At 38.8% G+C, this 264,105-nt stretch overlaps 2 protein-coding genes across 3 annotated transcripts; both read right to left on the bottom strand.

Annotated features, from left to right (window-relative positions):
- Nucleotides 1–6,837: 6,837 nt before the first annotated feature.
- BMP3 (bone morphogenetic protein 3) lies at nt 6,838–25,847 on the bottom strand. The gene is made up of 3 exons (XM_045536914.1): nt 25,079–25,847; nt 13,178–14,088; nt 6,838–7,598 (listed from the first exon to the last, which is right to left on the bottom strand). The coding sequence occupies exons 1-3, from the start codon at nt 25,407–25,409 to the stop codon at nt 7,407–7,409; spliced, it is 1,434 nt and encodes a 477-aa protein (XP_045392870.1). The 5' UTR covers nt 25,410–25,847; the 3' UTR covers nt 6,838–7,406.
- Nucleotides 25,848–46,046: 20,199 nt separating this feature from the next.
- Nucleotides 46,047–240,582, bottom strand: CFAP299 (cilia and flagella associated protein 299). 2 transcript variants are annotated; one of them, XM_045536913.1, is made up of 7 exons: nt 240,433–240,548; nt 231,270–231,400; nt 203,051–203,141; nt 72,029–72,171; nt 55,796–55,925; nt 46,314–46,419; nt 46,047–46,097 (listed from the first exon to the last, which is right to left on the bottom strand). In XM_045536913.1, exons 1-6 carry the CDS (start codon nt 240,541–240,543, stop codon nt 46,324–46,326), a joined length of 702 nt encoding a protein of 233 aa, XP_045392869.1. In that variant the 5' UTR covers nt 240,544–240,548; the 3' UTR covers nt 46,047–46,097; nt 46,314–46,323. The 2 variants fall into 2 exon arrangements, with proteins under 2 accessions (XP_045392869.1, XP_045392867.1); XM_045536911.1 differs by lacking the exon at nt 46,047–46,097 and having other exon boundaries at nt 46,186–46,419; nt 240,433–240,582.
- Nucleotides 240,583–264,105: the final 23,523 nt, after the last annotated feature.

The raw sequence follows: 264,105 nt of genomic DNA, 5'->3' as shown, positions 1-264,105 counted from the left end.
CTACAGAAAGAGGCGTCATAGAATGATACATTAGAGGCTTGTTTCAGGGATTTGATAAGATATGTGGACCCTCTTTTGCCCGGTTTCTGTGAAATAATCAATGCTGCATAGCTGGGAGCTGCCATTACTATCTCTATTAAAATTAAAGGAGCCTTAATAACCGTTGAGTTCTGGACCTTATGTGTCATTGGCATCCGCACGCAGAATTATACCCGTTAAATCCAGTATCTGTCTTTTTTTTTCCTTTTAAATCATGAAGTAAAGATGATTGCTCAGATATGTGTAGAAGATGAAGAGTTAGCCCTCACCAAAATGAAGTGCTTTCTTAAGCTAACCTAAATTTTAATTTTTATGAATTAAGGACACACACACACACACAAGGAAATACAGAAAATTATTCCTGTGTATTTCTCATCATTAAATCATATTCCTCATCATTAAATCATTCCTGATCTCTCTTTTCTAGGGTGGAAAGTTAATTTGTGATTGCTGAGCTGCTTCCATGTAAGGTCAACTGTCTGTCCTTTTAGTCGTTTACTGTTTTCTTTAAATATGGAAATGTCTGGAGGGAGGGAAGGAGAATGTAGTAGTGAAAAATAAGAGATTTAGAGTCAAGAAATACCTGGGTTTCAATTCCAGCTCTGCCGAGATTTTTGTGACCTGGAACAAAAAAAAAAACAACACATTTTTATTCATCTGTAACTTGGACATAGACATTTAAAGCTTTGAAACATGGAGCCATAATATTATCAATATCACTAGCAGGTCATTGATGATAATCATTTGGAAATAAATACGTATTTTTTTGGCATAATAATAAATCCTGTTCTTTATTGCTAGGCATCGAACTAGGAGTATTTATATCCATTATCTCAGTCACACAAGATTCTAAATATGCATTTTATTCCCCATTTGACGGTGATGGTTTTGCCTGACTTAGTCCTAGTTAATATGACCATGTTACAAATCACCCCAAAACTTGGTTGCTTGGGACAATCATTTTGTTATTCTCCTGTGGTTTCAGTTATTTTTCAAGAGAGATTGCTAGATATTGTGATGACCATTGTACAATGTGTTCGATGAGTAGATTCAATCATTCCATTTTTCCACTTTGTATCCTAAAGGTTACTTTGTCTCCTAACCCAGGGCTGCAGGCTGTCACCTATACGTACTTGATAACCACTCTGGAGGCCAGTGAGCCTGCTCTCAAATTCAAATTTTACTCCACAGAGCTACAAGAGATAATAACAAAGTTCAAGATTCTTTTTTTCATGTAAGCAAAATGCGACATTTTTATTTAAATCCATATAGTCATTGTAGGCGATTTTCTTTTCCCTTCTCAAAGCACGGGATCATTTTCTTAGGTGTATAATAGACAGTTCAAGACAGAATAGGGTGGGGGAGTCTGCCTTCTACAAGACAGAAATCTTGTTCATCTAATGGTAAATTCTAGATCTCAGTTCTGTAACTAGTCGGAGTGGGATAGAATTAAAAACAAACACCCCCATAACACCATGCAAGAGGAAATGGAAACCCCTGATGATATTACAGGCAACTGAACTTTGAAATGCTCTCAGCCTAACCTCTCCCGTCGGAAACCTCTCTTTGTGACATGCTGCTCCCCTTTGGAAGCGTTAGAAGGTGAGCTTCAAATCAAAGGCAGTAGAAAGCACAGCTTCAAGGGGCCCGTTATCTCTTGGTACACACCCCCAGCCAGTCAGGATAAAATCATCCAGGGATTACTAACAGTTCCGTGTTTCTGTGTTATTCACCCACGGTATGGGCTCTGGCTCCATGTAGCATTTTTCTGTGTGACTGTCTCAGCTGCCAACATTTTGATATTGCATCATTAATTTTTCCCATTGCTCACAAATAAGATGATTTCATGAAATTACATATGCTGGACGTGTCGTTTATAAATCCACGTATGTTCGTGTGTATGTGTCAGTGTTTATAGTGATGGAAGCTCTCCAGAAAGCAGGGCTGTGGTCCCATAAATGCCAAAATGTTTTCCTTAACTAGATCCAGTCCAGGGAGTGCTCGCACACGGCGCTTGCACGCAATTGCCTCACCTCTGGGCCGCGGCGTCCACATCTGGCTGCAGCCCCCACGAGGTAGGGGTTGGTTTGACCGTAACCTGATGGCAGTTTGCCTGTGTGCAGAGTCGGAAAACGCAGTTGGCTGCTACCCTGAGCAAGGCATTGGACCGTGACCAGCCTCCCTCCCTGCTCCGGTGATGTTCTGCTGGAGCTTGGTCCTTCCCTCCCTCTCTCTTCCCTTCCCTCCCTCTCTCCTTCCCTCCTTCCCCCATCCCCAATTCCCACCTGTGCACAGGTTGGGATGAGGGAAATGTGGGGGAAGAAAACACCTGCTACTCTCTGATTTAGCTTTTTCTAGGACGGGTGTGTGTGTGTGTGTGTGTGTGTGTGTGTGTGTGTGTGTCTGTGTGTGTGTGTCTGAGTATGGGGCCAGGGTGAAGGGAACGTAGGGGACGAAAACACCTGCTACTCTCCTTGGATTTCCTGCCGCCCTCAGGGCAGGGTGTCAGTGCCACAGAAGGGAATGAGGACCAAATGGGGACAACACCCGCCACCACTTTTCAACGTCAAATAAGAGCTCATTCACGGAAATGTACGAAGTGCACTGGATAAATCAGAAAGCCAATTTTATAGAACATCTACTTTGTGCTATGAACATTTATCAGTGTTTCATGTGTAATAACTCAAGTCATCTTCGCAACACTGTTAAGGTAGGTTCTGCGTTTTGTTTCCATTTTACATGTTACGGCGTGGAAACAGGCTCAGTAACTTGCCTGAGGTCACAGAGCTAGTAAATGACAGCTGGTGGGAATCAAATGCAAATTGCCTGGCTCCTAATTCCCACGCAATACTCTCCTTCGAACGAATAATAGACGAATCTAGCTTTATAATAACAATTTTGTTTACTATTTAATGGAGGAGATGGGCCGGGCGTGGTGGCTCACACCTGTAATCCTAGCACTCTGGGAGGCCAAGGCAGAAGGATCACTCAAGGTCAGGAGTTTGAGACCAGCCTGAGCAAGAGCGAGACCTCGTCTCTACTAAAAATAGAAATTAGCTGGACAGCTAAAAATATATATATAGAAAAAAATTAGCCAGGCTCGATGGCACATGCCTGTAGTCCCAGATACTCGGGAGGCTGAGGCAGGAGGATCGCTTGAGCCCAGGAGTTTGAGGTTGCTGTGAACTAGGCTGACGCCAGGGCACTCTAGCCTGAGCAACAGAGTGAGACTCAGTCTCAAAACAAAACAAAACAAAACAAAAACAAACAAAACAGTGAGTCAGACATCCAGACAGAAAAAAATCTCCAAGTCTAAAATGTGGAGTTTGTGGTTAAAAAAGAAACGAAAATTTTAAACAATTCACATTGAGTTTCTCAAGCTTAGAGGATAGATATTTCTCGTTATGGGTGTATTTCAACACTATCCCACAGCGTTAACCATGTCTTGCTAATAGTAGGTTGTATGCTCCATTCGTGATACCATTTGAAAATGTTCAACTCTGTGCCTAAGTTTTATCACCTCTTTTCAAACGCAGCTCAGTTGAAAAGGTTTTGGAAACACAGTCTTTCCCAATAAGTAGCAAAGAATGGGGAAGTGGTCAATTAAGCACTTTTTATTTCCACACTGTGTAATCAATAGCTCTTCATTACTGAAAGAAAATGATACACCTTCAGCGAAGCTGGTACACTGGTAGTGACGTGTCCTTCACGGTCTCACTCGCACACGCCTTTACATAGATTGGACTCAAGAACCAAATTTCACTTTGCATCCAATAACTATAGTAAAAAGTTTTTCTCATCATCTAAGGATGAAAATTATTACCATTATAGGAAGACAATAGCCATTAAATAAATTAAAAGCATCTTTAAAGTTTTTCCATATACATATATAATATACATAGATATTTTTTAAAATTGCCATCAACTGTACAAGAATTAAATTCTAAACTGAGACATTTACAGAAATGAGTGTAGAAAGCTGAGAGACTGGTTTTTAGAAAAAAAGGGATCATTTTGACACTTACCAACTACATTGAAATACATTCTTGGGGGGGGGAAGAGCTATACAAATAAGCCAGACTTATTTTCTTATTTCAAGATTTCTTATTTAATCATCTTACGTATCAGGTGTGTGTAGCTATTCTCTAACTCAACCTCAATTCAACAAGACGTCAATGTCCACGTGTTACTTATTAGCACAGAGAAGTAAAAGAAAGACTAAATTGAATAATGTAATTATTTAAATTTTTTTTATAAATCAGACTGATAATAGTATTACTCACATATTGCCTAGGAAAATATTAAATGGAAAATAAGAGTTATTTAGAAATATTAAGGTAAAAAATATTAACAAATATAGGTAGGACAGGTGAATGTAAAAATTTATCTGGAATATTGTATTCCTAAGATTTGAGGAATCCAATTTTCCAGTTTAAGTAAGTTCTATAACCGCAATTCCTGTAAATTGTATATTATTTACAGAGGTTACAACAAAGTACTTTTAAAATATTGTATTGACATTGGCAGTCCATTAATTTGAATTCCAGAGAATAGTTATTTAAAAAAGAATTCCTTTTTAAAATGACTAACTGGGTTTACGTGTGTGTGTCCCACATCTGGGAATGGGGGTGGGGAGGTGGTTGGGAGGGAGGATGGGAGAGAATGAGAGAGAGAGAGACAGACAGACAGACACGCACGACTTAGAAAATGGCATTTATAAATGCAGCTCATCTTCTTTTCGATGTCAGTTAATATCAGGAGATTTCTAAAAGTCTATGTAGGAATTATAAGTAAATTAGTACCTAACAAATAGTGAAAAAATAGGTATTCAATTTTCTAACAGTTTTAAATAAATTTTCATTAATTAAAATATTAATCCATTTATTTCAAGCTTCACTATTGAAAAGTAATCTTTCTTTATGCTTTAAGAATAAATTTTTTTCCCATTTATACCATAATATGTCCTCAATTCGGCAGTCAAATGGTGGTGAGAAGGTCACTTGCAAATAACTACGGCGTAAAACCTATTTCCATTGCTAAGAGAATGGATTACTGTGCTGTAATCCCATCACATCATTTGCTACTTAAGATCTTAATTAGTTGGTATTTGGAAATTTTATGATTTAGAGGGATTTGGGGGCATTGTAGGATTTAATCTGTAGGTATTGATTCAAATTAAGAAAGGTAACAAACTGACATTTGGATATAAGAAGGCTGAAAAGTGACGCTGAGAATTAGCAGACGTTCTGGTTGATCCATCTCTAGAAAAAACCCAATTAAAAATGTCATCAAATCTACCCATGGCAGAGTTTCCTTGTTGAAAAGACAGCGTGACCAGCATATGGTGGCCACACACTGGCCCACTGCTAGTATAGAATTTTGTATTCAAATTTTTGAGAAAATTTATTAAGAAGTAATTTTCCCCCCCTCTCACTTTGAATCTTTAACTTTATCCTACCACCACAAGCTATAAACGAGAAGTAACTCAGACACCTGAACTTAACTCACTGTTTCAGAACAGCTGTTTCTCATTCAGAGTTGACACACACCCACCCCAACCTCTGGGTACTCCAAGTGCCAAAGAGCTTCTTTTCATGGCAGTCTTCTTTTAATGGGTTTATAATAAAAAAAAAAATCACTTAAACCAAAGAGAACGCCATAATCATTTACAAAAGCTGAAGCGCAGGATGTTTTCCCATTTGGTTTATGAACGGAGGTACCTGCAGTGTTTCTATGCCTGTCACTATCATCGCTTCAAAGAGGAAGTGCATAAATAGCTGGTATTATAAACCCAACCCTTCAGAGCCAAAGGGACCGCCAAGCTCGAGTGGCCAGCCTCTGAACTTTGCCAGTGAGGACACCAAAGACACACAGGTAACACCGTGCCTCTTACAAAATAGATGCTCAATAAATATTTATTTATGACTGGACCACTGTAGATAGCTACAGGCAGAGACAGAACAAAACGCCACTGCACGGCCTCTGACATGGCTTAGTTTGTAACCATCGGCTAAGAGCCAACTAAGATGAGCATTAACCCCAGATACAACATCAACCATGATCTATGGCCTGAAATCATTTCTGTCGCACAGGTAAATATAACAAGTAAAAGATCTTCAGAACAATTTTCAAAGGCAGAAGTCAAAGGGGAGACATTTGTGACACATGGAAATGGATAAAAACAAACCACTATCTATATCTGACTCCCGTTCCTGGGGGATAATTTTCAGTGAGCTCCACGAAAGCATAGATTCCACAACTGAGCCAAAAGCCCTGATCTAGGTGAAAAAGTGCCTCGACCTGGATGTGGCTGAAGAGTGATATTCAACACGTGATTATGATTAAATGGGTCATTTCAGGACAGCTCCAATATTCCATCAGTTTTTGAGCCTCAACATCTACTGATAACTTCACAGGAAATGAAAACATAGCACGAGAACTCCAATATTAATGGCGTCAGGACGAATTCTGAATTCAATTTAGAAGAATAAATGAAAGCACTTGTGAGAGAGAAGTACAGAAGAAGAACTGCGTTTGGGTTTCCATCAACGGGGCTGCCGGTTTCCTTCTCTGGGAGGCCGAGGAATGAAAACAACTGTGTCTGCAGTTAAATGGCGGGGTCGAGTTGCAACGCTCTGTATGCTCTTGGATGGTGCTATCATTTTTGGTAAAGTCATAATTGAATGGTGTTGCCGGGATATGAAATTAAAAACACAAAGAAACCTGTGTAAACTGAAGTATAAAACCTTCCTACGGAGGGTGCAGGCAACGGCACACGTACACACACACACACACACACACACACACACACACACACACACTCTACTCACACGATGACTTGCGGAGGAAAAGCAAAAGTAAACAAGAGTTTCAAAAACTTTGAAGCTAAACATCAAAGTTGATGGGACTATTTAGCACTTGCTGAGTTACTCAGGAATCTAAGGCAAGGAGCCTACATGAAAACATGAAGTTCCTATTTCCCTTTAGCCATTAAATGAGTGGAGATCAATGATAAGCTGTTGCTGTTTCTCCAGTCTATTTTCGAAGACCATTACAAAAATAAATCGGCGTGCTCGCTAACAGTTCTACCGACAGTTTGAGTGATAGCGTTCTGCGTGTGATTAAAGAAAGAGAAATAGATGCCCATGTTTACGAAGATCTTGCTTTCAGTTACATTCAGAAACAAACACAGTCCAGTTCTCCTTGACGGAGATCTTCAGTCTGTCTGCTCATTCTGTTATGACCATAGAAAAAATCTTTTGGAGCAAAATGCATTGGCAGTGCAACAAAAAAAAAAAAAAAAAAAAAAAAGTCCATGAAAATAAACTAACGATTGAATTAAGCGTTTGAATGAGTTCGCTGCCGGGTTATCTGCAAGCGCAAGACTCTACTGTCATGTTGGGGTATACTTTAAGTACGACATTCTTATTTTCGTCAAAGAACAAGATACTGAGCGAGGACATCTTTTCGGGGACACAGCAAGGCGCGGGAATCCCGGGAACGACCCCCACCGCTCTCACTATACTCTGGATGGTGGCGTGATTGGATGGCTTCAAAGACTAGAAGGAGAAATGAAAGAAGAACACACGTGTTAGGTGGAACCGCTTCTCCACGCCTCACTCCCCGTCACACAAAATGCTTATCGAATGATTTTGTTTCAGCACTTTCACAAAGCCTGTGGCATCACTATACGCTCAACTCAGTCTCCTATCCAGCCCCGTGAAAATGGTTATTCCAATAACTAAGTGCCTGCTACATTCTAGGCATGTGATACGTAGTATCTCTAATCCTTACCATAAAGCTAACATTGCTTACGTTTTACAGAGACTCAAACAACTTCAGTGACGTGTCCGATGTCGAATAGCTTAGCAGGTGGCAGAGTGAGGATTTAAGCCCAGTCCTCTCAGCAAGAATCACTTGACTACAAACAACTGGGCTCCCAATCATGGAATTAACACATTATATATGCTTTCAATAACAATACTGCAACAAAAACGATTTGTTCTTGACTCTACATTAATTACAAAGAATCCTAACAAGCATCCTATTTAACAAAGATGCATAATTGCCACTGTTATAGTGATATTTAAGCATCGTCGCTAAAAAAAGAAAACAAGTCAGAGGGGCACTGATTTATTTAATTTATTTAATAGTTGCTAAGAGGATGAACCTCATGGCGACTGTTCCACTATATATTAATAATTATTCGACGCTCTTGGGAAGCCCAAACTGGGGTTAAGAAGGGCACACTATTGGCCACTGGGGGTCACTGTTGCACTGTGGGTTTGGAATTAAACTTGGTAGGACGGTTCTAAGAGTGGGCCACGTCCTTCGGGAATAAACTAGGTGGTTATTCTAGGGATGGCAGGAACTTCACCAAAGAAGCCTGAGTGAAATCTCTTCCCTAAGAAAATGCCAGATGGAACCATGAACTTCCATGTGAAACAGGTGGTTTATTTAGAGCCCATACAGCTCTCCTCGACCTGAAGGAACTGTCACTTGGTAAGCCCAGAATGTCAGGTACTGCAAGAGTGGTAATAAGAACTTCATAAGAGATACCATACTTTCCTTTCCTTCCTCCCTCCCTTCCTTCCTTCCTCCTTTTTTTTTTTAGACAGAGTCTCACTTTGTCACCCAGGCTAGAGTGCCGTGGCGTCAGCCTAGCTCACAGCAACCTCCAATTCCTGGGCTCAAGCGATCCTCCTGCCTCAGCCTCCCGAGTAGCTGGGACTACAGGCATGCGCCACCATGCCCGGCTAATTTTTGTTTATATATATATATTTTAGTTGGCCAGATCATTTCTTTCTATTTTTAGTAGAGACGGGGTCTCGCTCTTGCTCAGGCTGGTCTCAAACTCCTGACCTCGAGCGATCCTCCCGCCTCGGCCTCCCAGAATGCTAGGATTACAGGCGTGAGCTACCACGCCTGGCCCCCTTTTTTTGTTAAAGCTCCAACTCAGAAATGATAGATTCAGAAACTATGATTACATGAGCAGTCCCTAGTGGGCTTGCTGGAATTCAGGCACAAGACCTTGATTCTGGGTTGCTGTGTCTTATCAGCAACCTCTCAGATTACAAGGGAGTTCCCCCCTTCTCCCTCATTCTGGAATCCTCCGATCAAGCTGCCATTACCAGGAATAATTATGTCATGCACAAAAGATCCATGCAGTCATTTGCTGGTGTAAAGCATATTGCCAGTCCATAATTTTTGTTTGTTTTTGAGTTCAGATCATGTTTCTCATGACTTTCCTTTGAGCAAGTTAAGAAATTAAGAAATACATCAATCACAAATGCATATCTGTGCTCTTTTTCTCACCAGTCTCTCTTTCTAACAAGGGTGAACGTGACTTCCACGTCAGTTTAGGTAATTTTTTGCTTAGGTAACTCAGTACACCCAGATTTAATATATTTAGAGTTCCTCTTCATGACTAGAGATTAGAATGGGAAGATTCAGGAAATTGAGGGTGTATCATTTTGAACTCAGTAAATGTGAATTTCTTCTTCATATGGGATACTTGGTTCAATGTGTTTAGATGCTTTGCTGCCTAATCCTATGTCTTTGCTATCCCTAGCCTTGGCACAGCTCCTTGCAAAAATAACTTCATTCCTCTAATCCTTGTGAGTTCCCTTGGATCTCTGTCAGCTACAACAGCTCAATCATTTGCATTGGAAATTTCTGTTTTCCATCTCTGTCAAGGTGGTGAGGAGAGGCAAAGGCATGGAGCTTGGCTTTGGCTGTGCGGGCATTTTTCATCTCGTGGCAGAATTCCAAGAGTCTCTCCCTTGGAGGGCAGATTGGCTGGAAGGACTAGGAATCAGAGAAATTCAAACTGTTGTGTTTGCGAGCGGACTCTACGGTGGTCAGGCCTGCACCTGCCCAGCTGTGCCTGACGTCCCGGGTTGAATCTGATCACAGTCGCGTCAGCAGGGAGAGCATCTCATTGGCGAAGAGCCTGCATTCCTGAGCTGGGCTGCGGGGGCTTCTGCTCCACACTCTCCCAGTCCGGCCCACATGGGTGTGATAGGGCAGAAGAGCATCTAATTGGAATCAGCGAAAGGGCAGAGCCTGGAATTTGGGAAAGGCAGAGCACAGCTGTTGTGAATTACAGTACAGGTTGTCAACTTTTGCAGACGGAGAGCCTCGCCGTGTGGAGCAGGCTTTCGCTCAGGAGGCCAAGAGAGAGGGGCCGCCGGAGGAGTCTGGCCTGGGAGAACTTCCCTCTGGGGCAAAAAGCGTATCTGAAGTCTGAAAGGTTTTTGGCGCTTCAGGTATTCCACATGTTGTACTGCTCTGACCAGACACCTCCGTTATCCTCTGTTGCTTGGACTGTATCTTTACTGAAACGGTTCACCCTGATTGCCACTACGGACCCTGTGCTGACCGCAGGGATGCTCGTTAATTACCCTAATGTAGGGCTGCCTGTGCTTCGCGATTCCGCCCTTGTTGCCGTAGCGCTGGAAAGACTCCAAGCCTGGGGGGCTTAAAGGGAACCATTAGAAAGCGATCAACCTTAAGCAGAGCCACACAGGTGAGGAGGGATTGAGAACTCTCTGTGACAGCCAAATCTCTACCCTCAACTTGGCAAAAGGAAACCTCAAGCTTGGAGAGAAAACGGGAGTTCTGATGCCATTCCAGGTGTTGACAAACACCAGGACGAGTTCAGTGGCTGCGGCTGACGCTCTCCTGATTCTGGGACTCTGCAGAGAAACCTCGCTGGCCCACAGGCTGTGGAACCCCCAGGGAGAAGCCTAGTTTCGGCTTTGTGATGTTTGAAAAGGGACTAGAAGCATCCAGAAAGCTTTTTCTTGCCTTATGGCCTTTATTCTCTTGATCTCTTTTCCTCTGTAGTCTTTGCTCACTTTCTACACTTAGTTTCTACTCTTCTCAGTCTCAGCCACGGCCATCAACAGTAACGTCAATGACAGACGTTCACAAACGCCTACTTAGTGCAAGGAGCTCCACCATCTCATTTCCCACAGTTTTTACTATGTAGAGACTATTATCTTTATTATCTACTCTCTTGCCAGTTTCAAAAACAATAAAACCAGCACGTAGAGAGTTTTAGCAACTTCTCCAAAGAACTCTAGCTGGGAAGTGGTGAGCCCAAGATTCAAGCCAACAGGATCTGACTCTCAATGGCGCCACTCAAAGTGCAGTCTGGGTATTGGCAGCGTCCGCGTCACCGAGGAGCTTGTGACATGCGCAGAATCTTAGCCCCTCCCCTGACATCCAGGGGATCAAAGCCCACATACCAGCTGGACTCCAGGCAGTTCGGAGGTCCATTAATGTTCTTAAACCTCTGCTACGACCAGTTATTCTGCTGCACTTACATACTTCTCTCCCCAAATTGATCTCTGCTATTCTTATCCCTCCGTTTTTAAATTATTCTTCTTTAGATCGCTTAGAACCACATTGAAGCTTTTCTGAAGCAACAGTGGGTTTTTCAACAGTCAAAGCGGGTAACCAGACAGGTAACTAGATGAGCGGGACGAGTAGGAAGAAATTGTGCAGGCAGGACTCTAAGCCAGTTTTCCAGAGTTAGGGGTTGAAAAGCCAACTCACTGTCTCCACCTTATCATGGCTCCCTGGGGGCCTGAAACTTGCAGTCAAGAGAGAAGAGAAAAACTCCTTCTCCACGCTATGCAGAAGAAACGAGTTTATGAGAGTGAGAGAGATTATTTGGAAAACTCGGAGATCCACCTAAAGTCCTGGGTTTAAAGGCAGAGTTTGAATCTATCCTTCCCTCCCAATGCCACAGGGAAGCCAGGTGTGAAATAAAGATCCATCGCCGCTTGTTACACTTCTGAACTTTGTTGTGTGTGTATTTTTAAATGCCATCCCAGCTGAATGAGATTTGTTTGATCAGTAAAACCTGTCCTTTATGAATATGTAGACAAGATAAAGCTCTTTCTATAACTACAAATGCATATGATTCCTACTTTGCTTTGGGGTTCATGCACCACGAAATAATAAAAAATCCTCGGGAAAGAAAAGGGCTTAGAAAATGTAGAAAGCTCATCTTTCTGAGACATGCAAACAAGGAACTGGGATTTCAATCAAGCTTCTGGCCCTGAGGCTGACCTGGTTTTTGGGCCTTTGCTTTCATGTGTGTGTGACACTGGGCATCCCAGCGACCACTGGGTAGGACACGAAAATGCCATTTTGAACATCTATAAGCAGAAACTGATCACTCTTTGGGGCAGAGGATTTTTCTCCTCCATTATCACACAATAGCAAAAATTGATTCACTTCAAGTTTTGCAAAAACAAATTCTATTCTTCCTCTTGACTTCTGTTCCTCGAGCCACTTTTTTTTGAATAACAAAGATTCAAACTGACAAGATGAGAATGGATGTCCAGCGTAAGCTTAACTGACGGCCAGAGGGCACCACTACATTTTATTCTAGAATGTACTATTTATATTCTAAATTCAAAGAGAACAGTCACTTGGGCTTTCTGTGCAAGACAGAGGGGGAGTTGAAGAGACAAATACATTTGTCAGGATACTGAATACAAACAGGATAAAGTACAGTCCTTACTGATTTTGGGAGAGACACAGGTAAACCCCGATAGGTCTTGGAAGAAGTTTACAGAGTCCTTGTAGCCTATTTTGATTTCCTTGTTAATGTTTCCCAGGGAAGCAAATGAAATAAACATTGGCGAATTTCATGAGGCCAGTTATCCTGGCTCAATCCCGATCCTGACCTCTGCGGGGACAACTCGTCTCACCAGACTCTGTTTATCAAAAACTGTTCCGCATCAGGGCATCAATCCTATTCGCCCTTCTCTTTGCTCCCAGGACATCCACTGCTTCCCTGAATACCCCTTAAAAGGTCAGCCTTCTGCAACCTGGGGCGTGCTTATAGTGGACAGGTGCAGCGGCCCGCAGAGCCACGTGGCTGAACATGCACCGTGTTGGAAGCAATGCAAAAAGCATTTTTTCCGCATATCTTTCTTGCTATCAATACTAACTTCATACTACTTTTGCAACCATTAAAGAAAAACCAAGCCTATTATTTATTTTACGATAAATGTGGTAAATAAGGGTCCAGACAGATTTTGTAAATGAAAACACACTCGACTCAGCGCGTCTTTCCACCCTACGGAAGCGGGAGGCAAGCGCGGGACGGAGCGGCTACCTTGGGCATGGGGAACTGGCAGGCTCCGGAGCAGTAATAGGCATCGAAGGACTTGGGCGAGATGATCCACTCGCTCCAGCCGATGTCTGCGAAGTCCACCTTCAGGTACCTCCGGGCACAGTTCCGAGGTTCGATCCATTGCTTTCTTCTCGCCTTCTTCAGAGTGTGTTCATCAAACTGGAGTGTCTGGCTCTTCTGGTGGGGCCCCTTTCTCTGCTTCTTTTTGTTCTTACCCTTCTCAGGGGGCTGAGTCTGCAGGGCCTTGTAAGGCTTCCTCTCCTCCCAGACCCCGTCCTCCTTGTACCGATCCTCGGCCCCAGGAAGCTCATTGTTCTGCAGAGGCAGCAGGACGGCGGCCGAGCGCTTCTGCCTCCGTTCCGTAGAGAGGGCGGCTCTGAGGTGGCCGTCCAGGTGGGGCACAGCTCCGGCGAGAACGTTCCGGTGTCCCTGTAAGCTCGACACCACACTTTCTGGCTCAGAGATGGCGGCATCGTTGGCATAGACCAAGATGTAAGGCTCCGGAAAAGGTGGCATCCTCTGTGGCAGCGGGTGTCCTTTGGAGGCCGTGCTGAATCCCAGGAGGAGCTGCTGGTTTTCCTGGGCCTTCCTTAAGAGCTGAGTGATGTCTTTAGACAGCCAGGCTGTGCTACCTCGATGGGGCCTGGCCATGTCAACCGACAGGTGACCCAGGAGCTGACTCTGGTTTCTGCTGGGTGTGAGGGTCCACGCAGAGAGCTCGACCTTAGTGTGTCCCCTCTGAGCATGACGGGAGCAGCCCTGGGAGGCCGGGCAGCTCGGGCTGACGGTCACCGGCTCTCCAGCGGGGAAGTGCAGCGTGGCAGACAGGACACTTTCGGACTTGGTCAGAGAGCTCAGATTGAACACATGCAGCCCCCTGCTCTCAAGGGCTCCTAGGAAAGAAGGAAAAGAAAGTGAACGGGAGTCAACAGGGCCTCAGTAGGCCACAATTAACTGAAAATGAAGCAGAGACCTACACGCAAGAACTAGACTGAACTTCATCAAAATTAAAAACTTTTAAAAATTACTCGTGGTTAAAATGTTTTATAATGCAAAGGTGAGGAAAAACACCCACCCCTTAGTTTATCATATATGTAAAGTCTATACACATAAACACACTACGACCAGCAAAGACCAGAGTCCAAAGCAAAACAAATGATTTACTCTAACAGATTTGAACGGAATACCTACTGGGTGCTAAGCTCTGCGCCGGGCCACAGGCTGCACAGTGGAGGGTCCTGCTCACGCTGGGATGGGGGAAGGACCAGGAGCAGCAGTCAGGCAGCTGTGCCATGATGGTGACACTAGCCATCAAAGGTGTTGACAGTGCTTGGAATAGAATAGGGAGCCATTGACTTTGCCCAGGTAGAGGGCAGACGGACACCCAGGGAAGAGGTGACTTTTGAAGTAGACTTTTAAAGTTGAAGGGAGGAGGGGATGTTGAGGAGGAGACGGGAGGAACACATTCTAGCAGGATCCAGACGGTTTTGCAAAAAGAATGCTGCCAATGCTCAAATAGAAATTATAATCAAATTAACTTAGTTGCTCGAAGTCCTAGCAAACATCTAAGCTATCCAAGTTCAGAAAATGTACGCCCAGTTCGCATTTATCTCCTAACCAAAGGTGTTATGTTATGCCTAGCACGTGATGTCTTTGCTCTTTTTTTTTGAGACAGAGTCCCACTCTGTTGCCCGGGCTAGAGTGCCGTGGCATCAGCCTCGCTCACAGCAACCTCCAACTCCTGGGCTCAAGCGATCCTCCTGCCTCAGCCTCCCAAGTAGCTGGGTCTATAGGCATGCGCCACCATGCCCGGCTAATTTTTCTATATATATTTTAGCTGTCCATATAATTTCTTTCTATTTTTAATAGAGATGGGGTCTCACTCTTGCTCAGGCTGGTCTCGAACTCCTGACCTCGAGTGATCCTCCCACCTCGGCCTCCCAGAGTGCTAGGATTACAGGCGTGAGCCACTGCGCCCGGCCTGTCTTTGCTCTTAATATTTCCACCCAGGTTAGGGGTCTCTGCCTGTTCTAGGTCTCCTCCGTCTTGAACTTTTCCCCCCTTTCTTAAACAATAAAGTCAATTGGTCATTCCACAAATCATTCCTTGATATCTCTAACCCATGCTTGACCTATAGTGTTTTTTGGTCTTCTATGATTTTTTTTTTTTTGTAGTGACAGGGGCTCACTCTGACTCTGAGGCTGGAGTGTGGTGGCTCGATCATCCTCACTATAACCTCAATTCCTGGGCTCAAGCAAACCTCCTGCCTCAGCTTCCCACGTAGCTAGGACTACAGGCGTGTGCCACCACAACTGGCTAATTTTCTCTGATTTTAAAGCATTTAATAATTTCTGTGCAAGTCAATGCTTTTCTCCCCAAAGCAACCCAACAAATATTTATTGAGCTTTTATAATGGACAAAAATAATAAGAGAGTTGCATGGAATTTAGCAAATGAGTACAGAGAAATAAATAAGAATGAGATAGATACCCTCTTGCAACTAGAAATACATGATAATATCTATTCAATTATTTTCATGTTCTCTATTTTAGATTTTACATTAATTTTCCCATACTGAAGACTAGTTTTGTGTTAGGTTTCTCCTTCTTCCCATAAGTTGTACACAGATTTATCCATACACACATCTATCTACGCTTAAATATCAGTGAATGGAAAATGCCTTAGTGTCCACTTTTTTATTCTTCCGAAATATTCAGATACTTATCTATTTGTAGTTATTGAATGGGAAACTTGAAGTACACTTTCTGATTAATAAGAACAAGTTACAAAAATACAGCTTATGCATTTTTAGGCTGAGTGCTCTCCTTTTAGCTAGTGTACTGATATAGACGAGAGCAACTAAGAAAGTAACCAAGATGTTGAGTCGTCTGGAAACTGTCTCATAAGGTTGGGTTGAATAAATAAAAACACACAGACTGGAGGAAGAAGAAAAGGTGTAGCAAGGACATGAGAATTGTTTTCAAATACTTGAGGGGCTTCAGAGTGAGCAGGGTTTTTCTTTCCAGTGTCAAAGTTTGAACGGAGGCTGAATTCAGGCCAATGTAAGTCATGACTTTCTAACTGTTTTACTTAACTTAGGGTGGCCCATCTGTGGGACTGGGAGAACTGGTCATGAGTCAGGACTATTACAGGAGGTTCCTTTACGGTCGAATGCGTGGGGTGTGACAGGTAAACTGGAGAACCTGTTAGCTCCCTTGCAACTACAGCTGGCTGCTTCCAGCTCTTCCCAGAGAAATGTTTTTGATGCTGAAATAAAACTACCATCAGGTGGTGCTATTTTCTCACTGTTTGCTGGCACTAGCACAAGCCCGAATGTCCTTTGCTGGTAATGTGTCTACTGCCGGCTGGTTAGGGCTTGCCATTGGCATTATAACCTTACATTTTGAACTCTCTAGAGCCATAATACCTGGGCATTGAAAATGGTTTGGAAGCCAGGTGAGTTACTGAGCGAGCCACACTCTCCTTTACACACTTGGGACTTTGCACCTGTCGCTGCTTCCCTCTAAAATGGCTGTACCCGTCCTTTTATCCTGGATGATTCCGATTTGCTTTTTAAGGCAAGGCTGCGTTACCACCCTGGAGGCAAGCTTGTCACGACAACCCACCTCCTTGGTTAGGACCCTGCCTCTAGTCCCATTTTTATTACACTCTTACTCCTTCCTAAGACCATAAACTCCTTAGAGACAAGGCTCTGTGTTACGTCAGACTCTTCAGCCCGTGGCACAGGTCTGGACCCTTAGGCAGGCCTCAGTAAATGCTTCTTTTATGGATAAACAGACTTAGGTCAACCTACTCATTAGAGAAATGCAAACATGACGGACCACAGTAGGTAGCCAGCAAGTTAGCGACTGATTTTGAAGAGAAGCCCATGTCGTCTATTACTAACACAGATTATTTGGGAGTTTGATTATTAAATAAAGGTAAAATATTTATTTCTGGTTTTATCTGAAAACAAAGCACTTGCACCTGATGAAGCCAGGGACTTGGATCAGGGCGTCAGGCTCTGTCTTAGGGACTTAGGACCAGCAATGCTATCGCGACAGGTCGGCTCTTCTCCCGGGGAAGCGGAGGCTGAGCCCAGGCAGTGGGAAGAAGCTCACCTTCGCTCTGGCCCACACAGAACGTTTTCAAAGGGAATTAGAACACACAATGGAAAGCTTTCTATGTAAAGTCTGATTTTAAAACAAATAGACTAAATGAAATCTTGATGATTAGTTAAATCCCCTGGAAGCCGGGAAAACATTTTAGTCATTCAGAAAATATGTAACTAAGAACAATTTTTCTCCCCACTTCTTTCTCCAAACAAAGTGCAGCTGCTACAAATGCCGGGGGTGCCTAGGTCGGGGGCACACACGTCCGCAGCCACTGGCTGAGTGCTTGCTGCTGGGTACCTGGCGGAGACTGCGGTCTCTCCACGTGGCCCAACTGTCACACACAGACAAGATGGAGAACCTCTAAAACAAACACAAAGTCACAGAATGTTGTTTTCCTTGCAGAGTTCCAGGTGAATGAGTGAGTTTTATGGGATCTGAAAAGAACCATTCTGTATATCCAAAGTAAAAAACATGGCCAAAGATGATATAATGTATGTTTATCTAGAAAACAAAATGTTCATTAATCAGTTTATCTACTCTTAGCCCCTACCCAATGGCATTCCTAGACTGCGAACTCCCAGAGGGCAGACCCAGTTCTACAAATCTTTGGACTCCTAGTACTTCTCGCAGTCTGGAGCACTTACATCCTGAAAAATATTTGCTAAATTTGTTGCATGAACAGCTGTGTATATTGACTAGATTCTAAAGTGTTTTCTATTTAACACCAAAGTGTAAAAACTTTTCAAGTAGGTGCAAGTTCCCAAAGTTATAAGCAAAAGCCCTTCTTGGGTTTAAGTATCATGTACTATTCCTTCCAGGTGGTTAGAAAAGAAGAATTAGTAGAACATTTGCATATGAAACAGAAGAGTATTGACATTTAATACATAGATGATAAAATGCCCCATGGGAAATTCTTTCAAGGAAAGTTTATTTTTAAAGGATACTCTGCCTGGCTGATGGATTTTCTGCTATCCCTGGTTATCTTGTCTCTTGAACATCTAACCCAACTCAGCTGAAGTATCTACAGAGTGCAGATTATGTGGCAAACTGTGCCGGGTCCTCGGAACACAGGACTACGAGGACGAAATGAGATCGACCCCCTCCCCTCCAGGGGCTTCTGTGCAGGCCCCGCCCACGTCCTCCTTTTTGTAGCAAATCTATTAGGTTACAAACTCTACAGCTGTGAGAGAGAGGTAAGCAATCCTGATTAACTGCCTTCAAAGCCTTCTCCAGGGCAAAAACTGTCATAAAGGCAGTAATATACCTTCTAGGTAAAAGAAGCTCACCGCTATGTAAGTTAATAAACCATCTGTCCATGGAGAGGCCCCTAAAAGGGCCACCAGATGAGACCACCGGTATTAGCACATTAATCATCCCAGATTTCAGACGCTGGTTGTGATATAAAATAGTCAAAACTCTAGGGTCAAATTTTAGAGCAGTAGTTCTCAAATATGGATCAAAATCACCTGTGTGGGTTGTTAAAACACAGATTTGTGAACCCCGCCTCCCCCACCCAGAGTTTGATTCTTTGATTTGGAAGATCTGCTGTGGGCTGGAAAATTTCTACCAAGGTTCTAGGTAATATTGATTCTGCTAGTCCAGGGACCATACTTTGAGAATAGCTAACTTCAAGAAATCTCTATAAAAAGGCACAAACAACCCTGCTCCACTTAGCTACTGTGGTCAGGACAGAAATAGTAACTTGTTGAATGTAGGTTTGGAATATAGATTGTGTTACAAAATGACTACCACCTCTCTATTTTTACATTGTGTATATTCTCTGTGCTACAAAAAACATTATCAACATTTGAGATATGTTTAAGGCTTTGTGGGAAGCAAGAGGGAGAAAATCTTTTAAATTATTAAGAATATTAATAATACCTAATTTATATCTGGATTCTAAACTTTTAATGCATCTTCAAATTCATTTTTTCAACTGAGTTTCACCATTTTTCTGTGAGACAGACACACTAGGTATGGTTCAACCCATTTGATAGATGAGGAAACTAAGAATAATAATACTAGTTGACTTGACTTACTAGCAGTTCAACCAAGATTAGAATTTAGATCTAACTCCTAGCCTTAGGTAATAGAAAAATCAAAACTCCAGCAATCTTTTCTCTACTTGAAAACCATTTCTCTTAACCAGCACCTAAATGCAGCAATTACACCCAATTCAGTCTTGAGATTAATTCCATGCACTTAACTTACAATTTTCTTTAAAGGAAAAGCAAACAAAAGTGCGTTGGACTTCACTTGCTTTAACTGTAAAATAATAGGGCTGAACAAAGAACCATTTCTAAAATTATTGGATGTAATTATGTTATAAGAAGAATATATAAAAGTACCTTACTTGGTAAAGTAAGAACCACTGAAGCTGGTAATACAGTGGGATCGTTTTGCTCAAACACTTTTATTCACGGTGTACTCATAGATAATAAAAGCAAACATTTACTGTGGTTCTGTTGCCAAGAGGAGATGAATCTTAAATGAAGGTAGATCACTGAATGAGTCAGTAAACATAAACACGGTCATTTGACTCTATGACGTACGTACTTATGTTTTACATAAATAAAGAGACTTTTAAAAGAGACCTTTAAAAATATCATCCCTGAAAATGTGTGTTACCAGGAGTATTGCTTTATATGCCAGTATCCTAAGACACAACCACTACTAACATGTGAACAGACCAGCAATATTACTGATTGCTAAATACACTCCATATATGAGGGCTCTTTGGTTACTCATTAATCATTTACTACTGTCCAGAGTAGAAATTATCCTGGTATAATTGTGTCATGTGATTAGTACTATATCAATATTTCCATTAAAATCCTATTTTCATGGATTCATAACATCATAAAATTTCACTCACTTGAAACTTGGCATTAGAAAACTCAATTTGAGACTATTTATGATTCTTTCCACTACTCTCACCAAAATAAAGTTATTAAGACCCTAACTGATTACTAGGATATTCATTTAACAGGAAAATTATCAAAATTTTGGGAGAAATGTTCTAATATTGCAACACAAAAATCCTGACTAGCCAATAGAAAATGGACGTCAGGTTGCTCAATAATTTTCGTGAGGCTTTTTAATAGGTCTGATTCTTTATTATATCTATTAAATACAACAAATATTGGGGATTATATAAGGGATTTGATAGATGTCTTGAGTAAATGTGTCTTTCATCAAGGTAGTAATGGTGATAAAACATTAAAAAAGTGATATGTATGACCTTTAGTGACTTTTTCCACAAAGTAGCTTTTCTTTTTAAAGTATAATTAATACCTGTTGTGAAATAATAAAATTTAATCCTATAGAAGAAAACAATGAAGGAGACCTCATAGAGATACAGGGAAAATGAAATGTAATGAAAGAGAATCTCTAAAATTACATTCAGAAAAGTTTTATGACATAAAAACAGGAAGATGGTACAATGACAATTGGACTGAGATAGGTACTAACTAGGAAATGAGAAATGTAACAGCGTTCAGTAGAACCAGTGTTTCCCGGCTAGACATCTTAGAACAACAATTCTCTAAAATGTTTTTTCCAGGAGAAAGTATTCCCCTTTTAAGGGGACTCATTAGCATTTAAAGGCCCTGAAAGGTCACAGTGCAAAGAAAACCGATCACCTTTTCCAAACTTACTTGGCCACGGAAACCAATTGTGTGTATCACCTGTTAACATCTTCCAAAGACTTCTTTTTGTCAAATTTTCTCCTTGAAAATTAGATCAGGGTACTAGAAATAACAGGTTTGGAGACAAGTTCAGTATGTTTGGAAAACTGTCTGGAAAATAAATCATGATGCCCATTTCTGCTTTCATTAAAGAAGAAGCTGTACTTGTCTCCTCGAATACCTCTTTCAAATACAAAATTCTCTAATCTAAAATATAATACAAAAAGATTTGATATTCATGTCTCTAATTTTCAGAAAAACCTGAACCCATTCAGTCAAGTACTTCTGAACTCCCACTGCTTAGGCAAAATGTATGTAACCCTCCTAATTAATTCTTGATTATGAATATATTTTTAATGTACAAATATTGCTTCAGTGAATTATCTGCTTAGGGGATTGTTTTCCTTGATTCTCCATGGTCTTTTGGTCTCTTTAAGTGTTCCTAACGATACTACAAAGGTAAATTTAAATTCCTTTTTATGTAATACATTCACTTTCCCCTTTCCTTAGCACATACAGTCAAGCACTCATGGTGTTACGTAGTTTTAAGTGGCAGGGATTATAAAGCTGTCTTGACTACTGCAGCAAAAGAGTTCATTAAAGGCCATCAGATAGGCGAAGCAGGACGTAACTCAAACCAGCTGCACACACAGCGCCTCCTCTCCAGGTGTGCCACGCCCTTTAAATAAAGATGTCAGATAATCCCAGTACTTTTAATTTCAAGTCTACGCTAGGCGCTAGGCATTTCAAGGTAACTACATTTTAGTGAAGTTATTATAGTTCCTTGTTATCAAACCCACCAAAAATGAAGCTTTCCTATTGGTCCTTGTATTTTATAGGAATGGCCTCTATGAGAGCGATCATTCAGCCCTCAGTTATATCCCATTTTCCCCAAAGCCTTATATTGTAGCCTTGTACTTCAGAAATATGTGAAAGTCATAATTCTTTATTTTTAAAGTTTTTTGAATAGTAGGAAAGAATCTGTCCTTCCTCAGTGAAGGAAAATATTCACTTTGGGTTTGGATTGCCTCAATTTTTTTTTCAGTCTATGAAATATGTAAGATTTTTTTTGAAAGGCAATACATACCCACTGAAATGTCATCTCTTTGTAGTTGTCTGTCACAAACAGTGATAGTTGCCTAATAAAAACGCTTGTGTTTTAATCATTTTTCCTAAAGAAGTCACATTTATGATTAAGAAAAATAAGATTAAGTGACTACAGGAATGATGAGAAAATAATGAACATAAATCATCTATCTTAAAAGATCAAGGAGGAGAAAACCTCATGTGAAATATTCTTATAAGCCAAAGACAACTTAAACCAAGAGTAAAATAAAAGCTGATTTCAAATCCTTCTGTCCTCCTTCAAGATGGTGTGTTTTTATCAGGTTGAACTTCTCTGTCATCAACACTTTTGTAAATTACCTTTCACAAAGGGAAAGATAAAACCTATCTTTATGTAAACCCTTCCACACCACAAAAAACTTAGAAGCGCTCCAAACTCACAGTTTTGGCACACGGACTGCATAGCCTTGAGGGAGGAGAAAGGGGTTAGCAGCAAGTGTGTTTAGGATGGATGCCACCTACCATCGAGTAATGGCTTAAGTAGAAAGTAATCAGAGGCAGACCACAGCAGCTAAATTTCAACCAAAGATATTCTAGGTTTAGAACAATAAATAATTTTAATCAAGTATGTTCCAAGGAGGCAAACAGGGCTCTACGGCTGTAACTCAGCCTGAATAAGCGCCCAGAGTCTGCCGGATCAGCAGCTACTCCACCAAGACAGCTCAACACCTGACCTTTCTTTACAGTCTTTAATGTCTTCGGTACAGAGAAGCCCATGTGGTGTGAAACTTAAACACTTTGGACTGGAAAACATATCAATTTATCAATGCAGACGGCGTCTTTCACCTACATCAGAACACGTGTCACGAGGTGAAGGGTGTTATGGAAATGCTGATGTGTAAGAGGGAGAGGGACACACATGAAGAACCTCAGCACCTGCCTGGAGTCCTGCCTTACTAGAGCCAGAACTGCCTTATAACGAAGTCTCTTAGTGTGTTAGTAACTAAACACTCTTGGAAGGGGTTCAACATGAACCACCTCTCCGGGAGTCTCCGATGAGGTAACAGGACACTTCAGCTTCCACAAAAACCAGAGTCTACATTTGACGAATGGGTCATTAAGCCAGTCTGTGGGATGCTGCAGGGATTACTTTTCTTATCAGCGCACAGGGCCTTGTATATATGCAATGAGCTGCAATCTATCATTTCAAGGGAAGGTCTGGCCTCCGAATCAGAGTTTATCATTTGATGCTTTAAGACTACAGTGAGGCTGGTAAGGGACACACTGAAATTATAACGCAAGGAATGAGTTGAAGCCGAAAAGTATATGGTGCCTGAGTTATTCAAATCCTTATCCGTGGTTCCACAGCCTAAAACAAGCAAACGCTATAAAGTATGTGAATGAAATAAACTCAAACTCCACCTCAAACCAAGTGGTTCATGAAGTACGCAAAACTTGTTGGTACAAAAAAAAAATACCGTTCATCTCTTGGGTGCCTCGGCTATTCCCTAAGGAATATAATCAAGAAAGTGAATATTAAAGTAAGAGTGAGCTGAGTATGTTCATTGCTGCTACCTGCCTTGGCCACCCACCTTCCTTCCCACCCTCGTTACAAGCACATGGCTCCTTCACTGAGCGCCGCCCTGAGTTACACGGATGTAAACAAAGCCCTCTCTGCCGTCGGCAGGGTCGGGACGGCCGCCTCACCTGGCTGGGACGCTCAGAGCAGGTGTCTGTGTCCTCAGCGGAGGCTCGGCACCAGCATGGTGTTCAGAAGGAAGAGAAATCTGTTTCGGTTCAGACTCTGGCTAAAGACTTCTACCTTAGAAAGCATAACTCACATTTATTGTGGATGTCATCATACCTATGAGCTGCAGAGCGTATTTACAGTGTCAACCCAGGGCTTTCCTTGATGGATGCTTTGGTTTTCCTTTTTTCCAGGAGTCCTACATATCAAAGTGTTGGGAGATTTCTTTCTAGTGATTCTGACAGAACTGATTAAGGCCCGGCCTCCTTCCTTACAGACTCTTGGCTGGTTTTCAACAGTTCCCTGCAGACAGGCTTTGCAGGTTCATTTCCCTTTATCACGAACGCAGTGAAGGAAAATGCCTGGTCCATCCTCAAAGCGTATAAGCAGAGTCAGTGTCCGGGAAAACTTGCCCCTAAGCTGTTAGCACAAGGGAGGGAGGCTGTTAGCATGAGTTATTTGCCTCAGTGCAGGGGCTACGAGAAACCTCGCTAAGCCACGCATTTCAGCCCGCAGTGATCTGTGCTGAGAAACGGGATGAGCAGATTCTCCTGGGTAGATTCCAGGAGGTGTTGACATCCACGGCCGGCTGCTCCCTCCCCCTCTCCCAGCTCCTCCCAGGATGGATGGTACAACCTCTGTTTGCCCAGATGGGTTTTAAATAATCAAAACACCAGAGCACCTGGTTTTGTTTGTGTTTTTGCCACCAAGGAAAACTGTCGAGTAGAACGTGTCAGTTACAGTAACAAAAAGGGCGCGAGCTAAGAGCCAGCGCACGATCCAGCTCTCAGAAGCGAGTATCCAAGAGGCGAGGGAAGGGCTTCTAGTTGGAGTCTGGCTTCTCTCGGCCCGGGGTTGGCATAACATGGCACAGACCCCTTGGTACACACGGCTAACGCCCAGCCCAGGGGAATTGCCGCCGAGCGGTTTAGGAACCAGCAGAATGAGGTGCCCCCGTGCTCCAGGCACCCAGGGCAGGCGGGCTCCGCAGGGCACGGGGTCACCCCGTCCCTTCTTCCGCACGGTTCCTACCGCCCGTCCCCTCCTCTGCTCTGCGCTTCTCTCCACTTCTCGCTCGGACTGTAGGGTCTAGAACTAGGCTGAGACTCGGCTGGGGAAATGCTGGGTGTGCCGGGCAGAGGGGCCCCGGGGGCGGCTGCGGAGGGCGGGGAAAGGTCCCCAAGCAGCACGTTGGAGCGGGGGCAGAAGAGGAAGCTGCGGGGTCCCGGGGCGGGACTGTGGGAGGGGTGGGGGTCGCCTCGCGCACTCACCTGCTGCTCTGGCTCGAAAGCTGCGAACCGTGTTGCTTTCGCGCAGGACCCGGGCGCGCAGGGGCCGCGAGCCTCGCTCTGGGGAGCCCAGAGTCCGCGCCACCTGGACGCTGCCGCCGCCGCCGCCGCTGTACCTGTCGTAGAGCCGCAGCATGTGCTCCGACACCTTGTCTTGTGGCTGCAGCTCCGGGTTCGGGCCGCCACCTGCCGTGCGGTCCCCTGGCACGGCTTTGTGGGGCTCCGGGAGACGCTGCTCCAGCCTTTCCCCCTGCGCCAGGCTCAGGCAGAAGCAGCCCAGCCACAGGCAGAGCAGCCCGCGCGCCCGGGCCATCGCGAGGTCCCGGCGCCGCAGGGGACACTCCGAGGCGCGATGGGTCCGCCGCGGAGCCGAGGGTCGACCTTCAGACCAGCTGGGGCGAGGGCGCCCGGAGCCGGGACACCGCCGGGACAGGACAGCGACGAGCCGCGCGTCCTGCGCCGCCGAGCGCAGACTGGCAGGTGGCTGTCCCCTCGCGGCGGCGCGGGCACCGTCGCCACTCGGACGCCAGGAAGGAGCTGTGGGTCGGGCGTGCGTGGCGCGGGCGTTTCCAGGGTCTGTCTCTACCCTCCCTGCGCTTTGTTTTCGGGAACACCCCGCGCACGGGCCGCGCCGGGACGAGGACCAGCGCCGCGTCGGAGCGGGGTGCGCGCCGCGGCCGGGAGGCGCTGCTGTTGCAGGGATCGCGGCGGCGGCCGGTCTGCGTGTGCGTGTGCGCGTGTGTGTGCGTGTGCGTGCGCGTGTGTGCGAGAGCGAGACTCTCTCTGACTCGGTTCCTTCGCCCCCGGCAGAGGCGCAGCCGGCCTCGCCCTCGCGCTCGGGCGTCGCGGGGAGGGACCAGAGCGCCCGCGGGGGAGGGACGGGGGAGGCGGGGTGGGGTGAGGTGGGGTGGCCGGGAGGGGACGGGCAAGGAGAAGCTCGAGGACGAAAGAAAGGGTAGGAGGGACGGTTCCATTTATTTATTTTTTAATCGCGCCCTGGCTGGAAAGAGAGCAAAGTGAACCAGTTTCTCCCTGGCTTTTTTCCCCCTCATCTGATTCCAAACATCAGCACGACGCGAACCCCGTCCTGGCTTCCCTTCCTGGGCCTCCCGGCCGGGACGGGGCCTCCGGCACCTGCGTCCTGTCCCCACGGCCGTCCGAGCACACGCCCGGCACACCTGCCCTCCTCGCCCCCACCTGCTGGGGGAGAGAAGCGTGCGCGAGCCAGTCGCACGTTAAACACACGCGAGCAAGGCAACACACCCCAGCGCCACCCCCAGTCCCTCAAGGGGCTTCTCCGTGGGATGGCGCGGTGTGTCCGAAGACCCCGGGGTTCAGAGCAGGCTCCGAGAGCTGCTAGCTCTGATACTCCTCCGCGTTCTCTCTTTTCTTGGCTTCACAACAGAGACTAAACTACTAGCTAACATTTCACCTCACACTTGGGCCCCAGACACTCCGTGTTCTTTAGGTTTCACATGTCTTGTCTTCAAAACACTTTCACAACAAAGCCCCTTTTACAGAGGAGGAAACTGAGGCAACAGTAGTTGGCAGAGCTGAGCTCCACTCTCGGAGAGTCTGATTTGTGGCCTCAGGCCCTTGATCACCACGTTATCAACACTGAAACTACCCTTTCAACTGGAGTTCCCGTGTGCAGTGCATGCAAGTGTCCTCAGCACTGTTCCTCGGCCAGATGCAGCAAAACGCTCACGAAACGTGGGTTCCCTCTGCGGGCCGGTGGGTTTGTCGGAAAGAGGACAGGCTTGGGGGCCACGTGGAGCCTCCAGATCTGTTTCTTCTTTGGTGGCGCACGGCACATTCCTGCTAGAGCTGTGTTTGGATGACACGGAAAGCACTGCTAACGTGACTGGCACACTGGCTCGGTCCCTTTCTATCCCACATTTATCCCACTGCAGACTGCGTCCTCCCCACTCTGTCACCCCTCAACCCACTGTGCTCTGCGTTTTGCCCTCAGCCACCCCGGGGACAGTTCTGCAGATAGTAACACACACTTCAAGAGTGGTGTGAGGATCAGGTAAGACCATGTGCTTGATCTGTGCCTGGCACAGGGAACATAATAGCCTTTGCGATTAATAATGAAGACACAATTGCAAAATTCAATAGTCACTGGAAACTCTCTCTTTGATTTTTCCCTGTGAATCTTTGGTCGTTTTTCCATTCCTTTCTGCTCCCGGTTTTGTGAGTTGCCTCCTCTTTCTGGGCCTGCCTCAAATGCTCGTCCTGTCTTTATACTCTGCCCGGGGAGAACGCCCAGTGGAGAAGATTCCTCTTTTCTCCCGCGGCTTTGGTGGTCACCTCTGACCTTTAAATACATAGTTCTGGGTCTCCCCCAGCTCCAGTCCTCGTTACCAAACATTCATCATTTCCGCCTTTGAAACCAGCCCAGAGACTTCCCTCCCTTTAGTGCCAGTGGATATTTCTTTTGCAACCTTTGCCATTCTGCACTCCGCTTAATCTTCATCTGCAGGTTCTGAAGACGACAGCATGTCTGCAATGCCTACCTTCAGCTCTTCCTAGCGGCACGTGCCTTTCCTTCTCTGTGCCTCCATTTTTAAAAATTTGAGCCGTAAGTATAAAATGGTAGGGTCTGTCTTACAGGGTTGTTGTAAAGAATACTTGGATAGTCCGCAGCAAGAGACAGGGCCTAGCACATAGCAAATGCTTAAGAAGAGTCAGCCAAGACCTCAGAGACTTGTCTGTCTTTGCCTAAAGCAGAGGTCAAGCCGTACCCACTTTATATTTTAGTGACCAGCCGTTATATTCAGAATAAGCAAAGTATCAAGGGATGTCAAGCAGGCGGAATAATCCTCAGCAGGGACTCTCAGCTGTCATTGCAGGACCAGAAAAGACAATCTGCATATGGAAGTCAACAAACTGGAAAAGACTTGCAGGAGCCAAATCTTGGACTTCAAATGGCTCATTTGTACTAGCACACACGCAGGAAGAGGGAGCAATGAGGGGAATGGATGGGACAGCAGCAGCGTGTCCACAATAACACACAAAGGGCACCCCTGCCAGACCCCCTGAGTGACCTCTTGGGGAACTGAACTGAAAGCAAATTGAACTGGAAGGAAATAGTTTCCTCATCAGAACACCTGGAGATGCCGTCTTGTGATACTTCAGGACGGTAGTACAGTGTTTCTTTTGTCAAGGGCTACAGAATCCCAAATCTGGATGGATTAAACAGTTTCAGAATGTTGCATCTTTACCTCTCCCCCCCAAAATGAATCACAGCTTCATAATTCTGTCTGAGCATCTGGGTTCCTTGACTTATAGAGGAGTCACAGCTTTTCAGAAAGAGGAACAGGGCTCAGTATGTCGCTTGAGTAAGTGACTTGTATCTAATTTCTCTGTTGTGTCATATTATTAGCTAAAAGTTGTTTTAATTTTTAAATAATAGGATTTTCCTATTTTATGTTAGAACGTAAGTGTTATATTGACAGCCAACTACTGGATCAGAGAACACTGACCATTATTATTATTTAGACTATTTTCATAAACACAAGGAGAGTTAAAGAAAGGCATTTCTATAGTTGAAAACAGCAAACAAACTTTGGAATTTTAGTGGATTCTGTTGGGTTGAGCTCTACTTTTGACTACAAAATCCTATGTGTGCGTATGAATGCATGTGTATTACACGTCTTTATTAGCATTCTCAAGCATTATATACACTTATTTTCTAAAAATTTCCCATCGTTTATTATTGAATACCTATGTAAGGCTGTATTAGAAGTTGTGGGGTTCTGGTTCCTTCCTTTTTTTAATTTCAAAATATTAAAGGAGTACAAATGTTTTGTTACCTAGATCACTCTTACAATGCTCAAATCATGCATAGCGTTCATGATCACCTGCACAGCGTTCTGGCACCTGTTAGGTTGGTTTTTAACCTTCCTATCTTTTTGATTACTCCCATCTTTGTTTCATTAACTCAATAAATATTTGGTGTTCTTGACACTTAGTTTCATGTTGACAATACAAAGATAAAATGGTCCCTGGTTCTCTGAAAACTTAGTCTACTGGGAAGATAAGACAATCACCATTTAAGAAACCCTAAGATAATTTTGTCTGGCTGGGTGAGGTGGGGTGCGCTGTATGGGAGAGATGGAAGTCGAACTGAGATTTAAGCGTGAAGTAGGTAGTTTCAGAGACGTATTTCAGATGGGATATTCCAGGCAGAAGAGGAATACCACTACACAGAGGTGGGAGAGGCCTTTCTTCCGTGATCCTCTTCCAACTTCATGACAATCTTTCTCTCCACTTATTTCCTCAGTTAACACACTTGAGCTACATACTTTTATTTTATTAATAGTTATCAGGACTCCACAAATATGCCTAACCTTAACAATATTTCATCCCTCCACTTTTGATAAACTGGGAATCTCTGGCTGGCATTATCAATTCAGTGCATCTAAAATGAAACTGATTATCCACACCCAATCATATTCTTGGTTCCCAAACTTCATCTGCTCCTCCTTTCTGATCACCATATCGAGTTCATTGCTAAGTCATATAGAGGCTCTCTCTGATATTTCTCCCATCTGTCCTCTTTATTTTTATTGCAACCTCTTTCATTTAGTTATTAATTTACTTTAATATAGTCTAAATTTTTGGTCTCCTAAATAGCTTGCAACTCCTCCCCATGCATAACGAATTTCCACAAACTTAGAGGCTTAAAACAACACCCATTTGTTATCTCCAGGTGGGCTCCTGACCTGCTGGCCAGGTGGCATTCTTATCTGAAGGCTCTGAGTAGAAATCCTCTTCTAGGCTCATTCCCATTTGGGCAGAATCCAGGTCCTTCTATGTGACTATAGGGCTGAAGTCTCATCTCTTTTCTGGCTGTTAGCCAGGGCTTGTTAGAAGCTACTAGAAGCCACCTGCCATTTCTACCATGTGTTACCTTCCACCTTCCAAGCAGCAAGGAAGGATTTTTTGCATGTTGAATGTAGTGCTTCCAACTTTTTCCTCCAGAAAGGGCTCCCGTCCCTGGGAAGACCTTGTCTGAGGTCAGGCCCACCAAGGATGATCTCCCTTCTGAAAGTCAGCTTTGCCACCTAACGATAGCCCACCCTGCCCACCGCTTCCCCCCACACTCAGAATGGAGGGGGATCTACAAGATCATGGGTCCCTGGGGGTCATTTTGGAATCCCACCCACCACAGTAACCACGTAAATGCTGCCACTACATTTATGCTATTAAAACTTAGTCCACTAATGTTATAAACTTTCTCAAAAAGTAGTAAGTAGCTGCTCAGTATCAACTAAATTTAAAACACAAGAACAAAAACACCTCAGTCTGGCACTCATAGCCTTCCGCAAGTTGTACGCAAGCTAATTTTCTGGTACGTCTCTTTCCTTTCTCCCATATGTCCCAGGCTCCACCCGTACTAGATGGTTCCTTTCCTCTTTCCTCCACTTGCCACACTCCGTTGGCTGGTTTGTCTTCCTGAAGACCCACCTGGAAACCTTTTCCATGGAGCGATTCCTAATCAGTCCAATGGTTGAGAGCTGGTCATCCTTCGTCTCTTCACAGCATTTTGTACTTGTCTTACAGCACTTCAGATATTCTGTGATACGCTGATTCTGTGTACTTCTATAAAGAAATGACTGCTTCTCCAATAAAGTAAATCCCAACTCATTCAGGGCTGGCAGCAATGGGAGAACATCCACCTGGTGAGGGTTTGCACCTCTCATCTGACCCCTTCCCCAGAAAGTCTCCGTCTGCCAGATCTCGCTCCGGCTGAATCCGATTTCTGCTGCGTTGCACAGAGGGTTTCCCTACTCTCTTCCCACTCACGCTGACTTCAGTTTGAACATACAGCGCTTCCTTAATTTTTGTCATAGAGTTGAAACAAGCCTGGAACTTGCAAACAACACTTGACTAAAGGCTCATGGGATTAAACACACAGAGATCAGCACACAACCAAGTCATATTCTTACACAGTATTTTTGCTCTGGATTCTGTGCTTTTTGGGTCTTTTTGTTCCTGACTCCTGTCCTATCATCATTTTTGCTAACAGCTTTTTAGTGACCATCCGCTGTGTGCCAGACACTCTTCCAGATGCTGGAGATGCAGCTGGGAACAAGTGAATGTTTGTCTTTTTTTTTAAAGTTTAGGGTTATGATAGTAAGATCCAGAGAGGCAGAAGCAAGTGTTTCCTCTCTCATTTGTTCATAAATCTTCATCAGATGCACACTGTGAGCCACACACTATTCTAGAAGCTGGGAATATAGTTATACAAAAGACTTATGAGATATCCGCCGCCTCATGGAGTTTTATATTTTAAAAGAAATAATAAACCCAAACCAAAAAAATAAAAAGAATTTTCCAGAAGCACCATGAAGATAGTAAACCAAAGCAACGGGATGGAGAATGGTGTGTACGTGTGTGGTGGGTGGGCTGCTGAGGACAGTGAGGTGGCTGGAGAGGCTGCTCTGAGGACAGCACATTTGAACTGGGCCGGGAGTGACGTGAGGGACTGTCCAGGGCAAGGTCTGGAAGAAACGGGTTCCAGACAACGCGAACAGCCCTGGGAAAGGACAGTCTGCTGACCCCTGCCCAGTGACTGAGGGGCTCCCGTTTTCTGAATGATTTACAGTGAGAACAATCGGTCACTCAGAGGGTTTTACCCAAAGGCTTGGTCCTGCTCTCCGTCCTAAATAGGAAAATCAGACAAGAATCCAAGGCAGTGAATGGGAATTGGAAAGAGGCGGAAGAATCACTAACTACATTTAGTTACTTCTTTTTAGATGTGAGGATGTTGAAGACAGGGACTGTCTTTCAACTTTTACCATCACGACTGTCCCCTAATTTCCTTAACAAATATTTCCCGAACTGAATCAGATTCAACAGTGACAAGCTGAAAGCTGTCACATCGAATGTCTCCTGCCAAACACATTTGTTTTCCCATATAAATTTACAGAATAAAAAATAATGTATGATCATATTCCTAAAGCACAAAACAATTTGATTTTAGCCTTTGCTTATTTCATCTTTTTTTCTGAATTCACTTCAACTGCTTTCAACCAAGACATTCTTTAAAATTTTAATCATATGAAAATCAAATATGACTTAACAAATATAATAAGGGCTAAGAATTAGTCAGCTCCTTGTGGGCAGAAACTGGGTTTTACATGTTTTTGCATCACCCATAGTCACAGGACCCAAACAAAACCAAGTATTTTGGGATATATTTTCCCAGTCTCCTCTTTTCTGTGTTTAAGGCATAGGGTATTTTCATGTGTTGATATCTTTATAATCATATAGTGTTTTGATTTTTTCTATTTAGTTAAAAATAAGGAAATTCTATTATGAGGGGAGTGGATCCCTTTTTATGCTATTTTTTATTCTGGTTCATAGTTAACATATCAGAACAACATAAAACGTACAAGGTTTTATGACTAATTGACAAGGTCATATTTTCCCTTGTATTATTCAATTCCACTTTTACTGAAAATTCTACTGATCATGGTGCTATGAGAATTTACCAATATGCCTCTTCCTTCCAAAGTTCTTTTAAAAAGTCTTTTCTTCTTAGAACTCATCTTTTTTTTTTCCACCTCACCCCTTTGGTGACTGTCTCCTGAATCTGGTTTCTAAAAAACATAGCACTTAAGAAATTGTTTTGTTCCCTGCCACTTGTGCCCTGCACAATTCGATGAGCATTTCCGTTCATTCTTCCATAGCTGTTTTCTCCCGGGTGGTGGATCCTCCAAGCCCCCCAGGCAAGGGTTAGCTGGCATAGCTGAATACACTCAGCATCCTCTCTCCTTCTCCCGTATCCTGCTCTCAGGTTCAATATCCTCCCTTTACCTTCTTTCAGTTTTTAAATTTTCTTTTTTCGTCCCTTTCCCTTCCCACCAACCCTACCCCTAAAGGCAGTCCGGGAGCTGGCTGGCAATGAGACTGTGGGATGCAGATGTTCTGGCCCTCCAGGCTCTGGAGCTAAGAGGCACCTGAGGAAGGCGATCTCATCTGTCACCTCAGCAATCAGAGACCCACGCGTTGGCATGGTGGCAAGTATCTGCCTTTTCACCCTGCAAATCTCCACGTGTAACTGCTCAGATGACCCAGTCAAACCTTAACGAGATCAGTTAAAGCTGCTTCGGTATGTGACGAACGCCTTAAAAACATGGACAGATGGGGGTGTAGAAATGGTAGATGTCACCACTGGGGACTAATTTTATTCTTATGCTTCAGGGTTTCCAGGTGTTTTTCTGGCGTCTCTTCCTTGAGGGAAGTAGTTTAAAACTGCCCCTGGATATCTGCCCACGGAAAAGCAAACAGCTTTCTTTGACCACAAATGATCACCTACCAACAACTCCTCCGCCCTGTTTTTCAATTTTTGAACTCTGGAGTAAATTCTTGCCTTATAAAATTAAGATCAAGATAACTCTGGCCAGGAGCCAAGCCCTGAGAACCAGTTCTTTTACTGGGCAATGAAGAGCGATTGCATCAATGCTATATAAATATTTCAGGTGTCCGTGTTGTCAACCCCGGTAACTACTGCTGAGCTGCACACGAAGCAGGAGTCTGGACGGTGCTGGGGGCTGTGTGGCATCCAACTGGACGGGAATGAAACTGGAGTGGAAGCCGACAGACACCAAACGGGGCAAGACTGAGGGCTGCTGCTTTTTCATTTGTGTGATTCCCACATCTGTACTAAGCATGCAATGTATTTTTATTGAATTTGAAAGAAGTACAAATAATCAAAAAGATTTGTGATTACCTGTGTAGCGAGTTCGGTGTATAGGTTTGGATTCCGAGGCATCAACAAGGAATGCCCTCAAGGAATCTCTTGCTGTCCTGTGGCAGTTGTTCTAGCTTTAAAACACTCTAACGCAAATTTCCCGGTAATATGGCACACGACCAAAACCAAGATGTTAATCCTCTCCAGATCAGCCAACTTCAGATTGCATTTTTTTCATTATGGTTTGATACATAAACACGAGAAGTTAAATGACAATATAAAATCAGCATTTGAGTATGTTTGTGTCTCTATTTAGATAGAATCCAGCTTCTTAAGGACAAGAATCACCCATAGTGTCCACAGCACCTGGACAGCTCTTTGCCTACCGTAGATATTTTGTAAATATCCTTTTTAGGAGTAGTTGGAACAAGAACATTGAGGCACACTTAGTGATATCCTAATTCTGCCACAGATACAAGTCCCAGCAAAGGGCAATGGGCAGCCAGGCATTTTCCTGGTGGTTTCAAATTGTTCCATTTTCCCCCTCTCAAGTACGAAGAGATTTCAAGTGTTTATCTCCTTGTAAATGCCATGGAAAATTTCTGTCCTGCTAGGTGAAGGAAGTCCCACCTGGTGGCACTGTTTGGATTGCATTCCTGCAAGTGTCAGGAAAGAATTCACTGACTAACAAGAGCTGGCCACAGAGAATGGAAATACAAAATGTTGTCAGGGATCTTGCCTCCCAGCAGAGAGCCGGTGGCTCAGACACAACCAGACCCAGCATGATGGCGGGTAGCTCTGGTCATAAGGGTGACTCCTTTTGTTTCCATTTGTGTCCTTAAAGCAAAGCAGAACCTCAGTAGCTGCCCGATGCAGTAGGAAAGGAGGTTTCTCTGGAGATGGCTCTAAGGTGGCAGGAGTGAGCGGCCCCTGTGGGGTCTACTCTGGGAGTTATGAGAAGGGAACAGTCTTCCCAGTCCTGACTCAAAGAGCTCCTTTCTTTGGTTCTTGACATTCAGCCAGCCTTCAAGAGCCCCTAATAAAATGCAGATATCCCTGGGAAGGCTGACACCTTGAGCATTATCAACCGGTATCAGTTAACACCTTCAGGGAAATGGAGGACAGGCGCCAAAAGCTGATAGAACAAAAAGGGGAAGTAGAAATAGAAGCCAGTGCAGAGTGTTTTGTGCAGGGCCAGCCCTGCTGCAGTCTCCAGAGCAAGTGGACTCTGCCTCTCCTCAGTGGCCTTGGGCAAGTCCTGCAGCTACACTAGCTCCTAGTTTCCCTGTTAATTGAGGACAGTAATTATTCTTTATCTCATGGAGGGTGTTGGGAGAATTTATGGTCTATAACAGATGGGAGATTTTCAGTGTGAGGCAGTTCCTAAGTACAAAGTGTTTTACTGGTTTTATTACGGGATTGTAAATGCGGCCCAGGCAGCATCACAGGGGTGTTATTTTGTTCAAGTTCTTATCTCTGGTTCTGGGGAAAAGTGGACTTAATTTTATCAATTTACCAGGCCTTGGCAGAAGTCCTGCTAAATATTGATGAATATAGATTAAGTCCTGATACAAAGGAAATGTTGTTGACTTTTATTACCCAGCACAGGTGTTTTATAGTATTTCTTATCTAAGAGTAATACCCGAATGGGTAGTAGCCAAGCCCGGCTCAAAGTCAGTCTGGGTAGAAATTATTTTTCAAATCCTGTGAAAAAGCGGGAAGGCCTTCTTTGCTTAGACATGGGCGTCTAAGCCCCCTCCTGGCCCCGGTGCCTGCAGAGCTGCAGCACTGGACGCGGGCTGTCCGTTCCCTCCAGTCTGAGGAGCACTTAACGAACTCACTGATTTCTCGATTTTCTGTGGCTCTTAGAATGATTTAAGTCATTTCTGTTAGGACATTAGTCTCTTGCCATGTGGACTTTCTTAACAAAAAGCTTCTCGTTATTTCGCATTCCTTCCTTCCTCTTTTATATCCTCTGTCTCTAATGGTTCCAACTTTTGCCGGTTCTTCTGACACAGGCCTGATCCCGTTTTTTACATTTTGTGTGACGTCACTCTGATTCACATTTCTCTGTCCTCATGACTACGTGTTAATCCAGCAACCTCAAGAAATAGGTTTCCAACATTTCAAAGACTTCATTATCCCTCCTATCTGTCCATTTTGCACACGGCTAATGCATTCATCTTTATGCAAGATAAAGTGATTCCGCCTTTTCCCAGAGAAAAACACATTTGATGGTTCTTCACTGTCCATCTCATTGAGTTTAAAAGGCCCGGGCAATGAACTTCCGGAGAGACTCATGAGCATTTTCATGTTTCTATGATCTGGCCACAAAGTTTCTGTTCCACGTCCATCTCTGCTTCCCGACCTGTCCTCAGGACCCACGATGGCAGGTGCCACATTAGTAAACACTTACACATAATTTTTGGTTGAACACATCAATTAAGAAAACATTTTAAATTCCATTTGATTTGGATTTAATCTCCAAATGAAATACATAGTTCTGTGATACTTAATATGCATAGAGTCACATACAAAAGCACAATGTATCTACAGGGGAGATGCAGTTATTGTAAGTTTAGTTCTCGCTCTGCTTTCCATCCAGCCTGTATATATTCACGTTTCCTTAGCATTTTGCCTTTACATATTAAACTGTCCAGAGACGGCAACGGTTTGTTGATGATTTATCGTGTCTACATCTGTAAGCATATCTAGGTGTTGCGTTCGTTCATATTCCGTCTGCCCTAAAGTGGGGAAGTGCTGAAACAAGGGGAGGTGTGATTATTTGAGATCTTTCTCATTTCTTCCAGACCCATTGCTAGCAAGTCTTCAATTTTCCCTTCTAACACCATTCAGTGGGTAGGAAAGGTTGGTGGGGAATCTCTCCAGTAAACACCGCCTCAGTTCAGCCTTCTCCCTTCTCTAGTGATGCTGCTGTTCTGCTCTGGGCTTGAGTTCTCTGATTTGCTTTATTTCCCATCCAACTTTTACGACGATGGGGAGGGAATATCTGGCCCTTATCTCACCAGGTGCAGCATAGATCAGTTTTACCATTTTTGCTTCTATTGGAAAAAGTCTTTCAATCTTCACCACTTGACCACTCTACCCATTAAACCCTGAGGACGCTTAAAGGCTGGGCTCAGCTGTGACCTTTTAATCAGTTCTCATGGGATGTCCAGGCTGCCTTTTCTGTTTCTTTCTGGTGCTTTTTTTCTTGTCCCTATTCCCTTCTTGCCCTCCCTTCCTGTTTGTGTTCTTGCCCAGCATCTGCCCTTGGCCCCGGGGCAATTTCCAGCTCTGGATAGTGTCTATTTTTTTTTTTTTACAACATCTTCCTCATGGCAATAAACACACATTTGCATGTCAATAGCAACTTCTCACTATGTTTAAAAAATACCACCCACATATAATTAATATTTAACGTAGGAAATTCTGCTCCCCTTTCTGTTCTCTCTCCCTCTTCCCCCCACGCCCAACACTTCTGCTTTCAGAGGGAGGCTACGTTTCTCACACATCGCCAGCTACCAGTGCAAGGGAAGCTGAAGATAGCCAGGCTTGACTCCTTGTGCTTTTCACACTTTGAACTTGTGATGACTGTTCTTTAAGTTAGGCTTCTAATTGCTGTCTCTCACTTTGTTCCCCAGGGACTCACCACACCTTGTTCCATATAAATTAAACTATCCTCCTGTACTGTGCTGTGCACTTACAGGAGGAAATAACGATGCTCCTTTCTCTCACTCCACACCTTCTCTAGACTATTTCTCTGAATCATCACAGAGAAAGATAAGGAGTCTCTAATTCTGCATATCAGTGCTCATGTCTCTGTTTTCCATTCTATCCTTAATCTCATCCCCACACCTTTAGGTATGCAGAGGTAAACTGAGAGGGAGAAAATCGGTGGAAATGGATCAATAGCTTTTCTTTTTCTTTAAGGAAGTAAAATAAAAATAATTTTGTATATCATTTGTAAATTTTAGAGTACTCTCATTTTTAAGTCACAATAATCCTTGGGCATAGGAAGAATTATTAAATTATAATATTATTATATCCATTTTCCTAAAGAAGAAACCAAGGATCAAAGAGGTTAATTTATTATTATTTTGTCAAGAAACAAAGGAACAAATAAAGCAAATATAACACAAATTATTCTGTATTTTCTACCCTCTTGCAGTCCAAGATCAAGCTCATTCATATATTTATTTATCCAGACAACCTTTCTTTAATTCCCACCATGAGGGAGGCTTAGTGCTGATTGTATGTCTGGGCTGTGCTTGTGTTACGTGGTTTGGTTGAAACTTGTTCTACAGGTGTCTTAATTAACCTTTCTTTCTCCCCTTCTTAATGCATTGACTTCAAGTCAGCACTAAACAACTGATGATCATATGTCATCATCTGTCCCCCCTACAGTGGACCCACAAGAACTTGTTTCCTGCATGAATCAGGTAAGGCCCTTTGTAACTACTTATTGTAACCTTTAATTTTTTAAGAATTAGTAGATTCTCGTTTGCTGGTCTCAGATTCTCCTGCTCATATACTTTTCCACATTATTCCTTCAACTTAGATTGTCTCATGGGGGAGAAAAGGAGCCATGTATAAGTATTTTCTATCCTTTGTGAAAAAAAGCCACATAGATATTTCATTCCTTAACATTCTATTAGACATTAAAAATAAGATATCTGATTTTTGAGATAATGTATCAATGTTGAATAGGAAATGAATCAAAAAAGAGGATAACAAACAGATATGTCTTTGCTATTACACTTAAAATAATTTGGTCCTGGTGTAATAAGGAGTTCCTTTCTAGGAATATATTTAACTAAGGAGGTGAAAGACCTCTACAGGGAGAACTAGAAAACACTGAGGAAGGAAATAGCAGAGGGCATAAACAGATGGAAAATCATGCCATGCTCATGAATTGGGAGAATCAACATTGTTAAAATGTCTACACTACCTAAAGTGATCCACAGATTCAATGCAATCCCTATTAATATACCAACATCATTTTTCACAGATCTAGAAAAAATAATTCTATGCTTCATATGGAACCAGAAAAGACCCTGTATAGCCAAAGCAACCTTAAGCAAAAAGAACAAATTTCGGAAGCATCAATTTACCGGACTTCAAGCTATACCATTAATACAAAGCTAAAGTACTCAGTCCTGTTCCATTGGTCTATGTCTCTGTCCCTGTGCCTCAGTTTCTTCATCTGTAAAATGAGGGAAATGACCAGTATTTTCTTCACAGCGTTGCTGTGAAGATTAATAAAGACAACACAGGTCAAGTTCTTAGAACAGTATCTGGAACCTGGTGTGTACAGGATATTTACATAATCTACAAAACTATTCTTTATTGAACAGTTCACAGGGGTACGATTAATGCAGGCAGTCGGGAAAGAGCTCCACTCTAACTGTCTAAGCTCTTTCTTCAGAAGCTAAAAACAAGGACCATAACCCAGTCAATGTTCTTGCACCATGTGACTGATTAAAAGTGTTATTAGTGGGAGATTGAGGTCGGCCAGGGTGACAAAGAGCAAGAATTTATCAATAAAAGCAGACGTACCATTTGGCCCAGCAATCCCACTGCTGGGTATCTACCCAAAGGAAAAGAAGTCATTTTATTTAAAAAAACAAAAACAAAAACCTGCACCCAAATATTTACTGCAGCCCAATTCACAATTGCAAAGATGTGGAATCAACCCAAGTGCCCATCAATTCATGAGTGGATAAAGAAAATGTGGTATATATATACCATGAAGTACAACTCAGCCATAAAAAGGAATGAAATAGTGTCATTTGCAACAACTTGGATGGAGCCAGAGACCATTGTCCTAAGAGAAGTACCTCAAGAACGGGAAACAGAATGCCACATGTCCTCACTGATAAATGGGAGCTAAATGATGGGTACTGCTGGGACACACAGGTGGCAGCAGTCCCCAACCTCTTTGGCACCAGGGACTGGTTTCACGGAAGACAATTTTTCCATGGACGTCCTGGGGTGGGGTCAGGCCATGGTGGTGGCAGGGGAAGGGGGTGGAGGAGCTTTGCAGCCTGGTCCCTAAGTTGCAGACTGGCTCCAGGGTTGGGGACCACAGGTGTAAAGGACGTTGGAAACCCAGAAGCGGGGAGGATGGGTGGGAGGGTGAGTCACTGGCCTCAGTTTTTACATCTGCCAACTGGGAAGAATAATGTTCTCTCCCAGGGCTGCTACGATGGTCAGATGAAGCCACACCCATAAATGATGGACATGCTGCTGGCATAGAGTAGACCCCAGGAGGGCCCCCCTCTTTTCCAAATCCTTCTTCCTATAGTTGATTTTCAATTTCCAAAATAGTAGCATATTTCAGACAAAACTGGGAGCAGATAACATTTAAGTGGATGAAAAAGATGCCAGTAATCCATATAGAAACAGCTGTATTTTTAAAAGACTTAAGGATGAGAGAAGAAAGATGTGTGGGAGGTGGACAGGCTATAGAAATGCCACTGTAGGATGCAGGCTCTGATTCTCGGAGTTCAAGTAATTAGCACATCTTGACAGGGGGAAGCGGCCACCCAGCCTCTCTCTGAAGGGCCAGAGGTCACTGACAGCTGGTCCCCAGGCCTTCGCAGGATATTCTGCTTGAGACCAGCTGGGGAAAACGGATCCCCAGGAAGGGTGGTCACTCAGTGACCAGAGCTCTGTTGTAAACAGTGGACACCCTTGAAGGCCCGTCCGCACTGTGCCAACACATTCTGCACCTGGGTTTCTGTTTTCTTTGCTGAAGGACAGTGGCCTGGTACGCACCAGGAGTCCCATCTGCCTCACAGATCGCCATGGAGCTCTCGCCTCTGTGCATTTTGTCTGAGAGTGAGCGGCTCAATTCATTCCCACCCCAAGACAAAACCTCACTCTGTCCCCAGATTCCAGTGTTATGAATGTTTCAGTGGCAGAATCCTATAGTAACAGAACATGAAAAACATTTAAACCTCCCCAGCACTAAGGAATGATATCCTTTTGCCTGGTCATTTAATTAAAGTCTCGTACCTCTTCAGACTTCAACTTCAGAATTTTTGGTAAACTGCAGTGTGTAGGAAAGCGATACTCCTCTGAAAATTCCAAAATATCTTGCATTTGTCATTTGGTGAGGAATACTGCAATTTGCATTTTGTAAGTTAAGAAAGCATCCTAGTCAGAAGTAAAATATTTGCCAACACTGTTCTTGAAAGCCAGAGAAACAGAAGCGTTGAGGATCCCTGAATCCGTAGGCTCCACAACCCCACTCCTCTCTGTGACGCTTCCCCGCAGGGTGTGTTGGCAGCGGCATTTGCTTGAGCGGCTACTCCTGCCCTTTCCGCAGGGAAGGGAGAGCCACATAAGTTTCCTGTCATCCCTAGAAACTCTGCCTCGTCACCTGTCACCAGGACAGTGTGTCTTCCCTGATCCTTGGCAGTGGCTGAACAAAGCTGGGACCACTGTCTAGAGCTACGTAAGTACAAACTACAGAAAGTCAAGCTGTGACATAAAGTAACATATAGGCTCCCAGACTTCTGCTAAGCCCTACCACTAGGTGGCCAGTCCTGGGGACAGGAGCGAGCGGATCCCTGTCCTCTCTGGGTTCTAACACAGAACTGGCAGTAGGATGTGGAAATCTAACCAAGCACCCTCAGCCGGGACACAGCGACTGCAAAGCACCTTCCAGGGTGAAAGGAGAGTCACTGCGACACTGTTTCAACAAGGATTTGACATGTATCGCCCAGCGTGCTTAGATGAGCAAACGGACTCCGTGAAGAATGGATGAGGGAAAGCCCGTGTATGCTTCCCACGGAATTTTACTTCATTCGTCTCTAAGTATTTTCACCCTTAAAGTGAGGGATTAATGTGTACCTCACAGTGCCGTTGTGAGGATGAGACAAGATAATCCTTGAAAGGTTCCCTGGCACGTAGCATTTCCTCAATAAACATTTACTCAGAGTGACTGAATCAGTCAATAACCACAATGGAAGTAGACATAGTTTCCCTGAAGTGCCTTGAATTGCACACTGCCTTGCCCAGAGAAAGGGAAATTTAAAATTATCTTACGAGAAGATAAAATAGACAAGATCCTTTTGTAAAACACAAAAATATTTATAGTTTAAAATATACTCTTCCAAAAATTTCTGGTAACAGGGACTCACTGTCTAGAAATACGACTAGAAAAGAGGGGATTATCACTCTACGTCTTAGACAAGAGTCTACTGTACATACAAGGGGCAGTGGTCATCTGCTCTTATTATATAGTTTTTTCTTTGAGCTATTAGGTTTCTTTCAGGATGCTAGTTGTAGATGATGGAAAATAAAGTGTAGAATGCTTAGTAGTGTTTAGCTGCTGAATAAATATGAAAACATGGGAAATCATAAATAGTGTAAATCCATGTCTGAGTATTTCAAACTGTTAAGTAAGTTCATTTCACGTGTATGATAGCTCCCCTGGCCACATCAAAATGCCAGTCAGCTTGCTTCAGGATTCACATGGTGAGAAGCTTTCATTCTATCATGAAAGATGCTCTATCTATACAAAGAGTAGGGCACAGGCTGAACATACAGTCTTTAAAAACACATTTCTCCAAACTCTATCACTCATGTTCAGACACTTAAATTTCACTAACAAAATTCACTAAAAATAAAACAAACTCCTGCACATCATTGTCCTGTCTGTCTCAACTCTGCAATTTCAATCATTTTAGAGAGGGCACAACGACAGTATCACATTTCACGTATTTCAAAGCAAAGTCTCCTAAAACACTTCTCTATGGAATCAAATCAGACACGTTTTAGTTTAATTGTTCCTTTGATGATGATAATTCCTTTTGTTGGAGCAGCTTTGCATTTACACATCATCGTACCTACATTTGTCTGTGCAACAGCCTTGTAAGGTGGGTTTGTTATGAAGATGAAGATGATGAGACTCAGAGGTTTCCGTGTAGCGTTTAGGAAATGGGATATGAATTAAATGAGTTTTAGCTAGAAAGAAGACTGTTGCTCAAGTCCTGTGTTGATTCTCATTGAAAAAATAGTAAAGAAACAAATACTACGCGGGTTAGAACAAAAAGTAAGACAGACATTTGGAATGAGAAAAGAAACAGGGAAAAGAGAATAGAGAAAAAATGGAGGGAGATGGGAGAAGAGACACACATTAGGTTGAAGCTCCCTGCTCGAGTCCCCTCCCTGCCACACCCACAGGTCCCACGACACACTTGGCTGCTTCTGCCCTGTGCTTGCACAGAACACTGCACCTCTTCAATTATCGTATTAGCACATTATGTTATAATTACTTGTTTTTGCATTTTTCCTGCTATTTCATACGCCCCATAAAGGCGGTAGTATCTTTCATGCCATTGAGCCTGGTATGTTATATGTGTTCACTAGGTATCTTTTGAACATATTAATTAATAAGCAGGGGATATTATAATACCTCGGCCTGCTTAGATGCCACTAAATTTTGCCCACATCTATTCTATAGGCGAGCGATCTCGAAGCTGGAAGTTTGTTTCAAAGTAAATTAAAAATGTCTGGATCCTTAAAGAGTTGCTATTTAGCCTGAGTAAATATTTGTGTCATCAGAAAAACGTAATGCATACTGAACTCTTTTAATGAATAGAAGGATAAGAGTCTCCCTATTGAACGCTGGATTTTTTCCTGAATGATCACTGATTATACTCTTTCTTTATGGTAGAGTTTTGAAATCACATAATTGGACATGACTTATGACATACTCATATTAGAAAGTGGGTTTATTTCATAATACTAAGTCTGTTTGGCAGTGGAAAGTTTATTTATTCTTCACTAATTTGATTAGGAAGCCCCTGTTTTATTTTCCTATAATAATAAAGGCTCTAATGTTTTTTGATCTGTGCCCGAGGTCATTTATACCTCAAGAGCCTTTGTGCATCTTTTCTACTTTGTTTCACTTCCTGAGTTTTAAGACTACCTCTTATAAAATATTAGGTAATTAAATTATTTTCTAAAAAAATAGGGAAGGAAAAAAATGTCTCCTTGGGGACAAAAACAGTTTCTTTAATTCCGTTTTATGTTATAACTTATAAGAAATATTTGAACTTTGGAGAGCCCGAGAAAAATTCTCTCAGGGCTTCTGCTCCCTACTTAAATTCTACTTGAGCTGGAAAACTCAAGCTATTGTTTTTAGACCACAGAAAACCCTAAAATGAAACTGTTCAACTAATTATGTGTTAATGTCTTTGACACATATGATATGTATCGTATTATGAACATTAGACTCAAACAAGTAAATGTTTTATTTTTCTAAAGTTTAGAATCCCCTTACAATTTCTGAGTTTCTGAGACACTAATCCAACTTCATTTGTCAAATAGTGCAGAAATGTTCCTAGTTAATAAGTAAGTCTTTAAATGAGATTAAGTTTGAATTGAAACATGGCTGGATGCATGTGTGTGTGTGTGTGTGTGTTCTCTGACAATGCCTTTTGAGTTGTGCGTGCTGACACGGAACCCATTACGTGGACACAGGGCCAGTGCGAGGCTGGGACAGGGCCCGGAACTTCTGAAGAGACAGTAATATTTAAAAAATAAGGTTATTTGGCCTAGTGTATCTTTCTTTTATATAGTATATCAAATTTGGTCTTACTTCTTTCCTTTTCTCCCTCCGCTCCTCCTTCCCCCACCCCCGACTTCTTCTTTCTTCCATCTCCAGATATTTAGTAAAGTCTGTCGGTGAGTTGGGTTATTCCCAGCCGGGCTAGGATCAGTGAAGGGAAGTCCTGAATGTACACTGAGATCACAAGGATAAAGAGAGAGCAGAGTCCCTGGGGCTGCTGAACTCACAGCAGCCACAATTCACAGCTATTTTTCCCTAATGCCGGTGAATCACAGGGGAACAAAAATCAAGGCGACAATGCTTAGTCACTTCTCCCCATGTGAAGATCTTTTTCATCGCTATTTTGAAAGTTTTTAATTTACATTTAGGAAATAAAGAGAGCAGTCCCAATACCCAGGTACGGAGCTAATAGTTGGAGCGTATATAAAGAACAAAGGAATTTAAAATAAAAATAAAAATATTAATGTTTGTATCATGTTACAATTTGCAAGGCATTTTAACACATATTATTTCATAATTTTGGAAGGATTATATGATCGCTATCTTAGTCATTTTACAAATGAAGACATCATTTGTCTTGGTCATTCAACCTGAGTGATGGAGGCAGAAGAGACTTGTTTTTCTTGTTGCTCTGATGTCACAGCAAATGCCCTTTAAACTATTCATATTATACCACACGGTGTTTTTATTTCTATCTTTTCCTTAAAAATTTCAAGTTATTTCATTTCAAATATTTAAGCATAAAAGTTCAGAAAATATGTATGTACTTCTATATACATACAAACACACATACACCCCCCCTCACTACTAAGTCAAAGATGTTATTAATTTTCCCATATATTTGTTTTAGCTTTCTCTTTTTCAAAAACAATACAATATATTTACATAGTTCAAAAACCCACCTAAATGATACAAACAAATATACATTAAAAAGTGTTATTCTGATTTCCATCTATGCTATACCCACCCACCATAGGTAACCACTCCTATTAGTTTCTGTTTTTCTATTTTATAAATTTTGCTTGAACAAAGAACATCTTCTAACTGCTTAATACCAGGGATACACTAGTGGCAAATATAAACAGCCCTTACATTCTAGAAAATGGGGCAGACATGAAACACACACACAAATAATGAAATTATTACAAATTGCAGCAAGTTCCTTGAACAAAACAATGGATCCTGAGAGGCCAGTGGTCCCTACATCTGAATGAGCACCATGAGAGCCATCCCATTTTAAAAATAATGGAATAATACATCCACACTATAAAAATAAACTACCTGCTACAGAAAACTGAAAAGTAGCAAGCAGGTATATCCTCCAGATGGTTTTCTCCAGAGGTTAGATTGTGTATATATTCATCGCTTAAGCTATTTTATATATAGATTCAAAAAACATATAGACACATACATAATAAAATGCTAAATATAACTTTTCTTATTAGTTCAGAATTTCTGCCAAGGTGCCAAAAGCCTAGAATAATACAACAAGGTACAAACGACCCCAATTTGCTGCCCCTTATCAATATCCGATGATTTTAGGAGCTGGCAATGCTATGTGGCATACTGCTTGGTCCACTAGATTTGGCAAGAGTAGGACCTAGAACATTTTTGTTTTGGAAAATCTGAGCTACAAAACATGTCGCCAATTACTGTATCTTTGAAGTAGCATCAAGATTCTCTCCAGTGAACTGTTGCAATCAGCTTCACTGTTCAAGAAAGAAAAAAGAGAAAACCCACAAATCAGAGGAAGAGGCTACCTGGACAATAAAAAGTCAGTCAAGTTTACAGTTCTCGTTCTCATTTCTTTATTTACTTTTATTATTCTAACTTGCCTTCCAGCCACAGGGCTCATTTATCATTCTCATTTGCTTCTGTCTACAGAATTTGTTTAGACTTAGCAAACTGTTAGGAAACCACCTTACATGTTGGTGCTTAAGTTTTCCTTCTGGAAATGTGGTCAAAAATGACAGCTTGGATGTAGAGCTCTGTCTGGATGGGGATTCTCGTAGAGTTGTCCCCTGGTGGTGCCTAAGATACATAAATTACATCGCCAGTCAAATCCGTGCAAATAATTGCCCTTAAATATTCTTTTTGCTTAAATATTGTAGAAAGCAAGTTTAAAAGGCTGTTTCCATGGAGACATTTATATGTTTCCACCCCAGACGCTTTTTCTCAGGAGTGGGGACGAATCCAGTTAGGAGCTTTGAGGCCCCGGGTTGTGGCGTTTCTGAAAATGCCCAGGCTCAAAGCAGTGTCCCAGCCTCGTGCTTGTCTAGACGCTCCTGAACCCGAAGGGCCACTAAATGCAGAATTCCTAGTGAAGGACTTCACAAACACATGTGATTTCAGGGTAGTAATTCAAAAAGAATCCTAGCTTGATGTCAGATTTGTCAAATAAAGATGTTTCAAGTTTGGAATTGGTTCCGACCAGTGGAAGCACTTGTCCTTGGTGGGTTTTGTGAAAAGCTTCTTTCTTATCAGTTTAAACAAGACTAGTGTAATAATTTTGGTTCAACACAAGCAGCTGTGCCCTCTGATTTATCTGTGTTGGGTATGATATAAGCAACATTTTATTCTATTTTGGCTAGTGTTTCCTAAATTTATTCAGGTATGCTGATTGAATAAACTAACATTATTCTTACACAATATTTAAGATAATGAAAAATGCAAATTTATATTAAACTAAATTGAATCATTATTCTGACAACTTTATTTTCATAGTAATTGTGTTTTTTAATAAGTCAGCTTGAATATACTTCCCAAGATCTTTAGGTAACATCAAACTTTATATTGATATTAAGTTGAATTACATAATAAATAACTCATTTGACATATAGATAATTTCTAACTAAGATAGAATACTGAAAAGTTGATGCCTAATTATTAAGCATAATTTTTAGTTTATATACCTTTGCTTAGATCTTATGGAAAGTGCTTGTTTTCAGGTCCTGCTAATGAAAGTGTTCATTTTGTCTCTTTATGAAAGTATATATGTGGCTATTGAAAGTTGCAGTATAAACTTTTCTACTCTGTAAAACTGCTAGTGGAAGATAGACAGTTATTAATTGTATTGGCTTACTGTTTTCTCTATGAAATAGAAGTTACTTTGGTTAAAAGTCACTATTAATATGAATGGTTGAGACCACACTGGGAGAAATAGGGACAAGCTAATTTCACTGTATGCGTGCTGCTGTGTTTCAAAGAGAAAGTAGGTTTGCCCTATTGTAGTAGATTTACGGTGCTATGTAATGGGGCACACACACAGGCGTGTATTAGTGGTTTTTAGGGTGCCCCTCCCTTTTCCCCTTCTCAGGACCTCTGTATAATTTTGAGACTTATTGAAGACCCTGGAGAACTTTTACTTTATGTGGGTTACAACTACCAATATTTACCATATTGGAAGTCAAAATTAAGAAATATAAAAATACTTAGTTTTTGATTCAATTGACCAGAGCTATGATGAACACATTGAAGTCTTAGAAATATTTCAGTATTAATATAAAAAATTATCCTGTGCTCATGGATCCTCTGAGAATTGCAGTAATATGAAAATGCAAAATACATTTTACTTGCCTTAGTTTATAGCACTTGAGTCTGAAAGAAACTGAAATGTGCTAAAATTTTAGTAAAGTTTGCCCAATCTTGACGGGCTTGCTTCTATGTCTTACGAAAATAATTTTCTGTGCTTTATATTGAATTTTTTACATCCTTGATTATTTAAGAAAAAGAAAGAAAGTAAAAGAAAGCAAAGAACAAAGTTTCCTCACTTATAAAGAGCTAAGGTTCTTTACAACCATCTTAACATCTGTGTTTATTTTTAAATATTTCCTTGTTTTAAATATTTACTAAATAGATAAATCACTATTATTTCTCTGGCACACTGATCTTATCTTAATCAAGTAACCAGATATCTTCTAACAATTCTTTTCTGATTTTTGCCATTCAAAATTGGCTCTTGAGTACAGAAAAAATTAAACTATCAGGATATCTTTAACATTTAAACTATCTTTGAGATGTCCTAGAATGCCCCTCAAAAAAAAATCACAAAGATTTATTAATTCATCCTTGAAAAAAGTGCTAAAAATAATTAGGTTTTTTGTAGAATTCCATAGGAACAGTCAACAAATCAGAAGTGACGTTCACCCTTACCTAGGTAAACTGTATAGATATAATGTTATTGATATAAATATTTCTGAAATTTTATATGCTTTATGGGAGGTCCCTGGACTTTTGTCCTTGCTCTTGCTGTCTTACGTTTGTACCCTCAGGGAAAACACTGATTGCAACTCTTCGGAATATTGCCATGAGGTTTCATGTTTGAAAAATAATGCTCATTTACTCAGGTAGGAACAGCCACTTCTAAGGAATTAAGTTTGACTTGACTTATGAGGCAACACCTTCCATGCCTACAAAGCCCTTCTAGCAAACTGGTCTATTTCTTGGCTTCAAGGGTAAAATGAAAGAACATTATATTAAATATATTAGAATATATTGGGAACCTTCAGAAAAGAGGAATTTGCCCAAATTTGTAGGTATTGCAGGTGAAATCTTGTGGAGAGAGTATCTTGGGTTTGGTTTCCTAACCTCAGGATGATAAACAATAAAGGGTTGTAAAAGTCCAATTTGAAACTCCTCATGCAAACTTTCAGGCAGAATTTACTTAGTATTTGTTCAAAATAGTATGGCCTTAGAGTTTACAAAGCCAACTTGAGGTGCCCCATATGGTAAAATAACACTTTTGATGCACCTGTGTCAACAATTAGGCAAACCTAACAAGATAAGCCTTATTTTATGATCAAGAATAATGTTTCTTTGAAATTATTATGATAAAAAGAGGGGAGGAGACTGCCAGGAAAAAAAATGTGAAAAACTTTGAAGTGGGAAAAAAATCAAACAGATGACTACTTTGGGTTTACATCTAATTTACAACTAGGTAAACCAGATTTACATCTAGGTTTTCTCATCTTTGATTTGTAACTCTGTAAATTTGAGAAATCTGATAATAATTCAAATAATTGTCTGTATAATGCAAAGTAATTGTGTTCAATGGAATGCGGCTGATTTTTGCATTGACTTTGCAGATTCATTTTTCATTTATTTGTAAATTCGTTTCAGAATTTCTTACTCCCTTTATATGTCTCTGCTCTTTGAACAGGTCGTAACACCTTATGGGGCCTCTTTAATGAATGAGTTAAATCTTTAATATGTGTTCATTTTATATCTATTGGAGAACCATGATTCTATCTTCTGTTAAAATTTGTTCCTTAACAATTGATAACAAGAGTGCTAAAAATAATCACACACAGACCACAGCAACTGCAAACAATAAAGCTGGTTAAGAAAACTCAGCACTTCGAGAGCTTTCTCTTCGCTGTAAGAAGCTGCTAAAAGATTTCTGCCTGAAGCCATTACTGGGTCTCAGGAGGGATAGGACTCCATGCCAAGTATAAAATATGAGTTAAACAAGATATTGTGATAAGACCAACAGTAATAAATTATTGAAAAATATTAACTGACGGAACAAAGTAAGAAGACTCCAATCTTACTCCACCAAATCCCAGAGGAATCACAGATTTAGATGCATAAAGGAAATAATAAACAAATTTAGAAGAAAATATACGTAAACATTTTCCTGATCTTAGCATGGGAATCTCTTTAAACATAGAAACAACATAAGCAATCAGAAAGGGAAATCAGTAGTCTGGATCATAGAAATATTTAAATTTTTACATGCCAAAAAACACTAAATATGTTAAAAGACAGATATCTAAATTGTAGCATGTGACTAAAAAGTATGATGGCCAAAGGTTTTCTATTATTTATACATAGAATACTTAAAAGTTAATTTTAAAAATCCACTGAAACCCTACAGGAAAACGGGTAGAAGGCAGCAACAACTGTAGGATTAATTCACCTACCAAGGAGAGGAAGGAACCAGAGTCAACTACTCCGATAGTTTTCAGCCACAATTAGCTTTAGCTCTACATGTAGTATGGGTGCCCTAAGATCCTAAAATATTTTAAAGTCAACCTCAAAAGTTTCTACAATTATTTTTGGTCCTACGATTCATTTCTTTAGCAAATATTTAATATTCAATTTATTTATTTGCAGATGTTTACTGAGCACCTGCCACGTGCAGGCGATACGGCGGTAAAATGTCCAGGAAGGGTCCCGCCCTGCGGCTCAGAGTTGATTCTTTCCAAGTTTCTGCCACATGTGCAGTTTCATTTGAGCCTCTGAGCAAACTTCACACAGCGATGCTTGAAGAGGCAGGGATGGCAAGAATGGGACCACCACCCCCTTTTCCTCCCCCCAGAATGAGCCAAATGAGTACAGAGAAACAGCAGCAATTTATCAGCAGAAGCATCACAGTGGCTGCATGTCTTTGGTACATGGTCTGTACTTTCCAGTCTACTTCGTGCAGTCCCAGGAATGTGTAATTTAAATGACTTACAATTAAGACTGTTGAATTAGAGCTTATTTTAAAGGGATGAAGTTTGATTACTTCATGCACACACACTAAGGTGAAGCAACAGCTAATAAAATATGACTATGTACAACAGTGGCTGGCAAATCCAGCCAATCTTTAGGGTCACCTGGGGAGACTGTTAAGAATGTAGATTCCTGAGTCTCAACGCAGATGGATTCAGTCTGAACATCTAGGGGTGAGGTCTGAGGTTCTCCCGACTGGCAAAGGTGGGAAGGAGGGTGGAAGAGGAAACACTTGACCGAATTGCCAGGAACTGCCCCTAACTGAGCTGTGGTGGGCGGGGTGTTGATAAAAAGCTCTTTGGGATAGCAGCCTGCATGGCCAAGTAGCTCCCTGTCGTGTGAGCAACTGTGACCGGTTTTCAGAAAGAAGAGTGTTGGGCTCCTGTTGCAGTCAAGGGTATTGATACAGGAAGAGAAAGAAACACACCTGCTAAACCAACCCGCACAGTCTGCACTGCACATGCCTCCCGGGCCCCGCGACACTCCGAATGGGTCCAGAAAGGTTTTTTCTATAAATAGTGTCTTTTGTTCACCCATTTCCTACAGTTAATAGAAACCACACGTCACACTGAGATTTGTTAGCATGTTTTTGGTTTGCTTGTTTTGGTATCGGCCATTTATCAAGCAACAATACTCGAAGATGGACTCCAGTCAAAACAAAGTAACAAAGGGAGATCCTGTCCTATAGAGTTTTGTGTTTTTCATACAATTGATTTTCTTTTGCATTCTAAAAGGGCTCCAATGCAGTTTTGCCAACAGAAAACTAATATCCCCTTTCAAAGTGACTTACGCATTTCATAGTTAGAAATTTTGATTCTCAGTCACCGTGACACAAGCGGTACAGATCCTCACTGACGTGTGTAGAATGGTAAAAACAAAACAAAACAAAACACCTCACTGGATTTGGCTTCCACGGTTGGAGTCAGTTATTCTCCCAAATGTCTCTGCCATGCCTCCCCTTCCTGCACCTTGGTCTCACCACAGACGCCCACTCAAATCACCTGGGAAGTTACGAAAAGTACCAATGCCCAGACTTCCCCCCAGACCAGTCAGACCGGAATCTGTGGGATGAGGCCAGGCTCCCTACCTTCCAAATCCTTGCTGGGTGATGCCAACAACCAGTCTCCAGCCTAACGGGGGTCCCCTCCCTCCCCATACAGCCCCGTGCTCTGTGTTCCACGCCTTCGTGTGTGCTGTTCCTTCCTCTCAGAACACCCTTCCCTGCAGCCTCCGTGTCCTCGCCATGCACACCCTCCGAGACCCAGTTCAGATGTTTTCTTCCATTAACTCACTCTTGAGACCCTGTAGGTCCCTGGTACATCCTGCCTCCTCTGGATTCTTACAGGGCTTTCCTGTCCTCTCAAGCTACTGTCTAGATTCAATGATCATCCATTCAATCATTTATTCAATGACTATTTATTGACTACCTATTGGCAAGGCATTTTCCCAGGTGATGGGCTTTCACAGGCCTCTGCCATTTAGTGAATGGAAGCGGGAAACAGAAAAGCTGATGTAACTTAGGGAGATGTTTTTCTGTTTTAACTATTGAGTACAATCTCTCTCTCTCTCTTTTTCTCTCTCTCTCCTCCTTCCCTCCCTTATTAGTGGCTTACGCTGCTTTTAGACCACCTATGTTATAGTGGGACTCAATGCAAATCCTCCCATGGTTAACATAAGTAAAAGAAAATGCCTATTTTTAAAATTTGTGCTGATAACGTAGAGGAGAGAGTGCAAAGTGCTTCCACGCCATGCTTCTGAAGATGATACACTGGAAACATTCTGGTGGGTGTGAATCACTCAGACAAGCATTCTTCCCTCAAAAATAGAAACTTGACTTATTTGTTCCAGATGTTGTACAGCTGCAGGAAGTTAAAGCCCGTGGTCCTGTTTTCAACGCAACTGAACTCTTACTGCATTTGGAATTTCCTAACCAATGAACGCGTGTTACTTAATGTAAGACCTGCACAATTTTCTTTTTCCACTGTTACCATTCACAAACAACTGTGTTTCATGGGAACAACACTGCAGATTAATGAGTCTACATCTGTGTTGCACAAGGGAAACACATCCTGTTTATCACTGTTTCCACCTTTCATTGATCTTGACCTTTTTAATTTTAAGCATAAAGTAGTTCAAATAGAGCACTCGAAGGAGAAGAAAAGGAGAGTTGAGTTGTATGTAGTTAAAGTATTTTACAGCACTTTAACTACTGGGCTTAGAAGACAATGTTCATCTGAGGGAGAATTTCAAGAAAAATTATTAAAAAAATATTGAGTACAAAAATGTAATTCTTATCATTATGAATTTATAGTTATTTACATAGACATTTCAGCTTGATTCTCCTGTAGATCGATAAAAAACCTTTTTGTTGGATGCATGAAATATAAAAGATCATGAATCTTTAAAGAGGTTGAATAAGTTAAGAAATTACATAGGAAATGTACATGCTAATTTTATATCTAGTCCATAGAAATTTAAATATATAAGTGTAATTCTACTTCTATTCTACTTGAGAATAGAATGCCAGATATCTTGAGATTATTGACTTTTCATGGAGAAGGTTTTCTCAAATTGCAGTTCATCAGTAATCTGTAGCAGAATCACACCGGCTGCTATTAGAATATGCACTTCTGGGCCCAGTTGAGGCAAATCTCTGTAAACTGGGCCTGGTGCTTTAGAGAGACTCTAAAGATAAGAAAAAAATAAAACAAAACAAAATGAAAAATAAACCCTCATCTTTGAGTTGTGAACATTAAAACCTATGGAGTTAAGCACATGTATTAAAGCCATGCAGCCAATGATTGTAAAGTCAAGTCCAGAACGTTGTTTACTGATGCTGAGACCAGCATTTCCTTTCAGCACATCTGTTATTAATTTTTATCTTCAGAAATATAAAGTTAAAATAAAATTTAAAGAAATATAAGCATCCAAATATCATCAGATATCTCACCCAATAATTCTTTATTCTTATCACTCATTAGCTAAATCCTTGTTGCTTCTCCAAGATCTGGAAGAAAATATTTCCTTCAAACTAATCATGAATTATAATCAAAATCTTCCAGAAAAAAAAAACGAAATGTTATATTTTATGTATTTTTGAATAAGTCTTTGAAGTCTCATGATTGATTATTTTGGAAGTGAGGCTTTTAGTTAAAGTTGTTTGAACCGTGTTCAAGTAACAGTTTGCATTCAATAGTGATTCCCCAAAGACCATAAAAACTGCAGTTCATGACAAACATTCTTCAAGTACACCATTAGTTAAAATAGAGCCCCTTAAAGTACTTTGGTATTGTTCAAAACTGATTCAAAAATTTATTTTACACATCTCACTGAAGCATTAATAACTTTAAATCTTTTCTTTTATATAGTTTAGCCCTCTAAAAGGAAAAGACTCTCTGCATAAATATGGAGCTAAAGATTTTCTAATCCAGTAACTTCGTTTCACTAACGAGAAACCTGAGACCAGAGGAGAGTCGTGTTCTTTGGAAGGAGACAGACTGTGTTGGAAGCTGCTAGCTGTCCACCCAAACCGCTCTTCCCTCTGTCCCCAAACCCCTGTTTGTAGCTCTGAGCATGGTCACCTGAATACAGATTCCATTTCCCAGACGTCCATGGCCACATGACCAAGCTCTTGCAGTGCAACGTAAGTGAACGCTTGTGCGGTAGCTTTTGGGAAACTTCCCTAAAGGCAGCTGGGGAATGTCCTTTGTCCCCTTTCATTCTGCTATGACTGTGGCTGTTTGGGCTGGAGATTTTGGCTCATGAGGATAAGGGCCAGCTTGGCCCCGATGACTGTGGAGCCGCCATTCCAACCTTGGACGGCCACTATCTGGACTCCCGTGCAGAAGAGAAAGAAGTTTCTATCCTGTTTAAATCTCTGCCTTGGGGTTACTGATATTTGGAGCCGAATCGCATTGCAGATAACAATCTATTTGTTGCTACAGAACTTTCTTCATTTGTCCTTTGAACACATATTTATCAAACCTTTTTATGTACAAAGAACTGGACTAAGTAGATATGAAACCAAGATTTTTTTTTTTTATTCTTGACTTTGAATTTCTAAAAACTTTTGGAAAAAATTTTAGAAGCTGGCTCCCCTTTTCCTTTGGTCTGTTTCTGTCTATGTCCCATATGTATCACACAATTGTTATTTTTCTCGCTATGAAAGAATATTTTTTCTTGCCTTTGGATTTTAGACAGATGCTATCATATGAATAACATATTTGTCAAAATTAAAAATCAAACAAGAACAAAGAAAAAACCCACCAAAACAATCCTAACACATGATGACTTCAAGCAAAGTTTCACCTTTCCTCCCCAGACACGTGAAAAGTCATGACACAAAGTCATGATGCAAATGCAGTCTTTGAAAACATGTAAAACGTAAATACTTGCCATTGAGAAAATTCAAAATATCAAAAGGCATGACTTTAATATTGAGATAAAACACGTTTTCTAAGTTGACACTTAGAAATGCACTAAGGGCCATACTGTTTTCAGTGTTAGTCACACACACAGAGGGATATTGGAAATCTGGATATGAATGTTGAGGGAAGAGTCCTCCCTCCCCAAATGATTTACCCCCCACTAAGAGCAAAGGTGACTGGATATCTCCAGGATCAAGGTACACAGAGAGGCTGCCCCTGACCCCTGATGTGGCTCTGCTGCTAGGAGCAGTGTTCTCACCTGTGAGTTCTGTTTAAATTCCCACTAAACTCTTCCTTATTGATTTCTAATAATTTGCGAAGCTTTGGAGCATTTTTGTGAAGATAGTGCATGCTCTAAGTTTCAAACTGGTGTTTCATTTCTAAGCCAAAAAAACTTATGAGTGTCAAATATTTAGTAGACTTTTGAATATTGGTATAAATATGACAACATTTGAAGAGATAACTAGGTGTAAAAGCAGAATTACCTTTGAGTCCACGTTGAGGATTTTCCGGTCTCTTTTATATTTGAAAAGCAGGCCTCCTGGATTGTCGGCGATCACTTGATAGTTGGGACTTGAATTACAAACAGCAGTATGATTGTCCCAGTTGTAAAAGCTATAAAAGGAAACATTTATTAGGAATTAACATGTATAATGACATTAAATTGACAAATATATTTCAGAAAACATTTGGGGAAGTTCAGTCTCAGGATGAGTTGATAGGGACCGTCCATGCAGCCGTGTAAAACACACCTCAGTTAAAATTCTTGCAGAAGAGATTAGATTGGATTATTCTTAAATCATTTAGGTACATACTTAACGGTGGTTTTGCATGATTTCCTGGCTTGGACGCTTAAGACGTGGGGCCTATTCCAGTGTTATATTCCCAGGAAGTCAGGAAGAAAATTGGTGCAATTTAAGGCTGTTTGTTCCAGCGCTGACTCTTTAGGGTATTAAGAGGCAGGCTAAGTCACCTCTATTCATTCAAAACAATCTCAAATTCATTCATTTCTTTTAGGTTCTATTTTTCGATAATATGTTTCCCAGGCAATGAGGACAGTATTTATGTTTGAGTGGTCACCATGGGCCAGACATGGTGTGATCTATTCCATCACAACACCAGTAGGAAGCTGCTCTCATTTCATGGACCAGGCAAGGAGACTAGGAGGTTACCTGGCATGGGTGAGATCCCACGACTAACAGCCACAGGGCTAATATTCCAACCCAGATCTGTGTGTCTCAAAGCACACATGTACACTTTCTACACTTTCTATTGTTCAACATTGCCGTCGAGAATTTTATCTTTTTAAAAATCTTCTATGGAAACGTCCTGTTTTTTTCTACGTCTTGTTTTGTACCTACTTGTCAAAACTAAATATGATATGGTCATGTGAGTTGAAAGAATCCTCAAAATACTTATTTTTATGTATCTTATTCCTGCTAACTCATTTCTAATATTCTCTTTGCTTTTAAAAAGGACAGTCACAGAGATGACATATACAGCGTAGGGGCCAACCTGCTTCTCAGATGTTCGTAGTATTTATGTTTAGGGAGTTTCCTCTGATCGTATCTCTGGGTTGTTTTGCCCTCTATTACTCCCCTTTCTCTTTCTGAAAGTGTGGAATTCATTGATTAAACTCACTCTGAATTATATTGTTGTTTTCTGAGGCATCAATGTACCCCTTTTATGTTATTACCTGAAAACTTAATGTTTACCCTCAAATTTTTCAATACTCAGAAAGGATTAATTACATAGGTTATATATTTTTGTCACCAAAAGAGGGTATATTAGTTAAAACTACTCTGTCTCTTCCCCTATTACCCCTTCTATGGCCAAGGCATAGCACGCCTGCCCTATCTGAGACACCCAGCAAGGAGAAGTGGTTTTCCAGCCATCTCTGTCTGCCCAGTCACCCCTCCCTATGAAAGCAGGAATGTCCAAATGGGGGCAGAAGAGTTCAAACTCTCACTCTTTGCCGATGATATGATATTATATCCAGAAACCCCAAGGATTCAACCAAGAGACACCAGGAATTGATAAATGAATCCAGTGAAGTTCAGGACACAAAATCAATGCACACAGTGGCATTATACATGCCACTAACAGTCAAGCCGAAAATAAAAAAAAAAGCAACACCTTTCACTATAGCTTCAAAGAAAATTAAATATCTAGGAATAAATGTGATACCCACCATCACAGAACAGAGGATAAAAATCATAATCATCTCCATAGATGCAGAAAAAGCATTTGACAAAAGTCAACATCCTCTCATGATAAAAACTCTCAAGAAATTAGGTATAGAAGGGATGTACCTCAACATAATAAAGGCCATATGTGACAAATGCACAACTAATATAATATTCAATGATGAAAAACAGAAAGCTTTTCCTCCAAGATCAGGAACAAGACAAGGAAACCTACTCTCACAACTTCTATTGAATATATGACTAGAAGTCCTAACCAGTGCAAGAAAAAAAAAAAAAAAAGGCATCCAAATCAGAAAGGATTCGCAAATGACATGGTCTTAGGTATAGAAAATTTTTAGGACTCCACCAAAATACCATTATAATTAATAAATCAATACAGTAAAGTTGCAGGATACAAACCAACAATCAAAAATCAGTTGCGTTTATATATTCTAACAATGAACTCTCCAAAAAAGAAATTAAGAAAAGGTCCCATTTACAATAACCTCAAAAAATAAAATACTTAGTACTAAATTTAACCAAAGAGGTGAAAGATCTATACACTGAAAACTATAAAACATTGATGAAAGAAATTGATTTAGACACATACAAAAAACGGCTACATATACTATGTTAATGGATTGGAAGAATTAATATTTTTAATGTGTCTATAGTACCCCAAGTGATCTACAAACTTAATGCAGTCCCTGTCAAAATTTCAATAATGTTTTTCAGAAAAATATAAAAAATAATCCTAACATTTGTATGGGATGACAAAAGACCCTGACCTCAAACAGCCAAGCAATTTTGAGCAAAAAGAAAAACACCAGAGGCCTCACACTATCTGATTTTAAAATATACTTCAAAACTATAGTAATCAAAACAGCATGACGCTTGCATAAAAACAGACAGGTATGCCAACAGAACAGAACAGACAGTCCAGACATAAATCCATGCATTTTTAGCCAATTGATTTTTGACAAAGATGCCAAGAACACACAATGGGGAGAGGAAAGTGTCTTGAATAAGTGGTGCTGGGAAAACTGGATATCCAAATACAGGATAAAGAACTAAGACCCTCATCTTACATCATATAAAAAATCAACTCAAAATGGATTAAGGACTTTACCCTAAGATCTTAAATGATAAAATCACTAGAAGAAAACACAGAGGAAGAGCTCCATGACATTTGTCTGGGCAATGATTTTTTGAATATCACCCCAAAAACACAGGCAACAAAAAGAAAAAAAAAGAAAATAGACAAATGAGATTGCATCAAATTAAAAAGCTCTTACACGGTAAAGGAAACAATCAACAGTGAAGAGACAACCTATAGATTAAGAGAATATATTTTCAAACCATACTCTGATAAGCGATTAAGATCTACAATATATAAGAAACTCATACAACTAAATAGAAAAAAAAGGAAAAGAAAATCCAGTTAAAACACAGGCAAAGGACCCGAGTAGGTATTTCCTGAAAGAAGACATACAGATGGGCAGCAGGTATATGAGCAGGTGCTCACCCCCACTGAACATCAGGGAACAGCATATCATACTAACATAAGATAACACCGCACCCCTGTTAGGGCTCCTCCAAAATTCAGAATAAATCTACCAAGTGACCCAGCAATCCCACCTTTGAGTACTTGTTAAAAGAACTGAAATCAGGATCTGGAAGAGATACTTGTACCCCTTTGTTTGGTGTAGCACTATTCACAGTAGCCAAGATATAGCAACAATCTAAATGCCCACCCACTGGTGAATGGATAAAGAGAACGTGGTATGTACACACTATGGAATATTACTCTACTTTAAATAAAAAGAAAATCTTGCCGTGTGTGACAGCATGGCCGGACCTGTTGGGCATTATGCCAAATGAAATAAGCCAGACACAGAAAGGCAAATTACTGTTCGATCTCACTTATATGTGGAAGTTAAAATAGCCAAACTCATAGATGCAGAGAGTAGACCTGGGGTGGGGGCAGAGGTTGGGGGAAGGAGGAAATGAGGTAATTTTGGTCAAGGGATACAAACTTTCAGTTATGCAGGATGAGTAAGTTTTGGAGATCTAATGCACAGCAGCACGATGATAAGAGGTGATACCACATTGTAGATCCTATGTGTTCTCACCATGAAGGAAAGAAAAGAAAGGAAGGAAGGAAAGAAGGAGGCAAGGGAGGGAAAGGGGAAAAAGAAAATGGTAACTGTGTGAGATGATGGGTATGTTAATGAGCATGATTATGTCACAATAAATACATACATTTCATAGTTGTACACTTCAAATACAATTTTTTTAAAAAAGAAAAAGTCAGGAGAGTTTATATGAATCATGGTGACATTTAAATCTTAAACATTATTTTCTCTTTTTTAATCTCTGTGTAAACAAGGCTGTAAGGAGGATGAACTTATAATTTTATTGTCCAAACTAGGACCCTTTTGAGAAAGAAAGGGGCTGCTACTAATAATTGTGCCACGACAACAAGGGTAAGCCTGGACTGTCCCGGGCAAACTTAGATGTGTGGTCTCCGCACCTACAAACCGTTTAAACACTGTTGATTTAGAGTTGATTTATCCAATGTTTGTGCAAAATGCTTCCGAAGTTTTGCCATAGATTTGCCAAAAATATGATAGAAATGTTTAAACAATGTTAAAACATGTTTTCTTATGGTTGATCCTTTTTATTTTATTTTATTGCTGTGGAAAAGTTACATTACGTGGAATTGCATTTGTGGTAGAGAGACATGAAATTTAATCTAGAACAATAAATATTCCTGCTCTTTTTTCTATTTTTCAAAGAGTATCAAAGCAGCAAAACTTTATATAATAAATGAATTTTCTGAAATATTATATTCCACGTGAAAAATATATGTTTGATCAGTTGTTTTCATTGGTAAGCTTATAAAATCTAAAGTTTAGTGTTTTTATAAGTTAGTTAACTTGGCTTCTATTCATGGCTATATATTGTATTTCCAATTTCAATCAGATATTTAATAAATGCATATGCAAGTTAGAAAAATATAGATAACTGTTGAAAAACCCACTGCAACTTTCATAAAAATAATTAAGGATATTAAAAGTCCTAGGGGCAGATAGTCAGAAGGGTCATTTAGTTCAATGCAGCACAATTTTGAGCATCTATTCTGTGCCAGGAATGGTCCTGGGTGTGTATAATCGTGATGAGAAACAGCTCTTACCTTCAAGGAACTCACAGACCTTATGGGAAGCCAAAAATCTGAACAAAAGATTATAAAACAGTGTGAAAAATGATATAATAGAAATTTGTGGCAGGTATTTTTGGACCACAGGGGTCAAAGAAGAACATGTATCTTGATGAAATACAATTCTAATGAGGTTTCTCTGATAGAAAGCCGTAGGGTCAAGCATTTCAGGCAGAAAGGACAGTAACAGACAGGTTAGACAGGAACTGAAACAAGCACACACAGCGTTGTTGTCGGCAGTTAGGAGAGCTACTCAGGAGTTCACTGGGGGATGAAGCAGAAGGTAAATCGCTGTGGGTTGAGAATTAAATGTGGGATGTGGCTCTCAATCGTCTTCCACCAAAGTGCTGCAGTTCTGGGGGTGTCTTCCCCTTGGGCCCCCCGTGGGCTCAGAGTGAGGAAGGCAGGGGGAGCGGGTGGGGCTCACTGATCTCTCTAAGCCGTGTGGGCAGAAGGGAGACTGTGTGGCCAGCCGGGCATCACCCCAACCCTCGCTTGGGTGAGGTGACGTCTGGGCACCCGTCTGGCCTGTTCAACACACCATGGTGTCCAGTGAGGGGCTGGTTATGGCAGACACTGGGCAAGGTGAGTGACGATAGCACCTGGGACACCTGCCTAGTTGTAACAGGTCTTCAAAGATAAAAAATAGTGTAATCACAGGGTAGATTTTTGAAGTCGCCACCAAGGAGCTCCCTGTTCAGAAGGACCCTCCTCACAGATAGAGGTTCTGATGAAAAATTCCACAACTGCTTCTGTTCTCCTAACCTGTAATTGACCTTCCTCCTGGGGCCCCGCACCCTCCTCTGGGGGACAGGGATGCTTCCCCACCAGCCTCCAGCAGTGGGGACCAGATGGGTGATAACAATGGGCGTGTCCATTTCCACACTCCCGCATGGTGGGGCTTTGGAGACAGATGTGTAAGTTACACAAAGGCCTGTCCTATATTTCACTCAGGTAGGTAGGGGGTGATACTACCACACAGCAATGCTAGAGGGAGACGCCCTTTCAATGCCCCCAGTTCCTACGAAGGGGGATTTTTCTGAAGCATGTCTGGCCTTTGCTCTCCTGATTTGGTGGGAATGAGAATAGTGGAGAGTGCACAGACTCCAGGGACATCAGCATTTCGCATGCGTGTGAGAGCCTGAGAAGCACACACGTGTAGGAGGAGAGTTAGGGCAGGACAGACCACGCGAACCAAAGGGAACAGAATGAAAAAAATAGCAAGGAGATCCCCATCGTCAAACACAGGAAAGGACTGAGAAAAAGGAGATCAAAATTTGATGGCTCGTAGTGGCAACTTGTCTTCTTAGTGGCTAGCATGCATTTAGTTTAGGCTAAGGAGATGTTGCAGATAAGTCATCTTTGCTGCTTCTATCGGAATTATAAGATTAAAATTCTGCTCTTTAAAAATAACAAACATGTAGTCATGAATTCTGCATTGTATTCACTATACTTTTCGGGCAGGTGCATTATAAAGTTTTGATGGCAACACTTGGTAGACGTGGTAGGCAGAATTCAACGTACCTCCCGTGGTCTCTACCCCCTGTGTGGCATTCACAAATACGTCACGTTTCTGGGCAAAAAGGACTTTGCAGACGTAACCAAGTTTACTAGTCGTCTAATTTTAAAATGGGGAGATTGTCCTGGATTATCCAGGTGGGCACAACATCATCACTTGAGCCCTTAAAAGGCAGAAGGCAGAACAGGTCAGAAAAATTGAAAGCATGAACACACTGTTGCTTTGAGACGGAGGGACCACAGGGACAGTCCTATAGCCACAAGGAACTGAATTCTGCCAACTGTCTACACGAGCTCAGGGGTGGACTCTTCCCCGGAGCATCAGAAGGAAACTGCAGCTCTGCCAACACCTTGACTTCAGCCTTCTGAGACCCTGGACTGAGAATCCAGCCATGCCGTGCTGGGCTTCTCACATACAGAACTGCCACCTGATAAACAAGTGTTATTGGAAGCCACTAAATGTGCGGTAACTTATTTCTTGGCAATAGAAAACAAATATATTAGACATAGTAGGGTCCTTGGAGTTACCTTAAGTGAGCATGTTGAAGAGGAAATAAACATTCTAGAACAGTTGGGGATGCGGAGATGGACCGGAGGCTTAAGATTTATTTTGAACGTTGAAAGGAATGTGACCTCGCTTTGTACTCAAGTTTGGGGCATCAGGAATATAAGTTATAATTATAATGTAATCAGGGAGAAATAACAAAAATAACACTGAAACAACACAAGCAGTGGGAATCCTCAGAGTAAGAAAAACAACCTCCGGCAGAAGGAGAAGCAAAAGCTTCACAGTCTTTGGCTTTTCACTGGACGATTTTGCCTTTCTGTACATGACGTGGGAAACGGGTCTGTCCATCGGGACTGCGAGGAGCCAGGCCAGGGGACACGTGCTGCCCCGTTCTGGGCCGGGACTAAAACCAGAGCCGCTGTTTGTGGGGCCCATTGTGGTGACGGTGGACAGGATCGGGGGGATCACCCCGTGGGGAGGACTGGAGCTGCTTCCCTGCCAGTCTTTCACACCCCACCTATCTCCTTACGAAGGTTGTCTCCATGCAGGTAATGAAACGTTCAGTGCTTTGTGTGGGCAGGTGAGACCACTGCCTACGCCTGTGCCATGGAGTCCCCACCAGAACTCTCCCACCACGCTACCCTGTCACATAGTCTTCCCCTTGGCAGCTCACTCTTTTTCTCCCTCCGTTGCCATTTTTATCATGAAACAGGAAGAAGCGATGTCTTATCATGTCTATGAGTCGTGATCTGATGAGCATGAGTCACCAGTAAGGAACGCGCCACCCACCCTGTCACCCCAGCTAGAAATGCGGGTCATCCTGGGCTTTGCCTCTCCTTCACCCTACATCGCACCTTTCAGCAAGTCTTGTAGGTTTACACCCTTAATCTCTCCCGTGTCCACCTCCTTCTCTCCAAATGCTGCGTTGCACAGCTATTCTCACATGAGTTAACATGATACCTTCGCAGTCGGTCTCCCCGGCCCCGTCCACTTTTGATCTGCATCCCTGCCCATCCATCAGCCCCCAGCAATCACCATTATTCTAAAAATATCACAGCACGTATCATATCCCTGTTTAAAATGCTTCCCTAACACCAACGGCTTTCTGTACACACTCTGTAGCTCAGCACACAAACTCCTCAAAACCTGGAAGCTTTATAAGTTTCACACTTATAAATTATGACATATTATTATAATTTATAACTTGTAAAATTATTGAACCAGAAATTCCACTTCTAGGAATTACAGACAAAGATACAGGAGCATAAAGGCTCACGATAGGACTATTTATAAGAGTGATGGTTTGGAACTAGTCTAAGCAGTCCAAATTCCCATTCTAATAATAAAAACCAGGAGGCCAAATTCCAACTTCAGCTGGGTCTGTGACGAGTGGTGGCAATGAAGAGTCAGTAGCAAAAGAGGGTGAGACTAAAGGTGAGGCCTGGGGAGAGTCTCATTTTTAAACAGCAGATACTGTAGCCTCTTTCTGAAATTGCAAGATCACTCTAGCGGGCCACAGTCAGAGTTAAAATACGGAATAGTCTAGAAGAGAAGAGAAAATGGCAAAGGGCACTTCCTGGGTAGAGGTGGACACAAGGTTCACAAAACGTCCAGCGTAGTTATCCAGAGACTCAGGTCACCCTCTCTCCCCCTCTTAAAAAGCGTATTGTGGACATTTCAAACACAGCCCAAAGCAGAGAGAGCAGAATGATGATGCCCCATGTTCCCATGATGCAGCTTCCACAGCTACTCACACTGGCCTCTCAGTTTTGTCTCCTCCCTCCTGCAAACTTGCTTTTACCAACAAGGCTATTTTAAAGCATCAATTCATCTGAAAAAAAAAAAAAAAACTTCAATGTGGATCTCTAAAAGATAGCTCTTTTTAAATATGTAACTGCCATTTTAGATCATATCTTAAAATTACAATAATTCCTCAATACCATCAGGTACCCAGTTAGCATTCAAATTTCCCCAAAAGCCTTATAAATTTCTTTTTTATTGATGGTTTGCACAATTCAGAATTCAAACGAGATCCATATTTTCCAGGTGTCCTGACACTTAAACCAAGGAAGGGCAAAGATCCCTGGAGGTCACTGAAATGATTTTGAAATAATGTTCGATAATTGAAAATTAGTTAATTGAAGAAACAGCACCACACTGGCAGCTATTGTAACTGATATTTGTGAAGATAAAGTGCTTACAATATAATAAGACATAGAGTTGTGTATACACATTAAGACAGCAAATAAATATATTCATGTACACACACATACAGTTGCCTACTTGCTAGTCACTATCACATTTCAGGAAACTTCTCCCTCCTTATAGTGAGATCACAGTGAAAATGGGCAAGTAAGGCCTTGAGTCTTGGCGACTGGCCCACCTGTCCTCTGTGTGCCACACTGGAGATACACTGCGAGACCAGGGTTCAAGGCAACAGGGAGAGGCTGTGGAGGGTGGAGTCCTGGCGGTGCAGGGAGGGGGCACAGCTGGGAACTCAGGGGGATTCAACTCCAACTGCACAAACTGGGAAGAGGACCGAGGGTATCAGTGGCCCCGGCCCTGCTTGGCTGTGGGAGAGCGATCGCGTTAGCGGGAGAAACCCTTCGAAGAAAGCAAAGCCTACAGCAACCAGCAGAGAAGTGGTCCTTGAACTGGCCATTCTCCCCTCTTGGAGCAGATGAAATACAAACGTTTTGCAGTTCTTGCCTTTGTTTAGCAAGTAGCAAGCATGCAGCTGATGACATAGCGCACATGTGACCTATGGTGAACACAATTTAGCTACCGTAGGAAACTGCAGAGCACAGACAATTGTGAGATGTATCCTGGCAGTTGTCTGTTATCATGAAATGGGCAAAATCATAATCTGTTGTGTTTCGAGAGCTTATTTTTGCTGTATGAAATATTTCCTCAAAATACAAAAGGCTCAGATTTTTTAGGAAAAGTGCCATGAAAGGAAATGAAAGCATTAACCTGGCAACGGCCGGTGGTGACTATGGAACCGTTTGCAGCCTTGTTTATCTGAAGCTCAGCCAGAATTCTGGTAAAGAATATGGGCTGGAGTTCCCTCAAACACAACATTTGATGTGAGGCTTCCAGTACTTGTGTAAGTAATTACACAGAAGAATAGCTGCCCTTGCACTATTATGATATTTTTAATTCCTTTTCAAATCTAGAAACCAAAAGGCACTCAAAATCTAAAATAGAGAAAATATTATTAGTTTTTCTTTTACTAAAGTAAGATTGACCTGAGGATAGAATTTTGAACAGTAATACATCAGAAAAACAACTGAACTCATCCATAGTGACCATGTCTTTTTTTCCAGATTTATGTTCCCTGCCCAGATCTATTATCTGTGAAATAGTATGTTATCTTTCATTTGCCTTTGAGACATTTTTATTTGGAAGCGCTGCCTTCATTATAAAACAAAAGTCTAAAACTTACTCATCTCCCCTTTAAAGCTGTTTTTTTCTTGCCCATTGCTTTGGTATAACTCTGGTTAGAAATCTTAGAGTCCTCTGACTTTTTCTTTTCCACTCCTGATAGCATCCTATCTCGTTTGTCGGCATGTTTTTCCTTCCAAATAATTTCTTCCTTCCAAATGTTGCTCATATTGATCACTCTGCCCGTGGACCCCTTGTCTAGCGTCCTGGTATACTGTGTGCAAGGCAGGGGTGTGGTGACAATTTGGTAGCTAACAATTCTCTAACTGCAGCCTGGGTGTTAGTTTTGCTGGTGGAGGTAGTTTAAGATCCTGAAGAGGCACTGAATCTTACATCTCTTCTTCAATTTTCATTGCACTTAGTTTTCTGTTAGGCACTAGCATGTGATTATGATTTTGTGTGTGTGTGTGCGTGTGTGTGTGCGTGTGTGTGTGCATATGTATAAAACAATAAAAAACACTAACATAATGTCCTATGTATACTATCTTATTTACTCAGTAAAAATAATTTATTCTCTGATTAGAACAGTTATTATAAAATCAAATCGGGCCAAAAAGTAGTTTAACAACTTCTTTAAAATTTGCCTTGAGAAGTCTGCATTTATAAAAAATGATGTTGTCTTGAAACACTTTCTTGTGTGGTTAGCAAACCAACCACCCCTTCTTTACCAAACATTGATGATCCGCTACATAATATCACACACGTGAGTGCACACACATGTGCACACACACACACACGCACACGATGTCATAGAGAAGGATTACAACATAACCAGGCCATTATAATTTACCAGATTCTTAGAAGTCCTCAATTAAAAACGAGCCTTTTAAATGAATTCATTGGCAAAAACAAAGTGGGTGAACCTAAATCTTTGGTGAGATGATACTGAAAGCCTCCCTACCTTTTCAGGGCAGGGAGACTATGGAAGGTTGCAAAGTATCTTTCATGCTTTAAAAGAGTCCCTCGATTAGATTTAAAATAAAAAAAAGATACAAAAAAAAAAAAAAAAAAGGAGCCATCCTCTGCCACAAATTCAGTGTGGATGGGAATTGCCATTCTAGACCCCGAGAAAGAAACGGCTCTTGAGGATACATTCTGCCACTTCTCCTACCTTAGGAAAAGTGTTCAAATTTTCCTCAGATAAGAAATATCACTTTAGAGCATCTTTTGATAAGAAAGAGAGAGGCATCTGACCCAACTGGAAAATATCACAGCTTTTACTATTTAAAAGTGCCCCGCTTCATCACTGGACTGTTTTTCACAAGGCCATAGATACAGACACATGCAAAAGCGTATAATTTTAGAAATGGTGAGATCAGAGCACGAGGAGAGGAAAACAAACTCTAGGCTAAGCCAAGAGTCAGTTGGCTGACTTCGGAGGAAGGGGAAGAATTCAACTGGCAATCCTTGAAGAAGGAAAAATGGAAACTATTCTAAAACTTTAAAAGATTTAATTTAGAGTTCTCTTTGGAAATTTTAGGCTTAATAACTTCCTAGTCTTATTCAAGTTAAACTAGGTATCCATATCTGAAAAATATGAGAGAGTCGGACCAATAATTGGCAATGATTGGGCCAAGAGGATAAAATATTAATAATTATTAAATATGTAGTCTGGAAATCTGTTATCCTAGACAGTGGAATAAGATGAAACAGCATGGTGACCCAATTTCAGTTGGTTTTAAAGTTCCAAGCATATAAAACGGGCTGTCCTATATACCTTTGGCAATTCCTAAGGGTCGTGAAGAATCTTAAAAGTGACAACGTGAAGCCAGATATACTTCTAAAAAAAATGTTTACTACTTCGGATAACACGAGAGAAAATGACTTGTGCTCATTTTACCCACAGAAGGACCCAGAATGTTTAATAAGAGGACGTTCCCTCCTGACTGCACGCCTAGCAGGCTTGCTGCGGCCACGCCCCCTGCGTCCTCACTGTCCCTCAGACAGATTGCTGCCGGCCTGGCCTACGCAGCCTTTCTGCCCGGTCTCCCAGAGGCTCACTCCCTTTGGGTCTCTGATCAAACATCAGCTTAACAGTATAATGATGTCTTCCAGGGTCACCTTAGTTAAAATGACAACCAGATATTCGCTTTTTTCCTTTCTTTTTCTCTATAGCACTTATCTTTCTCTAGCATTTCACATAAATATATAGATGCTAAATACTAAAGATAAGTAAACATATATACAAATACATAGATGTATTAATATCACACATACACACATACAGAAGTTGGATAGATAGATATATTTGCTATTCCTTGTTTATTTTCTGCCTCCCATTGCTTGGATATAAACTCCATGAGAAAAGGCTTATTTTATTTTGGTAATTGTTATATCATCAGTGGCTAGAACTTGGTACACTGAAGGTGTTCAGTAACCATTCATCTAGTAAATGAATCTTCATTGGGCTTTACATGTTAGTTCTTTGTCAGTTACAGCCCCAGGAACAGAGGAAGTGCAAGTATTTGGCCTCCCAAACCTCCAACACCACGGTGTTCCTGTGTTGTGTTCTAGTAAAACACGACAATATCAGATTATAAGTGACATAAAGGAAAAGATGTGACAAAATGATAGGGAATCGCACTGGTAAACTCAGTCCGGGGATTTGAAGCATTTGGAAAAAGGGATCCGCACTTGAATCGTGTTCTTACGGAAGGGTTCGAGTGTGGAGAACGTGGGTGCAGGTACTTGTGCTAAAAGGCCGTAACAGAGCGTGACGTGTCGGAGACACCGTGAGCAGCTCTTTACAATTCGGAGTGCGGGGCACGGGGAGAGGGAGGTAGACACACGGAAGAAGACAGAAAAAGTTAATAGAAATTTTTCATCTAATACTGGAAGGTTTTGATTGTCTTGAATTGTGAAAATTATATACCATTAGATGTTTAATAGAATTTGATTTTATTGTATGCTAATCTAGATGCCTGAGGTTTGAGATGATTTCTCTAACATGGGGAGTGGGATTTCTGGGGCTAATAAAAATCAGGGTGAGAAGAGGGCAGTAAATCTCTCTGTTAAGTTCAATTCCAAGATATTTCCAGAACTTTCCAATAGGAAGTATTCTCAATAGATATGGATTTGGTCCACGTGTTTTTATTCTCCACTGTTGTGTCAAACTAAGTATGGAACTACGTATGCCAAAGGGCTTTTTCCCTCTAGTAACAGCTGCCTGACCATCATACACTATATTATTCATAATTCTGGGTAGGTTAAAGATATAAAATCAAAAGCAAAACTATAACATTCTGCAAAACAGTGTCATTATGAACTCCAGAGAGGTAGGAATTTATTAAACAAAATGCAAAAGTGCAAAGTGCAGAGGCAAAAGCTGACATGAAGTCAGCCATCAAAACCTCCTATTTCTGAACAGCAAAAATCAATGTAGAGGAAATGAAAGAAGAATCACACACTAGGAGATAAGATTTTTCAACACAAGTAAGAGGAAAAGGATTAATCAATACCCAAAGTAAATAAAAGAATCCTATAATCTATAAGAAAAGGAAGAATAACTTAATTGAAAAAAGAGGAACAAGTCCGAATAGGTACTTCACAGAAAGGCAATCTGAACACCCAATAAAAGATGCTTAATCTGATTAGTTAATCATGTGAGTAAGAATTAAAACCACAATGGGAGATCATTTACAACTCACCACACTAGGGAAAAAAAGTTTGTTAATATCTCGTGTTGGCGGGGCTGAGGGTCTGCTAGATCACTTATATGGTACTCCTCAGGGGTATGCATTGGCATACCCGCTTTGAAAAACAATTTGGCATAATCTGTATACTTTTTTTGTGCTTCTGGGTTTGCATTTTTCATAAATTAAAGAAAACAAATATTTATTTTGTCTTTCTGCATGAATATTTCATAGTATTTTCCTTTATTTTTATTATTTCCTTATTTCCAAATAAGTGATAATGAAAAGTTATTCTCTGTGGAAGAATTGCAACTAAAAAATGCAGGATGAATGATAGAATTGGAAAATCACCATTATGTGACCCTTAGTAAAAATATGTAGGTAGCTTTCATTAGTAGATGTTAAAACCATTGGGTGAAGCTTGATGAGGAACCTTATAATGAAATGATTAAACTGAGGCCACCTGAACCCACTGATTGAGCTCAGATCTAAAACTGGGGCGATAGGAAGTTTAGAGCATCACATATTGAAAATTCTTACTTAGAAAAAAATATGAACCCTGTTTTAATCCAGTCAGTTTACAGGGAATAGGAGAATAGAGGTGTGGTACAACAGCATGAGAGAAATCCGTCAAATTCAGAATGGGAGACACTTCAGGGTAATGTCCTTCAGGACCTGGTTTCTCCAACCAATCAAAGCATAGAAAGCAAAAAGAAGGAGGGGGACGATTACAAAGCAAAAAAAAAAAAAAAAGATGCCAGATGTAGAATAAGAAAATGCAATATTATTTGAATTTCAATGGGTCAAACCAACTGTAAAAAGACAATCAATGAAATATGAATAAGGTCTAACTACGAATCAGATGGCATTAAGAAATTGTTCTGTTAGGTATGATAATGTCATAATATTTTCCTTTAAAATAATTTCAGATGAGATCCATTCTGAAGTGTCTGCAGGTGAAATGTGACAGCTTATATTTGATATAACAAAAACAAAGCTGTTCAGGTAACAGAAGCTCGTGTTTTTAATAAAGTATCAGTCATCAGAGTGGCAATGGAGAAGATGAGACCTGGGTGAGCATCTGGATTTTGCCCCGGGTTTCAGAGGTGGTGCCATTCGCCAAGACGAATGCACGAATGGCACGAATGCTTCTGTATGAAGCAACGGCAGTCTGCAGGGACTGAAATAAACTTAATTCTGAACATAAGTGTTAGATGTCACAAAGAGCCCATTTGAATTCGGAGAACTAAATTATTAGTAGCAGCCATCACACCTTTGTGAAATTTCCTAAAATTTCCTCCAGAAATACTCAGGGGTCCAGTCACAGGTACAATGAAGATATCTGGATCAGTATTTTTGGGGGTGTTGGCAGGACAGATAAAACCAAAGGACAAAAAGACATCGGCAGTGGAGATTATTGCAAGAGAAAAATTAAATGAAGTGCGATGCATCTGGGTTGGATAGGAAAGTCGCAAGTCTGTTCGAGTGGAGATGGGTTAGGAAGTCTTCAGACAGTAGCAATAAAGATGGATACAGGGTGGCAGGGGTCTCAGAAGAAGAGGGTATTGTAATAAGTGTCGATGATCTGAATACAGCAGTGGAGAGTTTTCACCGAGGGCTGCCATTATTCTGGGTTCTCTGATAAGTGAGAGACAGATAACGAGCTTAGCCTGAGTGCTATCAAGAAGGGAGAGAAAGAATCAATCTGTGAACAGACTGGCAGTGTAGAGCAGATCCAAGGTGATGGGACGAGAGTTCCAGAGAAGGGTCAGTGTTAAAAAGCACAGTGGCTGTGAAGGAATGCTAGGAGAGGACAGAGATGAGAAGACATGAGTGAGCTGGTCGGGGCCGGCGCTTCGGCCAGTGGCCAAGGGGCAGGGGAGGAGGACACGCTGGACAGGCTGCTTCTGAGGCTTCCGGGCAGATCAAGTCCCAAGTGGTGCAAGAGCCTCGTGAGGTTGACGGCTTTAGGCTCTGCGCCTCATTTGAAAGGAATGTAACTGAGAATGTATTTATCTCGTCTCTGAAGAATCTTCTTTCTCAGGCTGTTACATCTGTGCTCATTCCCCATTTGGGACATTTATTTTAAATTCATCATCAGTTTTATGATAATCCTACTAGATACGTATTAGCATTTTAGGCGCCATTAGAACATACAACAAAACTCCTTCATCCCTGCCGCTAAGGGGTGAGAATTGTGTGTGATGTACCTCAGATCGGTGGGCCTTGGAAGAAGCTTCCTTTTTCCATTAAAGTAGACTTCAAAATCTTCAGTCTTCAGCCTGTGGGCATAGTCGATGTACCCCGACACCTCCTGCCCGTGAGAATTTCTGTCACGGATGAAGAGCACGGACTGGTAGCACAGAAAAACAGAGAAGGAGAGAGTAAATGAATAAAAGTCACTGGAGTAAATCACATGTAACAATAAAAGCCACAGTTGCTGAGTTTTGCCTGTGCCAGGCCCTGCTCCAAGTGCTCAGCCTCTAGTGGCTCTATCAGGAGGTCCTACTGTTTTCTCCTGACAGATGAAGAAATTTATAAAAAGTTAAGTAAGCATGCGATGTGCATTGACAGTAATTTTGCCTAACAGTATCAAGAAATACTTCTCATAGAGTTCTTTCTAAGGCCAGACATTATTATAAGTACTTGAAATATAGTAATTTATTACTTTCCCTTCACTCCTATTGTCTTTTCTGTCATAATTTTTAGATAATGAAACTGAGGAACAAAGAGGATAAGGACCTCACTCAAAGTCCCACAGCTAATAAATGGCAAAACTGAGAGTCCAACTCAGGCTCGAGTGTCTGACCCTCTAGCCACTCTACCCTTTTTCCGTTTGAACCCCCACGTGTTTTCTGTGACAGAGCTGTGAAGGGGTCTCTTTATCTCATCACTGGAAGAGTCAAAAACTTCCTTTACAAAATTAACTCCATAGGTCAAAATTATATAAAATCATCTTCTTTAACATGTTTATCATTCATGGTAATTCCTTCTCGAATACCACTGAGCACCCACTATCCATTAGGCAGGGTTTTAGGTGCAAAGAATACAATGGTGAACAAGACTGGCAGAGTCCTGACCTCTCAGCACTCACGTTCTGCTGAGGGGAGACAAAATACAATTTAGTTTTCAGTCTTTTGAGAGGTTCCATCTTGTCTGCCTGCTCTGGCTGTTTGGCCTTGAGAGCTGAGAATACTGTGCTGAGAGGGACTCTCAGGCAAGTTCTTGGTTCAAGGGGAGAAGGTGTGATGGATTAGTGGTATGTCCCATAGACACGGCAGCAGGAACCGGCATTCACGGTTATTCTTGTGTGCAATCTCATATACAGTGATCCCCAACCTTTTTGGCACCAGGGACTGGTTTCATGAAAGACAGTTTTTCCAAGGGGGGAGATGATTTGGGGATGATTCAAGCATATTGCATTTATTATGCACTTTATTTCTATTATCATTACATTGTAATATATATTGAGATAATTATACAACTCATCATAATGCAGAATCAGTGGGAGCCCTGAGCTTGTCTTCCTGTAACTAGACAGTCCCAACTGGGGGTGATGGGAGACAGTGATTTATTATGGTCTCTGTACAGTCAAATCTGTCTGCTAAAGATAACCTGTGTTTGCAGCTGCTCCCCAGCGCTAGCATCACCGTCCCAGCTCCACCTCAGATCATCAGGCATTAGGAGTGTGCAACCTGGATCCCTCACATGCACAGTCTGCAGGAGAGTTCGCGCTGCTATGAGAAGCTAATGCCATAACCGATCTGACAGGAGGGGGAGCTCAGGTGGGGATGTGAGAGATCGGGAGTGGCTGTAAATACAGATGAAGCGTCACTTGCTTGTCTGCAGCTCACCTCCTGCTGTGTGGCCTGGTTCCCAACAGGCCACAAACTGCCACCAGTCTGTGGCATGGGGGTTGGGGACCACAGCTCATACAGATTTCAATCTTTATCCCTTTTCTTTTCACCCACATAACTCCACGTCAAATTAGAATTGATTTCTCCATGCTTTAAGCCATTTATTTTTTTAGTGTCTGCAGCACAATTTCTAAACAAATAGTGACTCAAAGAGACTTCTTGAGACTCTCCCACTACAAACCAATAACTGGCACTGCTGCCCCTGCTTAGACAGGGGCATAAGCTGTAAGTATCAATATTTCATAGGCGTGTCTAAAGGTACATGACATCTTTTCACCATCAAGGCAGCTCCTGATGTTAAGCAAGTCAAAATGGGACAGAGAGGGGGAAAAAAACGTCCAAAATAAGTCCTCTACTTTCAAAATGGAATTCTACTAACAGAAACAGAAAAATTCCTTTGTGTGTGTGTGTGTGTGTGTGTGTGTGTATGTGTGTGTGTGTATGTCTCTAAACAACAGACAGACCAGCCTTATTTTTCCAGCAGAATGCCAGATGATATTGTGACTGACCTTCCTGCTAAAAAAAAATAAAACAGAATTCTGGAGAAAATCTAAAATAACTTATAAAATGCATTGATGCCTTGGCAAGGAAAAGGAATACTCAGAGTCCAAAAAATAAGTGAAAGCAGAACCCAGGGAGGAGAGCAGAACCTTAAAGTAATCTTTGACCTGCAAACGCTTGGCCAGGCTCAGGGAATTTGAGCAAGGATTTGCTGACCTTGTGGGGTGAGGGTGCAGGAAAAAAATTCCAGCCTTTCAGATACAGAGGCTAATAGGACTTATTGCCTCAATTTGAAGCTGGGAAATAAAAAAAAAAGAATGAAATAATATCTTCACTTGATCCAGAAAAAATAAGATTATACCAGAATTGTACATTGTACATTCAGAGAAAATTTTTTCCAGTGAGCAAAATATACACATTCTTAGACCAAAAAAAAAAAAAAAAAAAAAAAAAAAACCGAGGGATTTTAACAACAAACTCTTGATCAAAGAAATTATGCAGGACATATTTCAGGCAAAAGGAAGTGATTCTAGCCAATAAGTCAAAACTGAAAAGTAGAATTATAATCAAAGAAAGTAGTAAATACATAGGTAAATAGAAACAAATGTTGACTGTATAAAACAATAAAATAACAGCTTCTCAAATAAAAAATGTCTGCAATAAACATGCATGTTTGGAAGGAGTGATAAGATTTAAAGTGTTTGGAATGTCCTTGAATTTTTCAGAATAAGAGCAGATATATCCATTAATTTTAGAATTTGATAAATATGTGTGTATAAACCTAGGCCCATCATTAACAAATAGGAAATAGTTCATATGACCTTTAAATTACTGGAGGGAAAAATAAAATGAGAAAAAGCAAATAACTTAAACAGAAAGCAATAAAGAGTAAAATATAGAAAATGCAGGATAAATAAGAGACACCAAATGTAATGACAGTGTTTTAGGCTGACTTGTGTCCTCCTCAGACGTCAGGGTGGAAGCCCTGACCCAGCACCTCAGAATGTGGCTGCGTCTGGAGACAGAGCCTCTGCGTTACAAGGAGCCTGTTAGGTGCACTTGGTCCAATCTGGCTGATGTCCTTCTAAGAAGAGCACACTTGGACGCACAGAAGGACACCGTTGGTGCTCGGGCACAGAGGACAGACCCAGTGAGGACACAGCAAGAAGACAGCCCTCTACAAGGCTAGGAAGAAGTGGTCTCAGAAGAAACCAAACCTGGAGGCAACTTCGACTATCTCGGACTTGTAACTTCCAGAACTGCGAGGGAATAAAGTTGCATTGCTTAAGCCACTCAGTTTGTGGCATTTTGTTATGGCTGCTATAGAAAACTAATACAGACGGTAATAAGTTAAAATAATTAATTATAATAAACATAAATGACCAAGTATTTAAGTTAGAAGACAAAGGTTATTAGAGTAGATACAAAAAAATATGATGTAAAACAGAAGGACTCTAAAAAGTTGAAAGTTAAATGATCAAAAACATTATATAGATATTGAGAATTTCCATCCAAAAGAGAGGTGATATCAGTATATTAATATAAGACAAAACAGACTTTAATTCAAAAAGCATTACTAGAGATGGAGAGTCACTGCACAATAAAAGTTTCAATTCATGGAACAATGTGACAATTCTAAACTAGAATGAAACTTTGAAAACGCAGTCGTACAATATTTAGAGCACAAATTGATAGAACTACAAGGATAAATAGACAAGGCATCATCACTGCGGTAAATTCATCTTTCTCATTAATTTCTAGATTAAGCAAGAGAACAAATATATAAATATTACAGAATTAATATAGATTTTAAAGACTTGAAGATAAACTTGAACGCTCAGTGTTTACCTTAGGTAAGTACCAAAATTTCTTTACTCTTCAATATTCTTGTGGGTAAAAATGACTGACGATCTAAAATTATATCCATTTGGCCATAATTTTACTATTTTACTTTACTAGATATAGCCCTCCCACATCAGGTAAAGCCCCATTTCTATGGAAATCTGACTAAATTTATTTTAAATCTCATGTTTCCAGCCCCGTGAGAGTTAAGTGTCTGCTTTCTGACTTTTGTGAGTATTGTGTTTTCTAACGCCCGTGATTTCCCTCAGTGGCAGACACAGATTGGAGGCAGCTTCTCCCATCCTCCAGACATCTGTCATATTAAAAACTCCTTTCTTCCTCAGCACTCTTCGTTGTCTCAATAATTGGATATTTGTGAAACAAGCAACTGGACCTAGACTGTAACCTAAACAATAATAGCATAATTATCCTCCCTTCATAAACGTGGGAGCTGAAAGCACTGGGACTTTGAGTAACTGCCCTAGGACATGCAGCTGGAGAGCCGGGCACCTCGATTCACATCCAGGTTGGCTTCTCGTGATGCTCATGTTCTTGTCTACAGCACGACACACAGACCTGGAGTCAGGGGCTGGCTCTGTCACCTACTTCCTGTGTGACACTGGTAAGCTAGTTACACTTTTTAAGATTTAGTTTCCTCTATTATAAAATGGGTATAATAACACCTGGGTTGGTGCATGAATTAAATAATTAAACATTTTTGCCAAGCGCTTAGTGATACCTGGCACATGGTAAACACTAGATAAATAGTAGCCATTACTTTTTAAAACTTTTACTATGATTGTTTCTATTGTATTTTTATTTTAGTATGTTAAGAGTTTTATCAGTTCCTTAGAGATAAGGAAATGGAATAATCATTAGCAGAATACCATTGCCTAGGTGATTATAGTTATGTTTAGATTGCAGTACAGTGTTCAATTCCTTTGTCAATTTTAGTCATTCTTGGTTAAAACTTTGGCTGTATTTTGAAATTTGAAACAATCTTTATGGCTATTAATATATACATACAAGATAGACCTAATGGATGGTAAAGCTGTGATTCTGGCATCCAGAATGGGCAGAATAGGTCAAGAAGTCCCTTGAAGAATTAGGTTTATTCTGGCCTGAATTTGCCACATTTCTGTAACCGAAAGCTTTGTTATTCAGAGTCCTCTGTGGACTTAAGAATAATTGAAAATGTTATAAATAATTATTTAGGTTTACCTAATAACCTTTTTTTGTTTAGTGTTAAATGACAGCTTTATTGAAGTATAGTTTATCAACATAAAATTCACCCCCAAGTTTAAGCATACAACTCACTGATTTTTGGTAAATTTATAGAGTTGTACAACACAGCCCAGTTGTAGAATATTTTCATCAGCCCCAAGAGATCCCTTGTGACCGTTTGCAGTCATCCCTGTCCCCACCCTCAGCCCCGGCAGTCACTCAATCTCCTTTCTGTCTCGATAGATTGCCTTCTCTGGATTGCTCATATAGATGGAATCATACAATATATGGTCTTTTTCATTCTAACAACATTTTTTATCACAGCTAATTTCCCCAAAGACACGTGAAAACTGTATTTCATATATTAAAGGGTTTTTTTAAATGATGATGTTATGTTTATAAAAGAAAAACTTCCAAAATGCACATTTCCTTTATAAGGCTTTTAATCCTCTCTAGAACAAGTCAAGGTATAAGTAACAAAAGTAGTAAATGAATCAAATGACATTCATTTGAAGCTATGAATACCAATCTACATTTACTAGCTACCTTAGCAGAAAACACTAGTTTTTGTTTCACTGTTAAAAAATAAAACAAACAAACAAAAAATACAAGAACAGGTAATTGAGGAATATCGACATACATTTACTCCTGATTTTGAAGTGGGGACTCAGACACCAAGGAGTGAGTGGAATTTGAGATTTTACTCAGTCTGTGACCTCAAAAGTGAACCAACGTTAGCTGAAAAGACTTAATGGACTATGTAGTTAGATCCTCATTACCTCTCATGTATTGGAAAAAGATGAATCAAAGTACAGTTTAGACCATTAATGTATCATTTGGATCTTTGGCTGCTTGTCTTTTCCCAGAAGTGGATTAAAATACAAATTGGTAAACTTGTTATAAGTTGAGTACATGTGTTGCCTGATTTTTCTTGCCAAATACTAATGAGGAGACATAAACCTGATACATTGAAATGGGACTTTATACACAGCGAAGCCAAAGTCACTTTTAAAAAAAGCATACTAAGCAGCATGTTGCTGTGCTTAAAAGTGAAACACCGTTTTGTGGGAATGAGAGCTGTCACACAAAACTAAGACCTTGCGCTACCCCTGAGACTGTCATTGTGCTCTCTGATACAAAGGAAGGGATTTTTATCTTCTAGAATTCTAAAACTCTGGAATACTCACATGAATCATTAATTTCAGGGAATCCTCTTTTTGCTTCAGAAGAGAAATGATTTTGCAATTGAGTCTAATTTCTCTAGGGACCAACAATTGCTTTTCTAACATTTCAAAAACTCTGCCATTATAAATTTCTCTGAAACAAGTAATTTTCTGAAATTTTTATGCTGATAATTATTTTTGCATTCTATGTCCTCTTAGTCGATTGCAGTTAGATCCGTATGTTTTCACTATACACACAATTCGCAGGGTTATCTGTAAGACAGTTCTTTGTCTTTCCTGACTGGAGGCTTAGAATAAGCACACTTTTGTTTCCGCATCCCGTTGGCCAAAGCAGGTTGCAGGCCAGCCTGGATTCCAGAGGTAGGGAAGAGTGACTTATTTTCTCGAGGGGAGGGGCTGCCCAGTGCCACTGCACAGGGGCATGGATAAAAGACCAGGCGAATAACTGTGCCCATTTTGCAACCTATAGTTATTCACCATAAAGAACTAAGAGTTTTGCATGTAGTTGGCTTGTCTATTTTGCAGCAGTTGGGAGTTTGATTTCTGAGGGGAAATCATTGATTTTATTTTTTCTTTCCCAGTTTATAAAAGATACTTGAAACAACATATTTGAAATGGCTCTATTTTACAGTATCAGTGAGGTTAGAAATATTAAGAATATCCTATTTCCTCATTAGTATCCAAAATGTCCTGGATGTTTTTGTAAATGAAAATAATGAGAAAAAATACATACAAGCCTTTAGTACTGGAAAGGAAAAAATAAAATTATCCTATCTGTATATGAACTGGTAATTCACTAAGAAAATTCAAGACAGTGGAATGAAAAACTTCTAAGATATCTCAATAAATTGATTCAATACAAAATATCTATGGAAAAATAGATTGGTTTTATACTAGTAATAACTCATTAGCTATTATGTATGCAACCTTTATTTGCATTGTGTTTTTATTAAAAGTATAAGATTTTACCAAATATTTTATGTAAAAATACATTTTGAAAAAAATAGAAAAAAAACTAATTGAAGAGACTACATTGCTGAAGAAAAGTTATAAAATAAATGTGTTGATATTTTAAGCAAAATACAAATGAGGTATTTTCAATTATTTAAAATTTTACCTTGAAGAATAAATGTTTAAGAATATCTAAGATAACTTTGAAAAGGAGAAATAAACAGTAGAACTTGCTTTATTAGATAAAATAAAGCTATAATAATTAAATCGTATATCAAGGATGCTGTGATAGCTGGACAGATCAACGGAAAGTAACTTCAGGAACACACCCATGTGTATGCATATACTATATGTTCTTTTCTCTAGAGTGACACGTTCTGTATTTTCTAAATTTTCTGCAATGAATTTCTATCCTTTCTTTGCACATTCCCACAATCCTGTCTTCACACACAACTTTTTGACCTCCGTCTCTTACTGTTTCTAGCTCACATACTCCATCCAACAATACTTTCAGCTCCTTGGAGCCACTAATCCATTGACCATGATATCTCACTATTATTGATCCTCTTTATTTGCTCATTTCCTTCTCTATTAGGCTTAGATTTTATGGTGCAGCATCATAACTGTTTATTTGTGCAGCACTTTGGATTCCTTGCACACATCCTTCTATTGTACTCACTGGAAAAATTCCAACACTGCTTCAACCCGGCTTTCCTTGTATTCTGTTTCTGCATAGCAACAGCTGAGCTTGGCTAGACAAGACAGCTACAATGATTGACCTCACTAAAAAGTAATTACCATAAACTCACGTGGATCCATAATCCTTGCATAACATTAATAGTAATCTATAGTATGTTCTTCCTTTCTCTCACATTCCTACATTTTTTTATATCTTCTCTCTCATCAAATTTTCAACACGCTTTCTCACACTCAATTATTCTCTCTCTGAAAACAGAAGCAATCACAAGAGAATCACTTCATCTTCCTCCCATCACATCTATGTATCCCCTGGTATCTAGCTCAGTGTTCTTCTTCCTTCCATCCTGTTTTAAGGCCTTTAACATCCAAGCTTCCATCCAAGGGCAGCCTCTCCTTTTGTGCATTTGACCACATTTCCTCTCCTGTTACACTCAAGTCATTGATTTTTTTTACTTCCTGCAAGGTCATTACTATTGACATACAAACACCCTGTAACATCCACTCTTTGAAAAAGAAACAGCTAGTTACAGTTCCCAGTTTCTGCTTCTCTTCACAGCAGAATTCTATCTCTTAGTCATTACAGTTTTTTTCCTGCAGCACTCAGCTGAAATGGCTTTGCCTCTTGCACCAACCCTTCTATATTTCCAAATTCTATGGTCAATTTTAATTTTTTATTTTATTTGAACTGTCAGAAGCACTTGACATAATTATTAATCTCTTTTGTGAAATACTTTCTTCGTTGGGCTTCAGTGATAGCACATATTCCCTAGATTTTCTGCTGCTTCACCGGTCGCTTTGTTACTGTCTCCTTCTCTTCATCCTGACCTCTAAATTTTGGAGTTCTCCCAGGCTCAGTCCTCATCTTTTCTCTACCTGCATTCACTCACTGGTTAATCTTATCTAGCTGCATGGATTCATTGTTAATCCTTCATGAATTTCAGACGTGTGTGTGTGTGTGTGTGTGTGTATTTTTTTCTCTTCTTAGAGGCATCTCAAACTTAAAATGTCTATTATAAACTTTTCATTTCCTGTCTGACCACCTTGACAGAATCTTCTCCTCTCTGCATAATAAACAGCACCTTTTACCTAATTGCTCAGCCCCAAAACCTGGGTGTTCTGCTTGATTCCCAGGTTCCACAGCATCTCACATTCATTCTAACCCACTGACAAGTTCTGTTGCCTCTACTTTTGGCATATATGGTCCAGTCCTTGCATATCTTTCTAACCTTAATTCCAACTATTTTCCCTGGAACTCACTTTATTCCAACCATACTTGCCTCTGGGCAAATGGTTTCTGCCTAGGGCCCTTCTTGTGTGACAGTTTCTCTGCCAAAAGTGGTCATTCCCAGCCATGTGCAAGCTTGCTCTCTCACTTCACATAGGTTTCCACTAACATTTCACTCTTTCTGACGTCCTCCTTGGCCTCTCTGACTAAAATAGCACTCACATGCCAGGTGCGGCCTCTTGGCCCTGTTTTATTTTTCTTCATAGCAGTTATATATATATATATATATATATAAATATATATATATTTATTTTCTTATGTTTTGCTTCATTTTAAAATTGCTTTTCTCCCTCTCTGGATTGCAGGGGAATTTGCTTATTTTGTTCCATACGCTGTCAAAAATGTCCTGCACAGAGCCTGGCACATAGTAGGTGCTCAGTAAGTATTTGCTCAGCGTGTGAGTTGATGGTTCCAAGGTGCCTCTAGCAAAAGGCAGGGAACAGCAAGAGTGAGATCATGCTTACCTCCTTGGTTTTCTATGTACCTGTCAGTAATCCACTCCAAACTTCCAGCAAACTATAGCCCTCTTTCTTCTCAGTGCATTCATGGTCTGTCAGCTTTAATTTTCTTGGAGATGTGCTCTCAGGAGTTCAGTCTTCTTTTTTGCACTTGATTCTTCTTAGGTTTCCAAAAGAATTAAATGTCATTTTGGGGAATTCTTTTTACCATCATCTTGGGTATTTCCTCTACTTCTCATCTGAGTTCCCATAACATTTTTTAATACAGCCATGCACCACATAATGACATTTCTGTCAACGATGGACGCATATAGGCCAGTGGTCCCATAAAAGTATAATGGAGCTGAAAGATTCTTTACACCTAGTGACGTCTTGATGATCCTGACCCTGTGTAGGCCTAGACAAATGTGTGTGCTTGTGTCCTGGTTTAATGTTTCTATAATAAAAAATGTTTAGAAAGTAAAGAAAAAAAAATTGAAAATGTAAAAATGTGTATGGAATAAGGATATTAAGAAATAAAATATTTTTATATAGCTGTACTATGTGTTTGTGTGTTGTGTTATTATTAAAGAGCCAAAGATTTTTAAAAATTTAATTTTTTATCAAGTAAAAACGTTATAGTAATCCCAGGTTAATTTATTATTGAAGAAGGAAAAATGCTCTTTAACACATTTAGTACGGCCTCAGTGCACCGTGTCTGTAAAGTCCACAGTGGCACACAGTGATGTCCTGGGCCTTCGCACGGACCCCTGCTCTCTGATTTACCAGAGCAACTGCCGTCCTGCAAAACCCTTTCGCAGTGCGTGTTCTATACAGTTGTAACATTTTTTATCTTTTGAACTGTGTTTTTATTACACTTTTTCTATATTGAGACAGGTTTAGATGCTTCTGTAGCTTGGATGTTTGTTTTCCCAAGCCTCACGTGGAACTGGATGTTGGGGTGGGGCCTGAACGGAGGTATACGGGTCTTGGGGGCGGATCCCTCCCGGATGGCTTCATGCCATCCTCACTGTAACGCATGAGTTCCTGTTGTCTACCCAAAGGAAAAGAAGTCATTATATCAAAGTGACACAGGCACTCGTATGTTTATCATAGCATAATTCATAATTGCAAAGATATATGGAACCAACCTAAGTGCCCATCAAGGGATGCGTGGGCAAATAAATGTGGTATATATGTATATCATGGAGTACTACTCAGCCATAAAAACTAATGGAATACTGTCTTTGCAGCAACTTGGGTGGAATGGGAGGCCATTACCCTAAGTGAAGTATCCCAGGAACAGACAAATACTGCATGTTCTCAGTTATAAGTGGGAACAAAGCTATGGGTCATACAGAGTCATGCAGAGTAGTGTAATGGACATTGAAGACTCAGAAAGGGAAAAATTATCTATCAAGTACAATGTACACTATTTGGGTGATGGGTACACTAAAAGCTCAGACTTCACCACTACACAATTCATCCACATAACACTCAACCACCTGTACCTCTAAATCTATTGAAATAAAAATTTAAATAAAAAGAGAGATGCCAACCATGACCCAATGTCTATAATAGAACTCGTACATAATGCTTGGCCATGTTCACTCATGTGGTAGATGATGGAGCCAGGATCAGAACTCAGTAATCCATGGACATTACCCAACAATACACTGTAGGCTCTTCTCATTCTGTAGGTAACTTGTTTTTCATGTTTAGGGGAAGATCCAGTCAAAGTCCCCCATCTCTCCCATCCCCACCAGACCTTCATCTCATTCTACACCCAAGGAGGAGAAGTGAAGAGTCAGGTTTCGGGGTGTGTTCCTAGCAGAGGTGTTAGGGACATTCAGTTTCTTTTCCTTGCGCGCACACTGACAAAGACTAGGGTGAGTGGATTAGGCTGTTTCCTCTTGGCCTCAGAAGATATCCTGACTTGTTTTCTTGCTAAGTCTTTCTACATTAGACTAGTAAACAAAGGTTTAGGAAAGGGCTTGGGTGAAGAGGAGACAAGCAGGCCTCTCAGTCTGTCTGGAGTGTCTTTAGTCACTTAGGACAGCATATAGCACAGGCAAAAGGGCATCTTTCGTGTGGTTTAGCTTAGCTCGAGCTTGGGTCTAATTTGTGTATTGGGACAGAAGCTTCATTTTAAAAGAGGGTATCTACTTGTGTAGGTTATTGTCTTATGGCCCTGTTGGGGAAGGTTGTCATCACACAGGTTTTAGTTATCTGGGATTCCAGTTCTGGATCAAATATAGTCTTAATACCACCTGAGATAGAACCTAAATTACTGAAAGTAATTTTTAAATTTTTCAATTATTTATTTGCTTTGTAAAAATATTTTGGAAAGACCTTGTTGTGATAGAAATTGCTGAGCCTGTGTGGACTTAACTGCTCCTCTGGGCAGCATGACAGTACAGTCAGGGAGTGTGCTGGACACCGGATTGAGGAATTATGAAATGATATCTGCACAGGAATCTTTGTATGGTCACTTTGAACACTAGGATTTTCAAGACCAGTGCTCTAAATGTCATTTCCTCCTAGACAGGAGGATTTTGTGGGCTTATTGCCAGTGAGATCACAGAGTCTGGGCTAATTGAACAGGTAGAACTTCAATTAGGATGCTCACCTCAGTCACAGATGATGCACTGATTCTTACATGTGACATAGTGAAATGAGTGCTAGTTAGCATTTCAGTTACTCAACATATAAAGTGTTTATTGTTACTATGTACTAGGTACATGGATGAAAAAGACAGCATTTCAGCCCTCAATATTCTTACATTCTAGTATATAATTACGTATTTATCCTTACTGAAAGCATTTAGTTGTTATGAGTGGCAGTTTGGTATAGTAGAAAGAGTCTGGACTGGGAGGGGGTGAAATCTCTACTCTCACTTCTATCCTTAGCTCGATATGTGACCAGAGATAAATAACTTTAGTTCTTTGTGACTACACTTCCTCATCTGTAAAAAAAAAAAAAAGAAAAGGAGACACGATTGATGAGATATTTGAATGGTTCTTCTAAAAATCTAAGAGGCAAAACAATTATTTGGAGGCTATTCTAGTTTGGTGTTTTCCAAAAATCCTAGAATGATTTGTGTGCTTAAAAAATATTAAATAAAAATAAGATCATCTTAATCCTCTCCTTCCTTTGCTCATAAGTCCAGAAAGATCTTTAAACAACTCAAAACTCTTATGTATCATGATAGGAAAAAGCATCCAAAACAAACCCTGAGAATAAGCATTAGATAAAAAGAACTGCTTTTAGTCCTAAAGTCTCTGAAATCTGAAACACGCAGGATGTGGTTTAGGGGCAATGTGCAAATAAAAAACCGTGATCTTAAGATAAAAAAATAATACATGTGTCCTTATCTTTGTTATCTGCCCATATAAAATACTTTTGTTCTTAACCATGATAATTAAGCCAAAATGAACCAGTAGCATTTACCTGTAAGGCAAAACACCAACTTGCCTACTCTCACTGACATCAGTTTAAAATATCAAGTCACCCCAGTCCTTTCTGCCTGGATGATTTGTTTACCATTTTAGTCATGTTTATCAACATGGTAAACGTTTTTTATAGAAGCAGCCACAGAAGTAGTTAATGCTATACATTATTAATTAATGAAGATTAAACATAACATATACCATCTAGTTCAAGTTACATATTTTGGTTATGGATATTAATTTGAACGTGGATCACTCAAATCTAAAACGTCAAATTTATAAATTTTTCATAAAAGATATTTCTTATTAACATCCACAAAGTAAATAGACTAATAGACAAACTTTTCCGATTTTTCCGAATTAAACTGCTAAACAACGATAAGCCTTTGCGTATGGCTTTTCACAAAATGATCTCATTTGCAACAATTCCAATATAAAAACTACTGGTTTAAGGCCTAGAATTATAGTTAACAGCATCATGCAAAGATAAAATATTTTGAAGAGTAATGCTTGAAGTGAGAACTTTTTTTAAAAAGTGAGTGACTTTAGAAAATAAAGGCAGTTAATATAAAGCAATTAAAAAGGCTCCTTTGTCTTAGCAATACTCCCCGGTTTGTCCACTCAGCACATATTTATTGTTACATAATGCAAATGAACTGGGAATACACATCCACTTTTGAGAAAAAGCAAGGACAAAACAAAACAAGCCCTCCACTTGCGCATCCTGCTTCTTCAGATGCTCATGCAGTTACCAAACCACAGTAATTTCCTCTTTGAAAAGAGGAAAGGAGCTTTACCTTTTTACTCCTCTCTACCTGTAGACCGAACCTGTGAACATATCACTTCCGTCTACTCTGACATATGCCACTGATTCGGAACGGTCTCTGCCCCCTTTCATTTCTTATTCTGGGCCAAAAATTTATTCCTGGATTTTTACTGAGAAGGTGGAAATGGAGTTGTCTTGTGTATCATTGTAGGAATAAGACCAATGCTAAAGAGCCCAAATGCTATTTTGCACATACAAAGGAAGTTTTTTCTTTTGATAGAATAGACATACTCTGATAGACAGTTTTCTATATAGGGTAGGTTCCACTGTTTACTTGCATTTGAAATTTTATTTTCTTTAAAATATCTCCAATAATCAAATATACCTCTTGGGGGTAAAATGAGAATGGATGTATGAAATCGAGAGAAAAATTCCCAAACAAAATTTTAATCAATTATGGCATTAAATGTTGGCATGGACGCCAAGAGATAGGAACACTCATACATTGCTGGTGGGACTGCAAACCAGTAAAATCTTCATGGAAAGTAATATGAAGATACCTAAAAGAGCTAAAAGTAGACCTGCCATTTGATCCAGCAATCCCATTACCAGGCATCTACCCAAAGGAAAAAAAGACATCCTATAAAAAAGATATCTGCACTAGAATGTTTATAGCAGCATAATTCAGAATTGCAAAGATGTGGAAACAACCCAAGTACATATCAATACATGAGTGGATTGATAAAATGTGGTGTATGTATACCATGGAGTTCTACTCAGCCACAAAAAGCAATGGTGAACTAACACCTTTTTTATTATCCTGGATGGAGCTGGAGCCCATTCTACTAAGTGAAGTATCCCAAGAATGGAAAAACAAGCACCACATGTACTCACCATCAAATTGGTATTAACTGATCCACACTTATGTGCACACATAGTAGTAACATTCATCGGGTGTTGGGCAGGTGGGAGAGGGAGGAAGGGATGGGTATATTCACACCTAATGGGTACAGTGTGCACTGTCTGGGGGATGGACACGCTTGTAGCTCTGACTCAGGCGGGGCAAAGCTAATATATGTAATCTAAACATTTGTACCCCTGTAATATGCTGAAATAAAAGAAAATATGGCATGCATTTCTTTATCAAGCTTATTAGAGCCGCCAAGTAGTAGCAAAATTGTCTCATGTATGTTTGCCTATTCTCCTTCTCATTTCATAAAAGTACCTGCCTCACTCACTGTGGCGCATAGTAGGCCCAGTACATAATATTTCTACCCAACCCCCTCCGGAACTGTTGATAATTCTATAAAGTAACCACAAAGCAGGAAACTAGAAAAGACAAGATGAGTGTTAGGGGGCCTTATAGGTTTTTAGCTCCCAAATAAGCAACTGCCGGTTTGAACCATCAATTGTTCAATATATATTCAGGTTTGAAAACATTAATATAATTGTCTTCACTACAACATTCTGAAATTAAAATTGTAGTATTACATAAAATAGGCTAATGAGTTTGTAAATTGTACCTTTAAATATCTGAAATATTTGGCCCACTTTTGGTTACTATGTTCAGTAAATACTGCAAAATCTGTTTTGCATAATTACATGCTTATTGAGTACAGTAAAATATTGTTAAAAATACATGGTCAAGAAATAGAATTATTGTAAGCTCAGAAAAGTTAAAATGTAATACTCTCTTCCAGTTATACGTATTTCACATTTATACTCCTTAAATACTAAGATTTAGAAAAGCAAAACAAGTCAAAAATAAAAGAGAAATGGGTGATTTTTTTAAGAATTAGGAATTTTTAAAATTGGATATCTCTAAATGGTAACAATTATTGTAAATTTATTGAACCATTTGAGAAATACCATCTTTTTGCTTGCAAATTTAAAGTGGCAATTTTTATATTGGAATCTCTGATAAAAACATTTACTTAACCAATGATTCCTTTATCTCAACATGTATTTCTGTAACAGAAAACACATTATTTAAGTGGGACCTCACTTTTTGTGATAACAAACTTTATTGTTCTAGAAATGAATTAAAAATCATCTATTTAACATCCACTTAAACAGTTAAAACTAAAATAATCAACCTTAAATTTTTGCATTTTAAATTAAAGCCAAATTAACAAAAATCAGAACTTTTATATTTACCAGTGGCTTTTAAGTCATTTTAGTCAACAAATTTACATGTAGTATTTCAAGTAGTGAACATATTTTACAACGTGATGTAAAAGGAAATAGTTAAAAACAAGACTTAATTTAGAATTTAAGAACTGCCTTGGGATATTATTACTGCTTCGGAGCAATGGCACCATGTTGCACATCATAGACCACAGCATGGATGTTACCCCCTGGAGTTGTGCAGTGCATATCCTGTACCACTGTACTTGACCGTCCTTAACTAACAAACTCATGGGGGGGTCAGCTCCAGGGGAGACTTAAAGCCCCTGAGCACTAAACAATAAATATTTGGGAACATGAAAAGATTAAAAATCCATTTATAGTGTGCTCATTGTTCTGACACACAAAAACAAATCTGACACATGTTTTTTATGGAGGCCGGATTTGGAAAAAGCTCCTGTAAACATGCCGTGGCCTGGTTCTATTATGAATGGCTCACAGTATAGTTCTGACACGCAAAATTATCTGGAACGCCACTAACAAGTACCAGTTCCTGATGAGTCAGGATTCGTGTTCTCTCTTTCACACAACAGTGACTAAGTCGGGAATGATTAGAAATGAAGCACTACGTTTTTAAACAGTTAACATGAAGAAATGGGAAGTTATTAGATGCTAAAATGGTATAACCCCAATGGATGGTATCAGTGATGGACATTTGGAAGACTAATGATATGGCTTTAAAATATCCTTATGATATGAATGCAGATAAATACCATATGCTAATAGCTGTCAAAATCTATTGTATGTAACTTACCTGGAAGTTAAAATGCAGTTTCTGGGCCCCCCTCCCAGAGATTCTGATCAACAAGAATGATAATGGGCCCGGTATCTGCATTTTAACAAGCATTCCTGGATGCCTAATACCACAAGTTCTACCCTCCCAGTTCGAGAAACTGCCACGAAGTGTACACAACGGCGGCTCACAGGGCTGGCATGTCGGAGAAGTTCAAGAAAAATACAGACACCTCTCCACATGTCCACTACATGGGATGAAGTCCAGACATGCACAGATTTAAAAAATTCTACAGGTGATTCTGATTTTCAGCTAGGCTAAGATACACTGCTAAATAGAATTAACCTCCATTTCCTGCTTATTATTACATGTTTTTAACTCATTGATCTGTTTAACTTCAGAGAGAGTAAACTTCTTGATATTTAGAATGAGACTGATAAATTATATAGAATGTCCATTCCCATTAACATGTTTTAAAAACTATTAATATTTTAACTATCCTCAGCTTCTAACCCAACACGTCCTCGTCCCTTTTCCTTCAGTAAGCGGCCATACCATCAGCCCCTCTTGGGAAGAGGCTTTCCGGGTTGTGGTCATGAGCACAGGTTAGAGAGTAAGCAGCCTTGGGCCAACGTACCTACACATGAATTGTCCACCCAGTTGTTTACTGTTCTGGTTCCGTGCAATGAAAGAAGGTCCCCAGAATGTCCTTTGGATTTCTTTTGTAAAAACAATAAAAAAGGCAGTATAGGGGAAACGCTGTAGTTTCTCATTTATCGGTATACAGTATGACTTTCGGCCCTGAGTGTCAATTGTCTGATGCAGCAAAGAGGGAGGCAGGCGAAGGGCCAGATTGGGGCCCTGAGGCAGGAAACAGAAGGGCCCGGAACAATCTTGCCAGCATGAACTGTGTCCTACGCCTCCTGCTCTCTCCAGGCTCCATTCCTGTCCCCGAGGGGGCCAAGGGCCTGTGTTTAGGTTAGGGGAGGGGAGGAGGTGTTAAGTAGGTCCAGGTGGAGTTCTTTAAGACAAACTGGCTTTGCTCCAGCTTCAGATCTTGCTCATACACTTTCTACAGCTGCTTTGCTGCTTAAACCGCAGCTGATGTGTTCTCTCTGGTCCAAGAATGGTTTGGACTATTTCTAAAACTTTAAGTGATTTTTAAAAACCACCAGAAAGATGCACTTTGCTAATGAGAAAAAAAATGAGGCAAAAACAAAAGATTTCAATGTACTAGAATCTTTAAACCATAATTTTAGATATAGTACCCACCATGAGTCCTCCTGTTTCTTACGGAAGATTACTACACCATTGACAAGTTGGGCTGTACCATATTTTAGAAAGAGGACGTTGTTTTAGAGGATTAGAATCTAGTTTTCACGCTAACTCCATCCCTATCTTATGTGGCTCTTGGTTATGTCATGTTATATCTTTGGGTTAAATATTTTTCTATGATTATGCTCTCTCATAGATCTTATCCAGTTCAAAAATATTATGACAAGTGAACTGAATCTTAGGTCTTTGAAGCTGCACACTTATAAAATCAGTTTTCCTTTGTTTCTCCTATGATGAATAAGAATTAATGAAAAACACTGAATGTACCGAATATTTTAAATATTGAGTATGCTCCTTAAAGATGTTAACATCGTATTTAAATATATTTGAAATAATTACTTCCATAACAGGGGGAATGTGTGTATATGCATACACACATTCCCATTGATTCATTACTAACTTAAGTCATATTTTCTGAATTATTTAGAAAATATTTCAAACTCAAATTCATGGAATAAAAAAAAGACCTTTGTTGTCAATTCCAAGAAGCCCAGTTCTGAAGAATTTTCAAATGTTAGTAGTGAAGGCTTTTCAGGTTACTTGAATGCACCTGCTTGAGCAGACCTTCAACAACGTGTTTTCATTGGCAAATATGTAATTTATGAATAAATAAGAAGTTGGATCCTAAGAAGCTGGAATAATAAGCTCAATGCCTTAAAGTCTTTGTGCGAAGGCCTGCAGCATGCAGCTTCCACCGAGCTTCCAAGCGCCCGGGACGCCAGGCAACGGCCGCACACAGAGGCCTTTCACACGCCGCGGCCACCGTCAGTGGCTCTTTTCTGCTGGCTCTCTTGGCAGCCCGGCAGGCCCTCGGGAGGGCCCTGGGCAAACTTCTCTCAGGTGTGTGTGTGTGTGTGTGTGTGTGTGTGTGTGCGCCGTGTGTGCGCTGAGCCAGTGCATGGCCACCCGTCCGCCCCGGCCAGCGCTTTCCCTGCAGGAACAATCCTGCTCTGTGAGTGTCTGCAGGTGTCTGGGGTGTCAGCTGGCCTCTGTTTATTATTCGTGTGCCGTGTGCGGGGAGGCCAAGCCGGCCTTCAGTAACAACTCTCTGCAAATGGGTCAAGGAAATGAAAATAAAGCCTGTGCAGCAGGAGCTGTTAGGGTCTGGGGTTTTGCTGGCAAACACTGCCCAAGTTCCTCTTTAGGTGCTACTTTAAAATTGCTACTTGTTTGACTTGGAGGGGACTTCACATGGCGAGGCCGTGTGAGATTTGCGAAGGGGGGGGCCCGGCTGGAAGCAGGTGTGCCGTTTTTTCATTTTCACTCTTACCAGAAGAACAGATCTTCTGCTCAGTTCTGAAGGATTTCTCTTCTTCAGAAGCTTGTTTGTATAATTTGTTTTCCAAAAATGAGGGAGGTGAGGGGTTGCTATTAAAGGAGTGAGGAATCATTCGCATGATTTTGAACTATTTTGTTTTTCAAATCTATTAATCATGGTTGAATAAAAAGAAACAAACATGTTTTAAAATTTGAAGGCTTTTTTTCCTCTACTTATATTTTCAGTGACCCAAGAATAAGAGTGGAGCTTTCTTATTGAGATTGTTCTCTGATGAATTTCCAAATACCAATTAATAATGCACAGGATAGACACTTAGTAGGCTCACTCATAATAAAGTATATATTAGTTTAATATTTTTTTTGGATATTTCCAAATAACTAAAAGAGTGGAATTTGAATATTCTTAATACAAGGAAATGATAAATGTTTGAGGTGATGGGTATTCTAATTACCTGGCAAGTTTAATATCTTAATTACAATATTCAAAACAATTTCTGCTGAAGGAATTGCTAATTTATAGGAGTAACTTGGCATAATTGTTTCGTGATCATCTTTGCCATCTCTCCTGACAATCATTCTCATGATATTCTGGACCCCTTCACTACACTGAAAGGAATCTGGTGAAGTTAAAAGTGGTTCAGCATTATTAGTCTGGGAACCCTTGAACTGGTTCTCAGTGCCTAAAACTTTTCTCTCTGCATAATCACCTGTACCATTCAAAGTAACAGCATATACCATTTGAGAATTGCTATTTATCATATTCTTAAAACCTATGATCAGTCATAAAACATATTCATGCATTCACTCACTCGCTCGATGAGCGTTCACTGAGCCACTACTGTGTCCTGTGCCATGTTGTGTGTGCTGCACGCGGAGGACGAGTCTACCCTTCCAGCCCGTCTGCCCACCTGCCACACGGACCCACTGCCACCACAAGAATCCTTTAAAATATCGGTCAGTTTACGCTGCTCCTCTGCTTAAAAGTGCTGCCTTCCCTGTGGAGCCCGTCATAACCCACCTGGCTCCTCTCCCCCTCCCCCCCCTGGTGTCTCATCCCACCGCAGCCCCAACCCCCTCCAGCAACACTGGCCTTGCTATTCCTCAAACACGCTGAGCATCCGCCCCAACCACCTGCTTTGCAGATGGCGGTTGTATATTTCTCTGGTACATCCATCTACGTTACTCCTGATCTGATTCTGTTCTCAGTGATCTCTAGCTTTTGTCTCATCTCTTCTATGTTTTAACTTTCCTAGTAGCCGACTCCTAAGGGCAGAATTTTAGTTTTTTTCATTTTTCTCTCTTCTATCTCTTGTGTTTGGAACAGTCCTTCCTATAGTTGAAATTCAATATTTGTTGAATGAATGAATGCATAAATACCTGGTCTTTAGTCTAATTAGAAAGATAGATACACGAATAAATAATCATACTATCACCATGAATAATTGTAGTGTTATGGTATAAGATGCTATGCAAATCGTAAACCTGCCTATATTTTGTAAAATGTAAATTTATCAATTTGTAAATCCACAGGATATTAAGGGCATATTTAGAAATCAAGGAAAGCAATATTTGTTTCAAGATTTCTTATTTTATTAATATTTCTTTTGGCTGCTATAATATAGACATTTTCATCTGTAATTCTCTTATCAATTCTCAGACACTCTGGAGACCAAAGTAAAAAATAATAAACAAAAACGAAGAAGAAAGAAAGGAAAGAAGGAAGGGAGGGAGAGAGAAAGAGAGAAAGAGAGAGAGAAAGGAAAGAAAGAAAGTGAGAAAGTGAGAAGGAAGGAAGGAAGGATGAAGGAAGGAAAGAAGGGGAGAGAGAGAGAAAGGAAAGAAAGAGAAAGAAAAGAAAGAAAGAAAAAGAAACTCTTAGTTTTTTTCAAGAATACTTGATATTCGGCAGGTTCGCAAGAACTCTGGCTGGAAATTTGGAGTTAATCTTACAAAAACTGCTCCTGAGGCTCTGACTGACCCTAAGAATGGAGCCTTTTTAAAAGATTTCTGAAAGGGTAGGAGCAAGTTGTTGACAACATTGCTCTATTTGTTTTTGTCTGTTTTATATTAGGACTCTCACAGTACTTACTGAAGCAAAAAGCTTTTTTGGACTTCATGAATTGGGATGTTTCCCATAGATCTTTTCAGTTTAGGGAGGTAGAAAATAAATTATTAAAATCAGTGTTCACAGATATCATTACTGTAGCCTAAATGTGAATAATTCTACTGTAGCTCTACTTACTCTTCATAAATTATATAATTTTTTCCTCCACATCAGTTAATTAATTTTTCCCTTTTACTTTTCTAGAAATCAAGAAATGCAAATCATTAATGGTACCTGCTCTCATGAAGCATTCGGTCTAACGGAATTAAACCAATTTTTATTTTATTAAACATATATCCATGTAAATGGATATCAAATTGGAATCTGTGATAAGATCTGTGAAGAAAGATTGCACGATGACATCAGATACAATGCCAATGGAATCTAATTTGCATTTTGGAGTGTAGAAGGCCATGTCAAGGTAGGTTTATGATGTAATTTTAATGTATTTATATTAATATCATAAAACCAATTAATTCTAGTTTATTGATGTATCAATATTCTTAAAACATACAATGTGAACTTTTCACATCAAATAAATTATCATTTATTTATCAGTCCTTACATTAATATACTATGCATTATATTCTTAATATATAGAGACCTCTTCAATTAACTACATTTAACCCAATAGAAAAAAGGGACCAGCAAATGAATATGTTGCTCAGCAAAGGAAATTTACAAATACTCAATAAACATATGAAAAATATTCAACTTTACTTGTTATGAAAAAAATGAACTTAAAACAAGATATATTTCCATGCCTTAAGTTGGTATAATAAAAGATACCTTCCAAACACTCTCAAACATCTGCTTGGCAAATTAGTGCAATATTTCTGTAGGGAAATTGAGCAATAAGAACCTCAAATTTGTGCATGCCTTTTGCTCCAGGAATTCTACACTGAGAAATGTGTTCTAAGAAAATTATCATGAATCTGCACTAACATGGATGGACAAGGATATTTTCTGCAGAATCATTTTAATAGCTGAATTTTTCAACAACCAAAAATCCATTAAGAAATATATAGTGCATTCCTTCACTGAAACATTATGCAGCAGTTCAAAAAGATATAAAGATATGTAATAGGATTAAAAACATTTATATTTGATTATGATAAAATACAGAGTATGCATTTTTATTACACGATTTTATTTTTATAACAAAAACCATATATGGAAAATGTTTGTAGCCATGTTTATGTACCTATTTATTTTAAAAAGATTGTTTTACTTTTCTTCTGTATTTTTTGCATTTTATTATAAACACTACTTTTGTGAAACAGTTACTTTTAAATGGAAAGAATATATAAAGAAAACTGAAAAAAAAGGAAACATTATTGAAGACTAAACATTATTGAACTTAGGATGGGTTAGAAAGACTCACTGTCTTTCTTCGGTATGATTCCCTGGTAAGCAGATTTTGGATGAATATTTGCATGGAACAGATTTTTTGGGGTGTGCTGTAGGGATCAACCCTTGTGGAGTGTAAGGGAGGAGGCCTAGGCAGAGGGAAGTTTAGCTCTAAGACAACAGATGCCTTGACTAATCCTCTGGGAGCTCTGGGGCTGGGATGTCTTCAGAGATGTCCTAATCAAGGCAAAGATGATGGACCCTTTTATCCCTTTCTCCCAGCATTCACCAGCCATTGGAGACAGGCTGCCCTCAGAGGCAGAGCCTGACCTGGAACAAAGTGGCTTCTTTTAGCTGAAAGAAATGTCTTAGGGGGGATTCGGCTGCTGCTAGTTGGGGGCCTGAATGGCTCTGAGCTGAAGGGAACGGCACCCCCTACACTGGGTTTCCAGCTGAGAATCACACAGTACCACCCGGACATGGTCAGCAAGGATCTGATCACCTTCCTGAATTTGTACATTTTTCCCCTTGATGAGAACAAATGGGATGAACTCACATTAACATAATTCATAAGATAGTGAGATACATAAAACTCCAATTTATTATTTTCACTGAGAAATATAGCTGACACGAACCAAATATCTGTCTTGGCTGATGAGTACATTCTCTGCTAAGTTGGAAAAATCTCTTTGTGAAACAAAATTGATACCAGGTTTCTTGGTTTGTATTGCATCAGGAAAAAACGTGATGGTATTAAAAGATACTGCTTTCAAATTGAGACACTCTCATCATACCATTTTTACATTAGAGAGGTTCATTTTCCCTTACTGCTGAAGAAACACTAATAAGTTTTTTTTCTTCAAAAATGTTTCCAGACTTAATATAGAGTCTACATTTTATCTTTGTTATAGTTTACATGTTGGCTCTAGATTTGGAAGAATCTCCTCAATAACCATTTGCAAATTATCTGCCACAGTAAATTGTTTTTGGGAAAATTTTGCATATATTTTATATGATTTTTTATTCCAAAGAGGATGTCTTCTTTTTTTAATCTTATTCTCAAATTTTGATGTATTCTATTAATTCATCAACTTTACAAGTTTCTTTGTAGAGATGGTTTCTCAAATAATAGTCTTATGATTACATATAGGATAATTTTCTTTTTCTAGATTCAAAATACTTTGATTGATGGAATTATCTTTGGAAAGTAGCAAAATTTTTCTTATTTTTAATGTTACAAGTATTGCAAAAAATTTATTGCAGAAATTATTCATTTTGTAGTCCTCTATCCGCATTCCAAACTCTAGCTCAATTCCTTTCATACAGGAAATCATTGCTAAAAATTGGGGGTTAACATTTGTAGCCCTTTGCATATTATTCATACATATGTACATATAATGCTTAAACATAATTGTTATTGTAATTTATATATTATTCTGCTACTTGTTTTATTCAGTTTTATGTTTGACTTGGAGAACACTCTAGTCTCACCACTGCTCATTGCATTCAGCGGCTTCCTGTTTGAATTTATTTCATATTGGTGGGGTATAACCTTATTATACTACATGTAAGTAATTATAATAGGAAGGGTCTGTAGTTAGTGACTTTCTGAGACTTGACTCTAAAAATTGTCTCTTTTCAGAAAATTGCTTCATATTTGATTGCTAGTTTGGCTGAGTCTAGAAAAACCAACTTTAAACCTAGATTAAAGTTTGTTTTTTTTAGAACATGGAGATTGTTTCCCCATTATCTTCTAGCATCCAATGCTGCTGCTGAGAAGGTTGTTGGAAATTTTACGATTTTTAAAATATATACCCTACTTTATAAGTATAGATGGTTTTTAATACTTTCTCCTTGTCTTGGAGGATGGAGATATGTGTGTGTGTGTGTGTGTGTGTGTGTGTGTGTGTGTGTGTGTGTGTGTGTGTGTATTTGAAAGCTGGAAATATCTATCTATCTATATAGATAGATAGATAGATAGATATACACACACACACACACTCTTTTCAATTTTGGGAATTTATTTTCTTCTATTTCTTTAATTATTTCTCTGTATTTTTTCAGTCTTAGTCTTTATAACTACTGTTGGACAAATGGTAGTACTTATAAACTTATCTTTTATACTTTGGTTTTTCTTTCATATTTTCTTTTTTTTTTTTTTGAGACAGAGTGTCGCTTTGTTGCCCTGGCTAGAGTGAGTGCCGTGGCGTCAGCCTCGCTCACAGCAACCTCAAACTCCTGGGCTTAAGCGATCCTCCTGCCTCAGCCTCCCGAGTAGCTGGGACTACAGGCATGCACCACCATGCCCGGCTAATTTTTTCTATATATATTTTAGTTGGCCGGATAATTTCTTTCTATTTTTAGTAGAGACGAGGTCTCGCTGTTGCTCAGGCTGGTCTTGAACTCCTGACCTCGAGCGATCCACCCGCCTCGGCCTCCCAGAGTGCTGGGATTCCAGGCGTGAGCCCCCGCGCCCGGCCTACCTTCATATTTTCCATCTCCATGTCTTTATGTGGTACATTTTAGAGACTAGTTTGATCTTTTAGCCCATTAATTCACGTATCTAGTTTACTTTTCAACCCATATATATGAATCTGCATTATTTAGATGCCCACACACATCAGTCCAGGTGCAGTTGCACTCTGCCTAGTTTAACAAAAAAAAAAAAAATTAATAGATGGAATTAGACGTTTACAAAGTCATCTGAAGGTTGAGAGGAGGCTGTAATTAGAACGTCCAGGAGCAAATCCCAAAATGCCGTGGTAGCCCTGGCCAGGCAGGTGCTGCTGCCTGTCACTGTGAGGAGTCACGATCGCTGGCCCCAGGTCCAAATGCCTCAGCCACAAACCAGGGATAAGATACCACCATATTGTCTGTTGGCTACAAGACCACACAGCCCCAGCCCTGACATGGGCCCATAAACAGATGTCACATGCTACTTCTGAATGTCACGAAGACACCTGGACCTCTGCTAGAGCTGCCACAGGAAAGCCGAATGCCTCCCTGGTAGTACCTGCCAGCAGACACGACAGAGCCCGGCTTCCACGCAGCCTGCTGTCCTAGCCTCATCCCCCGTGTCTCCTCTGAAGAAACTAGCTGGGTCCCTCACAAGACCCAGGCGGGAGAGGAGTTTGAGAAACGCAGACTCCATTCTCTAGCAAGCACTGGGGTGTACCACAAAGGAGCTGGAATAGAGTTGAGTGAAAGAGTGAATTATAGCATTCATCACATCGTATTTTTAATTTTGCAAATTTCTATTTCTTTTCCATAGCACCCCAACTTTATTTTATAGATGCAATATCTTCTCCACTTCAAGTATATTACATTTCAATTTTAAAGTTTTTTTTCTTTTTCCTGTTTTTGCTATTGACTCTTTCTGGTTCCTCAATTTTCTGTTTATTTAGGTTGGTACTTCTCTTTGGCTATTGGTTTTCACCGAATGTTTGGCAAGTTTGGTTTATTTCTTCAAATTTGTACTTGGCAGCTGAAATTTGCCTTTGTTGAATGTAGGGACTGACTGCACTGGCCAACCTCTTGTGACTGCTGTGTGTGTGTGTGTGTGTGTGTGTGTGTGTGTGTGTGTGTGTGTGTAGAATGAATATCCGTTGGAGATTTATAGGTGGCCTGTCTTTGGGGTTTTACATCCCTTTGGGCACTGTCTTGATACCTGGGTCAGAATTTTCAGTGCAGACTTTATTCTGGGGGCAAATTTTGTTCCTTAATTAATTTTTCATTTTTTTTTTTTTTGTTCTAGTGGAGATAAGGGTTTACACTTCAGGCTTTACTAGGCTTATTTTTCTACTGCCAATATTCCCTTGGAAGTTTCTCTCAGCTAAACTGTTTAATTTGTTAAAAAAAGGAAACAAAGATTTTTTTAACCTTTATTTTAAATTAATAGCTGAAAGCAAGTAAAGATAACTAATTTTGCTAAATACTCCAAGGAAGTATTTTAAATCACATACTCAAAATACAAATTAGTCAGAGACATTAAAATTATTCCCAAATTACGAGAGTCTTGGAGAAAAGAATCACGGACACAAAACTCACTGGGGAGTTGATTTCTTGCATAGTTTTCTATGGAATGTGTGCTCTGTCCCAAGTATTTCCCTTTCACTGGAACTATCTAAAGGCCTTCAAAATCCACTGTAAACACGGACAAACGCCTCTCTCATGGCTCTAAGGACATGATGATGCTCACGTCCATCTGTATTTGACACCAAGTGCCAACACCTAGTACACGTCCAGAGCCTGGAAACCGGCACGTGCTTTTAACAAGTTTGTGGGTTGCTGAGTAACACGTGCGAATGTCTCAACAAACATTTTAAAAGGAAAGAACATAATTAGGTCACTTGTTTAAGGGAAGTGATGAAGTGTAATAGAGTTCAACCTGTTCAAACACATGTTCCAGAACTCTAAGTTAAAGTAGTGTTCCACTTCTTAGAGTTTCAGGAAAGCGCAATGGCAGAAGACATAAAAAGAAAAATTATTGTGCTGAAGGAAACTTTCCAGTGCTTTTGAGTGAGCTGACACATAGGCCATTACAGCAGGTTGGAATATGTAGAACAAGGTATGCTAACTTTTCAAAACATAATTTATCAGGTAGAACAGGAAAAAGAAAGATCCAATGCAACCTATCTTTATTTAGCAATAATAAGAAATTCAGAAAACTGATCAAACTGATTTCTGCCCACACCCGCAGTCTCCTGGGGACAGGACTGGGTCTGGAAGACAGTTCATTCCAGCTGAATCACTGGTCACCTTAGCTTACTGGGCGCAGATCATAGACATATACTATCCACCATCTTTACAAACTTAATTTTTAAAATTTTAGAATGTATGAATACATTACTCTTTGTCTCATTAAAAAGAGATCTCGTCTCCCACTGTTGAAACTGCGTGACTCCTACTGCAATCCCTTTCGTAAGACCATTTTGCATTTTAGCTTCCTTTTCTTCAAAATCCCTCCTCAGTCTTAAATCTCTTCATATATTGCATTTTTATATATTTATTACCTCCCCTAATATTCCCACATCATTCCAGATTTGTTCAATTCCCCGTCTCTTTTTAAAGTCTTCCCCACACCTGCTCTCCTTCTGGTCCATTCCCGGCTCTGAGCCTTCAGTTTACACCAGTATTAACCTCCCGAGTCTCAAGTGTCAGACGCTACGTCTTCACACTTTGAAGTCTTTACAACCAGCCCTCCAGCGATGCCGCCTCCCGACTCACTGGGCTTTGAACACAAAGTGGACACACCTGACCTGGTGCTGGCAGGTCGTCTGTGAGTCAATCAGCTGAGGCAAAAGGGACACTCTGTAGCCGTAAAACAGAGTAAAACTAACCAGGCCACAGCGCAGGTCAACCGTGGCCTTGGCCATGGTCCTTAAAGCACTAATTATTAACAACTCAGTGAAATAGTCACCAATACATTCACCATTTTAACTAGATGGCAAATTCAGGTTATATTTTTTTTAATCATGCAAACATTGTTATCTAATGAATATGAGAAGCAAATTATTACCAGAGCTGATCACAATTTATACGACTAAGTCATGTTTTAAAGCATTAACTGCACTGCTATGGCCACAGGCGAAATGTAATATTTGGTATATCTTTGCAATGAATATTGAGTACATATGCTTCTGGGTATCAATGTAACATGGTAGCACTGAAAAGGCGTTATTGTTTTAAATATCCAATTTGTATATTAGAACTATTCTGGTAAAAGGTTATTGCAATTTAAGTGAATTGTTTTCATGGCAAATTTTTCTATAAATGCGGAGAATCATATTATTCATAAAGTTCAGGGGTGATTTAGATTAATCAATTAGCATTTATCATAACCCACAGTATTGAAGTTCAGCCGGTGGGTTCCTAGTATATGTCCTCCAATAAGCAACAAGAACAATAACATAGCTATTAATTTTTCAGTGCTTACTCATTCTCCAGGCACTGTTTGAGTGTTTTACATGTATTATTAATATGTTAAAATTTCACCAACACCCTAAAATGAAGGCACTATTATACCTACTTTGTAGGTGAAGATATTGAACCTTATAGCTGTCAAATCACTTACCCCCATTCGAGTATCTGGTAACTGACATGTCTGGACTTAAAACCCAAACTCTCTGGATGCAGGAGGTCACGGACCATTCTGAACACTACACTGATGTAGCACTATAGGAAGGGATACGGCCAGTAGAGAAGGTGGGGACAGCTTTGGGAGTTGGTGACAGCCAGGTAAGGGGACTGACCTGCTTTCTGTCTAGCAAGTGATGGGAGTCGCTAAGGTTTATTAGAGAATGTGTGACATGTTGGAAACAGAGAGTTTGGAAAGTTGTGCTAATGGTTAGTACTCAGGATAGACTGAAGAAAGGGGATCTTGATGTGGTCTCTTAGGAGGCTTCTGCACTAAGAAGCTTTTGCAGCGAATAGTCCAGAGGTGATAAGGGCCTGCACTAGGGCGGTGGCAATTATGACTCATGTCAACTGTGCCAGAGGGAGTAAGCCCGGCTGCATAGACATCCTTCTCTCCTCCTCTCTCTTTTTCATAGACTGTAGAGGGTCTCTAAGCAGTTAAAAGTATGAAACTTTATCACAGAACACTTGTGTGGTTTATTCTGTGGACAATTTTACTTCCTCAAAAGTTTCACCTTTTGTCCCCTAGATCGAAACAATGCAATTCTCCTGTTTCCACCCAAAGGATTTAGCTATAATGCACTATCAACAGAATCATGAGTGATGCCTTCCCGTATAATTACAGGGTGTGCCACAGTACGGACGTCTCCATGCAGGGCAGAAGTGGCCTGCAATTAGCCAGAAGAATTCTGCAGCAAATGTGGTTAGATGGAAAAGGTTTACTCTAAATTTGACAGCTCCAGCTATAAATAGTTTGTTGGCTTTTTTTTTTTTTTTTTTTTTTTTTGGTCTTTGTCAAGGACATCTTTGCTTCCACTGAGCACTTTTTGCAAAATAACATTGCAGCTATAGATGCCATATGTAAAAGCTGTTTTTGCTTTGGATTTTTTTCTACCCACTCAGAATGGTCTGAATAACCCATTATGAAAATGTCTCTGCGTTTTTCCTGCATCTGGAAGGTACCCATGTAAACTTATAACGCTTATGTGAGGCAAAAGTCAATGGTTAATCCATCTGATTGTAAATCATGTGACTATCTATTGTGACCACATTAAAATTATTAGGATTTTGCCAATGAAATTAAGAATTGAAAAGATTTCCCTCAGAGAGATTCAAAGTAGACATATCGAGAATGAAAAAAAGCAGGTAAAATTAATTTTAATAATATTTGATATACAGAATATGATACATTATATTCTACATATAATATTTAAAATATATTTTATTTAACTTAAAATCTATCAAATATTATCTTTTCTCAATTTTTATTGTTATCATACACACATATACACATTTACCATCGTGATTGTGGAAGTTACTTTGGTTTAGATTCAGAGTTAATCTGTGCAGCAGCCGGCTGGGAAGTAGCTGACAAGATACTGCACCACAGTGTTCCTACGTCTTTGTGCGTTGTAACCATCTCCCTTATCGCACTATATTGTAATCACCGGTACACATCTGACCCCCATAACAAGCCGTGATCTCTTCCACAAACCTACATGCACTTAATTATTGTTTGTGAAATAAAAGAACATAAACAGAATTTGGACTTAAACAGACCGGGTGTGAATTATGTCCCCATTACGGATGAGATAGGTAAATTTGAAAAATTTATTTAAACTCCAATATGCGGATGATGTAAGAGGTTGAGCTACATCTCTATTTATTCTATCGCAGACGATTTACACTACTTTTTAAAATATGTCCTTCCTATCAGCTTCCTTGCCATTTAACTTTCTGTCAATAAAGGACAGATGATTCCAGTTTCTCATTTAATGTTAATGAGAGATTTCAGCACAAAGGAGTTACTGAAATGTACACAAATTAACAAGAAAAATGCCATAATATAGAGTGCAAATTTTTACATATTGTAATTTTTTAATGATGCAATTTTTCTAAACTTATGAAATGTATCACAATTAATATAATTGACATTAAATTCTTATACGTGAGAAAGACAAATATTCCTTTCAAATTGCTTAATGAGGGACATAGAAAGCAACGATGGAAGGCATGGTGTGACCTATTTCAAATATTGATAATTTTTGCAGAATTTTTTCTAAATACTGGAGGTTTCATATATCAGAGACTTTTTGATGGCAGAAAGAATGGAGTGAATCTGGGAGCTTCTACAGAGGTGGAGGGAAGGTCTGAAGAGCTCACAGACGACACACAGTGAACCAACATCATAGCGGCTGATGAGGGAAGCATGTTTTATAGAACCCATAATTCCATTGTTCTTTTAAAATGAAAAAGAATGAAAATAAGAAGTAAAAATTAAACAATAAGATAATCATATATATCACAACTCAAAGAACTCAACCACTTCTAAAAACATGTATTTTCAGTAAAGCCAGGCCTCACAATGGATAGGCTTAATTAAGTACTCTAAACCTCTGCCTTATTGCATTCAAAATAAATTTAAAATTAGTTTTTCACTCCCTCTTTCCATCCCTGCACCTAGTGTTTCTTTTGTAAAATAAGTCAGGTATTTGAGATAAAAATGTTTTCAAATATTTTAATTAAAATTATGAATAAAATAATTATATTTACACACTTTTTAGACTAATTCATTCTGAAGGTTTAAATCACATTTTGAAAAATAGACTGTTTTGTTCTTTATGCTAATGTGTGACTTCCTGCTTCAACAAAAAATGGTTTTATAAAGACAAAAGAACATGTTTCTCTGACATCAAAAAGTGCTTGCAAAACACTGTTGTGCCGAATTAGTTGAAAATGATTTGAAAACATAAGGATTGCATTTCTACTGAAATTTACAGGAGTGTGAGTGTGAGAAATTAGAATGCTTGGGGGGGGGTGGATTTGAGTTTTACTTAACCCTTCCTTCTGAAAGCTAGTGGCACCTCTTTTTGCACGGGGCTTGCCTGTCCCCATTGCACCAACAGTCAATTTTGTTCTCCTTTGTCCTTTGTCCTTGTTGATGCCATAGCTGTACAGAACTTGAGAAGAATCTGCAAACAATTCACAGGCAATCAAGTGAAACGTGATTGACTCACCATCGTGATTTCTTCTGCTAACCATTGGTCAGAAGAAGAAAAAGATTCTGGTTTAATAATTCCTAAAGTTGATTTGGAACAAATACTTCAAAATGCAGCCTTTGCTCTCCCTTATGCATGTGAATTTAAGGAATAGCCTATCAACAACTTCTCAGCCCTTTTACTAGTAATAATGGACAATGCACTTTTCCCTTTATTTGAATTTTACTTGACAGAATATTTCACTAAAATTTTCAGGGTGAGAAGATAGAGATGTCCATTCTATCAACAAAGATCAACACATTATTGTATCTGTATCCCTCATAGATCCTGTTTCATAATGCTTTCTTTGTAGTGTGAACAACCTGTTACAGATAAAGAGTTATTGAAACCATAGTTTCAAAATTTAGGTGCTCACTTACATTATGAAAAAGTTTTTGTTATTTATACTAATCTAAAAAATGTCAAGTGCTGTTTTGCTACACTGGGGTGGAGTCAGGGTGTTCAGTGCGCCCATCGCTGGAGCACAGCACGTGGCACCCACCAGCACCTCCCCTCAGCCACCCCCCGCCCAACACCCCCACTCCCTGAGTCTCCACCGTCCATGCTCACACTCCACTTCCAGGTGTGCACATTCTCTAGCTCCCACTTAGGCAATATTTGTCTTTCTGTGTCTCACATGTGTCACTTAAGTCAATGGCCTCCAGTTCCACCCATGTTGCTACAAAAGACATGATTTCATTCATTTTTACAGCTGAATAGTATTCCATTGTGTATATGCACATACACAGTTTCTTTATCCAGCCCTCTATTTGATGAGCACTTAGGTTGATTCCGTATCTTTGCTATTGTGAATAGTGTTGCAATAAACATACAAGCGCAGGAATCTTTTTTATATATTGATTTTTTTCCTGTGTGTAGATCCTCAGTAGTGGGATTGTTGCATCGTATGGTAGTTCTACTTTTAGCTCTTTGAGAAATCTCAATACTGTTTTCCAGAGAGGTTGCACTGATTTACATTCCCACCAGCAGTGTATGAGACTTCCCTTTTCTCTGCGTCTTCCCCAACATCTGTTATTTTTTTTTGTCTTTTTAATAGTAGCCATTCTGATTTGTGTAAATTGATACCTCATTGTGGTTTTAATTTGCATTTCTCTGATGATGAGTGATGTTGAACATTTTTTTTTCACTTGCTTTTTGGTAATTTTTTTGTCTTTTGGAAAATGTCTATTCTGTCTTTAGCTCACTTTTTAATAGGATTATTTGGTTTTTGTGTTGTTGTTGAGTTGTTTGAGCACCTTATAAATTCTGGATATTAGGTTCCTATTGGATGTATAGTTTGCAGATATTTTCTTCTATTCTGCAGTTTATCTGTTAATTCTGTTGATTAGTTCCTTTGCTGTGCAGAAGCTTGGTAGTTTAAGCCCCATTGGTCTGTTTTGCTTTTGTTGCCTGTGCTTTTGAGGTCTTGGTCATGCATTCTTTTCCTAGAATCCTAGATCAATGTCTAGAATAGTTTTCTCTAGGCTTTCTTCTATTATTTTTATAGTTTCAGGTCTTACATTCAAGTCTTTAATCCATCTTGAGTTGATTATTTTATATGGTGGGAGACGGGGGTCTAGCTTCATTCTGGCTGCTCAGCTCCAGCTCAGCCCAGGTGTGGGGTGCAGCCCAGCATTAACCTCTCAAAATGGCACCTGGGGCCTGTGACCAGCAGAGGGCAGGGAGGGTCTCTTCCAGGCCAGCAGCACGGGCGGGAAGCTGTGGGGAGTGCAGTGTGCCCACGTCCCAAGCCTCAACAGCAGCCCGACGCAGGGCAGGTGATTGCGAGCTGGCAGCAGCGATGCATGGAGATGCCCAGTCCTCCCTCTCCCTTCTCAGGGCGGTGGTGCAGTGGCAGCACCTGTGTCTACGGATCCCCAAGATATAGGCTGTCAGAGTGACACCCCGCTGAAGCTGCTCTGGGCTCCAATGCCTGCGGGATGCCCTGCGGGTCCTGTTCTTGGGCAACATCTCGGTGGGACTCTCGGCAGCCCCCTGTGTCAGGCTCAGAGCCTGCGTGGGCTGTGGTTTCTCCCACAGTCACGATGGGAAACTAACCGCATCATATATGTTAACCATTATTCAAAAACTGAACTTCAGCAACCCTCAAGTCACTTGGCAACGTGCGGAGGACGGCAGAGACAGGAGATGAAGAAAGTATTAGATGTTTATGTTAAGTCAACCACACTTAATTTAAAGGCTCACCCATTCCAAGGAAAACCAAAGCTTTGAAAATCCAAGAACATATTGTCTAACCCTAAACCACTTTTAATAAACAAGGACTTTGCAGTTACCACAGAAAATTGTTTCTGAGGCTGATTACGTGTCCTCTTGTCCTGTCTCTATAATGGCTTTTCTCTTCCTCCTGCTGCCCCTGGCCCTGCACCCCCACAGAAGCTGCTGGTGTAAACCGTGCACTTAGCAAGGTTAGCAAACAGAGGAAAGAGACTTTTCAAACAAATTTATTCATAATTCTAATAAGGTACTACTTACTAGGTACTTAAGATGTACTAGTCAATGAGCTCATCACCAAACACACCCCCCACACACACACCCTAGAAAGAATTATATAAAACACATACATGTATATGTATGACATATATGGCAATGTATTTAATTTAATCATATCAAAATAACCAGATGTGATGGGTACTAGTTTTTAATCCTCAAATGGAGATGAGGAAACTGAAGGCATGATAGGTAAAATTACTTATCTAATTTACCTAATAGTTTAGTTGTTTATTAGTAAAATAAAGGTACAGGTATGTTTTTGCCTCTCAATCTACGAATTTCCATTTTTTATTGTTGATTGTTTACTGAACGTCAGGCACTGTGATCAGGGACTACAGTACATATAAAGACACATAAAACCAAGTCCTTGGCCTTCGAAATCTTAATTCCCATCCCATGCCTACTGAATCAGAAACTTAAGAAGTGGGTCCCAGGACTTTGCCTGCTAGTGAGCCCTCCGTGTGACTTTGGCATGCACTAAAGTTTGAGAACCAGCAGTCTGAGGAGACAGGGCTTCAAGGGAAATATCTTAGGTGTGAGAGGCTTCCTGGAGGAATTGACACTTGACCTGTATCAGTGAGGATTTATAATTTTTTTTTTAATTCAGGAAGAAGGGATAATCACTAACCAAAGCAGAGAGGGAAGAACTCCATGTATTTGGTATTTCTAGAAAGTGAAGGTCAGAATTAGGGAGTGGTAATAGGTCAACTGGAATTGGTCTACAGGTATGCCCTGAATATTTTAGGCCTTGTCTCATATAGTGCTGCCTCAGGAGTTCTAACACAAACTGCAGGGACCTACTATAAAAAGGGGCTGGGACTGATAGTTCTGCAAAACCTGGGTTTCCCGTGGCCACATGAACTGTTTCTAACCATGGTTCCCTTGAGTTTCCCTAGGATGTTCTTAGGTCGTGTGAGGGAGAGACTTTGCTGTCCAAAAAGGGAATACTGGATGAGAATGAGAGAATCGGAAGGAAGTGTTAGATGCACGTACTTCTTAGATGCTCTGGAACCCAGCTGGGCTGTGACAAATTTAATAAAAGGTCACTGAATTGGAGTGAAGAGAGGGAAGAAGAGGAGGAGAAGCAGTGGTTTTTACTAAGATTCAGGTTAATGCATTCTAAATAAAATACACACAACAACAACAACACAAGAGAAATTGAGATGAACCACATTGATGTACATGGACAGTGTATGTTTACTACATATATCCAGGGCAGAGCCCACGAATTAGGACACTAAGCTACTCTGGACAGTGACAAGGTCAGGGATCAGCACTGCATACGTCCACTTATCCCGTCCTGGATTTTGACAGCATTCTGTTATTTGAAGGTTTGGGAATATTATTTTCTAATCCTTAAATTCATTTTATGGGGATAATCTCTGAATATTTCTCCATTTTATTGATCAAGTGTATTAGAAGGACAAATGTCTTTGCACAAATAGTATAAACATTTTGAACAGCGCAGGACTACATTTAAAGTGAATATTTTGCATCAGTCACTGGGGAATCTGGGTTACGGAACATGGCTGACTTCAGGAATTGGTAGCACTACGGCGACCAAAAAACACTTCTGAACTCTGGGGCCTCCAGTGGCTGAAGCACAGCTACAGATTTAGCATTCTCTCATTTTAAGCATTCCAAAATATTTCAGTGATTGTCTTGATAGAATTCCAGTAAAAAACAGCTGTCAAAATGTATCATATATTTGCAAACCTCCTACACAGCACAGTTACTATAATTGGTTGAGGTTTGTTTTTTTTTCATTTGACTTGAAGAAGGTTGTGGAAAGCATAATTTAGGTTTGGTCAAACTTTTATTAATGTTCACAGAAGGACTATAGCCCATAATTAAACTTTAGTTTTAGTAAGAATGCATGTAGGTGGCAATTTATTTTTATAGCTTCATTAATCTGAAAGGCAAACCCTCTTGGTCTGTCATATGTACACAGTGCTGCAAATCACACTTTTTAATCTATTGTATCTACTACATCAAATAGCCAAAGTAATTTGGTCAGCAGTGTTTTCATTGGTTTTAATATTTCCTTCCCTACCTCTTTCCACCTTAAACTATGACTTAATTATACTAACGTTATCTTTTTAAAATCATGGCATGAAAACAGCCTGGATTACTATAGCTTTTTTCTGCAGAAACTGTAGCCCCCTAAACAGAGGGTCTATTTCACTCACCACACATTTATCATAAGTGTCTTAGAATTCAGGGTAACTAGTTTACTGGTTAAATCAGAGCCAAAGACAATAGCAATTTCAGATCACAAAATTTCTAGAAAATATATGGAGGTCCTTTTGGACATTAAAAAGAAAAAAAAACTTACAAGAATTTTTTTTTTTCATTATTCTGTTCTTGGCCCTGAATATTGAGTTTTATTGCCAAATTCAAGAAGGGTACCTCAAAAAATATTATTTTACTGCACTGAATTACTTTAACTGTGTTTTGAAGCAAGGCACTTTCCTATATTGGTGAAACCAATTATAGACTCTTTCAATTTAAGAAAAAAAGTTACACTCTGTGGAAAATATTAAGTTCAGTAATCACTGGGAAAAAATATCCACTCATATGGTTTCAATAAACATCGTTATAATTGTTCCTCATGGATCACAACTTCTAGCCTGCCCCCATGTAGCCTAATGATTCTTCCTATTTACACAACACTGGTATTTCATTGTTACACTTGATCACAGTCAAAAGGATGAGAAATGATTTTTCATTGTTAAAACACATATGTCTACACAAGAGTCCATAATTCAAAATTTTCACAATTTCTAGTAAATAAATGTTTGGTGTATTTAATGCACGAGCTCAGTAGAGAGTTGCCAGAGGTGACTAGAGTGTGGATTGAAATTCTGGCCATAAAAGTGGGAAGGAAACTGTAGATTCTGTAGATGCTCTGCAAGAAGAATTATACACCTGATGGATAAGGAAACATCTTAGCCCCAGGAGAGTAGGAATGGGATATCGTTGGTAAGGGTGGGAAAATGGATGTCATGTTTACATACCCATGAAAGTATAACCATAGTCTCTTCAATAAATGGTGCTGGGAAATTGAATTTCCACATGCAAAGGAATGAAACTGAAACATTATCTTATACCATACAAAAAAATCAACTCAAAAGGGACTAACAACCTAAATGAAAGACCTGAAACCCTAAAAATCCTAGAAGAAAACATAGAAGAAAAAGCTCCTTCTTGGTATTGGCAATGATTTTTTGGATGTCACCAAAAAAGCTCAGGCTATAAAAGCAAACATAAATAGATGGGACTGCATCGAACTAAAAAGCTTGTGGACAGCAAAGGAAATGATCAACAAAATGAAAAGGCTAACTGTGGATTGGGAAAAAAATCTGCAAACTATATATCTGATAAAGGGGTTAATGTCTCAAATTTATTTAAAGACTCATATAACTCAATAGCAGAAAAGCAGATAAGCAGCCTGAGGGGCTGGCCCGGATCGCACAGCTGTCAGTGGGAGAGACAGTGAGACCTCAGAGTCCCTGTGCTGCATCACACTGTCATACTGCCTCTCTAAGGGACCTTATGATTACCGTTCTATCACTGCGTGGCAATTTGGGTTATTCGCATATTACATATCTTCCACTCCCTTTATCCTAAATTATACCCCTAGCCTGTGAAATCTGGCCCATTCCTTCAATTATCCAATTTACTTCAACTATGAAACCTAAACCTGAGTCAGAGAAAATACCTCAGGTGGGCTGGGCCACAGAAAATCCGTGCACAACCTTGTACATTGTTAGCACGACCTTCCCTTATATGTAAGGTATGAACAATTGCACTTGATCATTTTCTTCTCAGACCTTGCAAATAGTCTTAGTCTAATTCCTAGCAGACTAGAACAAGGGCTGTGACAGGCAAGTTTTGTTGGCTGTCCTTCCTGCTCTTCAGGAAATCGGTTCCTTGAAGACTGCTTGTGACATCGTGCTGTAGTTATATAGATGTTAGCTATATAGTTATATGTGTTACACATGTTAGTTATAGAGTTATATAGATGCTAGCACTGGGGAAAACAGTGGAAATGGTATTATTTCTTATAGCTGCATGTGAATCTACAACTACCTCAAACTAAAAAGTTTAATTTAAAAAGGGTGTGGCTTGTTCTCTATTCCTTTATGAATCTGTAGAAGGAATGGCTGTGTGCAGTGCACTGATTTATGAAAAGGGGAAGACTGCGGGTGACATAGAGAGAGGAGTCATCTATTACTATTGAGAGCTTAAAATAGTTTGTCCCCGTAATGCCTGGGAAGAAGGGGCGGGGTGGTACCTCAGTAATTTTCTACGGAAAAAAATTCATTTCAATGGGCAATAGAGCCTGGAAAATAGAAGATTCTATGATCCCAAACTGATCAAATGAACTGAATTTGTTCAGCTGAGGGATCAACAAAGGGTGCAACCCAGACCCACACCAACCTGCCTCTGCCAGAAGTAGGAACACTTTTATCTGATTCACACAAGGGGCTCTAAGGGCTAACTAAGACAGGTATAGAATAAAACTCGCTCCTCTCCAGACTGGTATAAAAAGCATAGTGCGCATAGGCGGTTTCTAAATATCCGTTGCCCTTCAGCTAGAAAGTCTTGAATCAGTTTCCAAAGCACAAGTTGAAAGAAAGAAGAAATTTTTTAAAAAAAGATCCTGAATCCCTCCAAGGAGACTGAAACTTTGGAAGTTAGGACTGTTGTTTTGACTTTTCATGTCTCTGAGGAAATACCTGAGACTTAGGGATAATAAAGTAATTCCACAGATATGCCTCTTTTTATTGAAGTGTAAGCTAATTTTGTTCAACTCAAATAGCTATAAGAAAGTTTTTTCTTTTTTAAAATTTTGACTTTTATCGTACAAATGTTCTAAAACACAAACATGGGTATGACAGTATAATGAATTCCCTGTGCCCGCCAACCCACTTCAAAAATCGTCAGCATGGCAAATCCTGTCTCATCTATCCATGCAGCCTGTACACTTCCACTGAATTATATTGCAGGAAATCATAAATATTATAATATATCATTATCTATGCATAGTTTAGTGTATGTCTCTAAAAGTTAAGGGCCCTTAAAAACATCCAAAATAGACTTATCACACCTTAAGTTTTCCAGTTGTTTCACAAATGTCCTTTTAAGAGTTAGCTGATTAAAATCAGGGCACAGGCAAGGTTCCAATACTGCATTTGATTAATATGCATTTCAAGATAATTTCTGTCTTCCTTCAAAATCGTGACTAAACTGTCTAAGATCATACAAGTGATAAGTGATAAAATAAGATTTGAACTTCAGTGTTTTGCATCTAAATGGCTTGTATTTCTCTGCATGCCAGGGTGAGAAATTTGGGAGGGTTTGTAAGATCAGCACTGACGTAGTCAAGCAGGGGACTTAGCCTGGCCTGAATGGAAAGTCAAACGTGAGCCCATGAGAGCTTCAACAGGGGTGAGGTCAAATAATCAATTGTTCTAGTAAGAGAAAGGGTAGATTCAGTTGCTGGAGGGTGGGGTAGGAATGAAGGATGCAAAATCTCAGTATACTTTATTGAGTTTTAGTAAATACTGTATTTGAACAGGTATAAGAAATTGATTTTCAAAGAGGACAAACATTTATTATGGCTTCCTCTAAAAACTGCAAGTTTCTCTATTACTATAAAATCAGTGCATAAAATAGGGGAGGGATCAGCACTCTTTGGTGGGTATGGCTCAGATCATACGTGAAAATTACAATCTGTGCAACCATCTCTCAGGAAGCAATAAATGGTCAACCTGGAATAGGCATAGAAGAGAATAGACGAGATGTTGGGGCAACCAGTCATCAGAAAGGAGATGCTTAAACAAATGAGAGTGTTTAGAGTGGAGATTTCAGAGGATAAAATTGGTTCCACTGACCTATTCTATCTTGTACCAGAGGCCTTTTTGATATAGAGAGGTAGCAGTTGTTATTGTAGTACCATTTTGTATCTGATTTTTCAATTATGTGAGCTGTTTGAAAATGGAGTCAGCCGTCTCTGCAGTGATTCTTAATTCTTTTGAAGTCACAGACCCTTTCGAGAAACAGATTACGAAGAAATGGACTTTAACCTAAATATCCAAAAATTTAGACAACACCCTGAAATTATGTGTAATTCCTGAAACTCATTTAGGTGCTCCTATGGAGTTTATGACCCCAAGTTGAGAACTTGCAAGAGACTGAGAGTTCTCCAGTGCTAAAAATGTTCAAGTAGAGGCTAGAGCGGCTAGACAACTACTGTGGCATGATGGTGTGGAGAAAATGGGAGCATGGGTTGATCAACTTCTGGTGACGGTTCTAAAATAATTGCGAAACTTTCCAAATTAAAATGTAATGTTTGTATATCCCCTCTCTTAATCACCTGTATAAGCATTTCCTTGTATCCTAAACAGTTTTAAAAGCCTCTGTTACCTTGAAGTGTTTCATTCACTCTGCCTTTTACTTACTGCCATGGTACTGGGGTTGGCAAGCGTGCTTTGAACCTGATGGCAACAGTCTACATCCAGGGGGAAAGAAAGAAGAAAAAGAGATGCAACCTAAGCCAGAACCATCTGCTCCACAAGACAATTTCTTCTACAAAATGCCAATATCCTCAAATGGCATCAAATTGTCATATTTATTTTGTTGACTCAGTTGGCTCCTAAATTGCAATTCGAATCACTTACTGGAATATTTCAATGTGTTAAAAATAATATTGAAGCAAACAAAGACTCATGCCTTTCTCACTTTATACAGCCATTTTGTTTATAAATTTGCATCCAAGACAAACATGTTTTATTTGGACGGCAAGTTTTTCAAAAATATTCTCCAAAATTCTCACAAGCCCAAGATTTTAAAGCTTTGTACAAACATATTTGCACTGATTTTTTTTTCACTTTTAGTGTTCTGGTGGCTTCCTTTAGTTAATTTTAAATTATTTCTTATTTTGCAGTGTAGTCTAGGGCAAAGAATACTTCGTTAGAATTTGAAGTTCTCATGTCACTGCCAAAACTGATTAACTGTATGATCGAAACATATGTCAGCTACACGTCATCCACCCAGCAGAAAATAAATATGGTGCACTATAGATGGAAGGGGCCTTGTCAAGTAAATGAGTAAATGCAATGAATAAACACATAAAATTAAATGTTCATTATTTTACTATTAAATTTAAAATCATTATTGTTTATGATTGTTAAAGTAATGCATGCTCATTGAAGAAAATCTGAATATAAGAGAAGCATAAAGAAAAAAAACCTGTCAGTTGGTAATTCTGCCATACTGAGATATCGCAATTGTTATAATACTTTCTTGCCTTCTTTTACACATTATAAACAAATATGTCTCTATGTGAGATAAACATTTGGCTAGCAGCATATTTATATAGGTTTGTATACAGGTTATATTGATAGATTGATGGATTTATATAGGTTTGAATCTTAGTTTTGCAAAAGCTTATGTCTAATGTCATTACTCTTCGAAAATAGTTTTAAACGGATATAGACACCAAACATAAACACTGTTTTTAATGAGTTCTTTCTTTGCATATTTAATCTGTTCCAACTTTTTATCTTATAACTGACTGTGATGGATATCTGTGCCCATAAATATTCAGAAACAGAAGAGGTAGATCAAGGTCGGGACATTATAAGCTATAAAGCACGTATTGCCCACGTCTCTGCTGAGACTTTGCCGGGTTTCAACGGCATCTTCTTATGTGAGTGCTCATTTCACATCCTTCATCTTCCCAACCGTGTTTATTAAACAACTGTCAAATTGACATAGGAGAATTATGTATTGGTAGTTGTCTTAATATATATCTATTTAATTGCAGGTGAGTTTGAACATTTTTCACATATTATATTGAACTTTTTAATTATCTTGTAAAGTGGTTAAGATTTTTGTCCAAAGAAATGTGTTTTGAAAAGAAAAGAGAAAATAAATTTTAACCATGTGTACATATATGTGTATATTCTTATATTAGCAGAAAGGAAAAGTATGAATGGACACATAGCACTGGAGGGGGGTGTTTCGAAGTGAAGAAAGATTATTTAGTTTTTATAAGTGCCTTTGTTTGGTTTAAGTTGATATTACTTTGCTCTTAAAAATATAAAGTATTGTTATATTTCCCCTAAAAAGGCATTTTTCTGTGTCAAATTGTGGTGACCCTAGGGTAACTTATGTGCCTGGAAAAACTATTTTATAGCTATTTGGAGTCTTCAAAGTGATATTAATTTAATCAAATCACAAATCCACAGACTTACTTTACTTAAGATTTTAAGTTCAGATTTTAAGTTACCTTACGTTTTCTTCATTATTCTTTCATAAATCGGGTAAATTTTACCTATCTCCAAGTCCCCGCTCTATTATTAACATGTTCTTATGTCCTATATGGTCAGTCTCATCTCCTTTTCTTCATATCCCATAAAGTGATACGATGCCTGTGACACACTTGTGACTGACAACTCTTGACACGTTTTTGTCGCTTTTCTCTAGACTGCATTATGTCTACCGTGTGTTTTGTAAAGCAAAGGACAGCCACTAATCTCTCATTAACCACTGATCTTTACCATCTTTTTATTCTGCTGGCACCTAAAAGGTGTTTCCATGACACAAGCCAATAAAACTTTAGATTCTCATATCCTGTGTGAGACTTCTCCTACACTGTTATTTATTTGCCTCTAATCACCAGGAATGGTAGGTCAGAGCTGTTCATAATAACCTAAAGTACTGGCAACAAAACTCAGGACATTGATTACAAAACTCATGGCAGTCATGGCTAGTGGTCTTCTCATGTCCATTTTTTTTCTTTAATAATAAAAATGTTTAGCTGGGTCTGTCATTGTTCAGGCAGGACTATGTTTCTCAGATCCCTTTGGAGCCAGGAATGGACATTTGACAGGGCTGTATAAAAATGGATGTGAGAGGAAGCAATGTTTGCAGCTTCTAGTCATTCTCTTTAGTGGGACTGTGCACCCACTCTCTGTCCTTCCCCTTGTCCACACACGCTGGAATCACGGCAGGGGAGAGAGGAGCCACCTTAAGGCACATGATAGAAGTGATGGGAAATGTGTATTTAAGATGCCTGAGCAACAACGTAGAAGGAGCCTGGGCCCCAGCACCGTATTAGACCTAGATATTTATAGTCAGCCTGTTACATAATGGGCAGAGAAAAGCCAGTAGCACTTTATCATTTACTATTAGTTGTAGAGACTTACAAATAACCAGATAAACTGAGAGATGCTTAGCAATATGCCGAACTAGTCTATACGTAGAAGGATTTAATTTAAGTGAATTGATTGGGTAGGAGAAAAATTTAATTATATTAATTGTCCCATTCAGTATTATAATTAGTGGTTATATATGTAAAATGTCTACACACCAAATATCTCTATTTCTGAGCAAATGTGGATTTATCTCTGCATCGCTGTGGGGTAAATAAATTTGGCCTGTGTCTGACACTTCGAAAAAGTATTCACACCTATGCTGGTTTTAAAAGATTAAATTAAGAAATGTGCTTCAAAATAGCTCTAGGAGATGGTGGGAACAATATTAAGGGAAGAGGCTTCGGAATAAGCGAGATCTGGGTCTGGATCATGACTATGCCATTGTGGGAGGCAGAATTCTAGAACAGCCAGGAAATTCCCAGTTCCTGATGTGTACGCCTCTTATACGCCCCTTCCCTTGACCATGGGCAGAACCCGAGGATACAATGGAACATAATTCTCATAACTGGTTACTAATTAGTTGACTTTGAGTTAGTTATTAAGTAATAACCCATGCAGGTGGGCCTGACCTAATTAGTTGAGCCCTTAGAAAATGAGAGGGATGTCTGAGTCAGAAGGACAGCAAGTGTGGCGGGCGCCATGTGGCAAGGACGGGAAAGCACCTCTGTGAGCTGAGAGTGGTCCCCAACCGACAGACAGCAAGACCACAGGGGCCCCCTGCTGTAACCGAAAGAACCGAATTTGGCAAATAACCTGAGGGAGGCTGAAAGCAAATGTTCCCTTAGTTAAGAGTCCAAAAGAGGAGGCAGCTGGCTGACACCTTGATTTCAAAAGGCTGTGTTTTTGAAAGGAATGAGAGAGTGAACTTTGGGTAAGTATACATGTGTTTGTACATGTTTATATTAGATTTAAAAACTGCGGAAGGATACATACTGCCGGAGAGAATGTCTGGAAGTGTAGAAATATTAATTTGCTTTTATATGTCTCTTGTTTGTTCTCAAAAATAGGAAGAGGTACCTTTGTTATGTCATGGTAGAATGCTTCACAAAATCGTCCCCTGCAGGTATGTGGAAAACAAGAGCTTTTAATCGGTAAAGTTGGATGCATAGTGGAGGATATTTTCAAGCAAAGTGCTGAAGGTGCTGTCGGGGCTCTTGCTGCTGCTGCTGCCTGCCCAAGTATTTAGGCTACTTCAAGAGAATACGAGTTGCCCCTCAGATCTTCTCAAACCAGAGGGCCTTCAGGAATACGAACCAAAAATAAAGAAGGGGTTATTTCAAAAAAGATGTGTGGATATGACTTTTGTCTGAAGAAGTGAGGGCCAAAATTTACAGAAGGCCCCAAAAGTCCTTGAGAAAATTCTATCAGCAGACACACTGAAACCTTGACTCGACAGGGACAGAGAAAGAGCAGATAAAAAGAAATTATTAGATCCCCAAACTTTTCCTGGCAGGAAACAGGCTGATAAACTACTCAGATGCAAAGTGTGCTACTTTTTATAAAAAGGAGGGATGGCTCCGAAGGTGGAACCACGAGACTAGAGGTCAGAACTGAGAGCCACAGAGGGTTACTTCCAGCCATCACATATTCATCCAGAAACTCCCATGCGTCCAGCTGGATTGAAGAACTGTTTTGGATCAGTGACTCCTTTTCACCTTCCATTTCCTCTTTTATGAACCCAAGTGTTGCATCTGCTGTCCTCCACCCCTCCAACCTTGGTATGTTGGGAGTGTCGTGGGTGGATCGTCTCTACTTTGCAAAGAGAAATTGTGTTACATTTATAAACTGTACATAAGAATCTCATCTGCACCTGATTTAGATGGTGAGGTTTTGTACTACAACTGATAATGTGGTGGGATGAGACCTCTGGAGACCCTGGGAGGAGGGTGGATGTATTCTGCGTTAGGAAGGGCAGACCATGGTATGCAGAATTCTGAGAGAGCCTCCAAGATTTCCACCCTGATTCCTACCAATTTCATGCTACCATGTATACAATATGAAGCAACTAGATAGTTTATAAAGTTCCAGTTAAAAAGAAAATGTTTTGTTAAGTATATGTAAATATAATATGTGATGGATTTGATTTTTCCTGTTTCCACTGATTTTTTTCCACTGGTGTTATTGAACAATCTCTAACTCTTTGACATTAGGGTAAACCACTTATACTGAAAATAGTAAACAGATACAAGTTACTGTTAGTTGCTGCCATCCTACTTTGGAGAGGTATCATGCAACTCCCTTGGGCACATCCGTGAAATTCAGTGCTTTTCAAAGGCCGTGTTTAGAATTTTAGGTGTTATTAATGTTTGGTTACTGATGATTCATCCTTCCTGAAGGGGAGAAAATGGGAGCCAATAATGCTGATGCTCCTCTGAACCTCACTTATTAAAATGTTCTCACTTGCAAAACTGAAGTACAAATATATTTTTATATCCAAGGCAAACAACTTGTGCACAACCAGAAATATTGTGTTCTCCTAGGAATCCAGCATTGGTTTTTTAAAATATCAACACTAACATTAATTTCCTTGACAAAGATGTATATAGTGCAGTACTATGGGACTGGTTCTTTAAAAAAGAAAGATGTACATAGAGCAATTAAAAGGATATAAAAATTTACTAGTGAAACAAAAAAATAGTCTATTTTGATAAAGGAGGGTTGCGTTTGGTAAGTAGAAAAATCAGCTTAGGTTCCATAAAAGAATGAAAATCATCCAGTAATTAAAGCAACGAGTAAAGTGATGAAAATTATAAGGAGGATACAGTTGAATGCTGAAAATAATACTAAATGAGCTAAGACAGTCCTCCATTGCCCATGGTTTTGCTTTTGGCTTTGGCTAATTCAGTTATCCACAGACAACTACGGTCCAAAAATAGGTAAGTATAGTATAACAAAATATTTTAATAGAGAGAGAGAAAGAGAGAGAGAATATTCACGTAACTTCTACTACAATATATTGTTAGAATTGCTCTATTTTTTGGTTATTGTTGTTAATCTCTTACTGTGCCCTAATTTATAAATTAAACTTTATCAAACGTGTAGGAAAATATATGTGTCTATTGTATGCATAGGAAAATACATACAACGTATGTATTTCATTAGTACATACTTATATATGCATGTATCGGGAAAATATACAGTTCAGTACGATCTGTTGTGTCAGGCATCCACTGGGGGTCTTGGTGCAAATCCCCCATGGATGATGGGGGACCACTGTATTGATTTTAATATATTGTCTTAAGCCTATAGAAATGCAACATGATCCATATCTACATAAAACTAAAATTTACTTTTCCACACGCACATACACACACACACCTCATTTTAACAAATTGACTCTCTGCATAAGATTCTTAAATCTAGGAGTTAAATGATAATGAAGGCCAATGGCTTCCCAGTAATCTGCAAAGCAAAATTTGATGAGATCAGGCAACATTTTAGTTTACCCAGACCCCAAACAGTCAGTGTTATCTGGCCCTCACAAAATCCTAACAGGAAGGCTAGTTTATTGGGGTTTTTCTTGTTTTTTGGTTGGTTGGTTAGTTGTAACCAGTAAGACACAATAAAGAGAGCAAAGGACCAGGAGTCAAAAGGCCTGAAGAAGCTATAGCTTTTCAGAGACTCAATCTCATTCTCTGTAAAAGACGAATAATATTTCTCTCCAGTGTGTGTATGTATGTGTGTGTGTGTGAAGGCTATATAGAAATATTTTGAATATTTTTGTTAGCTGCAAAGATATGAAACTAGTCTTTGGCCACTGCCAATGATTTCTTACTGTATCTGTGTAGAGGAGGTATAATTCAATATAGAATCCCATTTTTAACTGCACAAAGCTCCCATGGGAAAATTAATACCAATTTGATGGTGAGTACATGTGGTGCCTGTTTTTCCATTCTTGTGATACTTCACTTAGTAGAATGGGCTCCAGCTCTATCCAGGATAATTCAAGAGGTGCTAGATCTCCATTGTTTCTTATGACTGAGTAGAACTCCATGGTATACATATACCACATTTTCTTATTCCATTCATGTATTGATGACACTTGGGTTGTTTCCACATCTTTGCAATTGTGAATTGTGCTGCTATGAACATTCTAATGTAGATGTCTTTTTTATAGAATGTCTTTTTTTCCTTTGGGTAGATTAGATGCCCAGTAATGGGATTGTGGGATCAAATGGTAGTTCTACTTTTAGTTCTTTGAGGTATCTCCATATTGCTTTCCACAGAGGTTGTACTAGTTTGCAGTCCCACCAGCAGTGTATGAGTGTTCCTATCTCTCCACATCCATCCCAACATTTGTTGTTATATTATTTAGAACCTGCATATTCTTGTTGATTTTATTTTTCTAGTAATTATTTACTTGTCAAAATATTTTATACTTAGACATCAGAAGACAGAGATCACTTCTTCTTCCTCTTGTTCAATTTCTTCCTTTTCCTTTCTTTTCTTCTTCTTGGCTTTCCTCCTCCTGGCATATCTCACAGTTCCTATTTATCTCTCATTAAACTTTAATGAATAAAAATTATAATAAATAAAAAATTATAAATAGCAACTCTGATATTTGGAGAATACAGAGTAAATAATGGCAATACTTTAGGAAAAATGAAAGTAACAAATATTATACTAAAATTTTCAATCAAAAAGTTGTTTTTTTTTTTTTTTTTTTGAGACAGAGTCTCGCTGTGTTGCCCGGGCCACAGTGAGTGCCGTGGCATCAGCCTAGCTCACAGCAACCTCAAACTCCTGGGCTTAAGTGATCCTCCTGCCTCAGCCTCCCGAGTAGCTGGGACTACAGGCATGCGCCACCATGCCCGGCTAATTTTTTCTATATATATATTTTAGTTGGCCAGATAATTTCTTTCTATTGTTTTTAGTAGAGATGGGGTCTCGCTCTTGCTGAGGCTAGTCTCAAACTCCTGACCCCGAGCAATCCACCCGCCTCGGCCTCCCAGAGTGCTAGGATTACAGGCATGAGCCACCGCGCCCGGCCCAATTAAAAAGTTTTAAAAGCTAAGAAATTTGGAAAGACAATTCTCTCCATTTTGCACAAAGCTCCTCACTTACTCCAACTTTTGTGACACTGAAAGTATGCTACTTGACAGACTTTGTGTTTGAAAATTTGTCATCCTGCCTGGGAATCCTCACGTTCCTTTTCCTCTCTCCTCATTTCTCAGGTCTCTGTTACAAGTTGACAAGTAAAAGGTGCACAACTCCTGAAACTCTGAACATTGTGTTAACTTGCAGCATTCTTTGTGATTCTGTCTTTCTGAAAGAATAGTTTAAGCAGAGCCTCACATAATCCAAAGCACATTTTGTTTCTGATGTCTTTACTACACGATCAAACCATGATATTGCGAAAGCAACTCACACATGGGCTGCAGCTTTCAACATGACTTAAATCAAATACAAAGCCTGTCCTGTAAGTAACACTAATGGTTCCAAGCCCATAAGACAATGAAAGAAAGAATATAATTAACGACCACTGTGTTTTCTTATCTGATAGACAGGTGTACTTTCGCTGGTGTTGAAAATTTATGGCTGGGTTCCAAGACCATAATTCAAGATTTATGATTCTTATTCATAGATCTCATTGTTACTATGAATGTAATGAGCTTGATAATGGCACTATTCCATATGTAAATCTAGTAATTATAATAAAGTATATCAGAATGTTACAAAGTCTAACAATGACACAAGTATTAAAAGTAGAATCCTCTTATTTAAGTATGCAAAGCACTTACCAATTTAAGATTGAGATATATCAAGTATATTATAAATGCTTTAAAATGTTATCCTTTAGTTTTAACATTATTTTAAAAGATAATTCTACAGGAGTGGTAGAGAGACTTTTCAGTATGTACCATTTTACACAGTTGGAATGATTTATTCATTTGCATAAATTATATAATATTACAAATTATACATTAGAGAATATAAGCTATTGGCATATGTCATATTTTAGACTATATTTAAAGTATAAGCAACAATTTCAAATGAAAGAATTTTCTTTATCTAAAATTTACGTTAGTAATTGCTAAGATTTATTAATCACTTACCAAATGCCGGATACTATTACAAGTATTTTCTCTTTTAATCGTTACAACAGCTCTGTAAGATGAAATTTTTTTATTCCTATGTTATCCACAAGAAAACCAAGACAAAGAGAGGTCGGGTAGCTTGAAAAGCTATTATGTGACGTAATGAAGATCCAGACCCAAGCTGCAGAGTTCAAAGCTTCACACCTAATGCGCAGTACTGCCTCCCAGGTGTTAAACATCATGTAGCACTACTATTCGTGGTTCTCCAACTACTCAATAAATGTTTAAAAATAAATAGATGAACGTTCTTTCTCTTTAATGATGCATACAATAGCTCTCAAGATACAAAGATACAATGCATTAAAAGTTGCCTATATAAAGGGTGAAACACTTACAGAGAAAAACCACTATCACATTCTGCATAGAAAAAAAATGTGGAGAGAGTAGTCAAATAGAGAGTGCTATGGTATTCACTCTGCTGTGTTGGGTATAAACAGAAGATTACCTTTAATATCAGAGCCCCAGTTTTTTGCCAAAAGGAAAGAATAAGCCCTGTCCCTTGTCACAGTGTGACAAAGAATACACAGGCTGAATGCATGGGTAAATGACCCAAACAGATAATCTTTACAAGAAGGCAAAGCCAGTCCCCCTGCATATAAGCAAATAGTGGCAGAAATTTTAGAGAGAATACTGATGAGAAGAGATCTCGTTAGAGACACAATGAATAAAGGCTGGACTTAAAATGAATTTCGGCAAATTCCTAACAACAGTGGCGATACACATCTAAAACTAAAAAAAAAAAGTGATATTGCAAATGTAAATGGCAAAGTGGAAAAGAATGATACATTATATAAATTCAATACATTAACATAAATAAATTTGGCACTACAAAGTGCCAAAAAATAATATGTTCTTATGACATTTACAATCTAGTACAGAAGACAGATGTTCACTGAGGAGAGTGATAAGAAACAGAGCTGGAGAAGTCTGTGAGGACTAAGTCATATTTGATTATTTAAGCCACTTTAGGGGCTTAGGGATTTTTTTATTATCCTAAAGGCATGGGAAACCATTGGAGGGGTTTAAGAGAGGGATTGACAAGTTAATATTTCCATTCTAAATAGATGGATAACTCTTCAATATGAAGAAAGGATTGAAGCTAGGGAGTAAAAGTAAGAGGATTAATTAGTGGGTTAGTGGTGCCATTTATCTATGATTTGATGGATGCTTAAACAAAACAAATACAGTCATGAGTCACTTAAGGATGGGGATACATTCTGAGAAATATGTCATGCGTCGTTATGTGATTTCATCCTTGTGCAAACATCATAGAGTGTACGTACATAAACTGATGGTCTAGCCTACTACACACTTAGGCTGTATGGTATAGCCTATTGCTCTCAGGCTCACACCTGTAGAGTATGTTACTGTATTGAGTATTGTAGGCAAGTGTAACACAGTGGTAAGTATTAATATTTGCATACCTAAACACAGAAAAGGTAGAGTAAAAACACGGCATTATAATTTTATGAGACCACTGTTGGGTATGTCATTCGTTGTTGACCAAAATGTCATTATGCTGTGAAGACTGTATTTAAGAGGTAGAAAGGTAGAATTAGATGACTTAACAAATAGGTGATAATTATAAAACAAGGTGGGCATAAAGGATAATTCCCTACAACTTGCACTAGAGGGTATTTGGTGGTATGATTTACCCGACTAGAGAACACTAAAGAGTTGTAGAAAGTTCATGAATTCATTTTTGGATGTGTTTGATTTCAGATGCCTGTAAGACATCCAGGTAGAGATATTACTTAGCCAGCTGGGTCTATAAATCATGATTTCAAAAAAGCTGTTTGATTTGAAGATATTAATATGTAAGTCATCAGCATATAAATGATAGGTAAATCCATGGATATGGATAAGAACACCTGAGAGGCAGTAACAGTGAGAAACAAAAAAAGAAATTCTAGGGAGAGAGCTCTATGAATTTCACCATTTCAAGTCATATATCTTAGAATTTGGCAAAAGAGCCTGAGAAATAGCAAGAAAATCAGATAAATAGTAGCTATGTCAGAGAAGACAAAGGCAATGCTAACTGGTTTGTAGTCAAGTATATGGAGTACTAGGAAGGTGTTATAGAAGATGACAATGTAAACAATGCAAAAAAAAAAAAATAAGGAAACCAGAACCATGATTATTCTCATCACAGTCCGTGGCTGCCCACAAGGTCTTCAGGGAATAGAAAGTCAAAATTGTTTCCAGAACTCTACTGTGTGATTCTCTTACACAGCTGTGCACCACATAACAACACTGCAGTCAATGATGAACAGCACATCTGATGGTGGCCCTGTAAGATTACAAAGGAGCTGAAAAATTTCTATCACTTAGTGACACTGCAGCTGCATTAATGTCATAGCACAACACATTACTCACGTTTGTAGTGATGCTGGTGTAAACAAACCTACTAAGCTGCCAGTCACATAAAGAATAGCACATACCGTTAGGTATATATGGTACATAATACTTGATAATGATCATAAACAACCATGTGACTGGTTTATGTATTTAATATACTATCATGTGCCACGTAACGATGTTTTGGTCAACGAGGACTGCATAGATGAAGATGGTCCAACAGGATTATAATACTGTACTTTTTACTGTACCTTTTCTACATTCAGATACATTTAGATACACAGATACTTACTAGTGTGTTACAGCTGCCTACGGTGTTCAGTGCAGTGACACGATGTGCAGGTTTGGTGCCTGGGAGCAATGGGCTACACCACACAGCCTAAGTGTGTAGTAGGCTACACCTGCAGGTGTGTGTAAGCCACTCTGCTGTTCACACGACAGCAAAATCACTAATGATACATGTCTCTGAGTGCATCCCCATCATTAAGAGACCTATGACTGTATATAACCACATTCTCACAAGAGAAAACACTGACGAGTTGAACTACATTTATATTGGGAGTATATATTCACTAAGATACCAGTAAAGAAATGCAAAGGCAAGCTATAGAGTGAGAAATAATATTTTCAGTGCATGTAACTGAGAGCTCAAATGTACACTGTGTCAGGAACATTGCAAATCACTGGGAAAAAGACAATCCAGTAAAAATCTGGGCAATCACTTAAACACACTTCACAGAAGAGACATCCAAATGGCTTGCAAACACATGAAAAAAAAATGTTCAAGCCCTTTGGAAATCAGAGGAATGCACAATAACACCACACTGTGGTACCTCTACAAACTCACCAGAATGACTCAAAAAGAGACTGACAATCCCACATTTTGGAGAGGTGATTGAGCAACTGAAAGTCTCACACATTTCTAATGGGCATATAAACTGTGAAAAATTATTAATTTTTTTACTAACTTAGAAGCTAACAGCAACTTATGGCCCAGCAATTCTACTGCTGGTTATATTTCCCATGGTACTGTAGAAGCAAGTCCACCATAAAAGAATACTCATAGTAGCTTATTCCTAATAGCTAAAAATGGAAACAACTCAAATGCCTGGTATTTGTCTATCTCTTTTTCACTATAAACTTTCTCTTCCAAAGTTCTTCCTATTTTTAAGTCATATTTTATAAGAAAGATGTTCTTTCATGCATGTCACATCAAACTCACTGAAATTAAGGATCTCCCCTTTCCATCTAAATCAGAAATCATTTTAAGGACGTAAGATTTGTGTCAGAGTGGAATATGCATCTGTTAAGCAATACACACACAGAATCAAAATCATCACTGGCTGGCAGAGAGCTGCCTGTTGCTGTTTCAAGACAAACTCCAGGACTGGAGACTGTGGGAATCTGGAGAGTGTTACAACAAGGAGGGTGGCGAGGAGATGTGGAAGAAGAGAGGAGAGAAAGAACACCGTAGTCATAGTCTTTGTGTGGGAGATCTGTATTTTAGGAACCCAAATAAGTAGCCTGTCAAATGCCAGCAATTTCATTCAATGTGATAAATCCCTGTTATTGCATCAACGTGATAAACGTACACCTGCTAGCTGCTGAGTGCTAAAGGACAGCTCCTGTAAGCCACTGACAATCCCAAGGTGCAGACTAGAAAGACCTCAGAACACGACTGCAGAGCAGTGAAGGGACACGGCAGTGCATGGTTAGATGCCAGCACTCTCAGCATCCTTCTTTTTTTTTTTTTTTTTGAGTGACTGCTCCTTGTCAAAGCAATTGATTAGTAGTGAAATCACAGACCATTTAGAGCTGTTGTCCTGGCGATGTATGCATGAAGACTGCCTTAGGAAACAGAGCTGGATGCTTGGGAGGTTGTCCACAGATACGATGATGTCACAGCATCTGAGGCGGAAACACACAATGGGCTCATGTGCAAGCTAGCTGCGTTCAAAACACAGGGCTGCTATTTATTTGCTCATTAATTTTGTCGACATTTTCTAGTTCCATGTGCTCCACCCCATGTCCCCAGTAAGGTTTACACCCAAGAATATTTCTCTTTTTTTGTGCAAGTATTTATTTAGTCCTCTCCCCCACACACTTCTGCAAAATGTGTTTAGGAATATTGGCTATATTGAGAGCTTCAAAATTTATTAATTCTAATGATGTTTTGTTCTTACAAAGCAGTAAACAGAACACCAAATGAGTTTGTATTTTCTATAATTATATAATCTAGAAATATGTTCTGAGGCTCAGCTGAAATTTGCTAATTTGAGAAGAGTACACTCCTTTAACAGAGACATTAGTAATACTTGCATTTTATAATTTTCTAAGTATTTTTATTTGAAGCTTATACTAGATTCCATTAATCTGTACCATAATATTACTTATAGATAAAACAATTCCAGCTCATAAATGGTCTAGACATGAAAATGGTTTGTTCAGAATAAAATGGATTGTAAGTAACAAACCTACTTAGAACCCAATATTCTGTTCAAAATTCTTTTTTCCCATTCAAAATTGTTATTTTATACTTAATAGTAACATTCCTAATGTGCCAGACTGTACCCTTTACATCCTAACTATATATTAAAAAATGGCAACCCCAGTCCCTGGAGCTGGAAGGGAATTTTTTTTTTTTTGCATTATCTATTATACTTTATTCATCAATTTCAATAATTGTTGAACTGAGATATTTCTGCCACTCGTTTTAATCAGTTTACCTCTGTGGCCATCATGGACTTTAGTGTTTGGCTTTGCTATATCACTGTTACACCTTTCTGCTAATGATAAAATTTTAATAAATTTAGTAAAATTAAAGTCATTACCAAGCTAGTATTTACATTTACCAACTGCAGAGACACAGAAGTTTATTTGTAAACATCTTAGTAATATTCTCTGTGTATGTTAAATTTTAAAGTTCCTTCCATACCTGAGATTTTCTGATACTTTGCTTATCAGTAAAAGCTTAAAGAGCATTTTAGCCATAATAAATGACTTCTAAATATTGTTTGGGACAAATAAATTTTTATTCTTATTGGATGCAGTAATTAGTTACCTCCCCCCAGGACAAATATTTATTCCCATTTATATTCATGTCATTAAAAAATAAGACTGCGTTTAAAGTAAAATGAAATAAGTCCTCTTTATATTTAGATATATTTATGAATATATGGAACCTGCTTCAATGGAAATATTGTCTAGTAAATCAAACTATTTGAGTTCTTTCTTGAGATCATTATAATTCTATTATAATAATGCAGAGCAAATTAACTAAACTATTGAATAAAGACAAACAATCCAATATCCAGCTCACCCAGGCAAAAGTTATAAATTCCCTTCACATCACAGATAACAAAATTCTATCTACAATTTCCACAGCTCATCTGACATTTGCCAGTGGTGCCCTCTTTCCTCCTCCATCCCTCTCTGCTTCTACATCTCAGTAGACTCAAAACCATCATCCACCTGCTTCAGATAAACTGAAAAATGTCTCATAAATAGAGATTTCTTCCAAAACCAAATTAAACAGAAAGCAGAAAGGAGAACAGAGAACATGAAATTTCCTTTAGGCTTCCTGCCTAATTCTTCTTGGGCTCAGGGCCCAATTTCCTTTGAACTCATTCTGGTTTCTTTAAAGCCAAGGATACAAAGGCCAGTCCCTAGTATCACGATCATTTAATCTTATCTAGATTATCATATTCTGAAGACCATTTCCTAGTTTCTCGTTTGTTGTCCTAATGGTCAATTTTGTGCACACAAGGTCTGAATGGGCTTAATCAGGTTACTGTTTACAGGCTAACTGAAAAATGCATTACAAATAAGGTTACAAACTATCTCTTGCTGTTTCCACTATGTGCTTGAAGAGAAGTCTATGTAAACAGCTGTTTGTCCCCATACAAGAGTATTTTCACTATAGTATTAATTATCGTTTGACCATGAACGCAATCTTCGTCATCTGTGGCCCAAAGGTGATTTGCCGGCAAGGAGCCAACTCACTTCTACTCCTGAATGAAGTTGTGTCAACCTGAGTGATGCCAACCTCTAAATTTGATAAACAGCAAAGTAGGAGAGAGGACTCTAACCACCAAACAGATTGTTTACTTGCAGAAAAAGCCTTGGTGTCATTCTAATGAAAATATATGCAAAATGGCACTTCTCTTGGGATACTATGTATTCCCAAATTAAACATCTTCACAACCAAAGTAGGCTTACTTCTCAAATCACTCATTCTTTTAATAGATTTCATTAAGGCCTATTCTGTGCACCAATTCTATATAGAGTATCTAATAATATTTTTTAAAGTTACTACTTGTTAATACCTTACTACATCAAGAAACTATGTCAGAAACTTAGCATGCTTCATTTCTTTAAATACTTTCAACACCCTCTATAGTGGAAGATGGCCCTTTACTTATAAATAAACTGACTCTAGATTAACTTATTTGCCCAAATACAAAAATTTAATAAGTGGTTGAAAAAAGATTCAAAATAGGTCTGTTTTAACTCTATGAAATTCCCAATTCTTCACCTGCAGGAAAGCCCCAGTTCCTAACTGCTTGTACCTTGGGGTCCCTACATCATGATTATGTCAAACTAGAAGGGATTAACGGCCAGAAGACAGTAGAAAATTAGTGTAGAATTTGAATTCCTTGGGAGATTTATTATCTCAAGAAACACACCACACAAATAAAAACACCACAGCCAAATCCCGACTGAGAGATGTTCTGACCACTACACCTGACCAGGACCTCTCAAAACTGTCCAAGTTATCAAAAGCAAAGAAAATTTGAGAAGCCATGACATCCCAGAGGAGTCTCAGGAAACACAATGACTCCATGTACCCTGGATGGGATCCTGGCAGAGAAAAATGGCCTCAGGTAAAAACTTAGGACCTCAAAATAAAGTATGTCCTTGAGTTAGTAAAGATGAGTCAACATCAGTTCATTAATTCCGACAAATGTATTATACAAATGTAAGGTATTAATAACAGTATAAACTGAGTGTGTGGTACATGGAAACTTTGTACTATCTTCACAAATTTTCTATAAATCTAAAAACATTTTAACATAAAAAGTTTATTTAAAAAGTAAAAAAAGAGCTACTCTGCAATTCATTTTTGCTAAGTGAGACCTGTACACACGCAATTCTCAAACTGAATCTTGGTGAAGATTTAGCAGAAATGCATGTAATTTTATTTGGTGCATCATATCCATATGTAATATTTCAACCTGCAACTTAAATTAAGGTTTGGTTCATTTTAGTAACATTATTTTTACACAACCTGTGCCATTAGCTCCATACTTCTCATCACAGCATGACCTTTCACAAGCTCCTTAACTAGTTTGTTTTCTTATGTGTAAAAGGGAGAGAACAATAAGTAGCTCACAGGATTGAGGTCAGGATGAAATGAGACAATGACATCAAGTCTAGTGAAAGATCTGCACATATGTAATCGAAATATATTGCTATCCTGCTCAAACATCATCACTTTTGAGAGCAGAACATCATTGTTTTACCCTGTCTATAACCATCTGAAAACTTTCAGAGGGCATGCAGAGTAGATTACAAGTATTTCTTTGAGGTTTCACTGCACGATGGGTGAAAACACGTAGCATCTGGGTGAATCACCGAACATGAGTATTGATGTGTTGCAACAAAGTGAGATGCAGCCACCATTTCTGGATATTTGCTGTCTCACATATAAGGTGACCAACCCTCCCTCCCCACCCAGTAGAGCAGCATTTTGCATGACATTTTTTAAAATAAAGTGATGTGCATCTGAGATGATTTTGGGTCGTTTTTAGTCATAGAATTCACTTTATCAAGCTGAGGAGAATTTTGAGGCTTAGCATTATTACAAAAAGTGGTCAAACTCTCAAACCAATGCACTTCCTATCAAGAACGTAAATGACTCCTAAAGAATAATTTAGATGCTGAAAAGATCTTATGTATTAATACAGATTAAAAGAATGAACAACCTTTAAAAAGAAAAAGAAGAAAACCATAATGGTAAGGGAGTGAAGGTGTTTGCATGCAGAGAATCAAGTGCCCTTTGATATGAAAAACTTCAAGGCTGACCCATATTAGTAAAACATGTACGTGAAGGTTTTCAAAAGTGAAGATGAGTGTCTGTCATCTACTATCCACCATCCCCTGCCTCCAGTTCTCTCCGTGAGCCACAGCAAACACTTCTGAGCAGGCTGGTCGGGTTTGGAGGACAGCTGCAACCAAGACACAGAGCACAGCAGGGTTCACAACCAGGACCTGAGACGAAGGCATCCTGCCCTTGGAGTCTTCCTGAGACATCTAGGAACTCGAAAGGCAGTGACAGCACATCTGCTGAGGCCATTATACTGCAGTCTTTAAAATGAGACAAGTTTCTATTGCAAAGAAACTGCCATTGCATTTTCCCACACTTTTCTTTTTTTAATAGCAAATCATGAATAATCAATCCTTCTGAAATGAATTATGTAAGTAATGTTATAACATTAAGAGATAAATTAAATAATGTAATCTTTAGTTTACAGCAAAATATAAAGATATTATCTTTGCGGAAAACACATCTGTAAAGAGTTGCAAACACATTAAACTAAATCTCCCGAGGAACAGCCTGGCCTATATTTACAATCTGGCAACAATCATATTTCCTATAAATGATGAAAAAGACCACTTGTATTATACATGTAGGCATGAAAGACCTTTAGATACATTTGCTTTTATGGCTTCTGACACGTGGCAAATTAAGTCATATTCTATAGATTTCAATTCTACGCATTCTCAAATAGCACTGAACAGCTGAATTGTACTCACTTTTCAAGATCCATACTTAGAGTAAGCAAGAAACTAGTTTATAAAAACTAGTTTAAAACATTATACATTACAGACTTAAGATTCAATTTAATATTGTTTTATATTTATAGTCATTTATCTACATATATTAATCACCATCACCAAACGAATTTCCTATCTTATCAGAGATCAAAAGCTAACCACAAGACAGGATAAACCTATTTGTGTGAAGTGTGTATGTATATATGCATACGCATGGAAAATATTACATGTAAATATAAATTTATCCAAAGAATAAAATTTGTTTATGACGTTTAAAACTTTTCTTCCTCTTATTTTTTGTTATTGTCTAGCAACAAGTTATATACAGCTTTTCTTTTAAAGACTGGGATCTTTAAGTCATAGTTCTACAAATACTTTTGCTGAATCTTTCTGTGCTAGTCTTAGATTGTTACTTTAGTATCTACATGCCAAGTTACAGGGTTAGTGGAAGAAATTCAAGGAATTATATATCAAAAATGAGCATTATTACAGAATGAAGCCTCACTATGACCACACAGATGACAATACATTAACTCATTGAAGTCAAGTGTATTCATGAATTTAAGCCCAAATTTAATAGTTATGTTTAATTTAAAAATTGAGACTTTGGGTAAGGATGTAGATTTCCTCTATAAGCAAGAAATGAAAACTTTTTTTTCTATCTGGAAATATGCTTTCAAAAACTAATATTTACTATTTCCCTGTGTGTTTTTAATAAAAATATTACAAAATGGAAGTAAAACAGTTTGGTTTAGCTTTGTGAGCAACATGTCATGTCAAATACAACTCTTAGATGATGGTGAAAAGAAGAAAATTCTATCTTATCTGAGAACTTTACTGGCTACCTAAAGTAGAAAAAGAAAACTGATGACTTAAATCCAATTCCTTCCTAGAAATAAAAATACTCCTGCTTGCCATTAACTAATTACTTGCCGATCTACCTCAAAATATCTAATACTTCAATAAGCATTAACAAAATGCTTGAAAAAGCAGTCTGACCCTTTCTATACATTCTTATATAATTTAAATGCATTGTGTATACACACACACACACACACACACACACACACACACACACGTATATACTTATGTAACTTTTGATGTCATGTAAGATAAATATTAAATTTAACAAGCTACACAATTAGATTGAGCCAGCAACAAAAGTAGTTAGAGTAATCAAGTGAATTGATATGACACTTTGTAGGAGAAATATTTTCCATAAGATCTCATATGTTTTCATAAATAGTACTGTGCACATATATGTCTCAATCATCTTTCCTTACGTGAAGTACTGAGACAATGGAAATGCTGAAGTGAGCTGCATCTCCTGTAGGACCTAACATTACCTCTGCTTCTCAGATGAATTCGTGTGTGTGGTTTTTTTTTTTTTTTTTTAGCTTTCAAACATAAGACATCAAAGCCATTTTCATGTCAAATTGAATCAAGACCAACATTTCACGTTTGGGCTTTTCTGGCTTCCGTGGACATCCAGAACTCATCTTCTCCATCTCACTCCTATCCAAAGTCATATAATCTTTAAAACTATTCCCTTTGTAGAAAATGTTTTCAGCTTATGACTATTATATTCTCATAAAGAGTTCTCCACTTATCACCTAACAAAATAGCCCCTCCATTCTCCGATTCCTTAGTTCTCTTCACAGCACTTATCAAAGGCTGACATTTTGCTTTCTATGTTTGTCTGTCTGTCTATCATCAATTGATGACAGATTCATTTAATGGCCTATCTCTACTGCTAGAATGTGATCTCCATGACATTCTAGAGAGCAGGGGATTTGCTCTATATGACAATATAAACATTTGGCTATAGCCTGGTACTATTTATAGCAAAGGCCCCAACCTTTTTGGCACCAGGGACCAGTTTCATGGAAGACAATTTTTCCACGGACAGGGCGGGGCAGGTGTCACCGGAGCTCTGCGGCCCAGTCCCCAACAGGCCATGGACTGGTACCAGTCCACAGCCCATGGTTTGGGGACTGCAGATTTATAGAACAATGCTTGGCACTTATTAGAAACTCAATAATTATTTGTTGAATGAATAAATAAATGTAATGCCTTTCATTAGGTAATGTCTTATTTTCTTTAGAAGAATGCTATCTAGATCCTTCTTATTTTATTCCCTGTTTAATGTGCTATGTTGAGACAATATTAGGTGTTTCATTAAAATTGGCATAAATCCAAAGAGTGATTTAGTAGTTTATTAAAAATTTATTTGCATGCCTTTATAAGATTTAAGTTATATCCAATACCCAATTCATAGATTTTTCAGGCTGGTAGATATACATAGACCTCAAAATTATTATAGGCGGAATTTATTGTATGATTATCTCTAAATTATAGCCACCCACAGATGACAAGCAACCATAGTTACATTACCAGTGTGGGCACAGTGACGCTGACTCAGCCACACACATGTATACTCCCGGGTGTTTGGGTGATAATCCACACCAAGCACGTTAACAAGGCTTACGATTCATCAAGAGGCAGAATGGTGCCAAATTTATTTTCATGGCTCTTGGCAGATGATGCAAATTTATACTGAAGTTCTTCCTTTTTGCTTCCTTTCCTGAATAACATTTGTTGAGGGTCTTTTATATAACAGACCCTTTCCTAGCACAAGGAATACATGGAAGAATGAGCTGGATGGCTAGAGGGATGCAAAGAGAATGTAGAAAATAACAATGCAATGTGATAAGTACGCAGCGTGGGGACCACAGCAAGGCTGTCAAGGAAGACTTTCCTGGAGGAGATTAATTGATCTGGAGCTGGAAGAGGAATCTGTCAGGGAAAGAAGAGAAAGATAAGAAGGACAATTAGGGACAACTGTTTCTCTGCTTCTAAAAGTTGAACTGGAACAGGAAGAATTAAAAGTGACGGTGTTCAAAAGAATTTCTAAATGCTGTTTTTTTTCCTAAATAGATGGAAACTCAGATACATTTTCTAAGTTGTCCGTTGTCTTTGTATGTGACAGCACTTTGAATTGTCAGTGAAGAATGAAGGCAATTTCTTAATTATTAAAAATCTGAGAAACCAAAATTAACCTGTAACAGACGAATAGTCTTCTGTGCATTTGGAAAGAGTGAGCAGGAACTCATCGTTCAAGGTGTGTGATTTTACAGCAAACTCCCAGAGTATCTATGGCAGTTCTCCAAGTAAACAGATTTACGAGGGAAAACCATGAAACTGAATCATTTCCTTTAAATACTCCACCCTTTCTGGAACATTTCCAATCAGATTTCTGTTTCCTGCTTACAGTGTCTATGCTCAAAACACACAACATTTTTTTTTTCATGCAGGGAAATCTTTGCATGGCATTTTAAAAAAGAATCAGCCTATAATAAGGACAAAAGTCTATGGAAGCCTTTACTAACAAGGCAATTAAGGATTATATATTATAACAATACATGACAAACTGATAAATTATTAAAATAAATCAGCAAAGGGGCATATTGAGGGTTGATGAGAATTAGAACAATCAGGGATCTTCTAGAATTTAGTACCTAGGAAATGAACAGGTAATAATCAAGACATTCAGAGGAAAAGCATGACTGACTGATGAAAATCAACCTGGCCAAAGGCTTCCACAGTTTTAGGCCAATGAACTTAAAAATACAAGGTCACTATTTGGTTGTGGTGAAGTCAGGGGATTTTTTTCCTTGCCATTGGCAAACTGGACTTGCCAAGGCAGCGCTGAGTGGGGCGAGCAGAGCTGATGGAGCCCACTGGAAACAGCCAGTGATGAGGGGATCAGGTGAAAACAAAAACAACGAAAAAAGAACTGCACCTGCACCCATTAAAGCCACGTAATGGCTAGTGGGCCCAGTGGAAACCAGAATGCTTGACTCCTTGCAATTGGAAAGTTATTTCACAAGCCATTACTGTGCATTTCCGCATGCATGCCTCTCTTTTTATTGTCAGTGCGGGTTTCAAGGAAAAAATTGCCAGGGGGCATTTTTAAAATGCAGAAGATCTGGTGATTTCCCTGTGCCTGTTTTTGTTTATGCACATACTGTAAGTTAACATTTACTTCAGCAACGTGGTGGAACCACCTTACACCAGGTTCAATATGCGAGCTGATGTGGCGTGTTAAAAGTTTTCATCCCAAGTTTAAAAAATAAAGAAGCCCGGCACCCACAGCTCTCAAAAAAGGATTTTCTTTGTATTTTCCAAGAGGAAACGTAGGTGTCATTTTTAAAAATACACTCAGAGAAAACAGGAACATATAATTAGGTTTGATGCTTGTGAGCCACTGTATCCCCCAAATAATGACAATGTAACAGGAGATCACAGAAATAGCAGGTGAAATGCGCAGAAGGAATACAGAACAGTGCTACTTAAGAAGACCACCTAGGGAAGTCTACGGAGAACAAGGAGAGATGAAGGGCAGAATAAGAAGAAGAAACACATGCACAAAAGCAAGAAGAAATACAATAGAATGACATGGTATCTGTGGGAATTTCTGAGTTGTTCAATATTTTAGCATTAAAATTAAGCTAATGGCAGCCAATGCACTGCAAGGAGCCTTGATGGTTGTGAAGAACAATGTATCAGTTACCTGCTGCCCCAAATGACCTCACAATGTGGCAGTTTAAAATAACAAACGTCTATTATCTCACAGTTTCTGTGAGTCAAAAATCTGGGCCCTGCTCACCAGGCTGCCTCTGACTCCAGGTCTCTCACGAGGTTGTAGTCCAGCCCTGGGCCGAGCCTCAGGCATCTCAGGGCTTGACTGGAGGTGAAGAATACACTCCCAAGCTCACTGGAGTGGGCCTGTGTTTTGAATGAATCTCTTTGTATTTCTTTTTTTTCTAATAAAATTTCACTTTTTTTTAAATTTCAGAATTTGGGGGGTACACACGTTTTGGTTCCATAATTTACTTGTGCACAGTTTGAGTTAGAGTTGTAAGTGTGCCCTTCACCCAGTTAGTGAGCACTGTGCCTGTGAGGTGTGAATTTACCCTCCCCCTCCCACCTGCTTGATTTCTGGTGAATGTCACTTCTGTATGTGCACATAAGTGTTGATCAGTTAGTTCCAATTTAGTACTGAGTACTCTGGCTCCAGAATCCATCACTCTTAACCACCGTTACATAGTTTTCAGCCATTTGTTGCACTAAAATCAACAACATGTGACTATAGCAGTAACTCAATACAATTTATATTATACACGCTTCACCCTTTTGGAAGAGTAAAGTACAGGCTAGTTAAATAATCATATGAAGATATTCTAGCTTTTACAAAATATTATAGTAGTAAATAAAATGTTCCAGGAAAAAAAAAAACAAAACAGGAACATACAGATGCCTTCATTAAATGACCTGGAATTCTGGGCTACGTCATATTTTACCACTGAGCTGAAATATAAATATTTTTTCTAGAAAGGACACGTAGATTTTCTTTCATATTGAAAGAAAATATTTTTCCTAAAATATTTAAATGTTATCTTGGAACATATAGGACATTGCCCCAACTCATGATGATCTATTTTCTTTTATTTATTTTTTACTTTATTTTTTCTGGAAGGCTTAGGGTGGAGTTGGGTGTGGAAAGAAGAAAACTTAAGAAGGTTTTTAGAAACTAAATTAGTGAACCAAAAGAAAAACAATATTAATCATGGAAAGTATTCCTGGATGAGAAAATACCAATTGATAAACACATACCTATATCCAACTGACTATATAATACCTCATGGGTATTGCGGTAATACTGCGAAAACATGATTTCTATCTTTGAAATATCAAAGTTAATTTAAATCAATTTCTATCCTAGCCCTCTGGGAGGCCGAGGCTGGTGGATTGCTCGAGGTCAGGAGTTCAAGACCGGCCTGAGCGAGACCCCGTCTCTACTAAAAATAGAAAGAAATTATCTGGACAACTAAAAATATATATAGAAAAAATTAGCCGGGCAGGGTGGCGCATGCCTGTAGTCCCAGCTACTTGGGAGGCTGAGGCAGTAGGATCACTTGAGCCCAGGAGTTTGAGGTTGCTGTGAGCTAGGCTGACGCCACGGCACTCACTCTAGCCTGGGCAACAAAGTGAGACTCTGTCTCAAAAAAAAAAAAAAAAAAATCAATTTCTAGCCAACTACTTTATTCCACCACTGGTGAGTAAAACAGCCAGACCCCACAATGTTTAAGTTAGTGAAGAAATGGAAAAATCAGGGAGAGAACCCATGTGAGTGTCGTCCTGCTATGGACGTGAAATGCCAAAAGCATCACAAAGACAGAAGCTCACAGCACATTTCAGTGCCAGGGAAGTGTGGAAAAGAAGTTCATCTCCTCTTGATACAGTTTGTTTTTCTTTTCCTTTCCTTTCCATTCTCATTATTTGACAATTATTCATTCAACTCTGAACACAGATTATAAAAATATATTTGTTTTATGTTTATATTTTAAATAAGTGTAACTATGAAATAAATTTATTTGGAGGCTAAGAGATGTTTTTTTCTCTCTTCTAACAGATTAAATTTAACAAATATTAGTGACCACATACTACGGCAGTTTTCTTAAAAGGCAAAAAAAAAAATCCAAATAATAATTACAGGCAACTTTAATATGTAAATTGTAATGTTATTATTCTAATTTTGTCATGGAGGAAGAGTCCAAGCTTCTGGTTAAATATGAGAGTTTGAACATATTTATTTCCACTTGCTCTGCATGGTCTAATAAAATAACAGCAAAGGAATGAAAATGGTAGAAAATCATAAGGGCAACGAGAACAAGGGAAGAAGCGAGGGATGAAGAGAGAAATCCACATACTGTCGAAGATGTAAAATAGATCGTTGAGCACTAATTAACAGAGCAGAAAACATTGAAGCCCAAGTGTCCTCTGCAGATGGGAAAGAAACTTAGAGGCACCCAGTAGACGAGGGTGGCAGTGGGTAGGAGCTGGAATCTGGAGAATTATGTGGACGTCTGTATGAAGACCAGTAACAACCACCGTCCAACCCTTCTCAGCTTTGGCAGGCAGGAAAACCATCCCTCCCTCCCCTACCACTGCAAAAGTGTAGACAAGCTGAAATACACAGAGACTCTGGGACTCAGATACCAGTTAAGCATGTGGGTCAGACGCCCAATTGAAAACAAGATCATGAAAGGAAAGTCTACAAACTGTAAGGTCTGAATAAGGAGACATTAGTGATGCTTTTAAGATTTTCTATTTATTACTAGTTTTAAGCAATTTGATGTTGACGTGTGTTATGGGTTGAAACCCCTTTTCCAATTAGCTCCCAGACTGGCAGAGAGGTTTACGCCTGCCTGCCCCCTTTCCACACCTATCCTGGGGATACTGGAGACGTCCTTGCTGGTGCAAGTGAGCTGTGAAGAGAAAGAATCTGACTTCTTCAGGGGCGGTCCCCTAACTAGGTGCTTCTCTACTCAACGGTGAAAACCTCAGCCACAAGGATAGATACCTTCTGATCAACTTTTTAGGACTGTCTCTTAAATATAAAAAAGAACCAAGCATTTCCAGACATTTGAGGGACGTTTCTAACAGGAAACAAAGAAAAAATGATTTAAAAAAAACCAAACATAAAAAATGACTCAGGAAATATAGTCAATGAAGAAAGAAACAGAAACCCTCCCCCGAGATTTGTAAAATTGATACCCTCAAAGAGTTAAGAGGCAGTAGTTTATCTAGAATGTAAAGCAGGAACATCCAGAGGACAAGGCAAAACTTTTGAGAATTAGAAACATGGTTGCAGAAATATATATTCAATAGGAAATATTCACAAAGAAATTGGAGACAGTGGTATATTAAGAGTGGCATAATGGGAGTGGTTTTTCCCTGGGTGTAGGCAATAAGGAGGTACATTGTGTGTAGAGAATTAAAAAATAATGAAAGTGACTAAAAACAGTCTTATTTTTACTGTTATCATCAGCCAATAATTCTAAACAATGTCAGTGATAACATATCCCTACCCATAAAATGCTTTGCTACATCTAACTCTAAACTTTTGGTGTTGATTTTTAATAATGGATACGCAAGCTTCAAATTAGGACATTAAAAAAATCATTTGTCCTTTAATAAACACTGAATTCTACATGAAACTTAATTTGAAGAAATCCAAGTTGTACAGTTTGCTTCTAACACAAGAAACGCAGCTATTTGCATTCATTGCTTTTTGTCTTAACCTAATTGACCCCTCACTCCAAATTTATGATTAAATCTAGAGCTATTTTGAAATTTTTACCCAATATAATATAAATTTATGATGAAGTTTCTGATGAAGATAATTTAGTGACATTTTCCACTGTCATGTTTAAAATGGAAACATTTGAAAGCCGCTAGAATTGAGTCCAAGGAAACAGACAAGGACTGTATTATATTTTCTGGAATTTATTGTGAAATGGGATTTTCATGTTTTAATGATTATTTCCTTTCTAATCATTTCTAATTATGTATAATTTTTCTTCCCCTTCCATTTTTTCTTGAAAAATCAAATGTGAGTTTGTCTATTTTGTCATTTTTTATAGCAACAAGGTTTTGAATTATTAGTTAGGCAGACTATTTTTCTATTGTTTACCTCATTGATTTTTACTTTTATATTTTAAAATTTCCTCACTTGAGTTTCCTTTGGTTTACTTTGATGTTTTTATCTAGATTTTTTTGGGGGGGAGGGGGGGTCTGGGTATGTAATTCATTTATTCTTATTATTTTAATATTTTTAACAGTTTTAACAATTTATTGTATAATTGATATACAATAAAATATGCACATGTTTAAATTGCGCAGTTTAAGTTCCACCTATGTATATGCCTGTAAAATTATCACAAGAATAAAGACAATGAATATGTCCATTATCCATTAAAGCTAACTTGCTTCCTTTTGTAATACCTTCCTCCCACACCTCCCCAAGCCCTCACCCTGAGACAACCACAGGCAACCACAGACAACCTATAGTGATTTCTTTCACTATAGATCAGTTTGAATTTTTTAGAATTTTGTATAAATGGAATCACCTATGGACTTCTTTTATCTTGCTTCTTTCACTCAGTATTATCATTCTGAGATTCATCTCTGCTGCAACATGTATCAGCAGTTCATTCCTCTTTTGCTAAGTAGTATTTTACTGCATTTTTGTCCTTCAGCCTGTTGATGGACATTTGGATTGTTTCCAGAGTGGAGCTGTTACAAATAATGCTCCAATAACCACTCATGTGCAAGTATTTGTATGAGAATATGTTTTTATTTCTTTTGGGTAACTATCTGGACATAGAGTCGCTGGGCAATATAGTAGGTGTATGTTTAGTTTACTCCTTTAAGAAACTGTCAAAGAAGTTCACCAAAGTGACTGCACCATTTTCCATTCTCACTAGCAGTGTATGAGCGTTCCAGGTCCTCCACATCCTCGCCAACAGGCAGTATGGGTCAGTCTTGTTTATTTCAGACATTTGACTAGGTATGGAGTGGTTGCCTCATTGCGGTTTTAATTTGCATTTCCCCAATGACTAGTGATGTTGAACATCTTTGCAGGTGCTTATCTGCCATTCATGTATCTTCTTTGGTAAAGTGTTTGTTCAAATTTTTTGCCTAATTTTATTATTGGATCGCTTGCTTTCTAACCATTGAATTTTGAGAGTTTTTAATATATTCTTGACAGAGGTCTTTTATCAGATACATGCTTTGAAAGCATTTTTTCCCAGCTTGCGGCTTGCCTTTTCATTCTACTAACAGTGTTTTTTGAAGAATAGATGTTCTTCATTTTCATTAATTCCAATTTATTAAATTTTTTATGGATTTTTTAATATATTTCACCTCATTAGTTTTGCTTTAAAAAAGTGCATCATGTGTTAAAGATGTTTAAAAGATTTTTTAAAATCTTTCTATTTGCCAATGCAGTTACCATTTCTGGTGTTCTTTATTCCTTTGCATAGATTCAGATTCTTTCTGGCATAATTTTTCTTTTGCTTGAATGACTTCTTTAACACATAGTATAGTTCAGTATGCTAGCAGATGATGAAATATTTTAGCTTTTGTATGTTCAACAAAATCTGTATTTTGCCTTTGTTTCTTAAAAGATGTCATTTTGCTCAGTAGAGAATTCCAGGTTGACAGTTTTGTTTTGTCTTTTTTTCCTTTCAGTTCTTTAAAGCTGCTGCTCCAGGGTCTTATCACTTGTATCATTTCCTACCAGGAATTTACCATCTTTCTTACCTTTGTTTCTCTTTATATGATGCACATTCCCTTCCCACTGTGGTTGCTTTTAAGATTTTCTACTTATTACTAGTTTTAAGGAACTTGAATTTGGTGTGTGTTATGGATTGACTCATGTTCTCTCCCAAATTCACATGTTGAAGTCCTAACCTGCAGTACCTCAAGAATATGCCTATATTTGGAGATAGAGTCTTTAAAGAAGTAATTAGGTTACGTTGATGCCATTAGGGTGGGCCCTGACCCAGTATTTCTCGTTAGAAGACCATGAAACCGGGACACACACAGTTACAGAGTGAAGACCACGTAAAGACACAGAGCACAGCTGGGGAGGGAAGCCACAGAGAAACCAACCAGCTACCAGCTTGATCTTGGACATCTGTCTTCCAGAAATGTGAGAAAATAAATTTCTGTCCTTCAAGCCAACTCAGTCTGTGGTATTTTGTTATGGTACTGCTAGAAAATGAATACAATGTTCCCTGGTATAATTTTCTTTCTTTTTCTGACATTTGGAGTTCATTGAGCTCCTTGGATTTGTGGATTTATAGTTTCCATTAAGTTTGGAATTTTTCAGCCATTATTTCTTCTTCTATTTCTTCTTCTTTTCTTTTTCTGTCTCCTTCCTCTCCTGTGTGGACTCAAATTACGTGTATATTAAATATTAGGCTGCTTGAAGTTATCTCCTAGCTCACTGACACTATATATTTTCTTCATTCTTTCTTATGTTTAATTTTTGATAGATTCTATTGCTATTAATAAATCTTCAAGTCCACTAATCATTTTTCCTGAATGTCTACTTTACTATTAATCCTACTCACTGTATTTTTTACCTCCAACATTGTTTTATTTTTAGAATTTCAATGGGGGGTTCATTTTTAAAATATTCCAACTCTTTACTTACCATGTTCAGTCTTTCATCTAATTTTTTGAACATATGGAATAATACAGATATGATAACTATTTTAATGTAATTGACCATTAATTATATCATCCATATAAATTCTAAGTGGGTTTTTTTTTTTTTTGGTTGATTTTTCTCCTCATTCAATAGAATCTATTACAGGTAGTACTTTCCTGTTTCTTTGTATTCCAGGTAATTTCTAAAATTTGTGAATTTTATCTTTTGGGGCACTAAATATTTTTGAACTCCTATAAATATTCTTGAGAGATTTATTCTTGGACACAGTCAAATTACTTGGAATTAGTTTTACCCATTCAGGTCTTGCTTTTAAAGTTCGTTAGGCAGGGCCAGAGTGACATTTAGTCGAGGGCTAATTTCCCACACTACTGAGACAAACCCCTTCTGAGTACTCCACCTGATGCTCTGTGAATTATAAGATTTTCCGCTCCCGTTATGGGCCCTGTGTTGGCTTTAAAAATTATTCCTTATCATCCTTTCCGGTAATTCACTTCCCCCTGCTCCAGATAAGTTGCTCAGGTGCATCACTGACATGCACCACTGACACTTCGCTCAATCCTTGGGGGGGTGGGGGGCTCTTCAAATCTCTACTGTCCTTTCTCTTTGCAGCTCATTCTTCTCCAGACTACCGCCCGGTAACCATAACTACTTTGACCTCACTATGCCCCCTCAACTCAAGGAGACTTCAGCACACTGCCTCGTTTCTCCCATCCTCCCTGCATCCCAGAGACTGTCCAGGAAGTGATCTGGGACAACTGTAGGGACCATCTTATTGGCTTCCTACCTCTCAGGGACCACTGCTCTTTGTTTCCTGACATCTAATGCCGTACCTAACACAGTTGTTTCACATTACTTATCCAGGTCTTCAGGTACTTCATGAGGGAGGGCAAATCCGGTCTCTGTTATTCTACTTCACGTTGGTGAGATAGAAAAATGTCCTGTTTTAACACCATCAAGGGCTGGTGTCTCCTTCACCTGCCTCTCCTCCATCTTCCCTGTGTATGCACTAATACAGCAGCACCAGACGTCTTAATCTTATTTTTATTCTTTCATTTTTAGTGATATGTGTATAGTGCTTTGCATTTTCCTCTAATTACTATTTAAATATATGCCATTGGTTCTACTATGTAGTACTTTTATTATCATTTCCATTTAGTAATTCTCTAATTTTAGTTTGTTTTCCTTCTTCATCTGAGAGTTAACAGAAAACTTTATTTATTTTTAATTTACAGGTGAAAGGACCTTTTTGTTTTTTTATTTTGTCAATAATTTCTCATTTTTATTGCCTTGTGATTGAACAGTTGTTATATTTTAACTTCATGAAACTTACTGACCTTTTGTGACCTAATATATTATCAATCTTTTAAATAGTAACTTTTCAGATCTCCTCTCCATTTTCACTAAAATTCCTAAACTCCCTCTACCATTAATTGTTTACCCTTGGCAACTGTTCCAAAATACTATGCAGACATGATTCCCGTATGTTTGTATTGATGAAAATAATGGTGCTAAGCATATTGCTGATCACAGATATTGTTTCCCCTCCATCTGCATATTCTTCACTTCACCAAAAATTTATTGAACATAATTGGATACTAAAGATACCAGGGTGAAAGCCTGGTCCCTGCTCTAGAGGAAGCATGGTAATCTTCCATGTTTTTTATTCCCTGGGTTTTGCTAGAATCCCCTATGGATTTTGCATCCGTATTTTTAAGTACAATGTTCCAAAGACTTACCATTGCCGTGTAGTGTTACTCAAAATTCTTGTGGAACCTACCCAGAAAAACTAGAGTGATGATCCCCAAAATCAAAAATGTATATCATCTTCACCTCTCCCTGTTATTCTTACCTTTCTCTAAGTCACAAAGACTTTGGATCTAACAATTCATGGGACAGTATTTACCATAAAATGACAGAAGAAGCCAGAGAAAAATAATAGATACTGAAAAGTTAATATAAACTTATAACTGTAAAATTTAAGTTAACATAAAATTACAGGGACTAACAAAGAAAAGGTGTGAAATGGGGAAAGTTCCATGTTTTAATTAGCGTACATCTGCACACTTAATATTTTATGAAAGTATAACTTTATGATTAAGAGAATAGAATAAGAATTGGACTAATTTCACCTCATCTTTTACTTGTATAAAATAGTGATAAAAATAGCAACTTTATTGGATTGTTGATATCAGATTAGAACTAACGAATGTAAAAAAAATTCTTGACACATAGCAGGCATTAGATATACAGTAATTCTTATTTTCATGATTATTAATTCACTCTCATATACACGTATGTAATTTTTTTAAACAACGATCCTGGAACATAAATAACTGAAAGGCCTGTCTAGCTTACATTCGAGGGGAATGCAGGGTTTCAGATGTTTTGTATACCAGTAGTTGGAAAAACAGAGTGGTAGTCATATGTGATTTCTGCTGACCTGAGTTTATTTCTAGTAACACACAGTGGTCACAACGAAACATTCAAATATGACTTTGTATATCTCAAATGTCATGGGAGGAGCTGGCACTACACAGGAGAAAATCATTGCCAGACCTTCTGGTTCTCTTCTCTTATTTAAAAACAGCTCAGCTCGACTCATCCTTCAGTTTCCTTCTTAAACATGCTCACTTCCAAAGTGAGAACATCCCCTTTAGGCCAGGTTAGATACTCCTCTAAGTGGGCCTGTGCCAACAGCCCAATTTCCCTATCATAGTACTCTCACACGTCATAGTTATTTTTGGTTGTATTTCTTCCCAATCTATTGTGAAATCCATAAAAAAGAGGATACATGTCTGTCTTGTACAGTGGTGTAGCCCTAGCACTGAGCAGATTGTTTGACACACGTTGGTTACTCAGTAAATCCTGAATAATTTACTGAATAAATGAATGAGTAAGTGAGTAAATGCCCTATAGTTGTGCAGATTTAAATTTAGGGCCAGAGACAGCTCTAAAATCTGGGTCTGCAGTATACATCAGAGAACATGCAAACACATTACTTCAGAGATTTTGAATAGAGTGAGAAAATGTTATTGCAACTCTAGGACAACCTCTCTATCATTGACAGTCACCACGGACCTTCAGAGACCTTCCTAGTGGGCCCTGCTCTGGAACCAGCTGGGACTCCCTAGTCCATAGCTACACCTTGAATGTGTGCATATTCAGATTCAAGTAAACTAGTTTGCAAAGGACTAACTATGTACCCAGGCTAAGAGCTAGGTTCTTTATCATGTAATTTCACTCAGGGGAACAATCTTTAACGAGGCAAGATGCTCATTTTTACTATAATTAAAGAAATAGGCTACAAAAGATGTCATAACTGGAGCAAAGTCAGCTAGCTCGCTAGGGGAAGAACCAGGACGCGTGTACAGTATATAAACTTGCACACTGAGGTGAACGTTTAGAGGTGAGGCACAACAACTTGATTTTGCATGAGTGTGTCGTGTGTCATCAATAAACTTGACTGAAGCTCAGATTGACTTTCTTGTAGCATATATTAGGAGTCAGTGTTATCCGTATTGACGTACATTTGCTGTCAGGCATTAAATTATTTAAGTTTTCCAAGCATCGTTTTCCTCATCTGCAAAGTAAAATGCTATGCGCCTTGTTTCTCTCCTGGGGTCATCGGGACAGCAGCTAAGACACCCACATGGAAGCCACAGGCAACGACACAGCACCTCACAGTTTTAAAGAGATTGTTAACATAGTTATCTCTAGTTTCTTACCTTGCCCCTGTTTTATTCAGCAAGCTTTGTTTTCGTCTTTGTTTGCATCTTGGGGTTTATAACCTTTATGTAAATACTCCTACACTCTTTTACTTCTATCAACATTCTCCTAGTAACTTTAGAGGATTATTTTCTGATTCAGACATAATGGAAATCAAATTGGATTCCCAGAAAAATAACGACTGCTTACACTGAAAGGTTGGTATGCCATGCTTCAAGAAGATTTGATGAAAACAATATTGGACTTGACTTTTACACACAGCCCTAAATTTATTAGCATTTTGGTCCTTATTTTGAAACTCCCATCAATAAAATAGGAATGATAAACTCAAACCTTCTTAAAATCATCAAGTTTTATCAGATTGCCAATAGCAATTTGTTATAAAAAGTTTATGCTTTACTCATATATATTCAGTATTTAAGGGAAAATGCATTTAAAGGAAAAACCTAGATTTTATATATTTAAAACGAGTTTTTGTTTGTTTTCATAAAACAAATATTTTTATTTCTGAAAAGCGCATACCATAATGTTCAGTAAACTGATGAGCAGTGAAATATAATTCTTTGACAGCACAAACTGTAGACCCATTTTGGTCTTTCAGAAGTGCAATATTTATGACGACCCTCGGGAAATTAAAAGGTTTGCTGTTTCCACATCAGAAGCAAGAAAAATAATTTATGCCATCACAAAACACAAAACAAACGTTTTTGTGGAAAGTATTGCTTGATCTGTTATTATCAGCAGAAAACAGACCTAAGTATTGGCAGAATTTGCAGGGAAATCAAAATGGCTGAGGTGAGCCAGCTTGTCCTTTTTTCCCTCCTCTCTTAAACAAGGTTGGGTCACGTATGGAGGCGGCCAAGTGCTTTGTGTTTCTTTACTGTGTTCCACCCGAATCACACAGCCAAGCTTCAGGACCATTATGTTTATATAGCGAACTTCAGATACCTATTTCCTAATTTGGATTGATCAGAACATCTTCAAAACATCTGCCCAACTTGGTACTCTGCCCAGGAAGTGTAATAACTTTTGAGAAGAGAAACTAAGATTTATTGGGCAAGACAGGGAACTACCTGGAAAATTATGAGGTTTTAGTAAGACTATCAGTACTCCTAAATTTGCCAAGAGTCAGCCCTGTGGAATGTAGTAAGAACTCTAGGCAGCTTTAAAATAAACTTTTTGATTAAATGCAATTATAAGAAATGGTCATGTGTCGAAATTGATATTTTTCCTTGGAATAATGTACAGTCAATGTCGGAAGTATGATTAGTGGATTTCCAAAACTGGCTCAATTTTCCTACATGGTATGGTCTGGAGGTAATGAGAAACTCTGCTTTCTCAAAACTCCGTCTCCCTTCCAAGTCCTAGGATGCTTAAAATTTTACTTTCTAAATGAGTCTTATAGACCTTTCAAAGGGAAGGGGCACATACCAAGGTAAGGGTATAACATAAAAAAAAAAAAACAACCTAAATTACTACCAATGTTAGCATTTTTGTTGATGCATTCAACATGACTGTAGGTCTATCCTCAGAGTTTCAGATACAGAAATTTAATTTGTTGGCATTCTGGAAGTGGATTTGTGTCTCAGGAATTGACTCACATAAACCAAAGCTCATAGAGATATAATGGATAAAACCAGATGATATTAATATTTTCAGGATTAACATTGAAAACTATAACTTCCCATGTATCTTCATCCTTTACCCAAAGCATTTTCTCCAGGCAGTCCAACCACAATGAAAGTCCAATTATAATCAGAAGTTTGCTTGGAAGGATGGAATCTGAATAAAGACTATTTACTACGTGATTTCAATGTTCAAATTCATCATACGAGATGACAATTTAAATATTAGAGTTAGTCCTCCCAACCCTTTTCAAGTATTTTAGAAGCATCTTCCCCTTTGTGTCTTTACTTCATACAGCTCACTCTTTATATTATTAATAAAAATTGCTCCAGGAAAAATATCCATTGAGTCACTGACAAATACTCCTTTTCAAATAAGTTTCTCGGATAACTCTTGCCTAAAGAGTTGAGTGTTACAGCATTAAATTAAAACACAGATAACCTGGAGAAGGATAAAATTCAACAAAAAATAAGTGTGAAGAGGCAAGAAGTGCTGATGGTATATTCTACTGCCTCTTAAGTTTACTAGTGTCTGACTTGTGGCTGCCTCTACGTGGTATCAGCAGCCTCCTTCCTGGAGTCTGGGCGCCCATCAGAATGCCCCTGCACTAGGAAGCGACATTCCCCTGTGAAACAAAGGCAGAAGCAGTCACGGAGTCCATTCACTCTGATTCTTTTAAGAGGGAAATTTATTCACTTCTTACACTGAAGGCCATTATTTTATTATTTTATGTGAACTTGAAGTTATAAACTAAAGAAGCTTGGTTGCATAGTATAATAGTCGAAGCCATAGCTCTAAGAATGATCTGGCTTTGAGTCTCACCTCACCGGGTGCTTAGTTGTGTGACCTTCTCTAAACTCGGGGAGAACAGGAGCGCCCAGCTCACAAAGCTGTAGTCAGGACTGCACTGGGGATTGTAAAGCGCTTGGCAGAGTGCCTGGTGCGTAAGAAGTGTCCCATAAATTCTGGTTGCTACTGAAGTTGCCAGTGATGTTACTGTTGTTGCTATTAGCGATGTCTTTGCGGGATGCCTCTGATAGCCTCGGATTCGTCCCACATTACAGAAAACAATCCATTTTCTATGGAATACGATGGAATAAGGGCAGCTTAGTCCGGACCATCCTTGTCTCTTGCCTGGCGTCTTGCCCTAAGCTCTAATGGTTCTCAGAACTGCACGTTTCCAGACTGTTGCTCTTCAGCGCCCCCCACAGGGCTTCGGTCTGGTTAACGGGGTCCTTGCAGCCAAGCTTTCGCCCAACTCTCCAGCCTCTTTTCTCTCTCCCTTTCCTCTTTTTACTTTATGATCCATGGACACCAGCCTCCGCAGGGTCTGTTACACCCTGTGCTGCGTCTCACCTGCAGGCCTTTGCTCCTTGCTCTCTGCCCTCGCACCCGCTCTCTGCGTGGTTAGCTGCTGCAGGCTCTGAGTCAGTTCTTACACCTCCTCCTATCCCCCGACTCAACGATGGGCTGCCAACGTCCCCAGCACCCAGCACAGTGCTTGGAACACGGCACGCTCTCAAAGGGTGAACGGATGAAAGGGTGCTCCTTGGCTAGGGCCCTGATAAGGCCCCCACTGCAGAGAGAGAAGGAAGTGGAGACACGAGAAAGCTTCCATCTGTGGGTCTCACGTACAGTATTGGTCACATTACAAAAAATAGTCTTCTCGTGTGTGTATAAATATGGCAGAGCTTGCAGGACAGCTTTTGTTAAATCTAAAAATCAACAAATCATTTTAGGACACACCCACCATTCCTTGATTAGTTGAATTAATCCAGTTATTATGGAAGGACAAATCCTACTAAACCATTTCTATATCTGGTTTTTTTTAAGTCTTTGGACTCATTATAATATATTTAATTGTTGATTTGAAATTTTAGAGTTTACATATCTTAGTGAAGAAAATAATTAACAGTTGTTAAGTATGGATTATACAATTAGTCATCATTATTGACTTACACATTTAATTGGCTCAAGTCAAAACACGATTTTTCATTCAGCCAGTACTACAAGCTCTAGCTAGTAGCTAAGAAGTAACGTTTGCCATTGTTAGTGGGTCTTCGTCATACTTCACGTTATCACATATAACTCAGGCTCTGGAGTCAGTACCTATCTGGAGTTTTTGTTGATGCTTGAGGTACAATGAAGCTAATCTGCTTTACGCTAGCTGTCGTTGCTTTACCATACTAACAGTAGCACATTTCTCAGGGTGCTGACCAACTGTAGTTCCGATCATACTGAGGGGCAGATGCTGGGAAGGAATGGTTCTGGGAGGGTATGGCTGCTGGGAGGTGACCAAGAGCCACAAGAAGTATGTTGATAGGGACCTGCACTGTTAGCCTTCAAGACGTTTACCTCACAACCACAGTCTCCAGATGTGTAAACACACCGGAATCTTGGCTGAATTAAACTTTTGAGACACGTGCACTTGTTAGTACGTCGATTGCTTCCCCCTCATTACTAACACTAGAATCCAACCTTGAAACGTGCTCCATTTCAGAAAGACAAGCAGAGGATGTGATTTTAAACACTGAGATGATAACTCCAACAGCACATTTTAATCTGTTTTAAAAGAGCAGAATGAATTCATAGAACTCGTGTTCTTATAGTGTTTGGGGGAAGCAGCTCTTAAGCCTACTTGGAGGGTCTCATCTTGAATTAGCCGCATCTTGATGAAATGTAGCAACTCGTTTTTCCAGCATAATTAGAAACTCTGGCACTATGGATAAGAACACCTTCCAGATAATCAAACATTTCCCTTTGTGCATCCATAGTTGTAAAAGAAATAGCAACATAAACCACAGTGTAAGAAGGCGTGGTATGACGGGGAGACCAGGCTTGGTTCCCGTTCAGTTGGAATAAGGATCCTGGCCCTGCTACTGTCAAGCCATGTGGCCTTAGACACGTCATTGAACACCCCTCAGCCCCAGTTTCCTCTTCTATAAAGTAAATGTAACGTTGCCCACCCCATACAGTTGTCTTGAGGGGTGGAGATGTGTTTGGGAAGTCCCGACCACGTAAACGGAGCCAAGTAATTAGTGAGGGTTATTGTTCATTCTATCATCCTGTGTACAGACTGACAGAATTTCAGAATAAAAAAAGAAAAAAGGGAGCTAGAGAGGACTCAACTCAAATGCTGCCAGGGCGAGTGAGCGAGGGAGACAAGGGGTAGAGCAGGGGGAACCCCAGTAGAATTGGGGAATGTACACTCTCCCTTAACGTTTTTAGATTTAAAATCTTTTAACCACCACAGACAAAACAAAACAAAACTCATTTTTGTTATTCTAATTTGTCCCCAGTCATCAATCTATAATGCTTGATATTCCAACCTACTTATTGTAAAAGTGAGAAAGTCAATGCCCAAAGAGACCGTTCTTTGTCCTGATCACCCAGGGGCTTAGTGCTAGAGGTGAAATCAGAATCTGCTTCTCCAGTGTGTTTATTTGAGCTTCCTTCTTTCCACCATACTTTTGTCTCTTTCTGAAACCCTTTCTGGAATTCTTGGGAATGACATCTAATTTCCTTTTCTGGTTTCTGTGTGTTCCTTTCCTTGGATCAAATTGAACCTATTATCCTCAGCCATCCCGACCAATGAGAACACAAATGCTTTCACCTACCCTTACTTTGGGCCTCCAATTACCAGACTCAGATAAAACGTGAGCTCCCCTAGCTCACATTTCTGATTTTTCAAGGTGAGAGATAGCCGGTTACAAACCTTTCTTTCCCCATTAAACCCCAATTTCTAATCTCACTGATTTTCTTTCAGCTACTCTGTTGTTAATGCTGCCTTATCTCATTCAATCTTGATTTGTCACTCTCACTGTCTGACATCAGTATCTCCAGTTGGCATTGAGACAAATTTGATAGCTGCCTAACAGTCATTAGTCTGTACTGCTTATCAGAGATATAATGAGAAGTCAATCAATTGTACACTACTCACTGTGTGTGTGCAGCTGCAAACAGCAAGTACAGAAGTTCTAGAGTGCCCTGGCATGCTAACAGCTAGGATGATTACTAACGTTCATTATGGGCTTTGTAATTGTCACAGAAACGTCACATGTATAATTCATTTAAATCCTACATGAGAGCAGGCTGTGCTGCTATTCCCACTTTACAGAGGAGGACACTGAGGCACACAGGCAGTGAGCAGCTGGCCCAGGGTCGTACATCTCTGAGACCTGAACCTGGCTCTAGAGACCACACTCTTACCTATTACGTTCTACTGTCTCTTGAAATTCATATTATTTAAACGAAAGTTGTATGAAGTTAAAAGAATTTTAAAGAAAATGAGAGTTTTCATTATACATTGTCTCAAACACCCTCCCTCCCTCCCTCCCGCTTCCTTCCTCAGATATGCCTTGTACTCCCACAATGGTAAAGAAAGGTACCCAGATTTTTGCACATTGCTACCAACATGAGTGAACCCGGGATCACTGTGCAAGGTGTTGACTTAAGAAAACAAACTTGTTCAACCAGTCTGTTCAGTCCTGTGCCTAGTGACCCCAGGACCTGGCCTGTGTTTGTGTTACCTTGTATCTGGCTTGTGTAGACAGAGCACTACGGGCACTTTCTGAATCAGACTGTCCAGCGTCTGAACTACTAGCAGGTAGGTCAAGCACCGATCCACTCAGGTTGAGGAAACAATTTGAACTTAGTACGAAATGTGCTCAATAAACGTTCTTAAACATAGTGATTTACATCAAGGAGAGGGCAGCACTGTGTCACAGTGCTTCTGACAACCCTGATATATTTAATCCAGATTTCATATATACACATATAACAGGCTTATACTTGTTTGCAACCTTGGCAAAATTTTCTTTTGTCTTTATACTTTACAACGGCATCATTTGCTTTCATTTACTCATACAACAGAAAGGATGAAAGCCAAAATGTCTTTCAAAGGAACCACATCCTTTAACAAATGTAAAACATGTGGAAGAATAAAACAGCTTAACTCTGAAGAGAAAAATGGATTTTTCTAGCTATTGACTGATATCTAAATGTAAAAGGATTTTGGTGATAGGAATATATTTTTCTTAGTTTTAACATTTATTTGGCTCATTTTGCTTTAACATACTTTTTCCACCTATTGAAAAAAAGTGTTAACAGCCATAGTATTTGTAATAGTAAAAACAGAGCTGACATTTATTTCATGTGACTTTTACAGTTTCTTAACATTTGTAAATAGTATTTTCAATATCATCTATTTTAATATTTCATATTGTGCTTATGCTCATTGGTAACTAAAAGTTTAAGGTTATTTTTTTCATGATGCATTGCTTTTGTGTGAGAGTGATCAGAAGCAGAGAGAGCTTACGTTATAACAACTTTGAACACTGCCCAAATGACTCTGTCCACTGAGAGCTGTCTGGACAGATGCACATGCACTCACTCCCAGGATGTTAAAAATATTAACATCAAAGGCGCCTTTTCATAAATATTTTAACACTAAATTAAAATAGAATCTTAGCATACCTTATAAGAAAAATATAACTGATGGTCTTTCCCGGTTGACTTGTCTATGAAGAATACAATTTAAACTGTAAGTCACACACTGAATCTAATACAGACAACGCCAGGTATCATGTGGAATGCTGGGCTCGGTTTTACTTACATTCAGTAGAGCAGAATGGATCTGGAATACGTTTACATACAGAGCAAAAGAACAAAGAATGTCTCTGTTTCTTACTAGGATTGGATTCGTATCTAGGTGGTCAAACAAAAGAACATAAAGCATAAAGCACAGATTGATCAGTTTTTTCTTACCAGCTAGCTCAAAAGGGAGAACTAATTAAAATCTAACAGGAAAACCTTGTATATCCACTAAATGGTCAGACTATGAAAATCATAACAAATGAAGCGACTTCACTGAAAAATATCCCCAGGGTTGGGTTTGCTGGTGAGCAGCTGTAACCTGGGTATACCAGTGACGTCACCATCTTCCCGGTTGCTCTGAGGTCCAGACGTCCTGACTTAGAACCCACAGTCTCAAACTTACACTACCTGTCCCTCACAGATGACAACTGAAAGCTCCTGATTTGTGTTGTCTGTGCCTTCACAAAACCCCTCATCAGACTGCAGAATTTTCTTGCCTCTGAAGACCATTTAATCCGATTTATCACAGCTAGAGTTGTTGTGGCAAATGGCTACATATACAATGTTACTTTCTTGAATGAGAATGGAATACTCATTTACCACAATTTTGTGTTTGCTACACAGATAATTATAATTTAGCCACATGTATGAATCACTCTTTGAAGTTTTAAAATACTCAAAGTTGGAAATAATGGGATTACTGCCCACATAAGAGGCAGAAATTCAATAAAGCTGAATAAAACATTTGGGAATTTCTATGCCTGGGACCAGAAGAGTGAGAAGGAGCACTATGAAATAAATAAATACTAGGTGAGGTGAGCTATTGAGCTACAGTAATGGTGAATGTGTGCATGTCCTAGAAGAAAGACAATTTGAAAGTCAAAGCCAATGATAATTAGAGAAAGGGCTAAAGTAGAGGCAATCTAAATGTCGCAGTGATGAAAGTAGATGATCAGTGATTATAGAGTCTGCCAAGATAGAAAGAAATGACGAAGAACAACATGGTGGGCTAGTTGAGAGCATTGCTAAAATGGCTGAACAGTCACTGTAGCTAAAAGAAAAAAACAAGTTAGATAACAATGAGGTTGAAGACGTGAGACAGTTGGGAGGAAAAGCTGGAGGCTATTATGGCCAGAACCACCGTAATCAGTGACGAACAGTGTGGGGAGACTGAAAATACAGAAGCTTGCTGCTTTACCAAGTTGATGGCACTGGTGATGAGACCGCTCTGAGTGACACACGGAACAGCCTTGCAAGGGGGTAACTGGCAGAGTGTGACAGGCGAACTTGTAGCAGTTAAGTGTAACAAGAAATCATGGGATAAGAACATTGAGACTGTCATCAATAGGGATGTTGAGGTTACTTAAAGCAAATATAACTGATAAGTGAAGAGAAAAATATGTGAGTTTGCTATTAAAATACTTGATAACGTGGATTCATTTGCCTTTTAGTGAGTCTCTGCTGCCTTTCAAAGACACTGAGTCAAGCGCTAGAAATAGGCAAGTGTCCTACAGATAAAGGTGGAGACCAAATTTACATGCGGATAACATGGGTATCAAAAGAAACTCAAAAGAACTTAATTTTTACAACTCAGTTTAAAATAGAATTTGATAAAATTCACCCATTTTTCTAATGTTTTTATTTTTAAATAAATAGATCATACATATATACCACCCCAAGACATTGACCTTTATAAAATACTCTTCACCTACAGCAGAATTTCAAGACTTGTCTTGAATTTTTTAAAAAGTAATCTGAACTGGAATTAGTAATTAAAATATAAAATTTTAATATTTTTTCTTTTTCTAGACAAATATACTTATCCAAATTATTCTGTTTCCAACCGTGAAAGTGATTAATTTTTTTTTAAATCCACCAGAGTTTCCTGGAAATCATGGTTACTACTAAAAAGTAGTAATAACTAAATCTAATAGTAGGGTATAAAATATTTCATGGTTTTCTTTATTCAGTCAACATTTTCTAAATACCTACTATGTGCCAGGCACAGTACAAGGAGGAGGATATAAAACCATGGATAAGACCTGGAGTCTGTATTTAGAAAGTTCACACTCCAGTCACTAGAGACAAAGTCAAACACGCAAGGAATATGGAGAGCAGTACGGTGATATCAAAGGTATACGGAAACTGCTGGAGCAGGAGCAACTAAATCTGTCAGGAGAGGCGGGAAAGATCTCACGGAAGAGTTAACAACAGGGGTGGGTCTTAAAGAATATGGGGGAAGATTGCGGAGAGAAGGGAGAGTTGAGAATCTTGCAGGTGGGGAGAACAAGGACACGTCTAGACAGGCATGGGATGCACACGGGGCACAGAATGTTCAGCGAGTGAAGAAAGCACAGTTTGGCTGGACCACTGGTGAAGTGGACCACATAGGGTGATGGTAGGTGGTAATGATGTGGTGAATGACCTTCTCAAAACATAAATCCATGACATCATCCCTTACTTAACACTCTTTATTGGCTTATCTTTACACTTAGAATAAATCTAACTTTCTTTGGAAGCGCGCAACGCCCTGAATAAACTGTCTTTCTTTCCCTTCTCATCTTGCGAAACTCTTCTCCTCACACACTATGCTACACACCACAAAGACACATTTAGTATTAAATATTTACTGATCAAATTTAACAAATGTTTATCTGTTAATTCTTCTCTGAAATGAGATTTTTACATATTTCATGTTTAAAAATATTTTTTCACACAGGTATTGCAATTTAACACATTTGAGAAGCTTGTCCTCACCCTTTAAAAAACAAGAGTTTTATTTATTGCGTATGCAGTATTTATGGCAGCAACAGAAATTTTTTGAAATAAAAAATTCAGAATTCCACTATATTAACAAGTCAATATTCTCATGCTCCCTAGTCAAAATGTACTCGTTATTTTACTGTTGCCAATCAGAGTGGAGATAAAATTTTGTGTCCTATGTTAATCACAAAAATTTTTCATGCTGCCTCGTCATCATCAGGAGGGTCATTTATATTAACAGATTAAATAGGTGAATTCTAATTATATTTGACATTCTCCAATGACTAGATAATTCGGTTGGTTGTTGATTTCTCAATTTAAAAAATGTATGCAAACAAGAACTTGAAGGAACCCAGTCACGTGTCCTCAGCCATTCAGTGGAGGCTGGGGCTAGATGGGACACAGCCTTCCCTACCAGATTAGCCTACCAGTTGTGGCCACGCCTCTCACTCAGCAGCTAGTGCAGCACCAATTATGGAACAGAGTGTTTCCAGAACTCTTTTCCTTCTTTCCTGGGCACACAACTGGATGACGTTTCCAGTCTCCCTTACAGCTAGATTTGACAGAGTCCTGGAGAATGCTGTCAGCGTAAGCGATGTGCAGTGTTTCCAGGCTATCCCATCAGACTTCCCGTGCGCCAACTTCCACGGTCTTTCTCCTTTTCTCATTGGAAGGAGACACTGTGCAACCGTGGAGTCCATGTGATAAACCCGATGGAGATTCCATTAACCTGGGCTCCCGAGTGGCTAAGTGAGACACACTATCCCCTACTCTCCACCAACCTGGAATTGCTCAGGGGTGCTTTCTGCGCAATAAATAGACTTCTAGTTGTTAAAGCAATTATAAATTTGGGGGTGAATTTATTTCAGCAGTTACTATCACACTATTTAATGTAATTGGGAGGAGGGGGCAGGATGAAAAACTACCTTTTGGGTACCATGTGCACTATTCAGGTGATGGGTATATTAAAAGCCTAGACTTCTTCACGATGCAATTTGGCCACGTAACAAAAAACCGCATGTACCCCCCACATCTATTTAAATTAAAAAAAAAAAAGAAACAGATAGTTATAAAAAAAATAATAACGTAATTGAGGATGTAGGCAATGAGGACATTGTGTTTTCTCTTTTTCTTCTTTCCAAGACAAAACTGCAAGCACTTTCGTCCCTCCAGTGTCTACACCACTCCTGACCGCACTGTCACCACTGGCTCACACTGGAGCCTGCCGTGGAGCCTAAAGACAAAGTTGTGTGTTCTCCTGTCCACACAAAACTGAACGATCCTTATCCAATTTCATCATCACATCTAAAATGATAAAAATAACTATTTAATCCTGTAGGATTAGCTCTCCTTAACTGGCAGCTTCCATAATGCAAAATCATGTATATAAACATTTTACAAAAGGGAACAAATTAGAACTGACTGAAACCTCTAAAAGTGCTTGCTACATCTGCGGAGATAGTTCTATCTAGAACAGTCAGAGCTGGTATTATATTAGATTGTCTTGGCAACCAATATTTATCCATTTTATTATAATTAAAGGCTTGAAGAAAGGAATGCTGCCTGTGCAATTTCAGGAATGTTTGATCTTTTGCCAGTGATAACGCTGACATACAATTATGCTCATTATCTGCTATATCTATCATGAACTTATCCATAAAACGTAACTGTACAGCATCATATCTTATCCTTAGAAGTGACAAAATATGATATTTCTTAACTGCAACTTGCTTCATTTCTATAAGTATCTAATCTCAAGTAGGTCTTTCATTTAACTCTGCATTCCTTAAATTCAGCTGACAACCTATCTTATTTCCTACGATAGCTCTTGCAGACCTTGTCTCCTGCTCTGAAGTGTACACCTCCAACCCTGCGTTTCTCATTTCCAGCAGTCAACGCTACTGAGGTGATGCAGGCCCAGGCCATCATACGCAATTTGCTCAAATTCTTCACCTGTCACCTGTCCTTCTCTTCGTCTGTACACCCCTCCTAATTCTCATAGCAGATGAATAACTTTCTTTTTTTTTTTTTTTTTTTTGAGACAGAGTGTCACTTTGTTGCCCGGGCTAGAGTGAGTGCCATGGCATCAGCCTAGCTCACAGCAACCTCAAACTCCTGGGCTTAAGCGATCCTACTGCCTCAGCCTCCCGAGTAGCTGGGACTACAGGCATGTGCCACCATGCCCGGCTAATTTTTTGTATATATATTTTTAGTTGTCCAGATAGTTTATTTCGATTTTTAGTAGAGACGGGGTCTCACTCAGGCTGGTCTCGAACTCCTGACCTCGAGCGATCCACCCGCCTCGGCCTCCCAGAGGGCTAGGATTACAGGCGTGAGCCACCGCGCCCGGCCATGAATAACTTTCTGTTACGTCTTTCAAGCCTCACCATGTACCACCTGGACTCTAGATACACACCTGTCTTTACCTTGATTCTGTTTATTTCTCCTCCTCCAGGTTCTCTCTATCAAGTCTTCTCTTTTTTTCCAATACATACAATCTTTTCTTCCTTTCTATTAATTTATCTTTCCTCCATCTAAAGCAAAATTCTCCATAACCATAAGGGCAAAAAATAAGAAATCCTTCCCCAAGGCTTTTCAATGTCATCCCATCTTTCTCTTCCTTTTTACTAAGAGACATTTAAAAATGAATAATCTATACTTTCTGTCTCCTTTCCTTCCCCAGACACTGGTTTCTTAATTTGTCTTGATCTGGATTTATGATGAAGTGGGCTGGATATTGTCAGTGGGCTAAGATGGTCAGAGAAACAGAAAAGATGGGATAGCGTAAAAGGACAAAGTGTTTAGAGGGAAATATTATTGTTGGTGATAAAATTCTGTACTTTGAGGGGAAGAATGGGAGAAAGGGCTGAAAAAGTCAACTATGATAGAGTGTAGAGGGCCCTGGATATCTAGAACTATGTAGCATATTCAGTGGTTTCATTGCATTTATTTTTAAACAAATAAATACTTTGCAATCTCTAAAACCACCAAAATATGCTCAGAATACAATTTAAATTCAGGAAGATGGTAAGTGAGGAAGCTCAGTTATTCTTCTCAGTCCCACCTGCGAGTCTGTTGCTCTATCTGATCACCTCCTGCTATTGTACCCTTCTGCTGCTGGACCAAACCTAGTGATCAATGTCCTTATCACACTGTGACACACTGCACAGCTTTATTCACCACCCTCAGAACTGAGGTTTTCATATTTCACATAGCACATGACAGACAGTGAAGAGACCTCTGAATGTGTAGACAAGCTATTAATAAAGAACATTCTGGGCATGTGAAATAACTGCTCACTATCACTTCCAAGATTTCCTACAGGCTTTTTGAGATATGATTCTTTCTCAAGGTTGCTGTGACTATAACAGGAAACTTCCTCGGCCACTAATTCAAACATATAAACAGATGCGCTCTATTAGGGGGTAAATGTATACGGTCGTCACTGACCCTCCTAAGCCTTTTCGTGAGGTTATTACATGTAATGGTATCTCAGCAGGCATGGCTGACCTGACACGAGCATAATTGACGCTTACTAGCTGCTTACTGTGTTCCAGACATTGTTCTGTAGGCTTTACATTTGTTAACTTATTTAATTCCTAAAATAAGAAAGGTGCCCAGCTGGGTGCCATGGCTCACGCCTATAATCCTAGCACTTTGGGAGGCTGAAATGGGACGACTGTCTGAGCTCAGGAGTTCAAGACCAGCCTGAGCAAGAGCGAGACCCTGCCTCTACAAAAAAAAAAAAAAAAATAGAAAAATTAGCCAGACATGGTGGTGCATGCCTGTAGCCCCAGCTACTTGGGAGGCTGAGGCAGGAGGATGCTTGAGACCCAGGTGTTTGAGGTTGCAGTGAGCTGCGACGATGCCACTGTATTCTAGCCTGGGTGACAGAGGAAGACTCTGTCTCAAAAATAAATAAATAAAATAAAAATAAATGAATAAATAAAAGGTGGCCCAGAGAAGTCAAGGGTTTAGACACAGGCCGTATAGATCATAGGTGGAAGAGGTAGGATCTGCCCAGGCAAACGAGTGCCAGGCCCATGCTATTACCAAGACATCACGTGGGACATGCTTAGGGCACCAAAAGCTTTTATACAAGCTGTCCTAAGTCTTAGGTCTAGTAAAAATATTCTGTGCATACAACAAAGGCAAGGAAGTGCCTTCACAAAAACTCCACAGTTTAAGGAAAAGTGACCAGAGAAGAGACACCATACTTTTACCCAGTGACAAGCATGCATGGGCGAGTTCATTTAGTTTCAGATTAGCAAGCAGGTCACATTTCTCTGCAATAACTAAGCAGAGACTAGATTGTTTTTCTGCATGGAAGGGAAGGGCCAAGATTAGTTACAGACTGGGGACGACAGAGGAACAAATCTGCAGCCGCAGGAAATTATATTAATAGTTTTCCCACAGACGTCAGAGACCTTAGGAGAAGGAGAGAAGAGTGAGGCAGAGATAAGAGATAATTCCACAGATATCTATATCTGTATTTCTAGAAACTTCTATATATATGTCAATTTTGTTTATTGGCTTTACTTTCCCAGAGTTTAACTTAAGCCCAGACTTATTTCTTAATATTTTCATCCTCAGTCACAAGAAAGATGCTACTATTTTGCACAGAAGGACTGAAGACATGCTGATTATCAGTGTCACTTTGGTAATCTAAGGGCTACAGTAGGACATCCTTGTCTTTAAGGAGAGTTACAGGGCAAACCAGATTATTCTTTTAGTTGGCTTTTCAGACACTGACATTTCATCTGAGGTAACAGAGTGTTAGAGACAAACAGGTCAGCAGATCCAGGTTTAAACAAAGAGAGATTTCAGCTTAGTGAACAAGAAAACTATACACGTTAACTGAGGGTAACATTTTAACATTTAGCAAGCAAGATCTCATTAACTTCTTTACAAATAGATATATGCTATGTATTAAAATATGTTAAAGGACGAGTGGAGATTCCCCTCCAGTGCCACTAAGCGAAGACAGGGTCACGGAAGGTAAAACAGATTCAAGTGGGAAAGAGACAGCTGAGTATATGTGGAGCTGGAGGCTGCTCTAACTATGAAGCATGGCATTAGCACAGTTTATTTCCACGATATCCTTCCAAAAAGCCAAGCAGTTTTTCTTCCACTGTGTCATCCTTTCCAAGGCTCCTACAGAAATACTCCATGAACCATAACACAGACTCAACTGGAATACTTGAGTTTTTCTGATGAGACATTTGTTATATGATACAAGATTTTAAACCTCACTAGCAATGAACTAGAATGAAATGCTTAATATAAGAAAAAGTTACTGAGTTCTCATATGCTTACTTTTAAAAATATAAAATGTGAAATATTTGCAGGGATACATTCTTTCACTGAGCAGATGTTGTGAGGCAAGATGAATAGGAAAAAATACTCAATGAAATTTTGAAATTTTACTCAAATAGCAATACCTTTAAAAGGGATAAATAAAAACAATTCTATGGCCTTATCTGACCACAGTGTTCTAGAATTACCTAATTTTCACCACAGACATGCAGACTAACCTGCACTCATGCTAACATTTCAGACATTTCAGACATTATCTCCATTCTGCTTAAGAAACAGCTATATATAAAAGAAGAGAAATAATTTATTTCTTCAGCATTTCCAAGAGATTTTCTGTGCCGTAAGTTTCTTTAAGTGATAAATGTCTTTTTAACAGAAGGAAAAAAAATGAATAAATTGAGTATGGATTCATGAGATACATGTCAAATGAGTTTATTTAAAAAAAGGAATATTTACAAACATTAAAATATGTCCCCTACATTGTGTTAAGCGAAAGAAAACATAAAGTACGTAATGAGAACTTCCTAACCTTGAGATTCAGTTGAGTAATTGAAAAAGGCTGCAGAGATTTTTGAACGGATATTGTAAAAACAAGTCCATTTAAGCATCTCTTCAGCATCATTGGAGAGTTTTTTTTTTACCCCACCTCATTTTCCCACCTGTTTGGAAAGATATGTTTTGGCAGCATGTCTGGGACTTAATATCATTCCTAACCACATACAAATCGAATTCCAGCCTCATAGCATCAAATCTCTGGGGAATAAGATCTGGCCACATACAAAGAACATAAACTGTTCCTTCACCAGGCGGCAGGTATTTGGCACATGGCTTGGGTTTTGTTTAAACAAGCTGATTAGCAGTATCACGTTGGCAAGGTCATTGTTTATAATCATTCTATTTCATTTGCCTATAAAAAGTAGACGCACACATTCCTTTTATAAGCCTGGTATGAATCAATAGGGATTTTTTTTTTTCCTCAAGAAAACACTGCCCAGCTAAAAGCAAGGGGAAAAAGATAAGTGCAAGGGATTTGAAAGCCCACCAACACTGCTGTAAGAAGAGGTTTCTGCTAACAATTACCCCATTAACCACGCTCAAACTTTTGTGGAAAAAATAATAGAGACACCAGTAAATCTCACTGTATTTCCTGCCTAAAATCAGTGGAGATCAATGGACTCACATCTAGGATTATTACTTTTAAATATCCCTTTTGAATCCTTCTTGCCAAAGGAGTCTTAGCACTTTCTCAAGAGAACTGACACACTTAGGTATTTTTGAAAAAGCAGTAAGTTAATTAAACTTGTTTGAAGATTGACATGTGACAACCGAATATTTGAATTCAGATATTTTTTAATATAAATAATGTCATTTTTTATTTCTACAAGGACAGAGCTATAAGGAATCTGTTCTCTGTGTCCTTTTATTCACTTAATATCTTCCCTTCTAACCCAACCCAAAGATTCTTAAACCGTTTTCTCAACTATTTGATACTCTTGATTTTTCCATGTGTTTTCCCAATTCTAACCCTGACTAATGTTTTTAGAATTGTTATTCATTATCCCTTTTATTCCAAGTACGGGAGGCAAAACAGCGCAGTGCTTAAAGGCATGCACTTGGGTACCCGGCAGTGCTGGGTTCAAGGCCACCCAACCCAGCGCAGCATTTCCACCCAGTACTCGTCTTCCTTGGTTCTTGGTTCTGAGGCTCCAGACAGATAATAGCATCTAAGTGCTTAGAACAGTGGCTGATACAAAATAAAAAGGTCTTTCTGTTAGTAAATCACTAGTATTTACCAGTTTTAATTGTGATTTTTGTTTCCTTGCCTAGCCCTCTTCTGGATTTGTATAAACTCAGTCTATAAATATTAAATTTATCCCCTTTTATTTAAAATTAAAAAAATAATAATTTATTTAAAAAATTATCCTTTCCTCTGGCTATTGCCATACCTATTTGCTATCTCATCTACAGTTTCTTCAAAGAACAGGCTAAATACCTGTCTGCACATTCTCACTTCATTCACTGCTGAATGTACCACTGCATCAGCTTTCAAACCTGCTCTTCCTCTTCTACTGCCTGTTGCATTTAGTGCCACCACCCCATCCCACTGATAATATTAAAATAATAAATATTATAGCAGCAATTACAAACTTCAACAGCAATAACTAAAACTCACTCAATGTTTATCATATACCAGGCATTGTTCTAAGTGTTTACAAATATTAACTCAATGTTCACCAAACTTCTATGAAATCATTGTTATTATTATCTGATGAAAATATTTTGCAGCCTATATTGTGAAGTCTTTGAAGGCAATGATCATCTAACCTGAAACAGTGCTTAGTACATAGTGTGCACCCAAAAATATTTGCTGCACTAAACTGAATAAAAATGGAGCAAGAAAGTCAAATGAATTTAACTTAGTGAGAAATTCATATACAGAAGACTCATTCATTTACCCATTCATTATTTTATTCATTCAAAAACACTCACTGACTGCTAGGCACTGGGCTAGATTCTGGGCATGTCATGGTATAAAAGACAATCTTGCCCTCAAGGAGACCACTGTGCTAGGAAACAGTGGCAGCAACTACTAATTTGGGTTATTTATGGCAGGACAGATACTCCACTAGTGTCTTTAGATGAATTATCTCATTTAATTCTCACAATATAATAATATATCATTAATAAATAATTTGTATTCTTTATCCCATTTTATAAGAAACAATATCTTGGAGATTAAAGTGATTTACCAAAGTTATACAGCTAGAAAATTACTGAGCCAGAATTTCAATTTTGGGGTCTATGTTAGGTAAATGCTAGTGTTCCTCAATTTTCCATCATTCAGCTATGACACTGGCAATTTTTGTGAATTTGGTATTATTTAAGTTTAAATAGGTTGGACTGGGCTTTTCCAGAACACTAATATCTGTGAAACTCTTGGTTGATTACTTATTTTTTATAGTATGCATTAACATTAATATATTCATTAAAGGTTGCCCTCATACCACCCCAATTTATCTTGGGTGTCACTTTGTTTGGACATATCTTGGAAAACACTGTCCTGCTTTATATTACCTCACGTGAAATCAGAGGACGGAATGGAAAGGTGGGTGGCAGCAGCCAGGAACTGTGCTCTTGACTGTCTGTTAGGGTCACTCCTACCTCTCACCGTGGGCTGAAGACACTAGTTGACAAAACTAAGAGAAGGCCATGACCCATCCCAGGGAGGGGTCCCCACTACCATCACCTGCTCAGGCTCAGTCTAAATTTTGTAGGTCCAGACACCAAGTCCAAAAGCTGAGGAATTCGATTGTCACTTCCTTCTGTCTTGTACTGTTGTTGCTTTGTTCTGTTTGTTTGCTTAGAGACGGGGGTATTAGTGGTTCTGGTACCTCTTTGAATACACTGGGAAGGGTGAGGCAGTAGGGTTCTATTAGAAGAAGTGAATTCACAAACACTATCCGGATACTAGCGACTCTTCTGTACACCTGTGATTGCTTATTATTATACAATAAAATTTAAATAATCAGAGTATTTAGCAAGTCATCCACTTTGAAACTATGTTGGTAATCATAGTTGAGGGCAGGCTATAGATACACCCTGTTCTTTTTTTTACTGAGAAAACATTACCCTATATTAACTTCTGGTGACCAGCTTCTGGCCTTGCAAAACAAGCATGAAAAACACAGATTCCTCCACTCTCGGCCAGGTGGCATGGGTGCGAGGCTTTTCGCTTTTCATTAGGGTTGGCAGGAAAAGCGCTGATGAACGCCTCCGTTGTGAGACATATGCACTGACCTCGAAGGGTGAAATGCAGGGAACTATTTATTCAGGTGAAAAAATACAAAGCTTTGCGTGTTGTTCAGTGGTGATCAAACAGAGAAGATTCCAAAGAATGTACTGCATGTGTGACTTCCAGAACTCAACTGCTGTATTTCCAGTCTGAAGTGAGCCAGAAACACCAAAGTTTTTAGGGTAGTGGCAGTTTTGCCCACGATAATTTTTCAAATAGAAGATTTTTATGATTTTTAATATGATTATGAACAATAGAGAAACAGTAGAAATGATTTCCTCAATGACTAAAATTAGCTTTTCATGGCAGCCATAAGAGCAATAATTTATTGAGCTGAATAAGTTTTTACAAGTTATTTTTGTTGCAAAATTTCAATGATGGAAGCTGATGCTCTAGGGTTTGGATACCCTTCAGGTGGCTAAAAATGGTCACCAAGTCCTATCATATCAAGCTGCTCAGGATGTCATCATCAAATTATTTACAAAGCATTTACATGCTTACTAGTTGGTAAACATAAGATCCAAATTCTTATCTCAAAAATTTACCAAGGTAATGCCTCACCTCAATGTAAATTCCCCCTCTGTATATCTTTAAAACGTTCTGTAATAGCAAGCTCATAATTTTATCTTCCACGAGCCTCAATTTTCTTACTTATAAAACGATGATATCAAGATAGGTCGTTTACAAAGCTCCTATGAGGTATGAAATTCTGAGATGCTACTATAAATAACTTCGAGAGCTCTGGGGCTGCAGAGATCACTGGTGGCAGAGCTGGGGTCTGACTCGGGAATGTGAAATATGGGGCTTTAATAAACACAAAGGAGGGAGGAGCACATTCCAGGGAAATGGAATTGGGTGAGCTCAGATTAGAGGACGTGGAATATTATCAGAAGTCTAGTGACAGGATGGACTGGCTTGAGCAGAGACTCATACTGAAGAGTAGCAGGAGAGAAAGCTGGCTGTCAAGTTGGCCCCGGAGGGGTGGAATGACTTGACTGTCCAGCTAGGGGTTCAGGTTTTGTTTTGGAGGCAAATGTGTTTTCTAAAGAGAAGAGTAACTTTTGCAAAGTATGTGCCATTGGGATTGATAAAACTGATACATTCAATGTATGGGTGGGTGTATTAGAGGAATAAGTCCAGTTTTAAAGCCGTAGGAACACAGGGACAGGTATACAAGGAATGTCACTCGGGTGGTTTCAGTTAGAAATGTAAAGGAAGGAATTAAAATGTTACACCATGCACAGGTATCCAAAACACTGTAGGTTTTATATGCGTCTTCGGAGAGAATTTGTCCATATGTTCATTTTGCAGGGCAGATGCTTCACATCACAGGAGAAATCTGGGCTCGAGAAAGGCCATCTTCCTGGGTAAGTGCCAAGATATGATCAATAATTACATTCTATCGAAATCTTCTTGCTCCTTGGCATTAGTAGTTACATCCATGCACTGCTACTATGCCATGAACCCCACAGTTGATCAATAGCAGTAAAATACCCAAACGGTGAGACTGGGTGGAGGCATTTCTGTATTCAATAGCGTAACAAAATCTTTTCTGCACATACACTTGTACGATGATGATGAACAGAAGAATTGTTTAGTTATCATGATTTTTTTAAGAAGTCAGAAAATAATACTTGCAACACAGATAAAAGTATTATTATAACATAGTCTCAAAAAGGAGGCAGAAGGAAAGAACACAACACTAGAGAAGCCTATGAGTAACTGGAGAGCAGGAGGTTGTGAAAGGTATATTTCACCAGATAGGGCAACAATCTAAAAAGTTCCTCTAGGATTTGATTCCAATAGCATTAAAACATTGTTTTTCATTAAAGTTCACATGGATTTATTTAATCTTCAACATACAGGCTATCCTTGGTCGGTTAGTGCCAATATGCAATTAAATTGAAAAAATGGATCTTAGCGTGTTACCTCTGGGGTCCTTTTTCTAACTGAGTTCCCACAAGAAGATGAAAAATATTAAGGACCTGAATCACTCAGTACGGCTTGTGCCAGACACACCGTGCGGACCCCAGGGCAGGCGTATTCGGGGAGGGAGTCGCTGCCTCAGCTCTAATTTGGCCTTTCTCAGTGTCCAATATGTTTCTCTCAAATGAACTGGTCCGTGGGGAGCTTCAAAAAGTCAGGGTGTGTGAAGAGAAGGAACAGGAAAAATTCAGCATTATGACAGTTTTCTGCAAGCTTTGTTTTTCACAAAGTTGTGTCAATTTTATTCCGCGGTTTAAATTAACCAGATCATAGGCACCTTAATTAATCAAAAACTTTTCCTCAATACCAACTCTCTCTGACACACACACACACACACACACACACACACACACGTGCACTGACCCACACACTACCATTCCACTGTGGAGTAAAGTGGTTCTGCATTGTCCTGCATATGGTCCAAATTAGCACCTGCATAGTTCAGCTATTAAATGAAAAACAGCTCTTTACTTGACCTACCGAGTTTTTGTGTACAAGAACCTATCCAACAGCATTATGTCTTCCCTTATCAGATGTGTGTGGTATGACATAATGAATGTAACACTTCAGCGCAGTTGGCGAGATTTCAATTCCCAAGCACGGGGTCACATTTCCCTGCCTCGCTGTTTTGAAAGCAGACGTTATGCATTGGGTAGCTGATGTTGAAGCCCTGGATTTTTTTTTCCCTCAGAGATCTCAAACCAAATCTGAGAAACTAGTAACCCAAATTTAATAACAGTCTAAAAGTTTACTCACTGAACAAGAGCTTCTGAGAATAAGAGATAAAAACTCCAGAGAAATGTTAGGTGAATGTGTGGGGCCAGCCCAAGAATCTCTATTATTTAAAGTTTTATAAAGGATAATAGTATTGCGTGGAGTATTTAATTCTGCCTTTAAGAATAAGTTTCCTGTTTGTTGTCTTGATAAAGTAACATCTAGATCAAAATTTTAAATTATTTTCTAATATTTTTTAAATTATATTTAATTTTCTATTTTAAACTATTATGTATACATCATAGTTGTAAATACTTATAGGGTAAATGTAATGGTTTGATACTCGCATACAATGTGTAATAATCAAATCAGGGTGATTGAGGTTTCCATCATCCCAAAGAATTAACCTTTTCTTTGTGTTAGAAACATTCCAATTCCACTCTTTTAGTTATTTTAAAGTACACCATAACTTATTGCTGACTAAAGTCATTTTATATTTAATCACATAAAATAATATATATGAATATTATTGTACTGTTTATGTGAACTTTACTATTTTGCCACTTCTATTTTTTTTTTTTAATTTGCTAGCCTTTAAATTGGCACAAACATAAGATACACATATGTCTGAAGGGTCTAGGTTTAATGGACAGAGAAAAAAAGTTTTGAGACTGTGTAAACAGACTTAATAGAATATACAGATGATACATGTTTACTCAGAAAAAGTGTGATTTTGATTGTAATATGAATTTTTAATGACATAAAAGATTAGTATTCCTGATGAATGGTGGCTAAACCTTATCCACTGGGTAAAGAACAAGAAATGGATTCCAGTTTGAACAGAAGAGATCTAGTTTAGATAATATACTGACTTTCTATATCGCATGAATTAAACCAGCATGTACTTTGAAGCATAATCATAAAAGAGACAAATACAGTTTTTTCAAAATCTTTGAAAAGGAAAAATTTCTCTAGCTTTTGCAAGAGGTGGGTAGGAATTTCCAAAGTATACGGGAAATTACTTAAAATGTATCTCAAAGGTCCCACAACAGTAATAGTTCATCTTATTTAGTATCAAATTGCAACTGTGATTTGTTTTGTATCCATTTAAAAAATATTTTATAAGTGTTCGTTGCAAACACTGGAATAGCCAAGAAAATAAAGTTACATTTTTAAAAAAGTATGCGCTGAGCATTGGTATGGTATGCATAATCAAGATGATGTTGAGCAATTTAGCGCAGCTGTTCGTTATGGGCAGATGAGAGGAAATCATTAAAGCAACTTCCAGCCACCTGACTTAACCTTAAACTAGAAGCAAGAGAATCAAGAGAAGTTCTTCAAACAGAGATCCGGGAGATGGTTTGCATGCCAATAAGAGGAAGAGGGTGACAAAGTGTAAGTTTCTTTGTGAGATATGTCAATGGTTTCAGAAAATGAAGTTGGCAGCTTTCCAGTTTTCCTTCTGGGGCCCCATGTTTATAATTCCAGTAGCTAACAGTCACATAATTACAATTTCAATTTTACTTTGAGAATATTATTGGGCTTCTTTTGTGCCTGATCGTCTGAACAGCTGTGTCTTCAAGTTGCAGTGTCTACTCAATGTTCCAAACATTTTAAGAAAATAAAGTGAGAATTGTATCTGGTACCATTATTAAAATAAAAAAAATTCTCCTGCCCATGGAAGATGAGAGGATTGCTTTCTTATTTGCTCTTCAAGAACAACACACGCAAAGCATTTGTGAAGCCAACACAGCTGCGGGACCCACTTACCATGCTGTGTGCTCAGTATCCCTTCTAGCTTTTATAGATGTAAGTTTAAGACATATGAAATGTATTTCCTGTCATGATTCCAGAATATTTGTTTTTAAAATCAGTATTTCAGTAATATTGTATCTGGAACCAATGGAAGATAGCTTATCTCAGTATTTTTCAGTATCTAAAGTTGAACCAATTATTAATCTATTCTGCATTTATGTCACCTTATTAGCACCAGTAAATATGATTTATGTTTTGGAAGGAGAAGAAACAACAGCAGAAGCGGAAAAAAAGGGAAAGTAAAAAGAACAAAACAAACAAAACCAACATCATCAATGAATACTATTAATAAGAATTGTGCATTGTTTTTCAGGAATGACTGTGATCAAGTTGTGACACATGACCTTGCTTTATGATTAAAAAAACTTTAAAAATGACTTGGATTCCTTTTTTCTAACCTTTTTCTAACAACTTAAGGATTAAAGTGGCTCATGCAAAAAATTTATTAAATATAGAATTTGAAAACATGAAACTGAGAATAAAGCTTCTGTTGGCATAAACTGAAGTATTTTTGTTCTGCACAGTAGATCTATTGTAATTAGCTGATTAGAAATTAGGATAATAAGTATCTAGTAATCATCAATTTAAATCGGATACAGGAGGCCAGCACTTCTGGGTGCTGTTCAGTGATAGTAAAACCACGGTGAAAGAATTTCCAGGCCGACTGAATATCACATCTGGGTGAGGCATGTCTGCTTCTTTCTTTTTCTTTCATTGACCAGATGCTGCATGGGACGAAGGGATGTCAGGGTAACCTCTCTGACACAGATGCAGGACACATGCGTTTGCACCGGCTCTAAGCAGGACGGCAGACACTGGGGGCACTGCTGTGGGCTGGCGGTTAAAACCATCCATCCTCACTAACTAATGGTTCAAAGATACACCACATTTAGGAAAAGATGCTGCCTTCTGGGTGACTGGTGTGTTAAAAGCTAAGTCCTAAAAATTTAGAGTGGAAAGAACCACATGTTTCAAGATCATGCTAAATTTGAAATATTTCAAACCAAGAGAAATCCGGTCACAGTAAAAACACAGGATCCGAACAAAAATTCTTTGCAGATATGTCTGAAAATAATTCCCCAATTTTACTTAATATTGTTTGTGAGAAAAGGCCCTTGGCCTCCCAGGTCATAAAGATCTTGAAAAATATGCCAAGTAAGAGAGAGAATATCACATGACACAAGCCAAACATCTCTTCCCAACTTCAACAATAATCCAGGTGAGAGGACGACATTTCAACTACCTCGAGTTAGCCCTTCCTTTTTGCCTAGTTATCTCACATGCCATAAGTCAGATGGCATACATCTTAAATTGTAATTACAGCTAACTTTTCTTGAGCACTGAATGTGCCAGTCAATCTGTGAACATAGATACTATATTCTAAAATACTCACAGATATGTACTCTTTTTGGTTCTCCCAGCGTACTCAAAAGGTAGGTAATGTTATATCTTTCATTTTAAAAAAGAGAAAAATAAGGCTCAAAGAAGCTAGGTAGATGGAGCTGGGTGCTGCCTAACTCTAACCCCTAACTGTCAACCGCAACTCCATAGTCCATGAAGTTTCAGCTGAAATAAGGGTACACGCACAGGATCAGGGTAATTTGTCAAATGACCTGTTGCTATTTCAGATGTCTTTTATTTCTGTTTATAACTTATAGGGCTTATTATACCCTCTGAGTGCCTAAAGGCACCAAAAATGGCTTCTCATTAATGTCAATTCCTGCGGTCTTCATTCTCCATCCCAGGATAAAACCCTGTGAAAAGCGGGGTGGAGGGAAGAAGATCCTAAACATTTAGGTGTAACATTCTTTGATGTGTCCAGATAACAGAAAACAAAACAAGGAAATAAGAGGGAGTTGACAAGTATACATACCAATACTTTCATCGTTAACAGGGAAGGTCAAACACCCATTCCTCCTTGCACTCATTGTTTAACAGATCTCAATGTTTGTGTGTTACTCTTGTAATAGGAATACCATAAAATGATACATTAAAAGAAGAATGTTGATAAACTTTTGAATTTTTATGAAAGATCATCCATTCATTCACTTATTTAACAAGTACTTATTGAGTGCCTTTAATAAACTCGGCCTTAAACCCTAGATAGAGAATGGTGAACAAAAGAGTTGTTAATTCTGCTAGAGAATAGGGATGTTAATCAAAACCCACAAACAAATGTGAACCTTACTGATGACAGTAACTAAGAAGGAGAGGTACATGGTGTAACGAGACCTTAAAACAATAGAAACTTTCCTAGCCTGTTAGGTCAAGAAAGGCTTCTCTGAGAAAGTAATACTTGAACTGAGATCTTAAGTTTGAGCAGGAATTAACCAGGTAAAGAATATGGGGGATAAAAAACATCCCCCAAATGGAAACTGTATGTGTGAAGGCCCAGGGACAAGAGAGAGCTTTGCAAAAACATGAACTAAACAAAGGTCAACGTAGCTAGAACATAGAGAGCAAGGGCTGTAGAGACAGAGCTTAGGGTCCCTTATTGGCCGTGGTATCTCAAGAGCAATCAGAAATCATTCACAAATTTGAAGTGAAGTAGTGGCCCTGTGTCTGTCTTCCTCCTCACACACCAGCAGCGTTTGGCCCAGACCCTCACTCCTTCTTCAAACAATTCAGAGTGCTCTTGAGTTGTTTCGTTTTGTTTTATGTTTTCTGTGGGTCTTCTTCCTTCATTTTTGTCTGTTTGTTAACTGCTTAATATCCCAGCTCTTAGGGTAGGGCTGGGCATGAAGTAGACCATGGGGCTGATCTATAACATGCTGACAGAACTACTGACTCTTAACTGAATCATCAAGGTAGATACTGGTGATTTTGGCACTGCAGATTCTAGCTCTTATTAATTTGTGAAATGCCTAAACAGAATTAATTATATTCTCTCACAAACCAACTTTTCTCCTGACTTCCCTAGTTTAATTAATAAAACACCATTTCCCTGACTGGCGAGGGTATTCAGAGGCATATCTACATCTTGTTATTATTTGTAGTCTTGTATGAAATGTAAGCTGTGGGTACATTTCTTATTCCTTATTAAATTCTGTACAGCAACTAACATAACACCTTGTGCTCAGGATATGCTTAACATTAAGAGTTTTTAGCCTAAGTTGATAAATAGGGCAAAATGTATTGCAATTTCTAGCTAAATACCATTTTGAACTTGGATTTAAAAGAAAATCTTTATGAATCTAAATATGCTATGATGAATATATTAATTTTACAGAAATAACTTTTAAAATATAGACACGTGACATTATATCTGCATAGATATAAAGATTCAGCTGTAAAAATATGCTGATCCAGTAAAAACAAGTATTGTAATATACTACTCTGTATAACAAAATTATTCAAATTCCTGTAATTTATCTGATGTCATATTTAGCAGATGTTAAAACTTTATATCTATAGTGACACAATTAGCCAGACAAATTTAATTACTAGACATAGTATATTTTTTGCACATTTCTTTAATATTTTCACTAAAATGTAAAATATTTTCACCTGAATTTTGTAGAGCAAAGTAATTGATATTCTCCAATGATAAACTACAGAAGCTGTCACTTTCTATACATAGGGGGACACTAGTTAATCTTGAAAAATGCTCTGAGATACAGAATATAAACAATGTGCACATAGGAGGAAAACAATAATTCACCAGAAAATGCACAGAGAAAAAACAGACTACATTTAAACAAATACAATGAACATTATAGGTGATATCTAGTGTCACGTCTGGAGTTCACTTTGGGATAATTATGAAATTCCCAAGACTAATACTGAAACATGATTGTATGCATTTCCCAGCAGTCTACAGAGAAAATATATGAAAAGCAATTTGGAGCTGCTCTAAACCAACCACTGGCAACGGGAATACTCTGAATATTGCTCTGTTTCCACAGGCTAATCAATATTAAGCTCTGAGCTTGAGATCGAGTTACTTTGCCCGAGGGATGTACACCTGAACAGAACAGGTGGCTTTTAAGAGGAAAGAAGGGTAAACCTGATTGGATAGGCAAGCAATGCTACCTGCTAAAACCACCCGGCCTCAGTCCACTGTTCCAGTTCTGCTCTCCTGCCGGCCCTGACGCACCCACATTCACGCCTCCAGTGCTCTGGCCAGGCCTGACGACTTAACCATTTCCCCAGCACACTGCAAATCAGAGCCGCCCTCATAGATGTAACTCCTGGGCAGTCACACAGCACCCTGCCTCGGAAGGGCCGCATGCTTGGTTCATTTATTTTTAATTTTGATAAAACATACATAACATAGAGTTACCATTTTAACCATTTTTAAGTGTACAATTCAGTGACAGTAAGTACCTTCACATCACTGTGCAACCATCGCCGCCATCCATCCCTAGAAGTTTTTCATCATCCCAAACTGAAACTCTGCAGCCATTAAACAGTGACCACCGTTCTCCTATCTTTACGAATTTAACTACTCTAGGTACTGCATGTATGTGGAGTCGTGCAATATTTTTCCTTTTGCCTACACTTGGTTTAATGCTTTGCTGTCACTGCATTAAAATTCTCAGAAATTGTAGAACAAAGGCCCCTCCATTTTGCACTGGACTCCTCACAGATTAAATAGCTAGTCTAGTCTTCACACAAAGCATCTCCACGTCCTTCTGAGTTCACCTGAATTTTACCTCTGTGAGATGAACGGCAGCTGCTACAGCGCTCTAGCCTCCTGACAGCATTTGTATTTTGCTCATCAACCGTCCACTGCACATCGCTTGTGATTCTTCTCTGCTGGAAGAACTGTGTGCGTCTTACTTGGCCTTGTATCCTCTGTGCCTAGTGTAGCACCTGGCTATGGAAGGAATTCAAAATTCATATGTTGCAACCTTAACTACCAAGGTGATAGTATTTGGAGGTGGGGCCTTTGGGAGGTAATTAGGTTTAGACGAAGTCAGAGTGGGGACCCCATGATGGGATTACTGCCCGTACAAGCAGAGACACTAGAGAGCTTACTCTTGCTCTCTCTTTCAGCCACGTGAGGGCACAGTAAAAAGGCAGCAGTCTGAAGGCCAGGAGGGGAGTCCCCGTCGGAAATCCACTATGCTGGCACCCCCACCTCCGACGCCTGCCCTCCGGAACTCTGAGAAAATAAATGTCCGCTGTTTAAGCCACCTAGTCTTTGGTATTTTGTGACAGCAGCCCGAGCAGAAGCCCTGACACATCACGAGAGTTCTACAGCATTCACTGGATAGAAGAATGGCTGTGTGCACCCACAGTGGATCAGCCTTGGCACTGTGGCTGCACTGTGAATGTAACAGGAACTGAAGAGCAACAATAAAACTCTCCACTGGGGATGTGATCATTTTGGTGATCCAGACGTTCTAGTTAGGGACTTGTCCCAAGCAGTGAAACTGTGAACTATGACCTTGTCCTTCTATTCTCCGGGAAGCATGACCCAACTATAGAATAATCTGACAGGCCTGTTCTAGTGTTTCTGACTTGGGGAGTATTATATCTAGCTCCTTTTCTTTGAAATACGGCTACCCTACTTGTTTCCATATTTCACGTCAACCCTGCAGTCTCATCTGGGGACCAATGCCTACCTGGGTCCAAGAAGGATGTCTAAATAGGCTTCAAAATATGTATCAATAAAATGCATAACTTTTAGATGCTGAAGGAAATGGCCTAAAACTGGAGCCTTTTGCCATAAATTAACCCCCTTCCACACCTCAACAATAAAATGAATAAAAGTTCTCTAAATGGAGGCATCATGGTGGCACTGTGCAAAAAGCCCATGGCAGGAGGCTGGCATCGTTTTTGGTCTGCCAGCCACGCTCCTACTCGCTATGTAACTCTGGCAGTAAGGCTCTCTGAGCCTCAATTTCCTCATCTGACAGCAAAAAAGGATTTGGTGAGGTTGATCACCTTGAGCCTCAAACATTTTAAAATTCCCTGCAGCCACCAACTTCGCTCTCACTTAGATGCTCAGTACAAGTAAAAAGTTAACCAGAAAAGAATTTTCCTTCTTGCTAAAAATTAACCATGATATTTCATATTAAATATTTTAGCATAACTGACATTGTGTGACAAAAGAAATACAAAGATTGTACTGACTTTAAAAATGTGGCTTTGCCAGTAAAGACTTGGAATTAAGGCGCCATGACCTCTAGTTGAACTACTGCTTAGACACGTTATTTTTTAAAGGACATGATAGAGGTTATACACTTTTGGTAATTACTCTTTTTGTTATTCTTTTAAGTCATCCAATAGGCTTGTTCTAGCGTTTCTGTTAGGTCCTTTTCTAGGGAACAGTACTACCTTACTTGTTCGTAACATTCACGTCAGCTCTGCATTTTCATTTGGGTAGGTATGACAAGTAAACGAGCCTGGCTGGTGGAGAGCTTTACATAAAAGGAAATGCTATAGTGCTGGGAATTCCTCTTTAATTTTAACTTTAAACTCGATCTTTCAGTTGCATGACTGACCACCTTATTATTACTTGTACTGAAAAAGGTCCCATCGATAGGGAATGTCTTAGGTCCACAGACCAAAGACAAATGCTGCCATTGTGCAGCAGGGTATAATCTGTCAAGAAAATGCAGACATTGACAACCATTTCTTTCCAAAGTAAGGTGTTTCACAAGAAAAAAAAATGCATGTCTATCACTTCTCCTTTTTACTGTACATTATATCTATTTCACCTTGCTGACAATGACTTTTTTCCTCATTTTTACTCTATTTTGTTGAAATACAATTTAGGGAATATTATCCATACCTCTTTTATAGACCTTCTGTACCAACATTGTCTTTATTAACCACAATACAATGGATTTTGGATTCATCTTTAAAAAATGAACCAATGTAACCTATGACAGAACCATCCATGCATGATCATACCCTTTATTTTTGTTTGGAGATTCAAAGTGGAGTTTCAAACTATTATTTTCTAGGAATGTTGAACAACACTTTTTATAAAAAAAAAAAAAAACCTTCAGTTTTTCTATTTTCTAACATATACTTATGCCTTAACTTTCTATAGCAGGGGTGGGTGAATTCTTTCTATAATGAGCCAGTAAATATTTTAGGTTTTGTGAGCCATATAGGTTCTGTTAAAATTAGTCCACTTTGCCATCTAGCATCAAAGCAGCCATAGACAATACATAAATGAATGGGGGTGGCTTTGCTCCAACAAAGTACTGTCTACACAGCAAACAGCAGCCTAGACTTGGTCCATGAGCAGTGGTTTGCCAACTCCTGCTCTATCTCGTCTGTAAGTGGTATTGTACAAATCACAAACATAGGATGCAAGATATGTTGATTTAGAACAATCTTTTCCACCAACCATGTCACTATGGGGGTATCCCTTAACGCACCTGAGCATCCTCATTTGCAACTTGATGGGGTTTGGTCTGGGTGAATGTTTTCAAACTCTTAATATTTTTATAGTCACTTGAGCATACCCTTTGACTGTTCCTAAACAAATGCTAAGAATCAGAACACTAAAACTCACAAACAGATTTTCTTTTAATCTTAAAAATTCTCATTTGAAAAATATTTTACTTTTTTATTGTTTTCCTATGAAAAGTAAACTTTGATATCTACTCAGTTTAAGGTTAAGGCTGCCGATCTACCCAGCCAGGCAGATGCCCCTTTCGTCCTCTCTCACTCCTGTCTGTGCCTCTGAAGCAGGGAGTGGGCTTTCAGGAGAAAGATGAGCCTTTGTTTCTTAAACCTTCTTTACATTTCTCTCTTGTTAATTTCAAGTCCAAGGATGAGTTGCAGAGAATAAAGAGAACATAGCAGTCACTAACATACATTACACTCATGATCAATTTTAGACTTTAATAAAATGGTATATTTGAATAAAATTTAAAATTTTAAGTAGATTTTCTTTATGATTTATTTTGATTTGGAATATAGGAAGTGAAGTAGGAGAGGAAAAGTGCCTGAGTTGTAAGACAGCTGTTTGTAGCAGGGAGAAAAGGAAGGAGAAAGCACATTCTAAATCTTTAACTTATGGTGGGAAGATTTCATTACAGATTCTGCAGGGTATCTCTCACAAAACACACTTCCTATGTGGAAAGGTGCATATGACAATTACTATTTTAGCTGTTTTAAGCTTAGTTTTACTTGTATTACATAAGCTGGAACTAGGAAAATCTGAAACATCATAAATAAAAATTTTCTATTAACGTGAATTAAATTCATTTTCTACTTTGTAATTTTTTAAGAGTTACAGAACTTCACAATGTCAGATTACTTTATAAAGCCAGGTTAAGTTAAGGATGCCTATATTAAGAAAAGGAAAATTTTTTGGATAATTAATCATGTCATATGTTGAATTCCTCTGGGAGATAACATAATAAATGATTTACAATGACCTCAATGGAATACATAATGTTAATTTTATTTCACTATTCACATTCTATCCATGTCAGGTTAGACAAGGGGCATCCCACATGTTTTACATTTTAGCAAATTCTACTCTAGTTAGCAGTCACTAAATGGAACTCTCTCAACCAAAACTCTAATACAACTATAATTAAATACTAGATGTTCATAATGATGTCTTCAAAGTATGAAAAAAATCCCTAAATGCTTTTGGAAGCTTAAAAAAAATCAGATTAGGAGATGCAATATGGTCATACTTTTGAGCAATTACAGTAGCCAATAAAAAAAATACATGTTTTGTCACACATCAATTCAGCTTATATGCTCTAAGATCATACTACTTTATGATAATTATAGTCAAGGTAGAAGGTTTTAAAGAGCTACGTGGAAAATGATAAAAATAATATCTAACATTAATACAGTGTTTATAAAACAGTAGGCATACTCTTTTAAGTAGGCTATTACACACACACACACACACACACACACACACACACATATATAATGAAATGACATATAATGAAATGACACTCTAAGGTAGATGTTATCCTCTCCATTTGACACATGAGGGAATCGAGGACCAAAGGGATTCCAGAACTCACCCAAGAAACTGGCAACAGACCTGATTTCAACTGCATTTGATCTAGCACATGCAAGCTGAACCACTGTGCAGCACTATCTCAAGAGTTTTCTTCTCAGCAAACAAGAATTTACATTCAGTTTTTCATTGTAATGGTTCCATGGTTTCTCATTCCCTGCTATACATCATTAAAAACGTTTAAAGAGGGAAAATACTAACCATGTAGAAAAAAACATGTAATTAAGACTCATTATTTTCAGGAAACATTGCTTTTTACATGTTAATATAATTAGTATTATACAATAAAAATATGGTTTCTGAGCAAGGTAATATAAACTGTACAGTTAAAAATAAGTTATTTTCTCCTAAAATTCGTTAGCAGGCAAAGAAGCAAGATTTGAGTTTTTAATGGCTAGTTTAGCTGCAGTCTTAACTAGAGCAAAGACATTCAGAAAGGAAAGTAGAAACATTCCTGATACTATCTTGCCACATATAAAACCTAAAGCTATTGAAGACATTATTCAATGTCTTTCCTCTAGTAAGATGTCTCCTAAGAATGAAAAACTTAAAAAAGTCATAATGTCTATTAAAATTGCTGTAGTACTTTTCTAAACTGTAATTTTAAAAAGTTAGGTAGCCATTTTCACTTTAAAGGAGAAAAGTGGAGGCTATTAACATAATGTATATGATTTATATGTTTCTCAATTTTAAGAAAAAATGATAGGGTTAAGATAGGAATTTAATTTTTTTTTCAAAAAAGGAAGAAAAATTATCATATTTACTACATGTACTTTTAGTGAAATTTTATGTCTTAAATGTGCTATCAAATAAATCACATAATATTGTCCATTTATCATAGTGTTTTCAACACAATATGGATTGTGCTTATTAAAATTGCATTATTAATATAGAGAATAATTTTCAAGCTCTTTTCTTATTTTTTACAAATCAGAAAAATGAGTTTTAAAATTCCATCAGTGGTATCTTAGAAAATATTCAAATTTCTATATACTTGAGAATACATTTTCTTTTAGTTCTATGATCTTGAAGTGTTGAATGCACGTAAAGAAAGTTGAAAATATGCACCTATCATCGAAAGATTTTCTTTCTCATCATGTGTTGAGAAGTAACAAGCGTGTTTTTTCTCATGTGTGTGTGCACGTAAACTAATCTGCCCCCACACGCCATTATTCTTGGTCTCTGTTTCCTGCACAGTATTGCAGTCCACCAAGACTTCCCCAACACAGGGCGTCACTCGGTCACTACGGGTCTTTCTTCCCACTGGCTCCTCTAGCCCGAAATACTTTCCTCTTTCCCTAATGCATTTGCCTCAGCAGCCCTCATTACCCCAGTGATGGCCTGGGAAATTCTTACTTCTTTTAAAACCCAGCCCAAATATTTTTCTTTCTGCATGCCCCAACACCTGAATCACAGTTGAGTTGAAGCATTTATCATGTTGTATTACATATTTGTAAAAAAAATTTTATAAACAAATAATTAATATAACTAAGCCCTTCCAGAGTCTTTGTCTCATTCATCCCAGATTTCCGATGTCTGAACCAATGCCTCATATACAGTAGACACTCAATGCATGTTTGTGATGATCCATCTTTAAACCCAATAGAATATACCTCTTCCAACCCAGTAGCTGGAATTCATTCACTAAATCAAGTGACTATGTCCAGAGAATTGTACAAACAACAGGAACAGATGTTAGAAACTGTCATATAAGAAACAGTGAAACATAGCAAAATGTTTATTTTAGGTAAGAAAATATTTGAGGGAGATAATAAGTTTGTTTTTAACTATGAGTTGAACTTTTTACTTGGTGTACCCCAAAACAATTTTTAATGCCCCTGATATTTAATCATTCATAAAATTTCATACTATAATTGCTTATGTAAAGGTGTTCAGTAATCCAAGCTACCCATCGGGAAAAAGTAAAAAAGTTACCTTCAAGTGGCAACATTCAAATCATCTTAAAGAAAATTGAGTGGAGACCCTCACCTGTAACTGAATCCTAGAATATTCTTTTTTTTCATAATATACTATATATTTAAGGCAATAACTGAAGGAGAGAAACACTCTACTGGAATACCCATTAAGGATTATTAATAAAGGGTGTCAGTGACTTTGCTAAAGTTACTCCCTTGGTGATAAAAAAAGACAGAGCTGTTAAGAGAGTACAAGACCTGCAAGTAGCAGTCACAAAAACAGCAGCTTCAACGGATGAAATAATCACTGTCTGCTAGGCACTCCACACACTTCTGTTATATAGTTTTCATTATATTAATAAACCAACTGCAAAAGGCAGACATTATTTCTCCTACTCTATAGATCAGGTTTAGAGAGGTTAAATAGCCAAAATCTCACAGCTAGAAAGCGACTAGGCCAAAATGTAAACCCAGATCTGCTTCATTCCAGAGTGGGCCCCACTGACTTTCCATAGGGAACAGATTTCAATAGACAAAAGAGACAGGAGAAATTGTCACTCAGTCGGTGTAAAGTTGATTAAAGATGACCTCAGAGAACTAATTGAACTGGGTGATGAGAACGATGACAGGAATAAGAAGACTGAACTGAACTCATCAGCATGGCATCAGGAATTAAGCCCTCAGCCTAAAGCAACAGTAACATAGTTTAAGTTCACCCAATTAGAGAACAGAGAATCCAAAATACAAATGAAAGATGTGTTAAATTAATACCAAACTGTCATATGGCCATATTTGGAGAAAATCACTGTGGCTCTCAATTGCAAAGCCTTTACAGAAATCTCTGCCTGCTGTCCCCAAAAGCAAAGCAATATCTCCTTCATCACTGTGCCAACCCTGGCACCTCCGTGGTCAGCCCCTTTTCAGCAAATTGTTCTTTTCGTTATTCTCTGGAGTCATTCACCGATTTTCCTCCCATAAACACAGTTACACGTTGTATTCCTGGTGCCACCAAGCACGGGTGGTGACACACACGCAATCCCAAAGTCTTGTGTTTGTAAATTCCCCGCACAGCCTCGATGACTGTGCTCTACATGCAACTGCTGCGTCAAACGTGTGCCGACGGGTGGATTTTTAAAATTCATTTTCCATACATGTAACCCATGAACATACTTACCTTTCAATCTAACAACAAGAACAATGATAAAACAATGCCTTCTTTTTCATATCACATATTTAAAAAATGTATCCACAATTCTGTATCATCTTATTCTCTTGATGCTTCTGATTATTGATGATATTTTCATTAATACATCAATATGCTTCTATGGAAATTGAAAAATAATAATTTTAAAGATAATTTAGTCATTTTCACAGTGGAAAATAACAAACAGCACTGTGACAAATTCCCTCAATTCCAGCCAGCTTAGCCCATTATAATGATGTAAGAAATAATACATAATCATCATATTAAACACAATGTAATATAGGCCTAAACATAAAATACATGTATGGAAAGTATTTGAAATAGACAAATCAATTGTCACAGCCAGTGATAGGTGACAGAGACTAAGAGTTTTAACAGGTGTTTAGTTAACACCTTGTTATTGACTACATTGTTTGGAGATGACAGAAGCTAAACCACTGTATTCAGTCCTTCAAGAGTACTGAACATCTACTCAATATTTAACTATATTCTAGATACATAATATATAGAAGGCATCTAGTCAGGTGACTGGCACACATATATAGTAAATACATGTTTTCTTTCCTTATTGGTTTTCTTCTTTCTTCCTTTTAGTAGTGAAGAGAGTAATAAAGATCATGAAAATGAGTCATTAAATGTTTTCCAGCATTAAATGTATTCAGAACATTCCATGTGCTGTAAGCAGGAAGTTTAATTATCAGAAACCATACGAAGGAAATAGAATGTCAACTCCAAAAGGAAGGTCCCTCAGTGCCCTCTGACTGCACCTCGAGCAGGCCACTGCCACCTGGTGGCACTTTGATTCAATGAGTTTTGACACATGATTCATTCCTGACATATCAGAATAAAGTTCAAATTCAAAAGTGGTCATCTTTCCCAAATAGTTACTTTGGGAGTAAACTGTTTTTGTCTGAGTTTTAACACTATGGACGCAACCCTTTTATATCTTGTTTGTATTTTCACATGTTCAGATATAACGATGACCATCGAATAAAATGAAATATTCAACTACTTAAAATTGTCCTTGATTTCTGAATAATTTCAAAAACTGACGGATAGGCACAGACCATGTAATACGTATTACATACATGAACTTACCCTATTTTTAATGGATAATTTTTAGCATGGTGTTCACGTGTGCTTTACATAAAATTTTTATTGCATTTCTAGTATTGGAATGCATTTCTTTTGAGCCCTCATAATTAACAGTTCATTTTATTTACAATATAGTATATCCTATTCTTATTACACTAAGCAAAAAGCCACTATGCTGTGGATACTTTATCCTCTATTGGATTGAGAAAGAATTAATTTAGTGCATTTTTTAGTTTAGAAGTTATAAAAATTATGGAAATCATCAGAGTTCATGTGGCTAACTAGGCTGAAAGATCCTTCAGAGAGAACACCTTTTCCTCTACCTCAATTACTGTTACATAAATTTCATATAATTTTCATTTGTTTCTATTTTTTTCTAAAAATTAATTGATGTTTACTTCGTATCATATTATTTCTACATTGTTTTTATATATCCCTTCATTTTTTTCCTGACACAGCAGAGGCTGTCAACTGTTTTGGATCCATGACACACTTTTGAATATAGGAATTCCTGACCATCAACTTGAAAGGATTCTATTGAATTATTATCAAATTACTTATTTGCTAGCTTGTCCTTCAGAACTATTCATTGTTTGAGAAAAACTGTTTACTCTCTTTATTTACATGTTCATGAGATAAAATTTTTACATGTTACAGATTAACAATTTTTTAATTAAAGAAGCTTGTCTTTATGCTGTACCTCTTACCTCTTAATTCCAAGAAGTATATCTTGCTCTACCTTTTATTTTTTTATCCAAACACCTCAAAGAGTAAGCTTATTCCTTCCAGACTTGAATTTCAGCCATGACCATGAGAAACTTCATACATTAGCAGAGTTTCTTCACCCTGCATCCTAATTTATCACCTTTGAGGACTCCTATGCAATACGCAACCTACCATAAATCACAAATCTTCCTTTTATTCCTCCAATTTTGAGTATTATTTTCTTTTGTTTCTGTAATTTCTTTGGGTTAGTGGCTACGTGTTCTCTTTAGAAAGTAAGAAAAAGTGAGCCTACGTGTTTATAATTAACTGCTTTGAGCAGATTGTTAAATTGCAGTTACTGACTAGACTCATGCGGGCCAAGAGATGCAGCCAAACACTTTCTAGTGACTCCTTCTTCTCTTAAAAGTTCTGGTCCCACAAGCAAAGGGCATATCAAGGTGCTCACCCTACATGTTCACCGTGGTTTTAAAGGTAGACCTGTTATCCCTCAGTCCTTCCCTCTGTGCCCTTCCCTGATTGAACTGATTCATTGCTGTAGTATCAATTATCAATATGGGCACTTTTATGCAGGGGATGACTTTATCATTAGGTGGGAATTTATGTCTGCCGCTCTTTTTTTTTTTCAAGGTAAGCACGAAACAAGGTTTACTGAGGAGAGGGAGATACGACTATACAGCAAGAGCAAGACAGAGGTTTACAGATCAAGAGCAAGATACGTTCGCCACAGACGCCAAGTGGACCCCCTGTCGTAACGAAAAGGCAGTCTGCCACTTGTAATGGATGTTTGAAGTACTTTTACTAAAGTATCAATGATAGGATTAGAAAACATTCCCGTTCAGACTCCTGAGCCATCTGAAATGATCATGGGGCAGTGGACCAGGGGGAACCATGAACCAGGCTGAGCATGAAGTAAGTTCACGGCAAGTCATTCATCCGCGCTCTGCAGAAGAACAGAAAGTTAAGCTGACGGCAGGGCACACAGGCACCTCACAGACAGGAAGCGGGGGCTGGTAATGGGCCCAAGGAAAGTCAGACTCTGAAAGAGGAAAGAATGAGATTCTTTTTCAGTTAACGAAGATATCTACCACGATTCTGAGCAAGCGCAGGTGCAGACGACGTGTTTCATAGACACAGCCTGGCCACTAAAATAGAGACGCTCCCAAACCCTTCCAGGCAGCACTTCACCTCCTGTGGCGTCTCTCCAAGGCCTAACTGATACTCAGAATTCCATTACATTTAAAATTACCACTCCAATAATGATGGACCACCTAGCTTTTCTTTATTTTCTTTACCTTTTTGATGCTATAAGTAGTGGTTTAATATCCTCATCCATATCTCTCTCAAATTCTATTCTACAGACAGTTTCAAGGGTGGGAATCACTGAGTCAAGGGCTGTGTGCATTTCAGGTTGTGCAGAGATAGACGACTTCCTAAACATGTCGCGCCCAGGTTTGCTTCCATTAGCAATGCATCTCGGCACCTTCGCCAGTATTGTTAATTTATTAAAAGTTTAGTGTTCATAACTCTTAAAACAAGTAATTATATATAAAATGTATAGATATATATACACACATATCTGACTATAGCTTTATAAGCATGTCCTGTATTCTGCTCATATCCTTAGAACTGTATGCACTGTTCAGTGACGTATTTACATCTTTGACCTGGCTAGCATGCTAAGACTATCAGTGCCTCCCACAGCTCTGAGAAGTGTCCTGAGTGCTGACCTAACCTACACTCCTAGGGCCCCAGGGGAGCATGTGGTCAGTGGGATGAGCCCTGCCTGGGCGTCAGAAGTCCTGGCTGCCTCGTCTTAGCTGTCAACTTGCACGGGGACCCTGGGAACGTCATTTTCTTCACTCAGCTTGTGGTTTTTCATTTGTAAAATAAAATTGGGACTAGATGATCTCTGTGGTCCTTTCAACTTGGGGATATTAGGTATTTAATATATTTATGTATACATGTAACATAAATGCATGTATGTATGAAATTCCATTTATGTATTAAAAGTATACATATATATATATATACAAAAATTTACACATAAAACTGTATAGTTTTTTGAAGCTCTCTTATTTTATGTAGTATTAGCATACACAGCCAATAAGTTTAGCTTCAGACTGAACTTTTTGTATGTTTTGGGGCAAAGAAGAGCCCACTTTGGTCTGGTTTCAGTCCTTATACTAAGCACCATAAATGCACACGTGAAATTTTACAGTTTAGTTGGGAAAACACACAAGCAAAAACTTACTTGGCAATAGGATATGATACAATACAATGCAATATTTGTTAACATTTTAGGTGAAATTAATTCTTAGACATCTGAGGTTGTATTGACCAGTGAGAGGAAACAGCTCCCCTTTCTTGGAGAGGGTTTGTAACTAAGCAGTGGATAACTAATGCTAATTACCAACTCCCTAACAGCTGAAGAAATGGTGTTGAGGGTGATCCCAAGGTACTATCCTGTAAAGGAGCTACTAAGGGCCAGAAGCCCACTCAACTGTAGGCCTGCAAGCAATAATATGGCTTCGTACAATAGAAATGTCTTCATTTTCCCTACAGGTCTTGCAGAGGTTGCTAAGAGAAATAGGGAAGAAGTAAATTACTTCTAAACTATCTCACTAGAAGTATCAAGATGCATACCTCCCTCAGAGTGAATCAGTGGTATCACATAATTGCAGTTAGGTATTAAAATATTCTTAAAGCTTTACTTTGTAAATAAGTTTGACTTCCAGTAACCCATAATACTTTGTTGTAGACAGAAATATTAGTAAAAGTAAGTACATTGTTATTTACTTTACACTTGTACAAGTCTGCTTTCATATCACTGTTTACCTAGCCAATGAACAATGTTTGACCAATCGATAGCTAGTGATTTCTAAATTCTGCACTCTGATTGTTTGCAGTTCCCTAAGCTCAAATCAGAGTTCCTCCAGCCTAGTAAACTAATTTGCTCAGATTAGTAAATATTAGCAGCTTCAGTTCTCAGTATTAGTCAAAATTTATTGGCTGCATAAAGGGCAAGAGAGAATAAATGCAATAAAAATATAGAGATTTTCAAATAAAGTATATTATTTAAGTTTAAATGAAGTTTTAAAACTCTTTACCACTGAGATTATATTAAATCTGCAATATAATAGGGAAAATAAGATTAGCTGATAAACATTTAACCATATCAATGAATTAATAGGAAACCTGTAGCTATGATTAAATGTACTGATTTATAATGTTGGGTACAAATGCAACCAAAGGTGTCTCTTGCATGTTAACATTAAAATCATGTTTTTGTCTTCTGACCAGATACCACTGCAAAACGCGGCAATCTCAAACAGCATTTTAACAACATATGTAAGCACTGTTTTCACAAACTGTTTAATAAATGGGACTAACTCATTGAAATTCAAGATTTGTAACCACATTCAGAAAGCAACACATTGCCGCCAATTGTCACCATTTAATCTTTCAAGTTAAAAAAACAAGAGAAAAGAAAAGAAAAAGCATTGTCCCAAGTCCTCTAATTTCTCTGTCAAGCAAACTACATTAAGTTTGCCTCCCAACCTTTCAGTAGACAGCCAGGCTGCCGGGTGCACCCACGACACATGCTCCTCCAGCCCAGCACCCGGTCTTGGTTCTTCTCTGTTACCCACATCAAATCAGAGCCATTGTCTCTAATTACAGCCTCTGGGAGGCCTGTTAGATCAAGGTCTTCTTTTCAACAGAAGCGCCTTAATTTAAAGTGCGTGCCTCACCAGTGGCATGAACTGCCTGTCATCTCTATTAAATACAGAGCTATGGGACCAGGTCATTATTAGTCACACAGACACACCTCTTAGGATACTTTCTCTCAGGAATACATTTTCTATTTGTTTTGAATTATTCCTTAAAGACTTAAAATATTCTAAGTAGCAGTTACTTTTAATCAAAACCTTTCCCATTAAGATAAAAACAACAGCATAATTTCAGTGAAAACTGATACCAACATTCTGTTGGAGTAAATTTAACTTGAAAATGGATGATGTGTTATGTACACAGACAGGAAAAATGCAGTATAAAATTACAAGTGCACTTAACAGACGAAGCAGGTGCTTACAAACTACAGTTTCAAAGAATCAAACCCGACTCCATGCTAATTGGAAAACACTCATAATACATAAGATAAGCTGCAGAGAATGAACCAAACACAGGCCCTGCCTGCTTTCCTGTGACGAAGGTACAGGGAAGAACAAAGCTCAGGGTGATCAGAGCTATAAACTGAAGAGAGATGTATGTTTTCTCCATCATTTTTGTCTCAGCCAACAGTGTTTTGTGCAAGCATCAGTCTCTGCAGGTACAGAGGGGCTGTGAAAGGCGGCCAGTTGTGGAGCAGTGCCGTCTCAAAGTACAAAGGGAAAGGATGCTGAACTAAAAAGCAGCGGGTCCCAAACTTTAATGAGTCTAAGCCCAATTCCAGATGACCTAATTCAGTGGTCAGCTTGCCACAAAATCAACACAGGTGATTCTGATGCAAGTGACAGGCTGCATGTTGTAAAGCACTGCTCTGTGGAATGCATGAGTGTCAGTAAAACACAAAAGCCAGCTGAAATGCTGGTGCGGGAGATGGGGATGGGGAGGGACAAGTGCTGCTGTTTGTCTTGACTGGCATTATGTGTGTGACTTAGTGCTGCAGAAAGAATGAAAGAATGTAATTTTTGCTTATAATGAATTTTTTTTTTTTTTTTTTTTTGGAGACAGAGTCTCACTTTGTTGCCCGGGCTAGAGTGAGTGCCGTGGCATCAGCCTAGCTCACAGCAACCTCAGACTCCTGGGCTTAAGCGATCCTCCTGCCTCAGCCTTCCGAGTAGCTGGGACTACAGGCATGCACCACCATGCCCAGCTAATTTTTTATATATATATTTTTAGTTGTCCAGATAATTTTTATTTCTATTTTTAGTAGAGACGGGGTCACGCTCAGGCTGGTCTCGAACTCCTGACCTTGAGTGATCCACCCGCCTCGGCCTCCCAGAGGGCTAGGATTACAGGTGTGAGCCACGCGCCCGGCCTATAATGAATTATTTAAATGAGTTATTTAAATTTGTTTAAGCTAATACAGGTGCTACATCAGTTTTAGAGTTAAATGACTCAGGCAACAATGACAAAAAGTAAAATGAGGCATTAATTCTCATTAAAAAATAAGAGGTTCCACAAAAGATGTGATACCAATAACTTTGTGTCAAAGCTATGTATGTTTTATCACTTCTGTGGACTCTTCTAAAATGAATTCTCTGCTTCTTGCTCCAACAGAATACACTAGAAAATATTTAAACTGGTATAGATGGCTTATGTCATCCCTGAAAAGATTCACCATGAATCAAGATAAAATATAATGAGTTAACATCCCAATTCTGCCACTGACCAACTTGGGGAAGGTGCACAGCTCCTTGTGCCTCGCTTACCCACCAGTGAAATAAAGGACACACCTCACGTAGGGTCGTGTGGAATCAAAGGTGCCGACGCACATGAGAGAGTTTCATGACGTGTCCAGCACGCTATTGTTTCTTTTCCTTTCTCTCCTAAGCTGTCTGTCTTTCCCTTCTCACTGGTGTACTTGATTCTTCTAGTTTGATGCTTCTCATATTTTGAAGTTGAATAAAACAGATAAGCAAGTGGAAGTATTACTGGCACACTTTAAACCACAGAAAATTACTTAATATAAGAATAATCTGAGTACATGCATAGGGATATTTCAATTTCTCAAATCACTTATAGACAAAGAGATTTCACAAAACACAGTATTAAATAATAGTTCATCCCCAGCCCTATATATGGATGGGGGTGTTTCTATAAATAAGTATACTAGTTGATTAGGCTTGAAATAGATACTGTAGGTTGTTTCTCGTCAAGCACTAAGGACAGAACATACAATCATTTCCAGAGAGTTAAATAAGCATTGTGCTTTTGAGATAAACTCTTTAGTAACAAATTGAGACAATCCATCTTTCTCATTAAGTTTTAGGCTCTGTTTTTCAGTTCACTGTGCTATTTTTCTCCTTAAGAGGAAGAATCAAAGAGAATATAGAGGATAAGAAACAGGATATAGAAATAGAGAAATTGTGTATTTCCTTTAAGTCCTGGAAATAGAAAACATGATGTTTTGCTAATAATTGTGGATGGTTAATTGATTTCATGTAGTCTTCATTGCATCGCTAATCTACAAACAACTGGCACATACTTTTCTTTAAGGGATCAAAACAGCAAAATAACAAAGCTTTAGAGCACGACTGTGACTGGAGATTTGTGGAGTTCACACAACATGCATTCACTCCTCTAGTTCAGTGTCAGGACACAGATCAGAACATTTGCCCTCACACGCAGATCTATCAAGCCAAACACATTTGCATTTAAAGAATTCTCTGCCTGGGACAGCGTACAGTGTGGGCGGTAACAACACAGTTCCGTTATTCTCATTTCTACCACGGTGAGCAGCAGGGCCTACAGGCCATGTGTCCAGTCTGCCAGCTCTCCTTTCATCCTTCGGTTAACGGGGAGTGAAGAGACCATGTCCTCAAAACTTCCAAGAGAACTCAGGAGAGTTTGCTCAGAAGGGGTTAAATATCAGGCTAAAAGCAGGTTGCCATTCTGATTTGAACCCTGCTTCCTACTCATGTCCCTACCCAGGTGTGGCCCAGATTTGAGAAACATTAACTTTGTTCTCTGTGTAAATAAAATGCTGGCTGCGCAGGTGCACCTGCCCTGTGGTTACGGGCAACCACAGAGCCATCAGAGCGTAAGGCAGGAAAAACAAACAGAACAAGTGGGCTGCAGGGCACATTCTGATTGCTGCTGTAGATCATATATACGGTTAAATCCTTCTGTCAAATAAGTCTAACGCAGGTATTGAATATAATGTATAGCTCACGTGGAAGCTAATTTGCCAACATTCCCATACGTTCCCTGGTTTAGTGAATATTTTTAAGAAATTCTCTCAACAAGTGCGTCACTGGAAGGTATTCCACAGAACTGTAGGAAGAAGACAGGTGTTGCGGACTGAATGTGGAATGGGCCGTGCTTCCTTTTAATTTCTTCTGTGAAATGATAGAATGATGGGGAGCACTGGGAACAGTTCCTACTGACAGGTGTAATTTCACCCCTACTTGAAAGGCCACGACTCTAAAAGGAGATGAAAGGTCCCAGCTGATGAATGAGGGAGGAAAAGTCTGACAGGAATAACACGGCTGTCTCAAGGGATCGAGTCACGTGGTCCTGTGGTTTACCATTTGGCCATTAAGTTTCAAAGATTCACAGTGTGCTCTAAAAGAGTTTGGAGCCCATTTGTTTACATTTACTTCTGGAGAGCTGATAGAACAACTTCGTGAAACTGCAAACGGTGAGACCGGTTCATCCCACAACTGATAATAATGCAATGGTTATAGGCCACCTCGAGCAATTTAACCCTGACTGATGAAGCCTCCCACCAGTAAGTTTCTGGGCTAACAACAAGACCTGAGATGGCAGTCTGGGTATAAAAAGCTTTATCAGCATGGAACCTGAGCGACAGGTTTGTAGGTACAAAGGGGCTCTGTCCATTTCATGGTATCAAACATAAGGTCTTAGAGAACTTTTTAGGTCAATTCTGATTGAAACTTAAAATAAATATTCCTTAAATTATATTGATTAAATAAACCAGCATACATTCTGTATTATTATTTTTAAGGTGCTGGGCTAAGAAACTGAGTTTAAGAAAGTTAAAGTCGTAAAAGAGAGAAGGTGTAAGTGTGCGTTACTAACCTGAGGACGAATGTGATGGACTCACAGGAAAGACACAAGGCAGAACAAAAGGCAAAACAAGAAGTAGCAATTTCTCTAGAGGCACTAAATTGTCATAACATTTTGTTGAATTTGCTCTCTTTGCATTAAATGTGAATCTTTTCACACCACTTGAGCACTACGTCCAGGCTGGGTGTCCAGTGAGTTCATGATACTCACTCCAGCAGAATCAGTGCGATGTTTTCCATGAACAAAGGGCAGACTCCCACTTCCCTCCACTCCTCACTGTGTCATTTATGGAGTGTCTATTAAATTAAAGAAGTTGTTAATGTGATCGGAGAGAAGAGATACAAATAGGAACTGGAATCCCTTTAATTAATAAATTACTTAAAACTAATTTATAAAGATTAAGTACGCAAATTGTCTGAAAATCTATAGTCACTGGTGAGCCTTTTTTATTTAGCCTTTTTTTAAGTCTTAAGAACCTTCCCATGAGTAAAATGGGGCCCAGATATAATTTTGGAGAAGGACAGAACTACTAAAGTGCATGTGGTTTGTTCAAACACTGTTGAGAACTTTTGGATTCTTCTCAGTCTATCACTTGGAGGGTCATTTATAGACTATTCAAGCAAAATTATTATTTTACCAGACAAAAATCTATTAGCAGGCATAGGTGTGTGAGCATAAGAACTTATAGAATGTAGCATATAAACAAGCAAATATACAGATAGGCTAGGTAACCCTGGAAAGCTACCAAAACATACTGTTACACTAAAATAGCTATTAGATCCTGAGTTACTTCACTTAGGAAAAAAAATTAGCTTTTATAAAAAGTTCCATAAATGTCTTATAAACAAAAAACAGGAGAAGTTGTAAACATTAAATGTGCCATGAAAAAATAATTATATATCCCATTATTACTTTGGCCCTTTACAAAAAAGAAACAAAGTGAAAATGACATTAGCACTTATTACTCTGGATTGCTTAAAATTATACGATATTAAAGAAATTGTTGAATGATATAATCCAACATCAAGAAAAATGTCTAAGTAATCCTTACACTTCAATTAAAAAACACTATAAACCAAACTTTGAAACATTTCTAAAAGGATACTCTCCCCACAAATAGCTTCCTTCTCTCACTACATAGTTTCCTGACCTTGGAAATCTTTTCATGAACAGCCTGACATAGTTATAAACATTTCCTTAACATAGCTAAATAATATCACAGAGAAAAATTTCTCTAATAATTGTGAATATTATTCAGATTTAACTGTAAAGTTTTGCTAGTGTGAATAATTACACGCAAGGCAAGAGTCCTATTTATTTACAAAGTCACACTATTTAAAATAATGTAAACTTATTTTTTTTTAATCTTACATTTGTGGGCATAGGAAGGGGCTCAAATAGCAAATATATGTATACTAAAGCCTTGGAAAGTCTTCCAAGGAATCCATCCACACACTCCTTTACAATGAGTTATAAGCCCTGATTTAACAGTGTCACATACTATGTGAACTCAGTCATCCCAAGTCATTTGTAGAATTGGATTTTATCATGAAACATTTTTATCTAACATTTCCTCCTTTTCATCTCCTTTTAGTCATCCTCTTTCCCTCCCTCTCTCTGCATGCACACACACACACACACACACTACAAGTGCTACCCAGTTTTACAGAAGGATTCTAACCCATTTCTGACCCTCAACATGATTATTCTGTTCCTAACTCTCTGTTATTACTCATTAAACCTCCTGGCTTCATCCCATTGGTAACATCTGCTTTATGTCAATGCCAAAGAAGACTAGTTTTTTAAACAAACTTTCTTTAAAATGTAAGAATAAAAATGTAAGAGTTGTATAGATCTTTAAAAAGTGAAGATCTAAATTCTTTTATTACATCTAAATTGAGGTTTTTTTTTCCAAAATGAATGCCTTCCATTTACTCCAAGAAAATCATGGAAAATATCAACATCTGTACATTGCAATAAACTGCACTGCTTGTAGCTGCCATTCATCAAACCAGTGAGTAACTCGGAAAACAGTAGCAATAGACCGGAGTGGAGTATATACATAAAATGAAGCCAAAATGTTTTTCTAACTTGTAAAGGAAACTTTTCCATAAGCAGTGCTTTCTGCCAGTTGCTTCTTCAAGGTATGAGCTGCATCAGCTTCCCTTGATTTAACTTCAATAAATTGAGAGAAGAAATCCAAGTGAGGTATATTCCATGTGTTAACAAATCCTCCTATCTAAAGTATAAAATGAGATATCACTTATCTCCAGTGAGAATGGCTTTTATCAAAAAGTCCCAAAACAACAAATGTTGGCAAGGATGCAGAGAGATAGGTAGGACTGAAAACTAGTACAACCTCTATGGAAAGTAATATGGAGATACCTCAAAGAACTCAAAGTAGATCTACCATTTGATTCAGCAATTCCATTACTGGATATCTACCCAAAGGAAAAAAAGACATTCTATAAAAAAGACATCTGCACTCAAATGTTTACAGCAACACAATTCACAATTGCAAAGATGTGGAAACAACCCAAGTGCTGGTCAATACATGAGTAGAATAATAAAATATGATATATGTGTACCATGGAGTACTACTCAGCCACAAAAAGCAATGGTGAACTAACACCTTTTGTATTATCCTGGATGGAGCTGGAGCCCATTCTACTGAGTGAAGTATCACAAGAATGGAAAAACAAGCACCACATGTACTCACCATCAAATTGGTAATAACTGATCAACACTTATGTGCACATATGGAAGGAATATTCATAGGGTGTCAGGCAGGTAGGATGGGGGAAGAAGGGATGGGTATATTCACACCTAATGGGTACAGTGTGCACTGTCTGGGGGATGGGCACATTTGTAGGTCTGCGTCGGACGGTGCAAAGGCAATATATGTAACCTAAACGTTTGTAGCCTCGTAATTCTGAAATTTAAAAAAAAAAGTATAATTTGGACCTCGCCTTCTGGTACTATTGGAATCAGTTATCAGTCACGCATATTGCCAAGTATAGGACTACTAAGTAAAATGAATGAAAATATGCAAGCTTTCATTAATCATTTGTATTTTGCAAGGTTTTCTTTCATAAACGCACTTTATAATGTTGTTGAAAACAAGAGACACATGGTCCAAAAAGGAGATGGTGAGACAGAAGACACAAGAAGCTCATAAATTGAACAATCTCTTTCCTAATTATTTAGGTTTGACAACACTTGCAAATGGTATAAAGATTAAGACAGCACATATCTTTAATGTGAATATATCCACATTACAATTATATATATAATTACAATGTAGTAGAATTAAAAATAAATTTTAGCTAGGAAACACTTTGTAAATGTCTCCACTATATTCCATTCTAATCTAAAATAAAAATAAGCAAAACTACTTCGTGTAACCTTCGCATTGGCTCCTAGTTCAGTGTAATTTCCAAGCTGGCCCCGCTATGAAAGATTCATGACCATGATTAAATTTCTATTCCCACAGCATTAAGTAATAAAAAGCAGGTATTTCACCTTTACAGTGACACATTTCCCCGTTCTCTGTGCACAACTTAAGTTACAATGCAAATCCTCAAAGCAATCCTTCTCGTTCTGAAGTGGTGCCCTTGCAACACTCAGCTTTCCCCCTGCAGCCAGAAGCTGAGCCATCATCATCAACTGCTTTGATTTTATGGAAAAGAACACAAAGTCTCCCTGATTTGTGAATTCAGAAACTTTTGAAATTCTTACATCTCAGCAGGTTTTCTAAAATCTGTCTTACAATCCAGTTTTACATATTTTCTGATGTCTAAGCTCTAACCCCTGGAATCATTGGCCTTCCTCCTCCCCTTCGTTCCTCCCCTCTCCATTTCTCCTTGCTGTCCCTACTTTCTCTCTCTCCCCCATGGTCTCTCTTTCTCTCCCTCTCTGCCTCTCTGTCATGTTCCCTTTTCTTTCCTCCTACTTTTTGCTTTTAAAAAATGCTGAGCATCTAGACATCCTTCGAAGTAGGGAATACATTAACAAACAAGACACAATCTAAATACACCTATAACCTAAATTATCATTCAAATCTATCTCTTTTTACCCCAGAATATTATGGGGGTACAAATGTTGAGGTTACATATATTGACTTTGCCCTGTCAGAGTCAGAACTACAAGTGTGCCCATCCCCCAGACAGTTAGGTGTGAGTATACCCATCCCCTCCTCCCCAAACCCACCTGCCCGACACCCAGTGAATGTTACTACTATAAACACTGAAGGAGAGTTCAGGAGATCTTTTTCTCCAGCTACCTACTTAACATCTGAACATGTTCTTTTGCCAAAGACAACTCAAACTCAATTATGTCAAGACTCAGACACGTGATCTCTGCGCTCCACTCCTGATCTCCCAGTGCACAGTATCTCAGAGAGTGGAACGCCAGCTATCCAGCTGTGAAGACCACTCTCTCTGCCTCCAACACCCTCCTTAACCATTTCCTGTCACTACATCCTGCCAAGTTTACCTTCTGAATAGCTCTCAAATCAGTTTTCCTCTCTTCATCTTCTCTATAATCTTCCCGATCCAAACTATCATCTCATCTTTGCTTATCCGTTTTTGCAATTTATCTTCTGGCATCTGCTTTAGCCTCTCTCCAATTTATTCCCTATACTAAAGGCATACTGATGTTTTCTGTCTGAAAATCTGATCACATCATCCTCCTACCCACTTACACACAATCAGAGCTTTTTGTGTTTTTCCTTCATAGCACCTGTCACAGCTGCAATGTTGCTTTCACTTCTATGCTTGATGACTCACTTCTTTCCCAAGCAACTCTCCATAGGCACTTACTACTCATTGTACATACCAAGGAGCTAGTACAATGCCTGGTATATAGTCAGCTATCCTTATTTGTTTAATGACAAATTGAAAAAAAGTTAAATAACAGATGAACAGAAAATACTTAAATCTCTGTTTTGGTATCAAGACACATACAGTCAGTGAGTTTATAGGTTTGGATGATTCACTAAGGGAAAAGTGTACATAATAGGAGAGATACAAGTCAACTGGAGATATAAGATGATCAGCCTAAGAAAGAGATTGAGTTCAGAAGTCAGAAGAAAGTAGTAAAAACTGTAAGATAATTAATTAAGTCATAGACACCAAGGTAGAGAGAAAACAGATTGATCTACTATGTAAATACCTCAGAGTTGTCTAGAAAGAAATTGGAAATTATTATCTCAGAATAACCCATTTTACATCTTTACTGTAATTTCTGTCTAGTCACGTCTTCATACAAATTATCACATCTTGACTTCAGAGATGTTCCTTGATCTCTACCACACACATGAAGTGCTCTCAAGATGCACGTCTTCACTCAAGCTTCCTCTGTAATTCTACTGTTCCTACTGCAACATTGCTGGAAATTAAGGGGAAAAATATCCCCTTAGTCTCAGTCTCATTTAAATATTTAATTCCTATAACTTTTTCACTACTTTTTCTGAAAAATGCATTTTCTAATATCTCACATGCACACAATGAGTTCAATTTTCTGTGAATTTTTTACATCTGCTTGAATCACTGTCGTTTGTCTCAGATGCGAACTTCTGGATGTTCAAAGCCAGACCTGTTTAATATGCTTTGCTGAGCACTTGTCAGAAGCACGCGGTTTATAACCACCTCGCTGTGGTGGCAGTGTTAAAAGCTTCATAGCATGAGCAATCAGAAAACTACATTTACTCAGGAAACAATAAATCTGCTTACAAATGAGAAGGAAATGGTAAGTTATTCATTTTCATCTTTTAAGAAGTTTTAAATCTGAAATACATGAGGTATGAGGTGGAAGCGGTTCACACATGAATGGTTCACATTTAAAATAAAACTAAATAGCTATATTACTAGGAGAAATTCTCATATGAAGCACTACATAATTAATAAAAATCCTTTTAAATATTTTTATATATAAATTGCACATAAAGTTCGATGTTTTGTCTAAACTAAATGATGGAACACGATAGTAATTTTAAAAAAGAGTATTTTGGAAAGATGTAAGGAAAGGAATATGTGTGTTTATATACGTGCTTGTATATTCACATGCACATGTAGGTACATATATTATGCACATACACATATGTGAAATTGGAAGGCATTCATGAAACTATGTTGATTCTTGAATTAAATCAGATTACCTCTGCCTTAATACAAGCTTTTTAAAAAACAGGATTTAGCTAAACAAAAACTATGCCAACAATATCTGACCAATGAACCACCAAAAGCTTTAGTGGAAGTATAATTTTCAAGAATTTTTATTTTTTGAGTAGAAGTTATATGAAGTTTTAATTTTCCTAAAACCTTATTCTCTCCCAGGGAACAGCCCTGAGATTACATGTCAAAGCCGTGTGTCTGTGGGAGTGACATGAATGTATATAATAAGGAAATAGTACTATAACTGAACACTGAAAGTACAGGGTGGAGGGCCCATGGGGATGGGGGACAGAGAGAAGTGCTGTTTTCCAGAACTCCAGACGCTATAGCAGAGGGAACTCAAGGCCTAAGTGGAGGAAACTAATAAATCAATCAGACAAGAGGGAGAAATAGGACACTCAGCAAGAATCAGCTGCACTAAATAGCACTTGAAACCTGGGATCACCAAGGTTAAAAACAAAATTAAAAGTTGTGGCCAGGCATGGTGGCTCATGCCTGTAATCCTAGCACTTTGGGAGGCCAAGGCAGGAGGATCGCTTGAGGTCAGGAGTTCGAGACCAGGCTGAACAACATAGTGAGACCCCATTTCTACAAAAAAAAAAAAAAAAAAACAGAAAGATTAGCTGGGTATAGTGGTGTGTGCCTGTAGCTCCAGCTACTCGGGAGGCTGAGGTAGGAGGAACACTTGATCCCAGGAGTTTGAGGTTGCAGTGAGCTATGATCATGCCACTGCCCTCACATCCAGACAACAAAGTGAGACCCTGTCTCTAAAAAGCAAACAAACAAAAAAAAGTAGTGACTGTGGGAAAGCAAATCTAATCTTCTAATTTCCTAGTGACATTTAAAGAAAATTACCTTAGAAAATTGCTATGGAATTAGTACCTCAGTCATATTAGGCCTTGCAGGTCAACCATGTCAGTTCTAAAGCCATATGATAATTTTCTAGTATGTACTTGTAACAAGATGAAACAAAAACAGGAGCAAATGAAGTTCTCCATTTATTTTGTATCCACACATTATGTAGAAAAACCTAATGCTTAGGAAATAGCTGTTTCCCTTGGAGAGTTCAGACTGTTTGGGCATATGTAGCTATGGACCTCACAAAACTCACATGTAGTTTTTGCTGACAGTGAATTAAAATAGACAGAAATCTCATGAATGTTGTATATTTTATAGAACTACTTAAAATGCCTATCTATTTAGTAAATGGCTTTTAAGTAAGCTTATGATATGAATAATTAGATCTATCTAAAGTAACGTTGTATTCTATTGTAAATAGTTTTCTATAAAACCATTCAGGGTCTGGTTTTCAGATTTTGAAAAATAAGCCTTGATACAATGGTATATATCCTACCCACTGTAATAATATCACAAATTCAAAGGCCCAAATAAATGACTACATATTTTTTAAGAATCAGTAAGCTGTAAGTCTGACAAGATTCCAGTTTCCAAATCATTGATCACCAAACTACCATTAAATGTTATCTATTTAGCATATTCATAAAACGTAAATTTAGGCCCTTTTCTGAGGAAAAATCATAGTTATGTAACAAAGATTACCGGAGCAACAATGTGGAGAAAATAATACACTCAAAGCCGAGCTCTCTCATCTTCCCAAACCCAAATCCACCAAGCTACCTGGCAGATCTGCCTTGTTAGGACTTATCTGCAGCAATTACGCTCTTTCTCTCCTGTACCACCAAGACTCTCCTCTCTACTGGGTCATTCCTATTAACATAAAACATGGTTTAATATTACTCATCTTAAAACAGAGCAAAACAAAACTCCCTTGACTCCAGACCTCACACCACTGCCACTCAATGTCTCATGCTGCACTTCTCTGTGAAAATCCTCAAAACCAGTTGTTTCTCCAAAGAAAAAATAAATATTTGAGGTGATGGATAACCCAATTACTCGGATTTGATCATTATACATTGCATACAGTATCAAAAGTATCAAAGTATCATATGTACCCCCAAAATATGTACAATTATTATATATCAATTTTTAAAATGTGGGATAAAACAGTTGTTTCTCCTTATCTTCACTAATACACCTTTTTCTTTCCTCAACCCACTTTGATGAGATATTTGCTCACATCCCTCCTTTGAAACAGCCCTCACCAAAATAACCAATGACATTTATCTGGCCAACAAAAATGGCACCATTTTTATCATCTGTTGTGGGTTGATATATCCCTCAAAAAACGATACATTGAGGTCTTAATTCTTGGTACTTGTGAATGTGACCGTATTTGGAAATAGGGCCTTTGTAGAAGTAACAAAGTTGAGATTAGGTCATATTCAATGAGGGTGGGCTCTCATCCAATACGACTCATGTCTTTATAAGACGAGAGAACAGAGACACAGATATTAAAATATATCAGAGGCAGAGATTAAAGTTACGCATCTACAAAGCAAAGGACATCGAGGATTGGCAGCAACACCAGCAGGTAAAAGAAAGCTGTGGAGCAGATTCTCACCTAGATCCTTTGGGGAGAGCACGGTTCTGCTGACATTTTCATTTTGGACTTCTGACCTCCAGAAGTGTGAGAGAATAGATTTATTTTGTTGTAAGTCATACACTTTGTGGCCCTTTGTCATGACAGCCATGGAAAACTAACACTGGATCACCTTGCTTGACTTCTCAGCAGCATTTGGCAGGATAACCATTATTTTTTGGATTTTTTTTTTCTTCTCCCTGTGCTTGTAACATTGCTCTTACCTGATTTTTCTCCTACATGCTACTTCTCAGCATGTTTTGCTGGCTCTTCCACACATTCCAGATCCCTAAAAGTTGAAGTAGCCTAATGATCTGTTATAGGACTTCATGTTTTCAAACTATACTCTCTGCCTAGTAAACTCTTGTGAGTCTGTAACTTGACATCCCATTTAGATGCTGGTAAGTTTTATTTCTAGCCAAGACTTCTCCCCTAAGATCCAAACCAAAATATGTAAATAACCAATCAACTTCTCTACTTGGATATCTCATTGGCATCACAAAATTAATACAGCTAAAACACAACTATTTCATTGTTGATTCCTAGAATATGCAATCCTCAAGAGTTCCCCTGCCACAGTGAATAGAACCACCATCCACCCACTTGCTCAAGCCAAAAGAAGTCATCCTAATTTCCTCTTTCTTTAATATTCCACATCCAATCCACCAATGAGCTCTCTCTGCTCTCCCTCCAAATCACAGGCATGAGTTAGTAACTTTGCTCCATCTAGATTGCTATCACTCTGTTGTAAGAGTTTTATCTCTTGCTGGTGTACTACAAAAACTCCCTAACTTTCCCCCGCCTCTATTCCCAACTGTCCCACCCTGCATGATGCGGTGAGATCAGTGTTTCCAGAGCATAGACCAGACCAGGCCACTTGTCTGCTTGATATCATACAGTGAATTTCTGTTACAATTATAAATAAAAGACAAAATTCCTTAAAATCTACATGATCTGGCTGTTGATTTCTTATCTGATCTCATCTGTCTCTATAAGTCTCTTCACTAACTATATTTCCGACATTCTGGTCTTCTTACCATTCTGAATGTGTAGCATGATTGCTATTAATTTCCTGTTAATTCTTCTTGGAATGTCTCTCCCTCCCAAATTCTTATCTGTTTAAGGGCATCTCTCCTTCCCAACTCTCTAGCTAAATTCTTCATTTAATTAGAAAACCAACAGATTTCACCTTCTCAAAGTGATTTTTCTATACACAGTAGCTAAAGCAAGCAACCATTATCTGCTTTATCTCTTTCTATTTAATTTTCTAATGTTATATTTTCTATAGTATCTGTCTAACCAGAGCCGAAATTAATTATTCCACTTTTCTTTTGTCTTACTTGTTTTCTATTTCTATTTTCTAAAATATAAACCTTTTAAGGTCATGGACTTTGCAGTCCCAGTGGCCAGAACTATCCCAGGCTTGGGCAGGTGCACAAGAAATATAATGGAAGTTGGGCAAGAAAATACATAGGGGCATCATTTAGAAGGCTGGCATAGAAATTTATTTAAGATATAATGGTGGTTTGCATTAAGGTAAAGAATAATTGAAATGGTGAAAAGTGTATTGATTTGATTTATACTTAAGAGAACTTAGTAGTTCATTCAATGTGGATGAGAGAAGTTGAAGAGTCTGACTTGCTTCTGATCTTAGTAAATGGGTGGATGCTGCTATAATTCATCATCAAAGGAGATGCCAATGGCAGAACAAGATTAAGATATCTTTGAGAGGAAGTATACTATTGTGGTTCAAAATATAGTCTCTAAAGCTGTTTGAGCTTGCTGGTTCTACTGTCTAATTGTGGACCATTTTTTTTGAATCTGATTTTCACCTTTACTATGGATGGAACTTGCTCTTGTCAGATATTGAAAAACAAAACCAAACGGAACAAAAAACTACATGTAGACAAACACAGTGAGTGCTTTTTGAGTTCTTATCTTGCTTGATCACTGATGATCATTTGCTCCTTTCCAGAGTCCTTAACACTGATTCCCGTGACACTGCATTTTCTGCTTCTCTTGCCTCTCTAGCTGCTCTATTAACAGTCAGAGAGATTCCAGACTTTCTGTTGTGATTGATAAGGCGACTCTCAGCCCACATTGCCATCCTCACCTTTTAAAACTCTCTCAGCCTGCTTCCTATAAGAAATTTTCCACTATTCCAAGTCCAGGTTAATTCTATTCAATTATTTAACCAAAGTATGATTTTTTTCCCCCTCTCTGAAATACACTGAGAGTTTTGTCTACATGTGATATTTTCAATGGATCTGATAGCGAGGAAAACGCCAAATTTTTTGTTGAGAAAATATTGGTAGAACAAATCTTATACACATATTTTTCTTTTGCTCTAAATTTTTCAGCACACTACTTCCTACTATTTTCTGTAAGTCAGTCACTTACTACAGTTTCAGCATGAGTATTGATATTTGTCTATTTAATTAAATATGATTTGGAACATTTTAAGACTTAGGAAGACTGTTAGCACAAATATTATATTAAGAAAGTATTACAGTAAATCTTTATTCCAAATAATATTGACAATCTTTACATATTTGATCTAGCACAAAATTTTAAAAAGCAAAAGCATGTTCCCCTTAGATAACTCAAAATCATGTCTTTCTGCTACATTGTTTCTATCACTCTCCCAAGCTAGAACTGTAAAGTAGACTCTGCGGCCACCTTCCAGGAGTCACACACAGACAGGCAGGCAAGGGTCATGTAACAGTCAGGCCGAAAGGAAACAAAACGTTGTACCTAGAGGAAGCCCGAAGTTGAAGGTGACAACCAATCTGCCAAGTATAGGTATTTTCTCTGCAATAGATGTTTAGAATCTTAATTTTTTTTTCTCATTTGGCTACTTCTACAGATAGATGTAAATGGAAATTCAAAAATTTCTACATATATTCTTATAAGATATAAATAATAAAGAGCCATATTTTATCCCTCAGGAATTACTTTTCAGGCAAGATATTAGAGGCCATCCTTTAAATATTAATTGTGCTTTCAGTGTATACATTTTAGGCTGCTGGGTGACATGTACTCACGCTCACTTTTCCATTGCGATTGTCTTCTTCTCTCACTGCCAGAGCCTGCAGGAAATGATCTTTCAGGTCTTTACCAGCACTTGTTAGTGTCCTGTAAAAAGCAGGTCTTAGTTATAATATATCAGGTAACAAGTATGTGTAAAACATTTGGGGGCCAAAAACCATGCTACTTTATTCCAAGCTACAATTCCCTTATAACATGGAAACCATAAACACATAATCATTGTGATCTACTATTAATAGATTCCTTACTTTAACTTCATGCAGTTGTTGCATCTTTATTTACAAATAACTGGAATCAAGTCCATAAATCATATATATACCCATATCAAGACTCACATCAGATATAATCATTTTCATTTACGTGTGCATTTTGTTCTTTTTTTCATGCCATGAAAAGTCAACATTTTTATACCCCTCACTTTCCACAAAATTTTTAATTGCTTATAATTTAAATAGAATTTATTTATTAATTTAAGGAAATTGAAGTACTAGGTACCTAAGCCGATAAAATTACTGAAATAGAGGATTCGTTTCAGCTCTATCTGTGGAGATGATCAAGGCAAGAAGGGAAACTAGGCTGAGTTATCTTTGTCAGATAAAAGGAAGCATTAAGAATTTGAGAGAAAAACAACCTTCTCTGGAAATAAATTTTAAAAAGAATTTATCACACAGATTTCAATCACACAACATTGAACCAAAAAATAAAGAATAAGTTCAAGAGTGATCCGTGAAATAATAATTCTTTCTTCATGTGGCAAATTCCTACATATTCAACAAACTTTTTCATTGTGTCCACTATGTACCAGGAACTGTACCAGGTCACAGTGATAAATAAGACAAGTTGCCTATGGTCCCACAGAGGTAAACAGACACATAAACATAATGTCACACAATGTAATAACTGTAATAACAGAGATATGGACAAGGTATCAGAGGAGTTTGTAAGAGAAATATGCTATTCAAGGAAAAGTCACTTAATCTTAAATTTAAAAGCAATTATGAACACGAGGTGAAACTGCAAGGCAACCTTGGGTAATGGCAAAGTAGTCAGAACAGAAATGCAACAAGTGAGGGGAAAATCATATAAAAATAATAAAAGTTAACATTTTTATAGACACAATTGTTATAAATATTTAGTAAGGCCGGATAGCTAGTAGGAGTAGAACGTGAATCCAAACTTAGGCAGTCTGGTCCTAGGACTCATTCCTATAACTAACCCCCAGGCTGTGATGCCTTTCAGGGCAGCCCTTGCAGGCTATTTAAGGAGCTTGAACCTTCTCTTCCTACCAGAAGTTGGTGCACCAAAAGGATTCAAAGAAATAAGGTCATCAAACGTGTTTCAGAAAGAATATTCAGCATCTTTAGGAGAGCAACACTGGAGGGATTAATTGGGGTGCTATTATGAATACAAAGCTTTAGCAAAAGACGATAAATATCTGATTTAAAGCTTTTTGTGAAATGTTAAGAAGAGATTACTACCAGTTTCATTAAATTGATGTAACCTACAGATGATTTTGTTGACCTAGAGATGCAAACCTTTAAATTGGTCATAACATGTCTGCTTTTGCTTTTCTGGCTTTAAGCTCCTTGTCTTGCAGTATGAATATCAACTAATAATTCAAACACCTAAATATACATGGAAAATAACTACTAATTAATACTAATGGAGGAAATTATATTTGAGAATAGTTTTAATCCATTTTATTAATATGTCCAATACTGAGTCTTCCATATTATAAAATATCCTATGAACTGCTTTGCTAGTAAATCTCTAAAATAGCAAATTCATTTTGTCAGTTGCTTGCTCCAAAAACATGTGTTGTTTTTTGTTTAGCCTCTCTGTAGTGAGTTATGTTCATGTGATTAACTTTTGCACAATGGCATCCAAGTGAAAATGATGTGCAACTGCCTGTAAACGTACTTAAAGGGCAGGAGGGAGGTATCCTTTTTTCTTGTAGCTAGGATGCAATATAATGCTATAGCTTCAGCTGCCATCTTGGACTTAAATCGGAGTCCCCTACTGTGGAGAAGTAAGAAAAAGGAGCCGGGTCCCTGATACTTTGGAACATGAACATAGTCTTGACTGATACTATCTGGACTTCTTGAATATGAGGCTGAAAATAATTTATATTTTGTTTCAGGCACTGTCATTTTTGGGTTTTCTATTATTTTTAACCAAACCTAATCCAAATAGATAGTTCACCATGTGAAATTTGCTCACCCTTCTGAAAAAGATGCTGCTGTGTGATTGGCTTGGTGATCAAATTGGAATTTAACTTTATCTGTAATATCCTAAGGATTTCCCAGGAGACTGTATTAATACTAACATAATTAAAATGAATTATTTTTAAACAGTCAGAGGTTGAGACTTTTAAATAGAAGCATGAGATAATGAAAATGAAAGTGAAATGTAAGATAGGACATCAGTCTTCAATTCTCACTCATTTACCAACTGATTAGCCCAAGCTACCACATTTTCTGAATCTGGGTCTCGCAAGGGGCTAAATAATATATAAGCCCCTAGCAACTGTAAAAGTTGTGATTTAAAGTGATCATACTGTATCAGCAACCACCAAACATCATTAATGCATAATCAGTCTGAGAAATGTGACTATTATACCAACAATATACTAAAATCATACTGTTCCCTTTTGACTGTCACTCAAGTCTTACATACACAGATACGTCATTGCCTATAAACGGTATGAGGAAGACAGCATACATTACATAAGTTTTATTACATAAGTTGGGAACAGAGAGGATAAGGGTCTATGGCCCCAAAGCTATTTGCAGCAGAGAAAAAAATGCTATGTAAATAATCATTCTTATACCATGCTACACTGAGAACCTGAAACTTCTCAGTAAAAGGAAATATTGGAAAAGTAGGAAAGTTAATGCAGAGTGTGTGGTAAGGAATTCTTACATCTTTAACATGCATTACTCTTATTTAACTAGGTTTGTTTAACAGTCAGTGACCTGAGAAACCTTGCTTAAATAAATATTACAAAAGGAGTTACTTCCTCAAGAAGTGAAGTAGGTCTGTTACAAAATCTTTGGGCTATAAGTTTTATAAAGGCAAATACTCCATCTTTGTTTATACTCCACTACACTTTCAAAATAGGGTAAAAAGTTATATGGATGAGTTAACTTTCACCAGTCGTGTTTAATCATTAGCTAAAGGTATTCAAATAATCCTATTTAAATGATTCTAAACATATTCTTAATCTTCAACAATTAGGCTACTGGTTTTATGATTTAACTATGTTGTTTGTGTATCATATCACACATATTCACATTAGGTGATTAACACTAAAAGAGAAGAAACAAATAACAAAAGAAGAAAAAAATTGAAAAATTGTTAAAGTAGAAACTTGAATCTTCAAGAGTTATTTTCTTTAGCGTTCACTTACTTTGAAGATAAAGTGTTTCACCACATATTTGTGACATCAATCATCTTAGAACTTTAAATGTATAATTTGGAGCATTTTAATAAACAAGGTTTGATTAATCATTAAGATATGTATATTAAAATAATACACTCATTATAAGGTTATTTACCCTTTTTATAATTATGAAATATATCAAGCACACATAAAAAACAACATAGTAATTACATACAGAGTTTAATATTTATTACAAAGCCAACCCCTGTAACTTATCACCTGGGTCAAGAAATTGAACAATAACTAAAACACCCTAACTAGAAAACCTGATCACTCCTCTCTACTCACAACTCCACCTTCCCACCTCCTCCACCACGGGTAACCACTCTCTCACTTTTATGGTATTCACAACTATGCTTTTTCTTTATCTCAGTCTCTAACTTCTACAATCATCTCTCCCTTTTATCATTTCAGTTTGTACCCCTAAGCAAAATAATATAATTTTGCTTGTTTTTGAACTTTCTATAAATGGAATCACAATGTGTGTCTTTGTAGTGTATTATTTCTTTAATTATTATTGTTCATGTTCCATATATGCTGATGTACATAGCTTTACCTTATTTTCATTCTCTTGTATGAATACACAACTATTTATTTATCCTTTCACTTACAGACCTCAGAGTTGTTTTTCATGTGGTCTAGTACATACACTGCTAGAAATTCCTGGACGTATAAATATAAATTTCTCTATGACCTACGGCTAGCAATAGAACAGCTGTGCAATAGGATATTTGTAACTTCAAATTTACAAAATAATGCCAATTTGTTTCCAAAAGATTGAAACAATTTATACTTCCACTACCAAAGCATGAAAATTCCTTTTGCTTCACATCATTCCCAACATGTGGCATTTCAGAACTTTTTAATATTAAGCAATGCAGTATGTGTGTACTAGTATCTTCGAATGCTTTTAATTTGCATTTCCCTGATTACTTTTATATGATATTTGGTCATATGAATTTCCTCTCATGCAAAATGCCCATTCTAGTCTTTTGTCCACTTTACTATTGAGTTATTTATATCATACTGATTTGCCGGAATTCTTCATATATTCTGAATATTAGATCTTTTTTATTATATGCACTGCAAATATATTATTCTATATGTAGCTTGTATTTTTGCAAGGGACATGAGCTAAGAAAGGGTTTGGTTGCACATAAAACTGGGAGTCATCGGTAGTTGAAGCCATAGGAGTAAATGCAAAAAGACCCAGAAAAACATGCCAAATGGAAGACAAAGAAGCAGATGTGAGATACCAGTAGAATATCACCGTAGTTAAGGTTAGGCAGAAGCAGATCCACGAGAAATAGTCAAAAAATGACCCATGGAGGCAGAAGGAATACCAGGAGAAGGGAGTGACAGGGTAGGCAGAGCTGAGATAACAGCAAGAAGGTGCGGCTCTCCAGTGACAAGGGCTGTACAGAGATCAGGTAAGGGGAAGACAAAAACAACAGCAGACTTGGCCTTTTCCAGAACTCTTATTTACCTCTTTTATTTGTCTGTTTCTACCTAGAAAAGAGAAAAAGACCACCTGAGTAAGGAAAACTACAACTTTAACTCATTGGAAAAGTTGGTATATGGTACACAACCTAAGTCACCAGCTTTAAAATTGACTTGCCTTTTATGGCATTAATATAAACTACTTGATGGGCAAGGTGACAGTACGAGATAAAAATCACTGAGGCTGGTGATTTTTATCTCATATTATCAAAATACAAAGCACAATATTTTATTTTCCCCTTACTTTATTTAGCAAATCACGGGCTAAACTGATACCTGCAAAACCTCAAAACAAGTTTCAAACACTGATAAAATTAGATTCTGATGCACAATGGTCTTGAATATAATTGTGATTTGCCAACACTGCACAAATTTGACTTGTTCATCCGGAACTAAGTATTTCATAATATAAAAAAGGTGAAAGAGTAATTATATCACAACATTTTATAAAAACAGTCATTCTTGATCAAGAATAATTAATAACAGACCATCCAACTATGCAAGAATTTCAAACTGTTTACCATGAGATAAAATATTGTGCAGTTGGGAAGAATTGAGCAGAATCGAGACACTGAAGAATATAACCTTAGCAAAATGATCAGAATAATTAAAATTCATCCTGAAGAATAAAAAAATTCCAAAATATTACACTTTATATGCTTTGTTTCTCTATTATGTTGTTATATATAAGAAAAATAAAGGCAATAAATACTGCATCAAAAAGTGACAGCTTTAAACACTGTAGAAACTTTTTTCAGTGTTTAAAAACATTGAGACAAATTCAAACTGTTTGAAAAACTCTTAGAACCCTATCCAAAGTAATACGAATAAGTATCTCTTAGTTTTTAATACATCCATTGTAATTATATATATTTATATATAAATTATGTAAATACAAAAATGCTCATATATTTACATATATAAGCTTACACATTTATATTTATTACAATTAATAGAATTTATTTTAATTACATAAGCCCCTACTGAGAAAAATTGAGTCCACCATTAATCGCAATGTACCAATTCCACTGTTAGTACTTTTGTTCCCAATTATTTAAAATAATTTAAAACTCAATAAGCAAGAACTCATATTATAAATACAAATGACCAAGAGCATTGATGAGGTACACTACAGTTATGAGTACTCAAGTGATCTTACAGATTATCAGACTTGTTGGTCATTAATGCATTGATCTGTACTTGTGATCACACATTTTACAAGCTTCAGTGGGCTTTATTAAATCCCCCAGTTTCAATAACATGATCAGAACAATCTTAGTTTAGATTGCTGTCATTTGAGCAGTTACCTATTCACATTTTGTTGAAGTAAACATGATCGCCTTCCATCTGGTGACCCCAGTAATTGTGCGTACTTTGAGGACCCAGGAAATCTGAAGTGCCACACTGAGCACACAGGCGGCTGATGGGGGGAGGGGGAGAAGATTTTTATAAAAAGAAATAAAATCACTTCCTGTGGTTAACATTTTAGAACTTAGTCCAGAACAGTCTGTACCAATATTGTGGGTTTGTTGGTATCTTATTTACGAGCATCGGAAACGGGCTTGCACTGGTGCCATGCTTTGAGAAGGATGCATGTGTGAGACAGATGGGACTTGTATTTCTATCAGATGCAATTAAAGACTCATGAATAGACTGCCAAATACCACAAATATTAAACCATTTTAGAGTAAATTTACTATTGCTTTGACAGCAGTTTCAACAAAATAGCAGGTTATTCCAACAAATGAGAAGATTGAATATATTTAAACTAGCAGAATTATTGCAATTTAAAATCTGAGAGTTTAGCATAGCCTAATTTTATTAATACACTACAACCTACACAGATTTAAACTTAAGGATTTCATTTTAATAGAATTCGTCAGGCTCCTGTATGTGAAACACTATAGAACAGCCTTTAAATGAGCTCTCCCGAGGAGAAATTAGTAAGGCGGAAGAGAACAGCACCAAAGGCTGAGGCTGCCTTTCACGCCATGGCCGAGGCCACCAAAGGAGAAGGCCCACCAGGACCTCGTTCTCTCGTGTTCTCCCACCGCCTTCGGGAGCTTTTTCTCAAAGATGACGAGTGCTTCAGAGAGAACAGTTGCAATATCAGGATTAAATGACCAACGGATTGATTAACTAGAAGTCACTGGTGATGCTGGCAAGACGATTTCAGTTGAGATGGGAGTTCAGTCCAGACAGTACTGGGCTGCGGACGAAACGGAAGTTTAGCTGAGAGTTCCTCCCAACCCAAAGTAAAATTTGAACTTATTTCAGAACAAAAATGCATAAGTCTGTCATTCAAACAAACAAAAAAAGGAAAGTCCATAAATTAAGTAGGATTCTAAATTCCTTAAGGTAGGCTAGCTATTAAATGGCTATTTTCTCTAAATATAGTATGAGATATAAACGGCAAGGTTTAGTGAAAAGGTATGAAAGCATTTTGCCACCATATTCTAGAATGGGTATTTTAATCAGAGAAATGTTTTTAATGTTTAGTATTTACCTCAGGAAAGAAAAAACTATCAAGAGGAGACACAAATAAAATGGCAGAAGTAATTCATGCACCTAAATCTCCACAAGTACCCATGCGCCTAAAATTAATAGAAATTTAAAAGTATTGCAAATGAGTTAAATTCCCACTCTTAATCATCAGAGATTTTCCACTTAGATGAATATGAAAAAAATCATCTGAGTACATACTGTTAATAAGAAGCATACCTTAATCAAAATACAAAAATAAAGGGATGAAAAAAGTATTACATATGAGGCAAATACTAGTGATATGCACAGTAACGTAGAAATGTCAGAAACATGGTCAAGGTTAAATCATCACATGGTAAAAATAATATCTATCAGTGTTATAGAAAGCAAATTTAATTTGAAGCATGTTATCGTTGTTATACTATATTAGAAGAAAATAATGTGCCCAGTGAAATACAAAGTGCAAAGATGGTACCATTAAAAATTATGTTACAGAAAAATATTCATTGACTTTGAACATAATCCATAATATACAGTTAGCCTAAAAAACAAGTTTCAAATGGAATGTATGGAATGATCCAAATTTTAAATAGTATATAAAATACAGATTCACAGATATAAGGAAAAAGTGAAGGGTAAGAAACATGTAAAAATACCAAAAATGTTAGCCGAATTACAGGCAAATTTGTATCATGTTTGCTTATTTTTTATTTTCTATAATTGATATATGCCACTTTTATAAAAAGTTACCTTTCGAATAGTGAGTATTGATTCTATCTTACTTGGGAATCTATTCTTTAACGTGAAAATTAGCATATTTTTATTCTATTTTATGTGTCTCATTTATCAAACCCAACTAAGGAAATCTACATTATTAAAAAAAGTCACTTGCTAATTACCAAAAATTGTATTATGATTTTGAGAAACTTTTAACAAAAAGAAAACTTGGTATGAATTGTAAAAATTACTTAAACAGAAAATAAAGAAAACTTTTTTCTAAATGAAGAGAAAATGAGTAATGATAATTAATTTTTTTACGCACATTAAAAATTTCACAATAACGAAGAATTGGCTGCTAAATGTGTCTGTAATGTTTCTTTATAAGATTTCCTAAAATGTTATTTTAAATATATAGGCAAAATTTGTTCTTGCTACACAATCTTTTTTGTTAGGAAAGTAAGCTATATAAATATATATTTCAGGAAGGAAATAAGAGTTTCAGCCAAATTAACTAGTTTTTTCTTCCTTCTTGCTACCTTCATTATAAAACATAAGTTAATAGTGAATTTTAGCATTATGGAAGAATACTCAATCCATAAAATTTAGCCTATCTATATATGCTTTAACAAAATGAAATAAAATTTAGCATATGAACTGTGATTGTTTTCTTTTAAAACATATGTGGTGAAAAGTATATTTCTCTTTAGACTATAATGGAGAAAGTGCTAGAATTGGAGTCAGATACTGGAATGAAGACTCTTCACTGCTATAGATGATCATCACTTTGACTTTTCTGGGTCTCTACCACATACATTAATATACTCATTTATTCCCCAAATATTGAGTATTTATTATGTTCTCATCACTAAAACATAGGGGTAGGAATAGAACAATGAGAGAGAGAAACAGACAGACGACACACCAGGTCCCAGCCCTCTTAAAAGTTTTGTTCCAATGGAGTGAAAGACAATAACAAATCCATGAATAACAAGATAATTATAAATTGTGGTTTAAAAAAGGGATATATACATAATTGACAGAGTTAAGGAACAGAAGGTGGCTAAGTTAGCCCAAATGATCGAGGAAGACTACTCAACATAATTCACATGTCAGCTGATACCTGAAGGATGAGAAGGAGCCATATATGTAGAACATGCTGCAGGAACTCAAGCAAAAGAAAAAGCAAGTGTAGGTAACGTGGGAAACACTGGGCTATGAGGCACCGAAAGGAGGCTAGCATGGCCAGAGAGTCCGACGCAGGATGGAGAGCTCTGAGACACAGAGGGAAAGCCAGGCAACTGTCAGGTCATGCACAGAGTGATAAACCAGAGTCAGGAGTTTGGATCTTACTCTCCATACAAAGGGAATCCAAGCGAAGGTTTTAACCAAGGAAGTTAGCTGATCAGAGGTAGGTATAAAAAAATTTACTGCCTGTTATGTGAAGGACTGTAGAAGAGCAAAAAGTGGGAGCAGTTAGAGTACTTTGAGGGTGACCTGGCCTAGGATGGCAGAGTTGAGGATAATGGGAGGAGCTTGAGAAACATTTTGAAGGCAAAACCAATAGCACTTGCTGATATGATGGATATGAGGGATGTGATAAACAGAGGAAGGTAGGGTCTGTTTTGGACAAGAACCAGCTGATCAGGAAATGCTGATGCCATTTACTGAGATGTCACTTAACTCCAGTGAGAACAGCTTTTATCAAAAAGTCTCAAAACAACAAATGTTGGCGTGGATGCGGAGATATAGGAACACTCATGCACTTCTGGTGGGACTGCAAACTAGTGCAACCTCTGTGGAAAGCAATATGGAGACACCTCAAAGAACTAAAAGTAGAACTACCATTTGATCCAGCAATCCCGTTATTGGATATTTACCCAAAGGAAAAAAAAAGACATTCTATAAAAAATACATCTATCTGCACTCAAATGTTTATAGCAGCACAATTCACCATTGCAAGGATGTGGAAACAACCCAAATGCCCATCAATACATGAGTATTATAAAATGTGGTATATGTATACCATGGAGAACTACTCAGCCACAAAAAATGGTGAACTACCTATTATATTATCCTGGATGGGGCTGGAGCCCCCAAATTGAAGGGTCTGAGTCTCTGATTCCCAAAAGTATGTGTTATGTATTTGGGACAGAAAGGAGGAGAAAGGAGGAAAGTTTTAAGAGCACTACTTTTAAATGGGCTATTACAATTAACTTGTGGAATTTTTTTTAAATATTTTCATTCAGATTAAAGAAAAATAGATCTCATCTTTTATCTGGTTACAACCTACACTTTAGTCTTGTTTAAACATACATACTAAAAGATTATGGATAAACTGGGTACATAAAAAGAAAAAACTGAGAGTGATGAAAAGAGCTTTTGTTTTTATCCATAATCTAATGACAAAAATGGAAAATAAGAAATCATCAATGCAACCCTTATAAATGTAATTAGAAAGAAAGAGAATGCTAAAATTACATCTGTGGTTGTAACTTTTCTATTTCTATTATAATAAATTACTATGAACAGTGGTATAAAACAATATGAATTTATTATCGTACAGTTCCATAGGCGAGGGCTCTAGGAGAGAATCCACTTCCTTGCCTTTCTCCTTCTAGAGGTCACGAGCATTCCTTGGGACGTGGTCCCCTTCAACCCTCCAAGCCAGCAACAGCAGGTCAAACCCTTCTCACATCACACCACCCAGACCTCTTCTCCTCCCTCCCCCTCCCACTTCTAAGGGCTTTTGTGATACACTGAACCCACCTGGACGATCCAGGCTCCTCGCCCTAGTTTAAGGTCAGCTGATCACAATCTCATGTCCATGCACAACCTTAATTCCTGCGTGCCATGTAAGGGAACATATTCACAGGCTCCAGGGATGAGGACATGGACATCTTTGAGGGCTGGGGGGATTGTTTTTTCTCTCACACCTCAGTTCTGTTTGAAGCTCTGCGTTGGAATTTACATATACACTGCTAAACACATTTCAAAGCCAAGAGCTGAGGTAACGTTATCATTCACTGAGATCTAGTGTTCAGCAAGAGACTTGATTCAAAGTTTAGCTTTGGCATTTAATGGCTATTGGATTAAGCATATTTTTGAAATTATTAGGTCATTGCTTTCTTCATCTAGGAAAAGCGAACAATGATACTTCAGAAGACTGTTGTGAGGATAAAGGTAAATTAGGTCAGAGTGAGCACAGGGCCTGACTTAGTGTAGTAAGTCCTCCAATGCTAGATGATGTTATTAGATTATTGAAAACAATATAGTATCGCTACCTCTCCTGACTTTGCCCAGAAAAGGCTGTTTTCCTTCATCTATTCTCTATTGCTTTGTCCTTTGTGTCCCTATAGCCTTCATGCCAAGATATTTTACTACATTTATCTGCTAAAACCTTCTCATTTCTTGGGTAACTTAAGAGTTTTCTTAAGATAACTATAATCCTGAATAGTATTTTAATATTTTCAAAAAGAATAATTTATAGGTGATGTTATTATTAAATAAATGATAGACTAAAGTGACAGTCCTCGGTATTTCACTCTGAATTTTTCTCATCCTCTTAAAACCTGTTCACAGAGAACAGAGAAAAGGCCATTAGAGCCAGGACTGGTATTATTGCAAAGAGTTTAATGTGTACTTTCTTATTGATCTAGTACACACTTCTGGTAAAAGAATTTCAAGCATAATAAAATCTTTCCTTAAATTCTATATTCCCAGATAGAGTTGCCACCTGTGCAGTTATGGAGCCATTTTACAAGATTTTCAGACTCCTCCACTTCTTTCATTACTATCCAGCTTTAGATAGTAATCCTTTCTCATATAATCACTCAAAACATGTGCATTCTCATATTTTCAAATAACATATATACCAAGACACAAAAATATTCTCTCTTCCCTTCTCGAAATGGGCTCTCTAAATTAAATGTTGGATAGTGAGTATTAGCCATGTAGCAGGTCCTAAATATAAATCAGGCTCATACACGGGCAGAATACATAGGGAAAAATACATGGTAGCACTATCATCATATATTAACTAGTAACAAATAAATATGTATAACAGTTCAAATATATTAATATATCCTATTTCCAGGTTTAGAAGTAGGGACACCTGAATTTTAGCCCACCTCTGCCACTAATTAGCATGTAGTTTTTAAACCAGTCACTTTTAAGCCCTCAGGGTCATGCATGGTTTCCTCGATCTATAAAATAAGGAAATAAAGACTAGGTCTCCAAGCTCCCTTCCAGTTTTAAAATTTTATCAGCATTTAGTGGCTACAGTCAGTAATCCAAGTTTTCTCAAGAAAAAATTGCACATTAACAAAATTACTTCATATGTACTTTGAAAATCCAGTAAAATAGATGAATTTATTCTTTCAACAGAGTTTAAAAATATCCCTTTGGCTAAGCTAAGTACAATATCTGGCAATGAGTTTTAATTCAGTGAATTTTAAAAATCAATAACTCACTAATATAAATAAATTTTAAAATGTTATATTATTTGCTATGAGTTTAGGGGGATTTTAATGGTGGTGGTTGATAATTTTAGAATATTATGTTGTTTTTGTGGCATATGGAAATTCTCCAGAGACAACCAACTATGAACTTCAGAACAGTATCCTCGCTTTCAATAAAGTACTGGCATCCTTGTCTGGCCTATTTGTCGTTACCGGTCAGACCTAAAATCCACAGAACATCTGTTGGCTGCCTCTAGTGATACTGTTTTTTCAACAAAGACTTGCCTCTTCTTAGAAATATCTATGGCCATGCTTTCCCAGCTGTCATGGGGGAGAATGTGCCATTTCTCCTTAAAAGCCTTAAGGAGACCAATGGTATAAAAATGTGCTTGTTGGGCTTTTTGACATTTTTCCAGGAATAATAAATACATGTGGGGACATCAGTTATCTTTCACAATAGCACTTAATTGTTTAGATAATTTATAAGCTAAATTAATACAGAGTATTTTTTAAAAATATAGGCAAGCATATTTTTATATTGCAAACTCTTTGTAAATTGGGCTGAGCTGTAAATGATCAGAACACACACAGTACCGGAACTTCAGAAGTTTTTCAACTTATACGGTAATTGAAAACTCATTTTGATAGAGATATAGTATCCTGGGAGTGTAATCTTTTAGAACAGTTTATCCAGTTGTTAAATTAAAATGGAGACTAGGCCTAAAATAGCCCTGAGCAGAGGACACCAGTTAGGCCTTGAACATAACCTTAACCTTGCTTAAACTGCAAATGTAAGCAAAACTTGGGCCATCTCCTGTAAATACTTGTATTCTAGAAAAACAGAACTTAAGCTCAACCAATCAGAAGCAACCAACTAACTTGTAGTTATATAAATAGGAACTTTCCAACAGGATGGAACAAATAAGCCAACTGTAGAACCGTAACCAAACAAATATTTTCTTTGCTTTCCTTCCTTGTTCATCCTATAAAAGCCTCCCGCCATGTGCCCTTGGTGGACCTCCGGAGCCACTTCTGATTTGGAGCCACCTGACTCAGAAATCACTGTTTGCTCAAATAAACTCTACATTTTAATTGTGCCTCAGTTTGCCTTTTAACACAATAATCAACAACCAGCAACGTCTTCACAATTCCCACTTAGACCTTTATTAAAAAAATCCTCAGAGTACTATGTAATCCATAACAAAGCATTTATGAGGATAATTTTTGCAGCAAGAACACACTTAAAAGTTTTGCATTAATGTGTTTTAAGGAAAATGCCCTAGTACATAAGGAAAAGAATATATTAACTAGGTATTGCCCAGGCCCACATTAAATTGCTACAGCTGTGTATAACTGTGAAAAAGAAAAACCTGGATACGACCATTAGCAGATACTTGGCTTGTATAAATCAGAACATATGTTTTAGCTTTATGGTAATAGGCTGTGAGCTTTTTGTCACTTGGTCTCGTAAGGCTTCCCAAAATGTGTTAATGTTCCAGGTGTCCACTTAATTCAGTACCAATATAAAGATTTTTTTCGATCTAAAATTCCAAGATTTAGACTAACTTTTTGGAACTAAACAAGTTTATTGTACTAAAGTGATGTAGCTCTGCATAAGGTTGCAATAAGTATTCCCCATAATTGCTTGAAATTAAAATATCTAGTTTGAATTTGTTCAATTAATGGATTTTTACAATGTTCTCTATGATTTGAAATAGACCAGGTTTCCTAACAAATAGTTCATTACTTTACCAATCTGTTGTAAATGCTCGTACTTTTGACCAGAAATGTGTCCGTATCTTACCTAACAGTTGAAGACAAATTAATGATCGAAACATTTGTTGTTTTCTCCCAGTGTATTCCATGTAGTATAAAAGTATTTTAGCTGATTTCCTCGTTCACATTAGCATATTCCAATAAAGAAATCAGCTTGATTTTCTTTAACCTTGTATTTTCCAAAGTTATAATATTTGACTATGGAGTCCTCACATCCCACAAAAGCTATTAACTACACGCAGAAAATATTTTAAAAGCCTTGGGATGAAGAAGGTACCTCCAAATTCTCCTTGTAAATTTATTAAAGTTTCTAATTATTAAATAATTTTTCTTCAAAAATCTTCAATCCATACTTTTGTACTTCAAGCTCCCTGAGTCATTTTTTTTTCTGAATAGAGGCTGTGATAAACTGGCAATCTTAACCTCAACTTTGGCATCATCCAACCCAATGCAGTAAATATTCACTAAGGTACATGCCTACCTAAAAGTTTTATCTTTTCAAAGAAACAACTTTTTGTTTTGTTGATCCTTTGTTTTGTTTTCTGTTTCATTTAGTTCTGCTCCAACCTTAGTTATTATATTTCTCTTCTTCTGCTGGTTTTGGGTTTGGTTTGCTCTTCCTTTTCTAGTTTCTTGAGATGTGTCATTAGATTGTTAATTTGTGATCATTCTGTCTTTTTGATGTGCGCATTAAAGGATATGAATTTTCCCCTTAGGAATGCTTTTGCTGAATCCCAAAGATTTTGATAGCTTGTGTTCCCTTTGTTATTCAGCTCAAGGAATCCTTTGAATTCAATCTTAATTTCATATTGACCCAATCATTGCTCAGCAGCAAGTTGTTTCATTTCCATGACTTAGTGCAGAACTCAGTGTTTCACTTGGAATTGATTTCTAGTTTTATTCCACTGTTGTCTAAGATACATGGTACGATTTCTATTTTTTTTAATTATTGAGACATGTTTTGTGGCCTAAGATATGATAAATCTTGGAGAATGCTCCATGTGCAGATGCAAAGAATGTATATTAAGTAGTTTTGGGTAAAACCTTCTGTAAACATCTGAAGGACCATTTGTTCTAGAGTCTTGTTTAAGTCTAGTGTTTCTTTATTTATTTCCTGCTTGGATAACCTGTCCAGTTCTGCCAGCGTGGTGTTGAAGTCCCTGGCAATTACAATGCTGCCGTATATCTCTTTGCTTAGATCTAGTAGAATATTTCTTTATGAATCTGGGTGTTCCTGTGATAGATACATAAATATTCAGAATTGTTATGTCTTCATGTTTACATTTTATTTAAGCATATTATGGGGGTACAAATGTTTAGGTTACATATATTGCCTTTGCCCCACCTGAGCCAGAGCTTCAAGAGTGTCCGTTCCCCCAGATGGTACACACCGCACCCATTAGGTGTGAATATACCCATGTTTAATTGTTCCCTTTACCATTATATAATGACCATCTTTGTCTTTCTTTGCTATTATTGATTTAAAGTCTATGTTATCTGATATAAGAATGGCTACACCTGCTTTATTTTGGTTTCTGTTCGCATGGAATATTTTTTTTCTTCCATTCACCTTGAGTCTTTATGAGTCCTTGTGGGTTAGATTTGTTTCCTGGAGATAGCAGATACTTGGGTTGTATATTTTCATCCATTCAGCCGGCCTATGTATCTTGAGTGGGGCATTCGGACCTTTCATATTGATTGATGGAATTGATGTGGAGGATGCTGTTCTGTTCCTCATGCTGGGGATACCTTATTGCTTGGTTTTATCTCTTGTGCTGTTGTTTCATATGAGCTCTGAGCTGTAGCTCGTGGGTGGTTGTACCCTGGTGGGGAGGTGACCACTGTGCTGATCCACGTACAATGCAGTTCTGAGTATTTCCTGCAGGGCAGGTCTTGTCTTGACAAATTTCCTCAGCATTTGCCTGTCTGGAAAGGTCTTTGTTTCTCCTTCGTATATGAAACTTAGCTTTGCAGGACAGAAAATTCTAGGCTGGCAGGTTTTTTTGTTTGTTTGTTTAAGAAGACTCATAATGGGGCCTCAATCCCTTCTGGCTTGTAAGGTCTCCGTTGAGAAGTCTGCAGTTAGCATTATGGGTTCAAAAACTGACTTTAAATTTATTGTTCCACCCAGGAAATTTTCAGGCAGAAAAGCCAGATTCTAATTACAATCATGTTATTTCCATCTTTAAAATAAGGAACAAATAAATATTTGTCATGTCAGTAGTTAATTTGTCAGCTCTTTGAAAAGATTCACAATTTAATAAGTTAAAAATATATATAAAGTCATATTTATCAGGTAAAATATGTGTTCAAACATTAGTGTCCAAATAAACACACTATTTTTCTTATTTTTATTACTCAATATGTTCCTTTGCTTAATGAAAATCCTGATAATCTGAGATTGGAGGAATTTGAGACATAGTCATAACATGATGAAAGTATTAAATTGACTCAAATTCCAATTTAAAAATCATAAATTTTAAGTAGTCAAATGTGTTTTAAATAGCAAAAAGAATTACTTGACAGTAATATTTTTAGTAGTAGAAATTTTTTATTTTAGACGTCTAGTTTTAATATAGTTGGTAACAAACTCTTTTGGTACTTTGTTGAATAAACAAAATTTCTGATTTTTTTAAATAAGCTGTGTTCTTCCTCTTTTACTCAGAAAGGGCACAACATCTCCAAATAAAATAAATACTTTGTGAGATATAGTTTACCTCCCTAAAAAAGTTACACATTGGATTTTTAAAAGCATGGTACCATTTAAACATATCAAAACTATAAAAGTTAAAATTAAACTTTAGAACAACTTGGGAGGGATTCATGATTCTGGCCCTTGGACTCACTTTACTCAGTCTGTCTCAAAGAAATATGTCACTGGCTTTGGGAATTCACACTTGCTGTGCTTTCTACCTAGAATGCCTTTACCCTGATCCGTACCTGGTTGGTCCAGACTCATCCATAAGGTCTCAGTTTGGTCGGACCTCCCTCTACACAGGCTTCCCTGGCCCCACAACACCTGGGTTAGAGGTCGCTCCTGTGGGTTCCCAGGTTATTCTAACACTTCTGGTATTTATGTAATACTGTATTTTAATAGTCTATTTGCTTTCCTCTAACCCTTAATAAAATTTAAGCTCCTTGAGGGCAGGAGCTAATTGTCTTCTTCCCCAATGTATCTGTTGCAAAGCCAGTACTAAATAGTTTATAATAGTTCATTCATGAATCAATGAATGGAGTAGCAATTAATCACCCCATTTACACTCACTGTACTTGAACAGAGAAATCAAGGGACCAATGCATTCCACTATTTCATCCATTGGGTTCTGACAGCAATAGCATAGTTTTTGGGGAAAAAAGGTTAATTATGCATCAAATATTTCATTAAAAACAAAAACGTAGCATCCAAAAATTTTAACTGCCACTGTAGATGTGTTGTTCTAGACTTCTTTTGCTTTAATGTCTCATACCTGAAACCTAAGAAGCCTCAAAAAACCATTACTCCCCTGCCCCCTTGCTCTCTACTAAACAGCTTACTAATTTAAATCCATGATCCCTGTTTTCCGAGAGACAGAAATGGGGGGAAACATCTTAAGGCAGTATAAAAGCAAAAAGTTACAAGAAAATAACTCCCTCTTGTACTCCCCTTTTTAAAGTTCAACAGTATCTATAAGACATTATCGATTCTAGTTTGGGGCTTGAAGGAAATGTCTGTGCAACATTCTAAAATGAGCGAGACTCAACAAACTGATTTCTATTAAATTCCAAGCCTAGGGCTCCTAAATCAACATTCCAACAGCGCTAGCCAGAGAAAGTGCAGGGCCGCGTGGCTCGCCGTGGCTGGCAGCAAACCGAAAGCTGGAGTGAGGGATGGCTGGGTCAGTGCTGCCAAGGCCTCATTGTAAACACAGGTGTGCGGGAAGGAGGCAGGGGCTCTGCCCTCTAACAGCGACAGAAGCACTGGCAGTCACGCTGTGGAGTCCGAATGCTAAGTTTACAAAACAAATCGTTTCTGTAAAATCTATCTTATTTCACGTTGATACATCCTCAACTTAAATGGCTCATCAGGCACAGCTAAACCTCATATCACTGTTTTATACTGAAAAATTAAGAGATTTGAAAGCAGTTCTTTTTCCCTCCACTGAGTCTTTCCCTGCTGAGCAAAGTAGCCTGAAGTTATTACCACCTCATTTGCTGGCATTTAGCAAGGATTCTTTTTACGGTTGCATGGAGTTAATGCCACCAGAAGATTTTTGTAGCCAAGGTCTGTTAAATAGTTAGCAGTACTATTTTAAGATATCATATATAATAAATATGCCAAACATTATCAATAAGTATGTCAATAATGAGAACATTTGTTAATAGGTTTGGGGTCATTATTCATTTTTAGGGTTTTGCTTTTTGGTAGTTGTTATTTTACTGTGCTTTTCTTTTGAGGGGAGTTAGTTTGGTGTTTTGCTATATCTGTCTGTTGTTATCAAAAAACAAAACTAAAACAGTATACAATAACTTTTAGGAAAGCCAGTGGTTATGAATATAGGTTCCAAAGGCAGATAGTCTGGGTTCGTATTTTAGTTAAACACACTACGAGACTTGAGCAAATTATGTAAACTCTCCAGCCTCAGGTCTTCCTTTGTGAAATGGGGATAACAGTGATATGTCCCCACAGAATGTTATTCTGTGGATTAACTGACTCAAAACACAGAAAGCATGTAGTACACTACCCGGTGACGGTGTAAAATAACCATTACTGCCATTATTATCACTTTGTAATAGTATCAAGTTAGAATTTAATTTCATTTGATATGGCTTCCAAACTGCTTGACTGTACAATTGATTGACCATGAAATACAAAAATAAACATATTTCTAATGAATTTCTCTGCTAAAATACATCTCTTCCTTACTACCCTATCCTATTTCCTCAGTTTTGCACACTTCTCATGAGGTACTAATGTTCTGCTGGATGAAAGATGACACTTGGGTAAAAGCTGGACATGCATCCTAAGATTTTATGAACAATATGCCATGCTAATAGTCCTGATGCAAAAAATAAGTGACAAATTTTAAGTCAACACAATAATGTCATAAAACTGACACAATTGCAACACTCCCCACTGAAGTTGAAGAAAATAGGACTTCTGGGCAAGACGGCTGACCAGAGACACCAGCTGCCAGAGCATCTCAGCAGGAAGGAGTTTTAGATGAAAGAGAAAAAACGAACACAGATCAGAGTCCAGAGCGAGGCACAGTCACGGGGGACCCTGCGGGCTTGGGCTCCCTCCTGCCCGCAGATGCGGGGAAACCGCGGAGCAGAGGGGCGGGGGAGGGGAGCGAGGCCCACCGGCCGGTTTGTGCATCTCAGGGGTCCTGCCCCCACAAGCGGGCTTTCCGGCTGGGTGGGGCTGCTTGGCTCCTTCCTGGCAGCTCTGCCCAGAAGCCGGAGCAGACCTTTGACTCCTGCCACCGCAGCTACCTCGCCGGCTTCTGTGGAGCCTCAGGGCAGGCTCGCCCAGCCCAGCCCCGCAGCGCAGAGACTCAGGGCTCAGCTGGGGGTCCCGGGCCCACCCCGCCTGGGGCGCTGGCGCACTGCTCCGGAGGGACCGCTGGTCACAGGGCCCAGAAACACTTTGCAGCTTGTTCCTTTCAGCAAGTGCCTCCTACTAAGGTACATTTGCACACCCTTCACAGCATTTACTGACTCAATTTTACAGGGTGTGGGGGCGACCGAGAAGTGGCCATTGGGGGAGCAGCTACCCCTCCCCACAGAAACCCTGCGCTACTGGATAGGGGCCCAGCCCAGGCGCGTTTACCCCCTGCGGCCTGAGCAGCCCGTCCTGACCGCCGACCCACGGCTCCCCCAGGGCAGGGAAAGGTCAGTCCGAGCCCGCCAAGGCTTTGCAGAGCCCTCCAGGCTCCCGAAACACTATATAAAACTACTAGTTTAGTGACCAGATTACAAACATATCTGAAGAACAAAATTCAAAAGTTTATTTCACTCAGATTCAAAGTGCTGAAATAGAATTGCACACAAATTAGTAATCCACTAGACTGTATAAGAGGCAGTGATTTTTATGCCAGCGATAAATGTTTACAAGATTATTTTTATTTGACATCCTTTGTAATGTAGATTTATTTGGGGAGGGGACACTCAGAAACATAGAAAATTAGTACCAACTTTTAAGCTCCTAAGTCATTTCTTAAGCCTGACCACACATTAGCTCATCCAGAAAGTCTGCCAAAATTTTGTTAGATATGTTGCCACCGCTACAACTGCGATATTACCAAGCAGGATTAATGATGAAGGTCCTATTTTCATTTTTAAGTTGATTTAATTCAGCAAATATTTATTGCACCACCCCCTAGAATTTTGTTAGGAGAATCTTTTTAAAAGGGTGAGATCGTCCGTAGCTATATAATTTTATTAATTTATCTATATTTATTCAATACAACTATTGCTTCAGCATCTATTTCAGACAGTGGTTTGGATGGGTAGGGTCACAACATGGAAACAAAAAGGCAAAGTCCTGCCCTTCGTGGTACTTAAACAAACATGTATGACACTTTTCACATAAGATACACGTGCCAGAAAGACAAATACCACATGTTCTTGCTTATGAATGGAATGTGAAACCATCAAACTTGGAGCAGCAGAAAGCAGAGATGTGGTTACGGAATCTGGGAGGGTGGGGGGCATGGGAAGGGGAAGACGATGATCAAACGGCACAAAATCTGTTAGAAAAAATACGTTTTATTTTTGGGGGGGTTCTACTGTGGTGAATATAGTTAATAATAGTGAAATGTACATTCCAAAATCGCAAAGAGTAAATTTCAAATGTTTTCACCACAAACAAATAAGTATTTGGGTGATGGTTGTGTTAGCTTGATGTAATTGCTTTACGCTGTACTCATAAATAATAATATCATGTACCCCATAAATATATGCAACTATAAATTGTCAATTTGTAATAAGATTAAAAATTTATAATTAAATATACAAGAAGAAATGGGTGGAAACATGCCAATTAGTCGTTTGAAATTGAGTTTCTTCACATCTTGATAAAGTATATTAAAAATTTAAACAAATATATAGAGGAGGAAAAATAAAATATACGTGCCAAAATGAAGAGAAGAGTACATATAAGTAAATAAATATGTCAAGAAAGATGACATTCCCCTAAGCTAACTCAGGAGTAGTTTGGATGCTGGGGGTGCAGAGGGGTTAGTCACAGAAGTAGAAGATGCAGCCTCTTAGGATACACAATACATCCTTCAGAGGATGGGCAGGGAAGCTTCCATGCCCCCTGACAATACTTCAGCCACAGCATTGCCCCTGCATCTGTTTTACCTTGTGGAGCTGCACATGAGATTTCACTGGCAAAAGTATCCTGCTGAAGGAACAACTTAAAGAAAAAGCTTTGCAAATCATCAACCTAATTACTGTACTTCATCTTATTCCTTACACTTGATGAAAAACTACTTTAGAACTATGTAAAATTTCTTTGATGTTCTGGAAGAAAGTTTTAAACTGGCTTCTACTGAAAAATGGGATTTGGAATATTATTCTCCAGTTGCCTGTCTCAGGCCCCATTTCTGCCATGCCCCTCTCACCCTCCTCCAAGAAGACAACTGGGTCTCCTTTTAAGAGAGGAAATTCATGCTGGTGAAGAGGTCAGTGGGGCAGATGATCCTGCCCTCTTAGCCAGAAATGACTAGACCTGGGTCAATCACATTTTTTTCTCCTGGAATTTTGCAATTCTGACTCACAACTTTCATCCGTTTCTGAGTGCTTGGACAGGAAGACATAAAAGACTGCAACAGTCATTTTATGGCATAAAGACAGAAACAGAGAAGCAGGTTTGCAGTTAAAAACAGAAAAGAATAACACAAAACATGCAGACAAATGCAGGAATGAGTGACCATGACGAGGCTCTGGAGAAAGAGAGTCAACTTCATTCCTTACTTTGAGGTTCTGGGTTCTAGTACTTCAAGAAACCCAGCTGAAAAATGAGTATCTGTTCCACTCATCTCGAATCACTGAGACATCCACTCTCTCCAGTTCCTTGATCCCGTCACTATCCCAGATTTTCCTTCCTCTTCCCTCCTCCCCAGTAGAATAAGTCTCAGCTCTAAAGTCTACAGGTACAAACAGAGCTTCATTAAAGGTCATAAGGTGCATTTGCAGGTGGCAGTCCCTGTTTGCACGGCTTGAATCATCTCCAGCTCTCGGGTCCCACCCTGAAAGGTGTAACAGGTGAGCTCACCTACAATCTTGCCGTCTTCTCCCACTGTGGCCCCCCTCGCAGGGATACCTGCTGCTCGCACAGTCTCCTAAAGGTAAGGCTTCAAAGCCACAGGCAGCACCACCGTCAATGCCCAAGTAATGACACCAAAGTCTGGGTCTACACTTGCTGTGCAATCCCATTCTTTCCATTCTCTAGTAAACCCACTCCACTTAAACTTTCACCCACACTGTTGATATTATTGCACAGGTAGCTTTGGGTTGCAAACAAGATTATTTAGATTCAAACCACATTCTTCTCTAACACTTTAAATTCTGCTTAATAAATCTTAATTCTCTTAAATGTTCCAATTCAATATATAAATTTAGAAACATTTATAATTAAAATCACAAGCTGAAACCAATTACTCAATTGTACATTTTAATTTCAAGTTACAAGGGACCTTTCTAAAAACCTGAAATCTGTTACTCATTTTAAGTGTATACAATAAATACTAAATATGAACCAAGGCTTCTTTAACACACAAATATTAAAGCTATAATTTTGAGTCTTAAACATTTTTCACTATGCTCTAAGTCTTCTTGAGATTGAAAAATGCATACCCATTAAGGAAGATAATTATTATCCCAATGAACTGAAATTACTTTCAGGATTTGGTGAAAGAATAAATAGACAGACGGATGGGTAGGTACATGTTATGTTCAGGGTGCCATTTCCTGATATTAATAACCCAGCAATAATTGAGACACATGTCTACATCTTGTTGCATCCTCAGAATCCTCGGTGAGCAAACTTGCTGGAAAGAATGTCCTATTTCCCATACTGCATACTGCACATCCCTAGTTACCCTACTTCATACAGATCCTTCAGCTCCCTCTCCCTGGGGCAAGGTCCACGCACCACACGTGCCAGGAGAGAATGAATCTCTCACTCCTTTGTGCTTCTGAAATATGTTGTTTATGCGAGTTAGTACGTTCTCCTTCAAGCAATGTAGTCGAATTTATGTGTTACTCCTCTCTCTGAACTGTAAGCTCCTTAATGAAAGGGGCTTTTTCTTGCTTAACTTTGTATCTCAAAATGTGTCATGAAAAACACATTTATTTAATAGTAGTTTACAATAAACATGTTTATTTGAATTGTAAAGCTTTTATGCTTAATGTTTAATAATCGAAAAAATAACTGTGTATTGATTAAGACTACTGATCAGGAACAAAGTGCAGAAGCTTGGAACAGTCAAAATGACTTTTACGAGATTTTGCATAGGCAAGTGGTCTTGAATAGAGAGGAAGCATAACACGAGCCTAAGCCATAATATTCTGAAATTTAAAAACAAAAACAAAAACATAAACATGGTCCCTAGGCTGCCTGGTTAAAAATCCTCACTCTTTTATTTACTGTTATAGCTGAGGGACCTGGGTAAGGTACCTAACCTCTCTGCAACTCATTCTTTTATTCCATAAAAGGGGCCTAATATAAGCCCCTAGATCATAGGATGATTATGATGATTTGAAGAGACAATACGTGCCAACCTTTCAAAGCAGTACTTGTCATACAGAAGCAAGTCACTGCATAGAATACACCTCAGATGGTGCCCTCTGTGGGCAATGAGGGTGAATGTTCAATAAATGTTATTTATTATATATCAACATATAATTGTTTTCTCATTGTCTTTACTATGAAGTAAAAGTCTCAATAATGGAATGCAAAAGAGAAAGTGGGCAAAGAGAAATCTTATTCTAGAAAATAACATTCAAGGGCCCTTAACACCTATTTGTCTCATAAGCTTCCCAACAAAACAGCAACAAAAAAAAAACAGTGAAAGAATTCACATTTTTACTAACAAATTAATAGTGCATAATATATATCTTCAGGTTCTCAAAAGTTGTTTATTAAATAAATAAATGAGAGAGGTACTATTTTTCTAAAAAAAGAGATAAATACCATATCACGAAAACTACTAATTTCTTAATTAAAAGTTTAGATTGTTTATATTCCTTTCATTCACCTACATTTTTCCCAGAAGTACTAGCTTTTCTTACTTGAATTACAAAGACTCAGATTAAGTTAACTGTACCAAACCTTAGGAAGTGATCAAAATTAAATAAAGTAATGCTTGAGGACAGTTAAAAACTAGTGAATTAAGTACATACAAATTGTTACTTTCTTAAATTTCCTCTAAAAGAGTTACAGTATATTATTATTTTGGGTTTAAGTTTACTGTGGAAGTTTTCAATAGCTCATGTTGCTTGTAGACTTTTGGAAGTCTTGATGCTCAAACTCCAAAGCTTATTTGAATGGTAAAGCTTTTATGATTTAAAAGGCCACCATTCAATTATCATAATTATGGGTCAAATATCCAAAGGAAAGAAACATCCTTGGTTATATAGAACGCCGCTTTGGTGGAGAGGAGCAATTTAATTATGATACATATCATAAAATATCATCAAATTTTACCCCAAACCTAAGTCTTGGCCCTCATTCATTCAACACATATTTCTTCATGTTTTCCTAATGCAGATTATTGCTTTTGCAGCCAACCTAATCCTTAATATTAAAAAAAAAAGCTGCCCATATCAATGGAAGATGCTTGTACACGTATATACAACTTCTCCCTAGAATAGAAAAAAGAAACAAGCAGGCCAAGGTTTGAATTCTTCATTAACCTGTTAAAGGACCTTAAGCTAATGATTAAATTTCTCGAAATCTCGGTTTGCCTCCCTGTGAAAGAAGAAACAAATCACCTCCCTGGGATTAAGTGAGATAATTTAATGCAATGCTTGATCCTCAATATAATATCAGCTGTTATAATGTCATAAATTATCACTGCAGATCCAGAAAGTTCAGAGAAAAAGGCCACATATATTACAGTTCAACACGTGGACAGGTAAGAAACACTTTCTCCTCCATGGTCCAATCACCAAGACCTGTTTAGTTAGGAGGAGGTCAAAGATACCCATGTAAATACCAAGTAACCCTTGTATCTCTGCCTCTGCTAAATTCTACCTTCTATCCTTGGATAAATGCTCCTAACTGACTTTCTTCCAGGTAACGCCAGGAGAGTGAAAACAACATGTGTAGAATCTCAGAGCTGGAAGAGTTTCAAAAGGAGATACAGGGCAGTTCCCCGCACTGAGGTGGGAAGACACTTAAATTGTCCAAGGCAGATGGCTGTCTAATCCTAGTTTTAAAGATCTCCACGGATTAAACTTCCCCATATTCCTTGGTTACCTGTTTCAGCGTTTAATCCCTTCTTTATACTTATGTCCATCTTTATGACCAACTGAACTTTTTCTCTTGCTACAATTTAAAAGTATTTCCTTTTATTTGGCCTCCTGTGAAAGTAAAGAACATCTGTTCTGCATCTTCCATATAATAACCTTTCAAATACTTGAAGACAGTTAAATCACCCTGAGTCCTCCCTTCTCCAAGCTAAACAGTCCTGATCCCACCCAGCCCTCTCTCAGGAGCTGGTCCCCACTCCTTACATCACTTCTGCTGACCCTCGCTGGACCTTCTCCAGAGTCTCCCTGTTCTTGCCAAATGCAAAGACCAAAAGCGAACGCAGCAAAAATGCCAAATAAAGCAGAAGGATTACTTTTCACTTCTGTATCCCTCTCTTGATAAAACATTCCAAGTGGTGTGCTTGCCCTTTTGCCCAAAAACACTGTGCTCTTTCTAAGCCTCTCTGCTTTGTGCTCATGTGTGCCAGCACCTCTGGCACCTGTCTCCAAGGCTCAGATCAGATTTCAGGTGCTTCAGAGAATTCCTGTCACTTAGGACAAAATTTAGAAGCTCACTGCTTCACAACATTGTTCTACCTTCTATAAAAGCTAAAATAGAAAAGCTTAGAAAACAAAATCAAAATTATTGCAATCCATGAAATAACCATCAATATTTACATCTCGATAACATTTAAGAAACATGTTTTCTTCATGATAGGGAGGTAGAAATCCATTTTCTTCTAATTCAAGAATGATATAATCTAACAAGCTGTGTAGAAGTATCTGACAAACAAACAATAGCAACAACAAAACATATTAAAAGGTTAAAATGTATAGAAAAAGGCAGAAGAGCTTTCCAGGTAGAAAGAAGAAAGAATAGCCAGTGCAAAGAGTCTATAAATGGAACAATCTTCACGTTAAGAAACGAACAAAATCAGAACTGTCAGGTAGGACCATAAAAAAAGAAAAGGAAAAAGATTCAAAACAGAAGAATCATTTTAAACCCATGGACAACAAACAGCCTTGGAATCCGTACACACAAAAAATTTATTTCTTATACTGTAACCTCTTTGCTTGAAGATTATTAACTTGTTGCAAAGAACAAAAATCTCTATTAAAAGCAAAGGTTTTGTAGCACCTATGTAAACAAATTTTATTTGTTGATTGTCATGGGCCATTCCAAAACTATTTAGAATTAAAATATTTTAAAATCACGGAAGAAATTTTTAAGTAGGAGTACCAATTTATTCTAAGGCTGAGAAAGTTTGTTATCGCTATCCAAATCCAGGTGCAAAAACATTTTGGTTAATGTTACAAATTCACTACTTAGAGAGAAAAGCTACCCAAACACACCTGTACCTTTTCAAGACTGATTTAATATTGTGTTAAAGTAAACATATTGAGGACATGAACGTTTAGTCATCAAAAAGCTCCACTGCCCAATCTGCTATTTAGAGTGAATTAAACAGGGTACTTAGATTCTGATTAAGATAAACGTGCATTTCATAACATCTTTTCCAAACCCAATATTGTCAGGCAGTGCTTATAATGTTACCTTACTACTGGTTTCGTCATGTGACTTATATGATTGGGAATACATGGAATAACGTATAAGGAATAGGCTGTATTCTAGATATATGTAATGTAATAGCATATTTTATTACATGAGGCAAGAGAATATTGTTAAAAATCCAGGCTCTGACACCAGCCTGAGTTTTCATCCTGCTTCTGCCTCTTACTGGTTGTATAAACTTGGATATAAACTCTATGTACTCAGTTTGTGAAATGGAGAGTTACATCCACCAAGGTGGTTGTTAACATTAAACAAGTTAAAATGTGTAAAGTGAACTCCAGTGCCTGGCACATATCAGCAATTGATAGTTAAAATATTATTACTAATTACTCCTTACATCATACACAAAATATACTCAAATCAGTCTATTGTCAAATGATTCAGGTCAGCAATTATTCATAAAGGTGAACCAATCAATGCTTAGAAAAATGTCAGAACATAAATGATGTCGAAGATTTATAGGCCTCAAAAGTACAAAGAGTTCTATAGCAAAAGTCACTCATATTTTTAGTACATAAATGTATAAAACCAATAATATTTTTACTTTTTTACAGGACTTTATTGGTATGATGACCTGGTATTTATATTTCTTCAGTTAGTAGCACACAGTCACGTGTGGCATTATTGCAAATAAATAAGCATATTTATTACAGCTGCTCCACTTCCGAGTCTGCAGAACACGATATTCCAAGTTTTACCTGCTCCAGCCACTGTTTCTAAATTTCTACAATACCCACAAAATTGGAATTTCCAGGCAATGCAGAATATCACATAAAATCTTGATTTGGAACTTGGGCACTTACTTTTTCTGAGTTTTTTCAGCCAGCCTTGCAATCTCGATAGCTGCCTTCCTTGCTTCAAAATCTTCCCTTGTCACTATCTCTCCGGTCCCTCGGTAGCCGAGCTCCACCAACTGGCGTGCCAAGCCTTCATCCTAAAGAGAAAACCAATTGGTACATGTGTGGGCAAATATCTTACTTTCTTCAGTATATACCAAGTAATTGTTTTAAATGACAACTTAAATTTATTATTTCACAATGAGACATGATCTATTAGATATGAAAATCTAGAATTCTTTCTAAGAACACATTTATACACATCAGATTTGGTCTTCCCATTCTTGTAGACATAAGAGAAAAAAAAAATATCAGCCTGTAAATTTTTTTAAGGGGTTGGAGGACAAAAGCCTATTGTGTTTTTGATCAATTTATGAGAACAGCTGTGGATAATTAATAGTGTATCTTTAAAACAATAAAATGAGAGACAATAGTGCTCATACAAGAAAGACTTTTTAAAAACCTGGCACAGAAAGTGAACCAGGCTACTTTCAGAAATTTCAGTGTTTCAGAGACTGACTTCCTGGAAATGAATTAACTGATGATACAGAATATTATAACTTCAAATACAAACTAAAGAGGAGCAGATGGATTTCCTACTTAACTATAAAGATATTGTTTCCACATAATGTTGCTACTGATAAAAACAGAAAAGTAGAAACCCAAGAAAATAACCACAAAAAAACTCCAAATTGAAACAAACTTACCCCACAATATTTTAGGCCTTATATATTTCAGGTACTTAAGAAATGTCTCGGCCGGGTGCGGTGGCTCATGCCTGTAATCCTAGCACTCTGGGAGGCCGAGGCGGGTGGATCGCTCAAGGTCAGGAGTTCGAGACCAGCCTGAGCGAGACACCGTCTCTACTAAAAAAAATAGAAATTATCTGGCCAACTAAAATATATATACAAAAAATTAGCCAGGCATGGTGGTGCATGCCTGTAGTCCCAGCTACTCGGGAGGCTGAGGCAGGAGGATGGCTTGAGCCCAGGAGTTTGAGGTTGCTGTGAGCTGGGCTGACGCCATGGACTCACTCTAGCTGGGCAACAGAGCGAGACTCTGTCTCAAAAAAAAAAAAAAAAAAGAAAAGAAATGTCTCATACATTTTTCTTATTTACATGATATACTCAGAAAAGAATATTGTTTCCTCATGATTTGAAGAGGTACCATTTTACATGAAGTTACTAGTATAAACATTGAAGTATTGCATAAATGTATTTATATATTAATAATGGTTATTATCATCTTAATTAAATATAAAATACCTGAAATATAGTGAAAACAGCATATATTTTATTGTTATATACCCTTAACTAGTACATCACTGTTGAATGTAAGTACTGTCTAACAATTAAATGAGAAAACTTAGGATGCCTACATAATAATCTATTCAACCCATAGTGGCTATTTTAAAGTTGTAAGTATTCTAACAAAATAAAAAAATTAGATAATATAAATCTAGAAACCTGCCAATTTCCTCTGCTCAACATTAAAAGAAAATACTGAATTCCAGGTAGCAATGTGTACCCATTTGCCAAGCTACTACAATGCGAAGCAGCAGCCGTGGAAGACCCGAGGCTGCTGGCCTCCTGAGATGTTCCCCTCCTGAATAGACTTCTCTATTCTTACCTGTTCGTGTGAACAACAAAACTGAGCAAATGCCTCCCCCTAGTGGAATTGATCTTTAATAGACAAAGCAATGCAGATTTGAGGTTTGATTTACAAAAGTGAGATCATCTGAGTATGAATTTCCTTAAATACATCACTAAAAGTGACTTGATAGAAAAGACTCTCAGCTTAGTGAGACCGTGAGACTCTTTTACAAGAATACAAATTCCTTGTGGTCAACAGAGAATTTCATAAAGTCGCTGTATTTATTTTGTATACCAAGTGAATTCTGCATTCCTGTGTACCTTACCTGGCTTACACAAAATCATTTAGATCATTTTACACTCGCTGTCACTTAATCTATATCGCAATAAGTGGCATGGTCTATTGAAAAAGCAAGAGACATTTGTAACATATTTAGAAGGCAGACGTGAAGTGGAAGGCATATTGTTTTAGCTTTTGCAGGATCTCTTTCTTCAGCTTCTCCAACTTCTGGGCCAGGTGCGTGTTTAGCCAGGTGCCAGCTTCTCCTGAAGAAGGCCCCACCATTGAAATCAGAGGGTAGAAGAGGTGAGAGCCTGACACAGGTCTCAGTCTGTCCTCACAGATTCCAGCTCATCCTTGCAGGTTTCAGTCTGACCTCAGGCTCTAGCACTAGATGCCAAAGAAACAGTCTCTCATAAACTGTATAAACAGCTCTGACATTGTATAAGATCTTGTTCAAATCTCTATTAAAAAGTATGTGTGTGTGTGTGTATGTGTGTGTGTGCGTAGTCTGTGGAATGAAGAAGCAAAAGTTACATAGTTTATCATCTTTAGACACCTGCAGTAAAGACAAGGTTTTAGGAAAATATGTATTTGCTGCTGTATTAGTTTGCCAGGGCTGCCGTAAGAAAATACCACAAACTGGGCGGCTCAAACCACAGAAATTTATTTTCTCCAGTTCTGAAGGTCCAAGATCCAGGTGTTTGCAGGTTGGGTTTACTCTCAGGATTTTCTTCTTGGCCAGCAGATGGCCACGCTCGCGCCGTGTCCTCACCTGGTTGCACCTCAGTTCGTGTCCTAATTTCCTCTTCTCGTAAGGACACCAGTCACATGGAATTACAGCCCACCCACGTGACCTCATTTCACCTTAATCACCCCTTTAAAGGCCCTATCTCCAAAAACGGTCACACTCTGAAGTACTTGAGGGATTTAACACAGGAGTTTTGGGATGACAAGATTCAGCCTGTAACAGACGTGACAGGACATTTTTGTGGAAATAGGAAGTATAATGAGATTGGTTGTTTCTAAGCATGCTGGAGGCCTTGGAGAAAGGAAATGATGAGCTCAGGGCTCGAGAATTAGCTGGATACTTTGGTAGCAAGTTAATTACATAGGACCTCTCCCATCAGAACAGGGTCAGAACTTCGTTCTCACTGGAACAGAGGTACTTATTCTGGATAGATGTGCCTTTTCTGTGCACAATATTGCTGAAACTGCCACCTGTGGACTTCCAGATTGCCATATTCACCATCATGGTATCACACGCAACTTTGCGTCTGACTATGGAACTCATCTACAGCAACTGAAGCGTGGCAATTGCTTCACACTCATGCAACTCACAGGCCTTACCACGTTCCCCACCAGCCTCAAGTATCGGGCTTGATGGAACAGTGAGACAGACTTTTCAAAGGCCAGTTACAACGCTAACTAAGGGGTGACAGCCGTGAGCCTGGGGTAACGTCTTGCAGGATGCTTTACAGACTACAATCAGCAAGTGATACATGGTGCTGTTTCTTCCGTAGCCAGGATGCACAGGTGTAGAAATCAAGGGGCGAAAATCATATCAGCTTTTCCCATTATTATTCCTACTAATCCATTATCAAAATTTTGCTTCTTCTTACCACAATTTTGGGATCTGCTGTTCTACCAGTCTCAGTTCCCAAAAGAGGAATGATTCCACAGGGGCACAACAATGATTCCACTAAAATGGAAGTGGAGACTGCCGTCTGGCTGCTTTGGGCCAGTGAATTAACAAGGAAAGAAGGCAGTTACTATGCTGGCTGGGGTAGCAAGCCTAACTATCAAAAGGAAATTGAGTTGCAACTACACGATGAGGGTAAGGAGGGGTCTGTGTGGAACGCAGACAATCCCCTGCCCAATTTGAAGAGCCTCTTCAAATTCTCAGGTCCTGACGCTTGCTGCTGCCTACGCATCCTCACTGATCCTCACTGCGGGCACCTCTCTGCGCACACAAAGCAGACGCCCTTACCACCGTTTGAAGGCCTGGCCTGAGTGAGGCCGTAGTGCAGGTGCTATCATCCATTTTCAGCCCGGAACCGCACACCAAACGGCTCTTTATAAACCAAATTTGGACTTTTTCCTTTTCCGTGAGCCAGTCATAAGAGAGTCCCCGTATAGCCATGGGTGTGAGCTGAGAGGAAGATGTGCATCCCAGAGTGGTAGAATACCTGGGATCTGGGCTCTTGCTCGTGCAGCTAACACGCCCGCTGTGTTCCTGTCGCGCTTCACCCCAGAGGTGCCACCCTCCCATCTGATGATGCCTTGTTGCTGGGCCTGCCTGGCCCTGTGACTTGGTGGATCTGAGGAAACTCGGCTCATCCTGGGCAGTTCTGACTGCAGAGTCCCCTGGAGTTTCCACAACCAGCTGCTCTGTCTCTACCAGAGCCCCTCAGCACAGCAGGAGGTGACTCTCCGTGGACACACGACTCTCCGCTGCATATGGCCTGGGCTTGCAGCCGGCCCCTCCACACCCCTCGCTGGGAGGCAGCCTTTGGCTGTGCCGCGTTGCCTCACTCTCACGCTGTCGTCCCTTTTCTGTGATAAACTAGATTTGTTAGCACTGCCATCTTGGATACTGTGGATCTCTTCTAGCAAGTAAACACTGCTTAGCTGTCACTATCGGTTCAAAACCCTAGGAAGTTAAATATCCAGAACAGATTAATCGGCTAATTATTTTACTGATAAACTATCAAAATGTGACTGAGGTTTTTCAGCAAAACTACCCCCTGATTACTGTATCATTCAATTTTAAAGATTTCTTAAAGGTGAAGTTTGGTTAGTCAGTAGCTTTTTAAAACTTCTTTATTGTAAAATAAAACATATATTTCTACGAAAATATAGAAAGTCTCACAAAACAGATGTAGAGCTTAGTGAATTAATATAGGATAAACACCACTCTAACCACTAATCAGGTTAGAAAGTAAAACTTTGCTAGGTATTTCCACGCACCCCTTCCTAACCACCACCTAAATACACAGAATATAGATTTTAGGGAATTGTTTGAGACATAGTTGAGACACTGAGGAGGATATTAATCGCGTGGAATTTTAATTATATCATTATGATAAGAGTTTTAGCAGTATTAGGGATATAGCATTCTTGGCTGAGTTTCACCCCTGATCAAAAAAATTCATGTCCATGCGGAAACTAGACATTTTATTTAGGCAGAAGCACTGCTATCACCCCACTGAAGGAAAAATATAGAACTCCTCTTCAGTGCATGCCAATTTTTTTCCACTGAATAAACAAAAGACTGTAGCTGATTCTAAAATACATGAATTAAGATTTTTCACGCAGTATTCATTATGTACCTTGATGCAATAAATAATGGGAAAAATACAATGGTCATTTGTTAGTTGGCTTATTGTATAATGACGGTAAATTATGTTACTGGATTTCCCCTAGAGTCTCACCTAATCAATAAATGCCAATTTTATTTTATTTTATTTTTGTTAGGACAGGGTTTTGCTCTGTTGCCCAGGCTGGAGTGCAGTGGCATCATCGGAGGTCACTGTAGCCTCAAACTCCTGGGCTCAAGTGATCCTTCTGCCTCAGCCTCTTGAGTAACTAGTACTACAGGCATGTGCCACTATATCCAGTTAACTATGTCCATATTTTGTAGAGATGGGGTCTCACTGGGTTGCCCAGACTGGTCTTGAACTCCTAGGCCTCAAGTGATCTTTCCGCCTCAGCCTCCCAAAATGCTGGGATTACAGTCATGAGCCACCATGCCCAGCCACTGCCAAAAATATTTTAAAATATATCCAAAAGGTTTAATTCATATGATTTATTGATTTCTATTTTCTAAATAATGGGAAAATAATGCTTTAAGTAAAACTCCATGCGGCTTATCCCTATAAATAATTTAGCCATGACTGGGATCCACTAGGGAAATTTGCAAATAATTCTAACACTCTTTGATTCTTTACCTGAGAAAAGCAATTTAATCAGAAATTTTATTTCTCCAGTGGTCATAAGCAGCCATTGAAATGAAGGGACTGTGTTTATTTAATGGAATAATTACAAAAAGAACCTGGAAAATAACACTGTAATAAATTTGCCAAAACTTTTCAAGCTATTTGTATATTGATGTAGGGGATTAGGTTAATTAAATTAGATGGTACTAGCTCCCAGAACAAATATTATTTGGGTTAGCAGAAATAAATCTAATTGCTGAAACTGTGATAAATTTCTTTTAATGTTTTATAGCTATCTAGTAAAACAAGCAAAGCACAGTGGATATAAAATGAAAAGCTTCTTTTATTCTTCTGAACCACGTTACCTCTCTCTAGCTCATCGAATAATTAACTAGTGTCATTCTTTATTCTTTTCCATACATCCCTTTCTTCCTAACCAAGTATCATATAAAACGTATTACGGTTATAGTCATACACTATTTGTGTACTTATCACGGTCTCAGATGTTAAATGATTATATAGAGGTCAGGGTTATGACAGCAAATAATTGGCAAACTGAAAAGGGATGACTAAAAAGAATAAAAGCACTATTTACAAAGATACAGGCAAATTTAATGAAAACCAGCATGGGATGGTGAAGCCGCCTTGCACTAGCAACAGTGGAAAGCCATTAACACCATTAGGCATAAAAGGAGATAGGAGAGGAAGCAATTCCTAGAGCTCTGAGCACTGCCAGACCCTTGAAAGAGTGTTATAGCTGATGGAATGAGAAGCTGGCCAAACCTAAGGAATGTAGCCACTTCTAAACCACAGCCAGCAGGAAGATGACAGGGAATAAATCTTCTAACCACTTCCTTCCAGACCTCTGATCTCCTGCTGGTGTCTTCTGTTGGCTGAAACCAATCCAAAGCCAAAGGGACAGGATTAATAATCCTGGAGGTCATCTTCCAGGGCCACACATACAGGTAGAGAAGGTAGAGAATGGATCCAGCACAGAGAATATGGCTATTTTGTAAGTGAATCATTGAGACTAATTTTTTAATGGAATTTTTGGCAGTAGAGGAATATGCTACACAATAAAAGAGCACCTGGAAGATAGAAAATACGTGTAAAATGTTTGCTGAATAACCAAAACTTAGACTGGACTGTAAGCACTATACTAAAGTCAGGTTACTGAGGTCAAATCTAAAATAGATTCTTCCTTAAACTCCTAGCAATTAAGGCAGTTTCTACTACAGCAGGCACTTGGTGAAGGATTATTAACTAAACAGGTGGTTAGATAAATACAAGGATGCATGGGAATAGAAGGAAATGTAGATGACTCATACAATTTTACAGACATAAAGGACCTTGAATGTAATTTAGTCCAGCTCTTTTACTTTGCAGGTAAAAAAAATGCAATTTCAGTGGATTAAAAACACAATATTGCAGAATTAGAACCAAACTCTCATGACTGCTCTACTAAACCTCAATATGCTATCTCTATTAATAATTTGCTGTTTAAAATTTATTCCATTCAAAAAATTCAAGAGATCTATTATATAACATTGTGACTATAGTTAAAAACAATATATTGTATTCTTTAAAAATATCAAGAGGGTAGACTTCAAGTGTTCCCACAACAAAAATGATAATTATGTGAGGTAACACATGTTAATTAGCTCAATCGAGCCTTTCTACAATGTATATGTATTTCAGAACATGATGTGGTACATGATAACCTCAATTAAAATAAAATAAGATGTTTAAAAACTTTGCATCTTTCAAACAAAATTACTGAAAAAGAGAAAAAGGATCACCTCACATAGCATGATCCGTGATTTGTGAAACATGCTTGCCACGCTACTGAAGGAATTTCTCTAAGGAGTCTTATTTGTTTCTGTGTGACCTAAGTGGGCAATTAACTTGTCCACAGAAAATATTCGAGAATGTAGGTCTCCAGACCTAACAGCACGTTAAAAGTTGTCATTAACCAACACAATAATAAGTACACTTGCCTTATTACCATCAGTCAACTAAATCTTCACCTCATTGTTTATGAAAGTACAGTAAGAATAAGCCTAACCAATGCCAACTTAAAAAGTAAATTTCTTTATCATTCCCCCAAATATAGTCACCGTCTTTCATTTTGGAGACCTTTAAAGTTCTGACTCACGGCCGGGCGCGGGGGCTCACGCCTGTCATCCCGGCGCTCTGGGAGGCCGAGGCGGGAGGATCGCTCGAGGTCAGGAGTTCGAGACCAGCCTGAGCAAGGGCGAGACCCCGTCTCTACTGAAAAATAGAAAGAAATTAACCGGACAACTAAAAATATATAGAAAAAATTAGCCGGGCGTGGTGGCGCATGCCTGTAGTCCCAGCTACTCGGGAGGCTGAGGCAGGAGGATCACTTGAGCCCAGGAGTTTGAGGTTGCTGTGAGCGAGGCTGACGCCACGGCACTCACTCTAGCCCGGGCAACAAAGGGAGACTCTGTCACAAAACAAACAAACAAAAAAAAAAAACAAACAAAAAACACAAAAAACCGTGAACCCCCGAAAACGCACGAGCTGGGCGGCGGCCCGAGCGCTTTCCCGCCAAAATGGAGTCAGGGCAGCGCCGCCCGCGCGGAGCCCGAGGCCCCGGGGGCGTCTGGCGGGGACGCGCCGCGGCTTTGGGACCCGCCACCCCCGTCCCGGCCTCCCGGGCCCGGGCGCCGGTTTTCCCGCTGGTCCGCGTTTCCTGTCAGGCGACCCCGGTCCCCCGCGTCTCCACAGCGCGGATAACCGGGCGGGACCTGCCGGGCTCCAGGCGGCGACCGCGGGATCCAATTTCCCGCCTTTTTTTTTTTTTTTTTTTTGTCGTTGTATTTTTGTCACCCGCGTTAGCCCGACGACCTCGAGGCAGGAGCGGCCTGCGCAGCTGCGCGACCGCCCGGAGCCCGCACGGTCGGCAAAGGCTTTCTGGAACCTTCGGCGGGAGGCGGGAGTTCGTGACACCAAACGCCCGATATGACCCCAGGGTGAGTGTCGCCACCGGCCCTGGAAAGCGACTCTTTCCTGTAAGTGGCGGAGGAAGAGGAGCAGCGAGCCCGCCTCCGTCCTCACAGGGGACTTCGGCAGGCCGGCCCGGGAGGGGACAGGCGAGGCCGCGCTCGCGACATTCACGACCGCAGCGGGCGCGCGCGCGCGTTCCCGCGCGGGGGGACCCCAGGCCGCGCGACCCGCCGTCCCGGCGCCGCCATCCGGGTCCCGCGCGGCCGCGCCGTCCGCCGCCAGGGGGCGAGCGGCCCGCGACGCTGAGGCGCCGGGCGGCCCTGAGGTGCTGCGGCGCCGCCCGTGCCTACCTCCAGGTAGTACAGGTCCACCGTGGTGATCTGCGAGTCGAGGAAGTCCTCGTAGGTGTGGAACTGTGTCACCACATTGTCCACGGCCGTCAGCCCCTCCTCCCGCTCCATCGCGGCCGCCGCGGCCCGAGCGTCCCTAGCGACCGAGGCGCGCGCGCCCGCGCGCCCGAGGAGGCTCCGCCCACTGCCCGAGGAGGCCCCGCCCACTGCGCGCGGAGGCCCCGCCCACTCGACTCCCCCGAGCGTTGTCGCGGGCGCGGGGTTTGCGACGTTCTTCCCGCCCCGGGGCTTGTGACTGACTTTGAGACCCCGCCTAACTCGGGGACCCCCGTCTCGAGTCCACTCGCGGGGAGCTCAGGTGTGGTCCGGCCCCGCTCACCTGTCGGGCCTCGGGACGACGGGGGGCGACGGGGGGCGACGCGGGAATCCGGAATCGAACGTTACGACGCTGCCGGGGTGTGGAGACAAAATACTTTATGCATCAGCTGCCTGTCAATCTCATCCCCAAACAGTGTCATGCCCAGGACCGAAATACCCGGGTGCTTTGCAAGAAGAGGGTCTCAAAAACAAGCCTGTGGACGCGGTCCTGTGACCAAAGTGGAATTAAATTGCCCAGCACTACGGTATGATTTCTAGGAAACAACGTGGCTGATTTGAAACAAAGATGTTACGTGTCCAGCTAGAAAAAGTCTTCCAAATATTAACGCAGAAGGTCACTAACTGTAGTCACTGTGAAAAAAAAAATTGTATTTGCTGTCAGCAGTTTGATTTTCCCATGCAAAAGCAGGTAAAATGGGTATGATTTCGAGGGAAGTTCAGACGTGACTAAGGCGGCTGCTAGCCAAATAGTCTGGACACTGGATGTATCGATATCTTAGCATGTGTTTATGAATGAAAATGAAAAGCTTTTATAAATAGGTACTATCGCCATGTGGCAAAATGATGTGGTTGACATTAGTCAAAGAAACACAAAAGTATTGACTTCAGTAACCAAGAGTAGATCGTTCCGGGTCCTACTGTGTTTCAACAGGAAGTACTTTAAATGTGAAGTTATTTTAATAGTTAAAATTTAAAGTTGTTTTAATGGACAGAACACAAATACGTACTTGTGTGACTATATTAAAGGATGTCCCAGTGTTGCTTTTTTTGCTAGAGTCTCATTAACATTTTTATCTTTCTGATTCTTTTTTTACCTTTCTTCTAAATCTTCACCTTTGCCACGTCTTTTTAAAACATCTACCGTCCTAGGAATAGTGCAATGCAGAAGTGCTAGCCCACTTTTTAAAAAAAACTTGTTGCCTACTCTCAGATTTTCAAATTTCTTTGAAAATGCTTTCTTCCCAGGGCCCATCAGCGTTAGCGTCTCTGACTTCCGTGACAGAAGACCAAGACGGAAGGAGAGGATGGCAACAACACAACCAAAACGGCTTTCAGTGAGTCTGTGACAAATTAAGACCAAAGCTTTAAAATGTGACTTTGCATGCACACTTGTCAATAACTAAATGCATTAATAAGGATACATTAGGCCTCCATTTATGATACCATGTATAATGCACCATGCTTCTTAATTTTCCCCTTGCCTTTACTATTTGGTTTTATGAGCCAATTATTGGACTTTGAGGGTTTTTGTCAAGGGCTGATAATAAAAATTGATTGCAGAGTACTTTGAGAGCCTTTCATGACGACCACTCTGCAGAGCAAAACAGTCATACTGCCATGTTCTTTTATAATGTTTCCCACTAGATTACATATTCCAAGAAGAGTCTACATGTAGCCAAGAGTCAATTCCTGAATTTAAAAAAAAAACATAACTTAAGAATATTGTCTCTTCCTTCAATTAAAGATCCAGTAATTGCCTTGAAGCATTACTACAATGGAAACTCTCAAGAAAAATGTGACTATTGGCAATCATTCTAAAACATTTCAGGTTTTCAAATAATTATTGATACACAGGGGGAAATCTAATTGTTCATTTAAAAGAGACTAAAAATATAAATAATTTAAAAATAAAATTAAGACTCCTACTGATTTCTGAAAGACTGAACTTCAGAATTATTCGAGTGAAGAATTATATCATTTTCATGAAATATTTGCATGCTTATAGTCCTATATAACTTATTGACCATTATAATATGCACAGTTATATAATTGTTTGTCCACATGTTAATCAATTGTAATTAATAGCTTTTTAAGGCTAATGTAATTTTTGTGTGGGTCTTTGGATACTAACAGAAATAAAAAGCAATTAAAACTTTTGATTAGATTAAGAAAAAAAGCGTTTAAGACAATTGGTTTGAAAAGCCAAAATTTAATAGATATTCAATGCTGGTTTGCTTTAGAAAATCAAGGTTCTAGTTCTTACGTATTTTACTTAGGAACCATAATCAAATGCCATAACTCTTTTGTATCTTTCTCTTTCTTTTTTTTTTTTTTTGAGACAGGGTATCACTCTGTTGCCCAGGCTAGAGTGTCATGGTGTCAGCCTAGCTCAAAGCAACCTCAAACTCCTGGGCTCAAGTGATTTTCCTGCCTCAGTCTCCCTAGTAGCTGGGACTACAGGTGTACACCACCACACCTGGCTAGTTTTTCTATTTTCAGTAGAGACGTGGTCTCACTCTTGCTCAGGCTGGTCTCAAACTCCTGATCTCAAGCAGTCCTCCTGCCTCAGCCTCCCAGAGTGCTAGGATCACAGGCGTGAGCCACCACGCTTGGCCTGTATCTTTCTCTGTTGAGGGACTGTGATAATAAATTACAGCTTCCTTGAAGATATAAATAGTGAAGTTAACTGAGAGCTACATAACACAGAGACTATGTTTTTTCCTTTTTCTTTTAAGTCATATTGCTCTTCCGTCAATGAGACCTGCACCCAAAACATCAGATAGTAATAGTCAGCTTCCAATCGCTGTTTGGGAGCTTTGTTCAGCACCAATGGAACTGATCTATACACTGTTTTCCAACCAGTTTCTGAACTTTCTGTTACTGATGCAATTTTTCATTCTTCCCTTTATAGGATGCCATTGCCATTCCATCTGTCCCATAGTCTATCCTACTTTCTCAGCTATGAGAAAGTAACTTGCTTCTAGCTTGAGGGTGTGTTTTTCTTCTGTCTGTTTTGCTTGACCTTTCTCTGAGCAATGCATTTAGCTCAACCTCCTGTGGGTGGCGCTGCTGCCCGAGTCTCCCCAGACCCAAAGTAAGGTCCAATCGCGGTTTCCCCTCCGTCTGCCAACGGTGCCCTGCAGGACCAGCTGCACCCACAGGTGAAGGCCGTAATACAGTGCGGTTTGAAGGGCATCGGGCCTGCCAGCCAAAACGCCCCTGGCAGCCTACCTGAAATTCCAGCCAAGGATCATTAGTGTTGCTCCTTAAAATAACTTTGTTGTTTTGTATCTGAATGCTTTTAGCCCCTGCTTCTACCTTTTCCTATCGCAATCATTGTTGTTTTATATGAGTACTGAAAACTCAAAGTTTCTTAAGATTTCAACAATTGGGTGATAGCAAAATGGTGTTTGGTAAGCAACATTTTTTTTTGTTTGTTTTGGTTTTTTTTTTTTGTTTTTTGTTTTTTGTTTTTTTTTTGGTTTCTTGTAATCTGTTTATGTCCCTTTAGTATTTAGGAAGAAAAAAGTATTCTAAACGCTTGGGCTTCTCACTAAGGGAAAGGGATTGCACAAACACAGGGATGGAAGTAGCAGAATCGAGGGCAGCTGTAATGGGAATGGGAAAAATCCAGGAGTGTGAGGGACAGTGTCAAGGGGAGTCTCACCAGATGATTCTGCTACCTAAACCCAGGACGTTTTCATTTCGCTGTGAAGGTTGTTTTCCTTATAAATAAATGCCTTCTGAGCAAGGGTGGATTTTAACAAGGTTAAGCCTTGTGTTGACTGGAAGAAAGAACGCATGAATTCGTAAATGGATCATCAAAGATGCATTGAGTTAACTAAGTAAGCTACTTACAACAGCACAGCACGTCTTGGAAGCAGCGGAGACCTCTCCATGTTGCTCTGGGGTGGGGAGAGACGAGAAGAATCAAAGAGGAGAGGCTGGTCCAGGTGAGGTGCCCTACTGTGGCTGGGGACTGAGAGCAGCGAGGGGTAAACGTGGGGATAAGGTGGGATTGTTTGTGATGTTGGGAAGGAATCACCTGCAAGACTAAAGGATGCTTAAAGGAGCAGTGGAGGAGACCAAAGGGGGACCTTGATCAAGGTGACCATTTTGCCTGGGGTTGCTTCACAGGTAAATTGTTCTGAAAATGTGAGTCCATGCTCCTTGAAGAGCAGATGGAGCAATCATGGAAATGAACACTAAAGGGGAGTGTTTTTTATAAAGAACAGTTAATACCTATTCTCAGGCCGGCCCAGTGTTTCCATAGCCTGGAGCCTCCTCTCCCTCCTCCTGTCAACCCCGGTGCACATGCGTGTGGACACCCCAGCCCCGGGGGTTTAATCTGGGTCCAACCCAGTCCTGACCATTCCGCAGAGTCCACACACCTGCAGAAGAGTCGGGTCCCGTGGAGCCCTGTTAACATGGGATTCTGGGATCCTGGGGACCCAAAGCTTGGTCTAGAAGGGTCTGGGTCCAAGTGGACATGTCCTTTTGGCCACTTAATCTCAAATGGGCAGGGGAAGCACAGGGAAAGTGTTAAAAATAGAGAGCCAGAGCTGCTCCTCCTCCCCCCTCCCACTGTGAGGAAGCATATTGAGTCTGAGGAGGGCCGAAGCGTCCACAACCAGCGCCAAAGGACAGTTTACAAAATGGCCCGTGTCCCACCGTTCGTTGTCTGTGTCTACAACTAAGACCATTTGCCAGCGACGACTGGGCTACAGTCACACTGTTCCCTGTGCGCATTTGGTCATTTTTTTTTTTTCTTGAAAAGGGGAAGAAAAATAGAAGAGCAGATGGAATCAAATCTGACAGTCTTTCAAGACTAGGACAATATCTTATCTCTCTTCTATTCAGATTGGAAGAAATTCCCAGCCAGTTTGGAATTACGATGCCATCTCACAAGTTGCCCAGTGTCGCATCCTAACTGGTGACTTTGCTGTAGTGCTGTGTACACAAACACAATTTTCATGTAAAGTGGCTTTCCATGCAGTTTAAATTATTTACAAGACTTTGTTAGTACCACTGAGAAAAATAGGGGAAATCTCAGTGAGTAATGATTGCATTAAAAAGTGTTTGAGTATGAGTGAAAATTCTGATGTTTTTAGGAAGAAAGTTACTCTAGAAGTCAAATGTGTTAAACTCTGCTCTCTGGATCATAGCAGAATAATCAGGCTTGCAGCTTAAATTTTGTGTCTTATTTAACAGACGAGGAAACTGAGATCCAATGAGGTTAGACATCTAGGCAGTATGTTGTACACGGCATGTGCTTAAAAATAGGAGTTGAATGAGGTAAATACTATCCAAGGCCAGGGACAGTGGCAGAAGCCAGAAGGACTCCTGGTTCCTGATAAGTTGTTTTTCAAGCACTCATTCTCACATTTCCCAACCATAGTCAGCAGCACATTAAGACATAATTCTAGTCATGTAAGTCCACAATCCAATATGTGAAGGGGAGAAGTAAAAATAAAAGCAAAAAGAATACACTGCCAATCACAGAAGTGTGTCTCAGTACACTTCTAGTTAAGGGAACTACAGTGCCGGTTTTTTTAAGAAGCAAATAAAATGTCCTCGCCTGATGCCCTGCAGGCACAAGACCCTTGCAAACAGAAAGGCATTCTGACCTTCTGCCTCTGTAGCCCACACACGCGTGCACACACACACACACACACACAGACACACACAAAGATACTGAAGTATATCCAAGTGCACCTAAAGCCCCTCTCCTCTAAATTACTAAACAAAATTCTGGCCATTGTAACTGCTCAGGTACCTTCAGCAAATGGCCTGCACTGATTTTATTTTACAGCATCAAATATTTTATCCAAACACAGTAGCTCGTTGAAAGAAAGTGGATTCAATGACTCTTTTATTAACAGTTCATTGTTTTTTAAAATAATACATCTGCAGATCTGCTGAAAGCAGAGAGTCATTTCCTCCCCAACCAGTGTTCCAAATGGAATCCCATCTGCCTGATGCTTTGACATTTTAGGTCTGGAAAAGCGCAGGGCGAGAGATGGCAAAGAGCAGGGAAATTTTAGTTCAGAAGTACAACAGCGCGCTCAGAATAGAGCTGTAGGAGAGCGGAATCCAAAACCACGGTGACTAATACATGTTTCAGATTTATTAAGTAGAAAGGCTCAGAGGCAAAAGAGAGACAAGAGGCGAACAGAACCGGATCTCGCGTCCCGGTGCGCTGCCCCGAGATGGTCTGCGTGGTGGGTGAGAACGAGAGGTTGTAAACGTGTAACTCATTGGCAAAACAATACTTTCTGAAAATAGTGTTTTCTACTGAGATATCAGCAACCCAAAAAAAAATGGATGTAAAGGTCACACCAACTGTTTCTCAGGATAGGGTGCACCTGTTTGGAAATGAAAAAAGGCTAAAGAATTTGTTCTCCTATTTCACATCTCTTGACCTTTCAACCATTAACAATGCTAAGAAGTTACCAACCCACTTTAAATGAATCTGTGTTTCGGAAGTGTATTGGACATGTATTCATCCAGACCAAGTAAAGTTCCCTTGCAAAAAAACAGTCAAAAATGTTACTTAATTTTGCAGAGGTGTAACTAGAAAACACGGGAAAAGGGCTGGATACTTAATACTAAAAATATGTAACTGTTGCTTCAGAAATGCTACTTTTTTGATAACAGTTTTATTGAAATATAATTCACATGCCACATAATGCACAAATTTAGAGTGTATTATTCAGTGGTTTTAGTGTATTCACAGAGTTGTGCAACTAATCATCATAATCAGTTTTAGAACGTTTTATCATCCCCCAAAGAAATCGTATTCTCTTTAGCTACCACCTCCCCCAACACACCCAGACTCCCACTGCCAGCCCTAGGCAACCGCAAATCTATTATACTTTCTGTCTCTGCAGATTTGCCTATTCTGAACATTTTATATAAATAGAATTGCATATGTTTTTTGCGACTGAATTCTTTCTCTTAGCATAGTATTTTTAAGATGCATCATGTTGTAGCATGTATCAGTACTTCATACCTATTTTGGGTTGAATAATATTCCGTGATACAGATCTATACCACCTTTTCTGAATCCATCCATCCGTTCATGGTTATTTGGGTTGTTTCCATCCTTTGGCTTTATGAATAATGCTGCTATGAACAGCGGTGTATAAGTTTTTTGTGGACATATGTTTTATTTCTCCAGGAGTGGAATTGCTTGATCAAACGGTAGCTTTATGTTTAACCTTTGGAGGAAGCACCACACTGCTTTCCAAAGTAGCTGCAACTATTTTACATTCCCACCAGCAGCATGTAAGGGTTTCAATTTAGTCACATCTTGCCAATACTTGTTATGATCTGACTTTTTGATTATAGCCAACCTAGTAAATGTCAAGTGATATCTCATTGTGGTTTGATTTGTCCTGATTAGTCCTGATGACTAAAAATATTAAAATCTTTTCACGTGCCCATTGGCCATTTGTGTGCCTTCTTTGAAGAAGTGTCTTTTCATAGCCTTTCCCCATTTTTCAGCTGGGTTATTTGTCTTTTTTATTACTGAATTGTAGAAGTTCTTTCTATATTCTTTTTTTTTTTTTTTTGCACATTCCTCTTTCTATATTCTAGAGACAGTCTCCTTAGCAGACCTGATTTGCAAATAATTTCTCTCATTCTGAGGATTATTTTTTCACTCTTTTGATAGTAGTTAATTTTGAGCACAAAAATTTTTTAATTTGAATAAAGTCCAATTAATCTATCTTTTGTTGTTTGATGCTCATGCTTTTGGTAAGATATTTAAGAAACCATTGCCACATCCAAAGTCATAAGATTTATCCTTATGTTTCATCCTGAGAGTTTTATAGTTTTAGCTTTTACATTTAATTCTTTGATACATTTCAAGTGAATCTTCATATGGGGTATGAGGTATCCAACAGTAAAACTGTTACTTCTCTGGTAAAAAGAAGATATTATTACCATTTATTCTGAAAATATTTTATTGTTTGACCAATTGCAGGGTCAGTAGTTTTCCATTCAATCAAATAAGATGGATTTCTTTATCAAATGATTTTACAGGACAATCAAAAAGACAGAAGACCATTGTCACATCACTGTGGCAGTAAGTTTGTAGCCCTATAAATAATACAATAGAACATCTGTCTGCAAAAGGCCAGTGAGATTCTTAATGTAGGTGTCCCCAATGTCATAACATGGAAACACTTGCCACGTATGGCTACTTTTTCTCTCTACACGGAAAACTGCTCCTGCAATGACTTTGCAACATATTGGATTAAAAAAAATACTGCCTGCCTCTGGCACAAGACTAATACCAAAGTAATAAAAATTAATCAAGAATTATGTAACTCATTTCTGGGAACACTGTGAAGCTTTCAACATGTCTCTCTGTTTCTGTCCAAGATCCCTGTGTCATCCACATATGGTTGTCTTCATTAGAATTATGCTTCTGAGATATTCTTTCAGTAGCTCAGCTGATGGGTCAGCGTTTTGCCACAGTAGTGACTGAGTTTGGGGGCAACCTCTTGACCCCAGGCCATGGCCTCCGGAATGCTATGGGAGTATGGCCATGAAGTTTCGCCACAAATATCTTGTCTCGTTTAAGAGATTTAAGAAGTTAAGAGACAGAAAACACTGACAACAGAAGAGAGATTGAGGGACAGAAAGAGACAGAGATGTTGCACTTAGGGTAACATTAAAATCCCTCACCAGAAGGAAAAGATTAATCTGTGATATAGTTTCAGCTCTGTTCTTAGATATTTTGCATTCTGTGCTTCTGTACAGGAAATATATGTAATACAGGGAAGGCTTAGGCGATTAGTCTCCTAGCCTGGCTGGTTGTATTTCATATTTTTTAACAATTACCCCCTCACACATTTTTTTCAAGCTTTAACTGTTATAAAAACAGTTATCGGATGTATATTAAAATTTGGCAGAGTTGATAGCCTAAGTTGTCATTGATTCATAGTAAAGCGAACCACAAGAATGCTTATTTGCAAGTGACTTATCCGAACATGCCTCCCTAAATGGTATTTGAATACTGTTGATTTTAATCTCAATGAAGTACTGGGGCAATCATAGTAGTAAAGAAGTAGGAAAATCAATGTAGAATTGACTCCAGAGCCTTAGCTACCGACCAGGATGATCTAGATCTGAATCTTGTGTCTGCCCCTCTGTCGTGGTGGCATCCTGGGCGAGTCACAAAATCTCTCCTAAGCCTGTTCTCCTATTTGGAAACTAGGAGTCATAGATGCACCTAGCTCATGAGACATTTCAGGGTGTTAAATGAGAACATGCAGACAGAAAAATTTAGCACAATGCTTGCCACATAGTAAGTTCTCAAATAGACTTTGAATTTTATTTCTGTTCTTAGGGATAGGAATTTACCTGAAAATATTCACTAATAATTTATATGTAATATACTCATTAATTTTAATTATTTTGAGACCTAATGGGTATATACTATATACACTCCTCATTTATAACATATTCACTGATAATACCTATTATTGATATTAGTGAAATGCTTTAAATTTAATATATTGAAATACAGAGATGTATGCATACATGATTTTCAAACTTTTCTACCTTAGCATTCAGTTTATTGCCTCTTTTGTTTCCAGGAAGGCAGACTCTCGGGATGGAGGATATAAAGGTAACAACCACAGTATACATTGAACCATAGGTCCACGTTAATTTAACAGCTGCTCTTATGTCTAAGCTGTGTCTTTTTCAGACGTAATAAGTGCACAGGAGATAAGATACAACAATCCCACTTTGTCTGTGTGTCACTTAGGCAACTTAGGGTAGTACCTGAACTACAGTAGGAGCTCAGAAAGTGTTCAGTGAACAACAATTACATCTCCTGATGAAATACAAGGAAATACTAGGTAGACAAGGAAAATGTCCCATTGGCTAATGCTATAAACCAATGTGAAATATTTTATGTTGATTTAATATGTATTGCAGATAATTATATATTGGTACAATGGCACTTATATTTAACTTACAAATAAATATACAACATTGGGGTTGTGGGATCAAATATCCTTTTATTAATAGGGTTGATTTAAAAAGGTATGGAGAGTCAGGGTGGAGGTATGTGTGCTAAAATATTCCTCCTCTGTCTAACCATCCATCTATCTGCCTATTCATCCATCCATCATTTTTTTTTTAGCTTGAATTTCTCTCACCCCAAATTTTTGTTGTTCACATCCAGATACGATGGAAGAAAGCACACATGAGGTAGGACTGAATATCAGTGAACATAAACTAGATTGCTAGAAGTCTCTTAGGCATCCAGTTTCCCACACCTCTTGGAGACCACACAAATTATATCAGCAAAGTAACTCTGCGTATCAAACTTTTACTATGTATTTGAAATACTTCACAGCTCATAGCTGAAGAACTTGTCTGGATGTATGGTTTGGATCTCTCTTGCTGAATTAAAAAAAATCGCTTTCTTATTAATCCCTGGTTCAGATTCATGGGGATTTTTGCTTGTTGGTTTTTGGCTTGGTTGGTTAGCTTTCAAAAAGGACTATAGCTGCCTTTGCATGTGAATGGCCTCACTACCTTGATTCATCCGCTTAGGATCTTTCCTTGTTACTAATTTCCTATCATAGATTATCCCCTAGAAGGTGGTCCTCCTTTATAAACATGAAATGTCAGTATATTATATGTGTAATATATATTACATATAACATATATATTATAAGTATATGTGAGATAAAAATTGAAAAAGATGACATAAAATGTAATTCACAGTGTTTTAAATAATTATCAATAGTTGAAATAATTTTGCTTTCTAATGTTAATAATATTTTTTATTGATAGCACTATGATTGAATGTTTTGATATTTAAAAAAAAAACAACCTTGAGTTAGCCACTTGTGGTACAACAATTGAAAGTTATATTTCTAAATTCAGTATATTTCAGTATGTAAACATTCTTCACAAGCTACGTGATCCAAATGGGAGAGGCATAATGTAGGCTCTGCTAAATCACAATACCAAATTTTCAGTCCCGTCTACCAATTATGTAAAGAATTTTCGTTGAAACCTGGCAAATAAATTTCTGTCTTCCCTGGTAACAACCAGTTATTCTCTCATGTTAAGTAGAAGGCACTGTGAATCTTTATGTAACGGTCTCATTTCTTCCACTTAGGTAATTCCTGGTTCATTCTAGCACTGGGCCATGTGACTGCCTCCAAGGCCAACTTTTGGTTAAGGAAAAGGAAATAGTGTTTTGCTAAGGAGGCTGCAAATGTGTATATATACATGTGTGTACCAAAGTTTGTCAAAATCAGGTGAATGAAAATTGGCATTTATCGACTGATCTGTGCTTCGACAAAAGTAAAAGTTTACATGAAACCCTGAAATGAGCTCTTCTGGTTTAATAGATGGAAATATATTAGAGTAAGAGAGAAAGAGGCAAGAAAGGAGGGCGAGAGAGATGGGAAAGGAAAGAGATTGTTTTATGTTACGGCAGGAGGAATATTTACAACATCAAATGGAAGAGGGATAAAGTATAAGGGTAATAAAGATAGAGGCCGTATCTGTCTCCTTCCTAAGTACTCCATTTAGAGTCTGATCCTTGCATGGTTTCCAGACCCAGCAGTGGAAACCAACCATGATGAATGGAGCATAATAATTGTGTGACACGCTTCGTATGGTACCTCAGAATCGCATGCTGTCTGGAGCGTCATTTATGCGGGGAAAGGAATGTGCTGCAGCCAAGACCTTCTCAGTCTCAGCTTATAAACTGGCTTTATAATAAAAAAGAATCACGAAATCATGAAACCAAATGCAAGCACATGCAACAGTAGTCTAAAAAAATGTAGCCTGGAAAGCTCCTTCCCTTCAGCGGGCAATCCCATTTCCTTCATGAAAACTCGATGTTACAGGTAACTCAGTGCATTGCTCCTGGTTGGCTTTTGTGATTGTACAGCTGGAAGAGATAAAGGGGACTCTCCTAGTTCACAGTGTGAACATACTCCTGGCAATTCTTGTATTTCCCTTAGAGTATGAGTCTCATTTACTGAAAAGTGAAAGATTAACTTTAATAAATGGAGAAGCCAAAGAAACAAGACTTGGGATTCAAGATCTGGGATGCAGGGGGCTACATGGTCTTTTAATAACACATAAATGTACAAGGGGCCACTTTGCACGAAACAAAACAAACCACGAGCAAAGCTTTCATTTCAGAGCTGGGAAGAAGCTTACTGAGCAATACGGATAAGGAAAGAGATGCAGCGTTTACGTTGTTTGACCACTTGGGGAACGTGCCCATGGCAGGGCAGGGGCTCCGAGGCAGACTGCCCCACTCCGAAACCGAAGTTCTTTCCATAAACTTTACTGTTTTCCCCTCACGCAGAGGATAATTGCGAAAGGAAGAGTGGTCTCCGTTTAGGGCTAGACGTCTGTCCCTGTGCGTGGGCCCAGCAGCCCGTAAAGAAAGGCTGCACCAGCAGGTTATGCTAGGAACAGTGACAGCGGCCCACAGTATGGACAGTCTCGTCAATGTGACAGGGGCTCTGACAACTGGGCTAATTGGTAGCTGTTTTCATCTAATACTTTATTAAATTGTGCTTTAAGGAACTATCACTAACTTTCCCTCATGGGACTTTAAGTGTTGCAACGTTCCAAGCCTCAAGTCTCTCCAACAGCGATTCTCAAGCTCGGCCCCCACAATAGAGTCAGCTGTGGAACTGACTGGGCCGCCACATTAGGACGGTGAAATCCCAGTCACTGATATTTACTAGTAGTAGTATTACAGTAAAAAACACATTGGAATTTTTTTAAGGCACCCCCAAGTAATTTTAATGTACAGTCTGGGTTGAGAATCACCACCCTCCAGAGGGAAGCTATCTGGGGCTTTCTTGTTGCCCTTTTGCTAGTTTTAAGTGTCCCTACGAAAAACTCTACTCAGGCTGGTGGAACAGTCACGGCTAAAATCTTAGGTTGGTGCACTTTCTAATCTTTTTGTCGCTTTCTTTAGAAAAGTTGCTGTAAGACAGCGCGCTCAGACTTTCCTGCTCATCAGAATCCCCTGGAGCAGTGGTCCCCAACCTTTTTGGCATCGGGGACCAATTTCATGGAAGGCAATTTTTCCAGGGATGGTGGGTGGAGAGGTGGGAGTGGGGTGGGGATGGTTTCAGAATGATTCAAGCGCATTACATTTATTGTGCACTTTCTTTCTATTATTATTGCATCGTAGTATATAATGAAATAATTATATGGCTGGGCGCGGTGGCTCATGTCTGTCATCCTAGCACTCTGGGAGGCCGAGGCGGGTGGATCGCTGGAGGTCAGGAGTTCGACACCAGCCTGAGCAAGAGCGAGACCCCGTCTCTACTAAAAAATAAGAAGAAATTAACTGGACAACTAAAAATATATAGAAAAAATTAGCCGGGCATGGTGGCGCATGCCTGTAGTCCCAGCTACTCGGGAGGCAGAGGCAGGAGGATTGCTTGAGCCCAGGAGTTTGAGGTTGCTGTGAGCGAGGCTGATGCCAGGGCACTCTAGCTCAGGCAACAGAGTGAGACTCTGTCTCAAAAAAAAAAAAAAGAAAGAAAGAAAGAAAGAAATAATTATACGACTTCACCATGATGCAGACTCCAATGCTTCCGCTGTGCTGACAGGAGGTGGGGCTTACGGGGTGATGCCAGTGATGGGAGGTGGGGCTTATGGGGTGATGGGAGTGATGGGAGGTGGGGCTTATGGGGTGATGCCAGTGATGGGAGGTGGGGCTTATGGGGTGATGGGAGTGATGGGAGGTGGGGCTTACGGGGTGATGCCAGTGATGGGAGGTGGGGCTTATGGGGTGATGGGAGTGATGGGAGGTGGGGCTTATGGGGTGATGCCAGTGATGGGAGGTGGGGCTTATGCGGTGATGGGAGTGATGGGAGGTGGGGCTTATGGGGTGATGCGAGTGATGGGAGGTGGGGCTTATGGGGTGATGCGAGTGATGGGAGGTGGGGCTTATGGGGTGATGGGAGTGATCGGAGCAGCTGTAGACACAGATGGGGCTTTGCTCACTCTCGCGGCTCAGCTCCTGCTGTGCGGCCTGGTTCCTAACAGGCCACTGACGGGCATGGTCCTCAGCCCCCGGGTTGGGGACCGCAGTCCTGGAGGACTTGCTAAAGCAGATTTCTGGGATCCACGCCCAGAGTTTGTCATTCAGAAAGCTTGGGGTGAGACCAGAGCGTTTGCTTTTCTAACAAGACCCCAGGTGATGCTGTTGGTACTAGTCCTGGCCCCACACCTTGAGAGCTCTCAGCTGTTGAAAAAAGCCCACCAGTGTCCTTCCTCTATAATGATTCGACCCCCCCCAACCCCCCCGTGAAAGACAAGAGTCCTTGACAACTGACACTCCCAAGCCCCTGACTACTTTCCTTCTCATCGGTGCCTAACCGTTAGCAAATGTATCGGCCTCTCAAAAGTATTAGTGAGCTTCTAGCAGATTTTACCAGCTAGACTCTGCCATTTGCGTTTAGTTCTTAAAGAATAATCCTCTTTTCTTCAGAACATTTCAAATACATCTGAAGAGAGTAATTTTCTAAAGACAAGCTATTTTTCCATAAATGTAGCACGACTGTATTGCGCTGCAATGTCTCTTGCCCACGCCATGTGGACATGGGTGTGTACAAGTGTGTTACACTTTGCTTCTTCCCATAGTATAAATAAATGGGTAAAAAAAAAAAAAACTCCCCTAATTTTCCTTCTTCTGAATTCATTAATTTAAGGAAAATGCTCTTGGCAAATGAAAACTGAAGCCCAAAGTCTGGGGAGCACCAGGATAAACTTGAATCAGGAAAATCTGCGGATCATTAAAAATGTAGAATTAAAAAAAGAACTAACACTTACTGAATGCCTACTATGAGCCAAAGCATTACATTGTGAATTTTTAAGTCACAGGGCAGCAATCTGTTTTCGCAAGCCATCCAGACTAACGTTTGGTCTGATCTAAGGAAACGCCATATTTGAATGTTGGTATTCGGGAAGGAAAGAGCAAACACTGTGGGGTTTTGACAAACCTGGCAAAGTCACCCCTGAAAGAGAAACACAAAATAAGGAAACAAGGTGCTTGGGAACTTGGGGAGAGTAAGGCCAGGGGGTGGGAGCAATGCAGAAGAAGAAACGGAGCTGTCCCGGGTTGAGGCTTGCTGGGCATCTGCCTTTGCCCTGTGCTGTGCGTGTTCAAGCTGAAAAACCTAAGAGACATTTTCTGGGGAGTGAACGAGGGATGCTTTATACATAGCCTTGACTAGGTGACTTTCAGAATCCCTTTACCCCCCTGGGATTTCCCCATTCTGAACGCTCGTAGGACTATCTCAGGGAGACATCAGAAATAGAAGTGAATCCATAGACAGAGTGAGATACGAAATCGGGTTGCGGGGAGGGGGAGACCAAGCAGGGGAAGGAGAGAGAATGCTACCTGAGTCAGGCGGATTCAGACTTAATCCTGATAGTCACTTCCTCGTTGGTGATCTCAGGCAAATTACTTAATCCAGCTCAGTTTTGTCCTTATCTACCAAAGGGGATAATCACACCTACCTCAGAGAATTGTTGTGAGGATTAAGAGAGATAATGACATGCTTGGCACCCAGTAGGAAGGCAGTTGTGTAGAAGCAGCTGGCAACCCCAGCTCTCCCTCCGGCTAGTGGAAGTCGTCCTGCCTTTTCTCTTAAGCAGGAGCTTTTTCGATGGGCTTTTTTGCTTTTCATTATGTGCCTTGTCTTGTGTGAATAGAAATGACCAGGGAGAAAGAAGTGTTGCCCTCCCAGAACTGGTTACACGACAGCCCTGTTCTCTCCTCCTGCTCCTGACCTTCCCAGCCTCCTCCTGGGCGCTGGTGTGGGTGGGGGCGGGGGTGTGGGTGCTGCCCGGGGCATGTTTACCTTCCCCGCCAGCCCTGCCAGCTCCGCTCCCAGAACCAGCCTTAATTAGTCACTTACCTAGCATAACTCAGCAAATCTGTGTTTGCAGCAGAATTATTCTACACAGAATTTAATTTCCCTATTTTTCTATTTCACCTAAACAAGGTGAAGATAGAGGCAGCTTAGATCTCATTTTTCTTCAATCTGCGTGTTTTGGATTTGTGAATTTTAAAAGTAAATACCTCTCAGACATGGATGAATTCTGCATGCCAGCTACCTGTCAAGTGTAGCAAGTACTCAGCCAGCTACTGCATTAGGTTTTGGTTTAAAGCCACTCTAAATGATTTATTGTTTTTAAATTATTTACATGGCATTATTCCTTTCTTGTAAAATGCGAAAGTGCTGTCAGGAACAGCATGGCAGCAAGGTTATGAATGGTACTACAAGTAAATCAAGGTAATTAGAGGCTTCAAGTTGCAAATACTGACAAGTTCTCCACCAGCCACCACTTCACCGATGATAATAAAATTTGCATGATTTCCTGACATTATATTCACTACATATTTTCACTGCATGCTCACTGTAATTACTTAGGGCATGATCTCACGCTCATAGCAAGCAGAACTCTCACTGAACCCAGCTGTGACTATTACAGATGCTTAGAAAAGAAGCGGATGGAATTAAGGGGCGAGTTCCCTACATAGCTTTAGGGATCTGTGATTTATCAACTGAATCTTGACAGCTAAGAAAAAGGGAAATATTCTCAAGTACTCCTAAACTACAGTCAGGTCAAATTATAAAGACACTAAGGTAATCTCAAAGACAGGAGCTGGGTCCTGAGTTTTGTGACAGCTGATTCCTGCAATTTGTTTTCTAGTTCTTTGATATTAAAAAAAAAAGGCGATTTTAGTCCCTAATAGGGAAGTACAGCTAGGCATAGCTCTAGGTGTAACTACAGAAAAAAAAATTCTGTTGTTATTTTCTAAAGATCAGAATGGACAAAAGGAATTTAATATAACAAAAGATCAGTGGGCACCTCTAGAAGCACAGGGTGACCAAAGCAGTTCAGACCAATGTCTGTAATCTGTATTCAACCTCTCATTTGCTCTAGTTATTCCGTCCATAGTGCTTGGTGCTCCTCTCCTATTTACCAGCACATGAATCCATGCCCTTCCCATGTTCTGGCTTAGTGAACCGAACCTACCTCTGACCCTTTGTTCTTCTCTTCTAAACCTAGAGCACCTCCTTGGCTGTCTCAGTAGAGGAGGGAAAACTTAGGTTTTGAACTATGTAAGTAACGTATTATGAACGTATATCAAACATAAACACACTGTATAAACTAAAACTTACAAATTAATAACCTTTCTTCTGGCATTGCACTAGAAGACAGGAAAGGAAAAAAAAAATACAATTTGATTCTCAGCTTTGCCTGGTGATCCTGGGAGATTTATATAGTCACTCCGTCTAAGTTTCTTCCCTAAAAAGGAGGAAATTACTCATACACATGCCATTGTCGTGAGGATTGAAGAGACAAAAGCACTCAGCACAGCACCTACCATATAAGAAGTACTGGTTGGATGCGAATGCAGAGGTGGAATAAATTATTCAGAAATGTCCTGTCCCTTTCATAGGTCCTCTAGTTAGCGCACACAGAATTGCAACCGTTCCTATAGGGAGGGAGAGGGACATCCGGCTTCCAAACAGGAACCTTGCGTAGCATCAGCGACGAACGAGAATTAAATCTGGGTGATGCTGAGAAAGGCAGGAAGATCTCTGTTCGGAAGTGTGCCCAGTGCCCCACTGGAAAAGGGAGGCGGGCACAGGACCGGGCCAGATCTCCATGGTGAGGACAGATCAGGCCATTGGATTCTGTTACACAGATGCCAGTAAGGACAAAGCCATCGTCACCTGGGAGAGGATATCCCATGGAGTGTTGGGAGAATCTCAGGAAGTGCATCCCTGGAACAAAAACCATTTTCACCGGCATTGAGAAGGCAGAAAGGGCAGACTTGATAGCTTGTCTCAAAAAAGCTACTGAAGAGTAATAATCGGCCACTGCTTCATTTGATTACAAAACAGAAATGCCTCGTGACTTTTATGTTTACCATAATTTAATTGATCCCATGCACCAGAATTCAGATTATGAATGACTGACAGAATATTTTTGTTGGACAGTCGTGACTTAACTAAAGACTGGCTTGCGGTTAAATGAATATGATTGGTTCTTTTGAATTTTGATAGCAATTCCAATTCAGTAAATGCTCTCTGTTTTCCCCTTCTAAAGATATGATTGGATCTTATTAGGAACGTTCAACTTTTCACAAAGATGGTGAATTGCCATCTGAAAACCTACTGGAGATTAGTTTTATATTCAGATTTATAGGGCTGGGCATGGTGGCTCATGCAGGTAATACTAGCACTTTGGGAGCCCAAGGCAGGAGGATATCTTGAGCCCAGGAGTTTGAGGTTGCTGTGAGCTAGGCTGACATAATGGCACTGTAGCCCAGGAGACAGTGAGACTCTGTCTCAAAGAAAAAAAAAACATAGATTTATATAACTGGTTATATGGATATATTTAAATACTAGGGAATTTCCTTCACTGTCTCAAAACTGAGCAAGACTCGCTAGTGTTGTAATTTGTGTTCATTAGTCTGTTAAAGGCAAAGGCTGGAGATAAGTTAGTAATGTCTACTTTATAATTCTGGTCTTGACTACACCCATCTAATTATTAAATAGAATTCCTTATATCTAAAATGCTGCCTTTTACATATTGAAAGCCATTTTATTTTACTGTGGTTTCTCTGTAATATCAAATAAAGAATATTGAACAATTTTCACATTTTATGGATGATGTATAAAGTCAGATGCTTTCGAAAAGTCAGTGTGACAAGAAATAATAACAAGTTAAACTTTTGAATTATTTACCAAGTCAGACTGTTATTAATATTAATAGAACTTAAGATTGTCCTTAAACAGCTATTCAGAAACTCATAGAACTGTGGGACTACCGTGTATGGTAATGGCGCTTTTGCTATCTCATTAGAAGGATTAAAGTAGAGGAGATATACGCAAATTTAAAAATTATGTGTGATCATAAGACGTAAGATAATTAAAAACAAAATTGCAGGTCATTAAAAAAAAGAAAGCCTTAGTACAGAAAGTTGGTTTCTGAGTTTAAAGCAAGGTAGGAGACAGCAAGAACAGGAGCCTTATTTTCTAGCCCTTAATAACTAACACTCTGTCAGACCTGAAATAAAAAAGAATTTTAGGAATGAATCATCCATCTCTCCCCCCACCATGAAAAACAGCTGGTAACACAGCAATAAAAACAGCCTAGTTGAGGCAATCAGACCTTAGACACTGGAAGTTATTGCTCCAAATCACAGTACTCCTAAGGCTAGGAGTATCTACTGGTAAATCCTGACAATAATGGAATTCATGAAGGATTCCTAGATCTTAGGTTTGGCTCCGGTCAAAGTTAACACCCATAATTACTGAATCCACCTTCTCCAGACCTGTTACAATGCAGATATCTCCTTTCTTTTTCCAAATATGTTGGGGAGGAGGGTCACTTTTGTGAGAGTAAGGTCTATGAACTTGTAGTAACATATATGCAATCTTTAGAAAAGTAGAAAAAAAGCCTGCTGTAAATAGTTTGTGTTAATTAGCCTACAGATTACATCAAGCTCTGCGGTAGGTTTACTCATCTTTAATTATATCCATTTTTAGACCAGTAGTAACTTACAAGATTTCTGGAATGTGTTTAGTAATCCACTGAGGAGACTGACTCAGAGTCACAGAAGAAAGATACCCAGTGTGTACAACTGCTGTAGACGCCTGTCACTTGGTGCCCACTCTGTGACATGAATAGGGGACGCATCAAAAGTAACGTCGTTCACTTAGCACAATAGCAAATGTGAAGCTATTGTGGAGACGTGACATATTTCACGTTGAATCATACGAGTGGTCACAACTTCTGCTAAAAACATGCATGTCATTTTTCAAGTGCCCTTTCCATTGCCCCCAACTGTGTTTTGAAGACAAAACAAATCATCTTTTGTAGAATTCAGCAGTTTGCTCATTTTCTTGTGGACAATCATAGTGTTCTCATTTCTCCCATTCAAGATATGTGGAAAATTAGTCTCATCAAACCTCTTAGAGACGAGATGATAAGCTTTCTGAACGAGTACCTTACTCTTGAATGTGTGGCTTTTCAGTGAAATATTGAAGCACATCCTAAGGTCAGTTCTTATAAGGGCTATCACCATGCTTTTCCCATTTAGTGAGATTTTGATCAAATGATTTAAATGATGATGAATGTAACTGCTGGTCAATCAGCACATTTATAACTAGTGTAAGTTTTATGTATTTTATAAAAGCTTAGATCTGGGCAGTACCTTAGCCTCAGGAACAATTTAGTTCAATGTCCTATGGCTTTGTGTATACATTTATATCTTTACTTTGGTTTTTTGTCATGTTTGCGTTCACAACTGCTGGATTTTTTTATCTTCTCTCTTTTCATGTGGAAAGAATTCACTCTGAGAAACAGTCAAAGAGTCTTAAAAGAGGAATGCGCCTGTACCTCAGAGATTAATGGGAGCCGTGTTAGGAAGCGTGCTCTGTCTTGGGAGAGTCAAGTGGAAGACAAGACTTAAATCTAGTAGGAGAGTTTAATGTGTTTTCCTACCTCTAAGGTGGAATCAGCTAACTGGAGTCTAACCCAGAGTGGAATGATGTTAAAAGACCTTTGAGAGTTCACCTCCACTAGCAAAGGAGGTGAAGAAATATTTGGGTTTTTTTTATCCATTTAATAAACTGTACTAATTAAACTAACCATGTCTTATTGGCATCCTCTCCTCTCTCCACCTCAGTAGTCTGTAACTGTTAAACAGACCATTTCTGGGTGCACCGTGTTCGAAAATCTCATTGTGCCTTCTAAGAAAAGACATTCTCTTACTCACGTCCATCCACCAGGGCCTTTCCAAAGGGAGCTTGCGGAGGTCTGGAATTGTAGTGGAAGAACGGGGTTCTCTGTGATATCAGTTACAGTCCAAAAAGAGGGTTTGGTCCTAGATGCATCCAATTTGGAAACTGGGCTGAAGGGGAAACAGCAGAAAAACCAGATAACATTGCTGGGAAACTTTACAAATTATCAGGTCAAACCCTAATAAGATGCGCAGGCCTTCCCAGTTAAATCCACGGCAGAGCCAAGTTCAGGACACAGACTCCTGTCTGGCAGTGTCAGCTCTTCCCGTCCCAGAGCAGGGCATGAAAATGGCCCCCAGCTTCAGCGAACCTTCACAGCCAGTGAGGCAAGACACACACAGAACAACCAGAGGAAGAGGAAGTCTTCTCGTTTTTGTATATATGCACATAGTAAGTGTAACAAATATTATCTGATAATAAAATGCATAGGCGTCTTAAAACTACATTGAAAATGGTTATTTATATGTTCATATAGCTTATTTTTAATGGCTGCTGAACTGTGGAATTTTAAACTTATATTATTTAATAATTAATGTATGTATGACCTACAAAATGAAATGAAGCAGGCATCAAGTAATTGTCAACTCAATTTATTGAACCCAGTAACAAGGATATACCATTTACAATTTTAGTCTAGACTATATTGTCAGTGGTAGACTTTGAACCTAAATTATCTCAGCCATGTCCTCATTTCCTTTTGCCAAGGTAAATATCACCCCAAAAAGGCAACTTATTTTGAAGGTGATCGAACTAAAGCTGGTTGCTAACAGAAAATAAAAAGTAACAAACAAGACAGAAGTATATTTGGCACAGTAAAGAACATCTTGTGGCTTATACCTAATGCTTCAAACTTCTTCATCTGTAAAATAAGGATAAATGCTTCTAATGCATGAAGTTTTTGTGAGGATAAAAGACAGTCATTTCTGCTATAACCCAATATATGCATTTCTAAAAACCACTGCAATATGCAAAATTGTGCAATAAAAAACACTCAAAAACTCAACAACTTCATTGGTGACATGTAGAAAAGGACAATAGCTCAATAAAAATTACAGCACAGTTTTACACATGTTAAAAGGTTAAGAAGTATGTTAATACTCTAATAAATATGGTATTTTACCTTTAAAAGGGTCTTAAGTTTGCTTTTACTTAAGTTTCCAGTATTCTGTGTAAAAGAAGAAAAGAAGAAAGAAAGATAAAAGAAGAAAGATAGGTGTGGCTCACTGATCTGATAAGGCATGTGTATGTATATATTGTGTATTCCTACATAGCTCAGTTCAAATGAAATATTGCATATAAGCTAACACAAAATTCACATTCTGCTCAAATTGTTTCCTAATATATCAATGGAGTTGGAACAAATTAGTGTTCTGCAAACAAGTGTTGTAACAGAACTAACTGTACTCATTCATTCAAGTAAAAAGTACCCAAAACTATGAAACTACTAGAAAAAACACTCCCCAGCACAATTCTCATAGGCAAAATGCTTCATGACATTGGGTTGGGCAAGAATTTTAAAAATAAGATCTCAAAAGCACAGGCAGCAAAAATAGACAAATGGGATTACATCAAACTGTAAAACTTTTGCACAACACAGGAAACAGTTAAGAGTGGAGACAATGCACAGAATGGGAGGAAATATTTGCAAACTAGACATCTGACAAGGGGTTAATATCCAGAATATATAAGGAACTAAAACAACTGAACAGCAAAAAATTAAATAACTCAATTAAAAATAGGCAAAAGACCTTAATAGACATTGAAGACAAACAAATGGCCAACAGGTATATGAAAAAAATGCACTACATCACTAATCGTCAGGGAAACACAAATCATTGAAGTGCCACAAAGATGGCACTTCATTCCAGTTAGAATGGCTATTATAAAAAAGACAAAAAAAAAAAAAGTGAGTGTTGACAAGGATGTGGAGAAAAGGAAACTTACTCATGGTTGCTGGGATTATGAATTAATACAGCAATTATGAAAAATAGTATGGAGGTGTCTCAAAAAGCTAAAAATAGAGCTGCCATATGACCCAGAAATCCCACTACTGGGTATAAAGCCAAGGCAGATGGAGTAGGTATGTCAGAAAGATACCTGCATTCCCATTTTTGTTGCAGCACAATTTACAATAGTCAAGATATGGCACCAACCTAAGCATACAACAACAAATGGAAAAATGGATAAAGAAAATGTGGTATGTATATACAATAAAGTACTGGTCAGCTATAAAAAAAGAACAACATCCTGTCATTTGTGACAACATGGATGAACCTGGAGGACGTCACGTTAAGTGCAATAAGTCAGACACAGAAAGACAAATATCATGATCTCACTCAAATGTGGAATCTAAAAGAAAAAAGATTGATATCGTAGAAGCAGAGAGTAGAACAGTAGTTACCAGAGACTGTGGGAGAGGGGAGGTGAGAGGGGAGGAGAAGAGTTTGGTCAATGGGTGCAAAGTTAAAAATGACAGGAGGCATAAGTTCTGGTGTCCTGCACAATAGGGTGACTATGGTTACAGTAACGTGTATTACAAAACATCTAGAAGAGAGGCTTTTGAATGTTCTTACCATAAAGAAATGACAAATGCATGAGATGATGTATACACTACCCTAATCTGAGCATTATATTATACAACATTTGTATGTATTGAAACAACAGATTGTACCCCATAAATATATATAATTACAATGTATAAATTAAAATTTTTTTAAATACT

This window comes from Lemur catta, chromosome 24, assembly GCF_020740605.2.
Source record: "Lemur catta isolate mLemCat1 chromosome 24, mLemCat1.pri, whole genome shotgun sequence".
Taxonomy (NCBI): Eukaryota; Metazoa; Chordata; class Mammalia; order Primates; family Lemuridae; genus Lemur; species Lemur catta.
The sequence above is the reverse complement of the archived record's forward strand: the minus strand, read 5'-3'. Positions and strand labels throughout refer to the sequence as shown.

Bases quoted from the DNA above. Each gene is read 5' to 3' on its own strand.
- BMP3 (XM_045536914.1), bottom strand. From the start codon at position 25,409: ATGGCCCGGGCGCGCGGGCTGCTCTGCCTGTGGCTGGGCTGCTTCTGC. The intron at 14,089-25,078 runs GTGAGTGCGCGA...CTTCTTTCCTAG, and splicing joins CTTTCGAGCCAGAGCAGCAG to GAGCCCTTGAGAGCAGGGGG. The intron at 7,599-13,177 runs GTAGCCGCTCCG...TTCTCCTTCTAG, and splicing joins GCCAGTTCCCCATGCCCAAG to TCTTTGAAGCCATCCAATCA.
- CFAP299 (XM_045536911.1), bottom strand. From the start codon at position 240,543: ATGGAGCGGGAGGAGGGGCTGACGGCCGTGGACAATGTGGTGACACAG. The intron at 231,401-240,432 runs GTAGGCACGGGC...TTTTCTCTTTAG, and splicing joins TGGACCTGTACTACCTGGAG to GATGAAGGCTTGGCACGCCA. The intron at 72,172-203,050 runs GTGAGTACATGT...CTGTGCTACCAG, and splicing joins ATCGCAATGGAAAAGTGAGC to TCCGTGCTCTTCATCCGTGA.